Source organism: Epinephelus lanceolatus, chromosome 20 (genome assembly GCF_041903045.1).
Source record: "Epinephelus lanceolatus isolate andai-2023 chromosome 20, ASM4190304v1, whole genome shotgun sequence".
Lineage (NCBI taxonomy): Eukaryota > Metazoa > Chordata > Actinopteri > Perciformes > Serranidae > Epinephelus > Epinephelus lanceolatus.
Window position 1 is genome coordinate 12,710,628 of NC_135753.1, and position 288,358 is coordinate 12,998,985.

At 40.1% G+C, this 288,358-nt stretch overlaps 8 protein-coding genes and 2 long non-coding RNA genes across 17 annotated transcripts in view; 5 read left to right on the top strand and 5 right to left on the bottom strand.

The window, feature by feature from the left end:
* Positions 1 to 13,455, bottom strand: part of mbtps2 (membrane-bound transcription factor peptidase, site 2) — a 20,119-nt gene extending 6,664 nt beyond the window's left edge. The window contains exons 1-7 of the mRNA XM_033638164.2: positions 13,248 to 13,455; positions 11,397 to 11,545; positions 8,569 to 8,707; positions 7,812 to 7,915; positions 6,659 to 6,786; positions 3,236 to 3,354; positions 1,205 to 1,385 (exon numbers count right to left, since the gene is read on the bottom strand). Of these exons, the coding sequence (XP_033494055.1) occupies positions 1,205 to 1,385; positions 3,236 to 3,354; positions 6,659 to 6,786; positions 7,812 to 7,915; positions 8,569 to 8,707; positions 11,397 to 11,545; positions 13,248 to 13,322 (895 nt within the window). The 5' untranslated portion in view covers positions 13,323 to 13,455. The remainder of the gene's footprint in view (positions 1 to 1,204; positions 1,386 to 3,235; positions 3,355 to 6,658; positions 6,787 to 7,811; positions 7,916 to 8,568; positions 8,708 to 11,396; positions 11,546 to 13,247) is intronic.
* A 4,723-nt stretch (positions 13,456 to 18,178) lies between these two features.
* smpx (small muscle protein X-linked) lies at positions 18,179 to 46,818 on the top strand. Of its 2 annotated transcripts, none has more exons than XM_033639101.2 (5): positions 18,179 to 18,279; positions 26,702 to 26,761; positions 33,760 to 33,846; positions 37,422 to 37,574; positions 46,049 to 46,818. In XM_033639101.2, exons 2-4 carry the CDS (start codon positions 26,726 to 26,728, stop codon positions 37,569 to 37,571), a joined length of 273 nt encoding a protein of 90 aa, XP_033494992.1. In that variant the 5' UTR covers positions 18,179 to 18,279; positions 26,702 to 26,725; the 3' UTR covers positions 37,572 to 37,574; positions 46,049 to 46,818. The 2 variants fall into 2 exon arrangements, with proteins under 2 accessions (XP_033494992.1, XP_033494991.1); XM_033639100.2 differs by lacking the exon at positions 18,179 to 18,279 and adding an exon at positions 21,072 to 21,232.
* A 6,192-nt stretch (positions 46,819 to 53,010) lies between these two features.
* klhl34 (kelch-like family member 34) lies at positions 53,011 to 57,017 on the top strand. The gene has a single exon (XM_033639276.2). The coding sequence runs from the start codon at positions 53,726 to 53,728 to the stop codon at positions 55,514 to 55,516; it is 1,791 nt and encodes a 596-aa protein (XP_033495167.2). The 5' UTR covers positions 53,011 to 53,725; the 3' UTR covers positions 55,517 to 57,017.
* A 9,349-nt stretch (positions 57,018 to 66,366) lies between these two features.
* cnksr2a (connector enhancer of kinase suppressor of Ras 2a) lies at positions 66,367 to 161,323 on the bottom strand. Of its 2 annotated transcripts, none has more exons than XM_033638205.2 (24): positions 161,147 to 161,323; positions 133,088 to 133,251; positions 129,068 to 129,270; positions 116,545 to 116,632; positions 116,104 to 116,145; positions 112,132 to 112,251; positions 109,294 to 109,353; positions 108,881 to 108,949; positions 105,442 to 105,588; positions 101,195 to 101,307; positions 100,903 to 101,057; positions 100,570 to 100,659; positions 97,961 to 98,175; positions 94,343 to 94,394; positions 89,524 to 89,699; positions 87,212 to 87,285; positions 87,011 to 87,082; positions 83,172 to 83,239; positions 82,919 to 83,016; positions 82,164 to 82,382; positions 79,085 to 79,226; positions 74,875 to 75,099; positions 73,974 to 74,161; positions 66,367 to 67,249 (listed from the first exon to the last, which is right to left on the bottom strand). In XM_033638205.2, exons 1-24 carry the CDS (start codon positions 161,208 to 161,210, stop codon positions 67,052 to 67,054), a joined length of 3,042 nt encoding a protein of 1,013 aa, XP_033494096.2. In that variant the 5' UTR covers positions 161,211 to 161,323; the 3' UTR covers positions 66,367 to 67,051. The 2 variants fall into 2 exon arrangements, with proteins under 2 accessions (XP_033494096.2, XP_078018950.1); XM_078162824.1 differs by having other exon boundaries at positions 67,073 to 67,244.
* An 11,151-nt stretch (positions 161,324 to 172,474) lies between these two features.
* On the top strand, positions 172,475 to 180,935 carry LOC117265065 (uncharacterized). Its single transcript, XM_033639454.2, has 4 exons — positions 172,475 to 172,672; positions 173,818 to 176,446; positions 178,210 to 178,327; positions 179,464 to 180,935. The coding sequence occupies exons 2-4, from the start codon at positions 173,923 to 173,925 to the stop codon at positions 179,702 to 179,704; spliced, it is 2,883 nt and encodes a 960-aa protein (XP_033495345.2). The 5' UTR covers positions 172,475 to 172,672; positions 173,818 to 173,922; the 3' UTR covers positions 179,705 to 180,935.
* Positions 180,936 to 181,885: 950 nt separating this feature from the next.
* On the bottom strand, positions 181,886 to 183,880 carry ccl20b (chemokine (C-C motif) ligand 20b). The gene is made up of 4 exons (XM_033639455.2): positions 183,690 to 183,880; positions 183,331 to 183,433; positions 182,436 to 182,510; positions 181,886 to 182,313 (listed from the first exon to the last, which is right to left on the bottom strand). The coding sequence occupies exons 1-4, from the start codon at positions 183,769 to 183,771 to the stop codon at positions 182,244 to 182,246; spliced, it is 330 nt and encodes a 109-aa protein (XP_033495346.1). The 5' UTR covers positions 183,772 to 183,880; the 3' UTR covers positions 181,886 to 182,243.
* A 12,354-nt stretch (positions 183,881 to 196,234) lies between these two features.
* Positions 196,235 to 205,381, top strand: LOC144458954 (uncharacterized). The gene is made up of 3 exons (XR_013488286.1): positions 196,235 to 196,646; positions 199,379 to 199,854; positions 202,455 to 205,381. It is a non-coding gene; the product is annotated as an uncharacterized LOC144458954 (long non-coding RNA).
* Positions 205,382 to 208,930: 3,549 nt separating this feature from the next.
* map3k15 (mitogen-activated protein kinase kinase kinase 15) lies at positions 208,931 to 251,433 on the bottom strand. Of its 3 annotated transcripts, none has more exons than XM_078162613.1 (30): positions 250,751 to 251,433; positions 238,976 to 239,115; positions 238,683 to 238,706; positions 238,313 to 238,390; positions 236,866 to 237,059; positions 236,463 to 236,631; positions 236,273 to 236,379; positions 235,715 to 235,885; positions 235,515 to 235,627; positions 234,266 to 234,425; positions 233,600 to 233,750; positions 233,406 to 233,513; positions 232,820 to 232,869; positions 232,425 to 232,520; positions 232,180 to 232,267; positions 231,963 to 232,096; positions 230,700 to 230,827; positions 230,271 to 230,401; positions 230,075 to 230,180; positions 226,060 to 226,217; positions 225,703 to 225,886; positions 223,742 to 223,919; positions 222,863 to 223,037; positions 220,312 to 220,497; positions 219,473 to 219,578; positions 219,094 to 219,328; positions 213,701 to 213,813; positions 213,525 to 213,631; positions 213,361 to 213,437; positions 208,931 to 212,050 (listed from the first exon to the last, which is right to left on the bottom strand). In XM_078162613.1, exons 1-30 carry the CDS (start codon positions 251,058 to 251,060, stop codon positions 211,960 to 211,962), a joined length of 4,068 nt encoding a protein of 1,355 aa, XP_078018739.1. In that variant the 5' UTR covers positions 251,061 to 251,433; the 3' UTR covers positions 208,931 to 211,959. The 3 variants fall into 3 exon arrangements, with proteins under 3 accessions (XP_078018739.1, XP_078018738.1, XP_033494291.1); XM_078162612.1 differs by having other exon boundaries at positions 238,313 to 238,393; XM_033638400.2 differs by lacking the exon at positions 238,313 to 238,390 and having other exon boundaries at positions 250,751 to 251,432.
* Positions 243,527 to 247,427, top strand: LOC144458874 (uncharacterized). Of its 2 annotated transcripts, none has more exons than XR_013488242.1 (3): positions 243,527 to 244,092; positions 246,532 to 246,746; positions 246,878 to 247,427. It is a non-coding gene; the product is annotated as an uncharacterized LOC144458874 (long non-coding RNA). The 2 variants fall into 2 exon arrangements; XR_013488241.1 differs by having other exon boundaries at positions 246,554 to 246,746.
* A 3,358-nt stretch (positions 251,434 to 254,791) lies between the features above and the next one.
* Positions 254,792 to 288,358, bottom strand: part of sh3kbp1 (SH3-domain kinase binding protein 1) — a 55,555-nt gene continuing 21,988 nt past the window's right edge. The window contains exons 3-19 of one of the 3 annotated variants that reach the window (XM_033639081.2): positions 283,266 to 283,380; positions 280,986 to 281,092; positions 278,320 to 278,458; positions 278,031 to 278,110; positions 274,523 to 274,612; positions 266,146 to 266,215; positions 263,486 to 263,580; positions 263,206 to 263,301; positions 263,033 to 263,084; positions 262,877 to 262,948; positions 260,545 to 260,680; positions 260,377 to 260,447; positions 260,133 to 260,239; positions 258,230 to 258,367; positions 257,641 to 257,852; positions 257,484 to 257,547; positions 254,792 to 256,635 (exon numbers count right to left, since the gene is read on the bottom strand). In XM_033639081.2, coding sequence (XP_033494972.1) covers positions 256,597 to 256,635; positions 257,484 to 257,547; positions 257,641 to 257,852; positions 258,230 to 258,367; positions 260,133 to 260,239; positions 260,377 to 260,447; positions 260,545 to 260,680; positions 262,877 to 262,948; positions 263,033 to 263,084; positions 263,206 to 263,301; positions 263,486 to 263,580; positions 266,146 to 266,215; positions 274,523 to 274,612; positions 278,031 to 278,110; positions 278,320 to 278,458; positions 280,986 to 281,092; positions 283,266 to 283,380 — 1,683 coding nt within the window. In that variant the 3' untranslated portion in view covers positions 254,792 to 256,596. The remainder of the gene's footprint in view (positions 256,636 to 257,483; positions 257,548 to 257,640; positions 257,853 to 258,229; positions 258,368 to 260,132; positions 260,240 to 260,376; positions 260,448 to 260,544; positions 260,681 to 262,876; positions 262,949 to 263,032; positions 263,085 to 263,205; positions 263,302 to 263,485; positions 263,581 to 266,145; positions 266,216 to 274,522; positions 274,613 to 278,030; positions 278,111 to 278,319; positions 278,459 to 280,985; positions 281,093 to 283,265; positions 283,381 to 288,358) is intronic. The other 2 variants (XM_033639082.2, XM_033639083.2) reach the window with 2 other exon arrangements.

Genomic DNA, 288,358 nt, shown 5'->3' on the forward strand with positions numbered 1-288,358 from the left:
CTGTGAAAAAGGAAGAGAAACCGACAGGGTTGGGGGGTGAAAAAGGGTCCCTGATTAATGCTGCATGTATCTGATCCACCGTCCACAGCTTATTTTAGTGAGAATGTTAATTTTTTAATCGGATCGCCTCTCATTCCCACGGGCTTCTCCCGCTTAAATAGCAGAGCTAACCAACAAAAGCTGGCAGTGAGTTTAGGCGACCAACTGACCCTTCGCTAAGCCCTGCCCCCAGATGCAGACTGGCCAATCATAACATAGCATCGGGCTGGCTCAGACCAGGGTCCGACAACAACACAGCTGTGCTCCACTGACTCTAATGCAATCGTTTCAGATTTCCTTCATTTTCAGGCTGGTTTTGTGGATTTGGAGCTAGTTGTTGTGCCTGGGGCACGTTGTGTATTAATGATACTCATTACCTGGAGAGGTTGGAAAAAGATACATGTTTCTTCCCTGTTCCAAAACCAAAATCAAACCCTGAGAAGTGTAGGGTTAGCTAGCTAGCTACTGAGGATATGGCCTACTGAATGTATACACATGCTGCTTTTGCTTTATAATGATTGTAACAGTGAAAAAAAGGCCGACCATGCTGTACAGAAACCAGTGAAGGGAAACAGGGAAACGTTGCTGATATTCAACCAGCAGAGATGGTGTCAGACTTTACGCTTTTAAGTTATTTTTTATTATTGATTAATTGTTTGCTGTATATAATATTAACAAAAAGAGTAAAAAATGCCTTAGAGCCTCAAAATATTACAATGACTGGTATACATGACAAAGAAAAACAGCAGATCCTCACATTTGAGAAGATGGAAGCAGAGTACTTGCCATTTTTGTTAGAAAAATGACTGATGATTAACAGATGATCAAAATTTTTGCAGATAATACAAACAAACTGACGTGATCGCAAAAAAAACAACAAAAAACTTTAAAGCAGGAGACATAATATTTGGTTACATTTTTTTTACAGTAAATTTTTAATGAACGAATCAATTTAATTGAGTCTTTAATGAATTAATGAACTGATCATAATTAAACAGTAAATAAGTCTCTACTCCAGTGGCACACTGCTGACTCTTTATTGAGTTACACTAACAAAATGACAAATGGGCTACTTCCGTCAAACAGCCAGGTTTCATTTCACTATTACTTTGAAAGGACTCTTATTTATACTTGTTTACTATCTCCGTACACACGGCACACTCACCTCGCCCGTGAGCCCAGCTGGGCTGCAGGCTGGCGGCGGGGACACAGTATCCAGTCTGTGGGGTGTGAGAGAGGTGAGACAGGCAGCTGCTCCAGTCCTCTACTCCCCACACTGGACAGTCCTCCAGCCTCGTCACTATGTCCCCGACTGACAGACCCCGGGGACCGTCAGCTGCAGAGCCCTGGTCCAAAGACACAGACAGGAATATAAAAACTGGTTCAAATGGCTAAAGGTCACAAAAGCATACTTTGATGGTTTGATGTCTGCAGTGGGAAAATCCGGGTGGGGACATGGATGACAAAACACTTTCCCCTGCCAACTGCTGCCAAAGAGACCGACAGACTTAACACCAAAGTACTTCAGCTGCCAACTGTGGCTGTGTGAATTACTGACTGTGTGAATGTGCAGAGGGCAATAATGTGAAAAATAACTCGTGCTCTGCCAACAAAAATAAAGGTTATTAATAACTGTGACACTGGAAAACATGCTATAGTGAAGCAGTAACTTTAGTTCTGACACACAAGTGAAAATGTTCCTCACAGTATAACTAGTGTATGTAATGTACTGGGAAAGATATCTAAATCAAAATAAATTCTCTACGCTTCTCTCCTGGCATTGATCAAGCCTTTAAAAACTCATCTCTGTTCATCAGAAGAACATATTTCAGGGTTCCCACACTATCCTAGACATCAAATTCAAGGACCTTTAAAGGACTTTGCAGGCCCATTTCCAAGACAGCATAGTTTGAGACATGGCTCAAGGTTAATTACAGCACTGAGAATTTTTATAATGAGATGTAGCAGGCTTTACAGAAGCTCACAGACAATTAAAAAGAGAGAGAGGCTTAAATGTGTCGTCTCAGCAGAAAATATCAAAACAACTTCAACTGTTGCATAAAATAAATACATTCTAGCACTTTCAATAACCCTAAATCTGTTTTTTTTAATGTTCAAAGCCTTGATTTTTTCCCCCTCATATTCACAAACATAAAACAATTTCAAGAACCCATAGGTACCATCATCTCTTCTTGCCTTAAAAAGGTTTAGATGTTACTCTACACCTTTGCCTCATTTATTATGTGAGGATCTATGAATAAGTCCCACCCCTTGCCCCTCCCCTGCTGCTCAAGCATACCTGCTTAGCTTTGAACCCTGCTCATCAAACAAATACACCTCTGCCTGTCTTGTGTTTTACAGCACTTTAGAAACATAGCAGTGACAGATAACGTGAGCCTTCAGCTTGACTACTTGACCAAAAAGCTCAAACTATGTTTTTTATGTTAGAATACTGTCAGAAAATGGTGGAAAAACTGTTTTTAGCTTAGCTTTCGAAATACCGATAAATGACTACACGGGATGTTGGCTTTACAAAGACAGACTTTGACCTTGGCTAAGATCACATTTAAGGTAAGACTTCAGATAGATGTCTAAGATATCTGTTGCACATAGCTGTCTCATTTTTGACAATGTAATGTGCCATGAATTCTAAATAAATGAGACTTTTCCTATGTGAAAAACATGGTGGGAAATGTTGCTTCAGTTCTAAGGACATTTTACCGGGAAGTTTAGCAAAGGCTGTAACAATGCAAAAAAATTACCATCAGCATCTCAAATCTCAATCGAGTGCTAACCATGTTAGCCTTTGCGCAGAGTGGCTATTAACATTTTAGTCTAAAAATAAGTCAGCCTTTATTTTTGTGAAGCTGACTAACAGGCATTTGACTCATCTACGACTAAAAATATGCCGAACAATACAGAACAATCTAAAATGTCTTTGAAAAAAATGACCCAGGCTTCTCCTATTGATATAGAAAGCTCCACCCTGCAAGTTGACAGGATTAGTTCCTTAGTGACATCACAAACCCTGGCTGTCTAAATCTGTGTTTTATCATTGGCAAACCGCAGTTCCAAGGTTGAAATGCTCAGCCATGGTGTCGACTACTTATTTTGCTCATGATATGTCTCATAACATTAAAAAAACATACCATCTGGACTCGTTAAAGGTTAAAAACTTGATTTTCACTGCACTGACCTGGACGACCTCTGTGACCAACGCCCCGCCGCCAGTGGAGTACATGGGAAACAGGAGGAGAGGCAACAGGAAGAGAAAGGCTAATGCTGCCACGCAGAGAACAAAGTTGTGCCACACTCCTAAAGAAAGAAAACAGAAACATTTATTTTAATTTCACTTTTTAATTTCAGTTAATGAAAGATTATTATTCCTAGAATGTTAAAAGGGCCATGCACAGAATTTTAACTTTTAAAATATAACCCTGAAAATTGTCAAGACTATGAACCTGAACCCTCCAATATGAAGCTACTGAGAAGCAAAGAGTAACATCAGGCTTGTATTCGACAGTCTACAGATACTACATGCTGTCGCAAGCGTTTTGCATGTTCTCCACATATTTTCAGGCTGGAGGATGTCGTGGCAAACCTGTAACCACTGCTCTCCAAAAATAACTTAACTATACCATCTTAATTATGCAAGAAGACAGTCAGTCTCCCAAAACCACATGAGGAAACGTTTCATTGCTTGATGAGGTCAAGGCACAATATTTAGATCTTATTTCCTGAAACATGCAAAGCCATTATTTAACACGGTGACAGCAGCATCAAGCACCAAGCTACGCAAAATCTCTGGAAAGGAGGAGATTAATAGCTGAAGACAGTTTGAGGAAATTTGTTTCTCTGGGGGGGAAAAATCCCAGACTGCTTTACGTGATTTTAATTTCAGGCCTAAAGGGCGCAATTATATTTCCCATACTGACTTTATACAGTAAACAAACTATTAAAGTTGCATCACCTATCGCTACAGGAATAAATAATAAACACATTATGAGAGAGAACCCTCCTGCATACAGAGAGATCTCCGCTGTGGAGCGAGAGGGAGAGACAGAAAAATAAACACAGCATGCCGTTATGTCACCACTCCCCTGATGGGAATTATGGCATCCTCCTCTCTCTGCCTTTCTGCTTTGTCATATGACTTGATTGGACGTCTCAGTTTGGTGCCTGCAGTCACCACCCGAGTTATTTTCTTCACATTTAACAGAGGAAAAGCCTGGAGGAATCTGGATCTGGTTTAAGATACAGATGGTTTTACCGAAGCTCTTCGCTGCCCTCTAAAGGCTCCACACAGCACAGAGGAAGCAGAATTTAATGATGTTTATTAGAGTCATGCTCTTACACACTGACGGACTCATCTGCAGGGAGTTAAGAGTCACCTATGTGTTCCCATCACAGTGGGATCACAGTGGGATGGGAACAGATAAGATTTTACTGAAACCGATGCCCTTATCGATTCTGCTAATCCGTCAAATTGTTTATTGATTCCCTTGTTTACTCCTGGTCAATTTTCTGTGTGGAAAAAAGTAGGCTTTCACAGGTTTTTCAGCTTCAACACAACCGTTTTATTATCTCATCATCTGAAATGAATGAAATGAGAGACTATTTCTACGGAATTCGTTTTCATTTTAGTTTTCAAAGTCAAAGAAATCAAAATCTGCTAACCCTGCCGGCGTGGCACAAAAAAATATAATGTATATTATATGAGCCATTTGAAATGGTTAATCACATTTTTAATAACAAAATCATATTTCAAATACTGCTGAAATATGTGGCACTTTGGACTGTTTCATCCTTTCTGCCGTCACTCCTTCTTTCAAGTTTCCAGCAGAGTAGAAGCATGAGTTTAACGTCACTGTTAAAGTCAGAACTGTCAGAAAAATATGCTGGCACTGATAGCAGAAAGTAGAAAGTAAAAAGCTTGAAGACATGTGGTTGTGACAGATTGGACAATTTGCAACCGGTTCTCAACTCAAACTGGTTCGTGATTCCCATCCCTACTGACCAAATCATCCTGACATCCATTTCCCTGTTTTTGCAGGAATACCACTGGGTTTCACTGATAAATAAACTGATGTGGAACATAAAACATGAAACATTCATAAGGACTAAAGTGATGATTATTCCTCTACTGTAGCAGGGATTTTGATTCCACACAGGACTTTGACTAGACTAGACTATGGAATAACTAGAATTACTGCCTTGCAGTTGTATGCCTCTGTGAACCAGTTAAGTTGTAGTTACAGATTACAGCCATATCTGTCCAGTCTCATGTGTAGCCATAAGTAAAGACAATGCTTCAAATATGGATGTTGCTGCAAAGAAGCATATTCTAAAATGTGGATGCTTGACAGACATCTTCAATCCGGCAGCACAGAAGATCCATACAATCAGCTCAGCCTCAAGATGGGCACAAAAGATTAGTGTCACCAATTTAGTATCTGACCAAATGTCTCCCCTTCTGTTCCTGAGATATGACGCTGAATAATGGCCAGAAAAGTGTTTTTTTTTCCCTATTGTCAAAATGAGCTTATGAATTCTTGAGTTATGGCCAAAAACCTGTTTTGTGAGGTCACAGTGACCTTTCACATTTGACCACCAAATTCTAAGCAGTTCATTGTTGAGTCCAGGTGGACGTTTGTGCCAAATTTGAGGAAACTCCCTCAAAGCCTTGAGATATTGCATTCACAAGAATGAGACAGACACAAGGTCACAGTAACCTTGACCTTTGACTACCAAAATCCAATCAGTTTGACATTTGTGCCAAATTTATATGCAGTACAACACTAGTATGCTTGCTAACATTAGCCTCAAGGGCTAGATTGTTTGACACTGCTTGGCAACACCGTCAGCCAGTCTGTACTGACGTAATCATAATCATCCAGATTTTAAATCCTAAATATCAAACATGCTTGAAATTATCAGGGTCCCAGACCTGATTTCTCCTCCAGTTTGTGGGGAGGGTTAAATCAGGGATAAATCAGCCCAAAACTCCTGTAGTCTGAACCCAGCTTTCCAGCATATTTTTGTAATGAACAATGATTATATAATATATTATCCAAAGTGAGAAATTCATTTTTCATACAGGGCATCTTTTGCCTTTTAATTTGATTTTTTGCAGCATTTTGTGACCTGTCGGGGTTAATTTTACAACACCAAACCTTAGCGAATAAACCCAAAATTGGAATCTCTGTGATCAGCATTTTTTTCTGCTGCTTCAAACTGCCCTCTTGACTCTTGACTCAAATTAAAACTGGTCACATTCTTCTTGACCAGACTGCACTGAAAATAATCAGTCTCTAACAGGCTCGTACGGTGGCCTGTAGAAGACATAACTCGCATTAATGCGTGAATAACCACCTGCTCTGCCAATCAATTCATTAAAATCTAATTTCCTTAATTGCAGAGTGAAATGATTTGATGTGCAGCAGCTGTCTGGTGTTCAGAAATAAATGACCTCAGGACGACCTTCTCTGGCAAAACAGAAATGAGTATTTAATAAAATGCATGTAATAATTGTGATTAATAGCTGTGATCACATTAGCTGGCAAAATGATCATCTCTGCCACAAGGAGGGATCAAAACACGTCTGGTTAAAAAGTCTTACCGGCACAGAAGATCCGGAGCTGCTGAGTGGGTGATATGATGTTGAGGTGTGTGGTGAAGAGGTCCACAAACGCTCCGGGATACACCACGAACACAAACATGCCGAAGCCGTTTACTCGCACTTGCTCCCTAGAAAAATGATACACATTAAAAGAGGTCAAGAAGAGGAGGACAACACATTAAAGTCTCAGAAAATGTCTTACTAAAACTGATGGGATCCTGGATGAACACACTATTTTCTCTCAAATTTAGAGCAGAATTTCACAATCAGGGTGCTCAATACAGCCAAAATATTCTGGTACAGTACATGTAATATTATATTGTGGTAACAGTAAACCATGATACAGTAAATCTTCTGTAAATTCAATAAAGATATAGCTTAAAAACTAGAGGTGGGTGAAAAAAATCAATACAACATAGTACTGCAATATTTTTGTGTGGCAATATCGTATTGTTACACTGCAACAAGTGTTATCGGATCCTCAAGCAAGAATCTATGGAAAAGGGCCGCTGTCTATTCACCATACTATGGACCGCAAGTATTTAAGCCCAGGAGGTCTTGTTTAAGTGGGCTCACTGCATACTGTGGCTCGATGATGTCACATAATATGCTACAATGACTTCTTTCACCAGTAGCTTAGCTTTTACAATTTTTGTTGTTGTTGTTATTTTGTTTCTTGAAACAAAACCGTCATCACCTATATACCCCAGCAAAATGTCAGGAAGGTATGAAGGTATGAGGAAACAGATACCTTCCAAGCCTAGCTGCCAACACATATAACATGAATAATAAACATGTTAGTGTGCAACTTTGTTGTCAATGAATATTTAATGTTTTAGAGAGATTCAAAGCCACATTTTTAAGCATTTTAAGCACCTAACTTATCAGATGATGAAAGATGAAGGTCTAGGCAAGTGCAGAGTAAAGCACTAACATAAGGGACAGAATAACGCTGAACCAGGTTAAAACAATATCATCATTTATACATCTTCAATTAAATAGAAAATATCTAAGACTCTTTAACTCCCTTGTGCATTCACATAAACCCTCACTAGTCACCTCCCCTTTTTCTGTCTTTATAACCATTGGATGCTCTTCTCTCTGCCAGTTGACATGGTAACAGATTTGTGTTTTGGAAACTTGTGTGTTGTACCTCAATGCTGCCACAGCGTGGCCCAACTCATGTATGATTCCGCTGAGCAGCAGGGCGATGAAGAAGTAGGCCAGCTGACTGGTGGGCAAATTGACACCAGGGACCTGAAGACACGCCCGAAACCAAAAAAAGAAAGGCAACACACAACTGTGACTGATACAGAAATACATCATGAACTCCAATAGTCATCCTCAGGCTGACAAATCAACCTGTTTCAAGAATTTTGGGCCTCTTTGATCTTATTATATTGGCATTTTAGTCTTGTAGGAGGAAATGTAAACTATGATACAATATATCTGGCACATACACACAACTCTTATATTACCAAGATATTAAAATCTTCATCCCCACTTGTTTTTTGTTTTGCTGAAGCTGTGGTTTTCTGTGTGGTCTGCATTTTCCTCCTCCGCTGGCTGTGTGGTGCATTTTCTGCCACTCCAGCCTGAATGCCTGTTTATAAATGGCCAACTAACAGCTTCCCATTAATCACCTACGTACAGTGGTCCACTGGGAATAGTGCTCACATTAATGCACGGCAATTTGACACCTCAATGAATAAGAGGTGAACAGAGGAAAAATGCTAAATAAGAGCCCTTCCTTTAAATGGGGCATCTTTCTCCCCCCTCATTTAAATATCTCAGGCTCTGTGTGAACTTTCAAGGACATTTGTGCTCTGAACTCCAGTTAATCTCTGACCCTGTGCACTGACAAGACAGTCACAATATTTACAAGTCTAACCAGTTGGGTGTATACGTACCACCACCTGCAGTGCCTGCTGACCTCCTATCCGAGGGTTGTCTGTGGTCATCTGAGCAAGCGTCTGCTGCAGCGTCTTTATCAGCAGCACCACAGAGCCCAGCATGGCCACTATACCAAACACCAAACCGCTGTTGAACCTGCCAGAGATCAAATTGATATAATAGAGCAATCATTTAAATTTGGCCAGACCCTATAAATGTGATCATTTTATCTGAAAACACCCTAAAAGCTTGCAAAAAAACAAAAACTGCACAGTACAAAAGATATATCAACATTTTGGAGGACCGGCCCACTTGTCCATTAAGTGATGAGAAGAGATGAACAAAAATCATCACAGCAGCACTTCAGCATCATTTTGTTGAGAGGTAGTGATAGCTGGCCACTAACGATATGTCATTAGTGAAAAAATGAAAGTTTTCAGTAACCCTACATGATACTTCAACAAGTGTTGTAGCTTTAACAGTGGTATTTCCTTTATGGCTAAGCTAGGTGCTCATCATATAGTGCCAATACAGATACTTTAACACTCATATTGGTTTTGGAATGATATTTATATTATGCATTTAATTTCAAAACAGAGAGCCTTTTTTATTCTTTACTTACACTAAAATAATTAAATAAAAATTATAGGTCAGTCACTAGCCACCTACAATCAATATGCTGTTTATTATCTCCTCAATGCATAAGCTTGAAAGGGATCATGCATTGGGTCGCGTGTGTGTGAGAGTGTGAGAAGTACTACTGGACCAATCAGCCTAATGTTTTGGGCGTACTTTTATGACTGTTTACTCATGGAGCTCTTGTAGCTGTGGTGATTCACAACAGTTGAAATGGTTGAAATTGTTGAAATTTATTGACTGTTGTATACTGCTATTGACTGCTGCCTCCTCGTAAGTGCCCAGTAGGGGCCATAAATGTTCCAAAAACCAGCTCAGCTAAAAACAAGCCTCTCCTAGTCTGTTTCAGGCCACATTTTGGTCTTCGTCGTGGCTCAAAAACTGACATCCATAGTAAAGTTTGGTCCTACTTTGAACTGGAGCAGATTAATTCCATATGCGATATGTAATGACCCACTAAAGTTAGGTATGATAGATGTGAAAAAAGCCCTGTTTCGTTTTCTTCACCAAAAAAATGGCTGTACAGGAGCTGGGAGGGACAATTCCAGTGGGTGCAGCTGCCCAGAGTGGCAGCGATCAGCTCCAGTGACCACCTTGCAAGGATCTGCACCATACAGAGTGCACTTTTCTAGTTTTGCGTCTTTAGGTGTTTTTCATTTTGTTTGTATTTAAGTGTTTTTCTATTTCATTGATTGAAAATTGTTGTATATATTTAAGATTTTTAATTTAAAGGGAAATTTCGGTTTATTTCAACCTGTCTCCTATCGTCCTAAATTTGTTTCAAGTGACTAGTGACGTAAAAATAATAGTTAGCATGTTAGCCGTTAGCCTAGATACAGCTGGGGGGCATAGTAGCGTCAGACCTGTTAAAACATAAGTGAACAGGCATACTTCAAGTGCAAAGTTAGTCCACTAAACAAGCTTTTTTTCCACAAAGACCGCCTCATATCGTTAGGATAAATGTCAGAGAACATATAGAAAACGACATGTAAACATGTTGTCTTACCTTACCAGTGTGCTGCCATGTTTGTTTACCATTTAGCTCTGCTTTCCAAAGCGCGGTCAAAATATCGCGAAAACAAGCAGCGATCTCATAGCGTGCCTGAACAAGCAGCAACAGCTGGAAGGCAGAACCGGACAGTAGCCTGAAAATCATTCATTTATTTTATGAAAGATTTATAGAATAATAGCTGACTTTTTGCCAGACTTCGACTTTGTGGAGGAGGAATTTGATTTTGCAGAGTTTGATGGCCGCCCTTATTTATTTGAGCCAGAATACACTGACGAAGAGCTTCGTGAAATTGAAGAACGGAGGAGGAGGAGGAGAGAGAGAGGCACAACAGGCAGAGGACGAGAGAGGAGGAATGGCTGCTGCAAGGCTGTGTAGCTCTGGAGATTGGTGGTGTACCTGTGGATGCTGTGCCCCAGTGCGCACAGAAGAGGAATGCCTCTGTTGCAAGGAATGGGACCGGTTGCAGCCTTATTTTCAAGGTCTGGATGTGACCGAGGACGAGACACCTCCACCTGGAGTAGTATTCATCTAGAGCTCACGAGATTTCAGGCACGGTATGAGATCGCTGCGATATTTCGGCTGCGCTTTGGAAAGCAGAGCTAAATGTTAAACAAACATGGCACCACACCGGCAAGGTAAGACAACACGTTTACATGTCGTTTTCTATATGTTCTCTGACATTTATCCTTAACGATATGAGGCAGCCTTTGTGGAAAAAAAGCTTGTTTAGTGGACTAACTTTGCACTTGAAAATTGCCCTTTCACTTACGTTTTAACAGGTCTGACACTACTATGCGCCCTGGCTGTATCTAGGCTAACGGCTAACATGCTAACTATTATTTTTATGTCACTAGTCACTTGAAACAAATTTAGGACGATAGGAGACAGGTTGAAATAAACCGAAATTTCCCTTTAAGAGGAGCACTGTATGAGCCAAGAGCTTCTTGACCTCTCACGTCAGATTTGTTTCCCGTTCTATTTAAATTCTGTTTGTGTGAGTGTAATAAAAAATAAAATGTGCATTAAACTAAAGCATTAATAATCAATGAGTTCAAGTGGGCCAACTGGAAAATCTTCCAAAAAATTGGAGTTTATGTTTAAGAGCTGGAACATGGATGCCTGAACCAGGAGAGTACAGAAATGATGCGGGAACAGTTCAGGTTAGTTGTAGTTCATTTATTAAGTAAAAGTACTCACCACAGGTATTGGGCTCGGGGGTTGATGCGGGCACAGTATGCAAACAGGCGGTTGAACATGGTGGTTTGCCATCTCACATGGAAAGGAGACAACATCAACCCCCGACTCGCCAACCATGACTCGTAGCTGATCCGATGTGTCACTGACGACTGTGGGAGTCAATGGAAAACAAGGGAAAGTTAACTACGAGTGCAATAACCAAATCATTACAGTCCTGAAGTTGAGTGTGATGAGTTGTGTGATAAGAGTCTGACCGATACTGAAGTTTGAAGACATCTGTTAATGACATATTCATTTTTAAATTCAGACACATTTTTTTTTTTCAGGATCCCGTAAATTTGTTTGTTTGCTCATTTGTGAACAATACATTTCATAACCATGACACAGGTCTTCATGAAATGTGGTACAGGCATGACAGAGGAGAGAAATAACACTTTGCTTGACTTAATTAGGAATGAAATTGAATAATTTGTATAAATTAATAATTTACATTTTTTATGATTTGCTTATTCAAATTTCATTTTAGAAAAATGAAATTTGGCTCAAATAATAAGCAAATTCATTATCAGAAATGAGCACTGTTGAAAATAAATAACAAATAATAATAAATAATATCCTCTAAATAAAACTCTCTCACCAAAATATGATTTAACATCCAAATTAAAATCAGCCCAAAACCTGTCACATATGCACACTGTGCTCCATTTTACCCCCGGTCGTGTACAAGACCCCAAGATACTTGAACTCCCTCGCTTGAGGCAGTAACTGTCTCCCAACCCAGAGGATTCAAGAACCTTGCCCACTGCCCACAGGGACAGGAACTGGGGTTAAGTGCTGTTTTGTGACGGGCAGTAGGCAGGAGCGGGGCCCTAGGTGTGCTGATCCCTGGCGTCACAGGCTAGCTGACATGTTCCAACTATCCAAACACCATTACAGACCAAGTACACTCCCTCACAGCTGCTGGGGAAGGAACTCCCCGATAGCAGCTTCCTCCACAGCAGGACAATTCTCTATTACACACTGCAAAAACTGCTCAGGAATAGCTCAAGGAACAAGCGGCAAACTCAAGGCTTCGAACAGGCCTTGAAATAGCCTCGAGCCCAATCCGATTGAGCATCTGTAGGATGTACTAGTACCTCACCTCACAACTCACTGGACTCCAAATACCTGTCGCCACTGCCTCAGTGCCAGACACCACAGGAGACGCCTAGAAGTCCTGTGTCCATGCCTCAACAAGTCAGTGCCCAGTTAAATTTGAGGAGGCCCAACCGTGGATCGGGGGTACCTCTGGGGTACCAGCACGTCCCCTTTCCCTGTTCCTGAACACTTTTTGTGGTGTAGTGGTGCGGTGCATTGTCCTGCAGAGGGGGGACTGCCATTGGGTGGTGATGTTGCCATGAGGGGGTGTACCTAGTCTGTAACAGTGTTTGGATGGGTGAGTGTCAAGATGCTTCCACATGAATACCAGCACCCAAGTTTTCCCATGTGTTTGACATAACTTTTGTCAACTTATGTCATGTGTTGTCCAATACTAACTGTAATTTCTTTAAAGGCTAAATCAAGTCTTCAACATTAGTTGACATGTGTTAACTGCATTGCTGTACACTAGAAGACGGTAAGTTTTCTTATTGCATGCAAATGTGTCGCCTAGAGATAATAATGATGAACAGAACCATAATAACAGCAGGAAACAGTTTCTCTGAGTGAGGAAAGAGTGGGAGTTACAGCCATAACATGTCGTGAGGCTGCTAACGTCCACTGTGAATAGTACTGGCTAATGAAACAGCCTTATATCTGCTCGTATGTTAGCTGACATCTTACTGAACACCTAAAACAAGACTATATATTCACCTTCAGCAGTGTGTCGGCGAGGTAGACCGCACACCAGGCTGCCATCACAAACACCAACAGAGGCACAGGGATCATGGTGCATCAGACGACTCTCCGCGGACACAATGAAGCAAACTGCCCTGTCTGTATCACTCCGTCCGCCCGCTCCTCATCCCGCAGCTAGCCGCGGTTACACATGTTCAATATAACATAAACATCTAACATTTTAGCTTAAATACGAACAAAATACGGGTTTGTATCAGGGATGCTCTGAATGGAAAGATCCGTCAGCATAGCACTGTGCGACACACTTCCGGGTGACTCTTCTTCGTCTTCTTCTTTTTTGTAAGCTCAACCAACCATAGCACTACCGCCACCAAGTGTTGATCTGGAGAACTTTCCTTCGAAGAAAAAGGAAAATACTTCCTAGGCTGATTTTAATTTAGTTTTCTTTAACAGTTAGATAAGGTGATAATTATTAAACTACATTGTCCATATATGCCACACATCACAGTTTGTGCTTATTCTGCCCATTTTATGAATAAAAATTCTCAGTGGTGAATGAAATACCTGAATGCTACACTTGAGTAAAAACAGAGGTTACAATATATTTGTGAGTGTAAACTCTTTGGTTAAAGTGCAGATATCTTACCAGAAAACAACTTTGGTAAAATTAAAGTCACCTGTCAGAAAATTAAATGGATAAAAGTCTTAAAGTATCTGATATTTGCTGTTCTTAAGTACCAACATTAATTTTATGATAGTAAATGCCTTGGAATTTTGAGAATTGTACATGTACACCACCCTAAAAATGGAGCATACATTACACCAGAAACAATTAGGTCTTTTTCACAATTTAATGGATTAAGAAGAAATCTAGTTTTTTCCCTCTCATTCCTGCATTTGTTCATCCATCCTTTCCTCTCTTCCTTCCTTTCTTGTTTAGTAAGTAACTAAGATGCTTGGGTGAAATGTATTGAAATAAAAGTATGCATTTTATTTAGGAAATGCAGTGAAGTAAAAGTGAAACTTTGTTGTAATTACAGGCAAATAATAATACACAAAGCACAGATGACAACATGACATGACAATGTAGTCTAACAAAGAAAAAAACAACAACAATCAAACCAAAAAGTTAGACTACTACTAGTGTAATTATAGTTCTGTATAGTTCCACCTTTCACTAGAGAAACTCTTCTCAAATTTCATGTTATTTTGTGCTACTTAATAATTTGTAGCAATAATTCTTTCCATAAGAATTTGACATTGCACTGTATTTCTCAGGAAACTTACATTCAAAGTTGTTTTTGATTGAGCTTTAGATATAAATATTTTACAAAACAGAATAATTGTATTTAATATCTGGGGACAGATTTCATCCAGGAGCCCCAATAGAATGTTTAAAGCCTGCAACATAAGGGCAGTAAAATGCAAAAGTGAAAGTTGACAGAAATATAAAAACTCAAGTAAAGTACGGATACACACCCAAAAAATACTTATGTTCTGTAACAAAGTTTTATGACTTTGTCACATTACACCACTGTAAATTGTTGCTTGTCCCAGTTTTATGTTACTAATCCCACATATTGAGCTACACTAGAGCTATCAAGTGTGATGCCTTCAAGTGATGTGTGGGAAATGTCAAAATTTTGACTTAAAAGCCAAATAATTTTCAATTAGGTTGGCAAATATAAACTGAGAGCAGGAAATTTAAAGTTCTTTCTTTACTCTGTATTCTGCATTAGCCCATCAAGACCTGCATGATGCATTTGATGTAAAGCTTAACTGTCAACGTGCAATTCCTATATTGAGTAAAATATGAGCACATAATAGAATACAAGAATGCTATGGAGAGGAATGAGCAGTACATTTAAAATGTCAAGTAAATTATATTGTATTTTATCAAAATTAATTCTCATATTATTGTTTGTTATGTGTTTCATTTTACAGTATTTTGATATCATTACTCTGTTGAAAGAAAGAAAGAAAGAAAGAAAAAGAAAAAGAACATCTTTGCAGATTGATTTTACCAAGGGAACCTGAGGGCAGCACTAGCCCTTGAAATGGAGCGCAGAATAATTGATCAGGTTTGCAGAGCAGCTTTGGCAGAGTTGCAGCAGTAAAAAATGAAAGTGTGAGTCTAGATATTGGATTTCATCCTGCCCAAAGGCCAGGAGGGTAAAAGGACACCAATAAATGTTGATGGTCTGACTCAGATGCGACGAGGAAACAAGGTCCCAGTCTGACTCATTAAGCCATAAATGTGAGCCAGGGAACATAAAACCACTTGTGGATAAAGACTCATGTGTTGATGCATTTCACATCCATATTGGCACAGTTCAGCGTCACACAGAGCCTCCAGTTTGTCAGTCCTGTTTTACTCACACAAGTGTTTGGAGGTCACTTTTTGGAGGGATTCTCTGTGAGGTTAAAGGTTAATTCCGTACAATAACATGAAAGTGTAGACGAAGCACCAAAACCCAAACTGTTAACTAATTATCAGTCAGTCAGACAAATGCTCACCAGGACAGGGAAATATTAGTGGCTTTTCTCCATTGTGGTGTAACAACATGAGCAGCTTGAGCAGATGAGCAGGACAGATGCCCTCATGTACATGTGGCCTCCAACTTCCCATTTCCTGCCAACTAAACAGCTGCCTGAGGACAAGAGGGACGAACTGTCAGACAGCGAAAACTATTATCTGATCTCCAATGAAAACTATCACACACTAGAGGGAGGACTCATCATTCAGTGGACTCCATTCATTCATTTAGCCTGAAATGCCTCATTTTTGTTACCTTATTTAAGTTCTAATGTCAATTTTAGCTCCAAATTACACTCAAATACAATGATTCAGTCAGTGCACTCTACATGTTACTGTGGGTGGGTACCTGAGGGGAAAAGAAGAATACATACATAATAAATAATAAATAAAATTAAAATGTAGCCTATGATAAGAATAAAGAAAACCATGGAGACATTATTAGATAATAAAAAAATGTACCAATTTTCTTGTCTTCTTTGGCTTTTCTTGGCACTTATTCAGGCACAGCAGTATTAACCTGCCTCAGGACCAGCATGTGCCACCACAAAATACCGTTTGTCTCACCAGCATTTTGATGCAACGCCGAAAGTTCAGTTTTGTTGAACTTCGACCCCATTTGACGTTGACCTTTCCGTAAAGAGCCAATGATTTTACAGTAGAACGCAGGCGGGGGGGCGGGGGCGGAGACGGGGCGCGGAAAAATTTAAAGATCCGACTGCAAGATGGAGGTGAGATCCGCGTTAGGTCAAGCCGACGGCGAGCACTGCGGCGGCGGCAAATCGGCAATCATGTGCAAGCGCCTTTATAGATAGGTGTAAAACTTATCATATTGATCATATAATAATTTGTAATAGTTTATTTGGATTATTTATTTATTTCGGTTCTGTTACTAATCTGTCTCTCACTCTCTGAGGTTCTCCTCTGGTTTAGTGAGTGGCAGACTCACTCTCACATCGCAACCTCCGGGCTAAAAAATTAAGGAAGCACGAAGTGCCAAAAACTGCAGTTCTTCTAATGGCCACTTGAGGCTGGCTCCAAAAGTGAGTCAATCTCCATAGACCCCTATGTTAAATTTTCCAACTTTACAGCAGAAATAAACATGTTTACAGTCTGGTTCAAAAACCAGTTTTGGTCTTTTATATGTATACAGTATATATATAAAACTAACACATTTACATTTTGTTAAGTATTACAATTACGCGTATTTAAAGGCTGTTTTGAGTGACAGGCTGTCAGGCAATAGTGGCTTCCCAGTCAGATCCACCCCTTGCTCCTCCACAGCTCCACCCTCTTGCCCAAATGTGGTTACCTCTGGCTCCAAAAAACCAAGATGGTGAAGGCCAAAACGCCAAACTTGATGCTTTAAAACAGGAGTCCACCAAATAATGGGTGACATCACGGTAGCTACGTCCATTTTTTTTTTTTTTTTACAGTGTATGCTCTCAATTAACATTACTGGACTGTACAACTTCAGCTGAGAAAAGGGGTAATCTTGAGTTAGCTACAGCGGATTTTGTTTTGTTGTTTTTGCTTATAAAATGTAGCTTCAGTATTTAGTTGAGGGCATTGTTTTATTGTTGTTGTTGTTGTTGTTGTTGTTGTATTTTATTGAGGGGGTGGGGCTAAGTGGAAGGTCTGGAAGTATGTTTGGCCTGACTCTACATGTCACCTCTCTTTACTTCTCAGTGCTGTGGGTCACCATCCTGTGTAAAGGTCCATATACCAAAATCTTTACAGCCCCCTGACCCCCTGTTTCTCCCAGCCTCTGCACAGTGTACAGACACACAGGAGCTCCATTACATTTTGCCTATGTCCTCGTCTCAGTGTGCTGTTTTCCTAAAGGCCAAAAGATGCAAAACATTGCAAAACATTTTAGCTCCTACCTTTACATGTTGTTACTTGATTAATGACGTTTGGTCCAGCTTACTGCAAAACGTCAGCTACCTAGAATCAATAGCAGGCCGTTCACCTGCAGCATGTTGTCAAATACAATAAACACATTCAGTGATGATGGTGTTTATCTGTAATAGGTCAGGGTTGTCCTTGCCAACAGGTGAGACCAATGTGTGTGCGTGTGTTGGAGGGGTGTATTTGCATAGTCTAAAATACATAACAAGCCTACAGTTTGAGTCTGTTCATTTTACTACCTGAGCACACAGAAGATTATTTCACAGGATCAATGTGGTTTGATGCCATGAAGGTGGACAACTCCATTTGAGGAAAAGTTGAGGAGAATTCTGAGAGAAAGGTACATGGAAACTCACTTCTAAAGACTTTAAATGTGTAGAAACAGATGAGAAAACACATCTATAGACAGAAACACACACACACACACACACACACACAGGCTGAAAACTCATTCTTCTTCTCTCATGATGGGTCGGATTCCTCTCAGGGAGGAGTTTTGTGTCTCCCTGAGCCAATCAGGACAAGCGGAAACAGGTCAGGTAGCCGAAGAGGACCTCAGAGAGAGCGCAGGCAGGGCAGAGCAGCCACGCACGCCACGAGGTAAGAGAGCACACACACATATACACATATACACACTCACACACACACCTTTAACTCTGTGAGATCACAGTTCCCCTCTGAGCCTGTGGATGTACATCAGTGTATACATGTAGATATACCAGCATAACCCCTTCTGTGTGTGTGTGACTGTGTGTGTGTGTTCAAGAGAGTGTCAGAGCAGAAATAGGGCAGTGATATTTTAGTCACTAAGATTAGAAAGAGTGTTTTGAGGACTCATGTATCAGGGTTTAATGAAGACGCAGCAAAAATTACCATACTTGTCATACATTTGTGAGTATCATATAACCAGGCTGTTGTGTGTTTAAGGATTTAATGCTTTAATGGTTCATTTGAATTAATGACATTTGGTCTAGCAGTTAAATTATCTCCCTCACTGGTGCATATTACTTTAATTATAGCTTGCTAGCTCATTGTAAACATTTGTTAATGCCATGTAAACAGACAGTTATCTCTTCAAGTGTTTCATACCTAAATGATCCATTTTCTGAATGAAATTTGGTCTGGCAGTTCAATCATTTTCCTCACTGGAACATCTTACAGTGATTAAAGATTGAAAACCTTTAAAATATGTTCAGCTCAGGGACCACACTTGTCACTGTAAACATTAGTGAGTACCATGTAAACAGACAGTTAACTCTTTAAGTGTTTCATACATTAATGTTCCTCTTTTTTAATGAAGTTTGTTTTGCCAGTTAAATTATTTCCCTTGCTGGAACATATAACTGTAATTTTAGCTTTAAAAGCCTTAAAAAGATGACCATACTTGACATTTGTAAGTATCATATGAACAGAGAGTTATCTCTTTGAGTGTTTCATACTTAAATGTTCCATTTTCTGAATGAAATTTGGTCTGAGTGTTGAATTATTCCCCTAACTGGAATATTTTACTGTAACTGGGTGGGAATGATACTCTATGCAAAAATTCTGCCCACTTTTATGTCATGCTACTGCTTCTACATTTTTCAACATAGAAGCTTCATTCAAACATCAAAATATTCAGCTCAATTAGAACACATGTGGTTTGTATATTTAAGCATTCAAATCTTTCAAACTTTCCAAATATTTGCAGTTTTCTATGAAATTTTCCCCATTCAAATAAATGGAGTAATGCTCAAATTTAAATTCAAGGTTTTTTAAGCATTTTCAAGGCCTATTTCTTCATTCATACATTCACATAGAAACTCCATTCAAACTTTAAAATGTTCCCCATCTTTGGTACATTCTGACTTGTGTTCAATTTTCAAATCCCATTCAAACTTTTTTAAATATTCAGACTTGTTTGGAGCTTGGTAAAATGCCCTCCTCAGGAATTTTCAGAGCTATAGTGTGGGGGGCATCTCTCAGCATCTCTCTTCAACTCGCCATCATGCCCACAATTTTCATACATTCATACATACCTTTTGGTCAAAATGGAGTAAAACTTGTGCTTTTTCAAACTATGTTGCTGTGGAAGCAAACAGACATACACATTTGGCACACTGAGCGTAAAAATTAGAGATATTCCACCAACTGATGCAGTTAACTGAGACCAGAAATCTTCCAATATTCCATATCATTCATACATTAATGGTATGATTCAACGTTTAAAGCCAGCACTGCAGTGTAGCATCAGCTTTTCAACATGCAGCATTCAGTTTCTTCAGAAATTGCATTCTCTAGTTAAAGCTTGAAAACCTTTAAAAGATTTTAGAATCAAGGACCACACTTGTCCTTACCAACATTTGTGGACCTTAAGACAGTCAGTAAGAAAGTTTGGTTTTTCATGCTTAAATGTTCACTTTTTTGAATGAAGTTTGGTCTAGCAGTTGAATTATTTCTCTCACCAGAGGAACTTACTGTCTTTAAGGATTAAAGACCTTCAAAAAGTGTTCCAATCAGCTACCACACTTTTTTATAGTAAACATTAGTGAATCTCATATAAGCAGAAGGTTATCTGTTTGACTGTTTCATGCTTAAATGTTCCATTTTTTAAATGAAGTCTGGTCTAGCAATTAACTTTCTTCCCTAACTGAACCATTTTATTGACATTATAGCTTCAAAAGCCTAAAAAATATGTTCAAATCAGGGACCATGCTTGTCATTATAAACATTTGTGAGTATCATATAAACAACCAAATTTGTCTTTAATGCTGAAATGTTCCATTTATGAGATAAAGTTTAAACTACTTTCCTCAGTGGAGCTTCTTACTGTAATTAAACATTGAAAACCTTGAAAATATGTTCAAATTAGGGACCATACCTACCATTAGAAACATTTGTGAAGCTTACGCAGACAGTTATCTTTTTCATGCTTAAATGTTGCCTTTTTTGAATGAAGTTTGGTCTTGTTGTCAAAGTATTTCCCTCATTAGAGCATTTTACATAATTAAAACTTAAAAACCTTAAAAATCTAATCAAGGAGCGGAGCATACTTGTCATTATTAACATTTGTGAAAATCATGTAAGCAGACAGTGTTTCATGCTTAAATGTTTCTTATTTTGAATGAAGTTTGGTCTTGCAGTCTATGTATTTTAGTCATTGGAACATTTCACTTAGCTACATTTTAAAAACCCTTTAAAAGATGTTAAAAGTAAAAAGATCAAAGTGCTCGGTGCTCCTGTTTGACAATGTTTTGGTCCGTCACTCTGGGTGTCCATGTGTGGCTAAGAGAGTGTGTGTGGATATAAAGCAGGTCCCTTCTGTGTATCACTCTTCTATTTATAGTGAGAACAAATCCCAGATATGAGAGGAATCCTTCCACCACTTACGAGGCAGAGAGAGAGAAAGTGAGAGGGCGGAGAGAAGAAGAAAAGAGAAGGAAAGAGAAAAAGAAAGAGAGTAGAGGAGAAACAAGTGTGTGAAAAGGGATGGATAGAAAGTGGTGAACGAGTAAGAGTAGTTTAAACTCAAGCATTGCCAGCGTTAGACCATACAGTGTTGTGCCATCAACAGGTAAGTTAGATCTGCTTTGTTTATGTGCGCGTGTGTGTGCATGCATTTGTATGTGTGTTTGAATGGCAGGTAAGTTTAGGTCATTACTATAATGGTAATTCAGCATTTTATAGTTTTTACAGGACAGTCTGGAAGTTTCCAATAACCTGCAGGAAGACTCCTGTTGAATTCTGTTTTTATGAAACAAAGTATTGATTTTGTCGTATTTGTGCACAAAGTAACTGTCATTCTGAGAGGATAAGGCTGGCAATATTCTGCATTGTTGTTATTGTCAACAAATCAAATTAAAGGTCAAAACCAACAATGAATTAGTCCGTCCCTCAGTACTTTCCGACATCCCCTTCCCTGTTTGCGGCACTCAACCACAACAATCATTGGTTCCCGCTCAAGAGTAAATCTTTAAAGGAATAGTTCAACATTTTTAGAAAGACAACTACCAGTTTTTGCTCTCTTACAAAACTTCAGTAAGAAGAATGGTACCACTCTCAAGTCTGTACACTGAAACTTGAACCAGGATGATTAGCTTAGCTTAGCAAACACCGGCTATGCTCGGCTTCCTGGCCAAGACATAGTCTAGCACATAAACTTTGTGAAACCACAACTCCAACAAGGATATAACGTCTTAATTAGTGAGCTAAGGGCCTAGAGGTGCTGATTACTCAGATTGTTATATTTGGACAGAGCCAGGTTAGCTGTTTCTTCTGTTTCAAGTCTTTAAGCTAAACTAAGCTAATCACCTGTTGGTTGTATGAGGACCTCAGGAACAGCCCCAGGCTTTAATGTCAATTTCACATAGTGGCCAAAAGTGGAATCACATCGTTTAGGTCCACCATGTAGTACCTTGAGACTGAGAAAGACTTTTCCCTGTAGACTGTGAAAGAGACATTTGTTTATCAGTTGATACATTTTTAGAGCATCACAACCCATGCAAAACGATTAATTTCACTATCCGGATTTGATCCATTTGGTCTGATAACATTTTGAAAGTCTAGAAGACCTGCACGATTAAATCATTGTATCCCCATTCAAGTTAGCAAAGGGCCAAACCCTACGTTTGTCATTCAGCCGGCAGAAGTTAGCCGCTTTGCCTCACTCGGCCATGCTCATCCATTGTAAGTCTCTAGTGGAAGATTTGGGTAATTTCATACTGCAGAAATTAAACTTTTTTGGCTTCATGCGCCACTGAGCAGCTTTCAAAGGTATGAAGAGAGGCTCACCTCCAATGCTATATCCAGTTTTCTTAATACATCCGTGGGTCGTTGCTTCATTTTTAGAGTGGTATAAATCTTTTCATCTAACATGTAGACAGGAAAGAGAATAAGCTTCCTAAAACGTTTAACTGTTCTTTTTAGAATAGATGACAAATATATACTTTCATCTTTTACAGTGCAACAGTATGTCTTATTTACGTATCTTTGAACAACAATTGAGGTCTATGGCATAAAGACAAAGTAGGCTAATACAGTTGCTTTATACACAGGCACTCCCTCTTAGTAAGTTAAATTCATTGTTGGTGTTGCTCTTTTCAAAGCATTTGTTGACATTAAGAAAACAAGAATAACAGTCTACAACCATGTTAGCAGCTCTGTGAAAATAGATGCTAACCTCAGGATGCTAACATGCTCACAATGATGTTAACATTTTGAAGTGTAACAGATTATATTAAGTTTAACCTATTAGCATACCCTGGAAATCCAGTGTTCTCGCTAGAGCACAATTTCAATTTGCTCAGCGAGTCATTCTGGCAATCAGTAATGATGCTCGTTACCCATGCCGTTGGAGCCGAGCTGCACCAATCACATCGGTGTATCTGATATAGAAGGGCCAGAGGCGAGCTAAACAGATGACGACAGCGCTGCAACGACAAAGTCCGGAATCAGTCAGTAAACACTGCAATATGGCTACGGATGAACACCAGTTGTTTGAAATGGCTTTGGCCGCTATATTGAACGAGTTAGACTTGGCTTTTTCTCTAAAAGAGGAACAGAAGACGGCGCTCGAATCTTTCCTTTGCAAGAAGGACGTTTTTGCTGTTTTGCCGACCGGATACGGCAAGAGTCTAATCTACCAGTTAGCTCCACTGGTAGCTAAGCTCTGGATACGTCACCCCGTGTATTGTTCTGATTGGTCGTAGTGTTATCCATTTGCATGTAGTGATATTTTCAAATGCATGCTTGGTGCCGCCTCTCGAGTTGGGCCATTTGCATTACTCATGGCCAAACCCTAAATCTTTCTAGATTTGGGTCTGGATTTCCAGGCTACCATTAGCATGCTAATTAGACCCAAAACCAAGTGTTTCACGAAGTCAAAAACCAAAGTATTGGACACATTTTGATGTGATAATGCTGCTAGATAAAAAGTTAAGGGATGATTCAAGTAATTAAAATTTATCTTCAGTGGACCATGATTATCTGTGGTTCCACAGCAATCTGTCTAGTAGTTTTTAAGCTATTTACACTGTGAACCAAAAATATCAACCTCAAGGAGGATACTGGAAAAACACAATGCACCTGAGTGCTGTGGGGGTACACGCTTGTAAATGTCCTGAACTCAGAAAATACGAAGAAAATAAGAAAATCCAGGCAGAGTGCAGAGTCTCTGTAGAAAAATATATTGCCACATACCTCTACTGGGTCATAAGAGATGAGTGAGAGGGATTACTTCAATGTGAGTCCATACATTTTTTTTGAGAAAGTCCTGCATAGTATATCTTTAACAAAGCAAGTGAAACATATTTCTTTTTTTCATTTATTTGTGCTTCTGTATGTGCAGCTGTTGCTCTCTAAAAATTCTCTATTGTTGATGCTCCAGAAATACAGGAATAACCCTGATGTATGCACACACACACACACACACACACACACACACACACACACACTGTTCCTCAAAGAGCCTTTTTGTTAGACGTCTGTACAGAGGTTTTAATGTTTGGAGATTTGAATAATTAAAGGTATGAAGAATAATTATACCTGTGGTTATGAGTCTGAGTGTGAGATGGTAGGCCTGTGAGTGTGCACATACCGTAGGCCTATGTGTGAAAGTGAAAGGACTTTGTGAAGCTTTGCAGCGTGGCGTCAGGGGGGCAGCTGCTACTCGTGGCCAACATAAATATCATCCCGTTGTGTAAGCATAAGAGTGTGTGTCTGTGGTTGTGTATTTTGGGGTGTCCAGGCTTTTGCTTTCATGTCAAGGACAGCAAAGCTCTTACTGTATGTTGTTGCCCAAACAGCACCCTGGTAACCGTATCTAAGGGCTGCCATCGAACTCGGCGGCTGCAGCATGTAGCCGGAGGGCCTGGGACTCACTCTGTTTCTTTGGTCCTCTGCTCTGCTCTGCTCTGAGCCACTCGTCGTAGATAAGATAAATAGGCCATGGAAACTTCTACGATTAGGAACCACTTGGGTCAACGCTGATCTGTGAAACATCAAAAGGGAGGGAGGAAGTAGAAAATAACAGAGAGCAGGCTGAGATGAAATGAGGAAGAGGGGGACAAAGTAAGGGATAAACAGGAAATTGATTTAGACCCATTTCTAACAGCTGATTCTAACAGATAGTCTGTGCAGGATTGTTATATTTTACAATTTTAATGCTGAAGATAATCTAGGTTTAATTATTTCATCAGAGAGGAGTAGCCTCAGCAGAAACCTGCAGAATTTACACCATCAGGCGACATCAAAAACACTGAAGTTACTGTTTCACCAGTCAAGCCTCTGGTTTTACATACGTATACATATGTACTTTACACAATGGCAGATTTACCTGCCAAAATTCTGAGTCATTTTTGAAACAATGGGCCCTTATATTCAGACAGAGGTGAACAAAAATCAGTCTCTGCATTTTTGCACTGTTATTGTCAAGTAGCTGCAGCCCGCCCACTAGCTACATGACTTACCCGCACCAGCTACCTGTAAGTCTATGATCGGACCCCCTTTGCCCCTAGGTCCAGAGGCGTAAGCACTTACAAAAATGCTTAGTTTGGGGTTAGCAAGCTATGACGTGTGGTAATGGTAAGGGTTACATCTTGTTACTTATGAGGTGGATCACGTCTGTATGTATAACGAATTATAAAAAGGATTATTGTTATTTTTGGCCTCATATTTATTCACCTTTATGTCACATTGTAGCAAGGTCCAGATAACCATCGCGATGGTGGGTTTGTCTTGTACTGTGGCGGGCGCACTTTGAAAGTGGCGTGTCATGTAGGCTGCAAATGGATTATGTCTGCAGCTATACATGTCTCGTCATTGCAGCCAGAGAATGACAGGGAATAGCAGCAATTTCCTGCCATGAAAAATAATAAATTAAAGCCTCTAAACACAACCAGACATGTTCCAGCAGAAATATGAAAAACTAAGATTAACATTAACCTGACATTAGCATGTAGCTACATATAGCAGTGTACTTGCAGCTCGGGAATGATTGTAATGGAACATAGCTGCAAGCTACCATGAAAAATCACCAATAAAAGCTTCTAAACACATGCAAACATGTTACCGCAGCAATGTGATCCAAAATCTTAGAGAAATTAAGAACATCAGCAACCAAAATTACAGGTATCCCTGACGTTAGCATGTAGCTACATGTAGCAATGTACTTGCAGTCGGTGGAATGACTGAAACAGAGATTTGCTGCACTTTCTTTCATTAAAAATCACCAATAAAAGCTTCTTAACACAAGGGACATGTTCCAGCAGCAATATGATTCGAAATTGAGGAGAAATGAACAACATTGGCAACCAAGATTACATGTTTCCCTGATGTTAGCATGTAGCTACATGTAGCAGTGTAGGTTATGTAATGTTCATGCTTGCAGTAGTTTGCCTGCAGATGACCATATAGAGAAATTTGTCATCATCTAATGTCGGCTTGTCTCAAAAGCAGAAATAACATTAGGAAAAGGAGTATTCAGAACAGTGTCAAGCCTGAGGTTTTTTGCTTTTACATATGTTTACCTAGTTATTTAAAACCTTGCCCACGTGTAGTATAAACATCTGACATTGTAACATTATATGACAAAACAAATAAGGAAAACTTAACAGGTTCCCTTTAAGCTATTATATGTGGGAGTTTATGTGGTTTGTTGAGATTTGAATCTAAGCCACTGTGATCATAAACCTATTTAGAGCCTGTCACTGCCGTTCCTCAGTAAAAGAAGGTACCACACATTTAGATTTCCTATCTATCCTGCCATGCAAACATCATTATACTCACTGAAAAGGTTTCTCTCTCATACACTTGCCGAAATCGAGGCACTGCTGCACTTTTATTTTGACATTCCCCTCTGTCTCCCTCTCATGAATGATTCAGAGAACAGTTCCTCTACCTGCTTCTCTCTGTAAGAGTCGCTAGGCAACTGAAATGCTATCCCAGCCCTTTAAAACCACAGAAACAGAGTCCCAATGCCCCCAATACACACAAACACACTCTCACACACACACAGCTGAATGTCTGTGATCTGTGCTTCCTCTAGGTCAGTGGACTTACCGGGGGGATAATGTCCAAACCTTCGTCCAACGTTAAGGCCCTTCAGGTAAAATATTTTCATCTGTGTGCACATTAAGGTGTGGATGTTTGTAAAACTTTACTACTTTAAAAACATCATATATTTTGTTGACAACAAGAATACTGCAAGAATAAAACTGGAGAAGAGCTTCAATCGAATGGAATAAACTCCTCATCCTGTTAGAAATCCAGGTGACTCCAGGTGCTTCCACATTAAAGTATTTATTGGTAAAGGCAAATACAGAGTTCAGACTGTGCATATACAGTATCAAGGCTTTGTTAGTGCAGAGTTGTAGCGAGGCAAAGGATGAAGAGTCGTCTGTATCACTGTGTGTGTGTCTGTGAATGAGTCTGTATTTGTGTTGTAATGGCTTTGTGCGTGCATGTCAGAGAGGGTTTCTTCCATCGTCTGTCTCTTCTCATTGTGCTCATTTTCATGTCTAACCATGGGATAGGCATCTGGACAGAGGACATTTAAAACACCAGTACAGTTCAGGCATGAGGTTCCTCGTCTCAGTACTCCACCGTCAGTTTGAGTTGATCACAAACAACAACAGCAGTACAGATTTACAATATAAATAAGAGACATCTTCATTAAAAAAAAACTGTCCTAAAAGTTTAATATCTAGTCTATTTTCTTTAAACATTTTCAAAAGCATACCGTATCCTCATTACACTGATATTCCAGAAAGCTATTAGCCTCCATTTAATCAATACAGCATGAAAGCCAATTATTACTGTTTTAGGTTAATGCAGCTGCAAGCGGGAACTGATTTAAAGACCCTCTTCTGTTTGTGTGGTTAATGTAGCTGAAAAATCCACAATTTAAGAGCCTGTCAAATGCAAACAATATAAAAATTTACATCCATCTTATTTACAATGTCAATATTTGCCACTTGGTTTTATTGTGAGTTTGACTTTCTGTTAAAGTAGCACTGGGCTGTGTTACAATTTGGCTGCAGATTCTCAAATATTGGATGTTGGAGTGTTTTCTTAAAGGGAAACTTGGGTAATTTTTTAAAACTTGGACCCAATTATCCTGTGTTTTTGTGTCAAACTGACTAATCGAGACAAAAACTTTTGTAATTGGTCCAGTGTTGAGAGAGGCAGTGCATGCAGGAACGTAAGTCCTCAGAAGGGTGCTGCACAGTTTAAATGTGCGTGCATGACTATGAATGTACTCATACTCGTACTGGTTGTTTTTTAGCAGTACATCAGCAATATTTCCAGCAAGGATTGTCCCTCAAAAACTGTGTCAGCAAAATTAACCAGCTACAATTGTGCCACCAGAACCAGGTATATTTTATGAGACACTGCCGGCATTTCCATCCGTGATTGTGCCATCTATAGCTGGTATTTTAAGCCAAAACATGATCTGATTCTAACCGTAGGTAAGTGGTTTAAGTGCCTAAAAACTATGTTAACGACAGCATTGTTAAAACACAAAGTTTCAACACATCTGCTACATAATTTGGTAAAAACGTTACATATGCTTGGTTTGAAGAACTTACAATTCAAACATTTATTGTCATCATTCAAATCTCTCTCTAAGTGTATCGTTAGCAGTCCCATGAGCTGATCTCGACCTCTTATCACGTCAGATCAGAGAGATTAATTAAATAAGCACAAACATCTTTTTTCATATATTTTCTGACAGTCACCTTATCAAATGCAGGTAAAAAATTAAAACAAATCTTAAGACCAGGAATTATCTTAAAATAGCCAGCTATTTACAGACTGTGTTGTTTCATCTCTTGTCAATAGGGGGTGCTGCAGCACCCTAAGCACCCACCTTTCCATGCCCTTGGGCGCAGGAGTAAAACAGGCTGCAACATAATCCCTAGGGCCAGTTGTACATCAATTTATGTCCAAAAAAATGGTTGTTTTTGACACTGAAAGGCCCATATTGTTATTAAGACGCTCTAGCAACATCACAGATGGGGCTCTACAGAGAAATGAAACGTTTTTCTGTACCTTTCACTGCTCTGTTTGTTAGTGTGTCGCCAAATCTCACTCAAGAAGTCTTACTTTGAAATGTCACAGACTTTTCCACACTGCCAAATCAGCTAAATATTCAATCTTTTAGATAACACTAAGCTACACTCTCTGTACTCCAACACAACAAACTCTTCATTCCTCTCTCCAACTCTCACAAACTTTTCCAACATTGTTTTCCTTCAACAAGTCATCTCTTGTGAGATTATGGAAGGAAACTTCTCCTTGAGGGAGACTTGGTCACCATAACAAACAGACCAGCGAGAGGTAGGGAAAAACATTTAATTTCTCTGTAGTGTCATTCCTGTAATGTTGTCAGACACTTAAAATAACAATCTGAGCCTGTCAGAGGCAAAAACAAACACTTTCATTGGACTTAAATTGATGGTGCACAATTTCCTTTCAGGATTACATTGCAGTCTGTTTCTCTGCTGCAGCTGCAGTGATCTCCTTACTACGGGTCCAATTTCAAAAGTTTTTTTACTGCATTTGTCACTTAGACACAAAACAATGAGACAATAGAGTACAGGTTGAAAAAAAAGTTTCCCTTTAAAGGCACCGAAACAGACATTTTTCATTGTAAAGAACTGAATAGAAAGCGTGGGCTGTTTGGAAGGCAGGGACCCAATGAAAAACCTGTTGTTATGCTTTTGAAAATGTTTGGGAGTAAAGTAAATTATTTCAGTTAAAGGGCTAAAACACAAACACCAGCATGATCCGTTAACAACAAATGGCCTGTGCAGAACAATTAAACTTGGTTAATAGTTTCTATAGATCCCCTTTTACACTCGACACCCTGTGTTTTATACCCAATAACTATAAAATAGAAAACAACCACCAAACAGTGCTGGGCTGCTGCCATAATGGCTGTTAGAGTCCTTAAATGTACCCCACCGAAAAGTAAAATCAAAGTCTGTCTGAATTTTATTTGAGCTGAAAAAGAACCGATAATAATTGGGCCATTCTCTGATCAATAAAGGGAAATGATCAGCTTGCTTTAGTGTCTTGCTCAAGGACACAAATCCTGCACTGAGTGACTGATTAAAAGACTCACTGCCCTGCTGGCCCTGAAGTCTTTGGTCTTCCATCTTTATCTTACGCTCCCCCGGAGGCCACCTTTAAAGACTTAGTTCACCTTCAAAATAAATGGTTATTATTTCGTCGAACCCGTGTCATTCAAAACTCTCGTAAAGTTTGTCGGAGTGATCGACACGCAGCCAGTTACACTCTGCAGTTTCATCTCAGCCTCCACCCAGATTAATGGCCAGTACCATCTTTTTATAGCTGCAAACAGCAAGCAATAAAAGGTCCATTAAATTTTCTCCAAACAGCTTGTGCAGCACAATTGGAGCATTTTGTGCCCAAATGTTTCCAGTGTGGATCCTAAAGTCCAGTATTCATTTCACTAATACATATCGTACCCTTCATCAACACGGCAAAGCAGATTTGAATCATTGGTGTGCAAGTATTAGTATTGCAAGTATTATTCAGTTAAAAGAATAAAGATGAGAAATAAGCAGTGGTGGAAAGTAACTAAGTACATTTAGTCAAGAACTATACTGAAGTGCAAAATTTGAGGTACTTTTCTTGCGTATTTCCATTTCATGCACCTTCATACTTTGACTCCACCACAATTCAGAGGGAAATATTGCACTTTTTACTCCAGTACATTTATTTGACAGCCACAGTTACTTTTCAGATACAAAACACATGATAAGCTTATAAAATATGAGTTGATCAACAGTAATGTTTTGATAACTAATTAATCGTTTAAGTTGTATGAAGAAAAAAATGTCAACCATTCTCTGGTTTCCTCTTAATTAATGTGAGATTTCACAGCTTTTCTCTGTTTTTATTTCATGGTAAACTGAATATTTTGGGGTTTTGGACTGTTGATCGTACAAAACAAGACATTTAAAAATCTTTAAATTTATGACGGGTATTTTTTGCTGTTTTCTGCCATTTTATAGAATATATATGTTTAAAGCCACAGTGGTTAACTTTTATAAAAGATAACTTTTTTTGTCATAACTGCCACTATATCCTGACAGTAGTACATCAGGTATAATAGTACAAAAATCAGGTTCTTCTGGCTCCTCCTAGTGCTGCTAATGGCATTTGCAAAAATCCACCACACCTGAACAAAAACAACCAATCAGAGCCAAGGAGTCTCTGACACGAGTCTGACAAGCTGTACAGCCAATAACAGCATACACAGCAAAGACCATGGATGAAAGTCCATCGTCCACCCTCTGGAAAAGTGAAAGCCTGTTTTTCATCATTTGTCTTCTTCTGTTTGCAAAGCTACTTTAGTTCAGGTACTGTGGACATCAGGAGCACTAGGAGGAGAGAGAGGAACCTTTTTTTCACTGATTATCTGTCTCATGCACTACTATCAGGATATAGTGACAATTCAAGCAAATATGATAAAAAGTTGTTTTTCTTATCTTTACCTACTGAACCTTTAATCAGTTTTTGATTTGTTCAAAAATTAAATAATTGTTACAAGCAGCCCAAAATTAAACTAACCAACAGTATATAAAATACTTACATTAGCTCCGTCGCTACAACAGTAACACTCAGGAAGCCCAATTTTTGAGTACTTTCATTTATAATTCACTCTGATGGACTGTCTGCAGAGACTGTTTGGAGAAGACTTTGGAGAGTAGAAATCACATTGACTTTACATAACAGACATGTGAATGTACATTTCTACTGTTCTAGCCAGGCATCCATTTGTTTCCATTAATGTCACACTCTCACAGGTTGCCAAATGTGTTATCCATCACAGTGAACATCACATCTGCACACATTTTGGATGAAGATACAATATTGTTATGACTTTTCAGCTTCTCAACTCTACACTCTTTATGGTAGTTGTATCATGTAAATTGTAAGATCCAGCATTTTTTGGAGCTTATTGGAGACTAAATGCATATCAGAATATCTCTGCCCCCGCTCCATCAATTCTGACCATTCTGTCTTTACACCCTTTATAGTGCAACGCTGTATCTCTTGAGTGTCCCTTTAAAAAACTAAAACTTGCAAACACACTGGTATGGCCCTTTAGTAATGCAGGGAGGCTCAGATGGAAATACAGCACGGGCTATTGAGTTTATGTTTGAACAGAGTTAAAGGAAGAGTTCAACATTTTGTGAATTCACTTTGTTGCCGGGATTTAAAGATGAAGATCGATAGCCGTCTCATATCTGTGTCTGTTGATCATGACCTGTGTTGGGCTCAACAAAACAGGTAATTTATTACTCTTTGCTCTTTTCAAAAGTAATATCAATACTTTACTTACTTAATTTTACTCCCTGCCAACAGTAATTTGTTACACTACTCCTTAAATTACTTTTCCATTACACCCCACAATATTAAGACTTTGCATGTGTGCCAGATAGCCTGCAAATGATTTTGTAACCTGGGGGTCCTCTGTTGCTTGTGATTGTATTTTAACAAGGCTCTGTCTTAAAGACAGAGAGTGAGTAATGGAGATCAGCAACATTTCATCCATTACACATCCAGACACAAGCATCATTAGCTCTTTTCTCTTGTAGCCTGCAGCTTTCAATTATTAAAATCCAGTTTTGGTTGTTCAGCCTTGTAGGACTACAGCCGTCCTCCGCAGCCAAGGAGGGCTCAGCTTTGGTGGGGTGTATTTCCTGGAGCTTTGTGTCGTTAAGCTATCGTAGTAGGTGTCTCAGGACATTTGAAGTCGTGTTTTTCACAGAGGAAAGAGTCTTGGTACCACTACCTGGAACAGCAATGTTCTTATCATCTTTTGTCCCAAAAACATCAAAGAAATGTGAATATTTCCAGCCACTGAATGCTTCTATCGTCCAAGCTAGCTTGCTGCTTTGTGACATGCATCCATGATGATTGCAAAAATGAATCCGGGGATGTGATTGATATTTGGATTTTAAATCAGTAGGGAGGGTGACGACAAAAGTAAGGCTGTAACAATATATTTGTAACTGTATTATTTATTGATGATATTGTGTTACTGGGTAAAGTAGTTTTACTGTAATGAATTACTAAACACTGATCATGAAACTACAGCCAGGAGACAATTAGCTTAGCGTAGCGTAAAGACCGGAAGCAAGCAGAAACAGGTAGCCTTAAACAGAAGAGTGTATGATCAAACAAACAAGTTAGATCATATTAGTGGACTTTAAAAGGTGCTGGTAGAATTTTATAATGTATAATGTGTCATGTTCATTAGGGCAAGGCTTCCACCTGTTTCCAGCCTTTATGCTAAGCTAAGCTAAGCTAATTCCAGCTCCAGCTTCACAGATATGAGATCGGATTCAGTCTTCCCATTTTACTCTTGGCAAGAAAGCAAATAAACTTGTTCCATAAAATGTCAAACTATGATTGAATTTCAAATTTAGGGTGAAATATTGGTCTAACCTTTGGTTGGAATGTCAGAAGATGATTGCCGACAGCACGCTAAGCATAAGACAGTAAACAACCCCAGCCAAAGCAACATTACAGGGATACAAATCTGAGCAAACATGCTGCGAATGAGGCGATTTTCTTCCAGAACTTTAAACGGTAACCTCAGGAAAAAATAAAAACCCAGCGTCCTCTGTGACACACACCACACTCCCTCTCTGTACAGCTGTACAATATGAGCATATACAGTACAGTACAATGCAAAAAAACACATCAAATCCAAGTGACAGGACGTCAGGGGCAGGCAGCAGGAACATCAAGTTAGCAGGCAGATCTCTGAGCTCTGTGTGTGTGTGTGTTTGTGTGTGTGTGCGTGGGTGTGTGCGTGTCCCAATTTTCATAAAGACACAACGTCCTTTTTAGGGACATGATTAAACCAGGAAGTAGTGGTCATAATCAAAACGAGGGTTTTTAAGGAAACAGGAGGTGTACACACACACACACACACACACACATACGCACACAAACATATGCACACACACACACACACACACATACATGCAGAGACGCAGAGACAGAAAATTTGTTTAAAGTGTTGAAAGTATCTCATTGGCTCTTCTCGCTGTCCGTCAGGCTAATTTGAACATCCCGATGGGAGCTCTGCGTCCAGGGGCGGGACATCCTGTCAAGAGGAGAGAGGAGACAGTAGACACAGAAGAGGTAAGACAACACAGGGGAAACACACATAAAAACACACACACACACACACATACACACACACACACACACACACACACACACACACACACACACACACATACAAGAAAGTGAAATCAAACATTTACCAGCAGCTTTCTGTAGCTTCATCTTATGTGTCAATAGTAGATTTTGTGTGCAAACAAGAAGCACATTTGCATCACTTTTCCTCAGTTGGTACATGCTGCATTTTGTATTCCTGTCATATCACACATGCCCAATACAACATACATAGATAATGTAATATATAAGCAATATGAGTGAAAATTTTTCATCTTGTATTTACCCACAAAACACCGTTTTTAATGTGTGCCACCGTGTACTGCTCCTTTATTGTCATCACCATCACCACCTTCACTCACAGCACTTCTGTGTGTCTCCCGATAGCTGAGAGGGACAATAGAGTGCTGCAGGGATGACAGTTTTTTGTAGGCCGACCAGGAATGTAGCCTTGCCTCAACAAAAAGCCACTGGGATTGTCCTACTGGATTTTGCAAACAAACTAAAGTTCATGATAGTTTGTAGTTTACAACAAAATAATCTTCACAAATGAAAAAAACTTATATGATTTTTGCCAGAGATAAAATGCTAACATCAGGCTATAAACAAACTACACTACAGTTGCATGACTTCAACATCACCACAACAACAAGGCTGTAAAGCTGTGATGACGGTCTGTAGTCACATTTAGCCACTTGTTAGCAACCACCTGTTTAAATACACGTAGCTAAAAGCTTAGACATTCATGAGTAGGGTATTTACTGACATATATTATTTTGTAGAACAAAACTTTTAAGTCTCTTAAGCTTGTGTTAACTACAGAGCTTATTTCATCTAACCAAAAAGCCATTGAAAAAAAAACCTACTGACTTTGAAACAAGGGAACCGCGGGTGCTAAAATGCTAAAATGAGTTAGCTAAAACGCTAACTCAACATCAAGTTAGCAGGCAGATCTCTGAGCTCTGTGTGTGTGTGTTTGTGTGTGTGTGTGCGTGGGTGTGTGCACGTCCCAATTTTCATAAAGACACAACGTCCTTTTTAGGGACATGATTAAACCATGAGTTAGCTAAAATGCTAACTCATTTCTGGGTTTACCTACTCCGGGGCACTCTACAATAGCCCAGGCTATTAATTGAAGTTTTACAGTAGATGAGCTTCTGTGTTCAGCATTACAAGTCTCATGAGTCTCTGTAGTCTCATTTAGCCACTTGCTAGCAACTTTTTGTAAAGGCTTCAAATTCACAAGTGGGGTATTTCCAGACATATTTTATGTTGTAAAACTAAACCTGAAAATCTCTTATGCTTGTATTAACCACACACCTTATTTCAGGCACCTCACCAAAAGTTAAAAAACGCCAGTGACTTTGAGGCGAGCAACTGGAAGTGCAAAAAAAACACTAACTAGGGATGCCCCCTAATAGTCGACGAAACCAGAAAGGTTTTTAGTCTGTGAGATTTTATTGGTTCTTTAGTCGCAGAAAAACAGACAAAAAAAAAGAATGAAAGAAAAAAGAAAACATGAAACTCTATAAGGAGCTGCACCTCGTCAAAATAAATCAAAACCTATATGAGTGGACCATGTGAGAATTTAATTTGAAAGGACAAACACAGGAAGAGGCCACGCTCAGCAGTCAGACAGGAGTCACGTTACAAACCAATTACAGTTGACAGATATCTTTTCCTTCTTCTGTAAATACCAGTCTGTGATAAAGATGGAAAATCTTTTTAGTGCAGGGTTGCCCAAAGCTTTCCCATGGACGATAGGCCTACACACTTATAAACAGCACCTGGAAGAAGATCAGCTCCTATTTCAGAAAGTGAAATTAGTGAAAACTCTGAGTATGTTAAGCCTGAGATGAGGGAAACTCTTGAGTTTTATGCTTCTGCTTTCCAGTTCAGTGTAACCCTGAGTTAGTAACTATGGCAACATACTCCATGAAGCAAACCTGCTGGCCGGCTGATCCCAACTGAGCGTGTAGTAGGAAGGGGAAACATGGCATGTTGAATAAAGTCGTGGGCGATAAGGCACAAATTATTCAGAGGCTGTCGCGTTAGGAGATGTGGATTAGACCTTGTTTGGTTGTCTTTATCATTGCCGGTGGAGTGTCTATGAAAGATACCGTTTCACCTCACTGTATCATTTATCTTCACAATCTGTTCCACCCAGATATATCAAATATTACACATCGTGGAGTTGCATCATCATCGGTTTTAGGACTCATTTCTGCACCCGATACTGTCCTATACAGACACAGAGAGAAGTGAATAAAGTAGGGATAAAGGTTTGTTTTTTTTTAAAAAAAGGAGGTGAAAAGTGTTGGTTTCTTAGCGACAACATTGAGGACCAGTGGGAAAGAGCTGGTAAATTTAGCTTTAGCATAGGCTAGCTAATGCTACCTCACCAGCTAGCTTTAGCTTTCCTGCTCTTTAGCTAACCTTTTCATAGGTCAATTGCAAAATTTTCACCATATCTTCCCCAAACTTAAAAACTAACATGGCATAATAATATTGTGTAAGATAAAATAAATGTCAAAAAGACAGTTTCAATTGTTTTTTATTCCATTTGGAGTGAATTTGTAGTTACTAGATTTTAGATTTCTAAGGGGCCGATCAGACCTACAGGTGGCGCTAGAAATGCGGACGCTTTAAAGACAATTGAAATGCCTGAAACACCCTTTCAATGAGCAAAACAGTGCAGCAGTAGCCTGAGTGTCAGACTGAAGCTCCCAGAACCTTCAGTCTGACATGGCTTCCATTGAAGGCGATTTACAAGGGGGAGGGAATTTGATTTTTTCCCTAACAATCAGTAGAGATCAACGACTCACCCAGAATCTGACGTCATTAGTATCCATGCCTCGGGGGTGCCGAAAACAAGCGAGCATTGCCCGTTTAAAATGTCTCCGTCGTCATGCACGCCCAGCTGCATCGCTGTTAAATCCAGTTTAGCAGCTTCCCTAATTTGGTCCTCCATTAACGCGAGTAGTGGCAAAATACCTCGATAGCATCGTTAATGTGGTCTGTAGGATCTGTAGCGGTCGCCATTGTTGCTATCCTCACCAGTTACCCACCGGCGTACAGCTTGACATCAGTGTGGCGCTGATTGGCTAATCACTAGACCCCTGGCGTTCATTGGTCCGTCCAGCGTTTGGATGAGATAAATCGCAAATTCATTGAAGTATGCCAGACCAGTAATGCAAGCCTACTCAGTTGAGTGGGCGGGGTCTATGGTCTGGAACCAGGCTAGTGCAGCAGTAGCGCTAGCAGGTAGGTACAGACAGTGAGAAGGGACGTAAGGTATTTGGAGCATCTTGTTGGTAATGTTAAATTGAATAAACCCCAAATCTACTGTTTGGACAAAGTACTGCGAATATATTTTCAAGGGGTCGAGGGAGAATTCCTGTACACCAACATGCACATGACAGAGTGTATTATACAGTATTCTTCAGTGAGATTGTTGGATTTGAAGAACAATGAAGCTGTTGACTAATTTAATCAGGTTATCCCAAAATAATAATACTGTTGTATAATTATTTTATCAGGCTCATTCACCAGACCCACCCTGCGCCGCCGCCGAGACGCCAGAGGAGAAGAAGACGTTGCCCGGTGCGGTTAAACTGCCGGGTCCTGCCGTTAATCTATCAGAGCTGCAGAACGTCAAGAGCGAACTACGATGGGTTACCAAAGATTAACACGTAGGTGGTCAGAAAATCCTCCTCCTTATTGTTTTGGGATGCCACACACCGCTAATGTGTACAGATAATAATTAAAAACATCAAACAGTTTATACTTTTAAATATTATTTTTTCTCTCTTTCTGACCTTGTCAAAACCTGATATGTAAAAACTACTGAAGTGGTAAGCCTCCCCTGGCTATAAGCTGGGCTTTGGTGAAAGTGACAAAATGCAGAAATGACCATATTACATCAAATAAAAAAATTGTTTCTTATTTTATAATTATTTATAAGTCATTCACAGATACATGTATGCTGTTCTACATAGTGACTTTACCTATGTTTAGTGTAAAAAAAAATGTAAATAGACTTATGAAAGATTTGCGAGAAGTACTACATAATACTTTGACAGTATAGATGCAGCCCACAGGTTAGAATGTATTTTGTACACTGTAACTACTTTTTAAATTACCCAGTAGACTGTAGGTGTAGGTGCCAGTAGACTTTAGCCTTGTAGCCTTTATGTCTTTACAAAATGTGTTTAAAAAATACTTCACAATAAGCATTATTATAAATGGGATGAACAAGAGACCACTTTTTTTACAGCCCAGTTGTTACTCATCAGACTAAAAACATAAACCTATAAAACTAAAAAATGTTTTAATGTTAATATTAATAATGTCTCAGCAACACTTCTAAGCTAAAGTTTTGCCTAATGTTTTGTTCCTCAGCACCAACAATAATCGAAATGAATAAATAAATAAAACTAAATTATAAAAGGTTAAACATATATTTAAAAAATCCACAACTTTAAAATAACTTAAGAGTATAAATAATTTTATTTCAGTATCAACACTGTTAACCCATTGTTGCTGTCTTGTTGTTGATACTGCCACAGTGCCCTGTAATCATTTAGTCCCTCTTAAATAGTTCTTATTACCTCTAGATATGTCCTAACCTAGTCTCATTCACTTGTGCTTACATACAAGTACCTAAAAAGTATTTTGGTGATACCCTAAATAATATATTGTACACTTCATAGTTATGTGTATATCATTTAAAGCCTTTAGATTAAAACTGTATTTAACCATTTTGTTTTACAGCAGGAGTCTCTGAGACCCCATAGAGTTAACAGAAGTGGACTCTGAAACATCCCATCAGTTCAAAATCATGTTAAAAGCAATACTCATGAAGTTATCTATTTTAATTATTAATTAAGTCATTAAGTATTAAAATAATAAAACAAATGTTAAGTGTTTTTTTAGCCACAAGGCACCCCAAAATATGGGTTCAAAGATGAAGAATTTAAAACCAAAAGTATAAATTTAATGTTTTTTTCAGTTGTTTATATACTTTTTAAAGTTTGAAAAGTTGTGTGTGGAAAACATGAATATTTGCACCTTCACAGAAGCAGGATTTCATCAGGAGCTGCTACAGGTGTGCCCAGTCAACAGGTCATTTGTGTATCATTATTTGGATACATCGAATGTCCCACTGATGCCTCACGCTAACGGCCTGCTTGGAATTATTTGCCGCAGCCCTTTTCAGTGTTGTGCAGTGCAGATATGGTCGAGCCAAAGAGGAAAATGCAAATCTGAACCAAACCATGGTGTGGACTCACAAAGATAAGTTCACAGACTTTGTGAATGATGCAAATCCAGTTCATGAAAACAGTAGATAACTATCTAATGCTACAACAACACGCTACACACACAGATACTGACGTATTCTGACCAATACCACACTGGTTGTCCTGCACTCAAAATGCTACTCAAGCCACTCGTTCTGAACCTGGGGGTCATGACCCCCACTAGGGGTCCCTGAAGCTTCACAGGGGGTCCTGAAGTATTCTAGATTTTAAGGGATATGAGGAATCTTTTCCTAAAAATATACAGTAGCCCTTTATCTTTGCATTCATTTCTCTGAGGTAAACTAATTTGAGTTATTATTTTTAAAGTTTAGATTATTATTCAAGATATAAACTTCAAAATAATGTCACAGTATAAGGACACAGTGAAGACCTGAACACTCTGAATAGCCTGCTCCTGCATTAGAAAAGTGCACAGCCAGCCATTAGAACAGAAACCAGGCGTCAGAGAGAAGAAAACAGTTACTGCAGTTATTGCATTCACTATATAAGTGATTTGTACAGTTTATCAGTTGTTCTGTACTGTTATTCTGCACTGAATATTATATGAAATATCAGTAAAATATTTCACTTGGTTAGGGTTCGTCAGTTTACTCAATTCTTGAAAAGGGGTCCCTTAAACAAAACATTGGGGACCACTGACTCCAATAAGTTAAGTGTGTAGTATGTATATATTATATCAGGGCTGTGGGTTATGATTAATTATAAATCTAGAGCCACAACAATAAATCGATGAGTCATTTGTCAGAAATTTAATGTGCACCCTCTACTCGCTCAATCGTTTTAGTCAGTTTTTGAAGCGGAAATGTTATATATTTGGTGAGTTTAGCTTCTCAAATGTTTTTCTTTTTCATATATGACAGAAGACTGAATGAATTTGTGGTTTGGACTGATAAAGGAATGAAACAAGCTATAAAAATAGATCACCTTGGGCTGTGGGTGACTGTATCAAGTACTTTTTTTTAACCATTTCTTGACAAAAACAACTAATCGATAATGAAAAGAATAATTAGTTACGGCCCCAGATTAATCTGCCAATAGTTTCGATAAATTCATCAACTGTTTGTTGCTTTGTAAACATCAGAAACAACAGTGACAAATGCGATCACATTTTACTGTTTACTGTCATTTAAGACAAAAAAAAGAAGCAAATCTTTACATTTGAGAAGCTCAAACCATTAAAGTTTTGCTATTTTTCATAAAGAATAATCTTCTAATCATACTCAACTAATCAATTAATCGACTTATCAATTCAGATGTAATGCTCTATACTGCTGGGTAGTTTAATCTTTTACAATGCGTCCCCATTTAAAAGCTCTTCATATGTTGTGTTTGTAAAATCCAGTAAAAAGTAAAATATTTTACTCTGAAATGAAGTACATCAATCTTTTTCTTAAGTACCTCACAGACATACTGTTAAAACTAGATTACCTAGTCTACATGTCTACAGTTTCTACAACCACTTATCTTGGGCCGGTTGATCAGGTACACAGATGAATACATTCACCTGAAACAGGCAATTGGTAGTTTTAAACCCACCTAATCAGCATGTCATTGCAATGTGGGAGGAAACAAATCAGACACTGGGAGGACATGCAAACTGGGAAAACTAACCACTGAGCAAGTCAAATTATATCTGTATTTGCTTGATAATAACGTCTCCACAAATTAGGTACTTGCAAAAAATCTTTTTCAGTGCTCAAAAAATCACAAGGCACACTATTAATTCCATAAAAGCTGGACAAATAAATCAAAACTGTCTGCTTGATAAGTGAGAAAATCATTTTTACTTACATAAATATGAAGAAATGTTTTACCTCTGCATATTAAGTGAATTTGAACAGATATTTGACACTTTATGGGAGATATCTAAAGCTTTTAGCAGTTTTTACATCCTAACCTAACAAGACATTAAACTATTAGTCATCATGTCTCTGTAACAGTATAATAAATGCCGAGATTCAGCTCCTCAATGAACCTCGTCTCCACTATAAATACTTGCAGTGGCCAGAGCTCGCCACAGGGGGTCAGTGTGGGCCATGCAGTCTTTGTTTGGGTCAAGCAGCGTGTGTTGATGCCTCTGTGTGTGGGCAGGAAGGGTTGAGTCAGGCTCTATATTTACACTTTACAGGAGTGTGTGTGTTTTAGAAAAAGTGTGTGAGCACTGAGGGGCAGTCTGTGCTGCGACTTTCTCAGCGGGACACAGAAACCACAATATCCAAACACTGTGGCTGTTCTGCCCTGCCCAAACCATGTGGGTGTGCTGTGTAGGAGATAAATGAGAAGCTGGTTCAAGTTTTAGTTCTAAACATGTTTTTGTGAGGCAGAAAAAAATAATGCTGCATGGTATTTGTGAGCAGGTTCACAGTGTGCATTTACACTGGGAAAATGATATTATTATTGAAAATAGCAGCAGTGTACTGCATCTGCCTGATTTCTCAGTGTGCTTTTGATGGACACTATTTGAACAATGATGCAATGCAAAAAGAAAATAAGGGAGCTACTCTCAACTGCAAAAATCACTTGTAATATGAAAAGGAAAGCAGAAAATGAAGTGGTAAATATCAGAAAAACCATTGGCTTTGACTTTGGAAAGTTCAACTTGGGTGTTATTCCAAGGTTGCAGTTTGATTGACGTCTGTCAGATCTTGTCTAGTGAGCTACATGGCCAAAAGTATGCGGACACCCTAACATTCTTGAGCATCTCATGCCAAAACTATGTGGGCATTACCTCAACTCAACTTAATTTGATTTACAAAGCACCTTCCGTACAAACATGCGACCAAAAATGCTTCACATAGCAAAACTGAAAGAACACCAGACACAATATAAAGGATAACACAAACATCTATGCATAGAGTATGGCAAGACTAGAAAATTAAGGCAATAAAATGTTTTAAAAAGAAAACAATGGGAAAAAAAAGATAAACAATTCTGTAGAATGTAAAAGTAAAATGAATAAATAAAACAAGGAGCAAATCCCTGCAATCCCCAAGCAAATTTACAGGCTGCACAAGTTAATTTGAGCCATGTTTGGAGACTTAACATGCAGCTAAACAACCCACGCCACAGTTGTGTGTGGGGATGGGTCTGCTGATAAGAACTAGTCTGCCGGGGACCATGAGGGACTCGAGCAGTCGAGGATTAATTTGCTGCTACATCCTCCACACTTCTAGTTTCAGGCTTTCCGCTACATTTTGCATCCTGGCTGCCAGGAATCACTCCAATTCAGCCACAAGAGCATTAGTGAGGTCCAACACTAATGTTGGGTTCATCCCGGTGGTGTGATGGGGTTGAGGTCAGGGCTCCCTGCAGGCCAGTTAATTTCCTCCACACCAAACTGGGGAAAAAAAAAAATCTTTTGTGGCCTTGGCTTTGTGCTCTGGGGCATCATCATTTTTTAAACAAGACAGGGTCAAACCCTAACTGTCTGCAAAATTAGAAGCAAAATATTTTCTGAAATATCACTGTATGTTGTAGCATTAAGACTTTCCTTCATTGGAACACAGAGGTCCAACCCAAACTTTGAAAAATAGCCACAGACCAGAAGTACAGTACAAGAACAGGAGTGTCCGCTTAGTTTTAGCCAAATAATATATCACTTTATGTGGGTACAAAATGAAAAATTACATTGATTACTTGTACAGTAACAGCAACAAGTGTATTTGTATGCACAGTTTGCTACTAGTATGCAGTACACAGCTGAAGTTTGAGCTAAAAATCTGATGTTGAACCCACTCTAATAAAACAAACAAAAAGAAAAAACAGATATAAAAGAGCGAGGAATGTCTTGTTTATTAGACAGCCTTAGTTACATAGCTGCAGGCTAGTATAACCACTTCAAATCTGAGGAGTCAGCTAAGCTAACACAAACATAATTTAGCAAGGGACTGCATCATTTTAAAGCTGACAAAAAGTCAAATGCTTCATATTATTAGCTTTCTCTCAGTCAGCCTGTTTTCAACTTAACCAGCAGAGCTGTAGCTCTTTGGCTCCATTTACTGAACTTCAGGCCTGAAGACCTGCACTGCCTCCTGAGAAATCTTTGTACTGCTGCATTTCCACTGCTTGGTACGGCACAATTATATTATTGTATATCCATCAGCAAAAACTGTGGTTCGTTCCTGGTACTCTGTCTGGTACCACCTCGGTCAAGGTTTCAAGCAAGATGAGTGGATACTAGAGGGTGGAGTTAAATCACTGCAGACCAGTAATTTGTCAGAGAGAGCTGTCACACGAACTGTCATTTGCGCAACACAGGACATCATGCACAACCTGCCATTTTTAAATAGCGAAGTTACCGTCAATAGCAGCCACAATTTTTTATTCACTCATACACTAACATACACTATGTAGTAAACTAGGCTGTACCCTGTGCATACTATGCTAAACATTATGTTGTGCACTACATCATACATTACATACACTATGTAGTAAACTAGGCTGTACACTATGCACACTATGCACTACATTGTAGACTACGTACACTACGCTGTACACCACATACACTATGACATACACTATGTCATACACTACGTCGTACACTACATAAACTGTGCCATATACTTTATTGTACACAACATTTTACACTATTCTATACACAGAATAGTGTATGGCATAATGCCATACACTACACTATGCCGTACACTACGTAGTATACTACGTACACTATGCCATACACTACATACACTGTCTTACACTACATACACTGTCTTACACTACATACACTATGTCCTACACTACATACACTATGTCCTACACTACATACACTATGTCCTACACTATGTAGACTATGTCCTACACTACGTAGACTATGTCCTACACTACGCAGACTATGTCCTACACTACGTAGACTATGTCTTACACTATGTACACTATGTCCTACACTACGTACACTATGTCCTACACTACATAGACTACGTCCTACACTACATACACTATGTCTTACACTACGTACACTATGTCCTACACTACGTAGACTATGTCCTACACTACGTACACTATTTCCTACACTACGTAGACTATGGCTTACACTACATATACTATGTCCTACACTACGTAGACTATGGCTTACACTACATATACTATGTCCTACACTACGTAGACTATGTCCTACACTACGTACACTATTTCCTACACTACGTAGAATATGTCTTACACTACGTAGACTACATCCTACACTACATACACTATGTCCGACACTACGTAGACTATGTCCTACATTACATACACTATGTCCTACACTATGTACACTATGTCCTACACTATATAGGCTATGTCCTACACTACGTAGACTATGTCCTACACTACGTAGACTATATCCTACACTACATACACTATGTCCTACACTACGTAGACTGTCCTACACGACATAGACTATGTCCTACACTACGTACACTATGTCCTACACTACGTAGACTGTCCTACACTACATAGACTATATCCTACACTACGTACACTATGTCCTACACTACGTAGACTGTCCTACACTACGTAGACTATATCCTACACTACGTACACTATGTCCTACACTACGTAGACTATATCCTACACTACGTACACTATGTCCTACACTATGTAGACTATGTCCTACACTATGTAGACTATGTCCTACATTACGTATACTATGTCCTACACTATGTACACTATGTCCTACACTACACAGACTATGTCCTACACTATGTAGACTATGTCCTACACTATGTACACTATGTCCTACACTACACAGACTATGTCCTACACTACGTAGACTATGTCCTACACTATGTAGACTATGTCCTACACTATGTACACTATGTCCTACACTACATAGACTATGTCCTACATTACGTACACTATGTCTTACACTATGTACACTATGTCCTACACTACATAGACTATGTCCTACACTATGTACACTATGTCCTACATTACGTACACTATGTCCTACACTATGTACACTATGTCCTACACTACATAGACTACGTCGAACACTACATAGACTATGTCCTACACTACATAGACTATGTCCTACACTACGTAGACTATGTCCTACACTATGTATACAATGTCCTTCACTACGTAGACTATGTCCTACACTATGTACACTATTTCCTACACTACGTAGACTATGTCTTACACTACGTACACTATGTCCTACACTATGTACACTATTTCCTACACTACGTAGACTATGTCTTACACTACGTACACTATGTCCTACACTATGTACACTACATTGTACACAACGTACACTACGTTGTACACTATACCATACACTATGTCTTACACTACATACACTATGCCATACACTATGTACACTATGCCCTGCACTACATGCACGATATCATACACTACAGCATACTACGTTTGGTTGCTGATGAAAGGATTCAGTTAGTGTCATGTTGAAGATGTCACGGCAGTTTCATGTGGGGGTGCTATGATTATCAGCGGAGAATCCCGACTACATTTACAGTGTTTTATCCACATAAGAAAACAAAGTAGAAAAAAGGACTTGGTAGCAAAAGGGAGACAAGTCGAGTCGAGTCGAGCTGTACCGTGCAGAGGAAGTCAGGCATGTGACTAAAACTTGAGTCTTCCAGATGGAAATAAACAGGCAGTGAGGGGAGATCAAGACAGACAGAAACAGAAATGGAAAAAGGTCAAGAGAAAGATAAGTGCATGGAGAAAGCAGGTGATAGATCAACCAGATCTTATGTGGAAGCCTGCATCAGTGAATGCAGTGACCTGGCCTTCTCCTTGTTGTCCTGGCCCTTCCTGCTGTGTCTCAGGGGTCAGCAGCTCTGAGACCTGCCGATAGCAGACAGTGAAAATCCCTCACAGTGTCTTTATCTGTCTCTTTCCTCCAGGATCCCCAGCCAGGCGAAGAGGAAGGCAGATAATCTTCATAGACACAGACTTGCCCACTGCCACCGAAGACTAAGCAAACTACAAACTAATCCCAACATGTTCAGAAACAATAAAAGCTTTGTGTGAAGCCAACGTCTGCAGAAAATGTTCAGCATTTAACCAAAACCACTAAGAAGCAGCCATCCACAAACTCTCTTTCTATCAGTACGATAAGAGGTTAAAGCACTACAAATATTTACATTTATCTTATCATGTCAGATTGTTTTGTCACTAAATCCAAACTCAAATCATAATTTGTACAAAAAGTCAATCACTGTTCATATAAAGCGAGATTTTCTGGCTTGTTTCTGCTGCAGATAAAACTCCAATTTGCTTGGACTTTTAGGAGTAAGTGAGTTATAATGCAATAACAACTTATTCTTTGCTATTTTTTTAGTTTTTGGAGTATTTCAAAGTCTGAGTTTGCTGGTTAAGTAGGAGATTTGTTGACGTACATTTAAGGAATTCACTTGACAAACACTCTGTGATGACAATTATTTTACATACTGTCAAAACTCCAAATATACACCACTGATTTATACAGATGCTTTCTATTAAATTATTCATTTCTAAATGTTGTAACAATTTACAATGATGCAATGGGATTTAAGTTCAGTTGTACTACTTTGTTTGGGAGGGAAAATAATACTGTTTTTCTTGTTTTATTGTTATGATTCCCAAAATCTTATCTTCAGGAAAATGTTGCAATAAATCAAGATGGTTCTAAAAATCCAGTGTTTTATTTATTACTGGCTACATCTGCTATTACAGTGAAGGAGAATAGTGGTCAAATATTATTATACTCTGTCTTTTTTGTGTTTTCCTCAATCATTGTGGAAAACAGGCTTTCTGTTATCAGAATTTTATAACATTTTTAGCCATGCTAGCACCGTGGCTCCATGGATGGACATCTCGGATGGTCCGCCACTTGGTCCAGACTGAAATATCTCATCAGCTATTTGATGTATTGCCATGGAATTTAGGACAGATATTAAAGGTTCCCAAAGGATGAGTCTTACTAACTTTGGTGATCCCCAGGCTTTTGCTCTAGCGACACCAGCAGGTCAAATTCTTCACCTGTCTAGTGAAGTTTTTAACATATGCACACATATATCCACAGATATTCATTAACTTTTCATGCATAAGGTCAAATTCTCAATTAATGCTATAGAGTGCTGCAGAAATGAGTCCTAAAACCCGAAAATAAGTTAACATTTTTGCACTTTCAGTTCCCTCATCTTTAAGTCAATGATTTTTTTTTTAATTGGGTTTTTGGTTAGATGTCTGAAATAAGGTCTGTGGTTAACACAAGTTTAACAGACGCTCACATTTTGCTCTATGACAAGAACAGGTCAGTAAATACCCCACTCTAAATTTTTAAGCTTTAATGTGTCTTAAAAAAGGCCAACAGGTGGCGAAATGAGACTACAGAGGTTGTAAGAGACATCAAACGTCATCATGCCTAACACTGCCTTTACACTTGTGGTGTTGATGCTGAAGTCATGCGACCATGGTGTAGTTCATTTTGTAGCCCAACATTAGTTTTCAGGCCGTTCTCATGCACAGTTTGTATGTTTTGCTACGTAGTAAAGGTAAGGCACCTAAGTTCATATATATCCCATGTAATCATGAGCCAGTATATTGTGTATAACCCACATTTTTGGGAAGGCTACAATCCCATGACCAATGTTCTGACGGGAGCAAAGGAGGAAGCAGTCCCCTGTAAGGATGCAGGTTGGGGTGGTGAATAGGTCAGTTAATGTTTGGAACTGTGTGAACTTTAAGTGAAGTCATTTTAAGGTATGTTGTCACCATGTTTCTTTTCCTAACCTAAACTATGAAACTTAACGTTAAGTATGTATCGTCACTCATGGGGTGCTAATTCGTAGGATATCATACAAACTGATGATGATACATTGTAGCTTTTTGCTGCTGGCAATTGCATTTACACCTCAAAAAACAAAAATGTTGTTCGTTTATTATTATCCTGCTGAACATAACTTAAGTATCATAAACTTTGATTTCCCACAGGTTTTATTTTCTGTAATAATTAAAATGCCAATGTAGAATCCCATTGTCTTTTTGTCAAGGGAACCAGGGGGACGCTAACTTCTGGGTTGGCCATACAAAAATTTGTCATTTGTCAGAACTTTTTTTGGTGCTTATTTGCAAGTCTTAGCATGCAAACATGCTAAACTAACTTGGTGAACATAGTAAAAAAAAACAGCAGCATGTTAGCATTATCATTTTGAGCACGTTTGCATGCTGACTCTTAGTCTTGTTTCCTTGTCATTAAAAAAAGAAAATGTCTTGCTGATGAAGTTGACAGCTGTATCAGCTAACAAAGACACCCTGAGCAAGGCGACAGGACGTGACAGTAAAGTTTTTAAGGTGACATATTTAAAGGGGATTATTTCATGGCAGAGACGTCCTTTTTTGCCGGTGGGTGTAAGGAGACTGACAGTAAACAGAGCATGACATAATGCATGCACTGATTAAAAAAAAAAAAAATACATTCAGGCAAAATTAAATACCCTGAAAACTCTGACAAAAGCAAATTAAAACTCTGTGTTTACTGTGATGGAAGATGTGGCCCGGAGAGTCTTTCAGAGTCAGGTTTTCACATTAAAAAATAAGCCCTGATATTTCTAGTTGTAATATCCTTGTATTATGTGCATATGTAATGGGTATTACGTGGGAGTCAGGGGCATCTTTGTGCGCAGATTCACTTTGATCCTCCAAATCCAACTGTTTCATGAAGGAATGCCACATGGACGGAGCACACACATGCCATCGAGCACACCACCAGCCCCCATTACAGCAGATATCCATCATCACATCACATGTTCACGCAGACAAACACACACAGAGCAGCTGTAGCTAAGTTTAGCCTCCATCAGGTCACGGTGGAGAGAGAGACACTGCTGGTGTTTTAACAGCCGTACGAGAGGATCTGACATTGTGTGGGAAAGATTAAAAACACTGTGCAGTTTCAAAAGGCGTGAATCTTGTTTTTCCTCTTTGCGAGCAGCCTGTGTGCTGAATTCTGAACCAACATTTCAATTAAACAAAAACATATGCAGTGGTGGAAGAAGTACTCAGATCTTACTGTGACAATACTCCACTACAAGTAAGAGTACGGCATACGAAACCTTACTTTATTAAAAGTATGTATCAGCAAACTGTATTTAAGTTTTACAGCTGTAGATGTTTCAGATTGTGCTAATCTCAACTCCTTTATATACTGGTAGGTATAATGCATCATATTCTATAAGACCATCATATGGTTGTAGCATGGCCGTCCTGTGAGGACCACATATCTCCAAAAGTCACCTTCTCAATGTGTCAGAGACAGCCATTTTCAGCTTTGTGACGATGCAGTTTATCAACTGATCCAAGACTTTTTAAAGAATTTATTCAGCTAAAAGGTCCAGTATGTAAGATTTATGGTTGATAATATAAGTTTATATATGGATTTTAGATTTAAAATATATTTTAAGAAGAAGAGGTTTTTATTAGTGTATAATCACCTGACAATAAAGCTCTGTGTCCACAGAGCAGTACAATACGGTTCAGATCAGTTCGGTACGCTTTTTTTTCTGTTTCCACTGTTAGAAGTTGTGGATGGTACCAATGGAACTGTTCTGTACCATTACCATTTTTGGTCACCCCTCTGTTGGGGTACCTAGCACACAGATCTGGTACTAAAAGGTGGAGCTGTAAACACTGCAGTCCATTGATTGGTCAATAGCGGATGATCACTCTGCTCAGGGCTGAGCTGTGACTGGTTTCGAGTTAGTTAACCACTGTTCATACTGTGGAAAGTTTATTAGTAGACTGTAAAACTGACTGTAAGACTATAAAATGAAAGGATGTTTTGCTGCCTCTTACAGCATCTGTAGTCTGAGAATTTTGATTTAATTCACTTGGCCAACTGCCGGCAACATTTAAGGTGGAACGTTTACTTGTTACTGTATGTTACTCAATGCATGTGTTGACGACGTGAATCCATCAGCACACCTTAAATTTCAGTATGACAACTTTGACCTTTGTTCTGAACATGTCAGCGTGCAATCTCATTCTGTGGACAATAAACAATGTGCAGACTGATAAAGGAGGAAATACAGTGAGTACTGGACAGAGCAGTGAGTAACAACAACTCCGCACACATGAAAGAGTACTGTTTGTGGTGGAGACAGTAAGTGGACAGAGAGTCTAGGTACAATGTCTGAAGGGGCACTGTTGTTTCCAAAGGTACTATACTGAAAGTGTTTGGTGGAGATGGGGCTTAATAATAGTGTTTTCATTACATTAGAATGAGCCATTTATATCTATACAGGAAGTGGGTCATTGTTTACGAAGTCTGCCATGTTGCACTGCCATGTTTCTGCAGTAGCCCAGAAGGGACAAACCAGCATTGCCTTAAGACAGGGCTATTTGTGTTTTTTTTTTTCCTTGTCCACCAAAACACAGATTTATTCAGTGTTTTTAACGCTTTAAATTGTCGGGTCTGTGTTTTGAAGACAGAGAGACCAATCAGCTCCCAGTAAAAATCTCCTGAACATCTGGATCTTTAGTTATCTGTAAAAAAAGGTCAGCACACATCGGCAGGTGCTGGGGTAGCAGCCTGTCTGTGACAGTCCGAACAGCATAGACGAAATACTGATTTGTAATGTGAAACTGTTTTATTTGGTGCTTTTACTGCAAAGTAACTGCTGACAAATGTAGTGGAGCAAAAAATATAATATTTGCCTCCAGAATGTAGTGGAGTAGAAGTATGAAGTGGCAGAAAATGGAAATACTTGAGTAAAGTACCTCCAATTTGTAGGGTGAATTCAGGTAATGTGGGACAGTTTTTGGTAGATGCTCCGGTAGACTTATATAAAAACTATTTACTTGCTCCAATGATGTTTCATTAAATCATTTTAGGCCTTATTAACATTTTATGTTTGAATTCAGTGGGAATACAATCTTTTTTTAGAAGCTACACACCTTCAAACATAACATGACACCCTCTTTCGTTCGAGCAGCATGTTCAGGTAATGTGGGACAGTTTGTTTGGTAAAGTGGGACAGTCATTCTTAGATTTAAAAAACAGGCCTCTTTGCCTGATTTGTGAATACAAATCATTTCAATTAACAATTAACAATTAAAGTTAGGGTACTTTTCAAAGACAAACCAACAGCTGCTGGTCACCTTCTACCGCTCCACCATCGAGTTTGCTGCTGACGCAGTGCATCTCCCTGTGGTATTGTGGATGTTCGGCTGCAAACAAAAAGGTCCTGCAGTGGGTGATAAAGATTGAACTAACATTGATTTTTAATAACTGCATGATGTATTTTTGTATGAAATTATTTATTAATTAAGAAGCATTGTTTCACTCTATGTATGACACCCATTTTAATTAGTTTGAAAATCTTAAAATCAGATAATGCAGGCTCTGTTTAGAAACAAACACACCTGAGGTTCCCCCCTCCTCTGTTCCCGCTCCCAGCACTGCCTGTGTGTGTGTGTGTGTGTGTGTGTGTGTGTGTGTGTGTGTGCGAGAGTCTTGCTAGGCATAAATTTATGAAACAGAAGATTAAAACACTATTTCTGAATATTTTCAAAGTGGTAACGTTGTGAAAACACTGATAAACACCCACAACTGTGACAGATTATGTTTAAATGTGCTCTGTATTTGTGTCGCGACAAAGCATTGACTGCTTGCTAGCTAACACGAGATAGCTATCAATGTTACCTATAGCTAGCTAAATGAAATGATGGAGTAGGCCTAGTTGTAGTTCTACAAAGGTTAAAACTTAGGAGGGTTAGGGTTAGGGCCAGTTTTATAGCATAAATAAAACATAACACGCTGTCCCACTTTACCTGAACAATGCCGTCCCACGTTATCTAACATGTTCAGCTAATGTGGAACAGTGACATAAATCATGTTTTCATAAAAACAAAGGATTATTTTACACTTTTTTCTCCTGTTTCTCAACCAGTGTTTAACCTACTTCATTATGAAACAGAAGTATAGGTTCTTACCTAATTTAAATTTCATTAAAAGCCTTAACATTGAAAAATTGAAACCCACTTGCTGCTGAACTTACCAAGCGTTTGTGCTGTGCAGACCTCCTGTGAAGATAGGCCACGCCCTCTCTGATGATGTCAGACCAACCCAAACCATTGTTTAGTGGCAAAAAGTGTTGTAGCAACAATTCAAGATCAGTTTTGATCATTGTGTATTGATTTTGACCATATTAAATCTTCACAGTGCATAAACGTCCCACATTACCTGATGTCCCACATTACTTGAATTCACCCTACTCAAGTACAGCAATTGAGTAAATGTACTTAGTTAGATTCCACCACTGTACTTGCATACAAATACACACTCATCTCTGGGTGTGAGCCAGCATCTCTTCAGAGATCATAACTCACGACAAAATGTACGATGCAGAGAGAGCTGCAAGAACTTGTAAGTGTGCTGTAAAGCTATGCCGTTTGCATACTGATGTATACATGTATACCAGACAAACAGTGGCTCAACATTAATCACACCACAGTAAACACGCCGGACAACTTGTAGCCTGATATTGAAAACAAATCTTCATCACTCCCACCCCACCACAACCCCGCTGCCCCTGTCTCTGCATAAAAATAATGGCATGACATCAACCTGTCTGATTTTGAAGCAGCACAGGTCACAATAAGGTTAAATGCCTCCCCGAAGGGCACAGCTCATTCTAATACCAAATGCTACACACTACTTTTGACACTTCTAAAATCCTTTGACAGCTTGGCAAAACTTCCTCTGGTTTGACATGTACCTCAGAGCCAAGCCCTGCCTGTGTTTCTATTCCTGTCGCCATGGCGATGAGGGCACAGATAGGTGCCGTGGCAACCGTGCCCTGGAATCTTAGTTCTGCAGACTGTGGCAGCTGTATTTACCAATGAGTTCATCCGCCGGGATAGACACTAAAACCCTGCCAGGCTCCTAGTGTGTGTGTGTGCGCATGTGTTTATCCATGCATCTGCTCACTTGCCCCATTGGTGGGTATGTTGGATGCATATATTCTGGTGATACTCCCTCCCGGACGCAGAGAAAAGGGCAGCGGACAGACACAAAGCCAACAGAGCTGGGACATCACAGAAGGAGACAGGAGGCTTTGGGAAGTTTAAGGGCCAAAAGGAGGGGCAGTACGGACCGTGTGTGTGTGTGTGTGTGTGTGTGTGTGTGTAGGGGGGCAGTTGATCGCCTTTCTGTCATGGTGTCACATGCAGACAGAGCAGGACAAAAACACAGATGGAGAGACGTCGGCTGAGGACACGCACTTGACTTTTCTCCTCTCAACTCTCCTGTCGTCTCCTATCATTTCCTGCTCTTTGCTCTCAACAACCCATTATCCTGCTCTGCAACTAATGTCTGATTCTCTTTAGTCTGATGTTCTAGTGCAGCTTGCCGGCTACATCTTTTTTGACAACACTCATTACTGCTTTTTCTCTGCTTTTAATCTTTCTTCCTCTTACTTCCCTCTCACTGCTGCTGCTTCCTCCTACCTTCCTGACTAAGAATTTTCTTTACAACTAATCCTTTTCTGTTTCTCAAAAAGCTTTCTCTCTCCAATATCTTCTCACCTCCCATCTTTTGGATGGATAGCTACTCCCTCCTCTACAGTTCCTCCCACAGAACCGGACTTCTTGCCGGCTTCCAGCGCCTGCGCTCACAGGGAAACATGTGTGATGTCGTCCTGGAGGCCAGCGGTGTATCCTTCCCTTGTCATCGCGCCCTTTTGGCCAGCTCCAGCGAGTATTTTTGGGCTCTGTTTGGAGAGACTACCGCTGAGAGATTAGCGGGCTGCATTAGCCTCCCCGCGCTAACACCTGAGGGTTTAGATGCCATTCTGGACTTCCTGTACTCTGGCTGGCTCAGCGTGTCGTCGTTAACACTTCCTGTCGTCCTTGAGGCAGCCAGGTACTTGCAGGTGGAGACGGCTGTGTCAATATGCGAGCGCTTCATGATTGATGGTTTAAGCATTGAGAATTGCTGTTGCTATGCTAACCTGGCCGAACACCATGTTCTCTCAGATGCACTTGAAGCTGCCAATCAAACCATCGCTATGGAGATGGGAACGTTGCTGCAGGAAAGCAGGGATGACCTTCTCAAGCTGAATATGCAGTCATTGATGGAGGTGCTCGACGCTGATGAGATACCTGGTGTCAAGGAGGTGGAGCTCATAAAGCTGGCTCTGGATTGGCTGGATGACAACGGACCCCTCCCTCTGCTGAAATCAAATCTCCTGCTGAGTCGTCTGCGCTTTGGATTGGTTGCCCCGTCTGAGCTCCCCAATCTTAGCCACGCCCACAAAGCCATGGCCACACCTCTAATCAGAGGTCAGTTGACTCAGGCATTGGAGTACCACAGACTGGGTTCAGCTCAGCCAATCAGACAGAGCAAACAGTCGACACTCAGAGCGTCGCCCAATCGTGTGCTGCTTGTAGGTGGAGGGTCCAGTCCTGATTGGCCGGAACAGAAAATGGTGATGTTTGATCCCAGAGGCAGGAAGTTCTCACCTCTGTGCTCCAGCATCCCGCTGCGGCTGAGAAATCACTGCGTGTGCTCAGTGGGAGGTTTCCTCTTTGTGATCGGAGGAGAGGAAGTGAAAGAGGGGGAGGAGGATGGCAAAAAGTCTGTCACCGTGGTGACATCCAACCAGGTGTGGCGCTACGATCCTCGCTTCGAATGCTGGGTAGCGGTAGAGTCCATGCTGGAGAGGCGGGCACAGTTCACCTGCTGCGTAGTAGAGGATGCTATTTATGCCATCGGGGGACGACACACACAACCAGACGCCAACACACACACCTCCGTAGCTTCTGTTGAGTTTTACGACATGGCCACAGGAGCATGGAGGAGAGGAGCAAACATGCCTCGCCCCCTTTGCGGCCACGCTTCTGCTGTGCTTGACAACAACATCTACGTGTCAGGTGGCAACCAGGGCGGCAGTAACCATGGCGATAACCGGGATGACCACAGAGAGAGCAGCAAAGAAGTCCTGTTCTGGGACCTCAAAGGCAGAGCCTGGGAGAAGCGAGCGCCCATGTCCATCGCCAGGTTCAGTCACCGCCTGGCAGTCGCCCATGGCCACATCTACGCCTTGTTGGGAATGTACGAGCCTTTCTGCGATATTGAACGATACGATCCGCAGTCAGATGACTGGACCCGTCTTCGACCACTCCTCACTGGCTCCTTTAACTATGGAATGGTGTCAGCGCCGTCTGGGAATCTGCTGGTGTTCGGAGGGAGGAGATGGAGTGAAGGACAGGAGGTGATAGTGAAGAGTGTGTTGGAGTACGATACAAAAAAAGATCACTGGAGAGAGATCTGTCAGCTCCCCAGACCTCTCACTGGCACTGAGTGTACACTGCTGCCTTTACCAGACTAACATGCACATAGTGTGAGAACAGTTTAACATGAAAGTGAGACAGTTTCTCTCAGAGGTGCAACAGAGTCTCAAAATTCTGAGAAAAGAGCACACACGCATTTTAGGTAACTAAAACTATTGGGTTCAGCCATCTAGGCCCATCTCATCATTGGAGAACAGGTGTGCATGACTCCAGGACATTTAGAAAAATATGTTAAGTAAGATTTTCTTAACTTCCTCTATTACTACTGAAACAAACAGTTTAGAAATACACTAACACTTTTCTTGCTGAGAATTACAAGAACATTGATACCAATCTAATATAGGTCTGTTAAATATGAAGCTAATACTGGGAGGTGGTTAGCTTAGCATCATATTTACACTTTGGTTTTTGTATGATTATAGGTATTGCATATAATATGTTTATTAGTAAGCTTTACAGGTGCTTGTAGGCAGAACTGTTGCCTCTGGAAACGGCTAGCTAGGCTAGCCATTTCCCTTATTCCCTTATTCTTACCAGTCTTTATGCTAAGCTAATACTAATACCAATAGCCTACTGCCATATATAGAAGTGGTTATACATTTTGGGAAATATATTTTCTGCTGGATGAGAAGATTGTTGTGAGTCGCATATCTGTCTGCCAAATATGAAGCTAGAATGAGGAGACAGTTCGTCCTTAGCATGTGGCGCAGTGTCCACCATAGCATTTTTCTGGGGGCTACCTTATTCTTTTTAATACTTTGCAATGGCAGTGTATTTATGCTATGCTACAAATCAGCGTGACAAGGTGCTGAGCGTCTATTCTGAGCTGAGTGCTGCATGATTGCCTTTTTTTTTGAGTGCCAAAGGTGAAAACTGTTCCACTTTGATTAAAACACTGCGCTCATCATTGTCACTTTTTACCGCAATCACAGTAGAGGAGGGGCAAGACAAATAGCCTACCACAAAGACCAGCCGTCACATCTTAGATGCCCAAGTGCTGAGGAACAACAGAAATGGAGGGGAAATATGTTGAAATACTGCATACCGTAAAACTTCAATTAATAGCCCGGGCTATTATTTGCTTAAATCACTAAAATCAACAGGCCTATATTTGGGACAGGCATCTATATGGGACAGGCCTTTAACTTCTTTCACACAAAACTGTTGCTCAGCAAAGATTGGTATATACAATCTAATTGTTTACTCAAACTAGTATGAATATAACGTATGAAATTAAGGCTTCAGATAAAACTTCAATCAAAAGCCTAGTCTCATTTACTAGCCTGGTGTAGCTACACATTTTGACAAATAAAGGCCTGGCTCAAATAGACGCCCAGTTTGGTTGCCAAGCCGTTTATTTCTATAGAAGTTCTTTGGATGGTGGCTACCCACTTGAGCTAACCTTAGTTAGCTGTTTAGAAACATACAGTTAGGTCCATAATTATTTGGACAATGATACAGTTGTCATCATTTTGGCTCTGTACACCATCACAATGGGTTTTAAATGAAACAATGAATACCTGCTTAAAGTGCAGACTCTCAGCTTTCATTTAAGGCTTTTTTCAAAAATGTAGTATGAACCGTGTAGGAATTACAACCATTTCTTCACACAGTCCCCCGACTTTAAGGGCTCATAAGTATTTGAACAAACTAACATAATCATTAATTAAACAGTCAGTTTTAATACTTGGTTGCAAATCCTTTACAGTCAATGACTGCCTGAAGTGTTGGACACATAGGCATCATCAGATGCTGGGTTTCTTCCCTGGTGATGCTCTGCCAGCCCTTTACTGCAGCCGTCTGCACTTCCTGCTTGTGTTTTGGGTGTTTTGCCCTCAGTTTTAGCTTCAGCAAGAGAAACGCATGCTCAATTGGATTCAGGTCAGATGATATGACTTGGCCATTGCAGAACATTCCACTTCTTTGCCTTAAAAATGTCTTTGGTTGCTTTTGCAATATGCTTCAGGTCATTGTCCAACTGCACTGTGAAGCATCGTCCAATGAGTTTTGAAACATTTGGTTGAATCTGAGCAGATAATGGTGCCCCAAACACTTCAGCTTTCATCCTGCTGCTCTTGTAAGCAAGACAAGACTTCACTAGAATAAATACAGAGGGTTTATCACAAGATGCAAACCATAGGTTAGCCTTAAAAATGGAAGGCCAGATTAGAGTTTGTCAAAAACCATCTAAAAAGCCTGTACAGTTGTGGAACAGCATACTATGGACAGATAAAACAAAGATCAACTACCAGAATGATGGGAAGACAAGAGAAGGAAGAAGGGAAGGAACTGCTCATGATCCAAAGCACACCACCTCATCAGTGAAGCATGGTGGAGGTACTGTTATGTCATGGCCATGTATGGCTGCCAGTGGAACTGGTTCTCTTGTATTTATTGATGATGTGACCGCTGACAAGAGCAGCAGGATGAAAGCTGAAGTGTTTGGGGCTACATTATCTGCTCAGATTCAACCAAATGTTTCAAAACTCATTGGACGATGCTTCACAGTGCAGTTGGACAATGATCTGAAGCATACTGCAAAAGCAACCAAAGACATTTTTAAGGCAAAGAAGTGGAATGTTCTGCAATGGCCAAGTCATATCATCTGACCTGAATCCAATTGAGCATGCGTTTCTCTTGCTGAAGCCAAAACTGAGGGCAAAACACCCAAAACACAAGCAGGAAGTGCAGACAGCTGCAGTAAAGGGCTGGCAGAGCATCACCAGGGAAGAAACCCAGCATCTGATGATGCCTATGTGTCCAACACTTCAGGCAGTCGTTGACTGTAAAGGATTTGCAACCAAGTATTAAAACTGACTGTTTAACTGATGATTATGTTAGTTTGTCCAAATACTTATGAGCCCTTAAAGTTGGGGGACTGTGTGAAGAATTGGTTGTAATTCCTACACGGTTCATACTACATTTTTGAAAAAAGCCTTAAATGAAAGCTGAGAGTCTGCACTTTAAGCAGGTATTCATTGTTTCATTTAAAACCCATTGTGATGGTGTACAGAGCCAAAATGATGACAACTGTATCATTGTCCAAATAATTATGGACCTAACTGTATACAAATGTAAATGCTTAAACTTTTGTCAATATGGAGATGCTACACATTGTTAGCTTGGTTCATTTAAATGTACTGAAACTATGAGCACCAGAGAAGACCACACTTCATTCAGATATACCGACATGATGAAAAAAACAACAACTGGTGACTTCCTTCTTCTAAAGTTGTCGTAAAGTCAGAATATGTGTTCAGTCCTGGATTACCCACCAAGTTATTTATATTCCTTTAGTCCATAAGGGTCCACCAATCAGTAGAATAAAAAGTGTTTTTCATCAAAATTAATCCAAGTTATGAATGTTGTACTAGTACTATTCATATTGGTTCAAATAAACAATTTGGTTGAATTTCCCACAGTTTTGTGTAAAAAGAATTAAAGGTCTGTCCCATATAGACCTGTCCCTAATATAGGCCTGTTGAGTTTGGTGATTTAAATAAATAATAGCCCAGGCTACTAACTGAAGTTTTACTGTATACATTAATATGTGTTTCCTCTGATGAACCCACATATACCGGCGGGTCCATCCTCTCTCCCTACATGTTTCAGCCTTCCCTTCGTCCAGAGCAAGTGCTACCTTGTGCCGACATTTTCACTTCCACAGATATTCTGTATCACAGCAATGAGACGCAACCAAAGTGTCTCAGCTGAAAAACACTGCACCTCTGAAGCACTCTCAAGCACTCCCAGCTGAGTGTTTCCTGAGGAGTGCATGACACTTTCAGCTGGGAAAAATGCTTTGATGGACACGGGCCTAAAACATGAGATCTCACAATAAAACCACATGTTGTCATATCTGCAGTTCATTTTTTGGTTTTGGATCAAATAAACAAGACATAACAGTCATGTTCTTCAGTGAGGTTAGGACACCCCTTCAGACAGAGCCGCACTAGCATGTTTCCCTTGTTTCCAGTCGTAATGCTGAGCTAAGATAACTGTCTCCTGGTTTTAGCTAACAGAAAGTGAATAAGCGTATAGTTCCCAAAATGTTTTATTTAAAAAATACATGTCAAGCATAGAAAATAACACAAGTTAAAAGGAGTATTTCATTGTAGCCTATTTTTGTTTTAGTTTTTCGAGTGCATTTCTGTGTCTGATTACTCACTGATGTGACAGATTATTGGAAAAGACTGACAAAAAAAGGGATGCAGTTTAACTCTCAGTCTTTTTATCATCTATAATTATATATTTCATCATCTATAATTTCATGTATTTAGTGGATCCAGTTATTAAGGGCTAATTACAAGCAACCACCACTGAGAAGTGATAAACATGGTGTTCTGTCAGTGATATTCCTGTGACCGGATGTGCCAGTGTTCTAAGAGGAGAAATAAAACAAGAGCTAAGGAGGAAGATAAAGGGGATTTTGAGAACAATAGCGAGGAGGTAAAGAGATTTAGTGGGACGAAGGTAATTCCTGAACAAATGAGTTTTCAGGAAGAGGTTGAGCCAGGCTATGGAGGCAGAGGCTATCGCACATAAGAGGGAATAGAGAAGATGTCAAAACAGGAGATAAGCTGGTGAAGGTGGAGGAGGACATCTTTGAAATATAACAGCAAAGCTAAGCTGAGTATTTTATGTAAGATGAAAGTGCGACGCATGTGACATTCCTGTTTATTTACTAGTGATACATAATTTAAGTTATCTATGAGACAGATATAGAAATAAAAGCAAAGCAAGGATATCGAGTGACCTTTTTTCGGTCTTGTTTTCCATCTGCACTGGCAACCAAATGGACAAAGAAGCTTAAAGCTGCAGAGCAGAAAAAACATTAGCAGGAAATCATATGCATGATTTGTGGGTAGTAGCTAGGTAACCTGCTGGAGTTCATTATTCATGGACCTCAGTTCTCACTTCCATTTAAACCTAAATGCTTACTGTCTGCATAAACATTATTTATTTAACATGTTTTATCATGTTTGAAGGTAATACTGGATTCAAAGTTAATTCGGTTTTCTCAGCATATACCCTAGTGATTACTTTCGATAAAATGTGGTACAAACTTCCAAAACATTTTAAATTACTTTAATAGGCAATTTAAATATTTAATACAAATCATGGTGTGTTGACTTTTTAGACGCCTATTATTATCAAACCATTGCTTGGATTTAATGTAGGGTTTTTTTGCACCATTGTGCAACTAAGTATTCCAATTGGTAATAAACATGAAGTTATGAATTTGTATTAATATATTTTTTATGGATTCTGATAAATCAAATAAACTGTATAACAAGATAAAAAAAAATCTGAAAACAGCCATTCATTTATTCAATAACTATTAAGAACCAAGAACCAATAAAACTGAATTGCAAAGGTGATCAGCTCTGGTGTGTCTGTTTATTTTATCTCCATTTCATTAGTTCCAAGTAGCATCCTGTGCTATTATCTGTTCATTTCAAACCTAGATTATCATAGAAAACCAGCTAATGGAAATTTTTTGATTGTATCTGGACTACCAGCTGAGCTTGGAGCTGCAAATCTACCTAAATATGAGCTCAGTGACTTAGAGGAAACAGGAGGATGGTGTTTTTATAATAATGTTGCCTTTTAATCTTCTAAATTTAATTGATCTTGAGCTAACATTAGCAACAATATCTTTTGGAAAAAATGGATATGGAATATAATATTCATGTTCAACTATGTTGTCTTTAGTATATAGTCACCTAAAATTAAGAGTCATGTTTTTGATCCTTTAGGATGAGCTGTTTTCATCTCCAAACGGATCTGCCATGTTGTTTTTACAGTAGACCAAAGGACTTTACAGAAGACATAAGTGAGCCAAACCGAATTACAAGTTAAAAGCTTAGTGGTGTAGTCATGCAACCGTGGTGGAGTTCATTTATAGCCTTACATTGGCTTTATATTTCTGGTGATTGCATTTACACTTCAAACATTGTAAAAGTGGTGTTCATTTGTGAAGGTTTTCCTGCTGAACAAAATGTGTAAGCATCAAAAACTTTGGTCTGCCACAGAGTTTATTTTCTCCAAAATGCAGTGGAGAAATCCCATAGGCTTTTTGTCAAGGGAACCAGGGCAATGTTCAAGTTCTCACTCAGCTTTGATAGTAGCATTGTGGGAAAGGTGGCAGGGATTTGGACTTGTCAACTGGGAGAAGGAGCAGAGCTGAGTTTCTAAACCAGAGAATCTCTTTTGGTTTGTCATCAACTCTCAGCCCAGTCGAACAGAATAAAATGTCGGCAGTGTACATTTCTGCAAAGCATGGATATGTTACATTTGTAGGTTTCATGTGTATCATATCAACATTTCTGCAGCGACGTAGTTCAGATTAAATGTTTATAAGTTTTCTATCATGAAGAGGAGGGGATAGTGGATGGCGTGAAACCAAGGCGAGATGGTTGCCAAGCAGCAGACCACTGTTCGTGACCAATAAACAACAAAGGCTGGTATTTTTAACCACATCAAAACATGTTTAACCCTGTTTGCTGCAACAAAACCAGGTATTTTTAAACCATACGTTCGGACATTTCCAGCCATGTTTGCAACAACAAAACCAGGTATTTTTATACCATATGTCTAGAAATTTTCAACCGTGTTTGTTGCAACAAAACGGTATTTTTTAAACCATATGTCAGGACATTTCCATCTGTGTTTGTTGCAACAAAACCAGGTATTTTACAACCATATGTTGGGACATTTCCAGCCATGTTTGCAACAACAAAACCAGGTATTTTTATACCACATGTCTAGACATTTTCAACCGTGTTTGTTGCAACAAAACGGTATTTTTTAAACCATGTCAGGACATTTCCATCTGTATTTGCTGCAACAAAACCAGGTATTTTACAACCATATGTTGGGACATTTCCAACTGTGTTTGCTGCAACAAAACCAGGTATTTTACAACCATATGTTGGGACATTTCCAACTGTGTTTGTTGCAACAAAACTGGGTATTTTTTAACCATACGTCAGGACATTTCCAACAGTGTTTGCTGCGACAAAGCCAGGTATTTTTCTACCATGTTGGGACATTTCCAACCGTGTTTGTTGCAACAAAACCAGGTATTTTACAACCATATGTTGGGACATTTCCAGCCGTGTTTGTTGCAACAAAACCAGGTCGTTTTTGACCATATGTTGGGACATTTCCAACCATGTTTGCTGCAACAAAACTAGGTATTTTTTAAGCATGCAACTGGACATTTCCAGCTGTGTTTTATGCAAAACAAAAACAGGTATTTTTTAACCATATGTTGGGACATTTTCATCTGTGTTTGCTTCAACAACTGTGTAGTTTTCAACAGCATGTCAGGAAATATCCAGCTATGTTCACTGCAATAAAACTGAGTATTTTTCAAGCATACGTTGGGACAATGTCGCTGTTTGTGTTTTTTATCCCAGCCACATAAATTAAACATACAAATGTAATATGTCCATGCTTAGCTGAAAAATGCAATATCAACATTTATTGGGATAATTGGGTTGGGACTCTTTCCTCCCTTATTGACAGTGACGATATAACAGCTTTTACTAGTGCTCATCACATCCTGTCAACCTCCTCTCCATCTCAATGTCCACTGAAGCGAAAACAAACCACAAATACACCATCACCCAAATGACCACACTTTATTGATCCACTCTTCTTCTTCCGACAGAACACGTAGAATGATAAATAAATACTGTTATTTTACCATAATTTATAGATTGAACATTAAACAATCTTTACTTAACTGTCCAAAAAAACCTGATAGAATTAGAGAACATTTTCCAAGACACTTAGTTTGCACTCTATAAAGAGAGAGATCTACTGTATCTAGAGATTTCAAACACAAAAACAGAAAAGGAATATTGTGTTTCTCTACAACAAAGACATGCTACTACAACCAACCACGGGCAGCAGCATAGAAAGAGCATTCAAACTGTGTTGTGTCATGTGCGTGTTATTGGCGTGTGTGCATGTCTTTGTGTATACCTGTGTATATGATTGCTTTCATAGTTTTGTGCAGTGTCTCTGAGTATTAAGTCATTTGGCAGCAGCGTACAAATAACAAACTAATATATTTTATTTAGATCCATATTTTAATTCCTATGCAAATATTTCCTCATACTCTCTATGTGGCATGCAGGACACAGAGAGACGAATGCTCTCTGAGGAAAAATCCACCCTTATAAACTTTTACACCATCATATAAAATATAATCATTCTGTGATGTTCAGAAAGTTTCAGGAGTTATTTTGTGATAAAAGCTCTACTTTATTACTTTCCTTGCTTATTACTTAAATTATAGATTTTTGTGTTTCAGGATGCCTTTCTCTGGCGACCAGAGCAACATTACACAAACTTAAGCACTTGTTGTTGACTCATATACTTGCAGTTTTCATGGTGACCATATTTCAAGTGATAAAGTCAGGCTGCCTGAAAAATCAAAGCCTCGAAAAATCAAAGGAATAAAAAACAGGTCCAGAAGAGAAAAGCAAGACTCCAGTTTGTACCTTGGAAGGTAAAAAACACTGGATGGGTGTACAACAGGAGTGCCTTTTGGTGCACCTAAAGGCACTCCAGGGGTGCCTTTTGAAATCAAATAATTCAGTCAAATATGCATATCAAACAAACACCAGATTAAAATTTGAGAGTTCAAGAATTCTTAGAGTTAAAAACTTCAGATAATTTTACCTCAACAGACCCTTTGTTAAAAGATAAGTTGGGTAGGATGTATTATCAGTAAATTACACATTTCTATGCAGTATAAGACCCCGATCAGACAGAGCAGTTTTAACAGCAGGGTGACTTTTTGTTATTGTTTTTTAATGAGAGTGAAGGAGTTTGTTTGCTGCTTTTGCATCGCTGAGTGCCTCATGTTTTGCAGGAGCACCCTGAAAACCTCCAGTTGAAAAAACTTAAGCTAAGACCAGAGGAACTCCCAACTTCATCGGCCTTTTTGTCCTATTGTCCAATCAATCAATCAATTGAGAGGCGGGCCTTCTGTGGTGGCGATGCAGTAGCGCACACACAAACATTAGGCTTTGTGGCTCAGAGGAAGATTAACGGTTCAATCCCCAGCTCCTCCAGTCTGCATGTCCAAGAATCCTTGAGCAAGATACTGAACCCCAAATTGCTCCCGATGATATTGGTGTGTGAGTGTGTTAAAAACTCAGTAGCAGATGGCACCTTGTATGGTAGTCTCGGCCACCAGTGTATGAATGTGTGTGTAAATGGGTGACTTGTAGTGTAAAAAGCGCTTTGAGTGGTTGGATGACTAGGAAGGCGTGATACAAATGCAGTTCCATTGGCTCACTTGTGCCACAGCAGTACACGAAAGTCAAACCGGAGCAAACATTGCAGACCTCCTGCAAAATGCAGAACCAGAATGGAGGACTGCCAACAAACATCTTGTAGTTGTAACAGACAACGCTTCTAACATAGGTGTTGCCATTCAGTTAGCCGGAAACCTGCATGTGAAGTGTTTCACTTAGACGCTTAATCTGGCCTTGCAAAGGGCACTGAATCTACCAACAGTTCAGTTTCTCAGGTGTATGCTGCATTGAGTTTTATGAAGGTGTTGGCTAGTCTGTCTGCTTTGCATCACATTTTGCTGCAATAAAAATGATTAAAGTCAGATAAACAGAATGAAAACTGATGCTGACAAAGTTTTCCTTTGGGGAAATGATTTGCAGATGGAAATTAGGTAATGAATTGCAATATATCGCAATATATTGTATCACAATACTCAGCGTATCACGATAATATTGTATCTTGACCTAAGCATTGTGATAATATCATATTGTGGGTCCTCTGGCGAGTCTGACCTCTAGTCCAGTCCCCAAGTGTCCTCCATGTGTCAATTTTTGTATTCAGATTTTAAAGTATGGATCTGTTTATTTCACAACAAATTAGCGGTAAAGCTAAGGACAGCTGATTTGGTGGCTGCCTAGCAACAACGTAAAAAAGACACTGCAAAATATGCTCTGTCTGATTGGGGCTTATTGCTGCTGAAAAAGTCAGAAAGACTGATTGTTGTGATGTGCATCGTTTTTGGAGCTATGACTCATGATATACAGTCTCTCTTTTCCCATAGTCTAGTGTTACAAAGTAAACAAAAATTGTAAAAAAGAATTTTGACATCGCATGGCAATATACATGAAAGTAGGAGATAAGCATATTGTCACAGCCCCAGTATATTTAAGGCTTCTGCATTCAGAGTTAGACAAGTCAAACAGGTATTTTTAGTCTGGTCAGCACAAAACAGAACAAGGACTGTTGACTTTTCCTTCTCTTTCAGTGAAATTACTTTAAAAATGGATTTCTTTATGGCCATTACAGACAATATACACATGGGTATAACAGTACTGTTATTAGGCAGAATTGGAAAAATGGTTACTGTATGTAATATCATGGGATTGAGGAATGTAATCAAAGATATGACAGTATCTTTACACAGGTATTAAGAGGTCTTATTTCAACATATGCTGTTTATGGAAATGTGAACAATAATAATTAAAAAAAAAAAAGAAGTGTCATGCATTATAATATCGTACTGAAGATGAGTCATGTTTCCATTACAGTGATGTGATTTAAAGGAAATATTTAGGCCTGGAAATGAATTAATGAGAGGTAGCTGATGTCAAATGTCAAATTAAATTAACAGTATCAACGATAATACTGCGAGACAAGACTCGCTGGAGGTAAAATGATACTGACAGTGAAAATGAAGTGACAGCATGACAAGAGAACTGGCATCACATCAGTTTAGTGCAAAAAAACAAAACAATAAAAATAGCACATGGCCTCTTAAACGGAAAAAACACTGTCACTAGCAGTGTTAAAAATGGTGTTAAGTATTTTCAGGGTGGATTTTTCCTTTAAATGGTTCCTATTCCAGTTGGAGTGTGCATGCTTCAGGTCCAGCCCAGCACAGTACAGTACGTTATTCTACCAAACCAGCACAAACAAAAGTCTCTAAAACTAGAAACTGAGACTATTTGATTTAAAAAAGCCTTGTGCTTAATTGTTCTCTGCTGTAACACTCACTGTACAGAAAATATCATCATAGATATCAAGTATAAGGCTTGATAGAATACAATGTATGTCACTCTGTGGCTATGCAGTCGGTATAAACATGGCACAACAAGCAGGATGAAATACTGTAAATGAAGGAACTACTCTGAGGCCTCTGTCCATGTCAGCGGGAAAAAACTGATGAAAGTCATCCAAAGTATTTATAGAGCACAAAAGCTAACATGTAATACTTAAGATTCAGTTAATCGTCCGCCCCTGAGCCAGCTGGAGTGGCATAACCAATCAGCTCGTAGACTGATGTGACATGAGGGCCACACGGGCATCTCCTCAGAAAGCTGTCATGTTGAACTTGTACACCGCGGCTGCTGAAAGCGTATCTGGATGTGGAGCTGTCCCTACTCTCCTCTCTTGACAAAGTCCGTCACTGATCGCGACCCTGATGCATCAAAACATCCGCTGCTGTTTTGTTCGACTCTTCAGGAGCAACTCAAACATGTGTGTGTGTGTGTGTGTGTGTGTGTGTGTTTCACTCGTCAGACGTGGGTCTCGATGTAGGAGTGTGTGTGAGAGAGCGAGGGGGTGAGGGGCGGGCCGGGGTCTGATTCGGTGGTCGAGTCAGGCTCCTGAGAGAACAGCTCCTGATAGGCTCTTTTCCACTCCTGGAACTCTGCCGACGACAGCTGGGGATTGGCCAACAGCTTGTCAATCAGTGCTAGCTCCCCCTCCCTGTCCTAAGGGGAAACACAGGAGGGGTTGGGGGGGTGGGGGGATGGGGGGGTCACTCTTTTTAGTTGTATACTTTTAAACCACTAAGCTTTAAAACGCAGACACACGTGAAGCAAGACACACACTTAACGGGATACACTACGTTTTGGGGAGATTTAGTATTTGTTACTTCAAGACCATCCATTTGTTCTTGGTAGATTATTTGTTCTACTACTCTGATACTAAATTTTAAGTAAGGAAGCCTTTACAAAGGGTTAAGAAGAAAATGACATACCTTAACAATGTTTCTTTTTGCATATATTTCCTTTTTATATCACTATTTAATGTTTTTTTTTTTTAACTTTATTGTCGTTACATGTTGAAACTGTGCTTTGTTAACTATCATCATTTTGGTATTTTTAAATGCACTTCCATACATTTTGCACTTTCATTTTCTTTAAAGTCAAGAGTTTGTTTTTTTATTGGTATTCTATCTACCTTATATAAGGTCATCTCTTATATTTGCATCTTTTTTCTTACATTTGCATCTTTGATCTGCTTTATTAGAGCTTATTTCTCATATTCACATATTACTTATTAAGAGATGAACCATTACAAATGACCATTTGTATATCAATTACTCTGCCACGTTACGCTGTATTCCTGAAGTAAAGCTGTTTTTCTCACATGCCTCCACAGTGAACGAAGAATCCAACAACTGAGAAAATTCCTTATGAATTGAAGTTCAAGGGGTCTGCATTTAACAACAGCAAAACTATATCAAAACATCTGTTTACAAACCTTCTCACAACTCGTGCAGTATAGTCCAAGTCTCATTTATCCAATCTTATGCTCCATACTTCCCAAACAGAGAGACCTTTCCGATGGGGAACTGAACAGACAGTGAAACTTATCTATGTTCTCTTCAAAGCCAAACTCCATTGACAAAATCAGTAATTTTACCTTGCTGATCACAGGAGCTGCTGGTCTACCCCTGCCTTGATAAGTTTGTTTCTTTTTGTTATTGTGTGACTTTCATGTTCAAAACGATTAGTTCAGATTCACCAAAGTCAAACAATAACATAAACAAACAAACTAATCGAGGCAGCAGCAGACTAACAGCTTCTGTGCTAAGCAAGGTAAAATTAGTGTTTTTGTCAATGAAGTCTGGCTTTGAAAAGAGAATGGACAGGTTTTACTTTCAGTTCAGTTTTAAATGCTAAAGTCTGAGCGAAAGTGCAGTAAGTACTGAGCATATGACTTGATAAATGACCTGGGGCCTGTATCACGAAGCGAGATCAACCTTTCCTGGGTTACCCAGACCTATCCTGGGTTGACTAACCCTAACAATGGCAATCACAGCGCTGGATATCAACTCGGTAACTCAACCCAGGGTTGCTTTATCAAGAGCCGTGAACGCGCACGCAGAGGACCAATCACAATCATGAGAGAAGCACAGCGTCACTGAGTGTCCTCACACAGCGCCGTATGTGAGAAAAAAAAAAAGGTATTTCTCGTGAGGATCAGAGATTAATTCTACTAAAATATGAGGAGGAGAAGAACAACATTACAGAAAAGGCCAACACCGTGGCAGCTGCAGGAGGAGGAAACATGCGTGGCAACGCATAACAGGATGAATAATGTTTTTTTAGTTTAGATTAGTTTATTTTCACATAATGTTAAAAACAGACAATATAAAATTTACAAGATTACAAAAAGAAAAGTGCCAGAGAGGTTAGAAGCCACTAAACGCTTATCAAAGAAATTCCCCTGTCAAAACATCAATGGAATCACATAATAGACAAGAAAAAAAAAACGGGTCAGGAAAGAAGAAATAGAGGAAGAGAGAGGGAAAAATCAAGACAAAACAAGGTAGCAAATAAAATGATGTGTAGGTTAAATTACTCATCACTGGTTCAAGTAGCTACAGTACCTGTACCTGTACATCTGACACTGATCGCACCTTTGAATCCCATGAAATCAATGCTGCACAGATGAATTGCGTGTATTATAATTATCGTCTAACATCATTGCGTCTGATAAATTGGTCTTCTTTGTCATAACGTTATATATGCTACAATGAAGCTTAAAGCTGACGCCACAATTAAATCATATCAACACCAAATTGATAGTCTGAATACAATCATCCTGATATTGAGCTGTGTTAGAAATTAACAGCTGCGCAAAAAGGAAAATCCCTCAAACACCATGAAGTGTAGACATGATAGGCTACTTTCCACACTTCCAGCAGCAAAGCTGTCAATTAGGCCCATTATCTTTAACAGGGATCATTTCCTCCAACAAAATAAAATGTTGGCACTAATATATTAAGTGTCCGCAAATGATCAGTTTCTTTCTTATGAAGGGGCGGGATGAAATTTCGACTTCTTTCCACTCCTTTTTGAACAATCTTTTCATTGTCTGTTGTTGTTGTTTTCTTTTCTTTTTTAATGTTCAAAATAAACTTTCAAATCAAAATCAATCAAATGAATTAAACTTCCCGTCATGACTGGGCTGCATTTCTGTCAGCAGAGTCATTTTTTTCCGAACAGCTGATTGGCCAGTGGGTGGTGCTTTTTATAGGATCGGATTCAACCCTGAACTTACCCTGCTCCGGAGCAGGATAGCCGTTCAGAGTAAGTTACCATGGTGATCTACTCCGATAAGAACTGAACCGGCTTCGTGAGACCGAAAACCCAGGGTTAACCCTGAAGTTACCTCGCTAAGACAAAATCCTGCTTTGTGATACAGGCCCCTGGATTATACTGCACAAGTTTCGTGACAGTTTGTAAACAAATGTTTTGATAGATCTTTGCTGTTGTTAAACGTGGACCCCAATGACTCGTATGATTCATGAAGAATTTTCTCCGTTTTTCAATTCTTCGATCCCATGGAGGCATAAAAAAAAGTTTTCTTTGTGAATTAAAAGTAACAGAGTAACTGATACACAAATTGTCATTTAGGGGGTGAGGTTTTCCTTTAAGTGTTTGTGGGTTCAGGGAAATCTTTATTAATGCCTTATAACGCATCTGTAGAGCATCAATAAATTATAATTCATAAGGACTTTAAAAAGGATGTCTTACAAAAATATGTTCTGAAATTGGATGATGTTTAAAAGAAATATTTCCTACTGCACTGAGGAGAACTTCCCTTATTTACATGAAAATTAAAGGTTTACGGGACATTGTGATTAAATTAAAAACCATCGTTCAGTGGATTAATATCTGAATGTAAACCTAGCTGTATTACTGAATCATTAATATTTCAATGTTACGTTTATTAAAAAAAAATCAAAAGCCTTTTGTTAATAATAGATGTGTTTTCTTACTTTAAAAAGCAGCTCACTCTCACTGAACTGAGAATTCAAAAAAAACTGAGATACTGTGTATTAGATTGATATAAGAGATGTGACAGTTATGATGGTGATGATGACTGTTGATGCTACATCTAGAGCACAGTTATCCAGCCATAATGACAATATTAAACACAGCATATAAGAGCCTCCTCTGTCGTTATTATTGTTCGCTGCATGAGACACTCTGCATCGCTGTATCTATAAAGAGTTGGAGTGCACATCTCCACTTGTCATCTTGACTGTAGCTTCTTGTTTCCGTTCAATTTTAATACATAAAAGATACAAAGAAAATATGCGTGTATGTCTTTGTTGTTTCCACAGCAACCACTGCAGATAAGTCGCTGCTGCCTGAGGACACAAACACAACCTGATAGATTGTAAACACCAGTTTAATGTCTACCAGGGTCACATGGATGACTTTGCTTTTAATATTTGACACAAGTATGTTTCATCCAAACTCCCCCCACAAAGACTTGGTGTATTCCTTTAAGAGACGCCAGACAGGGAACAAACATGTAAGCTCCTCCAGCCAACCTGTACCAGCAGACACGTGCAGCCAAAGCCAGAGACCCTCGCTAAAAGCTATTGTAGCGACAAAGATCCCTGCGCCCTCGCCAACCATCCCCGCCCACGTACATGGAGGAAGCAACAAAGATACAAACTCTATAGAGACAAAAAAAGAAAACAGCCACAGCAAAAGAGCCATTCACAGGCACCCAGCCCAGAAACATAACCACTGTTCATATAGCATAAAGCCACAGATGGCTGCTTGACAAAGCTCTCAAACCAAACCGAGGAGACAGACTGGGACAGATGACAGCACTGAAACTAACAAGACAGAGACAGTGTGTGTGTGTGTTTATGTGTGTGTACTTCAGGGTCAGGAAATCATGGTGTATTACAGCTAAAAATGCACATGAAAGTATCCCTCTGCAAAATAAAAGGAGTCCCGTTTTATCCATTTCACCCTACTCACTTTTAGTGTAGTTAGGTGCAATCATATGTGAGTGTGGGCCAAAGAAAAAGACACTGTGACAAAGGTAATTCTTTCAGTTCACACTGGATAGGAAAAAAAAAAGAGGATTTGGATGAGAAAATGGCGAGATTTCTGTCTGTGAGTTGTGTCAGAGAATGCCAACCTCATACAAACTAAAGCATTAAAAAAACTTGACAATAGAAGGGCTAACACAACGGCTTATGAACAAAGAACAGAGAGAATTGCATCATTTTCTTCTGTAAGAATTGCAACAGAAGAGTGTGATATCAAATATGAGTTTGATATGAGGTGTATTTAAAGTTAAAATCCTTAAGATTTTCATGAAATTGACTCCTGTTTAACCATTTAATCATTTTACACTCAGTAATTACCTCTCTAGGTGGTAGTTTTCATTGTTAGTTAATGCGCTAGAGTCAGGGTGCCTTCACACGAAGAAGGGACTGACAGGAAATGATGCAGCCTGTGATCCATTACATTTGTAATGTTTTCTCATTGATAACAGCTTCACTGTTTACTGCTCAGTCTCCTGCAGACGTATTAGCACATATTGTGTTGCTGCTAAAGCAAAGCAAACATTCCCTACTGTTGGTACTCAACCATGGCTCCACAGTAACAGGTGCCAGCTTGCCACTGGCAAACATTTTGGCAACCCATTCTTGGCATTTGGTTGCCACCAATTTTTAACGTATAAAGAACAGGGACAGAAAAATGAAAAAAACGTGAACCCTTAAATAAATATTTAAATATTGCTGTTACAGTCAGAACTGGCAGACAATGCTGCACGTGCATTAGTGCATTTACCCGCGTGCACACAGGCATCTGTTTTAGAGACAATGGTGAAGCAAACTAAGTTGTTTGACCATGGGGTGGAAAATTCAATCAGCCTATCAAAATCACAAACAAATTGAATGAATTGAAAAAGAACCAGATGAACCTGAACAAATTACAAAGAACTGTGCATAGCGTTAGATGAGGCAGGCTAGCTGATTGATAGAAGGAAGTCAGCTGATAGATTACATGATTCCTTTCTACGCAACCAGTTGGCGAATCTCATTCAGGGCGCCCTATTTAAACTGCTCTGGCCTGCCTACTGTTGCTGCTTCCTCTGCAAGTCGCTTTGCAACCTGCCTCCACCCCAGCTCCTCCTTTTCATGTTGTGTCTGATGTATCAATGTCATTTCTGTTTGTCACTGATGCTGCTCTGTTCTATTCCTGGAGGGTCTTTGCTGCTGCTCTCCCTGCCTTAGGTTTTCCATGTAGGCACATGGAAGGGCAGGGAGGGTTGCTCTCTCTGCCTCAGGCTTTCCTCGTATGCATGTGGAAGGGCAGAGAGGTCCCAGAACAGAGCCATACCACCAAATATCAAATTTCTAATGGAAATTAAGTTTTCTTTGACCAAAGTGTTCCTGACTGAATTGAATTTGTGAAAATCTGGGAGGCAAAGTATCTCAGCATCTTTGAGCTGGAGGGAAATTATACTGTTTGTACAGCACACGCTTCAGTAAGTGACACATCAAGCCACCAGTTGAAGGTAGCACATCCTACAGCACCACAGGACTAGACAAGAACTGGAGCTTGGAGCAACATGAGCGGGCAGCTCAACATCATTATGAGGTGGAGGCATCACATTTTATTTCATTAAGCTGAACCATAACCGTAGTATCTCACTCAAAATTTAAGGTGACCACAAATGGCAACCAGATTTTAAGTTTCGGCAACCAAAAGCTGAGGCCTGGTTGCCAGCTAGCCATTAAACTTTTTCAACTGGCTAAACAAGGCCTGCTTTTTTGTTTTTGTGTGAAGCACTCCAGAAATTCCAATGTATTTGTCACAGAGATTGACGGCACTTATGCATCAATAAATCTTCTACAAATCAAGATAACGATCATTTTAAGCATTCTTTGACCACAGATATGTTTTAAATATTGCAGCCACAGTGAGCTGTTCGATTAAGAGCCTCATAGGCAACAGCAGATCACAGTTGCAGTTATTTTTGCCTGACTTTGTTTGTTTGGCAGCACTGGAAACACACACATCAGTTGCTCTTATGTTATATTTCTGGCAAAGTCGCTGCTCAACAAGTGTTTGTTAGTAGTTTAAAAACAAAAATAGTTTTAAAACCGCGCTTGTTGATACCACCAGGACCAGGTGCCACCAAATCAATCAGGTCCGAAATCTTAAGGATTATAACTTTCAAATCTTTTCAAAATCTTTTTAAAATTTGAAATAAAAAATCAATAAAATCACCTCAAAAAAGGCCTGAAAATGTTTTTTATTTCTTACCTTGTACCAGCTTTTTGTAGTGTGCATGATATCCATGTATGTGTGTTCCTGTGTGTTTGTGTGTGCACATTTATGCCCATATATTTACAACACGTGTCTTTGTGCGTGATCATACCTTCAGTGTGGAGGTCAGTATGCGGAGGCGGTGCAGGCGGTCATTGAGCTGAGGGTCGGCGGCCCGTCGGAGAAAGGACTGCCTGCACTCTGACTGACCTTTGGTGTCCGACCCGCGACCCAGTGGACATACCCCGCCCTGCTCACAAGCACGAAACAGGTCGCCCAGGGATGCACCCTCACTGCCGCCTTTAGAGAGAGAGACAGTAAGTCAGTCACTTAATGATGATTTAAACCCTCCTCCACTCCTCCATTCACATGATGTGAAGCTAAAGGCTAAAGACCTGTCAAAAATCTGATTAGATTGAGTTATATCTCCGAGTAACCACTGGAGGACAGCAGCACACACCTCAACACCTCTGCTTTACAGTGTAATGACTTGTATTATTAATGATGATAAAGTCGTGCTCTCTTCCCCTCCAGCCTCAGGGATGTCCTCTCCACTTTTTATTTCCTCTGCTTGACTGGCTAAATGAGAATTCACATGGTTATTATATTTCATTGTTTACTATTCTGGTTTGGCACTTTTCTTTCAGCATGCTGCTGGGTTCACCTTGGCAACCAGTGCACCATTGTCTCATTAGCCTCATTAGATCAGTGTAATACTGGAGTGTGTGTGACTCTACTCGATACTGATGATGATTTAAATGGAAATGTGTCTGCCTCAGAGCGTTTTTTATTTCTGGCACATGTGCTGACGTCTTCACCTTAAAAAAAAAAAAAAAATCTTTTTTTTTCAGTCTCTTGTGGCTGTCACTCAATGTGAGACACATTTTTCCTGTTCTGCTCTTACTTGACGTCCACCCACACAATCACTCAGCACAGAGCTACATGTGTTCACTGCCTCCTCTTGTTTGTGTCCACGTGTTTCACAGTACATGTATGTCCCTGACTAAACTCACCGTTGTGTGTTTGCTGTTCTTCTTTCGCAGGGGCCGCGAGGAGTGTGTGTAGGTTGCTGTCTCGTGGCAGTGTGAAGCTGCGGGGTTTCCCTCCCTGGGTTGCCATAGGAATCAGCCTCTGCATCGCCATGGGCAACGGGACATTCCTCTGTGCAGGGAGAGTGTAAACTGCACCGGCCATCATAGTCCCGCTGCCTGGACCGGGTTCAGCGAAGACGGCATCCTCTGTAACGTGAAGACAAGAAAATACAGTTCACATTTTCTTTGTTTTCTTCAATTAAAATAATCAACTACTGATTGTATCACTCATTTGTAAAAGAACATAAAGTTCACACATAAAACATAGACACAAACAAAACAATTAAAAATAAAACAACAAGTAAACATGGAGAAATAATAAAAGATATATAATATCCAATCTAAACCTCTCCAGCTACTTGTTTACTGACAATCTGGCAAAGTCTGTTTGTTTTATTTCTTGTTAATTTTGTGCAAATTATACTTTTGACAGTAATGTGTAATGTGTGTGTGTGTGTGTGTGTGTGCGTGCGTGCGTGTGCTGTGGGAGAGTGAGCTCTTATGTGTATTCTTGTTGATGATTTTTTTTAATGGTTTGGATTGCTTGATTTATCATCTTTATTATTATTTATTTAATCATTTTTATATAATTAAGTGCCTGAGGGTCTCCTTGAAAATAAGATCTTGTTGGGTTTATAGTCAAATTAAATTTGAAAGAAAAAAACTAATATTTTCTGCATTAAAAGTACTAACACAGTGTTTTTAAACTTAACTCTTTTTCTGTGTCAGTTAATTCTCTATGGAGTGATGTGCTATTTGGAGGAAGACTATCAATCACACATACTGCAAATGTACGACAAGTTTGCACAATACATCAGTCCGTGTCAAATTTCCATGTCTTATTAATATGTGTAGCTTACTGTGTTATCTTTAGCCCCCTTAGAAACACGGCAACTGGAGATATTACTTAAAAAACATTTATTATCATGCAGTGGAGAGAGAGTCTTTAAGGATTCTGGAAACACCTTCAGATAAGTGGTAGGAGTTGTTAAAGGTGACTTATTATGCTTTTCCTTATTTTCTGTCTTTAGTCACAATAGCTGGGTTTCCATCTAAATGTATCGCAAATTTTAAGCAAATTTTGTGAAAATGCAAAAACGCAAAAGAAAATGCAAATTTATGCACGTTTCCATTCATTATTGTTTTGCGAGTATTGGGAGTCAACAGGTCGAGCAGAAGGTGGCGCTTCTCATGAAAAATAAAATGCAAAAGAACACCCGTAGAAGAAGAGGGCGCCGTGAGAAGACGTCATTGAGAGCGTCTCATATCCACAACTGATATAAACAATTACCGGCACATCCATGACTACAACGAGATGGAAAGATTCCTTGGGTACTTCTTGGCTATTGTGAGAGCTCTCATCACACTCATATCAGCGTTGTCAGCGTAGCTTACATAATGCCGTGATGTCTGTGTTGGTACACCAGGCAGCACACGTGATGCAGCGGTATTCAACACATCCAGTCTATTCAGGTAAGCTGTGAAATAGCCTACACTCACCTGACACTGGAGTAATTACCTCTCTCTAAGTTCACACAGGTGTGTGTGTGAAGTAGAAGTAGGATTCGGTAGCCTACGTCATAGTTTATTCGCTAAAAACTTTTTTGCGATATTTCGGCCTTTTTTCGAATTTCTGGCGTTTCCATTCAAGTTTTTTTTCCGCAATTGTTGAAAATGCGAATAAAAATAGGTGGATGGAAACCCGACTACTGTCATGTGTTCATATTAAATGTGACCAAAGTTTCAGTAATGAGGTAAATGTATGTAAAAGTAATTAATGTGAGCAAAAACCTCCCTGTTCTGAATACGGTTTTACAACATTTTTCCTACTTTCAAGACAAGCTGATGTCACATTATGACAGATTTCTTAATAAGGTCTTCTGCTTCAGACACAGCACTTCAAATGTTTGGCATGTAACTGCATGTAGTTACATGCTAACATCAGGGAATCCTCTGTTCTGAGTTGGCAATGCTGTTCATTTCTCCCTGATTTCAGATAATATTCCTGCTGGAACATGTTAGATTGTGTGATTTTGGTTTAGAAGCTTTGATTGGAGATTTTTCGCTGTAGGAAGTGCGGCTATATTCTGTTACAGTCATTCCCCTACTGCAAGGACATTGCTACATGTAGCTACATGCTAACATCAGGGAAACATGTAATCTTGGTTACTGTTGTTGTCAGTTTCTCTTTAATTTCATATTCTGCTGGAACATGTCCTGTTGGGATTGGACGCTTTTATTGGTGATTTTCCACAGGAGTAAGTGCCACTATACTCTGACAGTTACAGTCATTCCCCCAGCTGCAATGGCAGTGCAGAGATGCCAAGATGTGGAAGACCAGAAAACACTGACCAGTCAGAGCAGACTGGGCTTTCGCGGGAGGGGGACTTAAAGAGACAGGTGCTAAAATGGAGCATCCTAAGACAGAAGGGGCTCTAGTTTCCCGGCGCAGCGCAGGGTGACGCAGGGTGGCGAACCCCGCGCAGAGCTAGTTTCAAGCAGCGCAACCCGAGGCGCGCTCAGTTTGGTAGTTTGGCAGACCGAGGTGCGCTGAGATGGGTGTGGCGGCGCAGCAGAGGGAGGTGTCGACAGATCCAGCTTGGCGCAGTGACAGTTTCGTGCCAAAAGGCTTCGCCGAAGGTACGCTAAAAGCTCGCCAACTGAAACCACGTCTACTGTCAGCGCAGGCGGAGCGCAGCCGGTGTAGCGGAAGTTTGGCTGACCGGCAGACAGTGCGTACACGTCACCAAAACCTCACAGGCAGGTTTCCAGAATATCAGGCACATTAACAATGCAATAAATACCCAAAAAAACACTATTCAATGCAACTATCTGCAATCAGCACATAAATGTATCTCTATATCAACTGTCCCGTCACATCTGATGTCAGATCAAAGGGGATTGGCACCGTTTGGCACGTTTGGCACGCGTAATGGAAACCCAACCTGATTTGATTAACACAGCTGCAGCTTCACAGCCCTCTCAGCCAACCACAAACAGCCACAGCATCAGATAGGGAGTATATATTCAGCATCTGTCATCTTAGAAAAGTCAAAAGAAAAGAAACAGAGTGAGACTGCGAGAGAGAAAGAGAGAGCGCACGCACACGAGAGAAACAACATTGATTTACAATTGTGGTGACCTCCTCCCAGGCTACCTTTGCATCATCAGCCCGTGGAGGTCTGCTCACAGTTCCATATAGTCGGGCACTGCGAGCTTGGACCTCCCGGACCAAAACATCAGTTTCCTCCTGGGAGAAGTTTGGCCGTCTGACGCTGCTGCTCTCTTCTGCCATGGCGAACTGAGTAAACTCTCATTCACACATTTGCATTCGCATTTAAGGGCGAGGAGAGGGGCTCATTTGATTGGTGTGATGTGTGTAAAACCCACTCCACGCCTTCTCTCCTCCCTCTTTCCGACTTGCGCAGGTAGGAGGGACGGAGGTGGGAAAGAGGAGTAGCTGCGCCAGGCGCACAGTGTGCCAAACTTGCAAAATCCGCCTGGCCAAACCCAGTTGGCGAAGCGCAGGTGCGCTGCGCCTCCACCTCGCCCGGTCTGCGAAACTAGAGCCCAAGGTGTTCCAGCAAAGACAATATGAGGACAATAAAGTGTTTTTGAACATTAAGGCATGCAAACATATTCTAGAAGAAACCCAAAATACAAGTATGAAAAAGAAAATGAGCATAGTAGGTCCCCTTTAAATATCACACGGTATTAATTAGCTTTAATTCCGTGACCTGAATGTAAAAGAACTCATGAGAAGCCCAAACTGGGGCTCTGTGACCCTATAATAGTATTCAAGCGATTTATAAAAATAAGTAAATAAAATAAAACTACAACCTTTGACCTTGTGGATATAAAATGTCATCACTTCATCATTCAATGCTATTAGACATTTGTGTGAAATGTTGTCATAATTAGCATATGAATTCTTGAGGTATGGCCAGTTATCTTTTGTGAGGTTGAACAGTTCATCCTTGACTCAAAGTGGATGTTTGTATCAAATCTGAATAAAATCTCATAAGGCCTTTTTGAGGTATCACATACATGAGAATGGAAGTAACTCAATTTTTATGCGGCTATTGTCATAAAAATTATAAAGTGTTAAACTAACTGGTTGTGTGTGTGTTACCTAGTGGCCCAGTTTGTAGGTAGTGCAGTCCAGCTTCAGTCAACGGTGTCTCAATAAGGTCCTGCCACGAACGTCTCTGAGATGAGGAAGAGCGGCCTGGAGACCCTGTCTCACTGCTGCCCCCTGCGGGACTGGATCGGTACTACAAAAAAGAACAAAGACAGAACGTTAAGTATTTTTCGCAAGAGCAATATCATCCACGTGTCCCCTGTTGATCATGGTAACTCGCATTATCCAATAACATATATCATATCGTTCACTGTATGTAGTTTAAATGCAAACATTGTTGGCTGTATTTATGTTATTTGAATATAGACCCAGGAAGAGTAACTAATGGAGATCCCAATAAAGAATCCAGAGGGGGGCGTCGGTGGCTTAGTGGTAGAGCAGGCGCCCCATGTACACGGCTGTTGCCGCAGTGGCTCGGGCTCGACCCCAGCCTGTGGCCCCACGCTGCATGTCACTCCCCCTCTCTCACCCCCCCTCACACTTGTCCTTCCTATCAAATAAAGGCTAAAAAATGCCCCAAAAAATATCTTTAAAAAAAAAAAAAAAAGTATCCAGAGGAAGAGCACTCATATTTTATTCACAACAGCTCATTTGATTCTGATATGGCTGCTCCACTTCACTTCCCGTGAAAAAACAAGTTAAAGTTAAGAGCCTGGTAACTTTAAACTGCATATTTTTGTATAATTTGTATGAATTTCAAAAAACTAATTTCCCAAACTGCTGGATTTGGTGAATTTAAAGAATCATGAATAAATGAAAGATTTATCATGCTCAACACTACAAATGTGCTGGATGTGCAATGAGCATACTGAGACTTCACCCTCAGAGCCTTGATAGCAGCGGGGCTTCGAAATGTACATTTTGTCTGGAACAAAAGCCATTATAATAATTTCTAAGGTAATTAAATCCAGAGTCCCTACTGGTAGGATGGATGTAATCAGCTAATTGTGTGCCAATTACATTGTGACATGACGTGTGCAAGTTTGACATTTCAGCCTGAAAATTAACAGAGTGCAAAATAAAGAGGGTTGGGGGGTAAGGTGGCTGGAGGGCGCACAAAATTCTACTATTAATTGTCTGTGGACCATGAATATTCACAGCAATGATGATAGAGTGGCTTACACAATACACCTTTAGTTGTCTCCTTAAGTATGACATTTAAGGCTTAACATCTCCTTAGCTGAGGGATTCTTTTATTTTTTATTTGTGTTGCACAGAATCCTTTTAAAGGTTTCCTCAGTAATGGAAAAATATTAAGGGCTTTACTGCATTGAAAGAGTTTTTACAGCAACAAAATTCTACAGTTTCCATGGAGACTGTTTGCTTGCACTCGCGTTACCTTTTATCATCTCACAAAGATGGCCTTTAGATAGTAAAAATATGGCAGATGTAAAAACCAAACTGGTCAGAGGAGGAAAAGATTATATTTATGGAGGAATACAATAAAAAAGCACATCCTGAAAAAAGTAGAAAGTAAAAAATTAAACATCAAATGTGGGAAGTCAAATCTATAGTATAAAATCAGTTGCCAATCATGAAGTGCATCTCCTCTCTGGATGTGTTCAGTATCTTGAATTAATCACCATAATCACCACATTGTGGTTAAGATAGTCAGATGGAAAGAGTCAGAGGTACCTTAAGTTTTTTCCCCACTTTGGTTACTAAGGTCTTTTGTGTAACAGTTAAACTAACTTCAAGAGATTCCTTAAGTATAAGACCAAGATAAGGAAAAAAACATCTATAATCTAAACGTCTATAAAATGGGTAAGCCTTGAGCATTTTGGCCTTTGCAATCTTGGATTTTTGGAGCCAGAGGTGACCATATTTGGACAAGAATGTGGAGCTAACCCTAACGCTAGCTACTAGCTTGGTTAGTAACACATTGACAGCTATTGTTAACTGTGGTAGTGTTAATGTTTATGCTAATTAAAGCAAAATATACTAAATAGAAAAATAAACATCAGACTCCTTGGAGGGTCTTTTAGTACAACCAAACCCTGAAGACTTTTTATGCGACCAAAATGTTAGTTAACTTTCATGAACTGAAAACACACTGAAATAGCGACAGCTAAGGCTACACCTATACTCTATGAATCTGGGGCATGGATATAGCGAGAACTGAATGCAGCGTTAAAGGGGGTGCTCCCATTAATTCCTATGAAAATTGCTCAGCAGCTCATGAAGCCAAAAAAGCCCAATTTCCACAGTATGAAATTACCCAGCTCTCCTGCAATGCCTGGTGAACCAGAGACTTCTGCTTGCCGAGCGCCTAACTTCCAGTTTAGCCCTCTACTAACTTGAATGGGAGTAAAATGATTCAACTATGCAGCTCCTCTAGACTCCAGATAGGGAAACAGGTTATTTTGCCGGGTTTGTGATGCTCAAAAACGTATCCACTGATTTACAGACATGACTTTCACAATGTAAGTCTATGGAAAAAGTATTTTTGGGCCCCAGTGCATCATGTGATGGACCCCAAAGTTGTAATTCCATGTAAGGTAAGGTCGTAGTTACGTCACCTAACCAACGTGTTGCCATGGTAGCGACTTGTCAACGGACAGCACCCACCTGTCACCCAAAGCAGCCACAGCCTTGATTACACATAATATCAAGCTTTAATAAAATGTAAACAGGTGAGTTATATCAAAATTCATCCCTCGTACAGTCGTCATAAACAGGGAAAAAGCTGTAGAGACCGAAACTGTTTTTTTTTTTGTACCAGACTGTAGTGATGTTTATTTCAGCTGTAAAGTTGAGCATTGTAACATGTGTGTCTATGGGGACTGATTCGCTTTTGGAGCCAGCCTCAAGTGGCCATATGAGGAACTGCAATTTTTTTTAGCACTTCTGTGTTGGCTCTCTAGCAGGTTGCTGCTTGGAGAAAACCTTAAATGCTTAAGTGAACATATTAAAACATTAAGGAGAAGGCTTAAGGGTCTTTTGTGCAACTGATTTTATTGAGGGAAACCTTAACTCGGACTTTAGGGCAAATGTCAATTTAAGGTGTTTTGTGCAACCAGCTGGCCTTTAGTTGTTGAAATACCTAGCATTGGGATGGACTGACACACACCTCTACAGGATCACATCTGTACTGCACGTCGCTGCTGCTGCTGCCTCCTGGTTTCCTCCCACTGTGTGTGTTGCCTCCACCTAGAGGACCGGGATGGTACTGCGGCTCTGCAGCCACCGCTGGGGGTTCGCCACAGAGGAAGTCCTCCTGAGAGGAGCGTGATCGAGACGTCTCTGTGGAAGACAGTCGAGTGGTCCGGCCTTCCAAGTAGGCACTCATCTGACAGGCAGAGAGGAAAAAGTGAAGATGTGGCAGATGTCAATTGATCACCGGGTCTCATTCAACTGTAATGAGATACTTGAAAAAAGGATTTCATCTGGCAAGGAGGCGGGGTAATGACTGAACAAGTGTGTGAGGGAGAGACAGAGACAAAGGAGAAGTAATGAGTGTTTGGACATGAGTGGAAATGTGTGTCTGTAGAAAAAAGGCAAACACTAAAGACTTCTTATTACAAAGATTTTTAAATATCATTATCTTGCCTTGTCTGGTGACTCTGATTATTTAAACTAAAGAGCTGTTGTAATAAAGTGTTGTTGTTTTAGCTTTTCATTTAATCCTACGCTGAAAAATACAAGTCATCTAAAGTAGAGCAAAGCAATTATAGCATCAATTATACCAAATTTAGCCCCATCACTCCCTGTAGGCTAAATTGGCAATAACTTTAACTGTTACAATGGATTGCACAGGAGCACCGAGCTTAAGTTTCGCCTTCAAGTACACCATGAACTTTATATGAGTGTGTGTGCGTGACTCACTGATGGAGGCCGTGGGTAGGTATCGTATGGAGGTGGGGGACTGTCCTGTTTGGGGCTGGAGGTGGTGTCATCCTCATGTTCACTCTCACTCCAGTAATCTGCAGGAAACCCACACACACACAGTCAGAAACAGCATCAATATACTTCCATCCAAATCTATGTAGGAATATTATAAAAAATATTATAAAATGTTCTACAAATACTGTACCATATGCACACTATATGTCTTTAAGACACCGTAATGAACCCTCACCCTGCTCCTGGCGTATCCTCTCTCGCTCGGCGTAGCCCACGGCGGCCTGGTTGAGACGACTCAGCCATCTAACAGAAGGGTTCAGGTTCAGATTTATGGATTTATCACATAACTGATAATAAAAGAAGGGTTAGAAGGAGGAGGAATACATAGTGAGACAATTGATCCACAAAAGGCTTCTTAGCACCCTCAGAAAGTGCCCATCAACAATGAGCACAACTGAATGTATTAATAGAGAAACATATTAAAGTGACAGTTCACCCCAAAATCAAAAACACATATTTTCCTCCAAACTTTAGTGTTATGTTTCAGTCTAGACTGTTTTGGTGTGAGGTGTCAAGTGTGGAGATGTCTGCCTTCTTTTGAATTCTTCTTCCTCAGCTGAGGAAGATGGCATTCATGTTTACATTTTGTGCTGGAACAAGCACGAGCCTCTCGTCCATGAGTAGATGGACGCCTCCTTCTCCGCAGTGATTTGTTTGGTGGGTGTAGTTCAATAGCAAAAAATAGTTCCTACATGAAATTCCTCACAACAAAGGTCTGTGGATTATCTTGAGTCACTGGTCATGTTTACTGTAAATAGACATTGCTGTTGAGTTTTTCAAATGTATTTTTTAGGTGTTTTGAGCACAACAAGGTGAGTGCCATCTAGCTCCATTATATTAGGAGGGCGGGTGAACTATCACTTTAGGACAACCCACAAGAAATGCACATCACCACTGTGAACAACCAAATGCATTCACAGTGAAATATTTTAGATCAAAGAGTACTCCATTTCAAAATGCTAATAAATGTTTTTTAACCAAAGTAACCACCTTGCTGTTGTATGCCTCCGCGCACCAGTCAAGTTGCACTTAGACTTTACATCCATGCCTGTGACAACATGGATGCTTAACACACATTTTCCCTCAGCAGCACAAAAGATCTATTCAATCAGCCCAATTTCAAGGTGGAAACCCAAGGTTAGTGTCACCAATTCAGTATCTGACCAAATGTCTCCCCTTCTGTTGTCATGAAGTCATGACTGAGTCATGACTGAGTAATGGCCAGTAAAGTGTTTTGCAGAAATATTGTGTGAAATGTTGTCATGATTATATATAAATCCTTGAGTTATAGTCATAGCATGTTTTGTGAGGTTACACTGACATCTGATGACCAAAATCAAATCAGTTCATCACTGAGTCCAAGTGGACATTTGTGCCAAATTCAGTGAAATTCCCTCAAAGCATTCTTGAGATATCACATTCACAAGAACTGGACGGATGGATAATGCCTCCAGCCATAGCTTTTGCCGCTAAGAAGGCATACAAAAGTATAAAACTTGATTCAGCAGAACCAGATGTTGTATTTTTTATTCCAGGCATTCTTCTTCCTTGTCTAAACCTGGTGCCTACATTACCCACAGTGCAATGACACCGCCATGAGCTGGGTCAAAGATTTGTGTGTGTTATGTTAGTAGCCTCTAGCCGCTAGCCTCAAGCAAAGATGAGGAGCTGCAGAGGTCTGGTAACCTCACTTCTTTCTAACTCCCCACCCCCAGATATTCTTATTTTCAAACCTAAGTCTTGAGCTCTAACCGACACTGACATCACTTGAGGCAATTTATCAGACTTCATGCAGCACCCTCTGGAGCCACAAAGGGCTTCATGCAACTTTTTTCATATATGCAGAGGTACAAAATGGGCCATTCTACATTTTCCTGTATGGTGTACTGTTACTTTCCCTTGCACACTGGCACTTTTCACAAGATGCCATATCTGCCCTGTCCGTATCAGGTTCTTCCGGCGATTCCTGATGGCCCGACATGACCTGCACTATTTTTGGTCTTCCAGCGAAATCGAATCCTCCGACAGTTACTGTCCATAACACCCTGATTGAACGAGTCTCCATCTATAAACATTTGGCCATCTATGTGGACACTTCTTTATCCTGGAGTGCACATATAGATTATATCTCTAGGACGGTATAACACATATACTGTCTTAGGAGACTGAGGTCATTTGGAGTAAACAAACAGATCCTGATATTGTTTTTCCAATCTATAATACAGACTGCAGCACAGAGTCAGTTCATGGTACAGTTGTCTCTCTTCAGCTTGAGGCTCAACTATACAAACTGCTACATATCTCATCCAAGACTGGGTCAAATGCTTCAGTCAAGTTTTCAAGCTGCATACATTAAAAGAAATGTTGTCTCTGAATGGAAATAAAACCAAACACAACCAATCCCTTTCACACTTTATCTAAAGAAGGTCAGCTTCTGCCATCACAGAACATATAGAGTCCCACAGGCTTTGAACATTCTGAGGAACTCTTTTGCTCCTCAGTCTGTCAATCTAATAAATCAGAAGTAGCGTCAGTGTACCTGGTCAGACACTGTATGTTATATGAATAATAAATTTGTTGCATTGCATTCCCTTTTGATAATGTGTCATGTGATATGTAGAGTTTGTATTACGGTTTTGTTGCTCTGTTAAATGTTGTTTTCTTTTTTTGTATTTAGGTATATTTATGTGAAAAAGTTGAAGTCCTGGGATTCAGGACAAATTTCAGATTTTTTTCTGATAATAAAGAAATTTAAATCAAATTACCCAGTGGGCATTGGGGGCACTGCATGACGCTCACCTGTTCCCGTTCTCACCTGCCTGCAGCTAGTCTAGTAATGTTACATGACAGTAATGTTGGCCTGGCTCAAAAGAGCAACACAAAGAGAAAACAAACACATTAGAGGATGACAAAACAGAGCTTCTTAAGTCAAATCCTACGTCACTAAATGCAGCCTGGGAGCAGCAGGCTATCGTTATGCCGAAAAACACACCAAGCAGCGGTAAAGTGCGTCCTGTGGTCCGAGCGTCGGCTGTTTTGTTTTGCACCAATGTGCAGTCAAACTTAATGTCGGTGCTGTTAGCGCCAAATTTCAGCCAGAGAATACCTGCAACAAATCTGTAAACAGAATCCTGTGACTCCTTTGACATGTTGACCTGTGTTACAAAGAATAATAATAAACACATCTCCTGGTGGCGAGCTGCACTTTGTTGCTGCTTGGTGTTGTCATAGCAACAATGAAGACCCTGTTGATGTAATGTTAGCATTAGCTAAACCACCTGTGGCTACCACCACCGCTAGTGATGAAAAGACAGTTTTTTAAAGTAACCTGGTTCTTGTCATTCACCTTCCACAAACGGAAAAAATTATAACACGACTTATTTGGTTCCAAAGTATAAAATAAAAAATGTGGTTTTACAGCCAGGCTAGCTGTTTCCCCCTGCTTCCAGTCTTTATGCTAAGCTAAGGTAAGCTAACTGGCTGCATCTTCTTATCCAACCCTCAGCAAGAAAGATTTCCCCAAATGTTCCTTAATAAGTGATTTAGGAAGGTCTTAGAGATCATTTCTCTCTCAAAAAGTAAAAAATCCCCCAGTGGGCTAGTGCTCACCTGTTTTGTTTATACACCCTATAAATTAACTTTTTGCAGGATTCTTTTGTAAAATCCTGAATTATTTTCACTTTGAAACTGATTGGAAACAAGTGAAAATATCTATTTAGGACGTTTTATTAAAATCTTGTCTGAAGTGAAGAGATCATTATGTAAATGACAGCAGAGTCTGGAGAGCCTCTGCACAGGTCAAAACTGAAGCCTCTATGGAAATATATCTTGCAAATGATGTTTTTCATACCCACCACTGCCCGAATAAAAACAGGCCTTTCTACTGACATCAAATGAAAAACATATTTGTCTTGCGCTTTGGGGATAGTAAACAGGAAGCTGCACTCTTGCCACCCTGCAGGGAGTTTGCCCTTCTGCATAACCTTCATCCGTGTTTAGCACATGCTGCTTTACCTGTTCATGTCATCCACTCCATCTGCTGCGAAGTAGAAACTCTTGACCTTGGGGTGACACGCTTTGAAAGCACTAGAGAGCCATGGGGGGAAACAGAGGGAGTTATTTTTGCAGGCAAACATTTATACATAAGAGCATGTGAACTGCATGTGGAGTATAAACACATGAATATGCAACAGAGTGTTTTCATAGTGCACTTACTACTTCTTGCGACATTCACTGGCCCGGTCGATCTTAAACTCTGGAAGACTGACAAAACCCTCTGCCTTCTCATCCTGAGCCGCAGGAGAGATCAAACATATAAAAAGAAAGATAAATAATAAGCTGATAGGAATAGAGAAGGCTAAAGGAAAAATGTTACAGGAAAATTCTGGTTCATTTCAATCTGCCGTATCTCCCCATAAATGTGGCTGTTGTGACTCTGTGAGTCGTGCTAATTTTGCACTCATTGTAGAGATTCAGGAAACAGAGGACTCACTCAGAACAATGTGCATTTGTCTCCTACCACTGTCCAAATAAACATCATTTTGACATTTCAAGACTTGTTCCGGAGTCTGACCAAGAAGTAGCCATCTGGAACGGCCATTATGGTAAACAGCAGAGGGCTCTACGTCTGGGTGTGAGCCTGCATGTCCATTTGTTTACATGTGTGAGGGTGGAGACACCATAGATAGCACTTATTTTGTGTTTGTGCTAGAGGAGGTACAAGGCCAGAGATATAATTACTTTTTAACCACGCGTTCGTGTAGACAACCGGCTGCGTCATGAACAAAACTGTTTACATGTGTATTTGCCCATATATTTTAAGTGTTACTGGAGGCACCAGAAATCTCAGACCATATAGAACTTCAGGGTTTGCATGACGTAAACAACAAACATGGCGACACTTCAGGAGGTTACTATGTTGTTACTTCTATCCACACCATTGTGGATAGATGGTATGTAAGGCCCCTAAATCTTGCATCTTGCAGACGTGTAGCATCAATGTCTGAGGACGTGCGACGCTCCAAAGAGATGCAGGATATGCAGCCATCAAGTGCATGTTAAGGTATAGTTACAAACAAGTCATGTCTGTCCTGAAATGTATGTTTCTCTTCTATAATACACATTCTACATCTCAGAGGCGCTGTCTTTCCACATACGGGCTTCCTTCGCCTTTCAAATGGGACAGAACTCCATGGGAAAGAGTAGGAGAGACACAGCCCGAGGGGGAACCGGGATCTGACACAACACCGGAGGGAGAAGCAAGTCCGTGGAGCTGTGACGAATAAACAAGTGCGTTGCACCGAATGCGCGTCGCTACGGCATCGCTTTGGGTTCTGGGCGCATATGATGTGCATCTACATTGAAAGTAATGGGTTTGTACGTGAAAAAGACGCTACATCTGAGCGCCCCCCATGCACACACACGTCAGTGTGCATCTACAAAAAAAAAGAGCTGCCAGTGGGGGCGGCCCAGGGACCGCGGTAGCAGCATACGTGATACCCAAACATCAGACCGGCTCACTCATTGTCCCGGTCGTCCCGATTAGCCACTCCGGGCCTGTGTTGTATTATTTGTTTTTACTTTCTTTTCTAAAAAACATTATTGTTTGTTTGTTTTGTCTTATTTTGTATGTTCTCACATTTCTGTCTACTCCTATATATGTATTGTTTGTCACTATCCCTGTTTCGTCTACTAGCCCTCACACCAATTAAAAAGAACAAAAAAAATGCATCTGCTAGTCAGATCGAGATCTTTATGATGTGAGACTGTTAAGGTGTGTTCCCCATGATGACATTCTGTAGTCTCATTAAGCCACTTGTCTCATTAAGCCACTTGTTCACAACTGCCTTTTTTAAAGCACATAAAAGCTTCAGAATTCACGAGTGGCTTATTTACCGACGTATTTTTAGTCGTAGAAAAGAACGTGAAAGTCTCTCAAGCTAGTGTTAATCACAGACTTTATTTCAGGCATCTAACCATAAACCCATTAAAAAAAGTTGACTTCAAGACGAGGGAACCGGGGGTGCTAAAATACAAACTCATTTCCGGATTTTAGGACTCATTCCTGGGGCACTATATTTTAGTTTCGACTAAAATGATCCCTAGACGATGAACCCTTGCTGCTATATGGCTAAAAACTACCAAGTTTGACTTTGAAACATTTTTAAGACTTCAGCAAACTTAGCCTTTATACAAATTTAATCTGAAATTAGTCTGAAATCTCTTTTGCTTGCCAAAGTGCTTCTCTGGGGCAAACTGATCCTGTAGTTGTGATATCCTGGCATAAAGCTTCAGGGTAACCTCTGCACCATGTTCTCTCCCTTTGTATAAATGTTTCAAAAACTTGCATTGCTGCTATTAACTGACAGCAGGCACAGATTATGACAAATTTCATCACTTCCTCTTTGTTTCAGAAGCTTCTTCAACAAAATGAAATATGTTAAACTTTTTGGAAAACTGACACTTGAATTGTAGCATCAATAAAAAGAGGTTGGAAAAGGAGAGGACAAGTATGAAATCTGACTTACCTCCTCATTGATGTACCAGTACAAGCAGTTATCCTTCAAAACAAACCAGTACTTCTTCCATTTCTGAGAAAAGTAACCCTTTGCATCTCTCTTTCTCCACAGCCAGCCCTCGCAGTCTCCTCTGCCCAGCGCCTTGCAGGAAACACGCCTCCGACTCAGGGAGGCCAAACTCCGTCCTGGAACAACACAGAGAAGACACACATGAAGACAGACAGAGGGGATGTAAATGAGAAAACTGAGAATAAGCATGAAACATTGTTAGTCAAAAAGGTGCTTGTAAGTGCTCGCTCTGTCACAGAAGTGTGAATAAAATTGCCTCATCCCAACGTCGCAGTAATTCTTGGCAACAGTTCAGTTTTTGGATTTGACAAAACGCTGCTGCAGTGCAGTAAGGTAAGAGGTGTTTAATAAAAATTGCCTTTTTCCTTCTGGCACGAAAGACCTATAACATTTTTCACAACAGGCTCCTCATTAGAGATTACCGAGGAAACTTGGCTCCCAGTCGAGGGCCACCGAGAAACTTTTATTGTGCTGTATCAAACGTCTTAAAGGGAACGCTATTCAATATTCCATTCATTTCTGCAGCAATGGAAAGTGCAGCGTACAGTATATCTCTAAAGGAAACAACTTTCTACACAAGGAAACTAAAGCTCAAATGTGCAGCATGAAAAGATCTGAAGTCTGGAGAGAATCTGAGGATAATTAATAAGTTATATACTGTGATATAGAGGAAACTATACATCCAAGAAATGTACAAAAACGCCATTTATTTCCAATTTCTGTGCAGCAGTTCAGCACTGCCAGCCTGATACCATCACCAATTTAATTTCTGGATCCAGCAGAGACTTGTTCTGTTTAAAAAAAAAAGATTGCCTCAGCCATGGACTAAAAGGAGTAACTAATATTTCATTACTCATGTGATAAGAGTGCTACTCGTAGCATTTAGAACAATCAATAAATCATTATTATCAAATCCTATTTAAACTTCGGTTTAATTGCTGTAAACAAACAAAGCTGTCGCCCGAAAAAGTGCAGCTGGAGCTAAAGCTTTCGGAGCTTCTCACGATGGCAGATGGTGAAGCAAGTGAAAGAAAATCACTTCCAACGTGTTGATCCTCGTTAGTGTGGTGAAAGGAGAAAAAAAAAGCTTTGGTCAAAGAGGCAAAGAAACTGATAGCAGGGAGTTGGAGAGTGGACAAATAGGGCGGAAAATAATCTTCAAGAGGAAGCAGAAGGATTTAAGGGATTTATCATTTTTGATAAACACTGAAGATACCATCGTCTGATGCATGAGCTCACGTGTCAGAAGAAAGAAAACAAAAAAGGTCATGAAAGAATTGTATATATACACATTTTCTATAGATATCATGATAATATGATTAGCATGAATTCTTTTGGCCACAATAATCGTGTAGTTAAAATCTAATACTACATATTACACTAAATAACAAGTAGCTTCAGCTTAACAGTGACATAGCGAGACGGTGAATCACTGGATTTTCATCTGGACAGAGTGTACACTATGAAGCAAACAGATGGAAAGCTGTCTCGCCTGCAGTCCAGTCAGGACTCGTAAAAATCTGTAAGATGAATATGATGTGTTAAAATGCAAATACAGAGATCTCTGCGCCAAAATGTGTTGTCCTGACGATGAAATGATTCTATTGTAGAGAGCTGAACTCCAGCAGGATCAATTCCCAACTTATGTGATATAGATCGCTGCAGTCAGTGAACTTTTTAATCTATATCTCACCAAATTAATTACATAACAAGTTGTGATTGATCATTCAAGCAAACAGCATCTTTTCACTTGTGCGTAAACACTAATAAATGACCCCAAATAGCCTGCTCTATCACCTCTAATATATCTGCAATGCTGACAAGTGCCGAAAGGATTAGTCAGTTTAAAGGTTAATTAATTAATCAACATTTTTAATAGCCAATTAAACATTTACAACATTTATCAAGCAAACATTAAGAAAAAAGCAGGTTCCAGCTTTACATGTGAAAATTACCTACTTTCCTCTGTGTAGGTTTGTGTTTTAGGTTTCTGACGGTTGGTTGGTCACCTTGAGCTTTGAAATTGTTATGGCCATTTATCACTTCTGTGGACCATTTGATAGATTAAAATGACTAATAAATTAATCAAAACGTAACAGCTGGTTGGTCACCTTGAGCGTTTGGAAACTGTCATGGCTATTTATCATGTCTGTGGGCCATTTTATAGATTAAAACGACTAATCAATTAATCAAAAACAAAACAAAATATAGCTACAAGTAGTGATTCCTGGTTCAAGTCAACACGGATCATTAAAGGTTGAAAGCTGCGAAGGATTGAGGTCGTTCCCACAACTAAACTAAAGATGACTGAAAAGTTTTATGAAGATTGGACAGACGCACATTCAATTGCGACCAAATCTGTGTCGGACCACACCCCTCTTGACATCACCCTCTTTGGGTCAATTGCTAAAACATTTTGGGGACATGTTTCAACAACTTAATAAATTATATCTTCAGAGTTTGGTGATGCTTGGATGAAGTGTAATGACACTTTTTGCACCAGGACAATGCACTTGTTCAGCACTGGTGGTGCCCCCATTGAGTGATTTCAAAATATATACTCATGTATACTCCAACATTGTTAAGGAACATATACTTTTGCAATGATTTTTATCTTAATTTGTGTTTTGCCAAACACGTTTTTTTTAATGTGTAGCGCCACCTTATGGTGATTTTAAATGAAAATTCCAGGGTATGCTTCAGGTGTATGTTTCTTTCTTATGCTGCTGTCTTGGCCAGGTCTCCCTTGAAAAAGAGAATGTTGATCCCAACGGGACTTACCTGGTTAAATATAGGTTACGTAAAATAAAAAATAAGGAGGTACTGATGTGAGCATATCGTGCAAGTTTCATTATGATTGGCCCAGCGGTTGTGGAGTTAGGTCTATTTATGACCTGAGTCATGCCCCCTCTGAAGTTCATTGGTCAGAAACTTCAAAACGCAATGACATATAGACAAACTTTTGATATCTTTTGCTAAGCCTTTTTATAATCATGATCCATAGAAAATTTGGTACAAATTGGACCTATGGTTTAGAAGTAGATGTCAAAAAATTCAAATGGTTTTTCAAAAAATTCAAATGGCAGAAAAATCTTGTCAGGCGGACCTTAATGGTTCTTGAGGTCTGTACCAAGTTTTGTGTCAAGTTGACTCACAGTGTGGGATTAATAACTTCTCAAAGTTGACCTTTAATTATAGCGCCCTCATCAGGCAAGGTGGATGTAAAGTTCAGGGTGTGTAGTAGCTGCTAGAAACATGCAACACCTGATTCGTCTTTGGTCAGAAGGAATACGCTGGCAATCCAAGGACTAAGCTCAACAATGGTATTCATTTACCAAAACCAGGAAGGAACAGCAGTCTTTAGAATGTCTGGGTTACACATGGAAGCCCACCTAAGATGAGTTGGAAATATCAGGACATATGAGTGTGTGTGTGGCTTATGTATATACACCAGTCTTCTTAAACAGAGAAACAGGACTAGATTGAGCAGCAGACATGTGGCTCGCCACTTTGGAGGTTGGAACAGACTATTGCAACTGCACCGAAAAGTGTCACATAGTCAAGCTACAGCTGCTTGGAAAAGGAGTTCTTAAAGGACAACAGGTAATTTTCTACAGTGAAGTCATATTTCTTGGGCAGCATTTGCTCACAACTTCCAATTATTGGTGAAAATTTCATGTGTCCACAATGTACCATCGCATGGGAATTTGAGCAAACAAAGAGTTTCAGCTCTTCAAGACCTGAGCCCCTTTTAATAGATAATAATAATTAGTAGGAAACTCAACCCTGACAATAATATTATGACAAGTGTAAGTAATACACACTTGCAAATATTAACTCTATTGCCAGCCCTATGTGCCATGGTATAGACTGATACTATGAATAAAGGGTCGGTAGAATATGTGTAATGAAACAATCACAATAGCCACTAAAATAAAACATTAGCGAAAGACAAACCGGCACTGACAAAAAAAATACCATTACTCATTGTCTAGAAAAATGTGCAGGCCCACTTCTTAAGTTTCCTAGAAAGGCAATGTTATGTAACTGTAGATTCTACTAAATATGAGGAAAAACACTGTGATCAATGGCGCTTTTCTAAATTGTAATTTCCAAATAGTTACAACCACAGGAGTCTTTTAGTCAAGGCACAGCAGGTCAGCTGCTCATGAAAAACTATCAAAGTGGTTACATTTGAATTTTCATTGAAGTAGGAGAATTCTTGCATTCGATCATGGTGAAAGGAGCAATATTTGCATATTAATAGACTCTGGACTGACTGTATCAGACTCAAATTATTATGCAAGGCGGAATATTTTAATGTCTTCAAATCATGTCTGGATGGGAAATTTTCTACAGCCAAGCACACAATGGACAACATTTCCAATAATATGATAAAAGACTAATGAATGGTATTTATTTGAGCTAATATGGAGCCTCTTATTTAATGGAAATCATTTTGGTTCTGCTCATAAAAAATATGAAATAAAACCAATAAAACCTCAGTAGTCTAATCTGTAATTACAACCAAAATACATATTTTTGTTTTCTGTGAAACGTTCAAGGAAATGTATTAGCAAATTACAGACCCATAAAATAAAGTGTTACTAGGATAATTGGTTCAACTGAAGCAGCAGCTGCTCTCACATTTTTATACAACGTCCATTAGCTTGTCGTCCCTGAAAGAGTCAAGTGTTGCACTGTGACGACAGCTCACACACAAAAAAGAGGAAACCGAACAGGTGGCTCCACTGCTTACCTTTATTCTTCTTCCTGTTCTTTGACTGCAGAGAGGAGGACTGTTGGTATGTCTGAGAGCGGGTTGGAAGGAAGACAAGAAGAGGGAGGGTGAGATGGGGAGAGATAGAGAGCAGGCTGTCAGGATGAATCAGTGGCCTTTGTTTACTGCAAAGAATCCTGGGATATAAAAGATGACAGATCTTAGCGAAAGAGGAGGAGAGGAGGCAGGAGACACTTGAACACAAAGGGACGCTCTCTTTCCCTCATTATCTCTTTCTCACACCGACATGCCCTCATGGCAGGGTGGAAGAGTCAACCTCATGGAGGACTTTAGCAACTCTCACACCTCTAAACATAGAACAAAGGGACGGGAAGGGAGGGGTGGCACAAGAGGGCACTCAGGTGATGGAGGAAATAAGAGAAATAGAGCTCAGGGGCCTCAGGGGATTTAACAGAAAATTTTGGTAAGCAAAATGTGAAGGGCAAACATCCAAAAGAGTTTTCAAGGTCTGTAGGCACTGTAGCTATGGGCTACAGCTTGAGCCCCATTTTTAGCCTGTATTTGTTTACATTTTGGTTACTTTGCACCATTTATATGGAGGACACAAGCTGCCAACATTAAAAAAAATAAAAATAAAAAAAATTTGCTCAATAAATAAATATGCCATTAAATGTAGCAAAAATAACAATAGAAATAAATGTAGGTATGCAGTAACTGATAAAATGTCGTATTATTTTAAATTTCATTTTTAATTTGCTTCTTTATTATTTCATTTTGTACAAATTCTCCTATTTATTTACTTTCTTATTTAATTTGTTCTTTTATTTGTTATTTTTTTATTAATTTTCAATTTATTTATTCATTTTTGCATTTACTTTTTAATTATTTTAAATTCATTTTAAATTGCATTCCTTAAATCTTTAATTTATATATTCATTTTTTCCCTTTGCATTTTCACCTATTTATCTCCCTAAATTATTTGTTTATGCATTATTATTTATTTTTAAAGATTTCTTTCTTTTTACTTTATTTGTTTTTGCCAAATGTTTTACAATTACATATACTTTAAATATTATTTTGCCATTTAATGTATAAAAAATAGTCTTGAAAATAAATGGCAACAATAAATAACAATACATAAATAAATAAATTTAGGGAAATAAATAGGGGGGGTGCAAAGGGTAAATTATACATAAATATATAAATAACATTGAAAATTGATAAATACATTTAAAAATAAATAAAAATAAATAACTGAAAAAAATGAATGCAAAAATTAATCAATTTCAAAATTAATATAAATAGAAATGAATTTAAAGGAAACATTAAAAAATAAAGTATAAAATAGAGAATAAACACAAAGGTGAATAGTAAAAGGAGTAAATTAAAACAGATATTTCATTTAATCTCACAATTTAAAATATAAAATGATAAAATAAAAAAAATGTACGAATATAAAAATGTGATTCATGTCTTTCATATGTGTTCAGATTTTACTGAGTTCTGACCCCAAGGAGTTTTCATGCACCCGTCCCTTCAGCTCCTCTGCAAACCTCTGATGTATGTAAATAAACTTTGGCCAGCAGATCTGAGATGTGACCTCTCTCGACAGGTCAGATGAGGCACCAGATCAGCTCTGATGTCACGATATTACACATGTCAGAGCCTGGAGCTCGTCCATTCACAGCCCCACGCTCAGCAAGACAGATGACATGGGCCCGCCCACACCCACTGACACGCCATCTGCCATCGCAGCACCCGTGCACACCGTAAACACACACACACATGGTAATGCATTTAATTTCCAAAGAGATGCTGTCAAGATATATAAGGTCATCGCCAGCCAAACTGACTGTCTGGACCTGAGAGTGCCGAGCTCAGACGGACAGGCGAGGCGGACAGATGTCATGGAAGTGACGCGGGGTAATAACGAGTCAGCATTCACTCAGATCACACTCCACTACAACACATTTTCATCAGGGCTAAAAGCTCAAATGTTTTTCCTTAAGTCTCTCGCTGCATGAAAACAAATCAGAGAGGAAGCAGAGTGTTACCTCATTTAACTAGTTTTCACTTTGAGGAGGCAACTGAGGGGGAAGTCAGAGGAGTTTCATAACCTTGTTTGATCCACATCATGCAACTACATAATGCAATCTTCAAGCTACTAACCTGCAACCTAATGGAGAACAAGCTGTATTTTTCACCCTTCAGATGCTGATAGTACTGCTTCTTGGTGAATATCTGGCCATGTCTTTGATGTTCGGAGCTCATTGCTGCGCTGATGACATTCTTTTAAAGGAATAGTCAGACGTATTGGGAAGTATGCCTATTTGCTTGGCAAGATTTAAAAGAGAAGATTGATGGCACTCACATCTGCATAGTAAATATGTAACTGGACAAATTGATTGACTGAAAATGAATTGACAACAATAAGGGCTTGGTATCGTTTAAAAAATGATGATACCAGCACCAGTACCAGTTTCCCTAAAAGGATACTGATACAGATAGAGTTCTTCATTCAGTACCTATTATGTGAATGGAGTGGTGTGTAGAACAAACATACTTTCAAGGTGGCATTTTGGCAAGCTAAACTTCCAACTCTGTTAATGTGTCATGCTTTACTTTACATCATCACAGACTGTAGGGTGTGTAGCTGCTGCTAAGGGGGGGAGTTGAACTCCGTGCTGGGGAGGATTGATGAGAGTCCATCAGGGCAAAAAGTGACAGGACTAAATGTTAGCATCACACAGCTAACGTTACGTAACGGTTATCCATGGGTTTCACGACAGAGTTGGGCCGTTTTTGTTTCAGTGTGAGTTTGCTGAGATTGTTTAACAGCTTGGTGTTGGATGTTAGCCACTGTTACTTGGTTAGCCTGTGCTAACCAGGCAGACATTGAATGGACAGTTCGCCACAAGGAGAGCAGCTCTGGAGATGGCAGTAAAATAAGGTTTGCCAATCTGACTAAGAGTCAGCATGTTCCAGGATCAGACCCCCAGCACACGAGGGATCACATGCAGGTATTGTTTGACTGAAGACGCTCTAATATTACTTGGCACATGTTTTGGTCCACAGGGAATTTTCAACCAGGTCTGTGTTACCATAGTGCAGGGAGCGTGTGCAGATGAACGATGTTAAGACACCCACTGTGCTGCTAGCTCCCGGAGCTCCCCGCCCATCCATCAGCCAAAATCCACCAGGTGATGCAAAGCATGTCTTGACGTTTTAAGTCATCAAGTGGATTTTTGCTCACAGCATGGGTGGGGAGTTCCCGAGGGTGCTGGCATGGGGGACATCTTATCACCATTCATCTACTTACACTGCGCACACTGTGGTGACACAGACCTGGTTGAAAATCGGCAAAGTATCCCTTTAAAGGTACGGAGTACCAACACACACCCGATGAAAATAATAATTAACTGCAGCCCTAGTTAGCTTAGCTTAGCATAAAGACTGGAAACAGGAGGAAACAGCTAGCCTGGTTCTGCCCAAGGGTCACAAAATCTGCCTACCAGCACTTCTAAAGCACAAGAATAAATACGTTAAATCAGGTTTGTTTAATCTGAAGTCCTTGGCGTTGCTTCCTGGTGTAAATATAACATATATATTTTTAAAAAGACAAAGTGGGTGACTTACATGATAAATGGAGGCTGAATCTCTCGGAGGAGAATCTCTTTGATTCGTCTGGAGGACGTAGTGGGAGGGGCTTTGGCTGTGGTGGCTCCGCCTTTTGGCACGTTTGGCTGTGTCATTGCTCCGTTTGCCTGGACGAGCCGTGTGGCAGGAGTAGTCATCAGAGCTGGTCCTCTCATCCATGCCGGACAGTCCCACGTAACGCATCAGTGATGCTTCTGTAAATGCCATCAAATTTACATAAATATCATATTCTGAATTTACCTGGAGCTGGAATGCCCAAATTAGACTCAGTCTTATAATTCTGTCTGCAGTATCATGCGGTATTGATCTTCTGTTTTATATACTGTCATATGTTCTTCATCAGTGCTGCCTATTAGGAGTCTCAGTGGGTTAATTAGAGAATACATTAAAAATATATAAATAAAACACAGTGCAAAAAGGTCACATCACTCAAAGATTCATTAAAATTAGACCAGTAGTGTTTAAGATAACAAATTTCAGATTCTGACCTTTAATCATGACATAATTATGGAGCTAATCAGCGATTTAGAAAATATCAGAACACAGTGCAAATATCTGTAAAGCCTTCAGATGCAACTGGAAATGCAGCACGCTTTTCCCAGTTTGATTTTTTGCAGGTTCATGAGTGTTATTTAACACTGAATCTGGTGGCAAAATATGCAGCAAGTCTGTCCATTGTTACCACATTGGTACACATTGTCCAATGGTACGACAAAAACTTAATACACCCCAATTTGTTCGTCTCATGTATTGGCATACGTTTGGGTCATAGAGGTAACCATCAGTTTCGCTGAAAGATAATTAACCATCAACTTTTGAAAAACCCATAAAGTTGTTTGAAAAAAACTCTAAAAGTTAACCTTCTGGGTTTTGAAATATCATCGGCCAATTATCCAAATGAGACCGTCTTCCAAAACACAACTAAATAATACATTTTTACAAGCATAAATTACGACCCATATTTACGTTTATTGTTAGACAGCGACCTCTTGTGGCTGTAGTAATTATTAAAGCAGCAAACGTGGAAGTCAGGCGATGTAGTATAAACAACGACAAAATCCGGAAGGGAAGAGAGGTGGATAGGTCAAACAAACAAGAATTGAATCCAGGAGACTAGTGTTTGTGTCACATTTGAAACCAAAAGTCAGCGCTGAGTTACTTTAACAATATAACCTAGTTTGTAACATGACATAATGTCACATAAGTGATGTCTATACAGTATGGTGATGTTGTGTGACAAATATGACGTGTCTTATGAGATACATCACGCTATGTGGCAACAAAGGTACTTATTTTAAACCTTAACCTAACCAGGTAGTTTTGGTGCAACTGTGACCGTTCCACAGCATTATTCACGTGATTACAGCTGCAGATATTGATGACCATATACAAGCTATTCTGCTGTCCACCAATAAGTGCGCTAATTTGGGAAAAAATCTTGTAGCTACCGTGATGTCACACATTGGATCATGGACTCCCATTTTGAAGCCTCAAGCTTGGCATTTAGGGAGTCGCCAAGAAAACATGTAAACATGTTTATTTCTGCTGTAAAGATGGGCACTTTAACAAGGGGATCTATGGGGATTGACTCACTTCTGGAGCCAGCCTCAAGTGGGCATTTAAGGAACTGCAGTTTTTGGCACTTCTGTGTTGGCTTCATTACTTTTTAGCCACAGTGGCTGTCACTTTGTAGGAACATCTGACCTATTTGGTTGTTTGGGTTGGAGGACATGTTGCTTGCCAGAACATCATTGGCTGCTTTTTTGAATGACGAGTATTACAATGTAGTATTACCAAAGTCAGACCACTATTTCTTGAGATATGTTAGTGGACTGATGGATCCATGTTCCCACCATGTGTTACAGTGTCAGGGACAATAATGCTGCTGTGAGGAAACATGTTCATGCCTCTGTGAGTAAATCTGTTCGACTCTGAGTGTTTATTGAATTTGTTCTGGTTCACTGTCTTTAAGTCTCTCCCATCTTTTTTTTTTTCTTTTTCAACCAACTTCCTCTTCACTGCTCCCACTGGGGGAGGAAACTCAGGTCTTACTACCTCTTTCTCTCCTCACAGTTCCCACCCTGTCCTCCCCTGGTTGCTAGGCAGCGGCCAGAGGAAAGTGAGACACTGAGAAGAGCTGCTGTCAGCGTCTCCATGGCAACTGCGTGAGTGATTCAGGTGGAGGTCAGGGAGAATAGTCTTTTTTTTTTCCTGTTTCTGCCTCCTCTCATCCCTCCTTTCCTCCCTCCCTCCCTCCTCCTCCTCCTCCCATCTCTCTCTTTTATTCTTTCTCCCTTCATGGCTGCCTTTCATTTTCTCTGCCTTTGTACCGACTGTCTACCTTCCCCTTTTTTTCTCTCTCCGTCTCTTCTCATCCCCTCTTATTTCACTTCTCTGTGATGCTAATCATAGGGAGAATTAGAGGAAAGGGATGGAGGTGCATTGATCTCCCCACACACACACGCACACACACACACACACACACTGATCTCTTTGTAATACAGAGAGACGGGAACATTTAACTGAATCTAACAGGCTCCTCAGGAGGTGCACACACACACATATGCACTCCACACGCCAGCACTCACCTCGGCGGCTTTCTCTGTTAAGCTTGGCTGGATCTTCATAGTCGCCCACCCAGTTACACTCCACAGGCATGGAGATGGGCCTCAGCCTGCCTACAAGTACACAATTAAAAAACTTAATATTCTCCTTGGAGTATTTATATTGTGATATGTGATATTTTGGTTTCTTGCAAAGTTTTCTCTTTACTTTACCCACAACGTACAGAGCTCCATCACTTTCTAAACTTTTTATTAAGCGCCTCAGGCTGGCGGGTGGTTTTCAGCCTCATGATTGTTTTTTGAAGTGGTTCGATGCAACAGAGTGAGATTGAACTCTCTCTTTCTCTCATCTCATACCATATGTAGGTGTGGTGCAGTACACGGACTCCTCCTCTTCTCGCCGGTGAGACTCTTGATCCAGGAAGGAGTTTGGTGACTCAGAGCGCTTAGCAACGCTGACGCCACCGTGGTTACGAGATGCCTCATCTCCAGACAAGGCTCCTGTCTCATCTCTATGGCAACAGCAGAGGCGAATTTACCGGCAAACAATTTTACATCAAAGTCAAAGCTCCTCTTTGCTGTCACCAATTTTACTTTCTTATCAGTTCTTTTCTTTGAAAGAAGAGAAACAAAGACACTGACACTGTACCTGGGTGTGTATGGCTCAGCAGGTGGAGGTGGGATGTAAAGGTCCTGGAGGGCAGAGCTTTTAGTGGGTGTGCCTGAGGGTGTGCCCGAACCACTGCCTGGGCTTCTGGTTGGCTGCAGAGAGAAAAAAGGTCACAACAGATCTTTTCTTAAACTTTTACTTATTTGTTTTACAGGTTTCTGACATCTTTAAAGTGACAATAGACCAGATTTTTGCTTTAACTTATCATTATTAAGTAAATGTTGATAGCCCAATGTTATAGCTGTAGAATAATGACATCATTGGTGTTTATAGTGGTTCTCTACAAGCCTCGCTTTCACTATGCAATTTTGTTTGCCACTGGGTCAATCTCCAGGGAAAATGAAGGCTCGATTTACAGCACAAAAGAAGTGCATCGACCACTGTGCAACCAAAACAGGAAGAGGAGAGCACTTCTTTTTTCCCTGGTAGCTATGGGTAACTATCCCCAGTTACCAAAGAATATTAGCATGAGTTCTTTGTAGGTACTATGCCCATTGGTGGAAATGGCAGGTGATGGAAAAACCGAAGTAAGTTTGGAAAACAAAATGTGGTGTGTCCGCTAGTTTTTGCAACAGCAGTGCCAACATAACACCACTTAGAAAAGCTGGGAATGGTAAAAATTTGTGTTTCCACTTTAATGTCTTGAATCAGTTGGATAATTTAAAGGAGCCTTTATGTGACATTCACAGCATATCAATCCATATGTTTACATGCACAGTTAAGTCAAGCTACGGTTACAGCTCAACTAGGCCATTTAATTGGACTATTGTCCCTGTCCTAGTTTACAAGCACTGGAGGGGAATCGACTGACCAAAGTACGTCCAACTCCGCTACGATAGGTGGCAATATGCCTACTTTTAGCTTGTTAGTATTGGACCTTGTTCTGGTTGACCTATTACGTCACAGACCAAACAAACGACGAACAAGTTAGCTACAGTTAGCAAGTGGCAAACTTGTACCATGGTGGACATCTTCACAGCTCTGTACATTTCGTCCGTCCAAAAGTGCATGGCTCGGGATGTAGATTTTGCCATATTGTACAGGCTTCTTCTGTTACGCATTTCATACTATTCGACTTCTAGGTCACAGCCCGGGCAGAACCTGTGGAGCATGCACAAAGTGCCGAGGCCAGTTTGGTTCCGATTGACTGTATACATGCAGGAGTAATTTGACTCCCAAACGCATTATCTGGGTGTTAGTCTGACTTTGGGAAATTGGGTTTAGTACGATTTCAGTCAGATTAATATGTTTACATGTATTCTATGAGTCTGATTTTAGTCAGACTAACACAATAAATCAACTTTCTCTAATGTCATAGAAAAACTTATTGTATGATCCAGAGTCAGGGGAATTGTCTGCACACATTTTTTTTGGGTTTTTTTCCATATACTTTATTAATCCCCGATGGGAAATTTTTTCACTCTGTTGTCAATTACACACAGGTCTGAACACACACATGCACAAACAGGACCTATACATGCACTAAGTGGAGAGATGTCAGAGTGGGCTGCCCATGACAAGTGCTCCGAGCGGTTGGGGGGTTCGGTGCCTTGCTCATGGGCACCTCGGCAGCACCCAGGAGGTGAACTGGCACCTCTCCAGCCACCAGTCCACGCTTCATATTTTGGGACTTGAACAGGCGACCCTCCACTTCCCAACCCAAGTCCCTATGGAGTGAGGCACTGCCGCCCTGTTTCAACATGGAGATGGCTATGCATGTGGCTAGCAGCTATTGGCGCTAACTCTATAAGCAGTGCTAACAACAGTAACAGTGCTGACAAAGCTAAAAGTGTTAACCAGGGGGTAAGTGGAGAGTGAGTGCTACACTTCCACGATGACTCCATCCCCATATCAGCGAAAACCACTGTGCAAGCACAGTGCAAATCTCGCCGCTGGGATACACACGTGGCCTGACCATCTACCACAGCAACAAACAGAGAACACAGATAACAACACATACAGAGAGAGTATGACTTCATTCTCCACACAGGACGCCATTACCACTATATCTTTACATCCAAATAGTTGTTTGCTGCTATATTAATAATCTGAATGTCATATCCAGAACCTTAAGTGATGATTCATTCAAAGTTGGATCCTATTTTCAAGTTTTTCAAGTTTCAAGTAACTGTTGGAGCAATTATGGCTATTTCGATTTGGTGGTCATATAATATCTGGGCAGTTAAACTGACCAGTAGGGGGCAACAACATGCTCATTGTGGTCACCTGTTTGAATGAGGGGGGGGCACAACAGTTCAAGCAACTCCAATACAATTCCAAGATAAAGATGATCTGAAAAAGACCACACTGAAGTCATTTGCTTCAGGTTAATGTTTGCCACGTAAATAACAAACTAAAGCATTAATTTACCACAGTGCCGGTTGGCTACCTCAGCCTCTAAACCTCTGGAGTGTTTGCTGGCAATTATGTACAGCAATAACATTTCTAAGATTGTGGCAACATCATTAAAAAGAAGTCTGATGAGGCAAGAAACGCCAGCAGGCAGGCAGTCATACAGGTTTGAAACTATGGTTAGATAAATTAGATGACCCAAATTGTCCCTTGTCCATTACAGTTTACAGACGAACTTCCTGTTTCAGTTTTATTCAGATCTTGCTGTTCCAGACGTTTCAGGTGTGCTTACTTTCGGTTTCACCTCCTAACACAGTGGCCTTGTTTCCAACCTGACCACTTGTGCTCTTTGCCCTGTCAGACTTTGTTGTAAGGATGTCATCATGTCAATTTAGTGAGTACAACAAACAGTAACTCCGTCTCCCAGAAATTATTTGCGTACTACAAATTTGCAACAGCAAATGTGTTTAAGGCTGTGAATAAGTCAAGTGGATAAGAAAATACAGATACAGAATGTATCTGCAAAATGTTGCCTGACCCTGTGTTTCACATGTTTTCCTTACACTATGTGCTCGTAGCATGTGGTACAGAGGTGTTGAGGTGTACCAGTATCGACAATAACCATGATATTTAAAAAATGAAATATTGATATCATATTAACGAGCCACTTAAGATAATACCTTTTCATTCTTGCTTTGTCTTCCTGTCCATTTACCTACACTTGTATTGTGAGTGTACCGGCACACAATAATGTTAAAGATCAATTTGCTAGATACCACGATATTACTATTACTGCTAACTGTCTTGGCCAAGATAATCATGTAGTGAAAATCTGATATGGTGCCAGCCCTAATGTAGAATGTAATCGACATGTTTATGGTGATGTTAATGCAGAGATGGGACGTGTCTACTTTGGCAGGATCCTGCATGATTATCCACCTCCCAACAAAAATCTGGTTGGTATTAGAAAATTACTAAAAGAAAACATATTTCACATTTTCTTTAAAATGTATTAAAGTCAAATTAGCAGTATCTGCATGTAATTTCTAGGAGACAGCATAGATAAAAAATGTAATAAACCAAAAATGATCTCTTAAAGGAGCTGTATGCAACAATCAGAACATATTTTTAGTCTGAGCTCGGATTGTCTGCACATGGCTCTCAGCAAGGAGTTGGCTGAGCTAGCAGCTAACAATGCTAATGACATGAACAGTGCTAACAGAGCCAACAGTGTTAACCAGGGGAGAACCAAAAGATTGGTGCGACACTTTCACACTAATGATGTTGCCGTTATCAGTGGTAACCGCCGTATGATGGCAGTGCAAAGCAGCACTGATTGGCGAACCATTGAGACACACTCACAGGACTCACATGCGTTAACATGCACGTGTAGCCAGACCATCAACCATTACAACAGAGAGGCTTGGTTTACAACAAATTCTCTGCTCAGCACTTCATAACTCCACTATATCTTTACATAGCGAATAGCTGTTTGCTGCTATATTAAATATCTGTATGTCACATACTGAACCTTTAAGAGACATGACAGAGACAACCCAAACAGTGATGGAGGGCAGATAAAAACTGTTTTCCTCTGAGTTTCCTCATGATTGTGGAGATAATCAGTGTTAATTAGGGAGATAAATTTCATAATTGCGGGTGCACTGGGATCGTGGGTGGAGGGTGCCATCAATTTTCCCTTCCCATTCATCCCAGTGTGTTTCAGCTGGCAAACAAAACCCTGCTGAGCCACAGTATCGTGACCTAATTACACGCTTTGGCTGCAGCTGTACAGGGAGTAGGAATGCTGTGGGGAGTTATGTGGGCCAGCGCAGTGCCTTAATAAAGTCTATAAAAGGTAGAGCTGGTCCCACCTGCAGAGCCAGGGGTTTCCAGCGCATGTTCTTCAGCAGAGCAGGGGCGGAGCTGAGCGTGCTCTGCGGACGCTTCTTCAGGGTCAGGGACACGACACCTTTATCAGCCCTCAGCGAGCCAACCAGGTTACGTAACTGCCAGCCCACCTGTGGACGGGAGAGGGTCGCAGAGTCTAGTTATCATCATCATCATCTGGGTAAATGAACAATGAAATCACAGCAGCATATTTATATTCAGCCTGTAGTTTGAATTCTGTCCACGTCGTGATTGGACCTCGCTTGTTGAGCCTTCTGTGCAAGTGGGTGTGGAGGTGGTAAGTCTATCTATAGAGCTTTCATGTGATGTAACCTGCCCTCAATTTGAAAACAAATGCATCTTATCATACATTTATCTTCTTTTTTAGCCACTGTTTTCACAGTACTATGCCAACACTGTTTGTTTATAGGACATTTGTGAACAAAAACTGTACACAAAAAATAAAAATGGCTGCCATGAATGGTCACCAGAACTTTATTTTTTTCCTTTTTGTCCAGAGCTATTTCTTTTTTACCTTTTAGTCATTCATTCTTTATGTAGAGAGATACTTTCTAATTATGGCAAATCTGGGATTAACCTGAGATCTGATCATAATGCAAGAGGAGGTGTGGAGAGGGCTGAAGCATCTGATTACACTAATTGCAATGCAAGCTGCATGCATCTGCATCTTGTTAACGTAAGGATACAATCTGCAGTATAGATGTAAACAGACAGGGTGCCGGACCACAAAAAACACATAATTACAACCAGTTTTAACTCCCAATTTGATTGACATCTCTTATAGTGCAAGGACTAGATAACAACCAGAATAAACAAAATTTCAAGGGGTTTACGCTGATACATAATACATCAGAGCAGAAGATAAAAACCTCATCTCACTGTTAAAATCTGCTGTTCAAATTAATCTTTTTGGATGATATCAAACCTGTAATAACAGATTTTTTTTTGTAGCAGAAACAAGCTGTCACACCACACTGTCATTTTTATCACTTTCTGATGTTGATGTGCCAAACTTGTTAGCCACCTGATGAATGTAAGTCCAACATTCACCCTCTTTTAGCTCTGTTTTTGGTCTCCACCACCTCCTGGAGGAAATATCTGATTCTTAAGCTGTTTAATGCTCCTCTGTGTCCACCAGCTAGTCTCTAACTGTGTGAGTCTGCTTTTTGGTACAGAGCAGGTGGCGTACTGTGGGTTTTTAGAGCTTTATTTTGCTGAAAACGGCTTGAGAATGTCGCTACAGCATGAGAGCGTTGAGGCTGAACCAAAACAGTAAAGTTGCGGGGAAGAACACCAAAACGATGAGCTAAAAGAAGCTAAAACATGCAGAGACTGTGAGTTACCTTTGGATTCATCATAAGAAGTGACCCTTTTCACATTATTTGACCCATTGTTATGATAAAAATACGGATCACAGCAGCTTTAATATTTGTTTACATCTGCAATGTCTGTGAATACAGGCATCAGATGCTAGGTTTTGCTAACAGTTTGTTTATGCTTAAGGTCACTCTCCTTACATCATGTCTTGTCTAAAGCTTGGTATACATTGTGCGATTTTGGGCTGTCCCTGATGAAAGATGACTAACGTGGCGATATCTTTGGTCGTGGCTCTAAAACGGTGGTCTTATGTCACACAGTACGAGAGGTTCAAGGATGGCCGTTGTCACCGTCTTGTGGTAAAAGACAGCCTGGAATAAAATTTTGACAGTGTCAGAAGTTTGGGATGACCATCTCACTGTGTGGCTGCTGTTACAACTTGGTCTAACCAACCAATGGAAATGCAGCATGAAATTACACACTGGCGCTAAACCCAAACAAACAGAAGGATATCAGCTCGCTCGGAGGCAAGATGGGCTAAAAGTAATGTGTGGGATTCCAGCAAAAAGGAACACCTTGTGGAGTTGTGGCAGCAGAAGCCTTGCCTGTATGATGTGTCCTCCAGCTATTACCCTAATCACATACAAAAGGATGAAGCGTGGAAGGAAATAGCAGAAGAGTTGCAGCTGCTGGGTGAGTAACCACAGTATATATTGTGCACCAAACTTTAGGTTATTTAATAATGTGACCCTCTATGTTGGGAAAAGTAATAACTTGTGGGAAAAGTAATAACTTGTGCAGCATCCTTAAGCCAGGAATACACTGGGCAATTTTTGCATTCAGTATGTGAGGCTTTAGGTTGTAGCCTGCGATTCAGTAGGCACTGTCATCGTACAGTCTGCATTCATCAAACTTGATGTTGTACCCAAGTTTATTAGATCCATGTTGCACAGTGTAGTTTGCACTAAACTTAAAGGATTGTCTCATCGTCTGTGGAAGGCTTTACTTCCTACCTTTGTCTGTTTCCTGCATGTTTTAATACACTCCTTCTTTGATTCAGTCTCGTTACTCCCTCCTTGCTCCAGAGTTTTCTCTGCACACCTGTCTCGTATTAGCCTTGTTTCCTCCACCCTAGTGTTCCCTACCACACCCTAGATGTCTTCATTGTCATGCAGTCCCTGTATTTCCCTCCCTTTGCCCGTGCCCGTCTACTCTAGTTGTGTCTTGTTCTTGTGATTGGGCCTGTGTGTGTATATACACCTGTGTCTTTCCCTTTGTCCTTTGTCAGTTTATCTGTGTTTGTGTTATCATTCTTTGCTCCGTTTTCTTTGCCCATGTTGGTCTCTAGTGTTCCGTGTTGGATTGCTTCCCCGAGTTTATCCCTGTATTCATTGTGACATTCTGGTTTGTTCTCAGTTTAGTTTGTGTGTTTCTTTCTTTTGTTCTTTGAGTCACATCTGCCTGCATCTTCAGTTTTTGTTGCTCGCCTGATTTGGATGTATTTCACCAGCTGCATTAAAGCTCGCTTTTTGTTTAGTCCACCTGCCTGCCTACTGTTCTGCATTTGTGTTCTCAATTGAACTGAAAACTTAACATCATTAGAACTGTGTTACTATGATTAAACATTTGAGAGACATACACACAGACAATGTATTTTTTTCATCCATAGTCCAAATTCTTCTGGTGTCACCAACCTTTTTGAGCCAGACAGCTAACGGAGGGGTAAAGAGTAACATGGAGGGCTGCTTGTTTGATATAATCTTCCTGAATAATACAGATTTGCTTGTATTAGTATCAGCTGATTTGACCACAGACATGCAAGTGAGGGCTGGCTTGACCACAGTTATTTTTAGAACGTGCCCTGCAGGCGATTCATTGGCTCCCTGTGGGCAACCAGGAGCTTGCGGGCACAGTGTTGGCTGCCCTCTAATATACAGGGTTAAAAAGGACAGAATGGTCCTTTATCATGCATTTAACCCTATCCAGTCAATAGCAGTAAACAACAGTAAGTGAATAAACACAAAAGATATATTTACAACATATAGGAGCACACAAACACTCACACATACACAATAAGAAACCCACCACAGTCTGGTGATTGACTTGTATGACTTCATCTCCTGCATGGATCTTCTTACAGCGGTCAGCTGGAGACTACAGAGACAGAAGAGAAACAGGCGACTATGAATTGATCTGACTTTATTGATCGCTGCATGCCAGTGCTGGCTGACAAACTGTACTTCAACACGCTGTAATGTAACAGAGGAAAAGCCTTGCAGAGTCATCTTCATCGAATCAGATATGCAGTAATGGCTCTAAATGTTGTCAGTTTTCTAAAGTAAGAATTGATTTTTTATGCACATCAGCCCCTGGGTGTGAAGGGGAATCTATTTCATTGGTGTTTGTGGGAATTAATTTGTTTATGTCACAGATGAAATTCACTGCTTGGCTGGCGTTCAGCATGTGAAGGTGTGAAAACAGGATTGTAAGCCTCTTACCCCTTCAGTAGTTCCTGTGATCACATGGAGGCCGTCATAAGTTGACTTGATGTACATTCCCTGATGGACAGAGGGAGGAAAGAGGCTTTGTTTGGCTCAGTAGGTAAAGCACCAGACTTTTCTGAATCCCTTCGAATCCCTTATCAAATCTTATTAGCTTTACCTTTCAACAAAAGCAAGTAACTGAAGGCTAAAAAGCTACAAGTCAAACAGTCTTATCACAGTTTGTTGGCTGAGAGGAAAAAAAACAACAGTTTTTAGTGGCAGCGTATTTAAAGTAGTTACAATCTGAAAATGAGAGCAGCAGCAGAATATATGAAATTTTAATTAAATGTATCTAACATATTAATTTAACAGCTGTAGCCTTCTGTGCTCATTGATCAGATTCAAATGTAATGAGTCAAAATTTAACTAGGAGATTTTTAAATGGACAGTTCACCCCAAATCAAAATTACATATTATTACTCTTACCTGTAGTGCTATTTATAAACCTAGATTGTTTTGGTGTTTGTTTCTGGGTGTTGGAGATATCACCCGTACAGATGTCTGCCTACTCTCCAATATAATGGCACCAGATGGCACTCAGCTTGTGGTGGAAAACTCAACAGCAATGTCTCTTTCAAGAAATCATGACTCGGTTACTCAACATAATCCACAGACTTTGTTGTGAGCAGTTTCATGTAGGAACTATTTTCTTTCTACTGAACTACACTTACGCCAACTGTATCACTGCGCAAAAGGAAGCATGCATCTACTGCTAGCTCACCTAGCACCACTAAGCTATCTTAAGTTACAGTTCAGCAAAGGATGATATGGCATTAATTTTTACATCTCGTACTATCACAAACACAAGCGCATCCACGCACACTTCCGTCTGTGCAGTGATAAGGTTGGTGGGTGTAGTATAGTAGAAAGAAAATAGTTCCTTCATGAAACTGTTGTTTCAAAACAAGGTCTTTGGATTATCTTGAGCAGTGGCTCCAAACTAGTCCAGCAATGGGGTCCAGATTGCTCCTTAGTCATTATTTCAAGGTCCACAAAATGTAATATATATGGCATCATACTTACATTTGGTCATGTTGTCTAGCTAGTTGGCTGTCTCTGTTAAGCAGCTGTCTGTTCTGTCTGTTCTACAACAGGAAACGGCACTTCAGAATTAAAGCTTGTGCTGAAAATTCAACTTCAAAAATAAAGGTTTTTGTTACCATTATTATTTTTACAAACTTGACATGTTTGCGAGTCATTTGCATTCCATTTAGAAAGGACCCGCAACCCACTTTTGGACCGTGACCCACCAGTTGGGAACCACTGATCTTAAGTAACCGGGTCATGATTTCTGGAAAGAGACATTGCTGTTGAGTTTTCCACCATGAGCTGATTGTCATCTAGTTCCATTACACTGCACAGAGTGGCCGATATTTCCAACACTTTGGAGCTCAAATCAAAACATCTACAATGATGGTAAGAGGAAAATATGTTTTTTTGATTTTAGAGTGAACTGTCCTTTCAAATTGACACAAGGTCACAAATAATTATTGGCTAAATGCATGCAGGAGCAGCACATTAGCCAGAGAACAGCCAAACTTTACTGAATTAGCTTTAGTGAGCTGCAGCTGACGTCTGTCATTTGAAGTAGCGACAGTTGGCTAAAAATGAAAAGCTGCCACCTACTTGTTTTCCATTACTCTTTTTAATAAAAAGAGTGAGGAGACATAAAAGATTTGATAAGAGATTTGTTCGCAGCGGAGCTTAACAGATCTAGATATTTTGCCAACCTGGAAAAGCATCCAAATTGGAAGCAGCTAATCTCTATCTGACACTGTTATAAGTCTCTCAATGTGTTGGAAATTTTAACTTGTAAAAGCAGGTTATGCAATTACAGTACACCAAATTCCATCCAAAACCAAAAAACATGTTTTTTAATCATAATGATTTGACTATTTATCAAAAAATCCAGAACTTTGGTTGTTTTTGTTGGTTCTATGTTTACAAAAGGAAATGTCCACCCTTTTTTGTTCATATGTATTCAATCTGCCATAACTGCATTATGTCTGCATGTAAACCAAAGAGATTTTTAATTGTATTCCAGAGCCATCCATTCCAGAGGGTCATCTCATAATCAGGTTTATCTTAAAATCTGGCTAATACTGTACTCTATACCCTGCCATTGGACATGTCATTTTTTTAACATTTATACAAAAAAAGCTGAAGAAACTAAATATGGGTTGTGGTATTGAACTTTCACAGAAAATTACTTCCAAAGTTATAGGTCCCTTATCGTACAATAAACAAGGGATGTAAGAATAGATCGATCCGTATCAATACATCGATTCAATGATCAACAATCCAACATTAGCGATGCAAAGGGAAAACTTCGATACATAATGCCATCTTTAAGATATGCCTTAATTCTGAAATTCTCATAGCAGGTCTGTGTCACCATTTTCATCCAACAGAACTTTCTCACAGCAGACATTTTGACATGTCATAGTAGGAAAAGCACAGGTGATCCAATAACATTAATTATAGCTGCATTCCATTTAGCAAGGCCCTGATATTGTGCATGCTGGTTTTATGTACTGATATCATCTCATATCGATCGGCCTCTGAATTGAATAAAATCGAACTAGTATCATGGCAGACTTTATGATATCAGCTAATACTGTATCGTCCAAGTAATCTAGTGATCATTACACACATCAAATGAATAAAAGACAGACAAATACTACTTGAATTACCCACAGACACTCATACTGAAAGTGATGCTAAAGCCGAGCACACACACACACACACACACACACACACACACACACACACACACACACACAGAGTCATTACCAGGCCCTCAGAGGGTTTGATGTTGGTGAGGTGAACCAGCTCGAGGTGGGCTGACTGAGAAACCAGCGGATCCGATGACACACACACTATGTGCTCACACACCTCCGACAGAGTCTTGCACTACCAGAGAAGAAAAGAGGGTCAGCAGTGGTGCTTAATTCAGAAAACACAGATGAAAACACAAAAAAAACAACGTGTATCTTCCTAAACCTGCAGCTTTTGTGTCGTTATTAAAGGTTTTCTCTTTTGCTTTACTGAGAAAGTAACATACCTTCCCTTCTAATCTCAATACAATTAGAGGCTGCCACTATTAACACAGCTATGGTTTATGACTGGCACTTCCTGTAGCACTTCAAAGGGTCAGCTGGCCTAAATTACAAAAAGAGAACATATTTTTTCACTTGCCTCAAGTAGTATTTAGCTGTGCAGATAGTTTGGGTTTTCTGATATCTGTCTAAATTGAGGTGAATATAAATTGGTGGTGCCCACAGCATTAAAAGATTAAACAAACAGAAAGCAGACTCCACACAACATGGTGCCGCCAGTTTTAGGGACCATTTCCCTGCTATAAAGCAGTTAGAATAAAAATAGCTGACAATGTACTTTCTGGGTAATCCACAACAGTGGCTCTCAAACTTTTTCAAGAAACATTTACAAAAGACAGAAAGCTTCCTGTAGTATTAGCAGTGAACTCAACACTGTACGTGACATTTCGCTGAATATATTTTACCTAGCGTGAATCTGGACAGCCTTTCTAGTGTCAGAGCACTTGTGTTGTTCCTAGAGGAACTGGAGTCATACACAACAGACATTTCACAGCAGACATTTCGACTTGTCATAGCAGGGAAAGCACAGGTGGAACTAATAACATCGACGATGGCTCCGTTCCAGTGATTACTGCAATGCAATGCAGTAATTAGTGAGTGTATTAGTAACACCAGTGTTTGACAAGTCAAAATGACTGCTGTGAAAATGGTCAATTAAACTTAACCTGCCCCCCAGTTTGGGAACCACTGATCCACAATAACAGGGACATTTCTTTTTTCTGAAAGAAGATGCTGTTTTTAAATGTTTCAAATGTTGTTTACTTTGGTTGTATAGGTGTGGAAGCTAAAATCTTAGAGAGGAAAATCTCAAATATGTCCTGAACAAAGTAAATCAAATCTGGCTGCCTAGAAAATATCACTACAAGTGCACTGAACCAACCCTTCAGAGGAATTAACATTTTGGGAAATGCGCTTCTTTGCTATCCTGCTAAGAGTTTGATGAGAAGATTGAGTCCACTCTCATGTATGTTCCCTATGCCTCAGTTAGAACCTTTAAATCATGATTAAGAGCAAACAACTTGGAAAATTCATTCACCTCAGTCCCGACGTTGTAATTCTAAAAGTGTACGACAGCGATGACGTGTCCCACTAAGGCCCTCTTTATACCTGGCATCAATGTGTCCTAGGTGATCACAAGTGGACAGCTGGTGTGAATGAGTCTTGAGATGACATTGCTGAGAACACATGTGGAGGGGGTCTGGGCCACAAATGGCCAGCAGTATGAACGATAATGTGTCCTGGGTCACACTGAAGGACTGCCTACTCAGTTGACGTCCCCTGCACAGGTGGAAGTACACACTCATGCACACGACAATGGCATTGTTTGAAAGCGCGAAACAAGTAAAAGAAGCTGCTTAGGTTTGCCTAGACCATGCCAAGGAATAGACCCTGTCTGTATTATTTTGATTTTGCCTGCACAAACTCTTTGCAAACTTCTTCTTCTGCAAACAACTTTATTGGAGGGTGCTCCTCTCTCCTTCTTATGCAAACTTATTTTTCGGCAAACTCCTCCGTCTTAGGCAAGCTCCTTTTTCTTCGGCAAACTTCTTCTTCTTAGTCAAACTCCTCCTTCTTAGGCAAACTCCTTTTTCTTCAGCAAACACCTTCTTCTGGAAGCTTCTTCTTCTTCTTAGTCAAACTCCTCCTTCTTAGGCAAACTCCTTTTTCTTCGGCAAACTCCTTCTTCTGCAAGCTTCTAATTCTTCTCAGTCAAACTCCTCCTTCTTAGGCAAACTCCTTTTTCATCGGCAAACTCCTTCTTCTTCTGCAAGCTTCTTCTTCTTAGTCAAACTCCTCCTCCTTCAGCATCTCCTTCTTCGGCCAACCCCTTCTTCAAACTTCTTCTTCTTCTTCTTCAGCAAACGTCTTCTTCTGCAAACTTCTTCTTCTGCAAACTTAGTTCTTCAGCAAACTCCTTCTTCCTCTGCAAGCTTCTTCTCCTTCTTCTTCTTTGTCAAACTCCTCCTTCAGCAAACTCCTTCTTCTTCGGCCAACTACTTCTTCTTCTTCTCCTTCTTCTTCAGCAAACGTCTCCTTCTGCAAACTTCTTCGGCAAACTTCCTTCGTCAACAAACTCCTTCTTCCTTCTCCTTATTCTTCAGCAAATTCCTTCTTCTTTGGCAAACTTCTTTAAAAAAACTCCTTTTTCTTCTGCAGCAAACCTCTTCTTCTTCTTCTTCTTCTTCTTCTTCTTCCTCAGCAAACTCCTTCTTCAGCAAGCTTCCTCCTCATCTTTCCTCCTTGTTCTTCTTCTCCTCTTCTTCCTCTTTTTCTGGCAGACTAGGCATGGAAAGTGCGTTGCTGCCTCCTGCCCATTACAACAACACTTTGGTCTTTGAATGGAGCATGAACGGAGACTGGGTTTGTTGAATTTGGCAGCGTTGTTTGGGCTGAGAAAGCCATGTGTATGTTGGGTAAAGGAGATTGTTCGGTTGGTGCGGGGAGCAGTGAGACCTGGCATTAGTGGAGTGTCTCTGAGACGCCAGAGATCACTGTCTAGCCTCTTGGAGGTGTCGTATGACCAACTAAATGAAACACAGGTGAAAGGAGGTTCCCACCTGATGACCCCAAAGATGACCCCAAGACAGTTATCACTGCTCACTGGTCTGTATAGTTACGCCTTGCCATAATAGCTTACCATTGGGCTTAGGAGGTTATTCACTGAGTGCTGATCCTTTCTCTAGAGCGCAAACTTCTTGTGTTTATTTGAATTGCAAACGGAAATTATAATGTGTTTATTTGCATATAGAGCGGGGTAGTGAGATCTTGTCACAAGTGGTCACTCAAGAAGCACATGGAGATGAATTCTAATACCACTTGTAAACAGATCGAATTAGAGCTGTCCACTTGTTGTGATCGGATCAGCTAATTTAAGGGGGTTATACACTGTCTGCTTATATTAAATACATTACACTGGAAAAGTAGCTAATTTAAGCTATTTAAATCATGTGACAACAAGGCTAGCAGTATGTCCATTTTCCTTTTCTTCCCATTCTGCCTATATTGGGTCAATGCAGCAAAGTATGGAGCCCAAGCTAGGAGGCAGTAAGCCTAGCTTAGCATAAGATCGGAAGCAGGGGGAAACTGCTAGCATAGCTCTTTTAAATATCAAAGCTATGCTTACCAGCACCTCTAAAGCTTACAAATTAACACGTTGACCAGTGCATGGACAAAAAAAGTAAAAGCAATAAACTTTCATCACATACGACAACGTTCTTGATGAATAAAAATGTATTCCTCTGTGAAGTTACCTTGCTGATCACCTAACAAGCTCAGGTTGGCAACAAGACTCCAGAAGTTACTTTTTCCTGCTTTATGTCCTCATGCTAATCTAAGTTAATCACATCTTGTTTGTTGCTTCATATTTTACACAATAATACTGATTTTCCTCATCTAACTTTCTGCAAGAAAGCAATATCACATATTTCCTCAAAATGTCAAACTATTATTATAAAACACTACAAGATGTAGTGACTTTAAGATTAACTCAAATACTAGATCCAGCTGGAGCCTGAGTTTCTGGGTTTGTGGAGTATTGTGTGAGTGAGAGAATGTGATATCTTAAAATTAATAGAAAAAAAAAACAGGACACTTCGCATCAACACGGAGCAAATAAGTGACAGCTGGCTGAGGGAGAAGGACTCACCACATGAAGGATTTTGTTCTCTGTCTCAAACACCGTACAGTCCTGGGGGAAAAGCAGAATTTAATGTAGCGCGAGCAGAACATCCTGTCTTGCAAATGCTCAAAAAAACACACACCATCTAACTGCTTTGTATAGTGTCTGGGCCTCACATTACTGAACCCTGCACCTGAACACTATATACCCTTGCAGATTAAGAAAAAATACACGCCCACGCAAACAGACACATTTATCTTTTATTTACACACACATCACTCATACAAAAGACAGACTGACTGTTAGGACGTAAATAGCAAAGAATCAAGTCTCGCTCAAGGATGCAGCGAGTCTGAGGCTGCTGCATCACACCCACACACACACCGTTCTTAGGGGGATATGACAACCATGGCAGAATAAGAGCTATCAGCCTTCAAAACACACACACACACAAACAATTACACTCACCTGCTGTACAATGGTGGTGAGCTCCAGGCAGAGCTGAATGACATTATTTCGGGTTACTGAGTAGTCTGCCACTGCAGCAAAGGGAGACCTGGGAGAAACAGATAACACAGCAGTATGTCTTATAATGTTTCTGCTGCATTAGATAATGTACAGAGGAGACGGACAGGAGCATTGTTAGAGGCACAGATACTGTGTGTGCACACGCACACAGGCACACACGTTAAGAGGGAACAGTTTTACGACTCATTCATAAGGGAAAAAAGTGTAAAGTACACGTTATAAATCAAACGAGTTGCATTTGTAGTTTAACAAACTACAACACAGAGTAAAGTGACAGAAAGAAAATAATGTTCTTGTCATTTAAATTCAAAATTTGTTTGTTTTTGCTGTAACCTTTAAAACAATATAAGAATTTATCATAACAGGGCATGAAATGGTATAAATTAACCAGCAAGTCCTCCACACTATATAACTACACTGGCATTCCCACCCTCTGAATACAACCCACAGAAGCATCTCTTAAACAGGGTTGCAGCAGTATATTGTGAAACCGTATACCGGTTTATTAAAATTGACAGTCACAGGGGCACCCAATAGCTCACCTGGTAGAACAGGTGCCCCATGTACAAAGGTTGTGTCCCTGCTGCAGCAGCCGAGGGCTGAATTGCAACCCACTGCCCTTTGCTGTCATTACCCCTCTTTTTGCCCGTTTCCTGCTATATCTGTCCTATCAAATGAAGACAAAAAGCATAAAAAAAAAAAAATCTCAAAATAATCTTACTGGCACGAGCCCATCTCCTTTTCTCTGTGACTGTGTTTCAGACTCTTTACACATACTGTACTTCCATTAAAAAAATGGTTTCAAGTTAGTAGGTAGGTAGGTAGGTAAGTTTATAAAAAATTGGTTTGGCTTTATAAAAGTGTGTTTGTTACTAATATAAAGTAACAAGACATATCTCAGGTGATGTACCGCACGTGACATGCTACATAACGTTGTTAAAATAACTCAGTGTTTTCCTGCAGGACACAAATTCCAGTCTCCTGGATGAAAGTCCTGCGTTTGATTGACCCATTTACCTCCCCTCACTAAGCAAAATTTATAGCTCTTTATTCTGCATCACCTGACTTCCTCCTCTCCTCTCGTCATAATTAGTGCAGCCACTAGAGGTCGCAGCCTTAGAATAAACATAAATATTGGTTGTAATTGCTGCTTGTACAAACGACATTATCTACTTAAGCAATATCACATGAGAGGGAGTGACGATTGTCTTCAGCACTCGGCCTGTGGCCTCGTGCCTATGACCGAATCACAGCCGTTAAATAAGTTAAATAAGCAAGGCTGATTAAGAAATGTTGAAAAATGAGGACAAAATAGATAATTTAAGCATTTTATTTGTCTGAGTTCCCTCAGGACTCCACTGTCACCGTTGCTATGTAACGCAGACATGGTGCGCCAGGCACTTACTCTTTATACACATTTATCTGCACGTTTCCATTAAATGTGCAGTCGGTGAAATAAGTCTGTGGTGACTGCATGGTGGACTGTCGCTTCACAGGCACAGCCGACTCTGCCTTCTGATCTGACAGTATGTTGCTTTTCTCCAAGTTATTGAGCTCCGCTGATGAAACACTGACAAACCTGGATGTGTGCTCAGATGGATTCAGCTTCTCCTCTCCCTCATCTTCCTCTGATGACCATTCATAGTTCAATTCAAAACTTATTTTAGGAAATAAATCCATATTTTTGGCTGTTTGACAGTGGATGAATGAATTAGCCTACAACTCAACTGCTGACCTAACTGACACTAACCGTCAGTTTTGATTTGATTGTTGATTGCAATCAGCTGTGAGGCAGAGTGATACATACACAGTGAAATAACCGTGATGTTGTACTCCAATATCGTCACGGTTTTACTGTCTCTCGACCAATCAGATTGCAGGGCCGGAACTTACTGTTGTATAAATATATTTATATGTTAATATAATATAATTATTTTACTCTGATATAGGGTCGCAACTTATGAGTACTTTCATTACAGGTAATTTTTTAAATTACTGTAATCAATCACTTATCAGGTCTGTTAGATGTCAGAAAATGGTGAAAAATACTCTAAGTGGCATCTTTATATTGCTCCTTGTCATGGTAGCAGGCTGTCGTTTGTCACTAGTTGGTTCCCAAACGTTTATAAGGCAGGTCTTAACTAATGGATGATACCTCTCTTCCCTTAATTATTTTGGTTTAGTTTCTATCTGCATCTGTTTGCTCACATAAATTAACTGAGACCGACGCTGATCCTTTGTTGTTTGTTGTTTGCAACCAAGACATCGAGTATTCATTTTGGTTTGTGGTACAGCTGGGAGGCTTTGTGGTAATTAAAGGCCTAAAACCAATTTTTTTACAAGCACTGGCTGCTCCATGACACCAAGATACTCAATTCGCAATGATTTAAAGAGAGAAAAGCAGCAAATCCTTGAGAAGCTAGAAGGAAATTATGAGTGGCATTTCTGCTTTAAGAATACTTTGATGATTGAACTATCAAAACAGTCAGTTTGTTATTGTGTGACCTTGGTGTTTAGGAGAGTTAGTTCAGATTCATCAAAGTAAAGTAATAACATCAAGAAACTATTAAATTGAATATTGAAAAATCAATATCAGTTAACATGTACACTATATTTGCAATATTTTCACAGTTTTCCCTAGCCACCAGACAGCGATTTCCAAAGAGGAACTGAAGATGTTAACATCACTCTCTTCAAAGCCAGACTCCAGTAATTTAACATTGTTGAACTCAGGAGCTGCTGGTCTAACGCTGCCTCAATCAGTTAGTTAGCTTGTGTTAGTGTTTAACTTTGGCTTTTTAAAGGGTCAGTTCAGATGCACCAAAGTCACACAGTAACACAAACAGACTAACCAACTGAGGCAGCGGTAGACCAGCAACTCCTGTGTTCAGCAAGGTAAAATTAATGTTTTTGTCAATGAAGTCTGGGGGCTTTGACGAGAGCATAGATACATTCGGTTCAGTTCTCTGTTGGAAAGGGCTGTGTGTTTGGGAAGTACTCAGCAGATGACTGGATAAATGAGACTTGAATTGTAGTGCACAAGTTGTGTGCGAGTTTGTAAACAGATGATTTGATTTAATTTAACTGTTGTTAAAGGAACCCTCCATGACTTCAATGTTGTAGGATTCTTCATTTACCTTGAAGGCAGATGAGAAAAACAAAGTTTTCTCCTTGAATTCAATGTAACAGAGAGTGAGAAACTGATACACAAATGGCCATCTCGAGGGAGATTCAACAGTAATGTTCTTCCACAGAGAAAAAGGGGACACAGCTCCGGTAGATGGATGAATGAAGCTGCATTAGAGAACCAGGTAAATAGGCCACTCTGTTCAGAGTGCACCACTTTACACACCTCCTCCTTACTACTTGTCGTTTCATCCAGGCTTTGGAAACAAACAAACAAATAAAACAGCACAGTTTTGGGTGTTGACTTAAATAAACAGCGTGAGAAGGGTTATTAGACCTTTGTGGTTTTATTATGCTTCTTTGCCTATGGCACAATCAATTCCTAAAGTTGTGCACATTTGTATGCATTGTCAGAGTTTCCACTGAAGTGAGGAAAAAAGGGTTTTCATAAAAACAAACCTTTTTCCTGAGAGAAGAGGGTCTTTAAAGCCCTTTTATGTGCCGACACAATGTTTATAAATGAGGCCCCAGGCGTATCCTAACATAATAGACTATTCAGGTGTGAACAAGGTGTTAACGATAAGGAATGTGTTGCAGCTAACGCGCTTGCTAATGACTGCATACATACTATGATTGGATGTTTTTTGCCAATAAGCACTTTGGGAGTCATAGTTGACCTTTCTTATACCTTTTGCGCTTTACCTTCGACCCAAAGAACCAGAGTTTCATACAGATTCAAATTATAGAGAAGCTTCAGTTGTCAGTTGCCTGACATTGTCTGTTAGGGAAAATGAATGAATTTCTGGAACTGGGGTACATAGAATTATAATATTGTATGTATTTATAATATGTTACAATATGTATTTAACATAAAAAACAAGCAGTAGTATCAGTAGTAAAGGCAACAACCACTAAGCTCTACAAGAGATAATTACAGTCTGCTACAACTCAAGTCTGCGAAAGACATCTTGAGTCTACAACAGACAGCTCAAGTCTGCTAGAGAAAACTCTTTGACAGACAACTACCGTCTGCTACAGACTGTGCCATGGGTAAAAGAAAGAACCCAAGAAAAGGCAGTCGGCAGGACTGTCCACCACCTCCCAAAGTCTCCCTCCATCTGCAAGCTGAACTTGATCGTGCTCACGAGCAGATCTACCAGATGAAAAGAGAGATTCAAGACCTGGTGGATTTCAAGAAAGAATCCCTGAAGGAAAGGGAGAGCCTTTGCCACACCATCGACAACGGTCAGCAGAAAATAAGCAGACTGGAGGAACTTCTGGAAATCAGGGAGAGAGAGTCGGCAGAAGAACACAAAAGGAGCCAGGAGACCATCAGAGAGCACGAGTTAGAAATCTCAAGACAAGGCTCCAATTCCAGGCGGACAAAATGGATGCAGCTCAGCACCTGAACAAGCTGAAGCGCAACGAGATAGTCACCATGAGGCAGAGAAACAAAAAGTCTCTAAGAAAAACAACCAGGTGTTGATGGTGATGTCTGAGTGTCAGAAGCTGCAGCTTGATTTCAAGAAAAAACTGAAACAGGTGGAGGAGCAGATCCATGACAGGGACACCAGAATCCTGGACCTCATGAAGGAGAGGGATAATCTCTCTCTGAAGTTCACTGAGCTCTCAAACCAGCTGTGGAGCAAAGTAGGTGAACTCCTGTCTCTCATGGCAGAGAAACAAAAGACCTGGGAGATGGAGGTATAACAGATGGAGGGAGAGAACAAGCAACTGGAGGAAGAGAAGAATGAACTGGAGGAGCTCTGTCTGGAAATGAAGAAGAAGAAAAGAGGTTTCTTGTTTCGCAAGAAGACAGAGGAAAGACAGAGTTGGAGAGGATGAAAAGCAAAATGCAGCAGAAGACAGAAAAGGAGGAGAAGGCAGACAAACAAAAGGAGGAGATGACTGAGATGAAAGAAAAAGACACACAGGAGAAGGGGGAGAAAGAATATGAGGAGAAGAAAAAGAAGAAGGGATTTTGGAGCTGTATGCACAACAACAGGAAGTATAACGGCGACAGAGAGGTGAAGGAAGCTGCAAGTTGTTCAGCTCAGGCTGGGTCACAATAACTTCGGGCAAATTGGAAACTTTAAATTGCCCCCAAATTATATTAAAAAAAATCTTCAGTAAATGAAAATAAGAATCAAATGATCAGATAAAAGTCCAATGTGTTTGTCTCTCTGAATAAATGGTATAAATTACATTATTTTATGACATTATGATGGCTATAAGGTAGAGGTACAGGTGTATGTCATCAAATACTGCCCTTTTAGAGGTCTTATTGATAACACTTTTATGTAGATTAATAATTTTAAAAAATCCACAAAGCTTTTACAAAAAATGAGTGAATTATTATGATTGGAAATTCATCATTTTCAAAATTTTGATGAGTCCAAAATGAATGTTTTGTTCATCTCAGTGTAAGATATCTGACGTTTGGTTACCACTTCTCACAAGGCTTTAGTATAGTACAAATAGTATAACTCCATTGGTGTCATGGAGTATCGCCGTGTCATAAACTGAATAAGTTAAGGTACTTAAGTACTTCAGTAAATGTACAAAATGACATTCCACCACTGTGCATATGTATTTATACTGAGGTTTATACTGAGAAATGCTTGACCCAAATCTTTAAGTACAAGTACCTCAAATTTGTTCTTAAGTACAGTACTTGAGAAAATGCACTTCCATCACTGGTTGCACCAGAGTGACGAACAACAGAGGCACACACACACATAAAGACACACACCATTATTTTACGTCATTGTTCTAAAGACCCAGATTAAAATTCGGACACAGCCTCTAGTGTATGCTGTATCTGTGGTGTGTGTGTGTGATTTGGGTCATCAGTATTGAGGCTGCGTGCTATATATATGCAGGACCTAAGGCTACACAGACTGTTTGCTAACTGTCAGGATCAAACCCTCACACAACCCTCAGAAAACACTCAGATGACGCTACGACGTTAGCTCTGTTCAATTGTATGAGGTATGGGAAACTTCTTAAGAGTTCTGCATAGTCAAATCTGACCTCACAGACATGATACCCATATTTTTAGATTCAGTGTGACTTATGTTTTGTGAGTATATCATTATATCTGATGTCCATCCCGAATAAGTGTCCATAAATCTTGTCTAACATAGACACTCCTTCTAACTCCTGAATTTGGCTGAGATTCATTAAATCTTTTAGTTTTCTTGAGTATAAAAGTTGCCCAGTGATAGTTATCTGTGCTTCCATGGGTACAATGCAAACAGGAATCGCTCATTGCTAATTCGGCATACTTACGATGTTGTCAATTTGCCAAAATTTTCCGAGGTTGCACTCTTCCAGCCCTGTTACAATGAAGGATTGCGCTGCGGTTTTACGCAGCTGGATCTTTCCAATCAGCTTTTGCAGAGGAATTTCATGTACACAAGTCATCTGTGTGCTGTGTCATTCACCAGGTTTGAAACGCCCTCACCCGTCTACTGAACACCGTGGTGAAGTTCCTATCCCAGCAAGAGAAGGATGAGATAGCGATAACAGGTAGGCTATCACAAGCGCAAGTGCAAGAAAACAAATGGTCTCCGTGGAAACAGTAGAAATTCACTGCTGTAAAATCTCTTTCAGTGTAGTTAATGCCTTAATGTCTTTTCTTGACTAAGGAAAACTTTTAAGAGAGTCTGTGCAACACCCTTAAGTAATTTCTTTAGCTAAGGAAAAACAAGGAACAAAGTTAAGGTGCTTTGTGCAACCAGCCCCTGTTCCTATCTTTTTACTGACAAGATTATAATTGCAGAATTAAGAGTTCACTTTTCATGGAAAAAAATCTACTTATGTTTTTTCTGAATCAACAAAATGATTACCGCAGAATTAAGGGAAAAACTAGAATTACCACCTTACGGTTGTACGCCTTCGCAAACCAGTCAAGCTGCACTTAGAGTTTACATCCATATCTGAGAAACATTTACGCCTCATACACCTCCTCCCCCCAGCAGCACTGAAGAACTGTACAATCAGCAAAGTTACAAGGTTTCAAGGTTTTCAACCCAAGATTAGTGTCACCAATTAAGTATCCGACCAAATGTCTTCCCTTCTGTTCCTGAGATATGACGTTCAGTAATGGTCAGAAAAATGTTTTTGCAGAACATTATGATGTCACAGTGAAGGTGACCTTTGACCTTTTGGATAAAAATTGTCATCACTTCATTATTATAGCCTATCCTTGACATTTCTGTGAAATTTTGTCATAATTAGCGTATGAATTGAGTAATGGCCAAAAACATGTTGTGAGAGGTCACAGTCACCTTTGACCTTCAACCATTCTAATTCTAATCGGTTCATTCTTGAGTCTGAAAGGACATTTGTGCCAAATTTGAGGAAACTCCCTCAACACCTTTTTGAGAGCCTGCATTCATGAAAATGCAATGGATGAAAGGTCACAGTGACTTTGACCTTTGACCACCTTATTTTAGTCAGTTCATCATTGAGTCCGAGTGGACGTTGGTGCCAAATTTGAAGAAATTTCTTCAAGGTGTTCTTGAGATATCACATTCACTCGAATGGGAGGGACAGATGTACATATGTATGTAGGTATGTACAGACGACCCGAAAACATGACGCCTCTGGCCACGTCTATCATGGGTGTGGAGGCTTAAAAACAACAAGAGCTTTTTTCCCCATGAAAACGTTTCTCATGACTCTGAGATAATCATCTTGTTAATACTGGAAAACAAGAGCAGATTTTTTTTTTGCATTGTCAAATGAATGCATTACACTTTCAAACAAATCTAAGTACTATAAAAAAATAATAAGAGTTATAAAGCCCATTGATATGAACTTGAGGAACCACTGGTTTAGTATTTAACAATGCTTCGTATTTAATGTTTTTCATGTAATCTGAAAATGAACTATCTCTTGCTGTTAAAGAAATGGTGTGGAGTTTTTCTCTGAAATCTGAAATGTAATTGAGTATAAAGAAGCATAAAATGGAAACACTCAAGTAAAGTAGAGCTACCAAAAAACATGTACACATCTACATGCAGTACTTGAGTAAATGTACTTCAAATTTCATCACATTAGTAATTTTGTGCTACTGCCCACTGGCTAGTACTGATTCTCTCAATGCCCTTCACCCCTTTCCCTCATGTTTTGATCCAAATTTAAAGTCTGTTCATTTACCACATTGGCCAGAAATACAAAAAAAAACAACTACTACATTTTTACGCTATCAGCAAAATATCTCACAGATAAACTCTAGCAGTCTCTGTGGCCATGTTATTAATTCATAGGTAGGTGCTTTCAAATGTGCATATAAAAAGGAAGTGAAGAGTTCAAAGAAACAAGAAATGCTGCCCATTTCAGTCATCCTGGAATGATAACATCGCTTTTCTCCCCCAAAGCCTTCTGCACAGTGTGTCGATTTGATGTCAGTGCGGAGATGAAAATGGTGTTTGTCACCAGTGAGACAGGGAAAAGTAGATAATATAAGGACACATCAGGGAATAAAAGCCTGGAAAAAGGCGATCTGTGCTGTACACATGCTGTTCTGAAAAGGTTGCAAAATGTCTTTTCGAGTCATTAGAGTGAAACTTGAATGTGCTGTACATTTGCTGCCTGAGAGCTGAACTGATGTTGCACTTTTCCCGCATCCCTGAGAGGTCTAATAACCAGCAATCAGAGGGAGATGAAAGTTCAGTTTTAACATGCTTTATGCTAATTTGCTGCCGGTGTTAACCTTCGAAGAAGGAGTCATCTTGTGGGTATAAATACAAGACAGATTGTAGCCCAACGTGCTTTGAAATCCTGACCTGTTTCCACATCGTTAGGGTCTATTAGTGAATTCAACACATCATCCAGCTCAAATTCGGCTTGCCTCACTCGCTTGTTTGCTATTTCTAGGCAGAAGAAATCAATTTTAAGCAATGAGATTTCATTGAAACAATAGCTTTGGCAGGATCATGTGCATGTTAAATGTACCGGTGCCCTCACACAGCTGGAAAATGCTCTTTTCTTCCCGTTTGGCACATGTAATATGCAGGATAAAAGCATAAAAAGGGAGTATCTGACACTGCCCGAACACGTAGATATGTCTCAGAAATGAAGAATAGAGAGCATGAAGCGTCAGCTCTGCTGAGTCTATCACTTTCTCAATGTCGCTTTGCCATTTACAGTTGCATCATCGTGCGTGGGCGAACACGCGTGCACTTGCATAAGTGCGTGTCATGTGGGTGTGTGTCTGCAAATGTGTGTTTTTTGTACAAAGTGTGTGGGTGTTTCTATGGGTCTGAGTGCGCTTGCGGACGTGGCTCTATGGTTTTCTGTGTGTCTAGATGGCCTGAGGACAGATGTGGGTGCCCGGCATTTCAAGAAGCTGATGTCAAAGACCTTTAGTTCTGTATCTGACGTGTGCATCGTGTGCAGGAGATCGTATCGAGTCATGAATAAATGAAGTGACAGAAGGGAGAGGAGAATGGAGGGAGAGACACTGAAACACAGTGAGAATAAGGTCTGACATTATTCCTGTGGAAGAAAGCATATTTCTCAAAAGATGTCAGCAAACAGCAGCTGCAGGAGAGTTTGTGTTCTGCAGATGGGAGCTTTAGTTGTACAAACAGAAAAAATAGAAAACATTTACAGGCACTGGATCAACAGATATCAACAGTGGAAAGATTTATGACTCTACTTTCCATATTAAGCATTATAAACATTAGAGCTGCAACCTAGCAGCAACCTCCAGGACTGCAAAATGAAGCCAAAAATGGCCAAAGTGACAGACTGCAGTTTTTTGAATGGGAACTTGAGGTTGGCTCCAAAATGCGAGTCAATCCTCATAGACCTCTATGTTCAAATGCCCGACTTTACATCAGAAATAAACATGATTATCTGGAACAAAAAAAGTTTTAGGACTCAACTGTACAGGTGGTGAATTTTTACATAACTCACCAGATTAAATTTTAACAAGGCTTAAAGTTAGCATGATTAAGGAATTGGCCACTTTGAATGACAGGTGTGTGTTATAAGTAACATAACTATGGCATAACCCCAGATTCACAGTGTACAGGCATAGCCATAGCTGTCACTGTTTCAGCATGTTTTCAGTACATAATATCCAATCGTTACATTTTGGTCGCCTAAAAAGTTTTGCTCAGTGTTTGGTTATACTAAAACACCCTCTAATGTTGTCTTTTTCCAGTATGTATGCTTTATTTTAACAGTTTCATGCCTGATTTTCGCAAGCAAAAATTAGCATAAGCATTATCATAGTTAGCCATAGCTGTATATAGCTGTAAATGCACAATGCTAAACAAGCTAGCAGCTAGCGTTACAATTATCTTCACACTCTCCTCAAAATATGGTCACTTCTGGCTCCTAAAATTCAAGATGATAACAGTCAAAATGCCAAAACGGGAGTCCACAAACCAATGGGTGACTTCATGGAGGCACTGTTCATTATTTTAAACAGTCTATGGCTTCAATTAATTATTATCTTACTTTTTAATTGTTTGATTGATCGATTATTCATTCAGGGTATGAAATGTTAGAATGTGCTTTGTTCAACCAAAAGATATTCAGTTTACTGTAACAGAATATTAAGAAAGAGGAAAATATTCACATTTATTAACATGGAACCAGTTAATTTTTGGCATTTTTGCATTAAAAAAGTACATTAAAAATATTGCTAAATGTCACTTCCCTTAAGACATGTGTACTGCTCGCTTGTGATGTTGAGTTTAATTGCTCTTGTATAGTTTCCCTCATTTGTATTTCATCTTATCTCAAACAATTAATCAGTGATAAATAAATGTTGCCTATAGAGTTATTAATTGCTGTCCATTTACTAACTGACAATTTAAATAATTATTTCAGATCAAAAATACATGTCTACGGTGGCTGACAGGGGCAAACAAGCTACGCTGGCCCATTTCCATTAGGAGAAAGGTGCTACAGCTTCAGAAACGATGCTAATTCAAAAATCCAAAACAAATACAACAACAGCAATGTGCAGGAAATGAGAAATAAAAATGCTGCAGAAAGTCGAAACAAATGAAGGCGGGAAGTAAAGTCGAGTCAAAAAGCAACATTAAAAGATATGTATTCTTGAATTTGGACTTAGTCATTTACAATACTATAAAAGAGCAACAGGTCTGATTTCTCAGTGACAACTTACCAGCTCCGAACTGAAGTTAGTAACACGCTGGCTTATTAACATTAAATCAGCTTGGCTCATTTTAAGCCGGTAGCTAGCTTCTAGCGGTTTGGATCATTCTGCAGACGGAAGGATGGTGAGACGTTCGGGTGCCGTTCACAACAATGGCTTTATTGCAGTATTCACCACAAAACAGCAGTTCTGCTGACTATCATCACTCTTTGCCGTCTGCCATCTTCACCGTGACACCCTGAGAGAGCTGCTTCCCATTTACCATGAAGCACATGTCACACCGTCACAGGTTACCCACAAGACCAAAAATCAAAAATGAAGTTGTTCCACTCAGCACTCCCCCTAGAGGCCTGGAGTACCTCTGTTGTGTTGACTGGATATGGAGCATTTTTCTGCTTCATTTGTTTCAGTGTGCTTTCATTTTTGACTTTTTGACTGCTAAAGCAGTTTTTTTTAATTTGCAGCTCATTTCTGTTGTTGTGTTTGTTTTTAATTTTTGTATGTTTTTTTTTTTTTTTAAATTTGCATCATTTTTTGAAGCTGCGAAGTATTTCTCTGAATAGAAATTTTTAGGGCTGTTGTAGTGCATGGGCTCTTGGCATCCACCATACATACATGTAAATACAAAACTAATTGTAATTACTAAAAGGATCATATTTATTCTGAACCTAATCTTTAACCAGAAAAAAGAGGTCTAAAAATACACACTTGTCTGGATACCAAACAAAACTATCACTGCCTCCTTCAACTTTTAAATCCAACTCAGAGATATCAGGACTTTCTGTAAATTAAATTACCTCCCACTTTGGTGAAAAGGACTACAGAGGTTTCAACAAACTGCTGCCATCACCATAAAATACAATATCAACACTAATACAGTGAGCTGAGCTCATTTAAAAGGAGCCACACTCTATTTGTTTGTGTCTATCTTCACATGTACATGAACCACTACAACTGAAAACACCTGCGTGGGTGTGAAGAGCCTTTTTCATGGAAAACACTTTGACACGACACAGTTGGAAAAACACAGGTGTAAATAACTGATGATGTCTGACATCCAGATTCATTGTTAATGTTATTATTTATGAAAAGTAGTTATCCTGCTGACAATAGTAAAGCCTTCATGTTAAATCATCATGTCTGTGTACAAGTGAAATGAAGAGTGTATCTCTGAGCCTGTAAATAGATTACCTGTCCAGCCAGGCTAGCAGGCTCTTGGCGGCGGTGATGAGGTCGACCACGGAGGTCAGCAGATCATTGGGGAGTCGCCGCGAACTCCTGCTCTCCGATTGGCTGCTGCGGCGGCGGCCGGAAATAAAGTTCTGCAGGTTTTTGGCCGAGGCACCCAGTTTGTGAGCCAGAGTCCTGACGCTCTCCGTCTCCAGACCTGAGTTCTACACACACACACACACACACACACACACACACACACAAACACACACACACACACACACAGACATAAACAAAGATTAGCTGAACCTCCAGACACTGACCCACCATGAATACTAATTAGCATCTTATTTGTCAACATGTTTACCAGCTTTTCTTAAGGAGTCTGGTGCATATTAATGACTTATATTACATTTTTGGTACAGAGAAGGTCATCGCACCAACTGTTGTTATTTTAAAATACCTTAAGTGTTTTATCTATTCATGTTTACATCCATTTGTTTCCTGGAGTTTTATGACTAAACAATGGCACACAGAGGAAAGTGCAACACTAATTACTCGTTTACATGTCCCTTTTGGTTTATCTGAGTCTAATAACACTTAAGTTTACTTCATTTCATTTCACTTGTACTAAGGGAAGTATTTTTTCCTATTTGTCAAGTTGCATTCTTATAGCCGAAATACATGGAGCCACACAACACATCATGTGAGCAGGGCACAGGAAATGTTTTTTGGTGCCTGCTTACTGTGTGTATATTCAGTTTTACAAAGTGATAATGCAGCTGATTATGTAGGGTTTGGAGGCATCGGCTACATGAAGTGGTACTGAACTTAATGACTGGATTGTTTTTACTATAGAATGTATAATGTGCAATGTAAAAACACCCACGAGGTTGCTCTGCTGTGTCACATTGCCTCTGGTACATTAAGGTATTTATTTTGATTATCTTTTAAACAAATTGTTTGACATTTGACACAGTTCTTTGTAGTGTTATTCCAGTTGCGAAAAAATAGAGAAGAGCCACCTGATGCCCATGTAGCAGCCTCTTTACTACTACTAGACACTTTGACCTATCATTTATCAAGTACATTTACACATGTATTGTATTTAGAAACTTAAAAGATTCAGATTAATATTACAAAACATAATCAACAAAGAAATTATGATGTATTTTTATTGGCTGAGACAGGACTTTATCGATCCTCCCACTCCAATTGTGCCATATCATCTTGTTCACCATAATATGGTCTTGTTTTTAATATGATGAAAATTAATATTGTGATACACGCGATATTTCGACTCGTTGACATATTGACGTCATACTGTTACCCACAGCAACAACAAGCATGGCTGAAAGTGAAATTATTACAGACACTGCGGTGGTTCCAAAAAGAGGAGCAGTTTCAGTAGTGTGGAATAAACTGTGGCGTCCTGAATGTTTTATGAACAGCCCCGGACTCCTCTGACTCTTTTAGTGACTTACCACTCAGAGGGAACTCATTCAGCGGCTCTCCCTCTCCTCTCTCACCGTGCGCACACGGGAGTCTGTGTCATCAAGTGATTTTGTCATATGTAAACCTTCGTGCTGCTCACGGCTCGACAAAAACTACATGTGAATGTTCATATTGTAGCATTACAGCCTGTCACAGCGTGATGATTAAAGGAGAAATGACAGAGCATAAAGGTCCAGGTGGAAAAAAAAACAAAAAAACACACAACTCAATCATTTAGGATTTTGCTAAAGAGATGGAAATCACCTGTTGAAATATATATATATAGATCCCAGGGTACTTTTTTGTATTTGGGAGCTGTTTTGGTAGATTTTTTTGTTTTGTTTAACTATTAATATTGTATACAGAATCTTACAGTAACTGTTGTTTACCAGTTACTCATTTTTGTTCCGTTCTTACTGAATATTTGAAGGCAAACTGTTAAACACTTATTTTGTTGCACTTCTATTTTCATAAATTAATAACAATTTTTTTTTTACTGATTTGTCATATCATCAATAATATCACTATCGCTAAAATACCCTGAAATATTGTGATATTTCCCCTTCCTCCCATGTAAATTTATAAGCTACCCAACTTTATATATAAACTTGTAGCTGCAGCATTAAAGTAATATACACATTATTACAATACACCATGATATTACATATATTATTCTGAAAAGGACCATTCTGCCAGCCTGACCTAGCCAGACCAAATCGGGGCACCTGGATAATCCTACAACATATCAGAGCACCGAAACCTGTGTAACGCTAAGCAACAGACATATGAAAACAGACTAAAGGATCAAGAGATGAGCTGTGATGGTGTGTAACAGGGTCATTGTGCAGCAATAATGTGTTCACCTTTGGGGGTACACCACCTAGCTGTCTCCCGCCTTGCCTTTCCCCTTTTACTGTTGTGCTCCATACGAGAGGTAAGCGACATTGGTCTTGTGGTAATTGTGATAACTCTTGTTAAGCTATGTTTATAAGTTCATTTTATGCAACAATAATCTTATGTCGCTTAATTTGTCGCTCGAGTTTGTATGGTTGTGTTTGACGGAGCTACCATTTTGCATAATGAGTACTTTTATTTTTTCTATCTATACTAGTCCATACCCATTGGTAGCTTTGTCAGCTTCTACCTATGCCAATCCTCAATGCCTATGTGCAGTTTCACATAGATTGACCATGTCAGTGAGTAGAAAAACGTGGGACAGACAGAATGACTGACTGACAGAATAACACACTGACAGCTTCTGTGATTATGTACAGCATACCATACCATGACTTAGTCATACCAAAAATTAGAAGAAAAAAAAAGACATTCGTCCACAGGGGGAGCCACAGCAACCGGTGGCATTTTAGCCATTTTTAAGCATTTTTCTGTTGTTATAGCGCCACCCAGTTGCCAATTAGAGTTAAATTTCTCCAGTCACCTTGAGGCGTCCTGTTCTACATATCTACCAAGTTTAGTAAAAATCGATATGGTGGTTAGGCCTAGATAAGAAATTAGCTCTCTAGCGCCCCCATTTTGTCTGATCAGGTCAATAATGGAGGGGTCCCTTCAGATTATGTGTGGTCATATGCCTACAAAGTTGCGTGGTGATCAGTGAAACCCCTGAGATGTTATACACCTTTATGTGATGAGCCACGCCCTCCGCAATATTCATTGCCTTATAGAAGCTCAGTTTTAGTAAGTTTTCCAACTTTTGCCAAGGGGGAACTTTAGATATTGGTCCCTAGATTATGTTCACCGAGTTTCATGCAGATCGGTCAAACTTCCTAGGAAGAGATCGATTTGAAGTGTTTTTCAAAAAAAGCGAAATGGCAGAAAATCTATATGACCGGAAGTTATGGGTTCTTGAGGCAAATTTGTTCCTCATGAGGAGAGGCATCTCTGTGCAAAGTTTCATGTCTCTACGACATACGGGCATGAGATATGCCCATTCAAAGTTTGTAATTTCAATCGGTTGCTATAGCCCCCCCTTTGGCCAACTGATGTAATATTGCTTCATTCACATCCTCCCATGACCCTCTACCACTGTGCCAAATTTCACATGGATTGACCAAGTCAGTGAGGAGAAGAAAAATGTGGAACAGACACACACACAGATGTAAGATATAGTAAGATTTCGATGCCAATACTTTTGTAGTTCTACTTGAGTCAAATTCTGAATGCAGGACTTTTACTTGTTCTACACTACAGTTTTGCTAATTTTACTGAAGTATAAGATCTGAGTGCTTCTTCCACCACTGGTAATTCAGGATTTTCAGTTGTATCTTCTCCAGTGCTTCTGTTTTGGTAAACACAACACGTCACATTTCTCCCTGAGTTTGAATATTTTAAAACTTTCCTCTTAGTTTGTGATTGTAACAACTCGGAGATGCAAAGATTTGATGCAGCACAGTGACAATTTACTTTGTGCAATCTATCACATTGTGCATTCAAGCAGAACACCAATACATTACCAGCTGCAGCAGTAAGGACGCTTAATGAGGGTTCAGCACTGCGTCGAAACTGAGAGACAAACACACAGAAACTCACCAGAGCGCAGAGCAAGTCCACCGCCTCCAGAATGAGCTCCTGGTGTCCGATGCGAGAAACTCCCAGCTCCTCCAGCTCAGCGTGGCTAATCCTTAGCAGCCTCTCCCCGCACACACCTCCGCGCTCAAACACACACACGTATTGCTGCAAGCAGTCGTCCAGACCTGGAGCAAACACACACATTATATGAGGGTTACTCACAATAAATTGACTCAGATTTGAGGCAAAATGAGATCACGACCGCAAATAAAGGGACTGAGAACAAACCATGATGTTTTGTTGATGAAAATGTTTCTTCTATCAAACTCCTCTGTAGCTATTAACTAGAAAAATCCTGGGCTGGCACCACATTTTCTGTATTTTACCATTATGCTTTATTATCTGGATTCTCTATATAAAATCAGCACTGTAAAAATAGTCAACAGGTCACTGTCTCTAATTTAACTGTAAAATCTTCAACTCTTCGGTTTAATCTGTTTCAACAAACACATGAAATAATCTTAACAGGCAGATTTGTTTAATGTGTTTCAACAAAATAACACTTCAAACCTGCACAAACATATGTTTTTGGCAGATCTGCAGGTGCAGAAACAAGATGTGAACACTGACATATCCTCATGTTTTAAGCTGATATGACCAACTTGTCAGCAAACAGTTGCTTAATTACACATCCAGTTGATACAGAGCAACATTAGCATCACTTTGAGTCATGTTTCCGTTCACCTGATGATCATAAGTCCAATATTCACGTGTTAATTCTGACAGAAATATGCGACTCTTTTGCTGCCAAATTCACCACTAAAGCCTCATCCTGCTAGTCGCTAACTTTGCCTGCCCAGAGGAAAGGAAAATCTCTTTTTTTTGTCCAGCCTATTTCTCCTAGACATAACTGAACTCAATATAACATCAATATGGGATTTGACCATTTTCTCATACTTGTTAAATTCAGCTCCGGAGAAATAGCCTTCCTATTGTCTCAGTCCGATCCTAATTTAAGACCTTAAAATGCTCTTTTTCCTCTCTCACTGAAGTCGTTTTTATTTGTCTGAAATATTCAGCTCTTCAGATAACAGTAAGATCAAAAAGAAAACTTAATTGGTGTATAAATGAGCCTGCACAATTCAGACATTTATCTCAGTGATCAAATACACGTCTTAACTCTGTGTATTTTATCTGTTTTTAAAGCTGAGAAACATCTGAGAAGCCTATGAGCACGGCAAAAGAACTCCTTATTTCTCCTGGAGGTTTAGAGAAACAGATCAGACTGAACCAGCAAATAACTGATAGTTAGTTGTAAAACTAAAACAGTCAGCTTAAAGAAGCTGGAGAGCTTAATGGAGCTGACTTCAAAGAAACAGAATTACAGCAGAATGGACATCTAGCGACTTTTTCTGATGTTATTGGAGACTCTGACTCTGACTCTCACGTGAGAGCACGTTCATTCTTATTCTTCTCAATGAGCAGCGGATGCTGCCGTGGGCTCCTCTCTCGCCCCAAAGCACTCGCAGATGGCCCAGTCCTCCCTCCCAGCTGCAGTCAGAGCAGGAAATGTTAACCCCTCCACGTCCAGACTGCAAGTGAATCACGCATGCGTGGAACCGCCGCTGGCTGATCCCGACCTGGTTTACAGTCAGGGCGGGATGTAAATGTAAAATTTTCTTTGTCTAATATAAATCACTCAAAGAAGGTTCATTTGGAGTTCTAAACATATTCAGGGTGTTTTTTACTCAGATTTGGTCTCTTCCACGAGTCCCGACGTTATTCCTCCCTCCTACAGCAGCCATTACAATTACATGCATATGGACAATTATGCAAATTAGGCGATGACGTCATTTAGGGACTTCTAGCGACTTTTAGCCGACAGCCAATAGCTACTTTTCTTACTGAGGAGTTGGCAACAGTGCTCCAATGAATAAGTCAGAGATTCTGCGAAGTGAATACAGCATGCAGAGACAGCATATTTTTTACATCCAACTTGGTGAAATAAGGATTTATTTCGATCAAACCAGAGTACGTAATTGTTGGAACAGTGGACTAACTAACTCAGTGACTAACAAGACTAACAGCGATGGTTTTGGTAAGTTTTATTTTGTTCCTCTAGAGTTTGAATGAAGTGTGTTTTACGATGAGTTAACAAGGCAATTAAGCTCAGGTTAGGGCTAGTCTTTGTTCTGTGAAAGACAGAAACATGCCATGCGTTCCAATACCCATACTGCCATCATATTCAGTATGCAAGAAAAAGATTTAGTATGTCCCAGTACATAGTATGATTCAGATTCAGGCAATGAAAGATTTTGAATACCAGTTAGTTTTACAAGCAGGCAAAACATAACAAAGCCCTGATGGCAACAGAGAAAATTCCCCTACAAGAATATGTCCAGAAGAAGCTAAAATACTTGTGGCTTTCCGGAGGATTTGTTTATTGCAAAACCGGTCAAGTCCCATTGTGTCACTCCTGTGATCTCGGAGCACATTTTAACAATCCATGTAAACTGCTTCTGTCCTTCAATGTGAGGCTGTGAAACCAGCAGATAAATAGAAAACCTAGAAGGCTCTCAATAAAAAGACTGATAGAAAAGACAGAGGGTGATGGGACTGATGGAAAAGTATTACAGTTTACAGAGGAGGTCTGTTGCCCTTGCTTCACAACATCTACAGTGTTAACATCAAATTTAAGATGTTCATCAAAAAAGGTATCTAAATATTTGTAAGAGGTAACCCTGTCCACAGTTTCATATGTCCAATGCAGTAGGCCTATATCAAAAATACCAGGATGTTCTACTACATTGTGTCGCATTTGCAGTATGCAAGCCAGCATGCTTTTCTGGCTATTCTGACCCACAATCCTCTGCACAGCAGAAGATTCGTCACATCGGCTGAGCCGCAGAGATGACTGCTTGATGGCTTGCTGACAGCTGTCAGAAGTCACAATGACGGATGACAGCACATCCAAGTGACTGATGATCAGTTGAATAGTAATAACAGGAATATTATTTGTTTAAGGGAACAAAATAATCATAAAGATTCTGACAACAAAAGGACATGACTATAAATAACAATGACAGAGAAATGCAGATATAATTTTACTGTTATAAACAACATAGATTGCAAAAGTAACAGCAGCAGAGCTCTCTGAGTTGACGCACGTCTTTGGCAAGCTCGATGAACAGCATTTTCTTTGATCTCCAAGGTAACAGATAGGGATACCGATCCGATACCGAGTCCTTTATTTTGAAACCAAGTCCGATCCAATACTTTGCAAAGCATTAAGAAACGGAAAAAAAGACTGCATCCATGTTGTCACATAATTGTTTTTTATTCAAATAGTATCCAAAAAGCTTATCAGCAATTCAGCAGCTCAAAATGTAAACAAATTCTGAATTGTAAACAAATTGTCCCTCCAGAGTCGCTGTAGAGCTGTGGTAGGCGAGGTTCCACCATTAAGTGTGGCTGTGTTGGTCGGAATAAAGAGAGAAGCGGTGGCCGCTGAACGTGTTGTCTCGACTCCGATCTTTTATTACCGATTCCGATTTTGTAAAAATAACGTGATTGGTGCCGATACCCGATCCGAGTAACAGATAAAAAGGGGTCAAAATTATGTCATGGGAAAGTTGTATGTCTCGATTATGTGCACACTGCATGCAACAGTACGTACTTTTTAAGGGCAGCTGCAGTACCTTCTAAAAGTAAAAAGAGAAAGTATATGATTTGAAATGTACCCACAGATTGCTGCACGGTTGCGTCAAGGAAAACAGGTGTAAGAATAGGCTAAACTGAATTGTCAGACTCCTGAGAGAGCCCAAATGATGTGTGCTGTCACCATAACAACTAACAAGAAGCTCCATTTTCTTTTGTACTTGTTATATGACCACGGAAAACAGTTCAGTGTCCATTCTACCCCCATTCTATCTCTATGGGTAAGATGAACTGCAGTCAAGTGATTATTCTCTGTGGGTTCCTCACCCCCCCACCCCCTTTACATTATACCCAGTCATTTGAGTCATCGCTAATTAAAAAACTGATTGATTAGTGCAGCTTTAGGGACTCAATTACAAACAGAAAAGACTTTGGAGGCAAACTTGCTGTAAACTGTAAAATGGCAAGAAAGAGGAAGATTGAAAAGCAAGTGAGGTCAAATAAGTTCAACTGAACTCTTTTATGGACTAGTCTTCTGAGACACTGTGATGCTGTTACATTATCGCCGCACTGTTTATTAAAGGTGTTTATATCTATCATATTGCCTGTAATCGTAAATGTTTTTATGGCGAATATAAGAATACACATAAGGTAGATAGAAATAATGGGCCCAACGCACAGGAGGGGAATCACATCCCTACAACATCGTCACTCTTCATGACCCGTCCACAGCCAAGACACTCTTCAACACTCCCTGATCGATAATCCGATGCATCCCTACTTTCATATTATAGATTTTGGGCTGCACTCCAGAAGCACTAATCAGCTTTCATTGCCATATTTTTCACCTGCAGTTTCCCTCTTCAAAGTCAGCCTATAGGGAGGATTTTTTTTTAGTGCTAGACACATTTTCACTGCTGTTTATGCCAGTTTGTCTCAGATAACACAACAGCAGCTGCGCCATGTTTTTGAGACATTTCAGCTTGTTTGCAGTTTTGTAGATTTCAGCCCGACGCTGTTTCAAAGCCACAGTAGGATTAGGTAAAAGTATAAAATACAGCTTGTTCTGAGAGACACCTGAGTGCCACAGGAGGCATTTTAGGTCTTCTTTTGTTTTGTTTTCCCTTTTCTTTTTTTTTTTACACAAGGCAGAAAACATTCTGTTCCCATCCATTTGCGAGCTAAATGTGTGACTTTGAGACCCGTCTCACCATGAAATGAGGGTAAATGAGAGAGAAAAGAAAGCCAGACACTCTCTGTGTCCTTCTCCCACAGCACTAAAGGGACTGATAAAGATGATCAACAGTATGTGGACTTGTATCATGGCCAGAAAGCCTTACTACCCATAATTGTACTGAAGCTCTCAACATTACCTTAGAGGACCATGGCAGTGTGTTTGCAATTTATTTGTTTGACAGTTCAGCTCCAGACACAAATTGGATTCCATTCATTTCTCTGCAGCGTGAAAATCAACTTGTAGACTCTTAGAACTTGAGTCATGTAATCCGTCGCAGTGAATGTCTAGTCTGAATTAAATGTTGTCAATCATACACTGTCATTGCACGGTAATTAAAAAGTCTGCTTTTCAATACATTACAACAATGTAACTTTGGAAAAAACAAACGTGATGTACTGGGGTGGATTACATAATGTGAGCAAGCTTCAAGAGTCTGCTAATTATTTTCATCCTGAATAGGCCTTTTTTCAGGGAAGACATTTTGACTTGCAACAGTAGGAACGGCGCAGGTGTAAATACTGAAATTAATGATGGCCAAATTTCATTTAGCTGCTTTAATTTCAGGTTCCTGGTATCCTGCATGCTCACCCTCACTGGAAACTCTTACATAGAACAGAGCCACCATTTGTGTTATAATTATTAACACCTGTGTTCTCCTACTGTGACAAGCTGAAACATCTGCTGTGAGAAAGGACTACGGAAACCAAGTCCTCTGAACTTGTCATTGCCTTCAAAATGACCCATGGTAGTGTTTTCTGATCTGATTCCCATATTGGAAGGACAACACTGTTGGTCGGTTCATAAGAAGTTTATCTGCTGCACTTAAAGGAGCTAAATACGATATTCAGAGCACATCTATAACTCAGAGTATCACCCCTCACTCCTTCACAGCTCCACCCTCTCATCCTAATATGGTCACTTCTGGCTCAAAAAATCCAAGATGACGATGACCAAAATGCCAAACTTGAGTCTTCAAAACAGTAGTCCACAAACCAAGTTACTGCATTACTTTTTTAAAAAAGTAACCAGTTACTTTACTGCGCTACTCCCTGAGTAAAGTAACTCAATTATTTTAAAAGTACTTCCAACGTTACTCCCTGAGAAAAGTAACTCAAGCACTTTTAAAGTACTTTTGAGTATGCTACATTTCCTATTGGGCAATGGACCACAGGGCGCTAAGCCTACATTTTTTGTCTCCAAAATTAAAGTTATGGACCACTTGCCCTTCACTGAGATCCAATTCTCCCATCACAGCCGTCACTTTGACCAGTAGAAACACAGAATGATCTGCTGCCGTAGACAACTGTATGACAACAACACCTCAGTGTTTTTAATATTTCCTCTAGGGATGTTACCACACAGAGTAAAAGGGGGAAATGATGGTGTGAAACAGCAGAGGCACTTTGTCAACCCGCTGAGTTAACCTTACTGTCATTAGCATCAAGCTAGCAAACAATGGTACATCCTCACGGTCGGATATAAAGTAATAACATTAACAAATAGCGGCGGGGCTTTTACTCACCACAACTGCAGAGGCTCCCAGCTTCATTTGAAACAAACTACATTATAGACGGTCTGTTATTTATTAATCCCTCTGTGTGTTTATATATTTACTTTTTATCCGCTCCGTTGTCTTTGTAAAGTTAACATATCGCACCGTCATTTGAAACTCAACACTTGTTTCAAATTAAAAGCCCCTTATAACTTCGGCTAGAGAATCCCTCCATTTTCTAAATAGGCTTTTATTCTGAAACATTTGTCGGAACTTCCTGTGGACGATACAGTAGCTTGACAGTTTACATGTGGCGCTTCAAATGTAGCTCCTGCCATCTGCTGACGCTTTTTGGTGACTACAACAACATGTCGACTGGCACATGAACAGACACACAGTGACTCAAATAATAGTGAAAGTAATAAAAATAGGACAAGAACAACCCGATGACATCTTTCTTTGTAACGCGTTATACCCAACTTTGATCACGGTCATGGCGGATTATGAGACAATGGGCCCATGGGCGCAGACATACAAAAGGCCCCACCACCTCTCCTATATAAGAACAAGACACACAGACTTTGTGCTGGTTTTGCCTCTTTTTGTTGTTATTTTTTGCATCTCATTGTAGTTTTCAGCATCTTTTTATGGTTTTGTGTTTCTTTAAGGCCACTTTGTGTCTCTTAGGGCTATATTTGTGTCTTTTTTGTTGTCTTGTGTCTCTTGGAGGTATATCTGTCTTTTGTGGTCATTTTGTGTTTCTTTGTACTTGACTTGTGTCTCTTTGAGGTATATTTGTGTCTTGTGTCTTTTTGGTCGTATTGTGTCTCTTTCCTGTTCAATACAGGCCAGGATGGCCCATGACACTTTGGGCCCCTGGATCTGTGCCCGGTAGGCCCGTTCAGTAATCTATCCACTGCTACGGCTACAGCTATGTCCATTATTTTTAGTCTATGTCAACAATGTTGTTGTTCGGGATGCTGTTTTCATCCGTAACCACCATATGAGCCCATTGTAACGAGGCAGCAATTAGCTAGCCAGTGGGATACACACACAAACAACAAACAGAGAAGCTCAGATTACCACACACAGAGAGGTGGTATGACTTCACCCTCTGCTCAGGACACCATTGTATCTTTAAATCTGGTCTGGAATGGATTCAGAGTAAAATGGGGATGACAAAACTACACCTGTGCAGAACACCTGTATCCTTAGTGTAATATGGGTGGGAAGCTTGGTGACGTAAAACGACCACTTGTAGGATTCATTCTCTGAGTCAACTTCTGTCTGTCTGTTTTCGGTATACAACTTCAATGTGGGGGAATGATCACCTTCAGTTTGTAGCAGTGCAGAGTACTGCTTGGAAAAGTGGCAAATTAAGATTGTTTTCTTCATGACCTCAACATGTCGAAGAGCGTCTGTGTGCACAGACACACCAGACTGACATCACAGAACTACTTGAAGGAGACTGTTACATGACCTCATATCACCTGTGTCTCCACCAAAAAGTTGCACTTGAACACACTGCAGAGACTATGACTGACAGCCAACCATCTTGCGTGAGACAAAATAACTCTTCATAGCAGCAGGTGACAGTAGTCTGTATGAGCCATTAAAAAAATGGAAACTGGACGACCAACAGGACTGATTCAAGACACAACTTCTCTTCTTGTGCACTGAGCTGATCTGCATACTGCCAAATCCACGCCAACAGACACACTGACGGCCAAAAATTGACCAACAGCAGACCATTGGCTTGTTGTGTCGGGGCCTTGACAAGAGCATAAATCTGAGTCTCAAGTTTAATATAACACCAGTTGAGGAATCACAAAAGAAAAAGTGGCAGGCGGCCATTGAGAGGGCTCGAGTAAACACTGACTTGAGTGTCAACCAAACAGACTGTGGTCCCTCAAGTTAAATCACACTTCTGCCTGCTCTACCCGTTTGATAACAGGCGGGAATAAGAAATCTCAAACTAATAAGTCATATAATAAAGGTATAACAATGATACTCCAAGCCTGGGTGTTTGGTCTTGTATTTTGGTGGTCATTACGTGCCCAGGCTTGGCTAGTTTCTAGGACTTTGCTTACACTTATTTTAAAACTAGCGCAAAGGTAGTGGTATCCTGTAAAATTACACATCTACAGCATCTATTGGTACCAATCATGTCATGGTAGCAAGTGCAAGTTTTTCCATATCGTGCCTTAGAATCAACAGAGAAGGGTTCAAAATAATGAAACACCATGTTGGCCTCAATATTCTTCATCAAAATGTAACTCAAGGTTGTGAAATTAACCAGAAAGAATGAAGATGAAAAACCGAAGCTCACGCAAGATTTTACAGTGAACAGACCAGAGAATACACATACACTTTCCTCCAGACAAAAAATGGTGGCCATCTCATGAGGTCATGTTTAGTTCAGTAATAGGTAAACTCCTGCTGCTAACTTGCTCCTGGAAATCCTCTTTATTTTTTCTTTACTGTTATGTATACCTCCCCTGAAATTTAGCTCACCACTGTACACTATTTTGTTCAATTAAAAGTTACTAAAGGGAGAAAATAAAGCTCTTTTAGCTTGTTACTAATAACTTCACACAGATTTTTCAAAAGATGCATTTGCACCATTGATTTCTACTTAAACCATTGTTTTTTTCGTGGAACTGGAAGCCATTTGGGGCTCTCCATCCCCGAAGAGGTCAGCACTGTCAAGACAGCTTGCTATTGGTCAACGGTTCACCACAGATGAACTCGACTTTGCTCTGCAAAGAACCTAAAATAAACTCTTTACCTGATAAAAGAGTCAAGAGACTGGAACAAAAGAGGTAATGGATGGGCAATGAGGCAGCCACCCAGGTAAGACTGAACTCTCTGCTGGATTGTGTAACGTCTGTATTGTGAGTGGGACGGTCTCTCCAGATCTGCAAGTGTGTGAGCGTATAAGTGGGTGGGTGCGTGCATTATTACTGTGTGTGTTCGTGCGTGTGTGTGTGTGTGTGTGTGTGTGTGTGTGTGTGTATGTGTTCGTCTGGCCTGACCGGGTTTGCTGAGTCAAAGGAAAGCAGATCAAGACAGAGCGGCTCAGCTGCAGCCCCTGGCTCCCAAAACAATGAATGTATCCAGCTTCTAACCTCTTAACAAACAGCCAACTGGCAAACACACACACTCCAAACACACACCCATACACACACACACACACCTCTGAGGAATGAGCATTGATTTCCCCCGCTTCAAGTCCCTGCTTCATAATACACTCATCTATCATAACCACACTAACAAAGATGGGAGAGAAAAAAAAATAAGATGGGAAGAAAAGGAGAGGGGGAAAAAAAGGAAGACGGGAAAGAGGAAAGCAAAACCTCATAAGCCAGCTGCTAAATTGCATGCAAACTGTTTCACACAAATACACACACACATTCCATCTCTCATCAACGACGAGCAAACAGCATTTGTCGCTTTCCGCACCCTCCCATCGCTTCCTCCCCCTCCTCAGCCACCACATCTGAAGTCTAAATGAAGCATTCGGTTTCGAAATGCCATATATCGTTAGGAAAAAAATAAGTTGGAGCCTAAAATCCATCAAAATAAAAAAAGAAACGTCATTTTATCTTTTTAAAACATAAATAAACAAAGCTTTTATGGTCTACCAGCAATCACTTTTGAATATACGGCACCGTCTTTCACTGTTATCTCAATTTGGAAGGGAACTAGACAAATTGATTCCACTATCTGGACCCCCAAACACTTCAAGTCGATGAGCGATATCTCAGCTCACAGCGCCCACTGACAAGCATGAAAGGACTTGATAAGAATAAAGAGATCAAGCCGCTCAAATGTGATTTGTGTGGCTTCCAGCTGTAATGTTAAGTGGAGGTCACTTGAGGTACAATTTAAGTTTAAAGAAGGACTAAAACTAAATTAGTACATTTATATTTAAGATACTTGTATGTACAATTTTATGCTATTTTTCACTTCTACACCACAGTGTTTCAGAGTAAAATATTGTACTGTATTTTACAGCTTTACTTAATTGTTACTATGAGTTTAATGCATACAAATAACATAATCATATTTAAGAAGATTGACACCTCTCTCATTTCTGTCAGTTAAGTTTTGAGCTGGTGGCAGGAGGCCATTAGCATAGCTTAGCTTAAAGGCTGGAAGCGAGAGGGAAACAGCTAGCCTGGCTCCGACTAAAGTTCAGAAATCCAATCTGCCTGCAGTGTCCTTAAAACTCATTTATTAAAGGGATAGTTTGGATCATATGAAGTGACGTGCTGTATGAAGCACTTATCCATAGTCAGTGTAATACATACAGTAGATGTCAGTGGGCACACCCCAGGTTTGGAGAAGCAGCAGCAAAATGTAATTTAGCCACCAAAAAAACAAGAAAAATCAATATTAGTTTTAATGTATGCTATATTTAGAATATTTTCACTCCATTGATAAAAAGTTATTTAACATCACTGAACACAGGAGCTGCTGGTCTAACAGTGCCTCAATCAGTTATTTAGTTTGTGTTAGTGTTTGATTCTGGCTTTTAATAGGGTTAGTTTGGATCTACCAAAGTCACACAGCAACACAAACAGACTAACCAATCAAGGCAGCAGCAGACCAGCCCCTGTGTTCAGCAAGCCAAAATTAGTTTTTTTCAGTGAAGTCTGGTGGCTTTGACAAGAGCAGAGATTGGGAACTAAAGCTGTTAACAGTTTCCCAGTTGGAAGAGGCTATCTGACGGAGAGGTAAAGCAACGAAATCAATCAATATAGCATACACTTAAAATGTATAGACTTTTTTAGCTGGCTAAAATACGTTCTGCTGCTGCCCCTGCCCAGAGCAGTACACTGTATGGCACCAGCCTGCCTCTCCAAACATGGGTGTCTGACTGACATGTACTGTTATGTAGGTATAATACACTGACTATCCCTTTAACAAACTGTGTCTCATCAGTGTAAGTCTCTATAAAATCACCGGCCACTTTATGAGTTACACCTCGCTACTACCAGGTTGGACTCTTTTTGCCTTCAGAACTGCCTTAATTCTCGGTGGCATAGATTCAAAAAAGTGCTGGAAATATTTCTCAGAAATTCTGGTCCATATTGACATGATAGCATCACACAGTTGCTGCAGATTTGCCAGCTGCACAACCATGATGTGAATCTCCAGTTAGACTACATCCCAAAGGTGCTCCATTGGATTGCTTGACACTGGTTTCTTGAACATGACAATGAGATGATTTGAGCTTTGTGACATGGTGCGTTATCCTGCTGGAAGTAGCCATCAGAAGATGGGTACACTGTGGTCATAAAGGGATGGACACGGTCAGCAACAATACTCAGGTAGGCTGTGGTGTTTACACCATGCTCAGTTGGTACTAAGGGGCCCAAAAAGTGCCACGAACCACCGGCCTGAACCGTTGATAAAAGGCAGGATGGATCCATGCTTCCACGTTGTTTACACCAAATTCTGACCCTACCATCTGAATGCTGCAGCAGAAATCAAGACTCATCAGACCAGGCAATGTTTTTCCAATCTTCTATTGTCCAGTTTTGGTGAGCCTGTGTGAACTGTAGCCTCAGTTTCCTGTTGTTAGCTGACAGGAGTGGCACCTGGTGTGGTCTTCTGCTGCTGTAGAACCATCTGCTTCAAGGTTCAACGTGTTGTTGGTTCAGAGATGGTTCAGAGATGGTCTTCTGCAGACCTTGGTTGTAACAATCAGCAGTTTCTGAAATACTCAGCCCAGCCCATTTGGCAACAACAACCATGCCATGTACAAAGTCACTTAAATCACCTTTCCTCCCCATTCTGATGCTCGGTTTGAACTTTAGCAGGTTGTCTTGCCCATTTCTACATGCCTAAATGCATTTAGTTGCTGCCACATTATTGGCTGATTAGCTATTTGCAATAACAAGCAGGTGACCGGTGAGTGTAAGAAAGCTCGCAATATCAACTTCAAAGGTTAATGTGGTTAAAATGTCAGTATTGTGTTCACAATATGTTCTCTGTGCCTCAAAAGTGGCCAAAAATGTGTTATTGCAGGTTTAATTACCTAACAGTATGTTAAATAATTAATATTAGCTCCAACTTAATCAGCTACAATATTAAAATGCTACTTACATGTTAATGAATCATTATGAATAATAAATAATCCAGTAATGTCACTTGAAATGGGCTATTCTGACTGAGTATTATACACCTTGCACCTCCATCTTGTATAGAGATGAGCTATGCCATTTTCATACTTTTGGTCATACAGTGTATTTCAGCACTGTGGCTTTGCGTTTTTTTTTTTTTTACTAAAGTAAGGCGTCTGAGCACTTTTTTCCACTCACAGCGTGTGTGTTAATGAGTGTTAATGGCGGCTGGTTCCTAATAAACGTGAAGCTGATTAAAACAATGTTGGCTCTCGCAGGCAAAGTGTTACTATAGCTGAGAGAGGCAGAGAGAGGCAGAGAAGCAGAAGGGGAGATGTACACTGTGTAGCGAAAGTTCACTGATAATCAGCATCGCTTATCACTGGCAGTGAGGGAGAGCGTGAATGCTGTGAATACTGATGAGTCAAATTGTGAGCGACATCAGCGAGCACACACACACGCCCACGCAGACCGAGACAGAAAGTAAAACAGTGCTATACAGTTAATATATACATACAGCATAATGACTACTGCATAAGGCTCACTCTTTCACTGCAGCTGTTCCCTACTCTCTTTGTCAAATAAACCCCCACAGCCCAGATGAACTCAATACCCCTTCATCAACGCCGCCATTTATTTTAACAAATTCTCCTTCTTTCACCAAAAGCTTTCAGCCTTTTATTCATTACTTTCAGCTTACTGTTCAACCATTTGTCTTTAGCCAGCTCAACTTCTCTGCTCTTTACAGATTCTCACTGCCAGGGCGTCAAAATACGCTGCTTGGTGCGCCCTTTAGCTTCTATATGAGACGCACCGGGCTTTCAACAAGCTCGGTTTTAAAAACATCTGCATCAGTCTTATCTGTTCAGAGCAATGGACATAGTATAAAAAGCGCGAAAGGTCTCAGGTGAAAGGGGAGGTCAGTGGGCCCACACAGGACTTTGACCCAGGAGATTGGTGTGTGTGTCCCATAAGAAGCTGAAAGTCAATGTTATTTGTGAGTCCCTGGTCAATTGATAGTTGAGTAGTAGTGAGTCATGACAAAACATCAATTTTCCTAATCCTAACCAATAGTTTTGTTGCCTAAACTGTCAACCCCTTCTAAGTCACGCGAGTTGACGTGCATGACTTACCATTGACCCCTTGTGCATCAAGATACATGCCAAACGGCCCAGGGGTCATAGTAAAAATGCCAGGAGCTTCTGCCCAAGCGTCAAAATATGTCGAGTAGGGGTGAGATCACATTTGATTCTCAACAGTTGTCAGGGTGTTACTATGATGCTTCTTAGGGCCATTTTAGGTTAAAAAAAAAAAAAAAAAACATGTTAGGGGGTGAAAAAAAAAGAGGAGGGTGAGGACGGTAATGAATAAATAAAAACTCTGAAATTCTTTAAGATCAAAGTGACAAATTAATGAGAAAAAAAACTTGGTGGGATTGTTTTTTGTCAAGGAACCACATCACTTCACTTTGCAAAGTTGGATCAACCTCATCACACCACAGATTAGGGATGTCCCAATCCTATCAGCCGCCGATATTAGCAAAAAACGTGCATCGGCATCGGATCAGACTGCATGGAAAAATGCCGATCCAAGAACTCCAGTCCAGTTTTTCATGGATTCCGATCCAGGTTTTCTGGCCAGCCCAGTGCTCCGCGATTCAAGCAGTCTATTCCAGTGGTCCGCTCCAGCACTTACTATCAGTCCACCAGGCCAGCATGCAGACACACAGGAAACAGCAGCACCAGGCTGGCACTGACACTACGAAAATAACTGAAAAGGAAAGGCTGCATTGTTTGTTAAATGTCAACAATGTCTTGTGGTGTTAATCTATTTTTTATTTATTAGGGGGCCAAAGCACAAGTGTGTGGAGTCTTGCTGCTATTTTAATTTCAATGTTAGACATTTTAAAGATTTCTTGTGTTGATTTATTTTCTATTTATTAAGGGGCCAAAGCAGCCAAAGCAAACCACCTATATTTTTTATTTAATGTTAATGTTCAAGTTTAAAGTTTGTTTATTTAACCCTGTTAACAATAAACAGGTCAGTTTCTCATACCAACTGTTGTGGATCATTCTGACTAATCCGATTAAGTTGTTCTTGTTAGAGTAATATTGCTTGATCAAACCTTTTCTGACATGACTGACAACAAAATAAGTGAATATATATAATATAATATGGATCGGATTGGTATCGGTATCGGCCAAAACTCAAGGCTGTAATATCGGTATTGGATCGGGAGTGAAAAAGTTGGATCGGGACATCCCTACCACAGATGCCACTTGTAAACAGGGATTCCCAGCAAACATTGAGATGTTGAATGACTGTTATAAGAACGTTCAAGAAGTCTCATTATGGTTAAAAAATAGTTGCAAAATGAAAGTTGTGCCGACTTCTTGGATGCTATAGAGTCACCCGTCAGCTGGATGTCCTTCCTTTAGGTCGAAATAGGACTTTATCACTAATGGGCCTAATTAAATATTCTGTTGAAAGTTATGTACACAGTGTTTATTCAGAAGCTTTATACCTCCTAAAAACTGAAGATAATAAGTTGACTGAGTCTAAAAGTAATAAGCCAAAATTAACTCACACAGGACAAGAACCCCGGTTTACAGGGTGAAAGTCATGTGCCATTCATCCACCACAACGTCCTACTTACGTGGTAAATGAGTTTTTTATCGCAAAATTCTGACTTTATAATATTCAAGTTTTTTCTCAGAAATGTACAATGTTTTTCTTTAACGTAAATGTATGACTTAAACAAAGAGACTATCAATGTGTTAATTTAAAACTTTAATCTTGGAAATTTTGAGTTTTATCTCAGAATATTACCCCATTCCTCTGCCTCCATTTTTTTTGTTTTTGTTTTACCTACCATGGCTGTTATATGCTGTTGTGTCAGCTGACTTAATATGTGTTTTTTATTCAAATTAATAATAATTCCTTTCTTTTTTATTAGCTGTATCCATAGATGTATGAAGAGAAATGGATTCAGCATAGGAGGCAGTTCATTCCTATGAATGTTGCTCAGTGATGCATGAAGCCAAAAAAGTTTGACCTCTTCTTTGACTCCTTAACTTGAAAGGGACTAAAATGATTGAATTTTCTAGACTTTCAAAATATTATCAGACTAAATGGCTCAAATCATGATAGTGAAACGAACCATTTCATGGTGGTTGTGCCCCTCAAAAAAGAAGGTATCCACTGATTTATAGACATCTTTTTCCCGATGTAGGTCTATGGGGAAAAAGTCTTTTTGAGCCCATCTGCATCACATGACGGATTCCACGGTTTTGCGTCCATGTCAAACTGGCTTCAAAGCCCAGCCCTGTCCCTGGGGGCTTGGCTGTACCCCCTGCCAACTGCAGAACCACCACCTGGGGAGCAACACACCCCTGGTTATCACTGTTCTACTGAATATCCAGTAAAAATGCTAAAATATACCCTCTCACGTTTTTCTATAAATTGACACTGGCAGCTCAGCGTCAGTGTGGGTTTGTTGTATAATAGTGTCTAATCTGTACAATCATGCACTCACATCTCTGTATGTACAGTACACGTGTGCATTTGTGTGTGAGAGAGAGCGTTCATGTGCGTGCATGTATTTGACTGGTACAGAAAAAGCGTGATTCATAGCTGACTCACACACTTAACTCCCACAGAGGCGGCACACTTTTCACAACAGCAGGCGAGCCAAACTCCCACAAACACCCTCTCTCTCTGTCACACACATACATACACACGTACGTCTAATAAAACTAGATTTTGCGGTGACTTCTGGGATGTTCAAGAGTCCAATAAAAGATCTGTCCCTCCCTGCCGGGTTATGTGTCATCTGTTCCAAGCAATCTCAAGCTTCGGTAACAATAAAAAGGTAGATGAGCATTCACTGTGTTCCTGGGATTTGTAAATGCACAGTGTTAGAACCCCTGCGGCTATTAGAAGTGCGTTTATGACCAGAAGGTTGCCAGTTTAAATCCCAGTGCCGTCTGGGGTGATTTTGCGTGAGGGAAATAAACCAAGTAAATTTGATTCCTCCATTAATAACTTTTTTGGGCTTTTGTCTGTATTTTCCTCCAGTTCCTAAATCTAAACGCTGTTGTTTACTGTAAGTGTTGTTCTCCTTACTTTTCTGGTGGAGCTCAACATGGCCGCCTGTCACATCAGTCTTTTTCCAATATAATTAGGCAAGCTAGAAAAAAAAGAAAAAAAAAAGTCGGTGGAAGGAGGCAGTCAAGGCAAGACGAATTCTCCAGGCAATGCTAAATCGAAGAAATGGTCACTTGAGTTTTTCTCCTTGGAAATTTGCATTAGTCAATAAACAGAACACCAATATGTGTCAGGCAGGATTATATCCAGGTGCACATAAATCTCTGTTACCATCTGTTATTTACAACTGGAAAAATGCCCATTAAATTTTCAAGCAAAGTCATGAGTACAAAATGTTTGCAATGGGCAAAAACATTAAAATGCAGGTGATTTTTTGGAGGTAAGTTTGTGAAACACTATAGCCCAGTTAAAATGGAGTGAACTTGTGTTTTAGGAATACAAAGGAATGCATTTTTAGACAGCACAAACCAGATTGTTATAGCAAATGTTTTAACCCTGCAATGGCAAATATGCAGTATATATATTTTATTATTTTCTCAGTTTTTGGGAGGGAAATAGCAACAACAAACAGATTATTTTCTTTTTTGCTCACCACACTTTTTAGGTTAATTTTTTTTTTTATTATTTTATATACTTTATTAATCCCCCTGAGGGGAAATTCAATTTTTTGACCCTGTTGTCATTAACACACAGGTCCGAAAGACATACACATGCACAAACAGGACCTACACATGCACAAAGTGGAGAGATGTCAGAGTGAGAGGGGTGCCATGGACAGGCGCCCCGAGTGGTTGGGGGAGTTCGGTGCCTTGCTCAAGGGCACTTCGGCAGTGCCCAGGAGGTGTGCTGGCACCTCTCCAGCTACCAGTCCACGCTTCATATTAGGCTACTAGTTATGTCATTTTCAGCCTTAACAAAAACATTTTGAGATACATGGTTGAACACAGTGGTCTGACGTATATGACGTTTCTGCTGTGCTTATTTAATGTAGCCTACTGTGTTGCTTTGCTAACATCTTTGATTAACTAAATCTAGCAGCATGTGGACCAAGGCTGCAGCAAAACATGATTTAGCCAGCTAAAAAATCCATATCGGTTTAAGTGTTCAGTATATTTGGAATATTTTCACTGCTTTACCTGCCGCGATAGCTTAATAACAACAGCGTCAGACCAGCAACTCCACCTGCAACTCCGCCAACGTCAAAAGAGTCTGGTGGCTTGAGATAAAGGCTTCAGCTCCCTGTCAGATAAGGCTGTCTGACAATAAGGTAAAGTGGTGAAAATATTCTAAATATAACATACATTTAAAAACTAATATTAACTTTTTTAGGGGGGCCTTTTTGAAGTGGCTAAAACCTAATCAGTTGAGCCAGCGTTAGCTCAGTGCTGTTTGATTTTATGTAGGCCTACGTGATGTGAGTTTTTTCTACCTAGAAGTTAAAGTTAGTCCATATAGTTATAGTTATATCCATAGAGCATTTAATAAGCTGTTATCATTAACCTTGTGTCCAGCTGCAGCAGGCAGATGTTCTCAAAAAAATCTTAAACTCACTGTGTGCTAGCTGCTTAGCACCAGAAAGACACGGGTCCATGTCATTGGTTCGACAGCCCATTGGTTCGACATCCCATTAGTCCGACTGTCCGCGGTGCTGAACGGCTCACGGCGGGTGTATGGTGCGCCGCGACTGGCTTGAGGCGGAGCAGGCTCACGGCTTATGTGTTTGCCACTTTCTTTTTCATTTTAACCCACACCATGATCTTTTCCTGACCCTAACCAAGTGGTTTTTGTGCCTAAACCTAACCAGACCTTAACCACAGGGCGTCATGATGATTTCGGAACGGACTTCAAAACAATGAGTTTAATATGGTCAGAACAATGGGATGTCGAACCAATGGGCTGTCGAACCAATGGGCTGTCGAACCAATGTGCTGTCGAACCAATGGGCAGTTCCCACAGACACAGCGACCGTTAGCAACTAGCTGGTAAACATAGAGAAGCATTAAGCAGCTAAAAAGCCAAATATATCCCTCAGAAGTTAGCAGACACTTAACACAAAGCTCAAAGGAGAATACAATTTTGATTTAGTCTGTTCTCTGTAAATTTTTAAGTAATGCACGTTTGCATGGACAAAAGCTAGCTTAACCGCAAAGGCTGAAGCTAACAGGTCCCAGGCAAAAATGGAAATAAATGTGAATTTGTACCAAACTATTTAAATATCAATACAGTATTATTACATAAATGTGCGTTTCCAATAAGAAGGCTTTTAAAACCTCTTACCTCGACTCTCAATAATTCTGCCTGTTAAAGGGATACCTTGCCCAGCGAGAGGCAAGGTATCTCAAACTCAGACCAATCTCTGACCAAACGATAAAACTATGCAATGCTGATCAAACATAAACCAAGATACTGTTACTGTATTGCCAATTTCTCTCCTAAAGTGTCTTTAGAATTGTCTTTAGTTTGTTTACCCCCTAAGTGCGGTTCATCTGGGCAGGTGTGAACACAGCAATTGCTCAGGTGCGCACCAAAACAACCGGACTGAGACCTTCTTGAAGAGGTGGTCTCGGTCCGGTTACAGACGAACTCTGGTGCTGTTCGTTTGTGGTGAGAACGTGTTCCAACTGCAGTCACATTACACATTGTTTGGGTTAAACATGAGCATGTTACAGTCCCGGAGGATTATTAATGCGTGCCTTCTCCTGTACTGCCTTAATTTGTACATTTGGCGCATCCAATGCATCAAAACATTGTTTTCTAGTTGGAGCCGCACCTCGTTTTCAAACTGTATGGTTTGACTAAAATGGACAATACAAGCAATATAGTACACGATGACCAGCGCTAAGATCAGTAGGGATGTCCCGATCACATTTTTTTTGCATCCGATCTGATACTGAGTCCTTTATTTTGAAACCGAGTCCAATACCGAGTCCGATCCGATACTTTGCAAAGCATTAAAAAAGAAAAAAAAAGACTGCATCCAAGTTGTCCCATAAGGTTTGTTTTTCATTCAAATAGTATCCAAAGCTTACTGGTGGTTCAGCAGCACAAAATGTAAACAAATTCTGAATTGTAAACAAATTGTCCCTCCAGAGTTGCCGTAGGGCTGTGGTAGGCGAGGTTCCACCGTTAGGTGTGGCTGTGTTGCTCGGAATATAGAGAGAAGCGGTGGCCGCTGAACCTGTTGTCTCAACTCCTTTTCTGTTTATTGTTCATTAGCTGCATGCAGTTAGGCGAACCCAGGACACTCGGTTACAATACATTGGAAAGCGGAGGCAACAATGAGCAATATAGATGAAAAACTTGGCCATTTTTGTTGTTTTGATTCCTCCGATCTTTTATTACCGATTCCGATTTTGTAAAAATAATATGATCGGTGGCGATACCCGATCCGAGGATCCCTATTAGAAAGCATTGTATTTATCTTGCAAATGTACTCTTCTTCGACGTTTTGTTTACTTCCTGCATTTTTCAGGCATGGAAATTCTGACCAATCAAGAGCAGCTTTCTGCGCAAGGCATTTGATCTGGTCTGTTGTAACTTTGTAACAAAATTAGTCCCTGATTCAGACTAAAGCAAGCTAACTAGCCTGAAAGCATCTTAACCATAATCCCATTGTTTGTAACCGGCCAGCCGCCATAGTGTTTCCTTTCTCAGGAACAAGCTTGATTACGTCAGCCATCAGCTGCAGCGTTTATTGGTCCAGTGTGGTGCAGTGGATTCTAGTAGTCAGAGGTTCTCTCTCTTCTTTGGTCATATAGCATCAATTTCAAAAATATTTGTGTCCTTCTACAGCATAGTCAGCTTAGATTTAAGACAAGACTATCTTTCCAGCAGTGGAAAGTTTCGTGTTGTGATAGTAACTAGTGAAGGGATTAAAATAAGAAAATCACTGAATGCAACATTAATAGATGCATTTGCAAAAACTGAGCTCTATCACTGAGCCTGCTGCAGTATGTTAATGCCCTAACCCAGAGCTGTATCATGCTGGAGTGACTTTTACAGGCCTGCCTGGACTCACTGGCCTCCGGTCAGGATACCACTGCAGAAGAAGAGGGTAAAACATGATGACATAACAAAAAGAGCGCCAGTCAAACCTGAAATGTAGGAAAACAATGGATATATAATGATAAAGAGCTCACTGGACAATGGAAATAGAGAATTTTACAACTACTATTACAGTTATGTGCTCTTGCAAGAGTTCTGGTAACAGCTCTGTGTGCTTACATGAGCATGTTAAAAGCCATCCAAAGACAATGACATGAAGAGAGCTTGCAGTGGCCTGTGCAATGACGGTAATGTTACATTGTCATTTATTTAGCTGGATCTGGTTCCAATGTAATTATACACATTTACCTTTAAGCAATGCACCAACTTTTCCACTTCCCCTAAGCATTTAAACTTTTTCTAATTTTCGGCACCTTCACTCAAGCTTTTATATGCACAAAATGAAAATGTGCATTACAATGGATGGATGGCAATGCACCTGAAGTGGCCCAAACACTTCAAACCAAATTCCCTATACGCACCACTTGTTTGCTCAGTGCACACAACTGAAGCGACAACCAACAGAGTCTGACTTTTCTGATGCAAACTGCCGAATATTTCAACTCTACTAAATCCTCATAAGCCTCATCATGTCTCACCTCGAAAAAGGATCAAGCCCACAGACCTAAAACCGTCTGATCCTAAAGGCTGTGACTATCACTCTGGCAGCTTTCTCTTGTGGTGTCATCAGATGTGCTGGCATGCTGTCACGGTAATTTCACTGCTGGTTTTCGAGTCTGCCGATCACATTCATGCAAGGGAAATGAGGTAAAATTTTGTTTCTGTGTGAACAGATGATAACAGGACATGGGGCGAAATTCCCAGCATTCCCTGCAAGTTCTCATATTACTATTGAAGTGTACCACTCCCATATTGTTTTAGCCCCAGACGTGCCAAAGCAGCACTGTTGCCAAATCAACAATGTGCAGACCTTTTGGCCCCAAACGCCTGTGTGCATATGTGATCTGTGCATGTTACTGTACACACATACACACACACATATAGTAGATCATGTTTCCCTCTGTCGCCAGAGACACACCCAAGAGACCCAGCACGAACGAATACCACACTAAAACATGCCACGTGTGTTATGTGTATATATGTATGTGTGTGTGTGTATGCTGGAGCAAATGTCCAAGGACCCTGGTGGAGCCTTCTGTTCGGAGCGGGTGTGTGTGTCTGTCAGCTGTTCTGCACAGACGGTCTGAGACGAACAACTCACCATCCACCCACACACTGACTGCACACACACAAACACACACACACAGGGGCACACATAAACACACGCCATATGCACATGACCAACCGATAACCCTTCCAATGAAGAGGCTCCGCGAAACTGACACAGAACATCATGTAAATAAATCTCTGTCACGATTTGTTGAAGCGTGTGAGTCAATAAAATCCCTGACCTGCTTTTTATGCAACAAACAGAAATGATGAATAACAATTATTTCTAATATTAGTTATAATTATGAGTCATTTTTTCTCAGTTCATGTGGAGGGTGGGACTTTGGATCTGGCTGTGTTTACTGGTAAGAATGGTGATGCATCTTGGCACTCCATTCTAATATGTGAAAGATGTCAGGAATTGACCTAATGAGGAGGCTGTTAAAGGTCAAAAGGGCAAATTTAAAGCGCAAAATTTTTGCTTGACCAATTATGAAAAAAATGTTGATTGCACAGTGTAATGGCTGTAACCACACTATGTGCATTTAGATACGTTCTCTATATAAGCCTCTCTTTCACAATGCAATTCTGTCTGCCCTGTCTGCCACAGGGTACGATCTCCCAGGAAAATAATGGAACAATTTATGGCGCAAACGATGTGCAACCAAAACAGGAAGATGACAGCTCTTCTGTTTTCCCCAGTAGCTATCAGTAAGTATTCCCAGTTACCAAAAAGTATAAGTTCTTTGCAGATACTGTCCCCAGGAGAGGAAGTTGCGGACGATGGAACAACCGAAGTAGCTGCAAAAAACAAAATGTAGCTAGGGCTTTCATGATAACCGCAGTGTTGCAATACTGCCCTATTGACAAGCCAATTGCAGTAAATGACCAGCAACCATCACAAAGTTCACGTAATTCTTTATTTCTTTGTTTTTTTTAGGGGGCGCCACATACTTTCTGTAAACACCAGCGGCATGATCAGCGGCTGAGCATCTATTCTGCACTGAGCACTGCACATTTGCTGTTTTTTTCTGGGAGTTGAAAAATCATTGGGTAAAACATTGCAGCCATTAATCACTGTCACTTTTTACCCAGCCATCCAATTACAGTGAAGGAGGGGCGGGACAAATACAACAAAGACCAACAGTCACATCACTGAACAACAACAATCAAGGAGAAACTAAAGCTAAACCAAAGACAGGTGGGTCTGTTTCTCCCTATGAGCTCTAGCATTCCCTTCATCCAGATCAAGTTCTCCACCTTGTGCCGATATTCTTACTTGTACGGATATTATGTATCATCGCAACCAGACGCAACTTAAGTGTTGCAGCTGAAAAACGCTGTGCCCTTATTGCACCTCATTGCCCTTGTGTGTTCTGCATTTAACAACGAACGTAGTAGTATTTAATTTGTTTTAAAACTGTGGCATCTTTGTCATTTAAAAAGCAACAATATACCTAATAATAGCCGAACAATAAAGCTCATTTACAAAGCACTAAAATCAGGATAATTATAATAATAATAAATAATAATAATAATAATAATAATAATAGGAAATTACAAAAATGACAGAAAACAAATAAATGGCAGTATACCCCATATCATGCTATTGAGCCACTTTCAACTACGACGGGAAATTCCAGCACTGCGACAGCCCTAAATGTTGTCTGTCCTGTGTTGCTGGTAGTTGCTCGGCTCTGAGAAAAACAGAAAGCCATTGGGTTGTCTTTACAAAAGCAGCGCCAACAATAATACCACTTGGAAAGGTCTTTACTGCTCAAACAATTTGTCGGAATCCCTCCTAATACAAATATATCTAAAAATTGTTACTTAAAAGTGTAGGCATCATTTGAAAGATTTTTTATTTCTGTACTATCTTGATACTTGAAATCATTGTGGTGTCCCAGTAAATTACAATTTAGTGATAAATTCAACACTAATTTGCTCATAATGTCAGAGAAATCACAGACAACTGAAAAAGCAGTAATGTCATAGGAGCTGTGTTTCAAAATCTTATAGTTTATAATGACACATATCATTTAAAATGTAATCAAAATCATCCTATGGTGATAGCACCCATATTCTGTCATTGTAGTATTGCCAAATTTGTGTCAATAAAGAAAATTCTTTGACAACCATTAGCCAATTTAAGACTCCTTTCTGGCTTGTACATTTTGAGTTTACAAACACGTCACTGTTGGAAACCCTGCAACTGCTCTAACTTTTTACAACCACCTTTTTAGCTTGAAGGTGTCTAATACTAAAAAAAGACATCTTGGGTGGAGTAGAACTTTAATGACACAATCCCTAATTTTGTTTTAGCACCCAATAACGCCCCCAAATCCTATAAATTTCCTTGAAACTGAACTGTCAGCTGCATTGAGTTTTAAAAACACCAGCAGCTGGGAACTGGAAGGAAAATTTAGGACATGACGGCACTATCATCTGCCACAAAAATCAAGTCCAAAATAATTTTTACAAACTGGACAGTTCTCTTTGAAAGGTTCTGCATGACCTTCACACAGTCCTTTTTTCTTTGCCAAACTGGACATATATTTCTTTTTTAATGAAACTTGTACTGATAGTGTTGGCATCACAGCTAAAACTCGGCTCTTAATTTAAGCTAAATTAGAGTTGGATAATAAATCTGATTAATGCTTTGGTCTTTATTGTGGCAGTTCCCTCTTGGCAGGTGGTGTTTGGGGAGGCCTGAGTGATACTGGCACTGCCTGTTGAGCAAAAATGGGTTGTTGCCAACATACAGTATGTTACAAATATGTTGGCAACAACTCGTGTGTTGTACTTAGAGATAAATGAAAAGACGAAGCATGTATGATTGGTGCAAAACACGGAACCTAAAGAGACGTTTGTTTCCTGAGAGACTGACACCAAATCTCATTTTTATCCTTGATGTTTTAGAACCTTATATGATATCAGACTCCAGTGTGCCTATGTGGTGAATGCAGGAAATGTTGAGTGCGTCACATTATTGGCCACTTATTCTCAGGAATAACAAAGATGCACTGCCAAACAGCAGCGAGGACGTTGGAAAGCACAATGTATCAGCAACAGCCATTTCTTTTTAATGTGTAAAAGAGTTTTTCAATGTTCACAAAGGCCCCTGGGTACAAACCTAATCAGCCTGGCTCTTGAATTATGAATGAGTATAATCTCTAGACTGATCACTGTAAGGTATTACAAGTATTCTTGTAAACAAAGCTCAATTACATTTTGGATAAATACTCATTTCTTTTTTTGTGTGTTTTTAATCAATGTGTTTTTCTTTATTGTCACTGTTATAGTTTTCCTTATTCCAGAATCTCAGTTTGACAGCACTTAAGGTGACACGGACTTAAATCTTTAAGACTATTGTCAGTCTAAAAGGATGAGGCAACTGAGCTCAATCCTGCTTTGTTAGTTCTCAAAAATCTCTTCTTTCAACCAGAGGAATACAGTGTTTTCCCTCTAAATGTTTTTAGTGCCAACAATAGCACCAAATATCCATTTGCCATTTGCGTTTGTGGGGGCCCTTTTGCGGCGCTGTCCATAAGCATAATTTATATTCACTAATTTCATTTCAGCTCTGTGTGAGAGTCTTTACTGAGTTTTGCTGTATTTTACAGACTTCTCTTTGTGTTTCACCAAGAACAGAGCTTCACCTGTCCACATCAATGACTGTGTTTACAAGGTCTTTAGTATCCCGGTTTTGATTGGGTTTTTTAAGTATCCCGTTTTTGTGTTTGTGCATGTAAACACCATATCCCGAATTCAGAAACCGGGTTATGCCCTTTTCCCGGTTTCAAGAAACCTGGTTTTGCCACCTGGAGTACTCCGATAGAAGCCGGGATACTGGAGCATGTATACGCCTTATCCCGGTTTCATGAATGGTTCAACTACGTCACACAGCCGGCTGAAGGATGCCCTACTCATTCTGAAGTTTTCTCTCCACTCTGAATCTGTAAACTCCATGAGAACGATCCTATCCCACCAGTCACGGCTACATATTTTCATCCACTGTTGCCTTGTACTGCGTGGTGGCAGTGACAGCCAAATACCTATAAAAGTTGGTGACGTATTCAATATTTGTTGTCGCTCTCTCCTCCCATTGCTGAAGATGAAGTGGATGAGCCATAGCTGTAATGCGACGTGAGTATTTACTAACGCTAAGCCCGCTAGAAGCCACAGAGGTCTCATTTTTGTCTTGCTTCTAAATATAATAAAATATCACATTTCCCGCTCAATCTGTTGTAAACAAAAGACGTAAAAGACGAAACACACGCCTGCGCAGATAGGATGCAGTGATCAGAAAACGGGTTACTGGTATTTATCATGTATACAGGGATATGAATAACCGGGTTTCTCTGTGTTCCATGTAAACATCATATCCCAGATATGCTCAAAACCGGGATACTAAAGACCTTGTAAACACAGTCACTGAGTGTATATAAAGATGGACAACTCGTCTCCACTTCCTCCTACTGTACAAAACTGAAGCCAAAATATCTCAGATACGGTTGCTGCCATCTTGTGCAGGTGATGTCATTCGATATCTCCACGGTATTAAGTTCCCAACACCCGACCAATGTTGAGCAGCACCATTGATCTTGAGCACACAAATTAGCACACGCAGCTGTCAATCATGAGCTCAAACTCATCAGACTAATTAAAACTGAGCTTATCAGAAAAATGAGCACTTGAACATATATTAGCATTACAAGAACTACCTAAAAGGGCAGGAACCATCTTTGGGAAAAAATGTATTTCACGTGTACTTTGAGATTTCTGAGATTTTAGTTTGGCCCATGTGCTATCTATTAATGAGGAGGGAGCAGGATTTATGACCCATACTGCAGCCAGCCAGCAGCGGGCAATCCAGATGTTTTGGTTTTAATTTTGAGAAGCTGTCATGTCGTTCATCTTTATTTTACAAAGATGGACCAAACGTCTGAAAATCAAACCGACGTATCTGTGTTATTTGAAAGGCACTGGCAAACCTGAATCAGTGGTGAGTATGCTAGCAACTCTGCAGCTGATGGGAGGGAAGCTAGTCCTGACCAGAGCAGGAGCAGCTCTCCTCTTGGTACAACTGCAACCCAAAAAGTCACAGAAAGATCCACTTTGATCTGTCCTGGCTGTTAGAGAGGAGAAACTTCTCCTGGCTCTACAAGACCAATATTGGTAAGCTTAGGTTCAAAAGTAAATAAAAATGTGTAAACCTAATGTTCTTGCTGTTAAGCCATGTTATGTGTTTAAGTGGACTTAATTTCATTGATATTAATATTGTGATGAATTAATCGACCCTTCACTTAAGCCCTGCCCCGCCCCGTTGCTGTTAGCCGTTGATGGTTGGTCAAGCTGCATGGAGCTCACACTGCATTATAGTGTTTGATTTTCCCCGTGCCACCAGGGCCCAGACATCCGCCAACCAAGTTTTTCCATTTCCTGTCACTTCTCCTGTAATGCATCTTCGAGGGGTGGGACTGAGCAAATTATCAATTGAGTTAGCATACACCTCCCATCTGAGGCCTATCCGCCACCCCAAAAAACATCACAGAGACACAAAATGACTGCAAAGAGACAGAAAATGGTGCAAAACTACTACAAAGAGGACGAAAACAGCCACAAGGGTGCATCACCCTAATGAGACACAAAATCGTTTTGTGTCCCTCTTAGCCTGGGTGTCTTAATCCTATGTAGGAGGGTGGGGTGGGGGGAGGGGTCATTACATGTCTGTGTCCAGGGGTCATTGTTAATCTGGCCATGGCTGTATGCCACTTTGAGTTACAAGCCCCCGGGGGTTTAAATCTCAATACATTCTTATTCATTTCCCAAATGTGCACCCCACCCCCACCCCCATTCAAAACTTTATAAACCCACCCCTGCTCTGAGCAGTGAAGTTTGGCTGGCTTTCCTCCTGTCACTCACACATTACATCATCATCCGCTGATCATCAGGTGCCAGTATGATGCATGGAAACACACACTGACACACACACACCTCCCACGCAACATAACATCTTGCCAGCCTCTGTCTCCCCTGCATTACTGTTCATCAGTCATGATGTATGTCTGTGTGTGTGTGTGTGTGTGTGTGTGTGTGTGTGTGTTACCTGATCTCCATCCAGGTGTGTCATTTATGAGGGCTTTTGACTATGAATTGGCCATTTGCATAGGACATCTCTGTGTGTGTGTGTGTGTGTGTGTGTGTGTGTGTGTGTGTGTGTGTGTGTTGCCATTGCCTACCTTTCATCCAGTCCACCACCTGGCTCGTGCTCCATTTGCTCACCGGCTCCATCACCAGCGCCATCGAGGAAACTTTGCGCCGACTCTCCGTTGCGCGCGAGCGGTGCCGTTAACCCCCCCCCCCCGCTCAAAACAAAGCTCTGTCAGCCGGGCACAGCTCCCCCCCACCCCGACCCTCCCGCCCTCCCTTCCTCCCTTCTTCCCCTCCCTCCGCAGCCAGGTGACTCCTTCTCTTTACACTATCCCGGTCCGGTCCTGCCGCCCCTGGCTCAGCCCGGTGTCGTGTCCCGTTAACGCAGCGCAGCCCTCAGTGCGGGACAGTGTGCGCAGCGGAATCCGGTACATTCCCCTGCTCGATCCGGTCTGACATGTGGTTCTTTCCCCTCTCTTCCCTCCCTTCTTCCCAGTGCGCCAGTCCGGTCCTCCCGGTGTACGTATGTGTGTGTGTGTGTGTGTATGTGTGTGTGACAGAGATGGAGAGGAGTGTGTGTAGGTGTGTGCGCAGCCGGTCCGATAAGATAAGTCACACTGGACTCAACACCCGACAGCATCTCTCTCTCGCTCTCCCTCCCTCTCTCTCTCTCTCTCTCTATCCCTCTCTCTCTCTCCAGATATGATTAAACCGTGCACGCGCCCCGTGGGTGGCTCCGCGCGCATATCAGTGTATTTCCCACTGGAGCGATAGGATCATGTAGATTTGATGGGGAAAAGATATTCTCACAAGATGTTTAGGCAGGCCCTGTGAGAGTGTGAAAGAGCTTCAGTGTGTGTGTGTGTGTGTGTGTGTGTGTGTGTGTGTACACGTCTGGGGACAGGAAGACAGGAAACACGGGGCACCTACACACTTTGCGCTTCTGCTGCTGATGAAACTTAATGAATCCTCAGCCATCCTCTCCACCTCCACTCATAGGATCATTTCTCTGTGCCCTCAAACCATTACTGTCTTTTTCTTTCTCTCTGTCTTAATGATAATTGGTTGATTTCAGTAACGCCCAGTTAGTGAGTTAATTTACACCTGTGTTCACACAGTACAACCTTCTCCTTCAAGCTGGTTACCTGAGTTTTCTTTTGGCCACTCAGGGGCAGGACAAGGCTGTCCTATCATTAAGTTGATATGCAAACAGTTGCTCATTAAAAACTCTATTATGCTTCCCAAAAGACTCGGCTGACACAGAATCATGACGAGGAATCGTGACGAGGAAATGTTTGGATCTTTTATACCCTGTGCAGCAAAGAAATGTTTGCCAGCGTTCTCCCAAAATGAAGAGGGCAGTGTATCGAAAAGTTATCAATTTAGAAATTGTCAGATGTGCACAACAGGTGAAAACCGGCCACATGAGACTCTCGCACTCTGCAAGTGCAGAACAAAAGTTTCTCACTCCAACCTCGTCACATATCAGTGTTTGGTCATGGACTTTCTACTTCCACATACAGTGTGCAAGGTACCCTGGGTGCGTTGGTTGTTGACATTCTGGGATACCATGTCAACTCCTGCCTGTTAAGCCTCGTTCACATTACAGGATTTTCACCCCGATTTTGACGTCGCAGAGGATCTTGAGAGCCACCTTGTGTCGGAGGTGAGTCGGCAGATGTCTGCCATGACGAGTCCTCATGTGTGAACAAGCCTACGAGCAAGTTGCCCCCTCATCTGAGACTGGGACTGGATATCTGGCATGCTAGAAAACTGGAGCAGTCTGACATGACTGACAAAGAGCATCAGCCAATGAGATGCGGGATATGTCCCACGTCAGCACGCAGGAGGACGGAAGAAATATGAGGAGGACAAGCAGGGTTGCCAGGTCCGCTTATTAGCCGCACATTTCCCCCTGGCGCCATTACACTATAATGGCAACCAGCCACGTATCATGCTGGCATTTTTTCGTTGGTGTCTGATGCAGCAAGTCACTGCCCAAGCACCGGATTTCGACGACTTTGGAGTGAGACCATCCATACAAGCAGCTTATTATGACCTATATTTCTGTGATTTGTTAGGCAGCGGCCTCTAGTGGCCATAGTCATTATGTCAAAGAAGTTAACCAGGTCAGCAAGTATAAAGAGCGAGAAAGTCCACATAGGGATGTGGTCAGGGTGGATTGGTCAAACAAACACAAGACTTTCCCCAGGAGACCACTGTTCATACCATATTTAACTAATGTCACATACATAACATAAGGTAACTCAAATATGTTACTTAAATTACATAATGAACACACTTATTTAAACCCAAACTATGTTGTATTTTGAACTTAACCAAATAGTTTTGTTGCCTAAACATCACAGTGTGTAAGTGTGACCATTTCACAACATGAACCACTTGTTTGGAATTGTGATCATTAGTACATGCACCTGACTCTGGTACTTTCCAGCAGTCATATATGTCATTTTTAGAGCCATTGGCAAACAACTTACTCTTATGTTAAGGTATGAGGATGTGTTGTTTCAGAGCAACATTATATTTCTGGCCACCTGATGAATGAGAGCCCAGTATTTGCACTCTTTACAATCAACCAACCGACCGACCAACCGACTGACCAATCGATCAGTCAATCAATCAATCAATCAATCAATCAATCATTTATTGTTACATGGAATTATATATGGTACAATTCCAGTGAAATGTGATTCCATCAGCACTTTAACTTTTGCACTGTAATTTAGTCCTTTTATTGTGTCTTCATACATCCTTGGCTGCTGCTTCACAGTCACCCATGTTTCCAGATGGTTCTGGTAATCCATAGTTTCTGGCTGTGGAGTGATTTAAATGTCATAACAAGACCAACAAGACGGCAGCATGATCGCTCCTCTCAAACAGGGGCAGCGCAACATTGCAGCCACCTCTGAACGGTGTACAACAGTGATCCACGGTAGGACCTTGACAGCACCTCATGTTCCTGTCGTCTCACCATAGTCCTCTGCTCTGTCAGATCGGCATATAGAAAAAGAGAACCCTGGCTAGATGGCGCTGTCCAGGATTTAGCCAAGTATTAGTGAATCAAAGGATATTACAGTTCCTGATATCCCAACCGATGTGGTGCAGAGGTTGTTCAGATGCTTGTTCAGCTGGTGCCAATCCGTCTCCATCTTTCCTCGATGTTTACTGATGTTTACATCTGAAAACATCTACCTGGCTAGCTAGCAGTTAGCTAGCTGGAAGTTGGCAGAGTTTTAGAGACTGGTGAGTTGATTTCCTCATCCCACTGAATGACCTGCAGCCACACACCACCACCATCCAAAGCCAACCACAAAAAGCACCATCAAGACTTGCAAAACAGACTTAAGAGCCTAATTTAGCCTAAATACAGCACAAATTTAGTAGAGCTGACAGAGAGGCAACTGGAATCATCCGAGCCTTTATCTTTTATCTGTTAGCTCTGTTTTGGTCTCCACCAACTCCTGAGGGAAATACTAGGCCCTTTAGCTGCTAAAGGCTCCACTATGTCCACCAGCTAGTCTCTATCTCTGCCTGTCTGCTGTTTGGTGCTGAGCAGGTAGTGTCCAGCTGCCAGCTGCATGTGAAAATTATGCTATTAGAACAGAGAGTACACCAAAACAGGGAGTAATTTATAGGCTGGACTTCTAAACAAAGGGCTGAAACTTGCTATAAAGCTCTAGAACAACGAGGCCAGCTGCAGATTAAGCTGATTAAAAATATCAGTTACAGCCACTTAAAATTACATTTATGTACTACATCATTAACATTATTAACACTTTAAAGGGGATCTATTGTACTTTTCCTAATTTTCTGTCGTATATATGTTACGATAATAGATGTTAAAATTTAACATGACCAAAGTTTCACGAAATTAGGTAAATGTATGTAAAAGTAATCTCAGTCAGGTTTCAGACCATCATCAGACCATTCTTAAGACTCTGTTTCCAACATTTTTACTTCTTTGGAACAAGATTACATCAGCTCAGAATAGATTTCTTCATGTGGTCACCACATTTCTTTATAGGGTCAGCTGCTCCAGACACGCTACTCCAAGTGTTTACATTACACTGCTACATGTAGCTACATGCTAATGTCAGGGAACATGATCTTGGTTTCATGATGTTGATTTCAACATGTGCTCTGAGAAACTCAAAAGTACATTCATAATAAACCCAAAAATGAGCACAGTAGGTCCTCTTAAAACATCTGAATGGCTCATTTGAGCATACCAACAGAGTTTCATGCCCCTCCAAGGCACAAGTACTGTTTTTCCACTGTTTCTGTGTCCAGGATTTTTTGGACAGGCCTAAAGTAATGGTGCACTGGAGCCATCCTTTACATAATCCCTCTTCTACCTTATACAGGAAATACTGTGTTACTACAAATGTTGACTTAGAGTGCAATGCAACAGTATCGATTGTTTCACCTTGTGTGTGAGTGGCAAGTTTGCTACGTCCCACAAGCTCTCTTAGCTCTTTCAGTTTAATAAATACATGAATAAACATCTGTTAAATGCCACAGTCACAAGATATACAGCCACCACTAACGTACCTGCTGACATTTATTGTGCTTTGCTAACGTGAGCTGCTGTTAGAGGCTGTCGCCACCAGAGACTGTTGATAACCCGAGACCACCCACTCTGGATTCATTTCCTGCATCTGTGTCACATGGGTTTCGCCACTGCCCCACCCCTTTAGGAGACTATCGGTGGCCCAGAGTCTAGTCATTCCAACGGAAAAAGTGAACTTGAGTACAAATTATGACCATTTCCTTTGCCCCCACAGTCGCTGAAATAAACATTGGACCCATTTTTCACAGGCCCTGACCCTTTGACACTGAAATGGCATTTTTTCAGATGAATAAATCAGAAGAAAATTAACTTTATTTGAAACATGTCTTTGTTTTTGCAACACACTCTCGTGACATCATGCAACAAGTGACATAACCTTTCACTCAGCTGGTATCAGACATTAAAAGAGATAAAATAAAGAACAAACATTAATCATTACATTATTGTACTGTATTTAGTGCTGCACTGTTTTGAACCTGATTCCGTCCATCCACACGACGTTTACAACACTTCCAAACAAGATGGGGGGATGCGGGGGAGAGACAACCACGCCTACTTGGGAGAACGGAAGTGTATACCATTTCGTGCCATTGGCATGGCTTGCAATGCATTATCTTTTGCTATAGAGTATCTTTGTAGCCCTTTAGTGGCTCTCTAGTTCTCTGGTTCAGAGGATGTGTGCTATGCATTCACAGACTGTGTGTGCTACTGGCTCAGATACTAACAAGAGTCTGTCACTTCGCAGCAACTCAATCTTGGTTTCAGCTTCTTTAAAGCATAGTGCTCACTTTTTCAGAATTTTGTAATCTAGTATTATATACTTGGCGATTTTTAATCAGTGGAATTGGGCTGGGTGGTTACACATTTTGAATGAATGAACTTTAATTTGACAATAAAGTGCAGTCTGATCCAAAGGGAGTGGGCAGCTGAGGGTGAAGCCTCCTGGTCTTGCACATAAAATCTGGATCAGAAAATCGGTTGTCACAGGTAAAATACACCATTAAAGGGTTGGCCCACCTTATTCCACTTGTGGGAATTTAACCTCCATTAAAAATTTGCCTTACAAAAGACAGTAAAATCTTTTTATAAAAAAAGTACTGAGGTACCAGCAAAAAAAGGAAGTCAGAGAATAGTGTTTTTTTTAACGTGAAACCTTTTCACTGACTAAACTCCAAAAAACCTACTGTTTCCATCCTCTTTTTAATCTTACTTCCCTTTTAAACATTTACAGAATCACTGCACTGTTTAACTCATAAGGGGAATTCATGACAACTCTCTTTTGAACGAACATGTTTCTTCTTTGCTGCAGTACGACACTGTAGTGTTTCCCGTATTAGTGAATAAAGCTGTTCCTGGTCACACTAATGAATTCTTATACATATTAATGTTTACCAGTGGGATGTTAAGCTAACACATTGTAGTAATTTGAGTCAGTGGGATCATATAATGAAAGTATGATTAGAACATTATTCAATTTAATCAAATCATTAAAGATTCATTGCCCTATATTAGTGTGTATGAGTGTGTGTGTACAATGCAATAAAGACAAGCCTGTGTGTTTGTCTGTGTGTCTGTGTGTGTGTATGTGTTACAAAGTAGAACCAATTTCCCTTTCAAGCTTTTTACACACATATACACACATTACATAAGAGTGCAGTGCACACACACAGTTTAGTTATGACAAAGGAAAAAGATACACGCACTGAGGATAAAATCAGATCTTTTGATTTGATTCACTGCAGCGTCATCTCCTCTGTAGGTGGATGTATGCACAGCCAGTATAGAGGCTGTGAAGCAGTGACCAAAGTAAAGACGACTACCGTTTCCTTTCCCGATAGAGACCTCTGCTGGTGACAAGTGCCGCTCATGTTGGTCATATGGGGAGAAATAGCACTTCAAAATCTGTGACACATTGGAAGCCACTGCAGAGACCTGAGAACTAATATATTTTAGTATTTGTTTTACTTTTTATTTATTTATTTATTTTTTTGTTACCTGTGAGTTTTCTGGGGTGAGGAAAAAAATCAGCTGGAAATAAAAGCATTGACATTTTTTTCTAAGTAATGGCTGGACATTAATCATTTAATTATTGTTATGTTTTTCTTCTTTATTTTTTTTTAGTCACATGTCTCAATAACTGTTGGATAGATCACCATGAAAGCTGGTACCAATTTTGATTTGTTGTTTATCTGCAATATAATTGACTCTAATTCCCAAAATAATTTTCTCAGCTGTAATTTGTGTTTAATCCTAGTTGTTAGTATGCAAACCCAGTAAACAGGGTTAACGGGGTAATCATCATACTTAGCATGCTATAGCTAGCAGTTTAGCTCAAAGCAAAGCAGCAACCTCCAGGGCTGCGAGAGGAACTCAAGGTACAAGTGCCAAAAACTGCAGTTCCGCTAATGGCCACTTGAGGCTGGTTCCAAAACCGAGTCAATCTCCACAGACCCCAACTTTACAGCAGAAATAAACACATTTATAGCCTGGCACAAAAAAATGGTTTTGGCTTCCACAGCTAATTTTGACATTCATGTCAACTGTATGAGGAAGGGATTTTTATATAACTCTAACTAGAAATGATGCATATTTAAAGGTGGGGCTGCTTGACGTTGCTACAGGCTAATAGCCAGATCCACTCTTCTCTCCTCCACAGCTCAACCATCTCATCCAAATATGGTCACTTCTGGTGGCATCTGCTAAAATGCTCAACTCAAGGTGAGTCTACAGTGAGTGATGCCACAGTAGCTACATCCATTATTTTATACAGTCCATGCTCAAAGCACATCCTAAGCCCCTAGGAATAGTGTTAGAGTGGCCAAACCCTAAAACTACAACTTCTGTGTCCATCATGTGAGGCTGTTGGGCCAAAAAAGACCTTTTACAATAAATCTACATTCTGAAAGAAACATCAGCGGTCATAACCCCCAGAAAATGAGTCTTTTCATGATCAGAACTTTTTATCCCCATTCTAGTTCAAAGAGTGCTAAACCCAAATTTAGCTGGCTTGGTCAGCAGAAGTGTCTGGTGCGCTTGCTCTATGGGCCAGTAAATCTGAAGATCTGGGTAAATTTATACACTGGCATGACTGTAGACTCCAAAAACTGAGAATGGGGTTAACATTTTAAGCTGCTGTACCTCCAAAACTCCAGCACAAAAGCATTGTCACTTTAAGCAACCAAAACTACTTTGAACAATTGTTCAGCATTTTGGTAATTACGCTTATTTGCGTTTTTTCCTGTGAGTTGGATGACAAGACTAATACCACTCACGTGTTTGTATTCTAAATATGACGCTACAGCTAGGAGCTGGTGAGTTTAGAACAAAGACGAAAAGCTGGGGTAATCAGCCAGTCTGGCTCTGTCCAAAGGTAACAAAATCCAACTTCCAGCACCTCCAAAGCTCACAAATTGATATGGTATATCTAATTTGTTCAATCCGTACAAAAACCAAAGTGTAAAAACGTAAATGTTTCATCTACTTAACTTTTCAAATATATCCCATTTGTTTAATCCTTAAAGAAACCCTAAGTGTAGATGAGAAGATTACAGCTAGCAGCTGGTTAGCGTTAGCTTAGCGAAAGAAAAAAAGAAAAAAAAAGGAAGAAGGAGCCAAATGCAGAAATGACGACCTCCTCACCTCCCACTCAACGATATCTATACTGGACATACAGTGCATACAGTTAAATGAAAGAATTCTGTAATCAGTTCCTTTCTGTGGGGTGCTTGTATTGCTGTGTTTACAGTCACTGTTCATAAAGATGGTCTTAACAAACTGTGGATGGGGAAGTGAAAAGGGGATTAGAGGCTACAGGCCTCCTGTACTTCCAATCATAAAACATAATGTTCTCACTTTGAGGTGACAGAGTCTCTTAATAAATTACAGTTTATTTCTTCATAAACCTCTGGCTTGTCTTCTTCTGTGCATACAAAATGACCACTTATAACAACACATGTTAAGTGCTGCACATTATTCATAGATACTAAAATCATTAGATACATATTAGATATTTACATTAATATGCAACCAAAATCACAGAGCAAAGAGAAAGTAATGAGGATATCTAAAAAAAAAAAAAAAACAGCACCAGATTCCAGCTAAACCAAAAAAATTCTCTAATTGTGTAATGGATTGTGTAATAGTGTGTTTTCCAAGCCTTCTGTTTTTTTAACCAAGATGTTAAGTCATTGTTGCGTGACATCAATCAGTCATGCAGAGAGTGACACCACTATTGTTTTTGAATGAGTGAATTTTTGGACATATTACATCAGGGTAGATTCTTTGTAGTTATTGCACTAACAGACCATAATACTGTATATCTACATTTTAAAGTAACAAAAAATTACTACACAAAGACTTAATGGCCTATGTGCTCAAATTTCTGGCTTTTAAAACCCTTTCAAGCTGTTGAAGTAAAAAAGAGTCCATGGAGTCCAGATACTGGTGGTGGTGGTGGTGGCTGATGACTCTGAGGCTGATGAATCCGTAAAGATTAGGTGGTGATGGGGAGGTGGAGGGCGCGCATGACAGCAGCAAGAAAGAGCTATGGCAGAGAAAGAACCATATTTAAAATGAGGAGCAGTAACGTGATAGGCTGACAGAGAAGGTGTGTGGCTGTGCTGTTATTTGATTGTGAACCAGCTGAAAACAGCTGATGACCCCATTGACAGACCCAGACAAGGACACCTAGAGACAGTGAGTGAGCATATGCAAGGAGTGAATGGCAGGGTGAGAAAGAAACTTAAAGCCTGAGCATGAAAAACATTGTCTTCCTGAATGAACTTCAGTTTTAGATTACAATTATTGATAGAGTACATGTAATTTTCATGTTGCAGCTGATAAAGATGGAGCTAATTTTAAATTACTTGATATGCTGCTGTATAGCATAACAATATATCATATTAGGTTAGATAACATAAAGTAACATAAAATAGAAATCAGGTAAAGTACAAGTACCTTAAAAATGTACTTAAATACAGTACTTGAGTAAATGTACTTAGTTACTGCATTTTGGATGCAAATATTGTACTTTTTACTCCACTGCATTCAATTCACCACTTTAGTTACTTCACAGATTCAGAATATTGATACAAAATATAATCAACTAATAATGTATTATAACATTATACATATAACAAGATATCTATCAGTAATATTAGTCAGAATAATATATATTATTCTGAAATGCTACATTTAGCTACTTAATGAGTACTTTTTGCACTTCATATTGATACTTAACTTTTTCAACTTTTACTTGTACTTTTGAAAGCAGGTCTTGTAGCAGAGTTTGTTTCACATCATGTTTCGACTCAAAAGCTAGCAAAGCAGTGCACGCCATTTCCCAACTGAACATGCCTATGGAGGGGATCATGCACTTGGTTGTGTGTGGGTGCATACGTATATCTGTCTGTCTGCAGCAGATCACGCATACTATTGGACCCATCAGCCTATTAGGTTTTGTGCACATTTATGACTGTATGCCGATTCACAGCTTTTGAACAACCTATTTTATTGACTGCTCTGATTTATATTGTCATCAATCTCAGGACCCATCAGCTATTGGTCTGAATTCAATAAGCCTATAGGCATAATGGCCAATATTTCAGAGGTTCTGATGTAGCCAGTCAATTTCTGGGCCAAGGCTTCCTCTTCCAAGCACCAGTCATTTCAGCTGCATATTAATGCAGATTTAAAAAAAGCTAATATAAAACTAAATTGTCATCGGACTCGAGCTGGTGGTATTTTGGCCAGTGTGCTTCGCCTCTCCAAACGGACTGTATACCTGTCACTCAGACCTGATTTATCAATACTATTCAGAGTACAAATTCAAACCAGAGTGCTTCTGACACCAAATCCTTTCCCATTGCCTACAGATTCAGCATTCATATGCAGAGATCTGTTTACAAAGATTATGCCATCACTGACTGCTGACTTGAGGCGGCACGGTGATGTGGTGGTTAGCACTGTCGCCTCACAGCAAGAGGGTTGCTGGTTCGATCCCGGGTCTGGGAGCCCTTCTGTGCGGAGTTTGCATGTTCTCCCTGTGTCAGCATGGGTTCTCTCCGGGCACTCCAGCTTCCTCCCACAGTCCAAAGACATACAGATTGGGGACTAGGTTAATTGATAACTCTAAACTGAGTGATCAACAACTGCTTCAGTTTGGAATCTTGTTTCCCTTCATTCCACGACTGTCATGTATACACACGCCGTACAGCCTGCCCTGCATTCCCTGTTCCCCGCCCACATTCTCTCAGACACACCTGGCAGAGATCTCTACTGAGTGCACTTTTCTAGTTATTATCAACGACTCAAGCTCACACACAGTCCCCCTCTACACCTGTTTACTAATGCATCATGTTTCAGTGTCATGTTGTTTTAATGTATTAGAGCAGTGAAATGTCTCAACAGTCTTTACTTCCTCTGGCTGATGAAGATAACTGTATCTACCAAGCATCAGAAAAGAGGAAGTGTTGGTTCTCTGTTGGACCCTTTCAAACTTTATTTGCATTTATCATTAGTCGAAAGGAAGTGAGTTTGACCCCAACACCCTGTGTGACACACAAAAAAAAGAAGTTAAAGAGTGAATAGATAGCAGTATATTGTATTTGCATAAATGGCATTAACATTAAAATCTTAGCCCTATTAAAGGTCTTTAAATGTTCCTTCAGGAATGTATTAATGTTTGTGTTTGTAAAACATAAAGGCTATGTTATCATAATCTACACAGTGGATGAAGGTGACCTCAGTATCTTGAAAAAACTAAAAGAGATAAACAAGAAATAACAGTAAGTCCTGCCCTTTACTTTCACTTCCTCACTCACTGTATTCGAAAGAGGACAGAGCTTCCAGGCAGAGGAAAGGGACGAACATGCTTCTCATGTACATGAGACTGACACTGTATATTACATGATAAGAGATGTCATTTACACTCTTTTGATCTGGGAGAAACATCTTAATCGAACAAGGGAAGATCATTAAGTCTGTCAGTGATCAGTGATTAATCAGCACTTCTTCTTGTGACACAGTGAGTATCAAAAATTATTATTTCTTGACCATTTAAGGTTAAATAAACTGAGGTCAAATGTTCAGATGACATGCAACTTAAAGCTCCAGTGTGTAAGATTCAGGAGGATTTAGTGGAATCTAGTGGTGAGGATTACAGATTGCAACCAGCTCAAACTGGTTAGAATTCCTTTGGCGTTCATTGTGCAGGAGGTTTTTAATGGTAACCAAATTGTCTGCAGAGGTCTTTTTCTCTCAATACAGACAGACCGGGTGATTTAAACTGGTAAACACACTGAATAAAGCAGTTTCACATTACAAACCACTGTCCTCTGTGCTGTTCGGCATGTCGCAGATTGGCCCTCAGTGCCTGCTATGTCAGCTCAATTTTTCTCTTTGATAACCTTTTGTGTGCTCACCTTTTTCTGATCCAGATGTTCAGAATGTTCTTACTGTGAGCCACATTATCCACGGAGCTCCCTGCTAGAAACACTGAACAAGGCAGATTCTTTGTGCAAACCAGTGTTTCTCTGACACTGTTTGGCACATCACAGATGGCCGTTAGCCTAGGACCTGCTAAAGTGTGCTCACCTTTTTTTGGTCTGATAACTTAATATTTAGACATACAGGAAGTTTTTGCGAGAGCCAAATTATCCACAGAGGCATCTTCTTCTCCAGAAAAGATGGACCGGATTATTTAAACCGGTAAAAACACTGAATAAAGCAGTTTCATGTAAAAAAAAAAAAAAAAATAATAATCGAATCTGTGTTTTTCCGATGCTGTCTGCCACTGAGGGGCTACTAGCAATGGTGGCCAATGCGAAAAATGAAAATGGCTCGATCTAGAGCCAGTGTTTGCCTTGACCATTCTGAGCTACACATGGCGGTGCAACATGGCGATCTACAGTATGTAGACGAAGACCCAATTCCTATCTAGATATAAACGCCTCATTCAAAGGAAACAAAAACACAACAATTCTTATTTTCAGGTGATCATACACTTGAGAAAACATACTTATTATATTATATTTAATTTCTTGTAATATATCCCCTAAATCCTACACATGGACCTTTCAATGTGATGTTCATGTATGATAGTGTTTTAAATGAGTATTTTTTGTTTGTTAGTGTCCCTGATGGTCTTTGTTTATTGCATTTGATTTTCAGGACCACCTTCTGCGGTTAACCATTAACCAGGTGGACTATACGTTGAGGAAGTTCAATTCCATTTTGGTTGGACATCTCTTGTTCTTTTGTAACAAAGATTTTAAAATGGATCCCGGCTTGAAAGAGGAACAAACAAAAAGAGGCTCAAAATGTTTTAAACTAACTTTTGTTTTTTTCTTGCTGAATATCAGCAGTTTTTTTGTTCCAGTCACAGGGTATGTACTGAGGTCTTGCCATATCAGTCACAGAACTGCCATATGTTCCAAGAGGAGACTCACTGCTGTCCCTCAAGATATTCCCTCAACAGTGAAAGGTTTGGACTTGTATGGAAACAAAATTTCAAAAATCCAAGTATCAGATTTCAAAAAGCTGTCAAATTTGACAGAGTTAAATCTGAAATGGAATATAATCTCAGAGATAGATACAGGCTCCTTTACCCATCTGAATTCCCTCAAGAAGTTAAATCTAAATGATAACAAACTTACTGGACTTGGAGACAATGTTTTTGATGGTTTGGGCAGCCTAACACATCTCAGAATGAACAGAAATCAGATCAAAACAGTGGCATCCACCTCTTTTAAGTCCTTGACGAACTTGACGGTTTTGGACATCTCCGTCAACAAACTGTACCGCATAACAAATGTTCATACTATATTACAGCACCTGCCAAATCTACTGGTGCTGTCAGTCGCAAACAACAACTTAACCTCTTTTCAGTCGTGGGAACTGACAAACAGCTCACTAAAACTTGCCTACCTTGATTTGTCTCAAAATCCCATTGGAGACTTTAGGATCACTGCAGATGTTTTTCCTAATCTCACCTGGTTAAACACTGGGGGCTCTTCTAAGAGGCATCACATGAAATGGGACGTTCGTAACAAGACTTTTCTTCGCAGAGTGTCTACTTTTGATATTAGTGGGCTTCAAATACCTTCAGAAGACATGAAAACAATACTAGGGACCTTCAACTCCTCACTGACGACAGTGAAGATGAATGATATGAAACGCACATACCTGAGAGCCTTAATTAACATCTCCTGCAGCATCCCAACAGTGTCCTCACTTCAACTCAGAAGTAACAACCTCTTTTTTGTGAGTTCAAATTTGTTACCGTCGTGTTTTAAGGTAATAGAGTTAGATTTAGCAGATAACTCAATGAAAAATATCAAAGACGATGCCTTCAAATATCTTCAAGGTATAAAGGTCTTGGCTCTGAATCACAACAGGCTTTCATCTGTTCCAGCTGCCATAAGGAATCTACCAGCTCTTGAAGAGCTAGATCTCAGCAAAAATAATATCACCACACTTGGGTGTCAAGATTTCGCCAATCTGACAAAGCTCAGACGGCTCAGCCTTCATCAGAATTCAATCTCAGCTCTACAGGGGTGTGTTTTCAAGGATTTAATACACTTGGAAGTTTTAAAGCTACAGAATAACAGTATTTCTAAACTGAACGACGCTTTCATAAAATACTTGCCAAATCTGAGACAACTGCATCTGAATTCAAATAAACTCACAGCAATTAAACGTGGGGAATTTAGGGGCTTGCGGTCCCTCCAGAACTTGTCATTACATGAAAATCAGATAACAGTACTGGAAAATGGGTGTTTTACTGGACTGACGAATCTTATGGATATCCAGCTGCAAATAAATCATATTAAAAGACATAAAGATTACAAAGATAGTTTCAGAGATCTGATAAATTTAAAACGATTGGATTTGAGTAACAATAACATTAAATATGATGAGAGCTCAGCTTTGCCTGATCCACCATTTTCTCATCTGTCCAATTTGGAGACACTGGCTTTTACTGGAAATCACCGCAGAGGGAAGTCCCAGCTGCCTTGCAACTTCCTGCAAGGCTTGACTAATCTTTTAGATTTCACTGGCAGGAATCTTCAGCTTATATCCTTGCACAAAGACACATTTAATCACACGCCAAAACTGCAAAACCTTGATATAAGCTCAAATGAACTTATGGATCTTTCTTCAGAATTGTTTTACCCAATTAGAAATCTCAAAAGCCTCTATATATCTAGAATAAATCTTGGGTCTCTAGACTTCTTTAAAGATGCCAGCCTAACTAAGCTGGAGTTCCTGCAGGCAAGAAAGAATCAGTTTTCAGTTTTCAGTGAGGAAGCACTGGAGTCCATGCCAGCTCTGGCTTACTTGGATCTTCAAGGCAATAGTTTCACCTGTGACTGTGATAACGCCTGGTTCCTCAAGTGGACAGAAAACAACCAGCAAACACAAGTTTTTGATGCCTACAACTTTGTGTGCAACTATCCTCCACACCTTAAAGGTATGAAACTGTTGAAGCTCGATGTCCGGTCCTGCACAGTGGACACTGAATTCATCTGCTTTATCTCCACCACATGTACGATCCTCCTGTTTATGGTGGCATCCTTCACCTACCATTTCCTGAGGTGGTACTTGGCCTATGCCTACTACATCTTCTTGGCTTTTCTCTTTGACACAAAGCATAAAAACAAGCAAGCTCTAAATCAGTATGACGCCTTCATCTCCTACAACACCCATGATGAGCCATGGGTCATCAGACAGCTGTTGCCAAAACTGGAAGGGGAGCAAGGCTGGAGATTGTGTCTGCACCATCGAGACTTCGAGCCAGGTAAGACCACCCTTTACAACTGGCATTAAACACATTTTTTAGCCAAGCTAGTGCAATAGCTTTTGGGACGGCAATATCAGTCCGTCAGTCTGTCTGGCAGTGTTTGGGTTCTGGGAGCAGAGGCACAAAGCAACATTGACAAGGCTGGTATATGCACTGACAGGTATGATTGGGAAATGACACACAGGTGAACAGGAGGATGTGGGAGTCAGGTAACCAGGAGGAAGGAAAGTCAAAGGGGAACTGGTGGACAAATAGAGAGTGCCAAGCTTAATAAAACTTCATAGATATCCAGGGGCCTTGGAGAGGTGGGGATGTGGCTGGACAGAGGGACAGGGAGGCAGAATTGGCAGAAATAAACACAAATGATGTCACTGTGACCAGGCCCCCAGGAAGTGGGCCTGACTTTGAAGCCAGTTAGATGTAGTGACCAAACCTGAGTCTGTAATATGATGCCATCAGGTTCAAAAAACATTTTCACATGACCAACATTGGGAAAAAACATTGGGGCGGCTGTGGCTCAGAGGTAGAGCGTCGTCCACCTATTGGAAGATTAGTGGTTCAATCCCCGGCTCCTCCAGTTTGCATGTCAAGATACAGAGCCCCAAATTGCTTCCAATGATGCCTCCATCGCTGTGAGAGTGAATTAAAAACTGAGTAGCAGGTGGCACCTTGTACGGTAGCCTCGGCCACCAGTGTATGAATATGTGTGTGTGAAGAAAGGCACTATACAAATGCAGGTCCATTTACCAACGAGGCATCTGTAAATCAGTAAATCAGTATAATTCATTTTGAAAGTCTAGAGGAGCTGCACATTTAACCCTATTCTCGTTATCGGAGGGCTAAACAGCAAGTTAACTGCTCAGTCAGCGAAGTCTTAAGTGCACACTCTGTAGAATTAACAATGTGGAAGATCCGGGCAATATTATACACAGGAAGTTAAACGTTTTTGGCTTCATGTTCCACTGAGCAACTTTCATAGGAATGAACGGGGCCTCTTTTGGCTCTTTATACAACTGTGATTGTGAGAGAAGTAACTCAGCAACTATTAGCTGATAGTTGTTGATCTTGTTGATTTGATGCACACATTCATGGCACCCCTAATGATGAAATCTACTAACTTTGATGTTCCCTACATTTTCAGAAGGTCAAAGTTGTAGTTTTTCCTAATACCTGCAAAAATAATATTTCCATCAGTCTCAGATGCACAAAGCAACACTGTGCCTCACATCCTTTAGCATGGCTGGAGACACTGGGTCTTGTTTATCTATGCAGCTGCAAGTTCCATATTTTCGATTGTGAATGCAGAGCGTGTTGAACACATTTGACAGGTCAAAATCTACATTACGTCATGAATGCGGCCTTTTTTGATGATGGTGGTGATGGCATTGAATGTTTTATACACATAGCAGGAAACCTTTTTGTGTGTTATGGCCAATATTTCTAACTTCAAATATCTGCAGTGCATTATGGGCTTTGAGTCCAGTGTCAGGGAAAAAGGGGGGAATATTTACTTTCCCCTTGTTTCCATCTAATTTCAGTGTACACTTGACATGTTGAGCTGTAATCTGGCAGTCAGTGTGCTAAATTGTCTATTACTTAAATACTGTATGGCTTAAGTCAGTTGTTTGTACTTTCTCTTATACTCCAGAGTATGTCGCCATTGTACTTTTTATACTGCACCATCAGAAGAGCAAATGAGGAGAACACACATTTTATTTACTATCCATTTTCTCAGTCCTTTTTATTTTTCTCTCGCTCAGGTAAACCCATCATAGACAACATTACAGATGCCATCTATGGAAGCAGGAAGACCATCTGTGTGATCAGTCACAGATATCTTGAGAGTGAGTGGTGCTCCAGAGAGATCCAGGTGGCCAGGTAATGTGTCTTACTATTTCTGTATGAACCTAGTTTGAATGATTAATCCATCACTGGCTATGCTTATTCTGTATATTAATGGGGTCTCTATAGTTATGAAATCTGTGTGTTTAATCTGTTTAGTCTTTCAATTCAAGCCATTGGAAAAAAAGTAGGAAAAGGTCTAGTTTATCCCATAGTTGTTTCTAACATTGGGAAAGGAAATGATGTTTGTGTTGAGTACTGCTCTTTTTTCTTTTCAACGTTCCCCTAAAAAACAAGTAAGGTTGAGTCTCCAAATAACAGTAGCACAAATTTCAACTGATCTTCCAGAAAAAATGCTAAAGGAAATGCAAATTGTTGTGTGTTTCCATTCACCAGTGCCATATGAATTTATTAGGATGGAGGTTCATTAAGATAAACAGTTGGTGGCGCCAATTCTCCAGTGATTATAGCAAAAAGGGGAAAGGGCACAACAATATGATTTAATTAACAGAGCATAACAAACCTCAAACAATGAAAAACTGGAAAAGTAGATGGAAATTTGTTTCTTATATTGTTTTTTCAAGATTTTTTTTTTGATGCACCAACTTTTACACCTCAGACAGACCTTTTTTTGAAGTTATATTTCAGGGTTTTTTTTGTTTGTTTTTTTTGTTTTTCAATCTCCAGCTTTTCTCTGTTTTTTTTTCTGTAAGGTTTTTGTAAGTTTAAACCATGCTGTCATCATGAAAACTGCCATAATGTTAAATCTAAGACAAGTCTGAAACTTAAGGGAACTTAAGGTAGAAGCAGAAATAATTTCACATAGGTTTTTAAAAGATAATGTCTTTGCTTCAAATTTCTCTGAAACAATCAGTTAATTAACCTGTTTTTACAGCCTTTTACGTCAAGATCATTTTTCAAGCAGAAAGTCAAACTTTCAGTGGTTCCAGCTTTTAAGAAGTGGGGATTTACTGCTTTTCTCTGCCTATCTGTCATTGTCAATAAACTACCTTAAAAGCAATTTGAACACATCACATTGGGATCTAGAGACCCAGAAACCTATGTCAATATTTTTCCATGATTTATTTTGACATTTTTGAGACATTTAGTTGATAAGAAAAAAGACATGCTGAATGGTGCTATCCTCACTTCTGTCTTTTTCCTTTGTTCAGCTTCCGCCTGTTTGATGAGCAGAAGGACGTGCTCATCCTGGTGTTTCTGGAGGACATTCCCACCACTCAACTGTCTCCTTACTACCGCATGAGGAAGCTTCTGAAGAGGCAGACCTATTTGAGCTGGTCTCGAGCCTCAGAGCACCCTGAACTATTCTGGGAGAGACTCCGCCAAGCTCTGAAGACCAGAGAGGATCTCGGGGAGGATGAATTCAACCTGACTGTGACGGACAGACCGTGATGGAAAAGGAAATACAACCTTCTGTGAAAGGTTCAATCCCATTGTCGTCAACTGGTTTGAGGTTTCTCAAGCGACAACCTCCAGGGCTGAAAAATGAAGCCAACATGGAAGTGTCAAAAACTGCAGTTCCTTGAGTGTCCACTTGGGGCTGGCTACAGAGGCGACTTAATCTTCATCTACCCTCATGTTTAATTATACAATACAATACGATTCGATACGATATACTTTATTGTCCCATAGGGAAATTTGTCTTGGATTCATATGTGCTGCATACAATAAAAACACAGATAAAAAGTACCAACCAGTACCAGTAGAATTGCCCAACTTTACAGCAGAAATAAACATGTTTACAGGCTGGTTTGGGTCTCTATAGCTAATTTCAACATTCATGACAACTGTACAGGGGGCAAATTTTAATATAACTCATCTTTTCACATTTTATGAAGGCTTAAAGTTCTCCATATTATAGAACGTTAACAAGTGCATTTTTGCAACATCACCATCTTGTGTTATATTATAAATATTTTTCCTCCTGCACAAACATTCTGCAGGGGTGTGAAAGCATTCATATGAACCCACGAAACCAGTTAATTGGTCTTTGTAAATTTCCATGAGGATTTTTGTGACGAAAATCATGCTTTAAGTACGAGTGAAATACATGAAGCATAGTGAGCGTGTGAGCTGTGCTTTTGACAGACGTGGCAGAGAACTGATAACGATAGATAATAAATGGGTGATGGATTATATCAACGGATAAATAATTAAACAGAGCTAGATGCCGAAAAATGATGTATGTAAAAAACAAAACAAAAGGACTGACAACAGATTGGTCCCATCAAAAATACTTAAAACAAGTAAAACATCTGTGTATGGGTCCCCCTGCTTGTCGGTTTGGTTTGATAAAAATCATAATTACTTTCGGATTCATTTTTCAAATAGTCAACTACGGTATAAACTAATACTACCTATGCCACATTTTAACATCTGAACAGTATCACTTGACTCTTATGGACAGAATTCCGGGTTATAACTGTGGTAACACTCACAGCAGGAGCGTAGAAAACATGTTTCCACATTGTCGTGATAACTTATACTGTATATATGCACTTTTTGGGTATTGATTATGTGTAAATGTTATATAGTCTGTATTACTGCGTAAACACTAGATTGATTTTTTTGTTTGTTTTATATATATATATATATATATATATATACATGTATATATAAAAATGGTTTTAAGATTATATATATATATATATATATATATTCAAGCTTTGTACATACATTGTAAATGTTAGACTTGGTCTTTGTTCAGCCCCTAAACCTAATTATAAACTGTATAGCCATGCTTTGTTCAAATCCATAGAGTTTTATTTTACACTGTAGTAAAGGTGCGAAAGTTTTCAAAGTTTCTGAATCTGTTTTTTTTAAGTTTTTAAATTTTAAGAAGATGTGTATTGAATGATGCAAAATACATTTAGAATATTGTTGATTTGATGTCTTGTAGCTTCAATGAAGAGCTGGTGCAAGGTTAAACATTACTTTTATGAAACAGACTGTGGGGAATAAGATGATTTTAACAACCACACAACTATTTATAGTGGAATAAGTGTATGTCAGGAGGCTTCACATATATCATTGTTTCATTTGACATGATCTCTTAATCTGTTACTGCAAATTATTTTACATTTCAACTTTTAACTCTCATTTTTAACTTTTACCTTGTTTTTTACCTTCTACCACTGAGAGGAGATGCACTGGAATTTTGTTGTACATTTGTGCAATGACAAAGTATTCTATTCTAAACTTTATTACATTTTTCGTTATCAGTCTGTTAACATTCTCTTCCTTTGGGGCAAAACATTGTGACAAAAGCCCAATGTCAATGTCCAATATCCTGTCTTCATAAAGTTACCATAATTATATTGCATCTACTGCATTTTCACCTGAACATTTGGGTGCATCATGAATGCAGACTCTGACCTTTGTGGCAAGATATGATGTATTAATGTGTGACAAAATCATATATTACTTGTACTATGTATAAATGTGTATAGAATGAAATGCTCTAGTATTCATTTCAAGTGTTTTTAATGTCATAAGTGAAAGAGTTGTGTTGAAGTCATGACTTGACCAGTGCGATATGGTGAATGTGGTGAAGCCAATATTGACAGACACATGTGTGATTAAATATCTCTTTTAATAAATTCTTTAACAAGATAAATTAAGATTCCACTTCTTTTGACAGCACATTGTTTCATACTCCATGTCTCTGCCTTCAAAATGTCAGCACAAACTTTACAAAAAATATAAATGTACCTCTCAAAAACCATGTTTTCATTATTTCCAGTGGATGCTCTGTAGCTACAGCATACAGGTTACTATGTATAAAAAATACTACACTTCTCTGTTTATAAAACAGAACAAATAATAAGATATAATTTAAGAAAAATCACATGATAGTCCCTATCAGGGTTCTTGTGCAGGAATGCATAACAATTAGAGTCATATGTTGCAGATATGAACTGTTGTTTAGAGCTTATGCTGATGATGTGGTGTTGCCTGGAGTTCTGTTTGCGAGGATCTTGCTGTTCTTCTTTCTCCTTTCACTACAAAGAAAAATGAAAACCCAACATTAATTTGGTCCAGTATTTAGATATATACTACCAGATGAATACAATGTGCAGAAAAAGTGACACTAAACATGCTAGAGATGTACAAGTATACTCACTCAATGCACTTCATCCCTCTCTGAGTCCAGCTGCTTGAAGGATCAGCGCACAAAAACCTCCCTGGGAGGTGGAATCTGTGGAAAAACAGGAAACAGTTAAGAAATGATCAAACACGCAACGCATGAATGCACAACATTACACATGAGATGCACTCTCCCTCCCTGTGGATTTTTTTCCACCTTGTGTATTAACCCTAAGTGTCTTCTAGTACATATTAACAACAGTAACCGAGTGACCCCTGTCCAAATTAGCTGCTCTCAGAAAGTCCCAAAGCGCCTCCTGACTGATTTTGGGTCACACTTTAACTGGCAGGGAACACACAAGCAAGGTGTTGTGCAATTTTGACACAAGCTAACCTACTCATGCTTTGTTAAGTCATATCTAGTGCCTGCTTTCTAACATATCAGAACTTATTTGCTTTCTCTCCAGTCAAAGCAGATTTTTGTCCTAATTATAACACTAAATATCTTTACACACACACTGTGTCTCTGTTCGCTGTATAAAGAATGGATAAGAAAGCAGAATAACACACAAGATGTCATGTTAAATAAGATTTAAGATATAAAATCCTACTTTACTGTTGAATTTTTTGCTTTTACCTCTGAATTTGACATAATTTCTATATTTATTCAGCCACCTAAAACTTCCTAACCACATCTTTTTCAGGTGTATTTATTGGGTAATTTAGTTGTAAGTGATAGAGTAATATTTTGGGATGGTGAACTGTTATAGGACAAAACAAGACATTTCATCCCATCACCTTGTGGTCTTGGATAATGTGATGGGCATTTTTCAATGTTTAATTTGAGAAAATAGTCCACAGAATAATAGATAATGACAAAAATGTTAATTGCAGCACTTGTAGACAGATAAAAGATCAGACTGTTGACTCACATAACAGCGCTGATGTCGCAGGAAGTGTAGATGTTCTGGATGGTGTAGCCAAGAAGATGATGGCATTTCATCCGACGACTGACGTACCTCATGCAGCAGCTCGCTATGAAGACACACATAATAAAAATACAGCATGAAATACCTTTTCATTTTAGTTCAAAACATTTTGATAAGATAGTTTTTTAATACTATGAATTTAGTTTGCTGATTTAATCCTGAACCATACAATATTAATTCAATTTACTGAGAGTTTGTTAAAGCTTTAGAATGTTTGGATACTTCATATATGAAGTATATCCTGCCAGGAATGGCAGAAAGGATACGGCACATGTGTTATCAGTCGCAGCTGAAGGACTCACCAGACTGTGTGCTGTCGATAAAAGTGCTGAGGATGATGAGGGAGCACAGGGCTGCCAGGAGACACACTTTGCCGCTTGTCATGGTGGCTTAAAGTTGGAGTGCAGGCTCTGCCGCTCTCAGTGTGTTGCTGTAGTAGGTTAAGTGGTGTAAAGCGCCTGAAGCGATTCAGTGAGAGTGTGATAGAGAGTACCTGCACTCCTTTCTTAAGTAGGCCGTCGCTGGGATTTCCCCCGTTTGGCAGGCTTGTAATGACAAGTGTGATTGTTAGGAATGTGGCAGTGAGCCAGGAAGTAAAAGTACACCTGCCGGCTCTAACCTCCACGTGGAAATGGGTGTGTTAGATAATTTATACATGTACAGCGTGTACACAACCACTTTGCTCAGTTTAGTTTCAGTACCAGAAAAGATGACAAATCTCAGATAATTAAACAAAAACGTCAATAAACAATCAATTAAAAGATCTATGGACACCACAGCGGTGCAACAGGCATTATTATGTAGAGGTGGGACCAAGTTGTTGGTTTGTAGGTCGCAAGTAAGTCCCAAGTTTTTGCAGTCAAGTCCCAAATCAAGTAACAAATCAGACTGACAAGACCTACAGGGTCTCCAACTCATTTCTGTATTTGTAGCAGCCCGCCACAATTAAAACATTTGCCACCATGGTTTTTTATTTTTTATTTTTTGAGCAGGACCGTTCAGCAGGAGCGCTGTTGCAACTTATATACAGCAACTTATTCAGTTATTCATTGCTCCACACTCTCAAAGTGCAGGGCATAGACAGAGCAGTAGAATGTCAGATGTAGTGAAAATGAAACCTAATCGTTCACTGAACTGGGTCTAAAAGTTGAAAGTGTAAAAGCAGCTGCTCCTCTCATCCATCTTTCTTATCTGCTCAGCTCTGATCGTATCAACTGATCAATTATCCACCCCGCCACTCAAAACTCCACAAACTGCTGCTGAGGAAGAAAATGAACTCATGAAGAGTTCTGCCTGTGCTGTGTTCAAGGACTCGCAAAAACCTCTGAGAAAAAAAAACCTCCTTTGAGAGGGCACATCTCTGATATACAAGGAGTAAAGTTAGTGGTCACCCTCCCCAGTCCCTGTGTAAGCTACCAAGTCCTAGACTTTGAGCCAGTTGAGCAACAGAGTAATGATATATTAAATTTACAAAAATTATGAATGCCTTTTAAAATGTGCCTTCATTTTATTTGTTTCTTGGTGGTTGTTGTGTCTCCATCTGTTATTTTAGACCTATACATTTCGCAAACTGCAGTTTGCTTCTTTTTTAGTTTTTTGTTGACCATTGATCGGTTTTTAATGCCAAGACAGTTATCTTTGGTATCATTTTTTCCAACTGGCGCTGAGTAACATGATGCAAGTCCTTCATACTTCTCCCCTGCAACTTGACTGGATGCTGTCGGACTGGTTCAAGCTAAGTGAATCTATGGAGTCAGGAGTGGACTTGCTGGGTGTGAATAGTGTTAACATTAGCTGATTGAGGAAATGACAGGAAACGTACTGGTTTGTGGCACTTTTAAAATAACATACTTTTTAATCTTTGGGCTTTTTTGATTTTGTCAAGTGGAGTCTAAAGTCATCACATTTGTGGCTCAAGTCCTAGTCATATGACTTCAGCCCACACCTCTGTGATTAAGATACATATAAATTAAATAATCTGCCTCTTTTAAATGATAAAAATCACTAAGGCAGCACAAGCAATAGATCATATAAACTCAACAGCGGCTACAAGCCACAAACACACAGATAAAAATACTTACGTACAAGTAAAATTACAGACTCTTAAAATTACTCAAGTACAAGACTTTGTTACAGTAACCGGAGCTTAAAGTACAGTAAATTTTGGACTTGAGGCCCTGACACACCAAGCTGATGGTTGGCCATTGACCAAAGTCGGGCCGTTGGTGAGCGTCTGTCGGCCTAGTTTGTGTGGTGTGTCCTGCACTGTCAGCACTTTGGCGTCGGCGGTGGCGGCTTTTCGGCCGATTGAGCATGTTGAATCGCCGGCAGAGCTCGTCGGTGAGAGAGATCACTCTGATTGGCTGTTAAGGTTTTATTTCCTCGCCCCTGTAGTGAGTGAATCTGCCTGTTGTGAAATCGGGGCTTACTCCTCAGGCTCCACTTCATTCAGCTGCTTCTTCCCACTTTAACCTAAATAACAAACCAGAGCTAGCTGGGAGTGGCTAGCTGAGCGTTAGCCACAGCATGACCAGAGGGAATCACAGCCAGTTAGTCTCCGCTAGTCTCTGAGCTAGCCCCGGCTCTCCGTTTGGATTCAACCGGAGCACCGAGCCCTGGTTTGTTATTCAGGTTAAAGTGGGAAGAAGCAGGGAGTTTATCAGGCAGCTGAGTGAAGTGGAGCCTGTGGAGGAAACACGGGACTGTCTGGATGTAATAGTCTGGGGAGGTGCTGCGGTGCTCGGCTGTACAGATAGGAAACCCCTCGGCTGACATGATGTACCACTCTCTCACTCTGCTCTCTCTCACGCAGGCACAGAACATACGTGCCACTTGGCCATCGGATGTAGTCCGTGTAGTATGTTCAAATGCAGCTGACAAAGGCCGACGTAGGCGACGTAGATGACGCAACAGTTGGCTTTCGTCGCCGCTAGTTCTTTGATGTTGGTTTGGTGTGTCTGCACCTTAATACTATTGTTTGCTCCATGTCTGCTGGATTGGGTAGCAAGGATCTGTGTTTTAGTGGCCAAAATGTTAATTAATGCAGCTTTAAAATTTTGTATTGCATGTTTTCTATGGATGTTTTCTAAGCAAGAATTTAAATATGATATAAATGAGAAAATGTTGCCAACTTTCACTTTGGTCAATGTCAACTTTCACATTAAGTAATTCAAACATGTGTTGCTGTGTGCACACAGATTAAGCAGTCATGAAGTTAAGCTCTCACAGCAGGAGCACATTTTTTCCTCTTTTACTTCCTGTTAGAAGTTATTCAATAACTGACTCCTCTACAGCAACACCAAAGGAATTTTATCACTGTGTGTGTGTGTGTGTGGGTGAGTGTGTGTGGGGGTTAGTTGCCATGTGTATGTTCTTTCCGGGACAGAAAAGAAACAAAATTGATATCTAAGGGTCAGATAACCTAAGCGTGACTGCAGTGATGACGCCTGGGGTAACAACATTTTGCAAATCAAGGGAGTGTGGGACTGTAAAAGTTACCTTGACACACATGAATGGTATGAGAGGTGATAAGAGTGTTTAAAAAGTGAGTAAGTGTGACTAGTTTGCGACAGTGGAGTGGAGTGCGGAAAGACAAACAGAGGCCTTTTGTGTCGTAGAAAGTCCCTCATCAGGATCCCTCATCAGATGTAGCCGCTGCATTTATTTTTGTTGGCTGACATGAAGAGGATTTTGCTCCTATTGTAGTGCGTGTGAAGTTAAGCTGGCTTTTTAAATTGAAAATCTACTTCCTGAATGAGGTGTCTTCTCTGGAAACATAGCTGGTGCCTATAAAACAATCAACTATCACCCTGCGGTAAGAGTGGTATTTAGAGTGACAGATCTAAAGTGGTTGCAATTGACCACTGACTATTGGTATGTTGCTGCTGTGTGGCCCTAAATTATTTGTAAGCCTAAATCCTGTTCATCCATAAGTTGCAGTCTGGTATATTTTGCCCATAACGTTTAGTAGATTCATAAATATTGTGAGTGGAAAGTGAGTCTCAGCAGTCAACATTGGTTTCTATATTGACCATGATTGCCCCCTGACCTTAACCACGGGGTTATTATTGTAACCACCAAAAGCACGCCCAACAACGTCTCTCCAACCGCAGCCAACCCCTGATGACGCCATTCTCCCCCTGAAACATGCCTGTGTGTTGTGAGACTCTACTCACCTCTGTCTGTGCAAGAGACCAAAGAGAAAAGCATTTTTCAAAGTCTCTGTGTGTTCAGCTCTCAGTACTTGCGTAGCTTCCACCTGAATCTCTGTCATTTGGAGTTTGGTTTCTCTCCTACATCCTGTTTTTACTTTAGATATCTGCTTTATTTAACTGTTTCCTGTTCACTTTCAGCTGTACAGAACTCTGTTAAGTTACTGCTGATGACGCAAGTGTACTTGGGTATGGAACAACATCGCTAATGTGAAAGCTGAGTGGCAGGTGAGGAGATAGCGGGGTAATCGTTCTCGGGCATGGCACAAATTAATCATCATTCATAATCATTAATCATTAATCAACCTGATAAAAAAAAAACACCTTTAACCAAACCTCAATCAGCACAGTCTGCATTTGTTCTGTTTGTGACCTGTTAAGTTGGTGATTTGCAGGTCACAAGACAACCAATTATATCCAGCAACTTTTTTAGACACCTGGATTACTTTAAACAACTTAAAAAGTCGCTTGTTGTCTTTGAGTATCTCGAAAAGCTCTATGAATCAAAATGATCAAACTTAATGTAATTACTACTTTGACACTGGTCTTAACCATATGTTAAATTGTAGAAGTGCATTAAGTGAAACGCAGTGGAAAAAAAGATTATCTGTAACGTAGGTGTAGAAAAAAAATGTTCACTTTTCAGCCAAATTAGGCCAAAATTTAAAACTATTGACATGCAAATCCTTGAAATTATACTTATCAAGGCTGGATTACCATCAGGCAAAGGGGCTCCAGGTTAAGTGTGTGGAAATTTAGCCAAGTTGCCACAAGAAAATGTTGGCTTTGTATGTTTCTGCAAACCACACATGTATATTTAATACATGTATCAACATTTGTAAGTGACCAAATATATAAGGTGGCTGTCAGTGGTAGATGGAGATGATGGTGGATGGTGTGTCACGTTGGCGAGATGCTTTGCAAGCTGCAGACCACTGTTTGTGACTAAAGAAAAGAAAAGAAAAGTTGTGATTTAGCGAGTCATTTCTGTGTTCAGAACAGGTTTTTAGGCAACAAACATGGGTGTTTTGTAGCGACCTGTCACTGTTTTTCCAGCGGCTATTTAGTAACAAAAAGTGAGACATCGCTACTTTCTCCCTGGGATAGTGACCTGAAAAGCATTTGCGGATTTAGTAAGACATCTCTACTTCTACTGCCAGGATTGTGGCTACTCAGACAGGGTATTTTAAGCTGAAACATGTCATTTTTTCCTAACCATCTTACTATATAATGACGAAAACTCTGTCTATGTGTCTGTTCCACGTTTTTCTCCTCACTGACTTGGTCAATCCATGTGAAATTTGGCACAGTGGTAGAGGGTCATGGGAGGATGCGAATGAAGCAATATTACATCAATTGGCCAAAGGGGGGCGCTATAGCAACCGATTGAAATTGCAAACTTTGAATGGGCATGTCTCATGCCCCGTATGTCGTAGAGACATGAAACTTTGCACAGAGATGCCTCTCCTCATGAGGAACAAATTTGCCTCAAGAACCCATAACTCCCAGTTATATAGATTTTCCGCCATTTTGAATTTTTTGAAAAAACGCTTAAAATCGATCTCTTTCTAGGAAGTTTGACCGATCTGCATGAAACTTGGTGAACATAATCTAGGGACCAATATCTAAAGTTCCCTCTTGGCAAAAGTTGGAAAACTTACTAAAACTGAGCTTCTATAAGGCAATGAATATTGCGGAGGGCGTGGCTCATCACATAAAGGTGTATAACATCTCAAGGGTTTCACTGATCACCACGCAACTTTGTAGGCATATGACCACACATAATCTGAGGGGACCCCTCCATTATTGACCCCATCAAACAAAATGGGGGCACTAGAGAGCTAATTTCTTATCTAGGCCTAACCGCCATATCAATTTTTACTAAACTTGGTAGATATGTAGAACAGGACGCCTCAAGGTGTCCCACGTTTTTCTACTCACTGACATGGTCAATCGATGTGAAACTGCACATAGGCATTGAGGATTGGCATAGGTAGAAGGTGACTAAGCTACCAGTGGGTATGGACTAGTAAGTATAACCACAGCATTATTGAGATGTGAAGTTTTAACATAGCTACATAATATGTAAATTTAACGTATATGTGGTTTGCAGAAATGTTTAACACCAACATTTTTTTCTGGCGACTAGGTTGGAAAAAAATAGTTTAGTGTAAGTTGCTTGACCACACATTGACCACACTGTTAGCACCACAAAAACCATTCATAAACTTAAATGACACAGCATTTTTGTTGTTATCAAGTCTTAAGGCCTTTGTAATTTCCATTTATTGTGTTTGTAAGGTGGATTTTACAAAATAACTTAACTTTGATGTTTAGTAAAGACCTGCAGTGTCACTATGACTTTGATTGAATACAAATGTTGCAAATTGCTACACCCTGGACAGGTCGCCAGACTATCGCAGGGCTGACACATAGAGACAAACAACCATTCACACTCACATTCACACCTATGGACAATTTAGAGTTATCAATTAACCTATCGAACCGGCAACCCTCTTGCTGTGAGGCGACAGTGCTAACCACCACACCACCGTGCCACCCCCAGTAGGAGTCACATCCTCACAGTTCACTCTGAGACACCTTTAGCATTACTCATGCTTGATTTACAGTTTAACAGTGCTTATAATACAGTTTATGAGTTTATGAGATCAGGAAGTCACTACTTGAAATGTGTCAAAACTATCACCAATAGTTTTGATACCACTTCCAAAACAATACTGAGGAATATAAACCTGTTTTTTGTAGTTTAATTTTCAATTCAAAGCAGAGTAAAAAAGGAAGTTAAGAACATTACAAATGTCACATCTTGATACTTGGTACTATTGACACATTTTGGACAGTATCACAAAGTGATCAGGTCGCCACCGACCCCTGGTGTCTGTGCTATAAACCTATAAACCTTGACATGATATTGATTTTCTGATATGTTCAAAGAGTGCATGATTTAGCACTGCACTACAATATTGTTTGACTCATGATGGACAATTTAAAAAAAAAGGATCAAATCGATGCAGAAGAACCAGAGATATCGTCATTATTATTCAACACATTTCACTTCCTTGTCAAAACCCCATTACCCAAAATGCAATTGCAATGTATGTAACAGGCAGAACTTGACACGATGTCCTACTGTAGAACATCAACAACCAACGCACCCAGGGTACCTTGCACTTCTTATCTAGACGTGGAAAGCCCATGACAAAATGTCAATATGTGACGAGGTTGGAGTGAGAATGTATTGTTTAGTCCTGTGTTGTCTCCGTCCTCTGTGCCACCTGGACTATGAGAGCCACTTCAGTTTGAGAATAAGCAACATTTTTTCATGTAAATTGTTTTTCATGAATAACCTTAGTTTTATCTCTTAGTTTCACATAAATGTCCCAAAATGATCACTTTCAACAGCTACCTTACCGAATTATTTGTACAGCGCATGATTATTATAGGGCGGCACGGTGGTGTGGTGGTTAGCACTGTCGCCTCACAGCCAGAGGGTTCCTGGTTCAATCTCTCCTCGGTGCAGAGTTTGCATTATCTCCCCGTGTCACCGCGGATTTTCTCTGGGTACTCCAGCTTCCTCCCATAGTCCAAAGACATGCACAAGACTGGTGACTCTAAATTGTCCGTAGGTGTGAATGTGAACATGAATAATCGTCTGTCTCTATGTGTCAGCCCTGTGATAGCCTGGCGACCTGTCCAGGGTGTACCCTGCCTCTTGCCCAGTGTCAGCTGGGATAGGCTCCAGCCCCCCCGCGATCCTGAAGAGGATAAGTGGTTACGAAAATGGATGGATGGATGATTATTATGGGATTTGAGGTTTTTGGTCAGGCAGCAGATCTTTTGTCAGCGGGTTGGGTTGGGTCTGGGGACTAAATGGTCATATGTGCAGCTGGTGAGGAGGGTGCAGTATTGTAGGTTGGCGCTCCGGTTGGGGAGGGGGGTCTTGAAAATCAGACCCGCTCAGGACTCTGACTTACAGTACTTAGCATGTGTGGACAGGAGCAACTCTGTTGGGATAAGGAACTGAAATAACTTTAAAGATTTCAGTAATTTAGAATTTTACAGTCAAATCTGCCCTCCAAACAAATGCATGTTTATTCTCCTTATGTAAATATATGCTTACAAAAAAAATGACCTTCTACCTATCAATAGACCTAGTATGGTACAAGTTTGTTTACCCAAACGTAAAAGGTTGAGGCTTAAGTGTCCAACCATGGTCCATACATATTGACTCTTTGGGATTCTTGGACATGATCATTAATTATTATTTAGTGTGCATATTATTATTAACCACATATGGAGGTATGAATGACAGCACTGCTACTCTTTCAGTGGGCCTAAATATAGATTTGTGTGCACCAAACTGTCTGTATTTTCTATGTAATTTCAGTAGAAAAATCACCAGTTAATAATTAACACCTTATAGAAAAATTAACCGCCCATACATAAGGCATTTGATGATATATTAATGTTATCTTTTACTCCTGCAACAACAGACACTATTGGTGTGAATAAGAATTAAAACATGTGTAACCTCCAGAGAACATTCCGACCTGGTGTTCTCATGTGAACTCTTCTTGCATAAGGTTACCAAGAGTTTGAAATCTATTTTTATACCACTGTCGTGGTGGAGCTAAAAATAGCAAGCATGCTTAAAATAGTAACAGATTATAGAAGTTGGACTGTCCAGGAATTTGACCGTGTGATTACAACGCTGAGGTGTGGCTGCCACTTCCTTGTTTCCATAATAGACTAGAATTGATTACAGTGCTATAGTGCGACAGGTGTAAAACATGACCTCAGCTCACCTCATGGGTCCAAAGTAAATGAGCTTTTGATGTCATTTTTTAGGTTAACATGCACTTTTATGGGCTAAAGAAATAAACAACTTCCTTAAAACGTGTCCATTGTGTTCACTTCTAACATGATCATACTTTGTAGACTCAAAGTTTTCATTCAGCAACGGCTGTAACCTTATCTTTTGTTGTGACGTATAATCACAGTGAATGTTATCAGCTCAGGAAGTTTGCACATTGAGTGTGACATTACACCTGTACTATATTGCACCTGTGCTGCAGGTCATATTACACATAGGACTGCATTTAAATAAGAATACTTAAGCTTTAATTTGCCTTAAAAAATAAGTAGAGTGAGACATTAAAGCTGTACCAATTAATATTCTCATATTAACCATGGATAAACTCTGTAATGTGAAAGAAATTATTTGAAAATTCTCACACAACTCTGCACTTATCCTCAGACATATGGAGCTTTCTAAGCACTTCTATCTAATTTTCCTATTTTAAGATATCAATATCAATATCAGCTAGTTCTGCTAACCCCTGCTTATGGCCCCTTCCCTACTTCCTAACCCCCGACTTCTAGACTTCTTCTTTTATTAAAAAAAGTTAACAATGTGAAAAACAGTTCACACAGTATTTTTCATTAACAGTACAAAACCGTAAATTTTGGTCACAGTAAAAAATGTTAATTTTACGGTAACAAAGTGGGGGTTTTTTTACAGGACAATATCTAACAGTGAATTTGCCACTCTGTCTATTTCTTACGTGACAGCTGCACATTGTACAACTCTTAAACTTTGATGCAGCAGATTGAAATGCTATACGAAGAACTGCATTTCCGTACACTGACACTGTCCCATAATAAACCAGACATGGTATTTACTTTAGTTTTGTCCAAATCAAAGTGAAATGATTGAATGTTGGGGCGTCAGTTGCGTAGTGGATAGTGCCGGCACCCCATGTACAGAGGTGCCGCCTCGATGCAGCAGTTGCAGGTTCGGTTCCGGCTTGAAACCCTTTGCTGCATGTCATCCCTCCACTCTCTCTCTCTCTCTCTCTCTCTCTCTCTCTCTCCCCCCATTTCACACTGTCCTGTCAATTAAAGGCAAAAAGCACAAAAAATAATCCAAAAAAGAAATGATTGAATATTATCTGTGATAAATACCAACAGACCAATCAAATTCTGTGTTCTATCAGCTGAAACATACCAGCAGTGTAAAATGGATTTCAGCAAATCAGGACCAAGCATAAAATAACATAATCTAAAGTGGTAATGTTATGGTACGGTTTGAAGGAATTATACCGATTCAATCTAAGGTTACACGGCTACATGACTGTACTGTAAATCACACCATGCTGGAAAAACTTACATTTTTAGATATATTTTTATGGGCATTTTTTGCCTTTAATTGATAGGATAGTGAAGTGTGAAAGGGAGAGAGAGAGAGAGAGAGGGACATGCAGCAAAGGGCCACAGTCTGGAGTCGAAACCGGGCCACTGCGGCAACAGCCTTGTACATGGGGCACCTGCTCTACCACTAAGCCACCGACGCCCCTGGAAAAACTTACTTTGATCCTGATCACATATTTGTATGGCTGAATTAAGGTCAGCTAACAGTTATTTGCAAGTGCTAAAATGTAGTCTGCTGTGTAATCTTAGTCTGGGTTTTTCCTTTTCTTTTTCTTTTTTGTTTTGTTTTTAGCAAATAATCATTGTAATTGCATAAAAATGAAATTGAAATTACACAGATCATGTGAAGGAAATATAACCTACTTCATTCACACACATACTCACTCTGACCTTGTCACATATTGACGTTTGGTCATGGACTTTCCACATCCAGATATGACATGAAAGGTACCCTGGGTGTGTTGGTTGTTGATGTCCTGGGACACCGTGTCAAGTTCTGCCTGTTACATGCATTGTCTTTTCTCAAAATACACTTCCATTTTCACGGGAAATTTACCATTTCTCTTTCCTCTCTTCAGAATTAACGCACTACGTTGGTACAACACAGCGATTTGCTGTTTTTTTGCCTCCAACAACTAAGACACATGGTTGGGTTTAGGAAAAAAGAACAGGGCTGGGCTTTATAATCTTGTGTTGTGTGACGGAGATGTGTGTTTTCATCAAAGTGAAATGAATTTTATTGATTGAATGTTATCTGTGATACTAATCCATTTCTAATTGTGTTCTAGCAGCTGTAACATACCAGCAGCGTAAGACGGACTTCAGCAAGTCAGAAGCAAACACAAAAACACAATCTAAAGTGGTAATGTTATGGTATGGTTTGAAGGAATTATACCACATTTCATATGCATGTAGGCTAAATGTCAAAGTGATTAATACAATGTATCCTTGTACAACGGTAATTATGGTGTCTAACAAATTAATGTTAAGATATAGGCCCACAGATTAATGTTAGGCAAGTAAAATTACCTGGGTTAGGTTAAAAAATAAATATGGTCATGATGTACCTTAAACTAACTCTAGGTTCAATTGTTTTTACACAGTCTGTTTCCTGGGGGAAAGTCCTGTGTTGTTTGACCCATCCACCACCACAACCGGACTTCTTATACAGACTTTCGGTCTATATGCTACTTACATCTTCACTTCCGTTAGCCTATTGGTCACGTAATTGCAGCCTTTTTAGCAGCCATTTTTATTAAGTAAATTATCAATATAACAAATACAAATTAAACTTTGTGTAGTCTACCAGAATAATATAATCAATTGCTTTTTCAGTCCACTAGATACATTTTGCTGCTGGAAAAAATGGCTGAAGTGAGAAGAACAGACTGAAAACCTCATCTTATTAGACAAAACAGATATAATTTACAGTTGAAAAAAGGTACGAAATCAAAATATATTGCAGTGTATTTTATTACAATACTCGGCATATTGCACCATATTAAAAATCCGAATAATATCATATCATGGATCCTCTGGATTCATGCATATACACAAATTGCTGGCCCATTTTTGTAGGTATACGGACAAATAGTGCATGAGAACAGGCTGATCAATAATATAGTGAACAATTATTGTAGGCTGCCTGCGTTAATGAAGGCTACTAGTGTCAGCATGGACAAATGGACCAGAGAGCATGAAAACATATTCAGTAGTCCAGTAAGAGCAAATAAAACAATATAATTCTTATTCAGATTTTAAGCATTATTGATACAGTGTGGGTTCCCCTGGAAAAAAGTACAGTAAGTGTCTGTAGGGCTGGAGGAGCAGCAGTAGGCCAGCCCATAGGAATCTAGCTTGGGAACTGGAGGGTTGCCAGTTCAAGTCCCTGTAAAGGCCAAGCATAGAGCTGGAGAGGTGCCAGTTCGCCTTTCTACATTTAATGCATGTATAGGTCCTGTTTGTGCATGCGTATATTTCAGGCCTGTGTGTTTCCCCTTAGGGATTAATAAAGTATATTCTCTTCTTTTTACACTTTGCTGAAATCACACACACACACACACACACACACACACTCACAAGGAACACTAGCCCTACCGTCGTGGCTGGTAACAAATCAAGTCACTTTATGGCTTATAAATCAAAGCTCTTTAAGATAGCATGAAGGAAGTAGAAACTTATTTTGGTTTGATCTCCATACCTACCACCGTTTATGACCAGATAAAGAAAAGCTTTGACGTAGGAGCTCCAATCTAAGGTTACACGGCTACATGACTGTAAATCACACCAGCTGCCAAGGCTGGAAAATATTGACTTTGATCCTGATCCTATGTTTGCATGGCCGAATTAAGGTCAATTTAAGGTTAATGACAAGTAATAAAATGCAGTCTGGCATGCAATGTTTGTCTAGGTTTTTCTTTTTTTGTGTTGTTTTTTGGCAATTTGAAATAATCACTGTGACTGCATAAAATTAAATTCAATCACATGGATCAAGTAAAGGAAATGTAATCCGCTTCATTCACACACAAACACAAAGAAGTCAACATTTCAGATGCAGGCGAATTCACGGAAAGCACCCGCCATGTAACCGAATACACACTTATTCACAAAAAAAGCTCCATTTGGAACCTCCCTCCGAGATCTCTATTCCCAGCAGCGAATCTCATGGGTAGCCTATCCCAAACAATACACAGCCACTTCACCTTCACACCTGTTCCTGTACTCTTTCAGCAGTTCCTCAACTTCTTGTCTCTGGTGAAATGAAGCTGCTATCTATTCTTGCGCTGGCTCTTCTTTGGGTGGCTGTTCAGGCAGCAGGTTAGTCATTGTTTGCAGAACAACTGAGATTACAATCACTGAAGAATGTTCACAGATAAAATGTTTGCATATCCATATGTATGGTTCTGCAAATTAAAATACAAATTCTTATCCTGATTTACTGCATGTACTTGCTGTCTTTATGTCGGAGTGAATGCCTTGCCAAACTGCATGCTAAATTTGAGCAGTGTTTGTTGTCTTGCGTACGCAGAGGGTAAAAAACTTTAAAAGCACAAGTTTAAAATGACCATGATGATGATATCTCCAGGAAGGTTAATAGGGCTGTTGATCACTATAAATTAACAAAAACTCCACAGTTGCAGGAGTTTGAAGATAATTTCTCAGTTGTTTAAGCAAAATTGCATGATTGGCTCGATGGCCATTTGCTTGCGATATAAAATAGGTGACTGACAGCTCTCTGCATCATCAGATGTGTTTAAAGCTGTACTAATCAAAATGTTCACATAGGTAAAAATGACTTTGTGTTGTTAAAGGGATTGCTCATGGTGAGAAAGACATACTTATCACCAGACTCTGCAGTTCCCCTCAGTGCTACAGAGTGTTTTTAGCATCTTTCAGCTTATTGTTTTGGTTTTCTGGTCTGCAACTTGATTTCTAATCAGAATTACAACATAGCGCATTAGCTAATGTTAGCTTTGATAGCAAAACAAACTGGAACAAACCGTTTAAGTGTCATCCTCCTTTGTACAATTGGCATAGTAATTAACCACAAAGCTGACCATCCCACCTTCAGCAATCCTGTCAGATCATCCATCGCCAGAGTGAGAGCGTATGGGTCGGCTAGTCTGGTCCCATCGGTATGTGTTTACAGTTTCAAGTGACACTCACAGTCTAACCCTAACCCTCTCACAGAACTATGTTTTATTTATAAACCAGAGCAAGTTTTAGATTGGGGGTTCGAATTGTACATCATAAGTCACTCGACATTAAAGAATTGCATGTTTTAAAATGACTTATTTATATTTTATGACTTTTATGAACTTTTGTGATTTCCCTTTAATTGTTTTTATTGTTCTATGTACTTTTATTGAGTTGTCATTCAGCACTTTTGCATGCATTTATTTATTTATTTATTTATATATTTTAAAATCACTTATTAATCTTTCTTCTTTTATGTCGGTTTTCTTAATCCAACCCTAGCACTTATTTTCATTTATTTAATTCAGATTTTATCTTGCTCCTTTTTATTTACAGCTACCCTAAGATGTAAATTTGGAGACCCTGGGAAGCTGGAGGACTTTGTTTAAGGCCTACTTCCCACTGCCAAACTGCCCTGGGCCCAATCTACTTTGCATTTTTTTAAATAAAATTTAACAGGGCTTTTAAGGATCTATTTGGTTTTAAACACAAAAATTATTTTAAGTATCTTATGGATATATATAGCCCCTGAGAGCCCGTGCCCCCCAGAGTGCTCTCTTTAGAGCACTGCGCTTTTACCCTAACCTAACCCTCTCACAGACTGAGTGACCTGACATGCTGCGTTTGTAAATTCAGTCAGATGCCCTACACTAAAACGAGAGCCCTGTTGGTCTAAGAAATGAAGCATTATATGTCGATATAAATTAATGAATGGTTAAGTGAATCGCACTCCGCTTGCTGCTCTGCCACTCCAAGAGTGGATAACCGAACAGTACATTCATTCCAGTGTGCTCCGGCACTCAGAATGAGTTTTTCTGAACTCACCACTTGCATCATCGTCCTCCATTGTCTAAAACAATTCTCCACAGACATTAGCTAGCTAGCGCTAGCTAATGTCTGTGGAGAATTGTTTTGACTCCAGCTAAGCCCCGCCCACCCAAAAATGTCATAATGTTTACTAACAGTAAAAATATCTGTTGTTTCTCAAATACTGCTACATTGTGAACAACAAATCAAACAAACAGGAGGAGAGCTAGTTAACATTAATGGTTAGCTGTTAGCAGTTAGCAACTGGTGGCCAGAACTAACTGCTGATATAGGCTGCATGGAGTTGCACTAAGCATTCAAGCTCTTTTCTGTAAAACTCGGTATTGACCAAATGTAAATTACAACGTTTTCATGATGTAATCTTGTAAAATGTAGTTTTAAATAGGCTTTTGAACTTTTTTTTTTTAGTCATGCGAAGGAAAGTTGTTTTTTAAAGGTTTAAATTAAATTTGTGCTCATGCAAAGGTAGTGTAATGAATGACTGAATGACTTCATGACAGTTATTTTTTATAATAAAGAATTCCATGGCAGAGAAGGGGGGATAAGTAACGACAAAAACAAAATAAACATCAACAAAAAAACCATTGGTATTTGCCAATTTTTTTATTTGTTGTTAATTGTTATTTATTGATATTAAATTGTTATTTAATATCAGTATCGACCCAGTATTTCAGAATCACTGCAGCCCTACACAGTATGTCACACTCATGGTTCATAGTATATTATCATCATCATCATGCTCATCGGCCCAACACAAATTGTATTCACTGAATTTTTACTGGATGTTGTTTGAGGCTTGGATCTTCTTGGGAAAACTGAGCACACAAAATATGACTTTAATAAAAGTTGTTTAAGGTCTCAAGGTCTGTTTAAGGTATTTAATATCACAAAACCCTACAAAAGTTGCATGAGCCAACAACCCTCAAGATGTTATCTGCAGTATTAAAAGTGGGCTGCCAAAAACTTGTTTGATTCGAATATCAGATTACTATACTGCCTGTGTGTGCGTGCTTGTGTTTGTGCAGGGCGTCATGGTTGCTGTACAGCTTTCTCCAAAGTCTATGCTGTGAACCACATCATAAAAAGAGGAGGGGCGGTGCAGTGCCGGCGGCAGGGCATCACCGAAGGGTGCACCATTAATGCTGTGTAATATTACATTTCCTGCTGTGTCTTTTCTCTCTTTGTATCTGTGATATTAAATGAGAGTCCTTGAACCTGTGGCTATGTTTTTCCCCCATGTCCTCCCTCCATGTGCTTCCTTTTCAGGATGGTCAACTTCCTAGTTTAAATGTTTTAAATTTCCCATCATCACCTCCTCCCAATTTTACCAAACTTTCTCACAGTGATCTTTCCCAGATTCCAAAGTGATATGTCTGAGGCTGGCTCACTTCCAACTTTTTGTTGTCTCTGTGTCTCTTCCAAGTGTACTGCAGTGGAAACGTCGCCACATGTGTGTGGACTCAACACCTCACAAGATGCGGAAACTTCTTGCAACTTTGTGGTAACATACGCATGGGCACAAACACACAAACACATACACAGCTGATTAACAATTAAAAAATGTATAGCAACAAATACTTTCTGCAGCTCTTAAACTGTCTCAGCTTTCCATTTCAGAAGTACCAACCCACAACCTTCCCACTGTTAAAAATACTCACAGTCAATTTGACACAGTGGCCAAACAGCTTCATGGCGTCAAAAGGCCTCTATTTGGAGTGGCTGGGTACCCATCCCGCCGGTGGTTACTGCTCACTGTTATGAATGTTAGCTTTGTGATTACGTTAGCTGCTGAGCAAAAGGCTATCGCCATGCAAAGGATCTCTTACCCGGTGTGTGTGTGCAGTTCTACTGGCTTAGCTGCTAAGAGGCTGTTGCTGCACAGTGGCTTGTTCTTCTTGGGGGTCATGTACAGTACAGGCCAAAAGTTTGGACACACCTTCTCATTCAATGCGTTTTCTTTATTTTCATGACTATTTACATTGTAGATTCTCACTGAAGGCATCAAAACTATGAATGAACACATGTGGAGTTATGTACTTAACAAAAAAAGGTGAAATAACTGAAAACATGTTTTATATTCTAGTTTCTTCAAAATAGCCACCCTTTGCTCTGATTACTGCTTTGCACACTCTTGGCATTCTCTCCATGAGCTTCAAGAGGTAGTCACCTGAAATGGTTTCCACTTCACAGGTGTGCCTTATCAGGGTTAATTAGTGGAATTTCTTGCTTTATCAATGGGGTTGGGACCATCAGTTGTGTTGTGCAGAAGTCAGGTTAATACACAGCCGACAGCCCTATTGGACAACTGTTAAAATTCATATTATGGCAAGAACCAATCAGCTAACTAAAGAAAAACGAGTGGCCATCATTACTTTAAGAAATGAAGGTCAGTCAGTCCGGAAAATTGCAAAAACTTTAAATGTGTCCCCAAGTGGAGTCGCAAAAACCATCAAGCGCTACAACGAAACTGGCACACATGAGGACCGACCCAGGAAAGGAAGACCAAGAGTCACCTCTGCTTCTGAGGATAAGTTCATCCAAGTCACCAGCCTCAGAAATGGCAAGTTAACAGCAGCTCAGATCAGAGACCAGATGAATGCCACACAGAGTTCTAGCAGCAGACCCATCTCTAGAACAACTGTTAAGAGGAGACTGCGCCAATCAGGCCTTCATGGTCAAATAGCTGCTAGGAAACCACTGCTAAGGAGAGGCAACAAGCAGAAGAGATTTGTTTGGGCCAAGAAACACAAGGAATGGACATTAGACCAGTGGAAATCTGTGCTTTGGTCTGATGAGTCCAAATTTGAGATCTTTGGTTCCAACCGCCGTGTCTTTGTGAGACGCAGAAAAGGTGAACGGATGGATTCCACATGCCTGGTTCCCACTGTGAAGCATGGAGGAGGAGGTGTGATGGTGTGGGGGTGTTTTGCTGGTGACACTGTTGGGGATTTATTCAAAATTGAAGGCACACTGAACCAGCATGGCTACCACAGCATCCTGCAGCGACATGCCATCCCATCCGGTTTGCGTTTAGTTGGACGATCATTTATTTTTCAACAGGACAATGACCCCAAACACACCTCCAGGCTGTGTAAGGGCTATTTGACCAAGAAGGAGAGTGATGGAGTGCTGCGGCAGATGACCTGGCCTCCACAGTCACCGGACCTGAACCCAGTCGAGATGGTTTGGGGTGAGCTGGACCGCAGAGTGAAGGCAAAGGGGCCAACAAGTGCTAAACACCTCTGGGAACTCCTTCAAGACTGTTGGAAAACCATTTCAGGTGACTACCTCTTGAAGCTCATGGAGAGAATGCCAAGAGTGTGCAAAGCAGGAATCAGAGCAAAGGGTGGCTATTTTGAAGAAACTAGAATATAAAACATGTTTTCAGTTATTTCACCTTTTTTTGTTAAGTACATAACTCCACATGTGTTCATTCATAGTTTTGATGCCTTCAGTGAGAATCTACAATGTAAATAGTCATGAAAATAAAGAAAACGCATTGAATGAGAAGGTGTGTCCAAACTTTTGGCCTGTACTGTATGTTACTGTGCCTCTGGCTTAGCTCCTATCGAGAGACAATGGCTTAGCAATGGCCTGATCTTCAAATCAGCTCCCTCTGCGGACATACATCCAGCATCTCAGAGCAGATAACACTGCTCATTTTTTCCCCCAGATTTTGTCACCTTGTTTTATATACCTATAATTATGTATATAGCCATATATACCCATAGCAATTTTTTAAATCATTTAAATTTGGCTGGGTGGTTAATAATACATTTTTCTACAGAAGGTTTCCTAACTACAGAAAGCTTGTTAAGTAAAAACTCAAAACAGTTTATGAATTTATGAAACATAGCCACAGTCTTGAGGTGTGGTTACCTGTGCAGATGTAATACCGCACAAGCAAATGCCAAGATATTCCAAATGGAAACAAGCTCACCAAAACAAAGCATATCTTAATGGTCTATTGTTTCTACTTTTAAACTGACACACACCTTTATCCCTTAAGCAACACAAAAAATTACAAAACCATGAATTTCACAATATGCTGCCAAAACGTGCCAAGTAATGCAGGCCTACTGGTTTTGTGTTCCTATCCAGCAGCAATGGAAAAACCCATAAGGGAAAGAGCAACAGACGCCTACGCAGGAGGAAGACCAAAATCTGAACATCCCGACCACAACTGCAGACAACCAGTCTGTCGCTTTTGTCTTCTGTTACTACAAACTGAAGAGTCATTCCCTTTCTGAAACTGTGTCTCAGTGTCTGTCAAGAAACATGCTACAAAAGATATCTGCTACTAATGCAAGAAAGACAGAGTTGCTCGTAAGCTGACCACCACAGACACAAAGAATATAGAAGCAGATTGAGAGAGAGCCAACTCTTTGTCTCTCGCAAACTCAGATCAAACTCTGATCAAACGGGCTGTATTACCTATTTCTTACATAAATGTCTTTATAAACATATTTTAGTGCAGTGTTTGGCCGTAAATCAAGACTTTGTGAACAGGAAGTGAGCACCATTGTATTGTAAAAATGGAGGATGAAAATACTGAGATCAAACGGTAAAACTTAGCAGTGCTGATCAACTACAAACCAAGACTCTGTTACTGCATTGCCTATTTCTTGCCTAAAATGTTTCCAAAAACCTATTTTAGCTAACAGTTTAACTGTTAGCTAAAATAGGTTTTGGAATAGGTTTTGGAAACTAGGCTAAAATAGGTTTTGGAATAGGTTTTGGAAACACCCACCAGCAAGAGTGCTTATTGACAGAGCATTCTGGTTGTTTTAGGTTTCCATTTTTAGGTTTTAGTTACCTCTGAGCAAAAGTGAATGTCATGGCCCTTTTTTTTTCTTCTTCTTCTTTTTTTTTTACTGGTCATGTAGCAACAATTTCAAAATTATTTGCATCTACTATGCCACCAGGGCCCTATGTTCCCATTGTACTAAGTTCCCAAGGTCCTTTGTTCCCAAGGCCCTATGTTCCCAGGCTCCATGTTCCAAGGGTCCTAAGTTCCCAAGGTTCTATGTTTCAAGGGTCCTAAGTTTCTGAGGTCCTATGTTCCAAGGGTCCTAAGTTCCCAAGGTTCTTTGTCCCCAGAGTCTTTGTTACCAAGTTACAAACATTAACCCTCTGACTGCGTTTGGGTCAATTATGATCCGTTTTTAGTTGAAATATTTTGTAAATAAAATAACCTGACCATTAATCTCTTTCCTAATCTTAACCTGTTTGGAAATAGCAAAAATCAGCTTCTATGGATTTCCTAACCCAAAAATATAATCATTATTTTTTATCTTTTACTTTTCTTCCTCTCTTTTAATTAGTTAATTAGTTGGTTGACTAATTGTTATACTTTGAAATTTAGGGCTTAAGTATGTTTGGGAGTTGTTTTCAAATAGTACCTTGGGAACATGGGAGCCTGAAAAAATAGGACCAAGGGAAAATCAGACCTTGAAAACATTGGGACTTAGGACCCTGGGAGCATGGGACCCTGGGAACATAGCATCCTGGGAACAACGTAGGCCCCTGGGAACATAAAACCTTGGGAACATAGGACATTGGGACCCTGGCAACATAGCACCCTGAGAGCATAGGACTTTGGGAACATAGGACCTTGGGAACATAAAACCTTGGGAACATAGGACACTGGGAATATAGGACTCCAAGAACATAGGACCCTTGGAGCAAAGGACCCTGGGAACATAGCACCCTGGCAGCATAGGTCCCTACCAACATAGGACCCTGGGAACATAGGACCCTGAGAGCATTGGTCCCTAGCAACATAGGGCCCTGGAAACATAGGACCTTAGGAACATAAGACCTAGGGAACATAGCACCCTGAAAGCATAGGACATTGGGAACATAGGACCCTGGGAGCATAGGACCTTGGGAACATAGGACCCTAGCAGCATAGCACCCTGGGAACATGGGACCCTGGGAGCATAGGACCTTGGTAACATAGGACCCTGAGAACATAAGATCCTAGGAACACAGAACCTTTGAACCATAGGACCGTGGGAGGAATGTGCCAACACAGCTGACTCCCTCAATTATAATCACGTCTAACTCTGTCCCCACTGTTTATTTTAACTCCTCTGTTTATGAGCTGAAAGAATGCAGTAATTTATTCTGCTGTCGTCATCGAGGTGAACATTGGCACTGTAACAATCAAAGTCACTTCAATCATTCAGTCATTAACTGCAATCAATCCATTGTGTCTGGATTTAAGTATATACTGTAAGGACACCTGACGTACAAACCAACAACAGCATTGTCATAAGACATTAATTTAAACATAATAATTAAAATTGATTTTAATAATTACATGTATTGGGAACTTTTGTAGGAGAACAATTAATGTCTTTGACGTGAAGATGACAATCAAAGGCATCCTGTTTTTGACCAGTAATTACAGTCTAGAGCAAGAATTGAATGGGATAGTTTCCATATTGTTTATATGTTCTGCAATCATGCATGCACATGACAAAGGCCTGGTGATGCTGAAATACACTCTGCTAACAGCAGAGAGCGGCAAGTTAAAGGTGGTAATGTGCAGCAAAATGCAGCAAAATGTGTCAACAAAATAAGAAAATTACAAGTTGATGTAGATGAAATAGGCTGTGCAAATGCTTTAAAGACAGGAAACATTTGATTTGTTTGTTTAGCCTTAAATGAATAGCTCAACATTAATTCAACATTTTGGAAAACAAGGTTATAGGTTACCAAATAGTAAAAAGACTATTTGTAGACTATTTCTTGCTACTAGCTAAGATTAGGCTTATCTACAACATAAGTCCTGTAAAATGAAAACGTGTCATTTTTACACATCAGTTTGAGAACATATTAAACAAATGTGTGTTTATTTGTGAGTTTTAGAGGTTCAGTTACCCTTGGACAGAGGGTGCTTATGTTAAGCTAAGCTAGCAGGCTGCTAGCTAGATAAGATATACCTTTGAGTTATGTTTCAAATCTGTGTTTTATTCTTGTTTAATTGCAGCATATAAATGTAAGAACAGTTTTTCTGTAAAGTATTTGTAGGCCTTTTTCTTATAAGTAAAATGTTATCTTTTCAATATTGTCTCCTTGAATGTTATGTATTGTTTATCTCGTTTCTTAAATGTTGCTAGTTTAGGGGATTTCAACTTGGTTTTACTAACTACGCACTTCCAGTAGAGCAACCATGCACACGAAAACACGGAAAAACAATTCTTAGATAGTTCAGCCAAGTAAACAAAAAAAATGCACACAGAAAATGGAGGTTCTTTCCAGGCTCATAACATTGACACTTATGAAGTTATGAATGAGTATTTAAAGCTTAAGGAAAGTATGGTGTTCACTATAGCAGATGCATTCACTTAATTTCCTCAAATAAAATTTCGAAGCTTGGAAACTTATTTTCCATACAACAAGACATTTAAAAACAGTCAAATGGAAACTGTCCTCTGCTGAACAGAAAAAAACAAAAGCTCTGGCATATTTTATTTCCGCTTTCTTTGTTCCTTTGGTATGAATAAGTAGCCTAAACCTGTTGGGTTGGAAAAAAGAGCCACACCATGATGTCACTTAATTGCTCTGTATTAATCTCTGCTGTGCTTTGTCAGCTATGCTAGTGCCCAAGTTTCCAGGTGGAGCATTAAAGCCACAGGATTACAGTTGGCACAAAATGTTAAGTTTGTAGAAACCTTTAAGAACAACAGCTTTGCAATTTCGCCTGATGATGATAATGATGATGATGATGGTTTAATGATGAAATCCAATGACCTGTAATGAGGGTTCATTGAGGGTCACAAACTGGTGAAGCATGAAACTCTTAGACTGGAATTAAAGTGCCAAAACATATTCTGTGTTTTATACAGAGAAGAACATAACACACAAGTCTCTACTGATTGATGATGCAGTAATGATTTTGTTGATTTTATGGCCATGTTAGAAGCATGAATATATGGAAGACATGTATGTTGGTTGATCCATACACCACTTTGACCCAGACTGAATTTGCTTAACAATTTTCGAATGGATCCCCATGACATTTGATAGAGATATTTGTGGTGTCCAGAGGATGAATCCTAATGACTTCGATTATCCAGGGACTTTTCCTCTTGCACCACCATGGGCGTGACAATTTCAGCTTTTGGTGAAATGTCTAGGCAATTACTGGATGCAAGGCATAGGTTTCATTTCTCCATGGGGGACACATATATGAAACAAGGGTTTGGGGGTTCATCTGCCAGAGAAATAAAAGTTCTCTGTTTCTTTCATGTTTTATTTGGGCAGACATGTTTTAAATATTGAGGGGGGCATGTGCCTTACGTCTAACCTGGAAATCCAGATGACCCGCCCCTAGCAAATTCGAATTTGCTCTGCATGGGGATCTGGCCTCGACAAGCAGAGCCTGCTGAATCACCAATCGGGCCAATCAGATCAGTCTATCTGACAGAGGTGGGCTCTGGGCGGGCGTAACATGATGAAGACAGCGCTGCGTCGTAGGAGTCGAAAAGTAAACAGCCGAGATGGCAGCTGCCGAAGGACTGCGTCCATTCAATTTAGCTTTGGAAGAAACGCTAAGCCAACTACACTTTTCTTTTTCCTTGAGAGAGGAACAGAAGACTGCCCTAGAAGCCTTTGCTTCCGGGAAGGATGTTTTTGCCGGTTTGCCGACAGGATACAGCAAAAGCATAGTATATCAGTTAGCCCCACTGGTCGGCAAACCAATGGGGCTTACTGCAATGAATACGTCACCTTGTTTTTTGCTCTGATTGGCCATCGTGCTATCCAATTGCGTGCGGCGGCATTTGAAATGCCTCAGTTAGTGCCGCCTCTTGGGTAGGAAGGGTGTATCGGTGAGGGCCAGACTGAAAATCTTTCTAGATTTGAGTCTGGATTTCCAGGCTAGCTTACGTCCCCTCCCCCAAGTTCTAGACAAATGATTGGATTGTCTGCTAATTAATTTGGTGATCCCCTTACTTTTTATAGAATAAAATATCTTTGATGTTAGATTCAGCCTGCAATTTTCATGATGATAATATGATAAATAAACCAAAAAATATATAATTGAGCTAAAACAGCAATAAATATGGTTAAATAGCAATAAAGTTGAAAAGCAGTGAGTGAAATGTCTCCAAAACTACTGAATCATTGTCTTTGAAATTTGGTACACCCATTCATGTCCACCAGCCCTCAGGATAAATTATAATAATTTTGGTGACCTCCTAACTTTTCATCTAGCGTTATCATCGGGTCAGAGTTTGTCCAATGCTCTGGTTTAGGACCTAATATCTGCAAAACTAATGACATTCCCATCTGCCTCAGCTGTACTTTGTGTTTAGCCAATGTTAGCATTCTGAAACTCTAAACTACAATGGTTACTATGGTAAAGTATAGCTCTCCATTAGCATGTTAGCATTGTTTATGTGAGCATGTTAGAATGACATTAGATTATAAGCACTGATGTGCCTAAACAGAGCCTCACAGAGCTGCTAGCTTGGCTGCAGATTCTTGTATTTTTGGTGAACTGACCTATTAAAAAAACAGTAGCTAGCAAAAAGTACCTTCAAAAGGTACTGTCCCTTGGCAGATAAATAAAATACCACAGTTTTATTGGAAAGGGCTCTTTAAAGGCCAGTGGTTACAGACTAAGTTAACAGGTATCACTGGAGTCATTTGGCTAAACAAGTAGATCAAACACAAGATTACAGTATTCAAATTCAATGAGCCAGGAGAGGAAATGAAAGGTACGTAGGAGGCAAACAGGTTTCGGGCAGGACTAATGAATAAATACATTCAGGCACATTTTGCAATATAGACTTCCAGCAATATACAAATGTCTCACAGTGTCTGCAGTGGCGTGCTCTATCAAAATCAGTCTGATGTTGCTACAGCTAATTTCTAGATAAAAATCACCATCTTGATTTCTCATTTTGGGGTTTTGTTAGATTTCAAATGAAAAACCAGTCTTGGCTTTCAGATTATGAAACTCTCATAGCCAAATTTAGATGATAACTACAATTTTGAAACTTATATAGGACGATGACAAGCTAGCAGCAAACACTTGTAAACTGCACTGTGGTCCTACTCAACACCACTCCTTCTGTGTCTCCCTGAAATTATGAATGCAAGGCTTACAGTAACAAGGCAGTGGGACAGTAGGTTTTCATCTGATGTCAAATAAACAAAGTTTTGGCTTCTTATATAGTAATATTAATATACAGCATGCACCCAAAGTCCCAAGGTCAATGTCCAAAGACAAAGACCAAAGACAACACTGACATCATTAGAAAGCAAAGAATCCCCTCTTTCCAGTAATGTCTTAATTAAAACCACATAAAAATGTTGAGCGATAAAGCAGGTAGGTGTCTCCTCAGTATCACTGGGAGACTATTTGAAGGCCTCTGCATCGTCCTGAATACTATTTTAGAAGGCCAAAAAGTGAAAAAGATAAATGGCAGTAACATATTGGGAATATGCTGCAGGTGTATGTCACAGCATGAAAAATTATCTCAGAAGGTGACAAAGTTGTCATTTGATTTGATATGCTTTTATCTGACTAGAGTGTAAAACAAATCAAAATAGGCATGAACTTAATTATTTCCAGATTTATTGCAGTTGTAAAGCAATCAATGAAACAGACAGGCACATACATAACAGATGGAATAATTAACAATAAAGTACAGGTATGCAGAGAGGAGGAAACACTTCATTAAGAATATAATGGAAATTTTGATATTATGCAGACAAATGTGAAGACAGTGATGTGGTGGCAGTCATGTGTTTGCAAGTTTAAATAAATTATCTAAATGTGGCTGCATTATTTTTTCAGCTTTGCCTATAACAGAGATCTGCTGCCATAAATGGAAAAATAGATAGCGTGCGCATAAGCTTGTGTATTCTACCTTTGCAAAGTTTCAGAATAATTTTCCAGGGAATTATGAAAGCAAAGAACCTAAAGCAGGAACAGTCTGAGGCATCTTTGTTGTTTTATAATGAGTTGGCTGAAAAACAAGGGGACTGACAAATAGTCTAAAGCAGGGGTCTTCAACGTTTCTCAGGCTAAGGACCCCTTGGTCCAAAGACAATCATATATTTTCAAAAAAAGAGTTGCACTTGAGATAGCTCTGAATATCTTTCGGGTCTTCTCTTGTTTGCCTAGCTGCTAACTAAGCAGCAGTTTTAGCATTGCTAGGTGCGTTAGCCTCACCATCTGCACTTTCAGTGGTGGTTTCCACGGTGTGTCAGAGTCTGTTAAAAAGTTATGAAACAATCCACTGTGGCACACAAGAATGTCTGTACACTTGACGTAGTAATAAAGCTAACTAGCTAATATGCAAAAATAATTACAGGTGCCACACAGTGATGTAGTGTTAGCTAACTCACATGATCACATAACAATTGCTGGGTAACAAACGTAATCAAAAATGTTGTGTACTGTTAAAGGGCCAGTGTGTAAAATGGGTTGAAAACAGTGACATCAGTGGTCAAATTCTAGATTGCAGGGCTCACTCGCTCACCCCTCCCGTTGGGTAAATGACGGTGGCCTCGAAGGGACAAAAAGCCTTGCGCAGACACGAGTTTTTCAGGAGTAGGTCTATCTAGCGACGAGGTGAATATTTATTTAGAAATCTAAACCATGTTACGATATTGTAATGAATCCCTCACGAGCAGGAGACCAGAGGAGCGTTCGGGAAAAAGGCCCGTTTATTTGAGCACTCCAAAAACTCCAGTAACACTCCAGGAGGTAAAAGATTCCGTCCCAAATTCTGACTCTTCTAGCGTAACAGACACACTTCATACACACATACTCGTTTACCATACCGAGTGGGGACTCCCCTCCCCTCTCTGCTCTGCCAATCTCCAGCCCGCACACTGACTGACAGCGTAGCCGGTAAACAGAGCTCAGCTGTTTATTTAGCCTAGCAATATCTCTGGACTATAGTAGCTGCAACGGACGACTTTGAGCGCGATTTTGAAGAGTTTCTTGTAGCGGACACAGACCCAGAGCCATACCTGTTTGAGCCGGAGCACACAGATGAGGAACTCGTTTGATGCTGAGCGGGCGAGAAGAGAGGCTGAATGCACAGAATGGGATTCGGTGCTACTGCTGCCATTGTTGGGGAGATATATCATCAGGAGGAAAAGCGCCGCAGAGAGTGCATCACAAGGAGTGAAGTTGCGTCTTCTTTTCCTCACAGATGACGGTTCGGGTTCATTCTCTCCTGTTGCGTGGTAAGTGTGGTCCATTTGCAAACTTTATAACTAAAAAAACCTTTCACTACTCTCTATCGACGAACTACTAACACTCTCTGCTGTTTCCTCCTCCTTCTTCCTTCCTTCCGCTGTCTTCGTTGGTTCATTTATATATGCGAAACGCGTTCTCTGGCTGGCTGGACTGTCCGCTCGGTCTGCCGTACATATATGGCGGCGCAAGATGGCGACCTCTCTAAAGCAAGGCCCTTGCTATATATATATATATATATATATATATATATATATATAAAAGCATAATTATAAGGCTACGAAAACCAAATGAATTTTATTTTATAGCGATTATACACTTGTATAAACATATTAATGGGTAGAATATTCAGATTCAGATTCAGATTGACAATAAACCATGCCAAATATTACACACTGGCCCTTTAACAAATTTTATGAATTTATGGTTTTATGAATAGGCTGATTTATCTTGGCTAATAATATGTTAGATTCAAGTTAATTTGAATTTTCTGACACATTTTACTTACTGAAACTTTAATTAATTAATTAATTAGATTATTTAGAGGCCATTTGGTGGCCCCCCTATAGTAACTCTGAGGACACCCTAGGGTCCACGGACCCCCTGTTGAAGACCCTGGGGCTAAAGGTTTTGGCTGAATAACATTTGTACTCCTTTACAGAGAACAGGGACAGTGCTTGGATTCATTTGCAAAGCATTTAGGTAAACTTGTCAGTCCACTCCTGCAGCATAATTCAGCTGTTTGTTTGTCTACAGAGTATGAAGAATGATAGAGTGCTTCTGACTGATGCAGGAACAAGAGGAGGAAAAGCAATGTACGTACGTGATCATGAGTTCAGCAATCATGTGACGGGTATGACAGGAGCAATATAACCACATTTTGTCAAAGTCATGTTGCTGTATTGAGAATTTGAATGAAAACCACTGGACAGATGATGCTACAGGGGCAGTCTGAAAACTCTTTATGGACATTTTGATTCTCTGTGGAGAATCAGACTACCAACGCCAAGTCTACAGTCAGGTGACGGTCTCATACTAAAATGATTTGGAGTGGAATATCACTTTAAACTGTTGGATTTTTCTTTCAAAATTCTTGAGCACTTAAATACATCTTGGCACAGATATACATTCAAATGTGCGTATATACAGTTGTGCCTGCGCTAAAGCGCTTTGGTCTGGTCCAGTCTGACACTGCGTGGAGACAAACAGTCAATCAAAGATTCAATACACACGACGCAGAGACTACAACATGAAAAGGCACTGTGGAGAAGAGAGAAAGAGAGAAAGGGGACATCGCCATGCAGGGCTAGTAGTGTGCAGATGTGTGCGTGTTTTCTGCCAAACAGAGTCCTCCAGAGTTGTAGTCAGCGTATCTCATCACGCGTCTTTCGTGCGTTCATCGCCCTTCAGCCTCTCTCGCTCTCGGTGCCGCTGGATGGCTCGCCAGATGCGGCAGAGGACTCCACCACTGAGGAGAAGAAGGATTAATCATGATAGATTTGTGTATGATAGTGTCAAAATTCGTCATTCAGAGAGGAAGATCTACTTCAGCTACTCTTGGAAGCTGATTTAAATTCATATTATCTGTCTTACTTTATTCTTATGGTGTTTTATTCTTTGTTTTTTGATTTAAGGCCCAGACACTCCAAACCTACATCAAAGGATTAGTGGAAACAAAGGCCAACTGCTGCGTCACCTCACATTGCATGTGTCTCTGCCAAAAAAGTTGCAGCTAAACATAGATTACAGCCAACAGCCAACTAGCACGTACACTCTGTGCCTGTGTGGGAGGAAATAATAAAGGAAATAATAGCGGCATTAGTCTGTATACACCACTCAAGAAGGTAAACCAGAAGACTGACAGGACAGGTTCCACACACTAGACTAGACAGTTAGCACAATGACAATTACAAGAGTTCAATGGCAAAAAAAATTATCATACCTAATATAACAAGTTTGTTTTGAACTCACTCCCTTTTGACTTTAGTCGTTTATTTGCTTCCCAAACTTCTGTTTTTACTCTCATGCACTAAGTTGAACTGCCAATCGGAGTGATTTCATTCACCGACGAGCTCTGCCATCTCTGACGCTGAATCAGCTGAAAAAAGCCAACAAGAGCTGACTGGTGCCAACAGTGTGAGACACACCATCAAAACCAGGGCGACAGATGCCCATCGATGATCCAGCATTGTCCGTCGGCTCGGCCTGGCCCTAAAAGACGCCATTAGGTTCATTACAAAAGCAACGAGGCTGATCCTTAATTTGGTTGCATCACTTATGTTCTCAGAGGCTGAAATTGAGTACAAGAAGAGATGAAGGCTTTTTGATGTCACAGTCAATACAGATCAACCCAAAAGCCTCATAAGGACACAAACAGATTGTACACAAAACACGTAGGGTGGCACAACAAATTTAATTTAAATCAACCCCTGTGCTTGTTGAGTTAGCATTTTGAGGTTTATTCCCTTGATGCTGTTAAAGTTTCTTTCGCAGAAATTCTGACAGACCTGCAGCCTTGCTAAAAATCTGCAAGGTATGCTACTATAATGTCAGATCCCTTGAGCACCTGCTGATTTTGCCGTGAGACAGCTCAGGTAAAACAGGGTCAATGTCAAAGAGGCAAAATGGAGATTTTGTACACGTGTGCATGTCATTTTTGTTTTAAAGAACTGTGAGGATTAGTAGTTCTTCTAATGATGTTTGTCACCCTCCAAGAGAAGCTTGATTTGATGTTCCTTTCTGTTAAATGTGTGGCAGGATTAATGACAGAGTAGATACCGTAGGCGTAGACAGTGGAGGTCGTCTTTGGTAACGTCATTGAGAATGTCGGTCAGTGCGTATTCCTCCAGCACAAACTACAACACAACACAACAGGCATTAGTTTGAAACTGCACTGATGTGCTGCTCATAGACAGATATTTAAAAGCCAACAGACACTTAACCTTATCTATGGTGTCAGCATCTGCCCCCTGCTCTCTCAGCCAATCAGTGAGCTGCTTGTCTGGCTCTTGGTCAGCTGGGATTTGGAAGATGGAGGGAGGTGCAATATCTGTAAAAGAAAAAAGCGTTAGAGAGGAAGAGAAGCAGCAACAAGAGAATAATCTATCAACATGTTTACCTGGTGGTTTGTGTCTGACTCTGACCAGCTCCAAGTCGTGTGTTCTCTGCTGCAGTGTGGCCTTCAGGACCTGCTGGTACTCCTTCTCCTTTTGCAGCAGCTCCTCCAGCAGCCTGCATTAACATTGACATCTGTTATAGTAAGCACTAAATCTCACAGGCATTCAGCAGGGAGGGCTGCGATAGATAGCGCAGATGAGAGCTGTCAAATAGATAGAAATGTATGCAGTTATGGGTAATTGTAGGAAGAAGAAACTTGCAGAAGGAGCCTAAAGACTTTGTGTGGCCCTGCATGTAAAATTAGGTTATTAGTTAATCCAACTTCCTGTCAAGCGTGGGCTTAATGTGAAACACTGGAACAGAATGTATCGTATCCACACAAGTGTAAAAAAAACCACACACAAATACCCCCTTACAGCTTCTGTGCAGAGTGAGATTATTGCAGCTTTTTAACGGTGTCGTGTTGAATGTCATTGCTCACAGTGGCAAAAGTAGCTCCGCGTCCCTGCTAACAGGAAAATTAGAGCTACAAGCAGCATAATTTCAGTTTAAAAGAGCAGCTCAAAACTGGTGCGACCAGGTAATGAAAAGTGAACGTTTCACACAGACTGGAAACTATCAGGTGTGTATGGAAACCCGTTTCCGCCAATGCAATGGAAAAAAAACAAAAGATCCTGTAAGTCATTGTAACAAGAATTTTTTTTTTTCAAAATAATGGCTTAACTTAAAATAATGACTTAGTATCTCAGAATTATGATTTATCTCAAAACAGCGAGTCAGTATCTCAAAAATAATGAGTTAACGAGACCATACCCATTGGTAGCTTTGTCACCTTCTACCTATGCCAATCCTCAATGCCTGTGTGCAGTTTCACATAGATTGACCACGTCAGTGAGTAGAAAAACGTGGGACAGACAGAGTGACTGACAGATAGAATGACACACCGACAGTTTCCGTGATTATGTACAGCATACCATACCATGACTTAGTCATACCAAAAATTAAAAAAGAAAACAACAACATTCGGCCACAGGGGGAGCCACAGCGATCGGTCCCATTTTAGCCATTTTTAAGCATTTTTCTGTTGTTATAGCGCCACCCAGTTGCCAATTAGAGTTAAATTTCTCCAGTCACCTTGAGGCGTCCTGTTCTACATATCTACCAAGTTCAGTAAAAATCGATATGGCGGTTAGGCCTAGATAAGAAATTAGCTCTCTAGCGCCCCCATTTTGTTTGATGGGGTCAATAATGGAGGGGTCCCCTCAGATTATGTGTGGTCATATGCCTACAAAGTTGCGTGGTGATCGGTGAAACCCTTGAGATGTTATACACCTTTATGTGATGAGCCACGCCCTCCGCAATATTCATTGCCTTATAGAAGCTCAGTTTTAGTAAGTTTTCCAACTTTTGCCAAGAGGGAACTTTAGATATTGGTCCCTAGATTATGTTCACTGAGTTTCATGCAGATCGGTCAAACTTCCTAGGAAGAGATCGATTTGAAGTGTTTTTCAAAAAATTCAAAAAGGCGGAAAATCTATATAACCGGAAGTTATGGGTTCTTGAGGCAAATGTGTTCCTCATGAGGAGAGGCATCTCTGTGCAAAGTTTCATGTCTCTACGACATACGGGGCATGAGATATGCCCATTCAAAGTTTGCAATTTCAATCGGTTGCTATAGCGCCCCCCTTTGGCTAACTGATGTAATATTGCTTCATTCGCATCCTCCCATGACCCTCTACCACTGTGCCAAATTTCACATGGATTGACCAAGTCAGTGAGGAGAAAAACGTGGAACAGACACATAGACAGAGTTTTCATCATTATATAGTAAGATGGTTAGGAAAAAATGACATGTTTCAACTTAAAATACCCTGTCTGAGTAGCCACAATCCTGGCAGTAGAAGTAGAGATGTCTTACTAAATCCGCAAATGCTTTTTAGGTCACTATCCCAAGGGGAAAGCAGCGATGTCTCACTTTTTGTTACAACAGACACACACACACAGACAGAGTTTTCGTCATTTTATAGTAAGATATTGTGAAATAAGGAGAAGCTTTCTCAAAATAATGACTTAATATACTTAATTATTTTGAGATTCCAGCGCATTAATAACTCTGAGTTGGGAGAGAGTTACTGCCCCAAGCGAGGGAGTTCAAGTATCTTGGTTTTACGAATGAGTTCAGAATGGAACGTGAGATGGATTGGCGGTTTGGTGTGGCTTCTGCAGTGATGTGGGCGCTGCGCTGGACTGTCATTTTGAAGAGAGAGCTGAGCCTGAAGGCAAAGCTTTCAATTTACTTGCCCATCTATGTCCCAACCCTCACCTATGGTCATGAGCTATGGCCAAACAAGATAAAAAGATCCAAGGTACTTGTGGGCCCTGAGCGTCATCACAAATGTTTTGTAACGCATGGCTGACACCAACTGAATTTCAGTTTAAAGCCCTCATCAGGGTTCTGAGATAAAAAAACTATCACAGACACATGAGCTACAGGTGTGTGGCTGTAAGCCAAGAGCAAGGCGAGACTGCAAATTAATTTTAGTACAAAAGAATATGATGCTCCAACCTAAACGAAGCAAAAAAAGTTGAGGAAAAAACACCTCTACAAACACTTTTTAAAAACAGGTATCTTCACCTTAAAGATAGAGATCTAAGTCAGTCTCTTTCCCGGTGTCAACTCTCGTGGGGGTGTAGTTCAACATTGCATGACCACGCAATACTCCTCATTGCTGGCATATTTATCTTCACTTATTCTCTGCTTTAGTATATATCTAGTCAGGAAGTAAATGACAAAAGGAGTGTTGCAGTTAATTACTCCTTTAATCAGTTACATTTCTCCAAAGGCTGCCTCTCCCACATCATCATGTTTTAGTTGGAATCTGAAACTAAGTGTAACGAAAGTAACTTGTCGGGGCCTGTTTCTAACTCATGATGGGCCACTTTGTGTATTAAAGAGATCAGTCAAATGATTTTAAATCAGAATCTTTGTAACGTATTCTCAAATGTCAACACTGGCCTTATGTTCTCATCTGCTTTATAATAATACAATATACATTCAGTTAGTTCAGTTTTTCATAATTAATAGTAACATATTAAATCTGTGGTAAATATGTTAAAGATCCCATGAGGTCTTGCTGCTGAGGTTTTCCACTTTTACTTCTCCTGCTCTGGCCTGTGCTGTGTGTCATCACTCTGCGGGATCTAGTGACAAACATCTATCAGCCCTGCAGCTTTTGCATTCATCATCATCATGGGTGGGTGTCTGTGCTTGAAGGCGCACATTCTCTCCATCTCCTCCGCTTCCTGTCACATGATCAATACAAGTGGAATTCCATCATCTTGCCCTCCATTCACACGATGTGCCCGCAGCACTTTTTTCATTTCTATGTGTGGGTGTGTGTGTTTGTGTGTGAGCATGCGGATGCGTGTATGCGAGTGCCATTAAGTACTGCTCATGTTGAAATCTCTGAATGGCACTCCCTCACCACATGTGAACCACATCAAAGGGAAAAAAGAGGACTATCCCACTTAACTGACTTTGTTTTTGATTGTTTCACTCATCTTTAGTTTAATGTGTAGCTAAGTGTTTTTCCCACAGTTTTGTTTATTGACATTTTTAGGTTTTCAAGGCCAGCTTCCGGACAAGTAAATAAACATACCCCTATACAGAGAGAGATAGAAAGATAGTAATAGTTATAATAAAAATAAGTTTAAAAAGATCTAATAAATAGAATAGTAATAATAATAAATTGCAAAATAATATAAATACATACGAATAGAAAAGAAAACAATTAAAAAAAACAAAAAAAACAATAAAAAATAATTTAAAGCAACACAATGGAGTTTTTGAGCCCTCAAAATATATATCCAAGATCCTTGTGATGGTACATCAACTCACAATAGGTTGGATGACACCTCCATCATTGCTTGAGAGCGTCTGTTTTACTTGCACTGGCACTATGCAGTTTCGGGGTTCGGGTAGGAACCCGGACACAAAAAAAGACTACAAAATTTGGCTGCTTTACGGCATACGTCATATCCCCCTCCTCTCTTTAGAGTAGCGTAGCCAAACCGAGGTGAACTAAGTTAGACGTGGTTGTCATAGCTGAAGCCACAAAGAAAAGGAAGAAGGTGAAGGTGTTGTCCGAGGAGACGAAGAAAAGAAAACGGGAGAGCGATAAAATGAGCTCGAACAAGGATTAATATTGGCCCAGCTTTCACATGCTGGAGAGAGCTGTAAGAGGAGGAGGTTACTGCTGTCCCCCCTCTACTAAGGAGACTCACTGTCTGTAGTGTTAGCCTACATACAGACAGCTTTCATTTTAGCTAGTGCGATGTGCTTGTGTCGACCATGATTGGAAATCATAATAGCGGTGAATGAGAGACTGTGGACAGAGCAGACTGAAATATGGCTTTCAAGATTCAAGATTCAAGACAACTTTATTAATCCCTTACAGGGCAATTTCATTTGACAGCTCACACAACAACACACACACAACACATAGAACATAGAAAGAATAACAAATAATTTCCCCTCGGGGATCAATAAAGTATTTCTGATTCTGATTCTGAAAATTGACAGCTGTGTGCAAATTCTGTTAGTCGCCATGATGAATAACATTAAAATGTGGGGGAAAAAAAAAAACAAACACCAATAAATATGTTCATTAAAAATAGTCAATACCGGCACTGGATGATAAAATACATAGAGGTACACAGTACCCAATCCACAATACACACAATACAATTCATAAGGATGTGTTTAACAATCGGACAGCAGAGGGGATGAAAGAAATGCTTTCCTCCTTTCTACATGCTGATGACATGTATTGATAAAGTATTGGCTTGGCTGGCAGAGGTTTTATCGCACTTACTTACAGTAACAAGCGTAGTTGTCGTTAACTAGAGTAATCTTGAAGTTATATTCCCTTCATATGCACCGTGGCCTCTCTGCTGTTGTCTGACTTCACTCTGTTGAGTTTGTGTGTGTGTGTGTGTGTGTGTGTGCGCGTGCCCTGTGAGGAGGAGGTCAGCCCTGACATGCAGAGAGCAACTCATTTCTGAGTTTTGAAAATGAATAAATATAAATATATAAAGCAGCTGGCCTAATAATGTATGTACAAAATGCTATAAGGCTACTTTACCTGTTCTTAAGATATAATGATCATGCGTTACACGGCCAGCTTCAGGAAGTTCACTGGTATCGTTGGCTTGTCAACAAATGCACGCGCAGAAAGATTTTTGCGACAGTTGTAACAGACAATACCGTTTTTCGTCTATAGGGGGACCCCGTGAGGTAAAAAGCACAATCCTCCATTGTGTTGCTTTAAAGTAAACATGAACAATAAAGGATAAGACATAAAATAGCGTTTACGTGTGTGTGCTTGCATGTACCTGTTGGTCTCCTGTTTGAGTCGCCCCAGCTGGGCACCCAGTTGATGATGCGAGCGTTGATGCTCCTGTGAGTGGCCAGAGTTTAGCGTGCTGGCGGCGAGGTGGGTGGGATCAGCAGTCGTCCCGGGGTCGTCGGTGTGAGGCACTAAGACGGGACCAAACTCCTCTTCATCCACTTCATCTTCCTTCTCTGCTCCCTCACACTCTGACGCTGGGCCAAAGTGGGTCTGCAGCTCTGTCAGAGGCACATGTGGAGCTGTAAGCTAAGTTCTTGTGGCATAATATGAATATTAAGTAGTAATTTTATTGCAAACATGCAGATAAAGGACAGAAAGTCACACGTGTCCACTAGATGGCAGTAAAAACTCAGGCTTCTGACCTGGTATGAGGATGGTGATGGCAGCCTGCACAGCTCGGCGGATGATGTTATCCATCGCAAACATCCAATGGGGTTTGATGTGATGGTTCCTCAGGACTTTGTTCACCTGAGAACATTACACACACACACACAAACACACACACACACACACACACCATAAAGACAGATATTCAGACCAAAGATGATCTGTAATTACACACTCTAAGAACCAAATTGACATGTCTGGATGAGTCCATTTAGCTTCACTGTATAAAAACGGATGTACTTAGACACTTTTTTTGGGCTGATATCAAAAATTAAAGATGTAAGACATTTTTCCTACAATTTTCTCTGCATCATTTTGGATGAAGCTGGACCATTCTGCCAGGTCTGGTTCATACTGCGGCCTATATTTGAATATTTTCAAATTGATACAAAATGCTGATGAGTTAAAAGAATTGTGGATTGGATGAACAAATCAGGAACTTTACAATGGCACTTAATAATGACTGATTACTTGATGTTTTAAAACACTGCACGTTCATTTCTGCTATAAAACCAGAACAAAATTCAACATGGTTTCTGTCCACAAATATTCCTGAAATATTGCCTTATTACTGTGAAAATGTAACATGTTTACCAATGTTGTTTTTAATTACATAAACTCATATCAGCTATTTGTATCAGCCTACAATTGCTAGCATGTGTCATTTAACATTATGTCATGTCTGCCATTGCTGCGTCAAGCTGCTGCTTTGTTAAGTGCCAACATCATTTTAAAAGGGACAAATCCCTTGTATAACAGGTCGCATATACAGTACTAAATGAACTGCTGTGTGTGTGTGTGTGTGTGTGCTGACCGAGTCCTGGAAGCCAAAGAGCACCAACTGTATCTGATTGATGGAGGTGGAGTCGAAGTCCAGGTCCAGTTTGAGCTTGGAGATGGTGGCGGCCATGACGCGCCTCTCTGGGGAATGGATGAAGTCTCGTAGGATGCAGATGATCTGCTTGATGTGTTCGACAGACAGCTGAAGCTCTTCACTGCCCTATGCAGAAAACAAAAATCAGACCAAATGTAAAGTCTATCAGTGGGAAAGATTTATGGGACTGAATGGGTTTAAAATGTGGTTAAAAACCAAAATGAAAGACACTGCACATCAAGCATAGAGTTCCACAAAGACTACAAATTTAAAGCCTTTTGAATGAAAATGTGTCATCAGAGCTGTTATGTGTAGTATTTTAAAATATATGACATGGCGCCCCCGAGTGGTAGAAAAGAAGCTATGGCAGACAGCCTGAGACCTTTTTCCACAGCAGACATTTGACACGTCACAGCAGAAAAAGCACAGGTGTATTTAATATTATTAAATATAATTGCATTCCACTGAGGGGAGACCCTGATGTTGTGCATGCTGGGTCACTAGAATAGCTCACTGTGACACTTAATTAAACTGAGCAGTTGTTAATGTTATCAGTTTCACCTGTGCTTTTCCAACCACGACAATTTGAACGCTGAGTTTCATCAGTAGCTTTACTTGCCCACAGAAATTGGTATGAAGTAACGGTATTATGTCGTATGGAGGCCACTTGGAGAGCGGGGGGAAATCGGGCAGGGGAGGAGCGGGGTATTTAAATGGAACGCAGCTTCCTTTGTTCACTTTCAGCCCAACTATCACAGATCTTTTTGCAAATCATCAGATATACCTGCAGACTCCTTTCAGTGGGTGAAGGCTACAGGTTTATATCTGTTAAAACAGCACATTTTCTGTGTGATTACAGATAATATTTGAAATAAATCAGTCAAAACAGAACAGTACAACTATCGAACTAAATATTCACTGCAATTAGTTTCACGACATTTTTTTTTAGTAAAATATCAAGCTATCTGAGATTTCCTTAAGAAACGAATAGATGAGCAAATCTATACACATACTGCCACCTCACCATGGATGTATTTTCTTGCATTAAATGCATAACTGCAATGTACTGTGGTTGATATACACCTCCGGAGAGATCATCGTTGTTGACTTGCCCCTTTAGCCCTCCAAGCATTAATCTCCACAAGTTAACTTCAGTTTTTCAAACAAATGGAAGGACACTTTAGATGGCGGCAGGGATTCCAGTGAGGGCAAGTCAAAAAGGGCATGTTGAACCACTAATGAAACACAGCCTGCTGTGAACAAGGCCTATGCAGACTCTTCTTACCTAAGATGTACATTAAAATGTCCTGCGATTGAAAGTTTTACACTTCATAATGCAAGTGGAGTGTACTGAATTCATGCCTTAATAGATGTGACCTTATGTAGGCCACTTGAACAAAGCCCTATGTTACTTTGTTTCTGCAAATTTTCTAATGTTTGATGCAATGGAGAAAAAATAGTTGCAGATTATAGCATCTCTCAAATAATTCCAATTGACCTATGGCTGAGTCCTGCCCTCAAATGCGATGAGCCAATCACAGTGCGTATAGCCATTCCCATACTCTTAGACATTCTCTGCCTGGACGTTCATTGAAATGCATTACAGAATGTCAGTTTTCTCAACCAAGAAAAGTGTCTCCTTTGGATAAAGTTGTGTGGTAGCTAACGTTAGACCACAACATCAACTCAACATATATAAGATTAACAATGATGTCTACATCTGTTCTAAGGTAAGTTAACATAGTGTTTGAGGCAACATATTGTCACTTTGCTGGAAAGAAATATAAAGTTATCTTTAACATCTCTAGCTAACGTTAGCCAAAGTTAGAGTAACGTTAGCTCGTAGCTGCGTTGTTCATCATGTTACCTTGTTTGCTGGGAGTTCATTAGCCTATTTTGTTCTAGTTTTTGTACTTTGGTGATCGTACATCATTGTTAGCTGTTGTCCAAAGGGCTCTAGTTAAGCTAACGTTAACTTCTGGAGCTTAGCTTCATTAATTTATCTGTAATGGCAGAGATAACAAAGGTTGGAAAACGTTATGCTGAATGATTCAGTGTAAATACTGTAGCACCAAACCAACGGAGAGACACTCTTGATAAAGATGGTAAAAAAGGCCGTTATCCTTTTCTCATATTCTGAGCCAAAAACCTTAACCTCAGTGTGGTACTTAAACTTGTTGTCTTTGATGGCGATGGCAACGAGATGCGGTTCACAAGCGTACACTGTGACCTGTAAATTTTGGCTTGTAATTTAAGCTCTGCATTGACCTTCTCAACAATAAAATGATGAATATGATAAGATTTTTTTTTTTGGTATCACCACTTGGAGTTAGCAATGTCAGTAATGTCAATGTCATAGAAAAAAATACTATTTACTGATTTATCTACCGACTTGATTACATTTTTTAAAGGATTTGTTTTGTAATTCCTGCTCCTGGTGTGGATAAATCCTTGTAAGCAGTAAACCTTTGTCACAAACACACAAACACACCTGGATGTAGTTCTCCCTCACGTTAGAGATGACCTTTGCCTGGTCCTCATTGAGGACCTTGAACAGAATGGCCCGTCTCTCGCTGTCCTTCTTCAGCAGGAATAGACCGCTATCCCTGTCGTCAGGGGAGGGGGGGACACTGCGGTCCTCCGACACCGAACCCTCATCTGGAACACTGCAACACACACACACACACACACACAGAGTAATCTCACTGCAATATAAAATAACACATAAAGCACACAGCTGATTTACAACAGCATGACACACTGTCCAGTTTATTTACAGATACAAGCCTCTCCTGGCTACTATGTGTGCCCAGGAAAGTGCAGAAGCAGCATGAGTCAGCGCTGCAGGTCGTGCACGTATGTACGCACACACGTGTGTCTGAGCCCGCGCAGATGTGCGTGTGTGTGCTCAGCCGCCAGCTGCAGCTCATAAAATGATCAGACCTCATTATATCAGTGTTGTAAAAGGCAGCGGAGCACAATGTGGGCTCAATCAGGCCACCTGCCACTAAAACACACACACATACACACATACACACACGCACATTCATTTACATCTCGTCACATGATCTGCACCGTCCCAGCAGGATTTTGTCTGCAGTAACACATAGCTTTAACATATATATATATTTTTGCATTCAGAAAAAGTATGACTCCTCGAAAGAGGCTTTTCAGATGCCATCCAAGTTGCATGTGCCAGGATGACGTCACGGTTGGTGTAAGTAAAAAAGGTTTTATATGCAACTTGAGAAAAGCAGTGGCAGCTGAGACAAAGCAAGTCCAAGATGTTTAAGAAATCTGAAACCCATCTTTGAATTTGGATCTCAAAGTCCTGTAAAATCTATAAACTTGAAGAAACACATGTGCACACCTCAGGTAGTTGGAGTTGGGAGGTTTGAGCAGGTTCTCAGAGCCAGAGCTTTTCTTCTTCTGGAAGAAAACGTCGTGTTTGGAATCGCAGTCTGGGCTCACAGAACCGTGTTCACTGCTGCTGCTCCCGGTAGCCTCGCACTGCAACTGCACCGGCAACGAAACATTGTGGATGTAGTCTGGAAAGTAAGGAGGGAACATATGTAAGTCTTGAGACTTGAATTACCTTTTCTCATGCATAAGGACTTTGCACACCAAGTCTGTATTTTTCGTCCAAAATCGTTGCACTTTTAAAACTACACACTGCCTCAGGATAGGTCAATCATGTTGACAAACCGACTCAAAACTTCTGTCCATCATTAAAGTTTTCCAAACAGGTTTGAGTTCCGGCGCTTTTTCACATCTGTCAAAAGCCTTTGATGAGTTGTGTGACCAAGAAGCAGTGACGAAAATGTGGTGTAACCTACAGGACATATATATCCAGAACAAGCGAGAGGAACGGGGCAGAGGTGGACAGCAGGCCAGGAAGTAAATGTCGAACCAATTGAATCAAAGTCATTCTTTAATCTTTCACGACAAACAGAAGGTAACGTTAGACTTTTCAGAAATGCCTAACAGCAATGATGATGGCTAGAACAGCGTGCAATTTCATAGTCACACAATATTATTTATATAAGACTCGGGCTGAGTGTGTACAGACAGGGAGGGAAGGGAGTAAAATTGTCTTTACATTTTGTCTCATACTGCTAATTTTTGCAACCAACAGAACAACAAAACGCATCAGACTCAGTGAACAAGGTTTCTGGAACAGTTTTTATCGGATAACGGATCAAACAGTCAAAAAATACTGACTTAAGCCCTATTTGGATGGGATTAGTTTTACATAGGTCGGTGGGGTAAAGTAATAATTACCAGAGATTTTAGTCCCGTCCGAATGTGCCATGTCAGTAATCATTACCGCACGATGTCAGTAAAGATTACCACCACTTTTACCTTCTGTAAAAGGGTTCCGGACAATCACTTCAGGTAATACTAATTTCGTGCGAATAGACCAGCAGTAAATATGTGTGTAGATACTTCGTCATATCCTGTTTACAAGTGGTATTTCGTAGATTTTCAAGCATGGAGGCTCTTGAAGAAGCACTCAGTTTTGCACTTCACAGTCAGACAAGTCCGTGTGAAACCTCAGGTACTGTGGGCCTACGACGAACACGATTCAAGTGTGTTCGAGTGTGGTACGCACAGGAAGCAACGTCATACACACATGACGACAGGAGGGGACGGCAGTGCGTGAATGGATTTACCCCTCCCACTTGTGGTAGTTGTACTGATATTTCTAATCCCATGCAAATTGGCCATTGATATTACCGACGTCCTGTGGTAAAGTGACATTACCCCACGTGCCCATGTAAAACTAATCCCGTCCGAATAGTGCATTAGTGTGCAAAGGCCTTTGCTCTACACATTCAGATTTTTCTTTTTCCCACATCCATGTCAATCACACTTTACACTTGAAGCACTTAGATTTTGCCACGATCCCCCCTAAACCAATCATATCGTTGCTGTCACGCTTTAAAATCTGTAAACTTCTCTGAGGCTATCAGCTGTTGTTTCAGTGCCTGATTAATGCAACCATCTTCCACCCCTCCACACCATTCACCTCCAGTTTCCAATTGCTTCATTCAATGAATTCATCAGGAATCCCACTCCAGATCTCATCCAGCAGGTCTTAATGTTGTTGTTCTTTACTTCTGTGCAAATAATGTTCTTGCCTAAGAACATTTTAAGCCCTTACTTCAATTAACAACTTCTTACTGAGCTACATTTAGGGGAAAAGGGAGCAAATCCCTTGCTCCTGAGCTGCTTACCGTTGTTGTGGCAGTGTCTTTCATGTGCGGCCTGTTGTGAGCTGTCTAACTTGTATCTTTTGTTATTTGTCACTGCTTGTGTGTGTGCGTTAACCTGATGGTTTGAAGGCAATCTTGCTCTTCTTGCCCTTGGTGTTGTGTCTGACGAAAGTGTCTCTGAGGAGATCTGAGGTGATGGCTCTCTTGTGAGGGTCCGGCTCAAAGCAGCGCAAGATGAACGACTTGGCCTCCAATGACAAGGACTCAGGGATCTCTGGGTGGATCTTAAACATGCCGACCTGTAACAGAAAACCACACCTACATGAAAGTATCAAGGCCTAGAAATTTGTTTAAGGAATGAAAGAAATCAAAACCTTGATCCTCCAGTGTCTCCAGCTTCTATTGTAAATATGTCTTCAGTTAACATGTGCAAAGCCTCATTTGAAGGCAAATACACAGATGGAATACAAACCTTAAACATGGCCGCCTGCGGTTCTCCCAGCTCATGAAAGGGTGGTTTCCCAGTGGCCATTTCTATAATGGTGCATCCCAGGGACCAGATGTCAGCCGGGGCCCCGTACCCTCGAGGGCCCTTATCAATGATTTCTGGAGCCATGTATTGCAGGGTACCTGCAGACAGAGAGGCAGATGGTAACCTGGAACAACAATGTCTAAAGGATAAGGAGAGTCATTTGCTAAATGCTAAATAATCAAGTCATTTAGCATTACTGTCAATAAAGTGACTGACAAACTGAAGCTGAGAATTTGAAATGAACGTTTCTGGACGCATGGCTGGAGCTTTAATGAAAGTTTGTTACAAACCCAGATTTTACTTCAAAGGAGGTCTTGTTACAAAAGAAAAGAATCCAAAATTAGTGTGTTCATGGTTCGCATTTGAACACAGACGTACTTATGATTTGCTTTTGAGATGCAGACATTTGGGCAAAGTGGCATTGCATGCAGCTGAAAAGAAAAATTCAACATTAAAGCTAATTTTAAGGACTGAAGGTATGATATTAAAGTTATTTTAGTCCCTAAACACTGAGTTCAGATGAATTGTTAATTATGTTTTGTTCTGTCTGTCTGTCTGTATTTTGTCTGTCGTCAGTCATTCTGAGCAGATCTGGCATTTGCGGTCTGCTCTAAATGCTGATGTAAACACAGGGAGACTGAGAGAGCTGTAAAAAGATGGAGTCAGAGGGAGAGACAGATAAGGACATACGCACACACACACACAAACACACACACACACACGCACACACACGTACACACATGCACACACACATATATACCTGCTAATGAAAGGTAAACACCCTTCTGCCTCTGCTTGATTAGCTAATCTAATTACTCACCTCGCTGGCTGCTGGAGGAGACCAGATGGTCATGAGTGTGTATGTTCATACACACGCACGCACACGTGTGTCAGAGTGTTTCCATAGAGGCTGATAGTGGCTCTTGACATTTTGAGGGTCATTTGATATTTACACTCATAGAGTGCAACATTTCTATGACACCATTTATGCAGTCCAGACTGAATGCTGTCCTGTCATGTGTGCAGTGTCTTCCTCTCAAAGTCATTACTGAAGCAGTTTATTATTTTGTATTAGCTTTATGTGGTATACAGTGTTATTTTTGCAATCATATATAGGAAAATAGATTTCATAATTTGTCTGAAAACCACAGATTTATCAGATGTATACACCGGGAAGATCCTCAGGAGAAAACATTTCCACTGTAAAACTGTTGGAGCCCCATGATTCATGAGCACTTTACAAAAAAGAGCCCATGAAATCCAGATTAAAGGAACATCTTGCTGAAAGTCATTTACTTTTATCTAAAGTTTCCATGAAACAGCTAGCAGAGTGCTATATAATTCTGCATATTAGAGATGCAGGCTCGTCCCCACGATGAAGCTGTGGCAACCTAGGTTAGGCTGGACTTCACTGGACTCAAAATTGGTATACGCCCCAAGTGCAGGATAAGTCAACATTTCCTTTTATTGGTTTTCAGGAGGTCACAAACTCCATTGAAATATATACCATTAAAAACACCTACAAATCATTGGTTGGCCAGACACGGGCCTAGGCCTACAGGTGATGATCAGTGCAAGACATGATACCTGATAAATAACATCAGTATTTATTTTATGGGAACTTAAAAGTATCTGGTTGCATCTTTGTATATATGGCAGTATACATTACATATATATTTAATTTACTACCTGTTGACAAGCTAAAAAATCTGAACAGTGTGTATATATTTATGTCTACATCCTGTTCTTGCGTGTTCATAACTGGTTCTCATTACGCATATATAATTACTACATGACTGCACTACTGTACACCAGTCTACTACCCCAGGACTATATTATGTTCTGTTTTATTCCTATACGTCAACTTCTGAGTTGTCTTATTTTTGTGTCATTTTTACTCTTAATTTTTTTTATACATATATATACAGTACAGGCCAAAAGTTTGGACACACCTTCTCATTCAATGCGTTTTCTTTATTTTCATGACTATTTACATTGTAGATTCTCACTGAAGGCATCAAAACTATGAATGAACACATGTGGAGTTATGTACTTAACAAAAAAAGGTGAAATAACTGAAAACATGTTTTATATTCTAGTTTCTTCAAAATAGCCACCCTTTGCTCTGATTACTGCTTTGCACACTCTTGGCATTCTCTCCATGAGCTTCAAGAGGTAGTCACCTGAAATGGTTTCCACTTCACAGGTGTGCCTTATCAGGGTTAATTAGTGGAATTTCTTGCTTTATCAATGGGGTTGGGACCATCAGTTGTGTTGTGCAGAAGTCAGGTTAATACACAGCCGACAGCCCTATTGGACAACTGTTAAAATTCATATTATGGCAAGAACCAATCAGCTAACTAAAGAAAAACGAGTGGCCATCATTACTTTAAGAAATGAAGGTCAGTCAGTCCGGAAAATTGCAAAAACTTTAAATGTGTCCCCAAGTGGAGTCGCAAAAACCATCAAGCGCTACAACGAAACTGGCACACATGAGGACCGACCCAGGAAAGGAAGACCAAGAGTCACCTCTGCTTCTGAGGATAAGTTCATCCAAGTCACCAGCCTCAGAAATGGCAAGTTAACAGCAGCTCAGATCAGAGACCAGATGAATGCCACACAGAGTTCTAGCAGCAGACCCATCTCTAGAACAACTGTTAAGAGGAGACTGCGCCAATCAGGCCTTCATGGTCAAATAGCTGCTAGGAAACCACTGCTAAGGAGAGGCAACAAGCACAAGAGATTTGTTTGGGCCAAGAAACACAAGGAATGGACATTAGACCAGTGGAAATCTGTGCTTTGGTCTGATGAGTCCAAATTTGAGATCTTTGGTTCCAACCGCCGTGTCTTTGTGAGACGCAGAAAAGGTGGACGGATGGATTCCACATGCCTGGTTCCCACTGTGAAGCATGGAGGAGGAGGTGTGATGGTGTGGGGGTGTTTTGCTGGTGACACTGTTGGGGATTTATTCAAAATTGAAGGCACACTGAACCAGCATGGCTACCACAGCATCCTGCAGCGACATGCCATCCCATCCGGTTTGCGTTTAGTTGGACGATCATTTATTTTTCAACAGGACAATGACCCCAAACACACCTCCAGGCTGTGTAAGGGCTATTTGACCAAGAAGGAGAGTGATGGAGTGCTGCGGCAGATGACCTGGCCTCCACAGTCACAGGACCTGAACCCAATCCAGATGGTTTGGGGTGAGCTGGACCACAGAGTGAAGGCAAAGGGGCCAACAAGTGCTAAACACCTCTGGGAACTCCTTCAAGACTGTTGGAAAACCATTTCAGGTGACTACCTCTTGAAGCTCATGGAGAGAATGCCAAGAGTGTGCAAAGCAGTAATCAGAGCAAAGGGTGGCTATTTTGAAGAAACTAGAATATAAAACATGTTTTCAGTTATTTCACCTTTTTTTGTTAAGTACATAACTCCACATGTGTTCATTCATAGTTTTGATGCCTTCAGTGAGAATCTACAATGTAAATAGTCATGAAAATAAAGAAAACGCATTGAATGAGAAGGTGTGTTCAAACTTTTGGCCTGTACTGTATATATATATATATATATATATATTTATTTATTTATTTATTTATACATATATTTATACATGAGTATTGTTGGAAATTGCTTGCCTGATATCAGGCAGAACTTGTTTTTGTACCCTGTTGCAATCTTCTACCAGTCAACTTGAACTTAATGGAATGGGCAGATTCAAAGGTCTGGACCCAGGCAAGGAAAGAACCTGAGAATAAACCTTGTTACCATTACTCTGCATATGTAAAATTAAGAACTTGAACTTTTTAACTTTATCTTTAATTACCTTTGTTTAAGAATGTATTCTGGGGCTTTGGGGTCATGCCAATTACAAAAACAAAACAAATTTATATTTATGTGTACCAAATATTAGCAGGACAGCAATATAATTTATTGTAGAAGAAGACAAAGTTACCGGTGAATGTCTCTGTGCAGGGGTTGACACCTGCCAACCGCTTAGAGGTACCAAAGTCTGAGATCTTCAAGACTCCACTGTAGGTGTTCACCAATACATTATCACCCTGAGGACAAACAGCAGCTGTTTACTATTAATCCACAGTGAAGTTACAGTTCCCGGATGATTGTACGATGTTCGGAGTTCTTCCTTGTACCTTGATATCTCGGTGAACGATCTGGTTCTCGTGCAGGTATCGGAGCCCCTCCAGGATCTGTCTGGTGTAGAAGATGATTGTTGCCTCCTTCAGCGGGCCCCATTTAGACCGCAGCAACGCAGACAGGCTTCCTGGAGAAAGGAAGAGAAGGAGTGTCCAAAACCTATCATGAAATGGGAAGATGACCAAGCAGTTAGAGAGACCGCTCAGTAACCGAGGTCACAAGCATCGATCTCTGAAACATACTATTTATCCTACCTGCACAGGGCTAAATTATCAGTAAAGCACAAAGTAGACACAGTATTTCTCTCTTGTTCTGGTGCTTTTGTCCCTTTATTGCTAAGAACTGAAGGTTCTCAAACAAAAACAAATCCTAGTTCACACAACTGTGTAATTGTTCAACCATTGTTCTTTCTCATACAAACACACCTCCAGGCACTTGTTCCATGAAGATCTTGATGTATCCATTCTCAGAAACAGAGCCCAGATACTGAACAATGTTCCTGTGTTTCAGGTACTTGTGGAGGGCAATTTCCTCATGAAGAGGCTGGGAGTACCTAATTTACACAGAGAGAGAAACAACCACAGACAAATACTTTGTTTCCATTTATCCAGATAAAGTTTACTTATAATGCATATTCAGTTACAGCATCAACTTGCCTCACAATCTTATATTTTTAAGCAACTAACCAATCTAGTGTTGTCAGAACAAGACATTCATTTACCATCACTTGTGCCATAATCCAGAGATTGTGTTTAAGTCAATGTATGTGACATTCAGAGCATTAACATAGCAGCAAACCACTACTTGCTATGTAGACAAAATGGAGTAATGGCGTCCTGAGCAGACAATGAAGTCACGCTACCTCTGTGTGTGTTGTAATCCAAGTTCCTGTTCTTTGATTTGGTAGGTGGTCCAGCTGTGTATGCATGTTAGTGTATATGAGTCCCTGTAAGTGTGTCCCACTGGCTAGCTAATCGCCAACGCTCTGCTTGTAATCATTCAACTGTTACCACTGATAACCCCATCCCAGTCCATGACAGTGTTGTTGCAGAAGCGTAGTGCCCACCCTCAGGCTCCCCACTGGGTTAACAATGTTAGCTCTGTCAGCACTGGGGCCATTGTTAGCACCATTAGTTGCAACCTGTCAGCTCACCACCCCCATGTTGAGAACTGCTTGCAGACAATCCTGCCACAGACACTGAATCATAGATATGCTCTGAATGATCAAAAAGTATGTACATATTTTTGCCGAAATATGGTCTCATGGTGGTCCACCAGAGGGGGAGGGACTTCGCCTCTCTATAGAGCAAGCGCACTAGCATTTCCTTTAACTGTGCCTCCAAACTGTTGGTCTCGGGCCTACTCACATGAATCACAGAAGAAAATAACTCTGGATCAGCTATTAGTGAGCTTTAGGACTTCTGGGGTGTAAGGATTTTAATAAGGGCTATTGAAGTTGATGTACTATGGGAACAAGTCTTTTTGGGCCCAGTGGCATTACATGACAGACTGAGAAGTTGTAATTACACTTTATAGCCACTACATTGAGTTGTCAAGCCCAACTCTGTTCCTATGGGCTGGGCTTTGCGATCAATGCATTTTTTGACAATAAAACAAAATGGAAAACAACAACTTTTTGAATGTCGAATGTGGTAAACTTTGGTCAGGGTTACTACAAGTCATCATACCTGCTGTCTCTCTCAGGGATCTCTTTGATGGCGATTCGGACCTGGTTGCTGAGGTCTCTCCCGGCGTACACTACTCCATAGGTGCCCCGCCCCAACACCACCCTGTCTCCTGTCTCATTGGTGTCATACTCATACTGTAACACATGCACATTCTTAATCATCAACTGGAACTATAAACACAGATATTTACTGTAAAAAGCATGGCTATATTTATGACCTCCAGTGTATCTCCGTCTCCTTCCCCCTCCAGCTCGACAGCATTCCCTGTACCATCAGATATCATTTCTTTCACCATGGAGCAGAATCTGAAACACACATATACACACACATGATAACATTATTATTTCCAGTTCATGGCCATCAGCTTATGTTGCGATACAATCGCACATACGTACTGTACCAACACAAACGCAGACAAACACACACACCTACACAGACACATCTAGAGGTGTGTGTCCTCACCGACCGCACTGTTCCTCAGTTGAGAAGTAGATCTGGAAGTCATCTGAGTTATCATGGACGTAGAGGAAGCAGCAGCGCTCATCAAACTTACTGATGCTGCAGACAGAAGAGTTGGAGTACATGAAAGCTTTGGCTCATTTTTTCTCATCTTTCACTGTGTTGTTACATCTTACATCAGGATGTTAAAACTCAATGTAATCTTCTTTGTGGAATAATAAGTTTTCATATTTACATGTACGACTTTTCAACCCTTAAATTATGTGCAACAAATGTTCATTGTATCTCTCATAGTTATGAACTCAAATAAACCATGACAAATGACGTGTTTTAGCTGCATAATGTCAAACAGTTTGGGACCTTCTGCATTTTATTCAGTTCCAACTTCACATTCATACCTAATGCCTTTGATGGACATGGCAGTGAAGTTCCACTCATGGATCCCTTTCTGTAATGAAAGTGAATGAGGTTTTAAATTTTCACATTGCTCACTTTTGCACAGAATGGTCACATATTTAACCAGAACTCACTCAAAAGCTATATTTGCTTGCAGCCCTTTGCTGCATGTCATCCCCCCTCCCTCTCCTATGTTTCCTATCTATCTGAGCTGTCCTATCAACAAAGGCAAAAATCTGCAAAATATACAGCAAGTAGCGCTAATTCACAAATTGGGTGCCATTTAAAGATTGATGGAAATACAGCATTTGCTTTGGTTTCATGTATTATTTAAGGAACATTACAGCCCTATTGCACATCGTCACATTTTGCTTTAATTGATACACCAGCACCAGTGAGGCATAAAATTTCTTTTCGAGATACTTTGAGGTTCTTTTCAAATTTCTGTGACATTTTACATTCAGACCTTTTATGTACAAAACAGGTGGAGAGAAACACATTTACTAAGTTTATTTTTCGATGTTGCAGTGCAATGAAATGCTGCAGTGAAGAGTACAAGGGTCCTGTGGTTAAAAGTGATATTCTTACTGTTTCTGCAGGAGAGACATGCCAGATAGAGACATTCTTCTCTTCTGCCTCGTTGTTAATGGACACATAGGAAGGCTGGTAAATCTTCGTTGGCTCCAGAATCAACACCTGTAACAGAAAAAAAAAGCAAGTGTTAGTGTGAGTCTCTGAATATCTGACTGAGCATATCTGAATGTTTGTGTTATTGTGTTTACTGGAAAGCGCAGTCGATTGGTGGTGCCCTGCGTGGCCTCGACGATGATGTCCATCCAGAAGTTGAGTCTGTCCCGCTGAGGAGAATGTTCTATCGTCTGTTTCTTAAACCTCTGGATGAGCTGCAGGTTCTGCACCACGGAGCGCAAATACCTGGAAAAAAATATCAGACAAGTCATAATCACAGGCAACAAGAGGAACTGGAAAGCAATATGGGACTGAATTATAAATGGACAAAAGTCAAGGAGCATGTCTATTACCCTGTAATGACACTCCATTTCCCCATATTGTTGATTATTATTTCAATTTTTATGTCATATGTATGGTCAGTGAGAGGAAATGGCCACTGTTTTTATATTTAAAACAACATCACACACAAAAGAGTCAAACTAATGGATGTTTTGAAGGGGGTCTACTTTTAGTCCTCTTCTGTCACTGTTTCTTTTTTTAATGCAGAGTATAAAACAGGCTAAAACACAATTACTTTGATTAATAACATGTATTTCATTGATTAACCAAGTGTACTTCATCAGTACACAAACAATATAAATCATACGGTAAAACAGTGTTGCTTAAAACATGAAAAGTACTTTTTACTGATAACAAACACGCACAGATACTGCACCACAACAACACAGAATAGAACCTTTTTTTGTGAATGTCTTTACCAGAGTGGCGGCTTGAGTTTGAAGAGCTTCTCGGCAGCCTGAGTAGCTTTGGGGATGTCGTTAGCTAGCATGCTAACGGTGAAGAACTGGCCCACGTCCCAGTAATTATTCATTTTCTCCAGGGAGCCTTTGCGCCCCAGCAGACTGTTCAACCTCACACCTAAAGACATCACATTATCAGCGTGAAACAACTGTAAAATAAAACTTTTTTAAAACCATTGAACTTAATTTTGACAGCAAAAGACAAATGAACAATATGTTATTAGTGATTCTGCATTATCAATTCTTCATTTTGAACATTCTGTGTTTAAGCATACTAACATTCAATTCAAATGCAGCAGGCTTTGTGGCCTAGCTACCTTGTTTTGTTCACATTTGGGCTGTTTTAAATGCTTTTAGCTGTTTCCTTGCAGGTGGCTACAGTATTAGTTAATTATTTACCCCTTAAATTAGGCAAGACACAATTTCACCGTTTGTTTGTAGTCTAAAACTGAACTGACTTTGGCACAGTGGATGCAGTAAATTGGTCCCAGATGTGGGATTGTAAGAAAACTCTAAAACTCTTAAAAAAAAAAAAATGTAGAATAGGCCTGTATTTCAGCATTTCATTCATTTCTGTTGCTAAAACTAACTAAAATTGTTATTTTTAAAGTTGAGATTATTATTCAAAATATATACACTTTTAAAAAATCTTACAGGAAAAGGTCAAGAACACAAGCTTTATATTTACAGAGCCTTCACTCTCTACTTAACAGCTTCACCCGCATAAGAAAAGTACACAATTAGAACAACTAAAGAGCTAATAGAACAATGGCCAAGCATCAGGGAGAGGAAAACGCTGAATCTGTCAAAAAAGTCTATTAAGTATGAATGTTACAAAATAAAATAAATATAAAGTACAGACACAGAATCATAGGAAAAACTTCCTTAAAATATCAGGAAATTAATTAATTAATCTGCTCAACATTCATCATAATCACTCATTTCACACAAATGTCCTGTATTTGTTTACAATGCATTGACTATAATACGAAATATTCATATGCTAACTTAGTCAGGGGGTTGTCAGTTTACTCATTGATAGAAAAGGTGTCCTCAAGGAAAAAGGTTGGGAACCAGTGCAGTAAACAATACGTCATTCAAAGCAACTGAAACATTTGATAATGTTGGTATCAGATGGCTCCAGCTTGACTTATAGGCACTGAGTGCCGGCTTGATAAAACAATCAAAGTGGGGTTCAGGTTCTTACCTATTTTCCTCAGTTCAATGGAGCTCTCAAACTGTTGACCAGCAACTATGAGAAGGACAGCCAGGTTGATCCCAGAGTAGAGAGTCGGCTGCAGCTCAAAACCCTTTCTGTACCTGCACCGAAGCAAATAATGAAGAGTGTAGAAAATTACGGTTTCTCAGCATTTACATATTCATAAAAGAGTGTGCATGTGTTCTCACCACTGTATAGCATTGTCCCTGTTCTTGGTGTCTTTGCAGTCTGAGTCCAGGAAGATGTCCTTGTATATCCGTCCACAGAGGCAGAACATGTCCGGTGCTGGATGTTCACATGACTGTAACACCTGCAGCATCACTCTGAGAGCCTGTTCCCTGTCACCAGGACTGTTCCTCCTGCACATGGACACATTTATGAATCAATGTTAGGCTGATAAGTTGCACTGAACTACAAGGTGAATTTATATGTTCTTGCTACAGTTTTACATATTGTTTAATAGAAATTATACATTTCTTTGGTATAATAATTTCCCTTTTAATAAAAAAAAGCCACAAAGTCAGATTCTGGACTCAATTGAATACATAGCTACTGACTGTGTTTTGACTTTCTAGGGCAAAATACATCTAGGGATTATGACATCTGGCTTTAATGTAAGAGGAAAATCCACTTCCTCCAGTTGTAGGGTCAATAAAATCTATCTAAATCCCATTTTAAATTACTTTCTGCACCCATCCAAAGCCTAGGCAAAAATATGAAAAGTAGTTCAGCCTGGTTCTCTGTACCTGTTGAGGGCGAAGGCGTAGTGGAACTGGATCATTGGCTGGGTGGCCAGATCACAAGTCGGTAGCATCTCCAAAGTCTGCACCAGCTTCACCATGGCATCGTAGTCCTGGCGATCAGGTTATGTGTATTTATATATACTTAGTTGGTGTTACTGTCACTCCAAATTAAGACCATGTTGAGTGTTTGTACCTGTATGTCTCTGTAGGAAAACAGCAGGTTCATGACGATGTCCTGGGTGAGGACCTCCGTGTTGTCAATTCGGAGTTTGATGCGCGAAAGCTCCTTGGCCAGCTCCTCTCCCTGGTACTTCTCTCTGGCCTTCCTGATGTCATTTAGCAGGGTGTCCTTAAAGGAAGCACTGCAGAAGAATCACAGTAAAAGACGAGACAATGAAATGAGAGAAAATTGGGGGAGATCCTCAAATTTTGGGGGAAAAGGTAAGAACAATGTCCTCTTTGGAGCACAGCTGGACTGAAAATCCAAATGCTTTTTACAACAGGAAGAGTCAAGAGTTGTTGGGGCCATGTAAGCTACCCACCTGCAGACAAGATAATTTATGTGTAATGACATTAATGCTTTAAATGTGTCTCACCAGGATGTGACATGGATGTCCTTCAGCAGGCTGGTGAAGCGGTCGAACAGGGGGACACAGAGCGGCCCCAGCAGGTTGTCCCAGCTGGGCTGCATGTACTCACTGGCCCTGCGCTGGGCATCACTCTCACAGCACATGTACTCATGGTTAGGAGTCACTATGTAGGGGATGAAGTAGTAGTTACCACTGGATGCCTGGAGGGAGAGAAAGAGGAAAACATTCTTTGTCAAAGGAAAAAGAGGACTGAAATTTGAGCGCTTAAATATAATACAGCTCTATATGGGATAAATACACACATGCTGGATGCCAGGTGTAAAAGGAGTCCAGGAAGGAAGGAAGAGAAGAGATGGAGAGATTGGGGATTATGGAGTGATAAATGAGGCGGATCAGTATGAGCAGAGGATCAGCACACTACTGAGATTTTTGATAGCATCATGACAGCATCAGCAAAGGTTAACGAAAGTAATCAAGCTCACATGGCTGTTAAAGATCCAAAACAGCAAGAACTAATGCACACAAATACACACTGCAACACCACGTCTCTTTATCTCTCTATGTATTTATGTAGAGGCCGATAAACACTGACTATAGGGCACTACTTGCTCATATTTATTTCCACCCATTCATGCAGCACTGCTGTAAACTACCAGTAATTCTCAAACCAAGTGCTGGAGTTACCAGGTCTCAATAGTTAGTCTTGGCGTTGTGCTAACTACAAGTAGCGGTGACGAAGACCTGCTGTTTATTTTTGTAAGCTGAAACCCATTTCCCTCAGTGGAAACAAATCTTATATTTACTTCTAATTCATAGATAAGAAACAATAAATTGTGAAGACAATGAAGTCCCCTAGCTACTAGGCTAATTTATACAATGTAAAATGTCATTGGCTTATGCTAATATTGTTAGCATGCAGTATTTGTGGAGAAAACATGTAGTTTTGGGTAATGATGTTGCTGTTAAGCCACATTTTATGTGTGTTTTAGGTGTTAGTTGAACACAACCAAACTTTACAGCACTTCACAGAAACTCAACACAGCAGAACACCCAAAAAGACAAAGACAAACCACTGCTGAAGTATAAATGCTCACAACAGCGTAGGTTACTTACGTACATAGGCTATGATGTGGCTCACAACTATAAATCAGATTTTATTTCTAAAGTTTATGTCATCATATTAATATTAAAAAGCCCTGACTGTCTAAATAACTGCTGGATCTCATGTAATATAACCTGCCGTCCTGAGCTTATCATCTCTTCTAAGAACAGACAGTGGCTTTTTATCCGTCTTTGGTTTTGTGAGTGACACACTTTTGTTAGGGCATTTAATTTGTTATTCACACAACATCCCATGGGGAGGTCAGTGTTTTTGGCTCCTCCTCCATGTTTGTTATTATTATTAGCCTTTGAGGAAATCTCCTAGCATGCCCTGGTGCAGCATGGTACCTACTTTATTGCGCAATCCAGAGCCTCTATACTCTGGAGGCAACTGAACCCAGGGAAAACCTAATGCTGGAGGATGTGAGGCCTTCTCCACACACACAGACAAACAATACACACAATACATTAAACAATATAATGTGTGTGTGTGTGCGTGTGTGAGAAAGAGCAAGACAGAGAGAGAGAGAGAGAGAGAGAGACAGACAGACAGACAGACAGACAGAGTGAAAGCATGTAGATATGCATTCCTGCATGCAGTTGTGCATGAGAGGACGAATGGCACTTGTCATGAATATAACTCCACAAATAGCACAGGACAGTGTGCACACATAAATAACACACAGACACACACACACACACACACACACACAGAAACTTACTGTGTTTTTCTGTGCCACCATGTCCTGTAAAGAGATATAAAAAGAGAAGTGAGAATGGATTTAAAGTGTGTATTCTTGTGTTCTCTTTAGTGGTGCTGCCACATTACTACTTCAAACAGCTGTTTCCCCCTGGCTGCACAGTGCATGCTTGACTGTAGTGGATCACTTTGTTCTGAGGAACTGCCAAGGAATGGCATCCATGAACTCTAAATACACCCACAGAAGAATCAAAGAGGTGTGTGTATTTGTGTGTGTGTGTGTGTGTGTGTGTGTGTGTGTATGTGGGGCAGTACCTTCAGTGACTGGGCAGTGTCAGGGTCAGTGTCGTGGTACAGGATGACGTTGTTGGCCATGTCGAAGCTCTCCCTCACACCCAGGTGGTAAAACAAGGAGGGCTGACGAAACACATCGCTCATGTCCACAACTGCGATGTCTGGAAGGAGGAACAAGAGTCGGCAACCATGTTGACAACCACGAGGAAGCACATAAAGGCGGCAAAAACATTCTCGAAGCTCATGTTAAAATCCATCAGCCCTTGTGTTAGACACTCTGAGATCTACAACCTTTAGGAGAACATCTGACCTCTGACGTTATACGAGGTGGGAATGTTTTTAGCAGTAAGCATCAGTGGTGGAAGTAGTACTCTGACCTTTTACTTCAGTAGATATAGCAATATTATAGTGTAAATATACTATTATAAGTGAAAGTGCTGCATTCTTAACTTTGCTTAAATGAAAATATAAAAGTATTTGCATTAAAATATACTTAGAGTACCAAAAGTTAAAGTACTCATTACGCAGAATGGCCCTTTCAGTATAATTGATAATACATTATTGCATTATAATTATTAATGTGTTGCAGCTGATAAAGGTGGAGTTAATATCAGCTACTATATAAACTGCTGGATTGATTTATATTTTGTACAAATCCGCTAGGTAACTAGTAACTGACATTGAGCGTACCTATGTTTACAAAATCCAACCAATGTTAACCAATGTTATCATGAGCCAGGAGGCTGTGATCACATGACCTATGTGCTGCAGGGTGACGGTAGCAAAGGAAGAAGTCAGGTGACCTAGTATAAAGCGGGACACTATGCATAGGCACATGGCTGAGGTGATGGTTGGGTCAAAAAACACAGGACTTTGACCCAGGAGACCAGGGTTTGGGTTCCGTGTCAAACCAGAAATCAATGTTGAGTTATTTGAAGTTGCATACAATGTAACAACACAGTATCAGTTTATCAGGCTACATAAATTATGTATGTATAACGTTAGCGTAATGACGCCCAACCACAATGCTTTTCCCAAACCTAACCTAACCAACTGCTGCACTAACTTATGAGATATCATACAAACAGTTGTATGAGGAGATACACTGGATAAATGTAGTGAAGTAAAAAGTACAATATTTGCCTCCAAAATGTCACAGAGTTGAGATATAAAGTAGCATAAAACGTAAACACTCAAGTAAAGTGCAAGAACTTGCATTTAAGTACAAGCCTTTTTTGAGACAGGTTAAAACAACAAGACAGTTAGAAGCTCCTTTTCAAGCTTGCAAACTGTGTTATTAACGATTTCTGATACAAGAACAAAAACACAGCAAAAGTGACGTACAAAATATCAAGACATCAAGAATAGCAGGGAGTCTTTGTTTTTTGTCCCCCCTGAAGTAGTGTGGAAGCCCTTTTCACCCCCGCTGCATTGTACATGGATTAAAAACAGAGGTGAATGTAATCCTTCCCCGGAGCTGGTAGTTTTCATGAGCTGCACTCCAGAAGAGAAACGTCACTCACCATACTGTAGATGCCTCAAGCACACTGAATGATAGTGTGTGTGTGTGTGTGTGTGTGTGTGTGTGTATAAAGAAAACAAAAATGGACTAGTGTGCAGACAGGAAGAAGCACATTTATTTAATGGGGCAGCTTTCATCTTGAGGCAGTAATTATATATACCTACAGCACAAGTACTGTGCTTACAGTGTGCATGAATGAAATTTCAGTTGGTCAAAAGGCGGTGCAAATAAAGATTTGCTTTTTAGAAATAAACGGATTACCTTAATTAGATACACGTCTACAGACATATAAGATGCAAGGCCTACTTATGCACAGGGATGTTTTTAGCTAAATGCTGAAGTCACCTTGCTAGCATACTCACAATATGCTGATGATTAGCAGGTATGAGTTTACCATGTTCAGCATCTTAGTTTAGCATGTTAGCATGCTAACATTTGTATTTAGCGCTAAACATAAAGTGCAGCTGAGACTGATGGGAATGTCATTAGTTTTGTACGTGGTCATAAATTTTGACCTGGAGATGGTGCTAGATGAAAGGTCAGAGATCAGAGTAATTACAGTTCATCCTCTGAGGAACATGGCAATCTGACTATTTACTGTGAAGTCACTTTTCCCAAAACTATGATGTCAACCTCATGGTGGCACTGTCAAGGGATCACTAAAGTTACTGAGATTCATCCTCTGGAGACCGTGAATATCTGCAAAAGAATTTGTGGCAATCCATCCAGTCGTTGTTTAGACATTTCTCTCAGAACCATGACTGTCAACTTCATGGTGGCTCTGGATTAAAAGTCAGGGGATCAGCATAGTTATTCAGATTCATCATTTCCAGATCAAATCGTCCAATAGTTGTTGAGATATTTTTACTATAAACCAAAGTGTTAGACTAACCAACTGACATACTGAGATTGCAATCTCAGATGTTAGATTAACATCAGGGCACATGTTGTACTGCACCATTTTTTACATAGTTTACTCTCACATGAGAATCTCATACATGGCTGGAACACAAAAGGTTAACCAGACCTGCATCGTGTATGCTGGCTTTGTGGTTTCACTCTTTCCCCCAAATCAGCTTTTTCTTTTCCTTAAACTGATCACATGCTTCTCATGTGCCCATTATGACACACAGCAACCACAACATGTCCTATCTTAAACACAAATGAAAGAGATTTTGGCTCCATCAGCATTAAATTTAACCAATGAGATGCTTTCGACTGAGTTCTTGTTGTAATACCAAACAAATATATAATATATATATATATATTATTAATATATAATAATAAACAATGTCTTAAAAGTCAGACATCTTCAGAGATCATTTTAAAGAATTAAAGGGATTCTCTGCCTACTTTCATGTATTATAACATTGTGGGTTGTGTGTGCAAATGACCTTTGGTAAACTTCCCTTCATCTTAACCAGGGCTCAGATCTACCCGCTGGGGCTGTTGCTTGAACTACAGATTGTACCAAAAATGTGTGTGTGTGTGTGTGTGTGTGTGTAATTTCATAAACCAAGAACCTGTCACTTAATTGCCTATTTCTCACCAACAATGTCTTAAAACAAACATATTTTATTGCACTGTTTGCCTGTTACATGAGAATTTGTGAGCAAGAATACTGTTCCCTGTATAAAGTGCTGCAAGGATGAAGTTTTTCTGGAAACCAATGCAGAAATTAGCATCGCCATGGTTCCCTCGACAAAAAACCCATGGGATTTTTCCACTGGATTTTGAATTATTGCAGAAAATAAGCTCTGTGGCAACAATATGTCTGTAATTCTTACACGTTTTGTTCAGCAAGATAATCTTTTTTGAAGCCTAAATGCAATCACTAGAAGTAAAAAGCTAATGTTAGGCTATGAACGAACTACTCCACTGTTGCATGTCTTATCATTGCTCCCACAGCAAGGCTGTAAAGTCATGTTCAGCATGATGATATTCTATAGTCTCATTTAGCCACTTATTAGCAACCACCATCTGTAAGACACATAAATGCTTCAAAAATCACAAGTGGGGCCATACTGACATATTTTATGTTGTAGAACAAAACTTGAGAGTGTCTTAAGCTTGTGTTAACCACAGACCTTATTTCAGGCATCTAACCAAAAACCCATTAAAAAAACAACAACTACTGACTTTGAAACAAGGGAATCAGGAGTGCTAAATGCTAACTCATTTCAGGGTTTTAGGACTCATTCCTGAGACGCTCTATGGAGGGGTTCCTAGGCAGCATTGATAAAAACTTAAACCAAGATTCTGTTACTGTATTATCTAATTCTCACCTAAAAAAATCTCCAAAATGCCATATTTTAGTGCACTGTTTGCCTGTAATATGAGAATTTGTCAACAAGTGGGCACCATACTGTTTCCTACAAGGCAAAAACTGAGGCTGAAAATACTGAGACCAAACAGTAAAGCTGAACAAATTTAAACCAAGACTCTGTTATTGAGTTTCAGTTTTCTCGTCTCAAATGCTCTCGGAAACATATTTTATTTTACCATTTAGCTGTAACGTTAATTCAAGATTGTTTGTTAACAGCTGGCTTCCATATTGTTTTCTGTGGAAAAAACGCACGCTGGCATTACCTCACCCACCAGCAAAGAGTTTGGTGTGTGGTGCAGTGCATTCTGGTTGTTGTAGGTTTTCTACCTTTTGAGTATAAACAAGAAAAAGCCAGAAACACTTGGTGTCCTTCGTTACCAACTTTTAATACCTCACTGGTACAGGCGATCAAACACGCAGACCGATTTCCACAAGCGTCTTCCTCAGTGTGTGAAAAGACAGACCTGTGGCACTTTATCTATTTTTTACTGTACCATTTGCTGCTAAGCAGTATTTTGTATATATTTATTTATTTTTTGGGTGTACTCAGTAAGTATTTATTACTCTTAGGCACTTTATATTATAGATGTGTTTTCTTGATATTGGTCTATTTAATACCTACTGATACATGTTTTGTACTTTTTTCTCTTCTATGAGATGTTTTTCTATGATTACCTGGATTCTGCTTGGTGCTCTGGTGATTGCCTAATGCCATGCAGCTGTGTGATTGGGAATGGAGGTTATTGCTACATGTCTCACCCTGCTTTTCCGTCTTTTCACACACTGAGGAAGACACTTGTCGAAACCTTGTCAAACTGCGTGTTTGATCGCCTGTACCAGTGAGGTATTAAAAGTTGGTAACGAAGGACACCGAGTGTTGCTGACTTTTTCTTGTTTTTGTTCTGTGGCCGAGCACCTCCAGACTTTTTTCTTCTTTTTTGAGAGTGCGTGTTGTCTTTCTTCATTGATTTACTGCTCCTGAACGCAGCACCTCCCTCACTCCCTCGTCCTACAAGGATATCGACATGCTCACAGAAATAAGAGCATGTACGCTCACTTTTTCAGATACTGACTCTGAAGACATCTTGAGTCTCTTCCCGGAGGACTCATTATCTATTTCCAGTCTTGACGTCAACACTGTGACATCATTCACACAACGTTATGAGAATCTACTTAAGACAGAAGTATGCACTCATCTTCATGGCTCCACATTGGCCCATTACTGGTGCAACAGAAGGATCCCAAGAGGACTTCGCATTAACAAAGAAGCTGCCCTGGGCCGAGGTGACGGTGAGTTTTGTTCCAAGTGGTGTGAAATTCTCAATAAATGTTCCTTCGACCTCATGTTACTGCTGATTAAAAATGCGGACAGTGAACGTGCTAAGATCCATGCTGAGATTGATGTTATGCGAGAAGAAATGAAAACCAAACTCGAGTCGCTCCAAGTGCAAGAGGTGCTTAAACAATGTACTGACTTGAGAGACTCTTATGAGAAAAAGCTTGCCCGAGACCAAGGTTGAGAAGTACCACAGAGACATCATGGACTACAAAAATGGCCAAGTATACTCGTAGATGACGTCAGACGGCCAAACCACTCGTTTCAGACGCCAGCGCAGAGGCCCGAGGGACCAGGGTTTACCATCATCCGGAGAGTCCAGCAGCAGTGGCGACTGGTCATTAGGGGCAGGTGGGGCAGAGCCCCACTTGTTAAAATGTGCAGACAGACTATTATTATATTAATTATCAATGGTTATTATTTTCTATAATTTATACGAATATAGCATATTTCTAAATTGCATATAATTTGTGTTAGGATTTTAGTTCATGTTTACTAGTCCCTGCCTTGCTGGTTCAGACCGCAGTTCCCCTGATTTTGCGTTTGTAGTATGTCTACGGAAGCGTGAAGGTGGGGCACTGCTGGGAATGCCCCTGGCTCTCGATGCAGTATACTGTACATGGGAAAACATGAATGCGCATGCTCAGTGTTTGTATTAATTTATATCACACAATTTTGTTGACCATTGGGGCAGTCAGCCCAATGCCCCACGACAGCTTCATTTCATATTTGATTGGCTCTCCTCCGTCTGTGACGTCTGGCGTAAACACTTTTGTAAACGTAAAGTTATGCTGCATTCTATTGGTAGCCAGAACCAGGATTGATATGGTTTCTGGTCCGGAAAGGTACAAAAGAACACCTGTTCTACCTCGAGGTCTTGTCATCAAACTCGGGCAAGGTCCAGGTAGACCGAGTCGGTAGAATTGACGTCACGACGAAGATGGCTGTGCACATTGTGAATGGTAAAGTTATTTGTCCTCAATTTGTCCTCTTATATGCTGTTTAATTAAGCGTTTGTGTTGTAAAACTCATACAAGTACTTTGCAATGGCATTTCTATTTCCACTGTTGATTTGTGTTGGAAAAAAAAGTCTGTGCAAGCCTGTTGTAGCCTAAAGTCGTTTGAACCAGCAAAGTCTCCATTGCTCAGCAACCATGCAAACAAAAACAAACTTATGGCGCGCCGCCATGTTTTCCGCACTGTTGCAATGAAACTCTTTCACATCAGACGTGTAATACGACGGTCATATAAATCCGACAAGGAATGACCGGCCTGGATTGCCAAACAAATGCGGCATTACAGCCGGCAAGAAGAGGGAAAACTGTGGCTAACTAAAATGAATGAGGTGGACTCTTTAATGGACCGGAGGTTTGACAGCCTTACTTTGGAGGAAAAATCGGAGATAAAGCGACTTGGTGCCCACCAGCCGAGGGATGTTATCATCACAGACTGCCGGTAAAGTTGGGTGGGTTTTACATGGAGTGGTTTTCGAGGAAAAAGTAGCTAACAGTTAGCATACAAAAGAAGGCGCTCTTCAGCTTCCCCTGTCTGCTATTTGGTAGAGATGGTACATGGTCAAGGACAGGTTTCAAGGACCTGAAACATCTCTCTGAGAGGACTGCAAAACACGAAAGTAGCGGGAGTCATCTGGATAATGCTGTTAAACTGGGCTTACTTGGAAGAGTAAACGTCGCTGCGCAAATTGACAGTGTGTACAAGCGCTCCATTGAGCAGCATAACAGACAGGTGGAGGAAAACAGGTACGTGCTCAGTCGGATCATAACATGTATTAAACTATGTGGAAAATGTGAGACAGCACTGCAGGGCCATGAGGAGTCGGCAGAGTGTGCATTGGTAGGCTAATGTTTATTTATTTTATTTAAACAGAACAACACATAGATTTATAGCAGTGTGATAATTCACATCTGTAATATTATTGTTGTGCTGGATCGCTGCAGATGGTAAAGAGTGTCATGGGGTTGTTGTCGTTGTCAAAAGGTTGTTGTTGTCCTAAGGTTGTTGTCATAGCATGGATCTGTATCCCTAAAAGTTGTCTGTGTGCTTCGTTGTGGCCTTCAGTGGCACTGAGCTCCTTGCTGTTCCCTCCCTGTTGTCTCATTTGCTCTGAGCTTGGTTTTGTCAGTTTATGACATTGAATATTGCATTCTTAATTTAGGCCACTCACTCACACACGCACACTCTCACACACTCTCACACACTCTGTACAAGATATGTAAGACCTGCTGGAGGCAAGCCATTTTGTCTTAAAAAAGTGTTTTATGGAGCCATGCATGCAATGCTGTATCAAGAGAGAGCACTGTAGTTTTCCTGATATCATTAAGTGGTTGGTGCCCCACCATTTTTTTGCATGTAAAAACGCCACTGTCCAGCAGTGATGCATCTTTCGACCAACAGCCAGAGGCGGTGTTTTTTACGGGGACCCGGGGAATGGCACCATACGAGGAGCGTGACTCGAGGCAGCAGACCAGGAGGGGCGGGAGACAACACCGCTCCAGCCGGAGGCACCACATCCCAGACAGCGGCACGACGGTGATCAATCTGTCTAGCAGGCCCCTGACTGATGAGGAGACTTCTATCCTATCTAAAGGTCTATCTTTTGTCCCTTTTAGAAAAGCTGATTCATTCAAAACTAGAGTTGAAATGTTTAAATTCCTCAGGTCTATAAAATTGAGAGCTTTTTTTGACAAAGGACCTTCTCATGTGCCACTTCTCCCACAGACTGTTGCTGACACTCCTGAGAGAGATATAAAAGCACCTTTGTCCCTCCTGTGCTCAAGCCTGCTGTGGCCACTTTTTGCAGAATTATTGAACAAGAGGTGAACGCTTTAACATCCAGTAATGTGAATAAAATGCACTCTAATGTTAGCCCATGCGAGAGACAATCTTTATTTAACCTCTCTAATGACTCTGACATTATTATCCGTAAGGCTGATAAGGGTGGGGCTATTATTATTCAAAATAAATGCGCATACAGAAAAGAAGTGTTGAGACAGCTCAGTGACAGGTCATTCTATATACCGTTGTCATGTGACCTCACTTTAAAATTTAAAGAAGAGGTGTATTTGTTTCTTAAGAAATCAGTGGAGAATGGGTTTATTTCACAAGATGAATTCAATTTTTTGTATCAAAAATATCCCGTGCGTCCTGTGTTTTATACTCTCCCAAAAATTCACAAAAGTTGTGTTGAGCCTGTACCCGGATGTCCTATTGTAGCTGGTACACAATCCCTGACTGAACCTATATCCAAATACATCGACCTACATATAAAGGATCTTGTTTTTCACCTGCCTTCATTTGTTAAAGACACTACAGATTTCCTCAACAAAGTTGGGTCTTTGCAAAATCTACAAAAGGAAGACATTTTGTGTACCATGGACGTCACGAGCTTGTACACTAACATACCACACGCTGAAGGCTTAGAAGCACTCAGACATTTTTTGGACCAGAGAGAGACTCAGATTCCTCCCACTGATTCTTTTTGGTCAACATGACTGAACTCATTCTGAACAGAAATTACTTTAAGTTTGAAGACGCTTACTATTTGCAGTGCCAAGGCGTAGCTATGGGGTCGGCGTGTTCGCCTAATTACAGTAATCTTTTCATGGGGAGTTTTGAGGAGGAATTTGTGTACAATAATAATCCTTTTCTCCACCTTCTGAAGTGTTGGTATCGTTATATTGATGATATTTTCTTTATTTTTTTGGGTACTACAGCTCAACTTGAAGAGTTTATAAGTTACATTAACACAAGAATACCATCCATTAAGTTTTCTCTTGAATTTAACAATGAGTCTGTTCCTTTTCTTGATGTCATGGTTGCTAAAAATGAGCTACTAAGCACTAGCGTTTATAGGAAAAAGACTGATACTAACAGCTACCTTGATTACACCAGCTTCCATCCACCTGCCCTTAAAAAAAGGTCTCCCTTTTAGTCAGCTCTTAAGGGTCAGAAGAATTTGTAGCACTGATGCCTCTTTTGATAAATAAGCCAAGGAACTGTGTGATCATTTTTTAACTAAAGGTTATGATGAAAGGGCTCTTAATGAGTGTATGCTCAGGGTGAGGCAAATTGACAGGAGATCTTTATTGACCTCTGTTTGCCCTGTCAATATGCGTGATAGGGTTTAAGATGTATTAAAGTTACAATGTGTAATGTACGTGGTTGTTTATTAGCAAATATCAACTATTGCTTTCATAAATATATATTTACTAAAGTGTAATGCAATTCACATACAAATGGAAGCTTTCTCATAGGCTTAGAATGATTTCTTTATATATACACACAGGCAGGGTGCGGTCTGCTGGAGGCTGCCTTCTTGCGTCGCCATATTTGAATACAGTGGCCGAAAGAGATACACGCGCTTCGCCTTTCGCGTTTATCTATAACTTGACGTCACTGGAGACGGTTAAGGTGCAGATCAATCCGGGGCGCTTCTGCGTTAACCTGCTTTGTACTGTTATGATTCTGTCGCACTTTAAATGGAGGAGCACACATATGTTTTGTCCCACAAGAGGGAAACCACGCCACCAAATAAAAGAAAAAGATCAGATAAGTGAGGACGGGACAAAACGTGAGTGAATATCGGCGTTGCTTATTCCAGGTGGAAAGAACTCCTGTGGAAGAACACTCTGGAAACGCATATATTATAATCGTACCAACCTTTATTTGCTGCACTGTGCCAAGACTATCACATAAAACATGTTATTTTAGCATTACTGTGCTAATGTTTGCTCGTGTTACCAAAACAATTAGAGATAAAACACTGCTAGCATAACGTTATATCTCACAGATAACCTATATCTCACTGGTAAGCTATAACATATTGTAGCGTCTGCCAGGATGTGTTGAAAGGATGACGCAGTTATTCGGCAAACCACCATTTATTACTGAACAGTACAGGTTACTGTTGGCCGTAACCACGCCAAAACAACCAACAAACAACAACTTTTTGTTATACATTATAACAGAACATTTACTGCAGGGTTGCTACAATATCGTAACATGGTTTAGATTCCTAAATAAATATTCACCTCATCGCTAGATAGGCCTACTTGAACTTGAAAAACTCGTGGATGATGCCATCTGTGTCCGCGCAAGGCTTTGTGTCCTACGAGGCCACCGTCACTTACCCGACGGGAGGGGTGAGCGAGTGAGCCCTGCAGTCTAGAATTTGACCGCTGATGTTAGCCTACTGTTACTCACCATTTTTACACACTGAGGCTTTAAGACATATTTACATTTTATCTATTCTATGCCTTATTCTGCCATGTTTGTGTGCCGTACTAGAATGTATGTCTTGTTGAGGGGTTACCATGATATCAGCACTTTATGTCCTTTTACTGTGCTGAGTGACTTTAGCTCCTTTTATTATGATGGCACTTTATATTATAGATGTGTTTTCTTGATATTGGTCTATTTAATACCTACTGATACATGTTTTGTACTTTTTTCTCTTCTATGAGATGTTTTTCTATGATTACCTGGATTCTGCTTGGTGCTCTGGTGATTGCCTAACGCCATGCAGCTGTGTGGTTGGGAATGGAGGTTATTTCTGCATGTCTCACCCTGCTTTTCTGTCTTTTCACACACTGCGGAAGAGACTTGTCGAAACCCGTCTGCGTGTTTGATCGCCTGTACCAGTGAGGTATTAAAAGTTGGTAACGAAGGACACCGAGTGTTGCTGGCTTTTTCTTGTTTATACTGTTGTTCTGTGGCCGAGCACCTCCAGACTTTTTTCTTCTTTTTTGAGAGTGCGTCTTTGTTGTCTGTTGTCTTGTCTGCATTAGCACCGATTTCAGAAGTAGGCTAACTGCCTCTTTCTACTGCACAGACAGCCCCGCTTTATTAAAAGACCATCTTTCCAGCAGTGAAATACTTCTTCAACATTAAGCATAGAGCACCAGATGTCATTAAGTCCTTTTTTGTATTGTGTGATAGTGTATCCCAATCAATACTCAGTATCATAATCTATACACTTGAAAAGCTACACATTTCCCTGCCTTCTTATACATGGTGTATATATTTTGCTTTCTCTAACACCTCCAACGGACGCGCATTGGTCACAAACGTGCCATGACCTGATTTAAGAGTCTTGTGGCCAAACATCTTATTAAACATGGCAGCAGATACAAAGCAAATAAAGGCTTCATGCTTTTCAAGTTTTCAACAGAAGCTGTGAGTCAATGAGGAACTGAGATTTCAAAACAGCCGTCTTCCTTCTCAATCATAAATAAAACACACCCTTCCACAATTTCCCAATGACTGTAAGGATTGTAATTTCTCGCTTTGAAATAGCTCTGAAATGGTCGCTCAAACACTCCAGAATGTATCTATATTTAATAACAATATTCTATATAAGCAAAAATTGTGAAAGGTGGTGCGTGAGTCATTATCTGAGAGAGTAATCAGAAAATTGCAGACTTGCAACGCATATTTGTACTTTCTCTTTGCGTTTCATACATAAAGCCACGCAAATAACTTTTGGCCAACTTCTGCGGATGAAACATTATTTTTTAAAGTAAATAACCTCAGTTTTAACCTGCACGACTCTTATATAACCTGCAAACACCATGCTGTTACACTGATACACACCTGCATCGTAGAAACTGTCCAGCACTGATGTCTCTCCAAAGTCCAGCCGTCCAAAGGTGACGGTGGTGAGCAGCGCGCTCTCCGAGTCGCAGGCTCTCTGCAGACACTGCAGCGCTCCGGACTCCGGGCTGCTGGCCATCACCGACTTCAGCCCGTCGTTCAGGACGTACACCACCCGCAGGGAGCGCTGCTTGGCCGGCGGGCAGGGGCTGGACACCTCGCCCCTCTCCCGGTCCCTCTCCAACACGCACGTTCCGGCGGAGTGCTCTCCTCCCATGTCTGCGACCTGCGCGCTCTGCCCCGTATCCATGGCGAGAACCAGGGAAGTGTTTCTGCTTTATCTCCTTCCTTCTCCCTCCCGTGACTTCCTATGTTCTGTCCGTCTCCTCCGACTCGTCCTCCTCTCGCTCACTTGTTGCGCACCTGTCCTGGCCGCAGAGGAGCGCGTCTGAGTTTGTCCCTCCGCATCTCCGCCTCATTAACTCACATCATCTGCCGATTATCTCGCACCAAGAAGTCCGCTTCACCCAGACTGGATCCGACTAGATCCGAGAGGCAGAGAGAGGAGGAGATGTGGAGAGACAAAAATGCATCCAGAAGTGAAATTACACCACTTTGGCTCTTCAGTGTGATATCAAGTCTGACATAGGGGAGACTGTTTAACTGCAGGATACAATCAGGACCGTGTTGTCCACAGTGTGAAATGTTATCACCATCTCCCTGGTTGTCTAAATATAAAACGGTATGTCCTTCTGGACCCCTCCTCTACCCCCAGCAAAGTTATTCTCACTCATGTTCACCATATAAAATCAGCACAGAGCTCATATGATTGAAGTATTTCTTCATCAGTGAGCCTATTTGTTGATGTGAATCAAATGTGATATTTATTTCCACAGTCTTTCCTAGCAGAAAGTCTGGATCCTTTAAGCCCTGGTGGCACGTGTTAATGCCAGACAGTACTGACAGCCCGGAGCCGTCTATCACACTCTGTTGGCAGAGGGGACACGAGGCTCATGTGTATTTCCAAAATGGGGTCAGTGCCACTGCTCCTTCCTCAGTACCTGGAAATGTTTGAGTACTTTCTAGAAGAACCACAACACGGTTGTTTTCATTTTAGGTTGGTGTTCCAGTTTTCTAAGAGAAATGAGTAGCATAGAACAATAGTAGTAGGTCTAGTGATCTCATTTTTATTCAGTGTTACTAAGATACTTAATTACTTTTCATGTTAATATGGTATTTCTGATATTTTGCATGTAAATGGACTGGACTATAAACAACAGCAGCAGCTCCTATAACTTTTATGATGTGCAAATGCAGTAAACGGGGACGAGGTATTCCTGAGCAACGAGAGTCTGTGTCTCAAATCACATACTTCCATTAGTACACTTCCATGTGGTATACTATGTGCACTATGTAGGCCTACTTATTGGCGTAGTGAGCGAATTTGTGCACTTACCGGAAATGGCAACGGCAAATTAGCTAGTTAGCAAACTAGCATTAGCATTTGCGTTATCGTTTGCGGTACTTAATCATTACAGACTGCTAAATTAACCCAATAAACATACTGCTGGCTTATACCCGACAACAGTATAGTGGTGCTTAGTGCAAAAAACACATGTATTTGTACAATGCAGCGACATTCGCGGTCGCACAGTCCTCGGCCGCCATTTCCTGTTTGAAAAGTGGTCCCTCCCCTTCCGCTACATAGCCAAGATGGCTACCATTGAGGGCGAGAAGTGTCCATAGTTCCACACTCAACTTCTTGACCATTTTGAGTGCACCATCTGGGTACTCATAGTGCACTGCATTTTTTTATACTTCTCAGTGTGAACACACTTAGGCACTCAAAATAGTAAGTGTAAGTACAGAAGTGTGTGATTTGAGACACAGCATAAGTCCAGCTGCCTCAACATAAATCAGGATTTATCATGAAACCCCAACCAGCTAATGTAATGTTGACATTTTTGAAAATCTCACTTTACCATCTCTTTAAACACAACCAATTTTTTGGCCACTTGGGGGCAGTGGAAACAAGTTGTGAACACCATGCTGATATATCATCACATTAAAAGTTGACATGGCAAACTTGTTGATAAACAGTTGCTAGTTTACAGTTATGGAGTAACACATATACATATATGGTTTATTAAGAGTCATGTTTGTGTCCACCTGGTGAATGTCCAACATTTCACTTTCAGCTCCTCAAGGAAACATCTGTCTCCTTGGCTGCTAAATGCTCCATTGTGTTCACAAGCTAGTGGCTAGCTGTGTCTGCTGTCTGGTGCTGAGCAGGTTAGTATACTCTGGGCTTTAAAGAGGACCTAATATGCTAATTTTCAGGTTTATACTTGTATTTTGGGTTTCTACTAGAACATGTTTACACACTTAAATATTCAAAAAACACTTTATTTTCCTACTGTCTGTGCTGGAACACCTGTATTCACCCTTTCTCTGAGACTCTTTAATGAAGCTCCTGTAGCTTAAATCTTTCCTCATGAAAAAGCCTGATCTGCTCTGATTGTTTAGTATTTCTGTGTCTTCTGTAACTCCATCCCACATCGTCATTGCAGCTGGGTTATCACTGTAAGCAGAGTAGTAGTAATAGTGGCACTTTCTTCCTTCTAAACACAACTGGACATGTTCCAGCAGGAATATTTTCCAAAATTGGGGATAAATAAACAGCATCTGCATCCAAGATTACACATTCCCCTGATGTTACCATGTAGCTTTATCTAGCAGTGTGGGCTAGGTAATGTAAACACTTGCAGTGACGTGTCTGGAGTAGATGACCATAAAAAGAAATCATCAGCTGATGTCAGCTTATCTTGAAAATAGAAACAGAATATTCCAAACAGTCCGGAGCCTGAGGTTTTTGCTCACAGGGATTAGTATTATATACATTAACCTCATTATTTGAAAATATCTACAGTATATGGCAGCATGGTGGAGCAATGGTTAGCATTGTTGCCTCACAGCAAGAGGGTTCCTGGTTTGAACCCAGGGTGGGGGAGCTCTTATGTGTGGAGTGTCAGTGCGGAGTCAGTGTGGGTTTTCTACCTACAGTGTTCAGGCTGATGATTTAACCACCCTTTTCTCAGTCCTGGTTTGACTTTTGTTCATTACTACAGCACATTCAAAATGGTATGCTTTAATGTTAACTTTAAACCCGTGTTTTGTGGCATTTCTTTCTACATTTAAACACCCCAAAAACTACTACTACCTACTGTATTCTGCAATACTGAAGTTCACTGACATGATGTCTTTTTCACAGTTTCAGTGATTTTATATATGTATTTATCTTTCCTTTTTCTAAGTTACATCTAAATAATGCTGTTGCAGAAATTCTTTGGTGGTTTCAGTGCTCATTAAGGCTGAATCAGGACTTTTACTTCTGTTTTTGGTCACGCAGATGTCCAGTTTTCATCTGTCGCAAACACACATACCATGCTCTCTAACAGTTATCTATAAAGGAGCACCAACTGTTTAAATAAACAATGTAAAGAGCAACAGATATTACTCTTCATTCATACAGCACTGTATATCACACATTTTACCAACAGACAATTCAAACATGTTTGGTAATTTTAAGAAACACAATATGCACACGTACAGTACATAATAGCATCTTTATTACACTGAAATATAAAAGTATATATTTATCACTATCCTGGAGAGGAAGGACCAAGTCAAGAAAACAACCTGTAGACTCAGTTGTAGCAGTTTTCTTGTTGTCATACGAAAGACAGAAAGAAAGAGAGAAAGAAAGAAAGAAAGAAAGAAAGAAAGAAAGAGAGAGAAAAAGAAAGATTTGGAGTCAAAAACAGGAAGGCCACAGTGACGGGTTGCCATAGATTCTGTGCACATGTAAGGAAGGGAGGCAAACAGCCGTACATGCTACCACACATACACACAGACATGCACACACACATTGTTATCTGTGAGGTCCTTTCACTGACTACATTCTTACAACCCTGTCCTTAACGTTACCCTTCACCTGCTGCCTAAAGAGCACCAGAAACATCAGATGCACATGGATCTCAGTTTTTATTGGTTTTTTTTTGGGGGGGGGGGGGGTGATGCGACCAGCACAGCTGTTTCTTGAGGTTTCTGGAGTCGTGGTGCAAAAGTGCAAAAGCAAAAAAAAAAAAAAAAAAAAAAAAAGGTAAAAGAAAATGTTTTGGTCCAGAAGGCTTGATAAACATCATAGGCGTGTTCATGCAGTGACAAGTGCTTTTCTTTGCATATACCTTTCATTTGCAGACAAATATCACAGGACAGTTTTGGAATTTACCAAAGAAATTGTTGACTTTTTGGGAAACATGTTTCTGTGCTTGCCTGCCACGAGTTGGATGAGAAGATTGATACCACTCTTGCGACTGAATGTTAAGTATGAAGGAGACACTTAGCTTAGCTTAGCTTAGCTTAGCTTAGCTTAGCATAAATACAGGAAACAGGAGGAACAGATAGCTTGGCTCTGTCCAAGGGTAACAAAATCAACCTATCAGCACCTCTAAAGCTCACTTATTACCCTCTCTGAATGGTCAGTCACAGGTATTTATCAGCTCCAGCTCTGATCGGCAGTGACCGCTTGGACATGCTAATTTTCGCCCCTTTTCCGGCAGTGAGCAGTCCACATCTTCCTCCTCGTCATCATCACCTATCTGAATATTACTATCTGACCTGCTGAAGTTATGAAATGATACTGTGCAACTCATTCCTTGTCTTGTCACGGATGTGCCCTGCCCCCACATTTCTTCACTGATTCTTGGTCAAACGACTTTTTAATGGCTTTTATTGCATGCAGAAAATTGAACGTGTTCCAAAAACTTTAATGACGGACAAAAGTTTCGGACTGCGTGTGCAAACGTGATTGACACAACATGAGGTTGTGTTTATCTTTAGAGTATTTTTTTTAGAATATTTCCCAAAGTGTCCACTATTCCTTTAAATAGCACCTATTGTATCAGTACTTGACATGTTGGTTAGATTTAGGGGGAAGAATCATGATGTGCTTATTAGCCTCCAAACAGTTGGAATATTTGACTGCAAATTAAAAAATCGTGGTATCAAGAGGAAAAATGGGTCAGGGAAATATGTCCAAATGCCAGTGCTGTTAATGGCTGATGCTTCAAAATCACCCGCCTGCAGTGTACCATAGAAACATCAAGCTCAGTATGTCAAACAAAGTAAACCTAATGCTAACAATGTGCCTCACTGTAAAGGCTTTGATCAACCAAAATCCTAACATTAATCTTGCCAGTTGGAGAAGTCATGATTTGGCCAAAAACAACCTCACTTTACAAAAATGTCCCTATTTCAAAGGCCTAAAACTGCAGTCCTCACAAGGATGGAAAACAAAACACTCATACACACACACACACACACACTCACAGGCAAAGGCCGCAGAGTGGACACAGACCAGCACAGAGGTTGTCTGTACCAACCGGGCTACAAAGGTCGAGTTCCAAGTTTCCTTCACACTTAGAAAACAAAAAGTACCAGCGTGATTGCCACGACACTCAGCCTCTGTTTCGTTGTTGCGTAACCGTGGCAACACACTGCAACAGGCCGCGGTCAGTCAGTACCGGTGGCACAGCAAGCATTCGACAAGATAGCAGTAAACTTAACAAGAGAAGCCTCTTTGAAAGAAAAATAAAGAAGTAAACGCAGGATAAGGCGGCGTCAGAGGGGGGAGGTGGCTGATTCCATGGTACTGTATTGTTGCTGATTTTGATGGTGATGATCATTTGGCACAAACTTTGTTTTGGCGGAAGTGTTTTGGGCCAACAGTGACAATGTTTTCAAATGTTGGCCTCCGATGTGATGATAAGAGGATGCTTTAGTCTTCATTTTGACATGCTCTTCTTTATGTGCTCTACTTCCATCTGTAAAACAAAGATGGACATGTGATTTAATTTCTTGTACACTGACATTTAGCTGCTGCTCTTTAAATCCTTTCTTGATATTAGAGTCACATGACAAGAGAATGAATGTATTATTTTCATATTCAATTAATCTGATTATTTTTCAATTAATAAATCAAATACAAATTTTCCAATGCTCAAGGTAACATTTTTGAATTACTTGTTTTTTTTTCTGACCAAAACCACAAAGTATCTGGTTTACAATGATAAATTACAGGAAGAGAATGTTTCAAATATATTTCTTTTTTTAAAAAAAAGCAGCGCGTAAGATTTAGTGGCATCTATATATCTATATGTGTGAACTGCAGATTGCAACCAGCTGAAACTTCTCCCATGTGAACTCTGTGAATTATCTGCAGAGATCTCTTCCTCTCCAAAACAAATGGACCAGGTGACTGATCCTGATAAAAACAGCAAATCAGCGTGTCTCTGATGCTGTTTGGCTCGTCACAAATGGCCACTAGCCCAGCACCTGCTAATGAATGCTCACCTTTCTCCTCTAATAACTTAAGACCCAGATGTTCTGGAGGTTTTTACCAGAAGCCAAATTATCCACAGAGATCTCTTCCTCTCCAAAATAAACAGACGCCATTTTTTAATTTGGTAAAAACACTGAATAAAGCAGTTTCATGTTAAAATTCTGTGTTTTTCCAATGCTGTTCAGTGGCTACTAACAACAGTAGCCAACATGAAAATGCGAATAGCCGTATCTAGTCCATATGGTTCATTTATTCACCTGTTACCATTATTAATGTTGAACCTGCTTTGTTTCCATTGATAAACATCTAAACTCTCTTCATGAGTCTCACCTGTAAACTAATGCGAATCTTCCTCTCGTCATCTAGCGCATTGGTCAGCTGCTTCATCTCCTGCCTGAAATGCACACAAACACACCATGACTCTGATACACCCACTTGTGTATGCTCTCACACACACATTTAGGCTTATACTGTGCATGTGATGTACCTGTGCTGGCTCTTCAAAAGTTCTACTGAGGCCCTCAGGTCTCTCAGCTGGTTCCTGAGTTCCTCCAGTGTTGGGGGCGTCAGAGGTGAGTGCCGGAGCTCGGGGGAGGGGCTCAGACCCGAGGAGGAAGACGGGGATGCAGGGCGATGGCTGGCATTTGGCGGGGCTAGGACAGAGGGTTTGGCAGGCAGTGGTGCTTTACCGTCAGGGGCCTGAGGGCAGGTGGAACAAAGATCAGTGATTTTAAAGGAATTCAAGAATTGTTGTGTTTTCCTCAAACATCTAAAAATCTAACCTGGTAGTTCTGCTTTAGTTTCATGCATTTGAAGAGCTTCCAGTAAATTAGGAATACAAATTACAGCAAAAATATTTAACTTTGGGGTTTTCGAAGCACTTCATAAAGTGGAAAATTTAATATTAATTTAATAAAAACTTAACATCATGGAAAATAATTTTCAATAATTTTCATCTGACAACAAACTGTAACATCTAACATTCAACAGCAAGCATGTTTTAACAGGGCTCAAAATCAGTGGCATGGCGCCCTCTGCTGGATGAAATAAATAGAGAACAGTGAAAGTGGTCTTACAGAGATGATGGGAAGTCCTTTTCTCAGGGAAACCTCTACAGGTCTGGAGGGAACAGGCTCTGGCTCCTCTTTCCCTCTATCTTTATCCTTCCTGTCCGCCACTGCAGGGGCGTCCAGATCAATACTAGACAGGGAAGACTGCAAGAGAGACAGTGATGGTCTTGTTTATTCAAGTCTGTGGCTCTATGAAGGCCTCTACAGACACAGACTTATGAGAAATATAAAATTGCAGTACAGTCATGATATATTAAAGGCAGCTCCTTCCAACTCCTGGAGTTTTGCACTGAAGCACAACACAAGTATCATATTACTTAGTACAATACCTTTTACACAAATGGCTTATATGCATTGTCAATATACTCACTGTTAAAACATTAACATAGACACCAGACAGTTATGCAACTGAGATAAAGTTGTGTAACAGTACAGTATACAGTTTGTACTATATATTCATTTTCACAGTATACTGTTTTTACTGAGGAGAAAACAGGAAATTAACGAACTGTACTTTTTTGTACTAAAAGGAAAGGATCAATCCAAAATGTGACTTTAAAATGACTTTGTCAGTAAAACACAATCAAATATTTATCTATAATTTTGTTTTGGTTGATGAGTTTTGCAGAAAATTTAATTTGAAGATGTCATCTTGGGCTCTGGGGCATTTTAAAGTCTGAACGATTATTCACATAACTGAAAAAATGATAGATGAATCACTAACTAGTTGCAGCCTTCATTTGTTTTTATGTTTTGCAGATGTAAGCAGCTCCTCCATTTACTATGTGCACTACACTGTGACCAGCAGTGGAAAGTATATTTACTGAAGTGCTGAATGTAAGTACAATTTTGAGGTACTTGTGCCTGAGAATTCCACAAAATATAATCAACAAATACATCATGATGTATTTCTATGGATAGAACTAAAAACTTAATTCATCCCTTGGTGAATTCAAAAGCTACCCAGTTGCAACATTTAAGTGATGTGGACATTAACGCATCAATAATTATAATCCAATAACATAATATATATTACTCTGAATTATTCTGCAGAAGGAGTATATTTGCTTTTATACTTTAAGTATATATTGATGCCAATACTTTTCTACTATGACTACTTTTACTAAAGTAAAAGATTTGAGTACTAGTGATTGGTGAAAATGTTTTTGAATGAGTCTTTTTAGTGTCTAGGTACCAGATCAGCTTGTCGACTGTCCGGATGAATCTATGATGTGTCATAATGTAGTGCAGCAACAGCACTGAATGAACCCAATCATTTCAAACAGTTAGAAGTTTAGTCCAGTGAGTCAGGACCGGTTAAATCAGACTTGAGTTGAGACCTCCGCCAGCCAAGGCCAATGGTGCGTTCATGTGCTCCTTGTATGGTCGTTCTTTTGACTGTGCTTACACAGCACATTGATAGAGAAGAGCAAAGGCAACTGATCAGGTGAAAATATGATCTAGAACTCTTTTTAAGATTATCTGGCACCACATGAATGCAGCACAAAGCTGCAGAAGTAACTGGTACCTCTGCTACTTGCCCCTCAAAGAACAACAGATTGTTGGTCTATGACATTTCTGTAACATCACCAACATATAAGTGGGATGCTGAATCATGGCCTTGAAATGAATGTTTTGCCATTATTGATGAAACTTTAAATGCACTGAAGAGAAGTTTTGTGGGGCAGGCAGCACTAGCTGTCGAGTATCAGAACTCAAAAGGTTGGAAAGGTTTGATACATTTATGTGTATCAACTCCAGGAATTGAAACTGTGATAAGAGTGGGTCCACCCATCACTACTGAGTACTTCCTCCACCACTGGCTGTGACGCATTACTGAACATCAACAGCATACCTCAAACTCCAGTAATTAAGTATGTTCTTCATGACAGACTACAAACACACTCACAGGTGTGATGATCTGTGAGCGAGGTCGGCGGTCTGTGACTCTTGGCCGTGACGCCGTCGGATGACTCAGCTTCTCTGTTGTCGCTACCACCGCGTCGAGGTCCACATCTGCACAAGCACACATCAGAAACACACAAACACCTGATTATCATCATCAGCAGGTAAAGTTTCACATGGCGTTCTCACAGTCACTGAAGCACCATATCTCGAGCTCACTGGCCGACGCTCCTGTCAGTCAAACTCACCAATGTCATGTGACCTGTCAGGGGCAGAATCTGGTGTCGAAGCCCCGCCCTCAGGTTTAGGGCTTTCACACCTGAGCAGGTAAACCATACAACAATATTAGGCTGGATATGCTCAGGAGTATATGGGGTTTTTATTTTTCGTAAGAATGTGAGAGTGTGTGTACTGACGCTAGAGTCGGTGGTCTTTCAGGACGCCGTGGGGGTTGGGAGGAAGGGGAGGGGCTTGTCTTTGGGGGGAGGGGTTTCTTGGGGAGGATGGTTGGGAGGGAAGGCTTAGGGATTTCTCCAATCTTCACCTCTTCACCTACACACACACAAAGTCATACAACACACACAGATGTTCAAACAGAAAAATAACAAACAAAAAAATCATTGTAAAACATAAATAAACACATGTAGAGGTGAACGTGCGACTCAAACACTCACAGACATGCCTTATATGGTGAAGGAAAGGTAGGTGAGCAATTGATGAAGTGAATCTGAGCCAAGAGGGCTAAAGCAAAGCTAAAGAAGGTTGTTACACAATAAAAGCAGAAGAAGAAAGGTCTGGAGTCGCCCGAGGCTGCAAGAAGGGAAAGGAGGAAAAAACAAAACAAGAAGCAAAGAACAAAAACAGAAGGCGACAAAGACCAAAGAGGATCAGGGAGGTCAGGTCAAAGTGGTGGCAGCAGTATATGTAAGTATTTTTATGTTGCTTGCCTTTGGTTTTATGAGTATACAAGAGATTAAACCTTATTGAGTAGTGACTTATTTGATAAAAAAAAAACACAATCTCATCAATAATTTGATGACCACTTGATGATCACTAAAATTAGTTAAAGAATGAAGTGGATATATCGATATATCTTATCGGTTATCGGTCAAATGAGTTGTCACATATCAGCATATTGGATATCGGCAAAGATCCAATATTGTGCATCCCTATGTGTGACTTATTATCAGGTCAATCAGAGAGAGAGGTCCCCATTTTTTTGTCTTTCCACTCCTACTAATCATTGCATGAGTCCTCAGACCTATCCCATGAACCATTAGAGGAGGCATGACCCTTAGTTTGAGAACCACTGGACAAACGTCTAACAGTTTGAAATTACCGGGCAGTCCAGACAAGTCTTTGAGCAGGTTGGAAGGCTTAAGACTGAATCTGTAAACCTCAAACATTACCAGGTCATCTGGGCTGAACATCAGTACCGACTAAGGTCCCAGACCTGATTTCTCCTCCAATTGTCATGAGGGGTGAACTGGGGTTAAATCAGCCCTAGACTTCTGTGTCAGAGGCCGGCTTTAAATAGTACGAGTTTTGTGAAAATAAATGTGTTTGAAAAGTACTGATGGGATACATGGGACTTAGATTCCTCTGCATGAGTTATGTAAGACTTTTTAAATAGATGTTTTCTCTGTTTTTGGATTCTTCGTTCACTGGAGGAATGTGAGAAAAACAATAACTATGTTTCCATCCAAAAGTGATTCGAATCATTGGGAAATGCACATTAAAAGAAATACGAATCCTGTGTGTTTCCATTAAATGTACGGACTTTGGTGAAAACTACGAACTCGTGCGAGTTTTCCGCAGAACCGCAATCAAAACAAGTCTCGCATTCTTCTTCTTCTACATTTTCTGGCAGATGGCAACCAGCTTGTAAATGCATTACAGCATTCCCGACCCGGAGTGTGGATATCACCATGGAGTGAGGTGCGCTATGTCAGACTTAATTCGAATATAACTGTTTCCATCCCCTGTTTTGCAAATCAACATTTTTTCAAATCAACCAAAACCTGGCTAAAGCGAGTGTATTTTAGTTTGTGCGAATCAGGGGATTTTAATTCTAATTTTGGCGTTTCCATCATAATTTTCCGATGCGATACTAGATACTAGATGCGCATCTAAACAGGCTGATGGAAACATGGCTATAGTTATCCTCATGAATTTATGTAACACAGGATGAATGACTGATACACAAATGATCATTTGTGGGTGAACTGTTCCTTCAAGGACAGGGTCTGAGTCCTTCTTCCAACACTGCTGACTAAAACCCTAACAAGCAAGCAACGTCTGACTGACTGGGGTCAAATATTGTGTGTGCACCATTTGTCAGGTCTAGCTTGTGTTTTGCACCAGTGAGTGCCAGCGTTTGCCAAGATTAAAACCACAGTGCCCAAAGCTTCCTGTTGCACGAAGACCGTTGCTGACAGTGTTTCTTCATTCACAATGTTGCTCCTTCGCTTTATAACAAAAGACAAACATGCTGCAGGTGATTTTTTCTACGGCTCTTATTTCAGCAAATATTCATGTTTACAACTAGAAAACATCCCCTTCATCCTTTTTAACGCTGAAACTGCATCTCCTTTTTTTCAGCTGTAAAGCCATCCTGTAAATCAATGCTGGATTAGTGATATTAATAAGCATGTTAGTTAGTGATCCGTCCATTGCTGGCTGAACAGATCAGTGGAAAGTTGCAGGCTGAACGTGAGCTTAGCAGGGCCAAAGTGGTCTCGACTGTACCTCGATCCTGGTCCCTCTGTGGTAGATGTTCAGGTCGCTCAGGAGGAACCTTCCTGACCTCCGACTTTCTCTCTACAGGTCAGAGTTTACAGGTTTCTGTTTCTCTCTCAGAACATAAACATACAGGGGAGGAAAGAAGTAATGATGGTACTGTACCTGTGGTGTGTTTAGCTGAAGGAGCGCTCGGAGGAGGCGGTTTCTTTGGTCTCTGGAAACACACACAGACACAGACACATCACAAAAACACTTCAAGAATCTCTCGCGTCTTTGCGACTGTCTGGGTCTCTAATGTCACGGTAAACATATGACTTTTTGCAAGCCAACATTACCTCTTTCTCCACTTCTATTAGCTTCACAAAGTTATCTGGGAAGACACCTTGCCGTCCTCCGATCTCCCCCATCCACCAGCCTGCGTCAGCACACTCCTTGACAACAGAAAGCAAAGTGTTCGGTCTCAACTACACTTTAAATGCTTGCTGTGTATTTAATGCGCACCTGGATGCAAATTTTTCTTACACAAACAAATCAAACAAACCAAATGATGCAAAAATCAAAGCAGACACACCCACGTAGAGGCAGAGTTATACACACATATATATGCTGCCTTACCTTGGTGATGATGGTGATGATTTCGCCCTCTTTGAGTTGCAGCTCATCTTCATTTTGTGCTTCATATGGAAAAAGGACTTTGCACAGCTCCCGCCCTGCCAATCAAATTCAAGACAAATTTAAGAAAAGGAAAACAGCCAAGAAATAAGAGAGTAGAGGATGTTTACAATGTGCATAGGTGTAGATCTCGGGGGGTGGGGGTGGGGGTGGGGGACGCCATATCCTCCTATGTTTAGAACATGTGCATCTGCCCGTCCCCCAAAGTAGCAAAGGGCTTCTATTGTGACAAAATTACAGATATTTAAACAATTAATTTATGCTGAAAAGGCATGACTTGGTGCATAATAAATCACAAAAATCAAAATGAAAGGAATTAAGTTTTGAAAATTATATGGTTAAGGACCTCCAAACCCGCAGTTTCATATACCCAACTTGATGTTCAAATGGACAACACAAATTTGCACAACACAAATTTGCTTAGAGAGAAATGTTTTGTAGAAAATTTTTACTCAAAAAAACAAAAAACAAAAACAGAAAACAGAGACAATTTCGTAAAAGCAGATTATTTTCAACACATTTTGACCACACAGACCACCATAGTTTACAGTAAACAAAAAGTCATCCTGTAATAAGAAAAGCCTGGAAAATTTTCCATTGACATAAAGTAGAGAAAAAAAGGAACAAATTGTCCCATTGGGTTGGCTCAAAAACAAATAGCAGTTACATTAAAGAATACTTGTGTTGCAAAAGGTTTCTTTTTGCACTGTAGCTCACATATTACACTGATATTGCACTTACTGTACACAGTTTTTATGTGGATATGTGTACGTGAGCATACATAATTGTATTGTCTTAGTTAACATGTTTCGTTTTTAGTTCCTTCCTTTAGCTACTTTTACATACTTTGTTCGATTTCACTGCTTATTTTGTAATTTCATTCTATTCTAAGTTAAATATTTGAATATTTATTTTTTGATATTTTATTTGTTTATATAGAGGGGGCTATGATTGCATTTCAGTGTGCAATCCTGTATTGTATTACTGCAATAAAGCTGAACCTAGGAACCTTTTGAAAAAGATAATCCACATTTCTGCATCAATTCCTTTTAATGGGGTTTTCCCAACTTTTATTTTCAAAATAAATACCAAGCAGTGTAAAGGTTTCTGTTTGACATTTACAGTCTGGGAATAATGAAACCTAACAGTGTGTTCATTCACTCATTTTCTGTACACAGAGGCAAAAATAGAACAAAGGGAAATAAAACACAGAAGTTACACATCAAAAAGTACCAATCAGGCATGAAAAGGGAAAGTTTACCCATAAAAATCTATTTTAAGCAAAACAGGTGAAGTGTTAGCCAGCCTACTCTCCTCAGGCAGAGAATTCCAGAGCCAGGGTAGGCTTGAGGATCTCAGGTCTCGACTGGGAGCACAGGTAGTCAGAAGCTCAGCTATATAAGTGGAGGCTAAACCATGTTGAGCTTTAAACGCTATTAAAAGAATCTTAAAATCAATTCTGAAGTTAAGTGGCTACCAGTGGAGGGAGGTGAGAATCGGGGTGATATGTGACCTGTGATTTGTCCAAGTGAAAATACGAGCTGCAGCATTCTGCTCTGGTTGAAGCCAAACCACTGAAGATTTACTGAGGCATGTAAACAATGTATTACAGTAGTCGAGGCGTGAGAATACAAAAGCATGAAAAAGCTTTTCAAGGTCAGGTACAGACACAGCTGACTAAATTTTGGTAATATTTTGTAGGTGGAAGCAGGAGAATTTAATGAGATTACTGACATGTACTGTAGCTCAAAGTGAAATTGAGATTTGAATTGATGCCTAAATTTCTCGCTATATATCTTATATATGTTGCTATCAGTTGCTATATTAGTATCACAGGGCTGACACATAGAGACAGACAAACATTCACGCACACATTTACACCTACAGGCAATTTAGAGTCACCAATAAACCTAACGTGCATGTCTTTGGACTGTGGGAGGAAGCCGGAGCGCCCTGGGGAAAGAGGAAACCCACACTGGCACGAGGCAAAGTCCATACAGACGGGCTGAGATGGGGACCTGAAATCCTCTTGCTGTGTAGCAACAGTGCTAATCACTGCACCACCTCACACCCTTTGTGTGATACAACACTTTTTGTATCACACTGTGGAATGTCCTTTATGTTAGGACAACTTTTGCACAATTGTTAACAATTTGTGTGTACAATAAATACAAAAATGAACTTGAGAAGGTCACTAAATTATTTCATACAATTATGTTGTATGACAGAGCACATCTTGCTGTAAAAGATGTTAAACTCATTAACTAAAAATACCTTTAAAAAAAAAAAGCTTGAAAGTCACAATACGCTTCAAAACCTGGATGTCAGAACTTTCCACAAGCATCTGAACAAACTGTTTCAGCAAGGAAGTGTTTTCAAGCCTGGTGCAACTACATTACAATACTGTGACAAAAGAAAGGAAAGCTTTTGCATGAAAGGAAGTGATCTCAAAACTTCAGTATGCTTTAAAAAGTGGAAGACTGTTTATAAGTTTCTTTGGATAATCACTGCTGCTGCTTAACTATAAATTTGGGTCATTTATATTGACGTTTTTAATCACACTTTATCACTGTGTGTTTAACAAAAAAGCTGTAACTTCTCACCTTTAGCTTTGCCATCAGGTTCAGTCTTCATGGTTTCCGTGGCAACACTCGCTGCTTTCCCCTCGATGGCCTGAGTGAAGGACAAATGGAAGAAAACCTTCAGTTTCCCACACAAATCTCATCCTCAGATGTGCTCACATCTACGGCAGATATTGTGTAACCAGTGGTACAGTGTGTTTGGTGTAACCACTTTGTTTGAGTTTCAGACTTCCTGTGCTCACCATGGTGAGTTTCACCAACGTCTCTAGAGAATAGTGTGACCTGGTTTGGTGCAGCTGTGGTTAGTGAGATTGTGACAGGGAAGTTTACTCACTAGTGTTGGTAAAAAGACCCTGAACATCTGTCTCTCGCCTCCCTGTAATATCACTAAATGTTTTACACAAAATTGTGAATGAAAATTCTGCAGCATTAAAACATAGCACACTAAAACCTTGTGTCATATAATTAATGAGTTCAGAGTTCTCAGCTATTTGAATGTCACTGTAAAAACTATCTGTTACTTAAAATTACATGTTACAAATAAAACAAACAAAAACAAACAGAACTAGAAAAACAGAATTATGTGTCCTTCGTATCTTTTAAAAAATTATGATGACAATACTAATACCAGTACCCTCAAAATCATACCGATACCAATAGAGTACTTAATTCGATACCCATAGGAGGAAAATGTTTTGGTGGCATCTCTGCACACTGACACTCCATCAAACACACCATGCTCGACTTCACCAGCCCACAGACTGTATGTATGGGTTGTAGCTGCAGCTGCAGGAGTGTGAGCTTTGCACCGGGGACAGTTGTGAGAGTCTGCCCGACCACACACACACACACACACACACACACACACACAGTGACAAGGATAACGGTTAGCGTCACAGGCTGACATTACCCAATGTATTTAATGAATTTAAGGACAGAGATGAGCCATTTCATTGTTGGTGTGAGTTTCTTGGGACCGTTTAATGGCTCGGTGTTGGATGATAGCCGGTGCTGGGTTAGCTTGGGTTAACTGGGCAGATGTTGAACTGACTTTTTGCCGAGGAGAGTGGCTCCAAAGATGGCAGCAAAAGAAAGTATGCTGAGAATCAAGACTCAAATGCAGGTATTGTTTCACTGGGGATGTTTCACTACTTGGTAGTTAAAGGTATTAAATATACCTAGCCCTATGTAAAAATGAACTAATTTCACAAATTAAAGTGTGAACAATCATTACCGCTTTGCAGTTGTATGCTACAGCGAACCAGTCATGTTGCACTTAGAGTATGCATCCATGTCTGTAAAAACATGACTGCTTTACATGCATTTCCCCCCGGCAGCACAGAAGATCTATCCAATCAGCACAGATTCAAGGTGGGCCCCAAATTAGTGTCACCAATTCAGTGTCTGACCAAATGTTTTACTTTCTGTTCCTGAGCCTGATGCGAATAACGGCCACAAAAGTGTTTCTGCAGACTATCATGATGTCACAGTAAAGTTGTCATCACTTTATAATTTTATTCTGTTAGACATTTGTGTGAACATTTTGTCATAATTAGTGCATGACTTTTTGAGTTGTGGTCAAAAATATGTTTTGTGAGGTAACAGTGACCTTGACCTTTGACCTTTGACCACCAAATTATAATCAGTTCATTCTTGAGTTCAAGTGGATGTTTGTGCCAAATTTGAGGAAACTCCCTCAAGGCCTTTTGAGACTTTCAAGAGAATGAGATGGACACAAAGTCACAGTGACCTTGAAATTGACCTTTGACCTACGACTTTCAAAATCTAATCAGTTTATCATTGTGTCCAAGTAGACATTTATTCCACCATACAGACGGATGGATGGACGGACAGATAAACAGATGGACGGACAACCTGAAAACATAATGAATCCGGCCTTAGCTACCGACGGCACAGAAGCATAACAATAAAACTTGTCCACTGGGAGACAAAACTAAACAACAATTAAACTGAAGTAATCACTTTCCTCCAGTGAACATCTTTGTCCCACTGCTCCAGTCTAACTAGCTAATTAGAGAGGATGAGATCAGATTTAGCACAGAAACCACCGAGCTGACTGCATGATGAAGTGTGTGTGTGTGTGTGTGTGTGTGTGTGTGTGTGTGTGTGCGTGTGTGTGGTGTAGGTTGTTAAAGGAGCCGTTGTTTTCCGGCTGGAGTGGATCCCTCGACAGTGTTTGTGGAACCAGGGTGGCTCTTCCACAGGAAAACACACGCACACATTCACAAGACCCGGTCTGTCCCAAACACACACACAGCTCTGTTCTGTTCGGCCAGAGAGAGAAAAAAAAAAACCCCACACCACCACCACCACCTCCCCCACCAGCTTCTCTCCTCTCTCTCCTCACCCTTCTCCCTCTATAATGAGACCCATGTGGTGCCGCAAGCATTGACACATCATTACAACATCACAGAGATGTTTCCATGTTCAAGTATCACATGTTTCCGGCCTCTTATAGGCAGCACTGATGGAGGAAGTTTTCAGATTCTTTACTTAAAGGGACATTGTGTAACATTTTCAGTTGTTTATTGGCAAAACAATGTCTGCATTCATAAATATGTCATCACTGGTGTACTATTACCTCCACCAATAATCTGACTTATTCTCGTAAAAGGACAATTTCGGATTTGTTTGTACATTGAGCGGGTAAGTCGTCTGTGGGGTTCCATTATGTTTCGCCATCTTGAGAATACACCCGCCAGCAAGGGACATACAGCACCGCCTTCGGCGTTTTCGTTGAGAGCCTGGCCAGTACTCCAGTATAATAAAGTCCCACTCTTTGAGCATAATGCAGGATCATCCATATGTAGCATCACGGAAGACAAAATCCTCATCGCCAAGACAGCACAAAAGGGAATAAAAAAGGCAACGTGACCTGTTAGCCGCAGTTAGCACTGCTGTTGAGCCACTTGTCAGTTCGCGTCGCGTGTGTCTATGTAGGAGCCTGAATGAATACTCCATGTAGTATTGGATGACATGGTTTCATCAGTGTTATCATAGCTTTTTGATACACAGCGGCTACAGTTGTTGCAAAATGTGTTTGAAACAGTGAGGTGCTAGAGTGCGCTATCTGTTTGAATGCAATATACAATCTCAACTACCCTGGAAATCCAGAGTTCTCGCAAGAGCACAATTTTAATTTGCTCAGCGAGTCACTCTGGCAATCAGTAATGATGCTCATTACCCATGCCGTTGGAGCCAAGCTGCACCAATCACATCGGTGTATCTGATATAGGCGGGCCAGAGGCGAGCTAAACAGATGATGACAGCGCTGCGACGCTGTCCGGAATCAGTCAGTAAACATTGCAAGATGGCTACGGCTGAACACCAGTTGTTTGAAACAGCTTTGGCCGCTACAATGAACGAGTTAGACTTGGCTTTTTCTCTAAAAGAGGAACAGAAGTCGGCGCTTGAATCTTTCCTTTGCAAGAAGGACGTTTTTGCTGTTTTGCCGACCGGATACAGCAAGAGTCTAATCTATCAGTTAGCTCCGCTGGTAGCGCTCTGGATACGTCACCCCGTGTATTGTTCTGATTGGTCGTAGTGTTATCCAATTGCGTGCAGTGATATTTACAAATGCATGCTTGGTGCCGCCCCTTGAGTTGGGCCATTTTCATTACTCATGGCCAAACCCTAAATCTTTCTAGATTTGGGTCTGGATTTCCAGGCTAGATCTCAACACTAGATGGGAGAAATTTCTACACACTGTGGTTTTAAGAGAAAGTACTAATACCACACTGTAAAAAATACTCCATTAGAAGTGAGTAAAAGTACAAAAGTACTATAAGAAAAATGTACAAAAAGTATCAAAAAATAAAAGAGATCAGTATAACACATGCATTCATGTTTAAGAGGCATTTTTTACTTATATGATTCTGTTATCAAAATCAACTAATTGATTAAGTGACTACTTGTTTAGGCTTTCTATACAGGGTTGGGTAGTTAATTTATTTTTGACATTGTGTTATGTTTTTCCATATGTTTGTATGAAAATCTTGATTTGTTAAGAAATTATTAAGGCAAAATAAATATAATGGGGTAAAAAGCACACTATTGTCCTCTGAACTGTAGTGGACTAGAAGTATAAAGTGCCATGAAATGGAAATACTCAAGTACAAATAACGAAATCTGCAGAGTTACATTCCACCATGTGCTCTTAAGCAATGGGGATTAACCAATAAGTAGTAGTAGTAATAGTAGTAGTAGCAAGTTGTGGTAATAACACAACTATTTCTGTAGGGACTCAGACAGTTAGACATTTTTAATTTCCCCAGTTTTAAAACGAAAAGGGAACTATTTTCCTCTTGAGTGTGGGAGAAGCCTCACATGACCATGCAGCTGCATTCACTATACTGTACATCTGTTTCAGAGCTGCATCATTTTAAAACAAAGTGTGACCAGAGGCAGGAAATTCAACCATGGTGTCAGTTTTCTAAAGTTGCTCAACTGCAGGTTTCACAAGGAAAGTGTGAAACAAACATGATCTACCTTGATGTAAGTGCTGCACAGCACTGTGTGGTGACTTTGCTAGTGAAAGTTTTCTTATGACATATGCTGATGTTTTTCAAAAGTATCACACCTATGGAGGCGGCTTTCTATCATCTAAATCAAAAGATTTTTTTTGCTGGCATGGGGACAGCTTAACAACATCTACATACTGGCATAGTGTACTGGAACATCTGCACTGAGTATGGGCTGGAAGTCCCAAGGTCAAAATGGAAGACATGTCCTAAGGTGGTTGAGAATGACCGAGCTAAGATCCTGTGGGACTTCCAGATCCATTAGAGGCTCATGCTTGTGACAGTGTAGGATGTAAAGATCAATGGCGTACGTCACGGCTGACCTGTAATGTTTGCTAGCTCAGCGGTGCTGCATGAGCTAGCAGTAGGTTCACACTTGCTTCTGCAAAGTGTTACAGTTGGCGGGTATAGTTCAGTAGAAAGAAAATAGTTCCTATATGACACTGCTCACAACAAGGTCTGTGGATTATCTTGAGCAACCGGGTCATGATTTCTGGAAAGAGACATTGCGCTGAGTGCCGTCTAGTTCCATTATATTCAAGAGAAGGCAGACATCTCTACAGCTGATATCTCCAACACCTTGCAACTCACACCAAACAACCTAGGTTGATATACAGCTCTCTCTAAGAGGAGGAACATGTATTTTTGATTTTGGGTTGGACTGTCACAAAAAGCAACCCCATTCACATTTTACACAGTTAGTTCATCCACTGATAATATAAAACTTTATTATACATACTTTAAGCTTTACGTTTCTGCAGTTTCTTCAGTATGACATTAAATCGCATAAAACAATATTTTCTTTCATTCTGTCACCTCCTCACAGTATAAAGTACAGACAGTATATATACTGTAAGACAGATATCATGTACCATCACCTTGTTCTCAGTTATTATCATTATCAAAATATCTACCTAGAGACGCCGATCATTTCTGTACGCACTAAGCTAGTGTCTTCTTCTGACTGACTGATGATTAATTTGGTGCAGCCCTCCATTGTTCTGCTGACTGCGAGGAAATAATCACTTTTTTTTGGCTGAGTGAAATAAATCCACAATAGATTTTTTGGTCCATTGCATATTAATATTTCGAATTGCCCAATAACGCAAACCAGAGGGAGCTTTCATGAGGCTTGGAAAGTGATGACACACACAGGGTTAAGAGGAGATTAAATATAAACTACCCATCAATGAAGACAACAATGTCAAGTATGTCTTTATAGAGAGTCTAAATTTGGTCCTACCACATCCTGGAGGATGATCCTGCCTTAGAGATTGACTACCCCTCCCAAACTTTACACTGTAGATGTTTGTTTCTCACTGTAGACTCAGCTGATCACAAGGCTGAGTGACTTTGACTCATTGCGGAGGAAAAAAAAAAATCTGGAGGAAACACTGACAACTTCCTCTTTTGCCAGATTGAGATCTGAAACATGTTGAATCCAAATTCGCATCATCAACCAGCAAAGAAGCACTTGAAATACACTTCAACATTTAGTCACTGTGTTCAGCACTGGTGTAGCTGCACCCAGTTCACAAGCAGCTAACCTTCCAGTTCAATTATAAAGTTGACGTGGCTTGGCATGACTCAGTGTCCCCCTCATCCCGGATGGAGAGGCTCTACTGTCACCTCCTCCAGAGCCTCATTAGAGAGCAGAGAGACTTGTCTCACCATAAAGCAACATAACAGCCTCCCACTCAGCAGGACAGGCTGACAAACATCCTTTGGAGCAAACACACAGACTCTCTTATATGTCTGCAGGAGCGACAGGATGTCCAATAAGAGTTGACTATGTTGTTTCAATCCTGTGTTTCTTACCTTCTTTATCTATTAGCCACAGTGCCATTTGGTTCCTCAAAAGGTAACATGAGAGTTTCAGGTTTGGTGTACTCTGTGAGGTTAAACTTTAGGTTGACTGATCATGCAGAAAGCAGGTTCGTGAGAAGGTTTCTGATTTAGATTACAAATAAAGGGAAAAATTAGTTTGGGTTTCCATAAAGAGATTTATGTCTCCTGATAGTCAAAATGTGCTTTTAAAAGCTGCCAGGACTAATGTTTTTGGGGAGAAACACTAAAGACTTTTGATGTATTCATTTTCAGCTTCACACCTGTATTTTGGGTTTCTTCTAGAACATATTTACATGCTTTAATGTTAAAAAGAAATACTTTATTTTCCTGATACTGTCTATCTGAAACACTCCATTTGAGCACCTGTCTCTTTAAACCTCCCTTTCAAAATAGCCCGGTTTCCTCTATTTGGTTGGCCTCTCTGGGCATACCATTTCTCGGTGTCTCTGCACCATAATTGCAGCTGAGGAACGACAGTAACAGATAATAGTGGCACTTTGTACAGTGAAAAATCACCAATAAAAGCTTCTAAACACAACTGCACATGTTCCAGCAGTAAATAAAGGAGAAATTAACAACATCAGCAACCAAAATTGCATGTTTCCCAGATGTTAGCATGCAGCTACATGTACTTGTAGTCGAGGAATGACTGTGTATAGGGTCGCTTTCTCTTGTTAAAACTCATCAATAAAAGTTTCTGAACATCAGCTTGTCTTGAAAGTAGTTCAAATGTTGAAAACAGTATTCAACATGGTCTAAAGCCTGAGGTTATTACTAATAGGGATTACTTTTACATACGTTTACCTCATTATTTGAAACGTTGGCCACATTTAATGTGAACATCTGACATTGTAACATAATATATATGACAGAGAATAAGAGAAGTATAATTGTTCCCCTTAAAAATAGCCCAGTTTATGGATATGGCATTAAAAGGACAGTACACCACAAGTACAAAACCTGAATCCCACATTTTTCTTCCTCCTGGTGGTTTCTGACCACTTAGATACTTTTGGTTTCATTTGCAGAAGTTTTCACATATCTGAATTTTTAAACTTCTTTAAAAAATTGGGCGCGCTGACCTTTTGAAAAGGTCTGAGAATACAACTAAAAGTATCTGCATCGGCAGAAAGGACTGGAAGGAAGAAACTTTGGGGTTTTTTTCCTCTGTAATTTTGGTGAACTGACCCTTTAATTCCCTATACATAAACTTGGATGGTTTCATGAGAAATGTATCAAAACATATTTAGTGTTTACCTCCAAAGGATGTACTTTCAGCAGGGCGAGACAGCCTTTGAAGTGACATTTTGTCCATCAACGGGCACAACTCTTTTTACAAAAACCTCTTATCTCTAACAAACCTTCTGAATAACTAAACAGCACTGACGCTTAAGCACAACACTTGAAACATTGCTTAATTTCACATGAAATGTTGCACATTTGACAGAAAATCTAAGGATAAGAGGAGAATGTGAGAGAAAAAGAACAAAAATTAAACAAATGTGCGAAGAAAACATAAATCTAGAGGAGAGAGGAAAAGAGAGGAACAGAAACAGAAAACTTCACCCTACCGTCCTCTCCTCTGGTTCCAGTTAAACACACAGACAGACAGACAGACGGAGCTTTGCTACATCAGCGCCGGCAGCAGCAGGAGACAGTGTGTGTGAATATGTAAACGTCAGTGAAAACCAACTGTATTACCTCCCCTCCTCTCTCTCTCTCTTTCTCTCTCTCTCTCTCTCTCTCTCTCTCTCTCTGTGCCCTGTGGAGCTCTCACTTCTGCTTGGCTTGTCAAATCCCTGCAGGATGTGTGTGCGTGTGTGTCTGTGAACATGTGTGTGTCAACATAAAACCACTTCCTGTGCTGTTAAACTGAGACAGAGGATGGGGAGGAGCCAAGACTGGGACTTCCTTCCCTTGCATCTCACAATGCAATGATCACAGTATCAAAAAATGTATGAAGTAAGTGTGTGTGTGTGTGTGTGTGTGTGTGTGTGTGTGTGTCTCACCTTGTCCACCTCTGAGTCCACTTCCATAGAGCGTGGTCTGAGCTTGATGGGCTGATCTTTGAAGATGTCACCAAAGCCAAACCCTCGGACCTACAGGTGACACAGAGAGGTGAGATGACACACAATGAAACACTGATATTTAAAGGAACACTTCACCAAAGAATCTGTAGTTGGAGTTTCAAACACTGACCCCTGGTGGTCCTGAGAGTATGTAGCATGCTCCATGGGTGGCAGCAGCAGTAGTCAGCTTCAATTCACAACAATTTCAATAGATTTCGAGTCACCACTACTGCAGCATAATCCACCCCTCCACTGTCTTTCTGTATGGTCAGACTGTTCCTAAAATAAGGCTTCCATTTGTTCCTTGCGCTGTCAGCAGTTAGCTGCACTTTTGAACAACACAAGCTGTGAGTTTAGCCACATTTTTAGTCAGACAATTACAACGAATTACCATTTTGTAACACTTCTGTTATCTACCAAAACATTGACGTTGTGTTTGTGTTTGCTGATTTGTTGATGAGTGAGCTGTTGTTTTGTTTGTTTGTTTTGTCCCAACCAATCAGGAGCAAGAGACATAGTGATCAAAATAAATATGCCTGTTATTATTTCTGTCAGTCGACTCGCAACAACTTGTGCTGCTGGGAAAAAAAAGAAAAGCCAACATAAAGTGTGCTAGTCAGATGTTGGGCCACCACATGCCTGCAAAACATCTTAAGCATGCCTTGATATTGATTCTACAAGTCTCTGAACTCTACTGGAGGCACTTCCTGTGTTTTGATGATGGTGGTGGAGAGCGCTGTCTAAAGGCCCAGACACATCAAACCAGGAAACTAGCGGTGATCAGGGCCTTCTGCTGTGTTGTCTGACCATGTCACAGCCAAAAAAGTTTCACCTGAAAGACTAGAGCTGACAGCCAACCGGCATGTATGTTCTACGCCTGCTTGAGAGGAAATAATTCTCCACACCAGCAGACGGTAGTAGTCTGTACACGTTATTCAAAAAGGAAAACCAGAAGACCATTGTGATGCTACTTAGCCAGTTAGTACATTAACAACGCAATCCAATGTTGACAGAACAGAGCATATTTACTGTGCGCCAGTGAACAACAACACAGACCATTAGGAAACGTTTCTGCTAAAGAGTTTAATGGCTAAAGAAAAATAATGTTACCTTGTGTAACAAGTTTTGGTCTCACTCCCTCTTGACTTTAGCTCTTTGTTTATTTTCCTCAGTTCTGTTTCTCTTCTCAGGGGCTGCACTGAACTGCCAATCAAAGTGATTTTATTCACCAAACTGGCCAAAACAAGCCGACAGGGGCCGATGAGGGGCAATGGTGCGGGACACACCGCACTGACTACTAGGGTGACAGATGTTCACCAACTGTGAGACATTAAATAACAGCTGACCGTCGGGTTGGTGAGTCAGGGCCTTCATACATTGGTCCAAAATCTTGAATAGGTGTTCAGTTGAGTTGAGATGTGGTGACAGCGAGGGCCATAGCATATGATCCACAAAATTTTTATACCCATCAAACCATTCAGTGACCCTTCGTGCCCTATGGATTGGGGCATTGGTCATCCTGTCATCCAGCTCACTTTTTTCAGGTTTTTCATGTAATTTGTTGCCTGTCTGTAGCTAATATAGCTATGTAGGAGGATGACATCTCCATTCCTAACCCTGCCTGCTAAGCTCTGATTGGACAACTATTTCTCCAACCAGGAGAAACAGCAGTCAGTGAACAAATCTGAGATATGGGCAACAATACTAGGTTTGTCCAACCCACTCCGTGTCAACAAACCTCTGTTTACTCAGTATTTTCTAAACACTTATAATTTTGCCAATATAAAGCAGCTTTTATTGTCGCTGCCACAGTTAGCTGTTTACCTACCTCACGGGCAACTATATTTACTTATGTCAAGGTTGCAAATGAAAAATGTAAATTGCCTTAAAAAATAAACAACAAGATGCAAAGTAGTTGTGTACGTTTTGCACATTTTAGCAAACGTGTGTAACTTGTAAAATTCTGAGCATACGGATGGAAAGTGGAGAAAACTGCATTCAGTCTGAACCCATCAGCTATCAGTCTGACTAAGATAACACTGCCAGGTGACTGCTAATGGGTGGCTACGCGACAATTAACAAATAAAAGCACTTCAGCCTCTGGGGACAACAACCAATATTTTGGGGGTTCCAGTGCTGGTAGCAGATATCCAGGTAAAAACTTCCTCTTTCATGTGCTGGCCATTATAGCTAATCTCTATAAACACATTTCTGCGTATGAATGCAGATAAGTAAAAAACTGGAATTACTGCCTCATGGTTGTATGCCTCCACCAACCTGTGAAGTTGCAGTTTACATCCATGTCTGTCCAGACTCATAATATAATACATATAGTACAGACTTTAATGGACCTTAATAAAAAGCATTAAGTGTATTTTCTGGAGAAACATGAAAGCATTACACACATCCTCAACCTGGCAGCACAGAAGATCACACAGTTTCAAGATGGACACCCAAGGTAAGTGTCACCATTCAGTATCTGACCAAATGTCGCTTTTGTTTCTGAGTTGTGGCGTTGAATAATGACCTGAGGACATTATGATTTCACAGTAAAGTTGACCTTTGACCTTTTTATAAATGTCATCACAGACATTTGTGTGAAACTTTGTCATAAGTTGTGTATGAATTCTTGAGTTATGGTCAATAATACTTTATGTGAGGTCACAGTGACCTTTGACCTGAAATTCTTATCAATCATCCTCGAGTCAAAGTGGACGTGTGTGCCAAATTTGAGGAAATTTCCTCAAGCGTTCCTGAGATATCACATTCACATGAATAACACTATCCGTCTCTTTTGCTCGACACACAGACTTTTAAACTGCCTCTCAAACATGATTAGTCAAAACTACAAGCAAAAACCAGAACACTTCTGATACCAGTATCTTGCATCATTGCCTACAGATTCTGTATTCATATGCAGATATCTGTTTACAGAGATTAGACTGCATTATGCTGCACAGCTGCAGGAGTGGGTTGAGTTTCTATGGACATTTCAATATTTCTATTTATACTGTAAAACTAGGACGCTGTAACTGCTTTCAATCCAAGCTGACTACATCTGCTGTCCTCCAACGTTCAAGCCCACAAGTGTTTGATACTCAAGACAGATTTTAACTGTATTCCTTCAAAACAGAGTCATCTAATTGTAAAGCTGTTTGCAGCCTTAAAATCAATTGTAAAACTTGGATATTATAGCCGTGAGTACATGGTGAAGATGATTATCCAACACCAGTCTAATGCCAGTAAGGGGTTTTGTTTTTCAGTTTTGTGCTGGAAAAACTGTGTCATCTTCCTGTTTTGTGTCATAAAGGAACTAAATCTGAACTTGTGTGACCTTTTGTTTTGGTCTGTTCACAAAATGCAGTGCAGATGAATGTAATAGAGGACAGTCTCAGATGTCTCAGGACTAATGTGCTTCCCATCATCTGTACTGTACGTCACTGATTACCTTCTTGGGCTGGATTTCTCCTGACCCTGTTTCTGACCGACTGTCGCCTCCATCACTTTCACTGCCTGGACTGTCTTTACCTACAAACACACACACACAGAACAGACAATCAATATTAGTTTGCTACAGCACTCCTTTATTTTTAGTACAATTGTTTCCCTCATTTATAAGAACATGTCATGAAGAGTCAAACATCACAAGTCATTAATATTGCAACCAGAGCCGGTTGCTTATGTTTTTTTTTTTAATATGTGGGTGCCTTCCGACCATCTGATTGGCTGAGACTCACTGGTGCGGTTGCTGCGCAGCTCCTCTTGCGATGTGTCTAACGAGGGCGTCTCTGAATCATTCAGGATCAATTTGGTGAAATTGGAGGGAAACATTCCAGTCTTCCCATTTAGAAAGCCCTCCCACCAGCCCTCCTCTACCTGAACGACACACACAAATATAAACATCTACACATAAAAAACACACCCTAACAGCAATGATCCGCAACGACTGAGAGTTGCCTAAAGTACACATCAGAGTGGCAAATGAGCTAACCAGGAGAGCACTAGACCTTTTTTAACAATTTAAATTTTGACTTGTCACAGTGGGAAAAGCACATTGATTTAGTTAACAATGTCTCTGTTCCATCAAATATCCTGGTAAAGACTGGCCATGCTTAAGATTTTTCAAATCTTCACGGTTGTTGAAACCCCTCGCATAACAACATGTGCTGATACATTTAACAGATTTATCCCTATAGTGTGCGAAGAGCAACGATTTGGCCACAGCAGCACACAACAAACTAACAGATTCCATTCACAAACAATCGGGCTCTCAAAAATGGAGATCTCGTAGATTTCTTGCAATAGCACATGACTTTAGTGTGAGCAAACATGACGGACGGACAGGAAAGACTAGCTGGACCGTATATGTTACAGTGTGAGCTGGAGGTGAGTAAAAACTGGCCCAAACTTCCTACTTCAGTCAGCTTGGTTTCCAATTGACCTATGGCTAAGCCCCGCCCTCAAATGCTATGAGCCAATCACAGTGCGTATAGCCATTCCCATACACTCGGACATTCTTTGTCTGGACGTCCATTGAAATGCATTACAGAAAGTCAGTTTTGTTCGGTTTTATGAGCTTTTTCGGAGATTTGAAGTTTAAAAATGGTCAAACGGTGTGCATGGGGTACATGCAACTCCGACACAAGGTATCCTGAGAGGCTGGGCGACAAGGTGTATTTTTTACCCTTTCCTAAACCACATCTCAACCGAGAAAAGTGTCTCCTTTGGATAAAGTTGTGCAGTAATGTTAGACCACAACATCAACTCAACGTGAATAAGATTAACAAGGATGTCTACATCTGTTTTAAGGTAAGTTAACATCGTGTTTGAGGCAACATATTGTCACTTTGCTGGAAAGAAATATAAAGTTATCTTTAACATCTCTAGCTAACGTTAGCTAAACTTAGCCTAACGTTAGCTTGTAGCTGCATTGTTCATCATGTCACCTTGTTTGCTGGGAGTTCATTAGCCTATTTTGTTCTAGTTTTGTACTTTGGTGATTGTACATCATTGTTAGCTGTTGTCCAAAGGGCTCTAGTTAAACTAACGTTAACTTCTGGAGCATAGGTTCATTAATTTATCTGTAATCGCAGAGATAACAAAGGTTGGCAAACATTATGCTGAATGATTCAACAATTCAGCAATAAAATGATGAATATATCCCTCCAATGCGTAGTTTGGTTACTTCTCAATGACATCATCAAAAATCATCAATTCCCTCCTGCAAAATGCCATGTACTGTGACACCTGCCATAGCGCCCGGTCACTGAATGTTGATAGTTTGTCCGAGTGAGTGGAGCGGGCGTGGCTTAGATATAGGTCAATTGGTTATCATTCTATCAAACGTGACTGCGTCCTCGTGGTAACCCCCTAACAACTGGAAATCGGATCATAAATACTGAACTAGGGCTGTACATAACAGCTATTTTCATTGCTAATCAATCTGCCAGTTATTTTCATGGTTAGCTGATAAATTACTTAGTCAATAAAATGTTAAAATTGTGGAAAAAAAATACTTATTACGATTTCCCACAGCCCAAAGTGATGTCAACAGATTGCTTCTTTTATCCAACCAACACTGCAAAACGCAAACACTTTTCATTTACTATCATAAATCAAGAAAAAAAAAAACAGCAAATATTTTGCTTGAAAAATTACTGAAACAATTAATCAATTATCAAAATAGTTGGCGATTGTTGTAATGATTGCAGCTCAACAATTGATTCTGAACATTTGAAGAGGTCTTCATAATAGTTGCTGACAACGTTAAGCTTTTTTCTTTAAGACAAAATTAAAATTTTCTTCGCTCTATGTCAATTTTATTCCCATTGTATCAAAGGCTAAATGGGTATTGTATTGAAGTTAGAAATTTGAGTATTGTGACAATACTAAAAATAGGCCAGCATTTGTTTTGTAACTTAATCACATAACATTTTTGATGAGGATCCCAACTAAGAACTATCAACTATTTTCATTTCCGATTAATTGGCCATTAATTTACTTGATTGACTGATTCTAGCTTTGTCTTAAAATGATCAGAAAATAGTAAAATACTCACAGTTGAGAAGCTGCAACAGTGAATGTTTTAGCATTTTGCTTCTGTTAATCATCTATTTGATTACTTGATCCATTAATTCTCTAGATTAACTCTAGATCACTTATATTTGGTGAATTACAAACTTGTCAGTGCTCTCCGGTGGACAAACTCTGTTTCTAAACTACTACAAACACAACTTTTTCATCCCTTATTTTACATTCGTGCCATCATTTTTCTATTACTAACATATCTCATTGTAAAACAAGTGATAAATGTGCTAAGAGACATCTGCTCGTGTGTTTTGGAGGCTGATGGTTCATAATGAGCAGCTCCATTATGAGTGCAGTAAAATGTGATCAGCCTTACCTCTGCTATAATCTCAATGACGTCTCCTATTTTCAGCTCTAGCTCGTCTTCATGCTGAGGCACGTAGCTGAACGCCGCTTTACACCTCCGCTTACGGATTTGCTCGACTACAAACACACACACACACAAACAGGAGCACACACAGACATATTTTAGGCTCACATGTGACATGATTGGCTCCTGCACTTATCCATAATCCATGACTTAAGAATGAACGAGCAGGTGTTCACTGACTTATTAAAAACTCTCATGGCTGAAGACTGAAGCGCCGACCTTTGACCTTTCAATTAGGGGGCAGTCTTACTAACCAGCTCAGACACCAAGCACTTCCCACTGGCCTTGCAGTTGTTTGTCTTACACTCATTAGCCTGCTCATTACTCTTGACTCATTCCACACCAGCTGGGGCATTAAAACGCAGCGCTGTGATTCCTCTTTTGTCCACAGGGTGTCGCTCCTCCTCATGTTAAATGTAAGGGTGTGTAAGCATGCATATGAAGTGGTGGAAGAAGTATTCAGTTATGTCAGTATGATCAGAAAAATGTCCTTAAAGTATTCAAAGTAAAAGTACTCAATGCAGAAAAATGTCCCCTGTGGTTATTATACTATTATATATCATATCATTAAATTATCATTACTCATGCATTAATGTAAAAGCAGCATTTTATTGGATGTAATTTTCTAAAAATTTTTATAAGACTGCAACTAATGATTATTGTCATTATGGATCAATCTGCTCATTATTTTTATTTTGATAACAGTGATAAATGCTGTCACAAAACCTCCAGGGTTCCCACACAGTTTACATGTCCAAATTCCAACTTTTCCATACCTAAATTTCCAGACTTCTCAGTAGATTCTTTTGGATTATATTTGACAATGAGTAAACAAGCCAGTCCTCAGAAAACTTGCATTTATCCATCCATTTACTCCACACTCCCAGACAGAAAGTTGGACAACGTCCCACCGTCAAACATCTCTGCCCACAGAGGAAGTAAACTAACCAGTGCTACCTATACTCCTATAATTTTCCTTTATAACATTATATTATTGTTACCCCCATATTTTTAGTCTCTCTTATGAATAAGAACTGAAAATGAGTTGAAAAGAATAAAATTTCACAGTGCCTGTGCAGCATCGTTGATTCGCTGTGTCCATAGAAATGAAGATGAATGCAGCCATAAAGGTTTCCTGATGCAGGAAATGTTTACTTTTCTGATAACTACATTTCAGCTGTGCTGGCTGCCTGCCTCAAATGCTACGAAACACACTCTGCTGGTATGATTTATTTTTTTAAAAATTCTGAATTCTATATTTTATTAAATATTTTTCAATACCTATTTATCCATACCTAGAAATGACTAAAATCAAATTCTATGAAATGTATTAATAAAATATTTAAAAAGGGGCAGGATTTTATAAGTATACACTTCTTTCTGCTCCTTTTCTGAGATGAAATCCTTGCATTGTTAGTGAATATGTTTGCTCTGTGTTCTTGTTTTGTTTTCTTATATTTTTTTATCTTTATGTTTAATTTTTCAATATATTTTCACATGTTCCACATTTTCTAATCTATACTTTTCAATGATGCGTAGGAACCCTGAAACTCAGAACCCTAAGTGACATCTTTACAGTGCTTTTTTTGTCAAGTCCAAAACTCAACTTAACTATTATTTGGGTTTACCAATTTACTGATGATTGTTGATAAAAAATGTCATTGTGTAAATAATATGTGAAAGCACCAAAAGTCAACCCTTCATTATCATCACAATATTAATATCAAGGGGTTTGGTCAAAAATATCTTGATACTTGATTTTCTACATATTATATAACAAAAATATGAAAAACAGCAGAGAAAAGATGAAAAGCCTCACATTTGAGAAGCTGCAATCATGAAATGTTTGGCATTTTTACAAAAAAAAAGGTTAAAACCATTATCAAAATAAGAGTTTTGTGTCTATTGACTAATCATTTCATCTGTACTTGTGCATTTTCATTAAGAAAATACTCAGGTAAAGGTACCCCAGATTTGTACTTTGTACTCTAGTACTGTACTTGCGTTACATTCCAACACTGTGCATGTGTGTGTGTGTGTGTGTGTGTGTGTGTGTGTGTGTGTGTGTATTGAGTGTGTATACAAGGAAGGCTTGACCCAAATCCTCCCTCACACTAATAGGATCTATGTTTCAGACTGAAGACTTAAACCTGTCTAATGAGTAACATGTATGAATGTGTGCGACTTTTGTTTGTGTGTGTGTGTGTGTGTGTTTGAGTTGAGCACCTTTTCTGCCCGGCCGTACGCTGGAGTCGGACACGGGGCTGGCTCTTCCATTGGAAAGGTCTGACCTGATCATGCTTGCCTGTCCTCCATCCCTCTTTCCCTCTTTCTTTATCTCCTATAAAAAGAGAGGGGCAGCAGATGGTTAGCGGAGGAGGAAGATGTGGAAGGATGGAGAAAAAGCACATTTTTGCTGTCTTGCAACATTAAGACAAAGATGAGAAACGAATGCAGCGATCATCAGAAAATTTTAAAAATATGATAAATTCTACTATATTAAAATTATGAAACCAAAAACCCTCAAGAACAATAAATAACTACAATAACAACAAAAAAAATATAAGAAGGAAATTCATCATGTAGACAAACTCAGTTTTGGTCCAGTCAAAGTATGATGGCCCACCAGATTACCCCTCTTATTGCAAAAGAATGAAATGTTTATTTGTAAAATCTTTGTTAAATATTTAACCGCTAATATGATGTAGAAACAAACGGTAATGTCACACCAAACTAAATATACTTAAGCATGTGACTACAACTGGACTAGACAGAAAGAAGTTGCCACCAAAGACACCTACATTTCATAATGTCATGACTTAAAGGGAAAGTTCACCCCCAAATCAAAAAGATGGGTTTCTCCTCTTAATCATAGAGATGTCTGTCTTCTCTCCAATATAATGGAACCAGATGACACTGGCTTATGGTGCTAAAAGTGCCAAAAACTCAACAGCAATGTCTCTTTACAGAAATCATGACCTGGTTTCTAAAGATAATCCGCAGACCTTGTTGTGAGCAGTTTCATGTAGGAACTATTTTCTTTCTCCTGAACTGCACCCACCGACTGCATCACAGTACAGAAGGAATCGTGCATCTACTCATGGACGAGACGCCCATGCCATAACAGCAAAAGATGTAAACATTAATGGCATCCGCCTCAGCTGAGCTGTAATGCTAGCTAGCTCAGTGGTGCTAGGTGAGCTAGAAGTAGATGCATGTTTCCTTCTGTACGGTGATACAGTTGGTGGGTGTTGTTCAGTAGAAAGAAAATAGTTCCTACACGAAACTGCTTAGGTCTGTGGATTATCTTGAGTAACCAGGTCATGATTTCTGGAAAGAGACATTGCTGTTGAGTTTTCCAAATGTACTTTTTTGGCGTTTGAGCACCACAAGCCAAGTGCCATCTAGTTTCATTATATTGGAGAGAAGGCAGACATCTCTACGGTCGATATCTCCAACACTCTGCAACTCACACCAAAACAATCTAGATTGATAAATAGCACTACAGGTAAGAGGACAAATATGTATTTTGAATTTTGGGGTGAACTGTCCCTTTAAATATGTCTTACAGCATATAATCTCTGCAAATGAGCACTGTTGCACACAAACCTGAAGGTCAGGAGGTTATTTCTTATGCATTAAACTTACAGTATTAGATGTCAGTAACCCAGGTGAACCTCACTGTTTACCTGCAGACGACTGGCCTGAGCACAAACACACAGTCCCACCCTCTCCTTCACCGCAGCAACCTTTCCCTCTCTGTCCACATGACTTTCACTTGCACAAAGAATCACAAGACAGCATGTGAAACTGATCAAAAGCACCAGAGAGGCAGGCAAACACACTGAGCAACAGAAGAATCAACAAGCAGGCAGATAGAGAGACAACAAACACAGAGACGTTTACACACAGGGACCCAGAAAAACTCGACATGATGGTACACATCTCCCTACCACATTCATCATGACACTGTTTCATAAGCCCTGGCCCTGTGGCGAACGCAGCTCAGTGAAGCATACTGGTCCGGGTATACTGACTCACAGAATCTAACCCCTCACACACACACACACACACACACACACACACACACACACACACACACACACTGTGGATGTGTATGGCCTGGTGTGGCGTGAAAGCCTTATTAATGAGCCTCTGAGATATCCAAAAATATTAACAAGGGAAGACGTTTCCTAGACAACAGCCAAAGCTCATATCTCAAGCTAAGAGCCATTTTAGGAGCCACAGAGGTTAGAAACTGGACATGACGCTGAAGGAAGTATCATTTGTGTGTAAAAAGGCAAACAGATTTGGCACTCTGCAGAGAGGAGGTCTACGTACATTCTCAGTACTGGAGGGGCCAATTAAAATCTGATATGTGGTGTGTGCGCTCCTCTCTGAACAGGAAGAGATGAATTAAAACTTAATGATAGAAATCGTCCTCTAAACCACAACATGTGAACACTTAACACACAAAACTAGACTCACCAACTTAAGCTTTCTCGCCTGTCTTGTCTCTGTAAACATGTACACCTGTATTTATATTATAAGGCATAGGTGGTATTTATAGGCCAAGCCGGGCTGTCATCTTAATTGCTATATCGTACGCAACTGGACTTGCTTGAGCTGCAGTTCCTGTTGCCTACGATATAGCACTTAAGATTACCATGACGTGTATGACTGAGAATCTTTACTGACATCCTGCTTTGAGTTGTTAAACTAAATTAATCTACAGACATGAAGGGCTGCGAATAGTCAAAGCTTCGAGTCTTCATTTAGAACGTTGACATTCTAAATCTAAATCAACACTCAAAGGCTTTGCAGCTTTTTTTTTGCATGTGTATTCTGTTTAAAGCTGGTGTTCTGCAAAGTTGCAGATAAAGATTAGGACACACTTACGTTATTATTGTCATACTATTTGTAGAATTAAATTCAATTCAACAAAATATTCTGCTTCAGTCCATATTTGTTGGCGTTCAGCCTTTCAAAAGCAACATTTCAAGGTGGAGATTGTATCTAACTACAAATATCTAGGCACTGTGATTGACAATAATCTGAAATTTAACTGTAATACCGAAGCGCTGTGCAAGAAAGGCCAGCAGCGTCTTTTCTGTTTAAGGAAACTCGCCAGATTTCAAATTGATAAATCCCTGATGTCGCTGTTTTATTCTGCTTTTATTGAATCTGTTCTATCCTTTTCTATTATTTGTTGGTACGGCAATCTGGGGACCAGAGAGAAAAATGCCCTTGACAGGATTGTTAAGGTGGCAAGTAAGATTGTAGGAGTGCAGTTCACCAGTCTGAATCATATTTTTACCAGGCAGGTTCTTAAAAAAGCTGTGTCCATTCAGTCCCATAGTGACCATCCTCTCAGCTCAGAATATAACCTGTTACCTTCTGGCCAACGGCTGCAAGTTCCAACTGCCACAAAAAACAGATATAAAAATTCCTTCATCCCAGTCTCCATCAGAGCCTTAAACGACTCCTGTAGGAGGTAACTGCAAAGGTGTGTCTGTGAATTTAATCAAACAAATTGGATTTGGATCGTGTGTATGATTGTATATATTGTATGTGTATTATTGTATATTTACTCTGTGGGGTGGGAGTGTTGGCTCTGACTGACAAAATGTGGAACTGACTTGATGCAGACTTTATTTACAAAGGATAGATATTGTCTAAATCTCTCATAGTTAATTACCTGTGTGGTAAATGGATTATCCATTCTGGTCTGAAAGAATGGGAAATTGATTGACAGATGTGATTTGATACTGATACTGATCATGCCTGATCTCGTTAGATCTCGGAGAGACCTAGCCTAATCTACAGGTTCCCTTTAACTGGTATGCAAATCGCACATAGCACTTTGAATTGCACTTTATGAACTCTGACCCCAATCCCCCCTCCCCCATGAAAAAAAAAAAAAAAAAAAAAAAAAACCTTGTCTGACTGACGTATGCTCCTAGGTTTCTTTCTATTTTGGATTGACAGATGTGATTTGATACTGATACTGATCACGCCTGATCTCGTTAGATCTCGGAGAGACCTAGCCTGATCCATGGGTTCTCTCTAACTGGTATGCAAATCGCACATAGCACTTTGAATTGCACTTTATGAACTCTGTCCCCCACCCCCACCCCCATGCAAAAATACTTGTCTGACTGACGTATGCTCTTAGGTTTTTATTTTTATTTATCTGTGTGTTTTGTTTCTCATGCAAATGTACTTTTTGCAAATGTACTTTCTGCAATTTGTTTATAATGCCTGTGCCTGCGGCAACCCAATTTGCCCATATTGGGACATAATAAAGTTGAAGTGAAAGTGAAGTGAAATGATTTCACTGTGGTCAAAAAACTGTTGGCTCTCCCGCTTGCCGTACACGAAGGAGGGCATACACCTTTATTAACAGGGTGGTGTAGTGTAACAGAGTTTGTATTGTTTGTAATTCCACTTGCTTTTACTACTATAATGTGATAGTCATGCACTTATGTAGTTCTGTGGTTATACCTGTGTTATTGGCTCAAGGGCGCCCTGTCTCAGAGGTACTAGGTAAATGCCACTGCAGGCGATAAAACATTGCCAATTCATGAGAGACGTGCGCGAGGTGAGCTGTCGAGCACAACACTGTGCAAATATTGCTATTAATGTCTGTATGTCCACCATATGAATATATATGCACTGTGAGTTATGGAAATGTAACTGGAATGAGTTACGAGTGGGTTGCTGTACTTTTTAAGTCATAATAATAATGCACTTTATGAAATAGTGCAAACGTGCTGTTTTTTTTATAGCGGGCTGTGTGTGAGCTGCCTGTAACGAGCCAACTGCATGACTGACCAGTCCATATTCTGTTCCTGTTCAGAGAATAAATGGCGGTGTAAAAAGGACGACCAGCCTCCTCATTATTGTCCACAGAACACAGATTTCAAGGGTTGCTTACCAGCAGTTACAGTGTAGCCTAAATGATTTCACTTACACTAGCAGCAATGTAACAACACCATAAATAACATTTAGCCTTTTCATTAAAATTTTTTTTTTTTTTTTTTATAAATGTAAAGGTCCAGTGTGTAGGAGTCTGGGACATCTAAGAAATGGAATATATTGTATACATATGAGGGGTGGTGGAAAAATTGATACAGCATAGTATTGTGATATTTTTGTGTAGCAATGCTGTATCATCACACAGTGCCAAGTATAGACTTTTTTTTTTATTATATAAATGATAAATATGACAAACTAGCCTACTAGAATAATGTAATCAATTGCTTTTCTGGATACAGTTTGCTGCAAAGAAAAGGCTGAAGTGAGATGAACGGACTGAA

What these genes read in the sequence shown, in the direction of transcription:
- smpx (XM_033639101.2), top strand. Translation starts at nt 26,726, where the DNA reads ATGTCCAAACCTTCGTCCAACGTTAAGGCCCTTCAG. An exon ending in CCAACGTTAAGGCCCTTCAG is followed by an intron (nt 26,762 to 33,759) that starts GTAAAATATTTT and finishes GCTGTCCGTCAG; the next exon opens with GCTAATTTGAACATCCCGAT. An exon ending in AGACAGTAGACACAGAAGAG is followed by an intron (nt 33,847 to 37,421) that starts GTAAGACAACAC and finishes TTATTTTATCAG; the next exon opens with GCTCATTCACCAGACCCACC.
- klhl34 (XM_033639276.2), top strand. Translation starts at nt 53,726, where the DNA reads ATGGATAGCTACTCCCTCCTCTACAGTTCCTCCCACAGAACCGGACTT.
- cnksr2a (XM_033638205.2), bottom strand. Translation starts at nt 161,210, where the DNA reads ATGGCGCTGGTGATGGAGCCGGTGAGCAAATGGAGCACGAGCCAGGTG. An exon ending in GGTGGTGGACTGGATGAAAG is followed by an intron (nt 133,252 to 161,146) that starts GTAGGCAATGGC and finishes TGTTTGCTCCAG; the next exon opens with GTCTGGACGACTGCTTGCAG. An exon ending in GAGGATACGCCAGGAGCAGG is followed by an intron (nt 83,017 to 83,171) that starts GTGAGGGTTCAT and finishes GGTTTCCTGCAG; the next exon opens with ATTACTGGAGTGAGAGTGAA.
- LOC117265065 (XM_033639454.2), top strand. Translation starts at nt 173,923, where the DNA reads ATGGATCCCGGCTTGAAAGAGGAACAAACAAAAAGAGGCTCAAAATGT. An exon ending in CCATCGAGACTTCGAGCCAG is followed by an intron (nt 176,447 to 178,209) that starts GTAAGACCACCC and finishes TCTCTCGCTCAG; the next exon opens with GTAAACCCATCATAGACAAC. An exon ending in AGAGAGATCCAGGTGGCCAG is followed by an intron (nt 178,328 to 179,463) that starts GTAATGTGTCTT and finishes TCCTTTGTTCAG; the next exon opens with CTTCCGCCTGTTTGATGAGC.
- ccl20b (XM_033639455.2), bottom strand. Translation starts at nt 183,771, where the DNA reads ATGACAAGCGGCAAAGTGTGTCTCCTGGCAGCCCTGTGCTCCCTCATC. An exon ending in TATCGACAGCACACAGTCTG is followed by an intron (nt 183,434 to 183,689) that starts GTGAGTCCTTCA and finishes GTGTCTTCATAG; the next exon opens with CGAGCTGCTGCATGAGGTAC. An exon ending in AGAGGGATGAAGTGCATTGA is followed by an intron (nt 182,314 to 182,435) that starts GTGAGTATACTT and finishes TTTTCTTTGTAG; the next exon opens with TGAAAGGAGAAAGAAGAACA.
- map3k15 (XM_078162612.1), bottom strand. Translation starts at nt 251,060, where the DNA reads ATGGATACGGGGCAGAGCGCGCAGGTCGCAGACATGGGAGGAGAGCAC. An exon ending in TCGTTCACCGAGATATCAAG is followed by an intron (nt 230,181 to 230,270) that starts GTACAAGGAAGA and finishes GTTTGTCCTCAG; the next exon opens with GGTGATAATGTATTGGTGAA. An exon ending in CGCAGGCGGCCATGTTTAAG is followed by an intron (nt 225,887 to 226,059) that starts GTTTGTATTCCA and finishes TTTCTGTTACAG; the next exon opens with GTCGGCATGTTTAAGATCCA.